Raw genomic sequence first — 225,769 nt, 5'->3', positions numbered from 1 at the left:
TGGGAAATTTCCTTGTCACAGTAGGATGGAATTTAGCAAAAAAAAAAATATATATATACAGAAAAACAGTGACAGCTTCGACAGGGAAAAAGTTACCAAAAAAACCCAAATACAACATTTTGAAAAATATATACAAAAAATAACAATACTCTGAAAAAATAGAGAGAAAAAACTAGAAATATAAAGACATTCTGTATATACAGTGTGGTGGTGGAATAAACTCTACAAATAAATAGTTGCTTAAACTTTGAAAAACAAAACAAATGTTCTCATATATTGTAAATATTCAGATATTTGTTTCTTTTATATATTTTTAATACATTTCTATACTCGCTATACCTTTTTTTTTTACCTTTGTATTCACTTGTGATTCCCCTGTGTACTGATACTACTGGAAACCAAATATTCCATGAGATCAATAAAATATCTATCTATCTATCTATCTACCATGCAAAGTAATCTGCGTTTTTACGTAGTGATATATAATAGTGATAGCTGAACAACAACTCACCTTTCTGTAACAGATAACTCCATGTTATTAATGTTAATACACACTATTGCACCTTATTATCATTCCTATATATATATATTTACTTCCGTCTCCATTTCTTGTACATTTGTTCTTATGCTAATTTTGTAACTTGCTTATACTATTTTATTTTCCTAGATTTTTACTTATATTTTATCTTTATTTCATCTTATTCTATCTTTCTTTTTACTTGCGGTTCTCAAGAGTGTTTTTTATGTGCAACTAAGGTACCGTGACCGTGATGACTAAAGTCTGTCTGAGTCTACATCTGGAGGAAAAGTGGATTATTTATGCATGGTATGCTGAGTGCTTGTACATTGCTGCTGCAACAGTGAAATCTCCCACTTTGAGATTAATAAACTATCCATCTATCTGAGTGCTATGCATAGTAATCTGTGAGATTTTAAGTAGCGATATCTGGAGTGAATTAGTTACTCTGTGTTTTACACTAATTCTACTCGGCATCCAGTGGTACCAATATAAGACTTCTGACTCAAAATAAAATTTATAGTTATATTAAAAGGCATTAAGAATACGTTGTGTTTTCTAATCACTGAAATAAAGCTTAAATAGCCCACAAATGCACTGATTACTCTATGTTGGGATAAAACTTGACCCAGCAAACGCAGAGTTACACAACACACACCGTGAAAGCATTTATGCTGTGTAAGGTAAAGCCGAAACAGCTAATAAAGTTCAGCAACCCCAAGGAAGATGGCAATAAAAGTAAGTTAACCTGGATCTGTTAAAACCATGTGAGGTTGTTAAATACGATCTTATTATAATAAGACAATGAAGTTCAGAGGAAGTTTAATTAATTAGCAGTGTTTCCTCAGGGAATGTTTCATGAATTTTCACATGTGCAATATCTACGACTGGAATGAAAGAAGGAACTAAAGTCTTCCATCACATGACTGAACATCACGTGGGTAAATCTTAAGAATGAGAAATCAAAGATACTTGCAACTATGATAGAAAAAAGTGGTTTATTGTGACATATGACTTTGAAAGGTGGACGAATCACATGGTACATCTTCTGGATACGAGGAGTGAAAGCCTGTAAAACAAAAGGGAAGAAACATGACACATGGTTTAGTTACAGTACACTCAGTACAGAGTGTTCCCATTAACGGAGGGTGAAGGACAAACTTGAGAGAAATCACTGTAAAGTTGTCACATTTTTACCACATTTAAGCCTATTGTATGAAACAGTTATATCAATATTTGAGTTTTTTTTTTTTTTTTTTTTTTTTAAATGCTGTACTTCACCAAATAATTTTTTTAAAATAGACCAAAAGTGTTTCTGCTAAAAATGTGTAGATTTGCATTGTGACTTCACATGCATAACGGACATACATGTGGTTCAGGTTGGTAAAGTATGGTCATGCTTGATTTCAAAAAAGGGCGTGTAAGGAAGTTGTTCTACAGCTGTTCAAAAACACTGGCTTCAAATATTAAAGAAAAACACCAATTTTAGAACCAGTTAGTTACTGCTTAGGTTAGTAATGAATAGTATGCAAAATTTCATCTGCCAAAAAGGAAAAGAATCTCAGTTGTGCGTGACCAAGTGAGATGTGGTATTTTATCATTTCAATAGCAAAGAGGATGTGAAAAACCGTCTGTTAAAATACTCTTTGGTATTTGGCCAGATTTATACTGTACTTTTACGGTGTCTGTCACTGAATCACCAAGTCCCTTCTTTTAGTATAACAGTCATTTCAGCTTGCATTACTCTCCATAGCCCCTATAAACACTAACTACAAAGAGGCTATCACATTTAACTGTTACTTATATTACCTCTACTGTCTATGGTCATAATCTAAAACCTAAAACACCTAAGGAGTTTACCAATTCTTCCCAAAGCAACCTTTGAGTAGAGACGAGTGCATCAGCCAAAAATGACAGGGAAGTTATTCAAGAATAATTTCATCCACCGTCGGCATTTAGTAGTACAACAGTAAAGTGAAGTTGCAGTATTTTAAAGCTACAGTGCAGAACCTTTGTTGCCCCCTTGTGGCAGTGAGAGCTATTACACAAACATCGTTTACGGTGTTACATGACATCTACCTTCAACAATGAGAAAACGTTACACCTGACCAATATAATATATGAGTCAGTAGACTTTTGAGACTGTGCATATTACTTTAGGTTGAAGGGCTAGAAAAGCAGCTGAGAAATAAACAAAACCTTTAAGGCCCTTTCCATTCATTTTTATTAACCAGGACCTTCTTACTGAAACTCTTAGTCAGTTGTTTGGTGAGACACTGAGCGCAATAAATCAGCTGCAATTATTGTAATTTTCATTGGTTTCACAAAAGTAACGATTCAGATGATATTCTTAGTTTTATATCACAGATTAAATGCTGTAGCTTTTGGACGTTTGTCTTTAATTGTGACAGATGTGTCTTTGGTTACCATTTCACTAAAGAATCACAGGAATAGTACTTCACAACAGCACAACAGTTCCATGTGGTTTAATTTATAACCTATGGCTACTACTGATGACACCTGATCCGTTCCTTACATTGAGTCACTGTTTGGGGCCACAGCAATTACTGCCGTGGTCCTCCTCGTTGCTCTTCTTCAGCACGGTGGGCCTCACCACGTCCACATCACGGTGCAGGTGATCCAGTAACTCAGTGAGGACGTTGGGAGTCGAGTAGAAATCAACCAGAAAGTAGGTCCCTCTGGTGTGCCTCTCGTTGTGTTTGGTCATCTTGTAGGGCAGCTGTCTGTCTCCCAGGTTCTCCAGGTTTCTCACAACGGCGCCCCGCTCCATTAACGTCTCCACTGTCCGCCGCACACAAGCCGCCGTCTCCGGCCGCTGCATCGCCTTCATGATCAGAGCCAGCTCGTACCGAGGCATGGCTTCGGTGAAGAGATCCTCAAACACACGCTTTCAAATGTAGCTAGCAGTAGGTTGTCATTGCCGCTGCGTTCAGTTCAAAGACGGCCATGTTATTAGGAGGACACGAGGGGCAGGAAAAGGTCTTTACCGATGACGTAAAAATCATGCGCCTAACTAGTCAAAAACATGGCTAAGTATATGTGAAAACTAAAAGAACGATTAATAAATTTGAGACACTTGAACTAGTAAAGAAGTCTAATTTAATCGCTATAATATTTTACTTATTTCATTTACTTATTTTATACGTATTGCGTAAACCAATAACTCCTGAAAATGTGCTAGCTACAGAGGTCCCACTCTAACCCAATTTCCAGGTGCCATAGAACCAAAATATTTTTCAAATCCAAAGCTATAACATTTATAAATTCACAGCATTAGTTTTGAATTATAAGACTCATTCGAATTATATTGTTTCATAATAAATTTTGTTCTTAACCTTGAGATAAATTAACTTGCGAATTCTGTTCAGGAAGTGGGTGATTTTTTTTTCCAAGTGGAGTGAATCATCTTATGCCGGGTGAATATTTTCATATCGTTTTTTGGTGGGGCGCATGCGCACTTGTGCACAAGTTCCGGAAATTTCCTTCCCTCTCAGAACGAGCGTGGTGAAGATGGCGGAGCAGAAGTCGGTCCCCAGTGATCTTTACAAATCGGTTTATTCGTTTTTGCTTGAGAACAAGTTCACCAAGGCTGCTCAGCAGTTCATGAAACAGACGAAAGTCGTAAGTAGTCCACGTTGTCAGTCGTAGGTGCTGTTTACTACCTGGTGCTTTGACATGAAGACCAACTGCATGCGTGTTAAATACCTACAGGAACGTACAGAGACCGTAGAGTGAAGTTAGCACGTGTGTAGCACACGTTGTTATCAGCTGCCACATATATCTACTGGATTAATAGATGTTACGAATTATGGTTACGAATCATTCAACACTCGCCTGTAAAACCGATCACAAGTAGCTGTTAAATTATATTAATCATCTTAAAATATGCTGGGAGAGAATGGTAAAGTTATTTGTTCACGTGGTTCTCTACAGAATCCGCAAGACCAAAATGAAGAGAGCCTCGTCAACATCTACAACTTCTGGATGAAGTGAGTTATTTCAATTTTATTTCTTTTAATTTTGTTCATTCTAATATGACTAAACATAAAAATAGATTATATCCTTATTCTTGAGTGAATTATGGCACTCCTGTCATTTTACTGCTGCTCTAGTAAAGCTGGGCCTAAGTCCTTATTGCCTGTGAAAGCACTGGCGTACTGTGCACACACTGTAAAACCTCTTGGGGCAAATTTGTGTCACTGGGAATATATGAATAAAATCCACTTGACTCAAATAGGTCTCCTGAAGCCAAGAAACGAAAAGCATCCACTAAAGCTACAAACGGTCCGGCAGCCAAGAAAACAAAAACTGGTAAGGAGAGTTCCAGCAGTGAAGATTCAAGCAGTGAGGATGAAGAGTCTGGTGCGAAACAAACTACTAAAGCTCCTGCAGGTAACACCAGCATAAATCATATAAAGTGCTTGTTGAATTTATCCAGTAATGGACTGGATAACATTTCTCTATAATCTCCACTTTTAGCTGCCAAAGCGGCACCTGCTAAAGCAGCGGCAGCTAAAGCTAAAGCTAAAGCTGAATCCAGCAGCAGTGAAGACTCCAGTGACTCTGAGGAGGAAAAGGCTCCTGCAAAGGCTCCAGCAAAAGTAGGAGGGAACTTCTGACTCAAAGATGCACGCCTGATGTCGTTGTTTCTGCAAGACTTGGCTTGTTACGTCGTTATTAAAATGCATTTTCTCCATGTAGGCGCCTGTGAAACAACCTGTTGTTGCTGCTGCGGACAGCACCAGAAAGAAGGACAGTAGCTCCAGCAGTGAAGAATCTGACTCTGAGGATGAAAAGCCTGCAAAAGCTCCTGCACCAAGTGAGTTGACTGCCCGCCAGTACTCATTAATACTGTTATATGTAGCAGTTCAAATGAAGCCCCTCTGGAAAGCTACTCGTTGTTTAATTGACTTTATTTATTTACGAATAATAGAAGCCAAGGCAAGTGCAGCCACAGCACCAAAAGCAGCTGTTCCTGCCAAAGGTGCAGCTCAGAAGAAGCAGGAGAGCAGCAGCAGTGAAGACAGCTCCTCAGATTCTGAAGATGAAAAAACAGCCAAGGTACACCGGAGAATTACATTCAACTGATTGCTATTGTTCCACAGTTTATTAAAAACGTGGAGCAAATTGATTCATGCATCGGGCATTAACAATTTACTTCATATGTCACGTCAGGCCCCGGCCAAACCGGCTCCGGTAAAGAAAGCGGCAGCACCGGTAAAGAAAGCGGCAGCACCGGCGGCTGCTGCTGAATCAAGTAGTGAAGACTCCTCATCTGAAGATGAAGCTCCTCCAAGCAAAAAAACCAAAGCAGGTGTGCTTCTTCTTGTCTTGTTTTGGTAGGATCCTCTAAGCTTTGCCTGTATGGAAGCCTCATGTGTGTCCTAGCTGAAGACAAGCTAATGCCAAGATCTGATTTTGTGGTCCACTTTGGAACAATACGTATTAAAAATAAAATATTGCATAGTTGCAGTTTACACCTTGTGCTCATCTGCTACGTTTGTCATGTTAGGACCATACAGCGCAGTCCCTCCTCCTGCTTCAATCCAGAAAGCTCCAGCTACACCAGCCGCCAGCAAGGCTAAGGACAGTGACTCTTCAGACAGCAGTGATGACAGCAGTGATGAGGATGAGAAGAAGAAAGTGGCAGGTGAGAGTTTGACAGTGTCCTCAGCTTTGAAAGCTCAGTGTTTTTCATTTCAAGGCTAACAACGTTATAATCCTCACAGCAAAACCTGCACCTGTGAAGGCGGCCGCTGCCAAACCTGCTGCGTCCAAACCTGCTGCAAAGAAGCAAGAATCCAGCTCTGAGAGCTCCGGTAATTATCACAAAGTCTGGTCTGTAATTTTCTTGTCAGCGTGAAGCGATGCCGAACATGGGACAAATGTTCTTCTTCGTGCTCGTATTGTCCTAGATTCAAGCTCAGATGAAGAGGAGGCCAAGAAGCCTGCTGCTAAAGTCACCCCAGCTAAAGCAGCTCCAGTCAAAGCTGCCCCAGCCAAGGCTGCACCTGCTAAAGCAGACGACTCGGATGAAGACTCATCTAGCTCAGAGGAGGAAGAGGAAGCAAAGAAACCTGCAGCAAAGGTGACTCCTGCTAAGACTGCTCCAGCTAAAACTACACCTGCCAAGACTACTCCAGCTCAGAAGGCCAAGAAAGATGAGTCCTCTAGCTCAGGTAAGAAATATCAGATTGTGATTTGTTTTCATTTATATAACTGTCCCTGTGTGTTTGACCAAAGCTAGTAATCACGAAGAACGGTCAGTTATTATTATTAACCCTGCTTTGATGAAGTTAATTCATGTTCCTGTCCACAAAACCTTCAAAAACTGTGTTGGTCTTTCATCCCACATTCAGATAGCAGCTCTGAAGATGAGGCTCCAGCAAAACCTTCCGCTAAAGCTGCAGCCCCACCGGCGCCCGCTGCTGCTTCTAAACCCCCAGCCAAGGCAGCAGAGAGCAGCTCTGGTTCCGAGGACTCCTCTGAAGAGGAGGACGAACCAGCTAAAGCTAAGCCAGCGGCTAAAACGGCTACGCCGGCTTCAAAACCTGCCACCCCTGCTGCAAAGCCTAAAGCAGCGGCAGAGAGCAGCTCCGACTCTGACTCCTCGTCTGAAGACGAAGAGCCAGCTAAGGCCAAGAAAGCACCGGCTAAAGTGGCTACCCCTGCTTCAAAGCCTGCTACTCCTGCAGCTAAGCCTGCAGCTAAATCAGCCGCTGCAGAAGAGAGTAGCTCTGACTCCGACTCCTCATCTGATGAAGAGCCAGCTAAAGCCAAGAAAACACCGGCTAAAGCTGCTACTCCAGCTTCAAAGCCTGCTACTCCTGCAGCTAAGCCTGCAGCTAAACCAGCCGCTGCAGAAGAGAGTAGCTCTGACTCCGACTCTTCATCTGAAGATGAAGAGCCAGCTAAAGCCAAGAAAACACCGGCTAAAGCTGCTACTCCAGCTTCAAAGCCTGCTACTCCTGCAGCTAAGTCTGCAGCTAAGTCTGCAGCTAAGCCTGCAGCTAAGCCAGCTGCTGCAGAAGAGAGTAGTTCTGAGTCAGACTCTTCATCTGAAGATGAAGAGCCAGCTAAGAAAACCCCGGCTAAAGCTGCTACTCCCACTTCAAAGCCTGCTACTCCTGCATCTAAACCTGCTACTCCTGCATCTAAACCAGCCGCTGCAGCAGAGAGCAGCTCTGAGTCCTCCTCCTCTGAGGATGAGGAAGCACCAGTAAAAGCTAAGCCGGCTGCAACGTCTAAACCAGCCACACCAGCTTCAAAGCCTGCTACTCCCGCGGCGAAGGCCAAAGCAGCAGCAGAAAGCAGCTCCGACTCCGACAGCTCAGACTCTGAAGATGAGGCAGCCAAGCCTGCCGCAAAGAAACCTGCCCCGGCAGCAGCCAAGAAACCTGCAACCGCTAGCGCCGCAAAGCCTCCCGCCGACTCCAGTGACGACAGCTCCAGCGATGAGGAGGAGGAACCCAAGAAGGCAACGCCAGCATCCAAGCCTGCAGCCAAGCCTGCAGCCAAAAAGGCGGCTGCAGCCCCAGCAAAAAAGGCTGCGGAGAGCAGCTCAGACTCCGATAGCTCAGATTCAGAGACAGAGGCTACCCCTGCGAAGCCCGCGCTCACCAACGGCAAAGCAGCAACTCCCAAGACAACCCCAGCAGCAGCAGCTAAGGCTGCAGCGAAGCCAGCGGAGTCCTCATCCAGTGACAGCAGCTCCGAAGAGGAGGAACAAGCCAGTAAAAGTAAAGTGAAAGCTGCGACTCCTAAGACGACTCCAGCAGCTAAACCTAAAGAGAGCAGCAGCTCCTCAGATAGTTCATCAGATGAGGAGGAAGCAGCGCCTCGTAAAGCAGCCACTGCACCCTCCACCCCCACGGCAAACAGTAAGTCTCAAACACACTCATCATGATGTTGTGTAATTTAATATTAGCTTCAGAATTGTAAGTGTTGCTTATCTGATTGCTGCAGGTACTAATGGAAAGAGAAAAAGAGATGACGAATCATCAGAAGAGGAAGACGAAGTAAAGACACCAAAAAACAAGAAAGAAAGTAAGACGCCGCAGACTTTCCCTAAAGCCAATAAGAAGGTGAGACTGGAACTTCCTCACTGTTTTATGAAAGTTAAAACACGTACAGCTCCTGCCAGTGATGAGAAAAGAGAAATAATTTGATGGTAATGACTTTTTGTCTTGCAGTCTTCCAACGTACCCTTCCGTAGAATAGTAGAGGAGCGTGTGGAAGTGGATCCCCGTCTTGCAGACAATTCTTTTGACGCCAAGGTACGTTCCACAACCAAGCAGCGCCGTTCACCAGGGCTGCCTTGCCGACCGTAAAAAATTTACCATCAAACTTTTTCATTTCCAGTACGGAGCCAACGGCGACTGGGGCCAGAAAGCCAACGACGTTCTCAAGTTCACAAAAGGTAAATCATTCCGCCACGAAAAGACGAAGAAGAAGAGAGGAAGCTACCGCGGCGGAGCCATCTCTACCTCAGTCAACTCCATTAGGTTCGACAGCGACTGAGGACCTTCCCGCTCCCTCCCACCTGAACTGTACGGTACCTGTGTGATCAGGATTGTCGGTTATCACCCCCTCCAACCCTTCTGTAAATAGTCCCCCTCCCTCCGTATGCCCTGCCATCACCACCCAGCAGAACACACTAACAGAACAACATGACCTGTAGAGCTGAGCTGGATCTTTCAATTTAACTCACCTTTATTCTGTTATCCAATCAGTTTGTTCAATTTCTGCTCTAAAGTAACAGTTTAGTGGAGCTGTGGCAGCAGGGAGGACATGTTCCCATCCGTGACATCACACTGTGCTGGTCGACATCCATGTGACGTTATTACTTATAGCCACTGGGTGGCTGCAGGCCAGCAGATGATGGTAGAAAGCCAATGTGCATGTTGGGCCCTTTTGCTTGTTTTGACCTAAATGAGGAATGTCCTGTCATTAATTTTTTTTTTTTATTTACATATGGAGAATGATAGCCATCCATGTTCAGATTCTTTGTGTTGAGAAATTTCGACTGATTTTTAATGGATCACATGGAGTCTTGGAAGTTTGTCAACTTTTATTTGGCCACGTGTAAATGTGGAGAGGGTGTTTGTTTGGGCTTTTCTTTTTCTTTACATTACAAGAAACCGTCAAGTAGAACAGAGTTTTATATTGAGTATTTATTAAGTTTTATTCCATTTCAACCTTTAGGACCTTAGATGTTGGTCTCAATGGATTTTGCTTTGAAAACTCTTTTCTTCTGATGTTAGGATGCCCTCGCCACCTCTCTCTCTCTCTCTCTCTCTCTCTCTGTCAGTGGTATTGAATTAGTTATTCACAAACAAAGCTGAGAGCCATAGTAGCTTCTATGTAACGTATGACTTTTTTCTTTTCTTTCCGTGTACCACTGTCATTTTTATTCTTGTAACTGTAATTAAAGACTTAACAGTTTGACTGTGGATGAGAGCAGTTTCTTGACTTTGATAACGTGCACAGAAATGAGAAAGTCAGCGTTTTAATAAGCATCCATGAATAACAAGCTGCTACAAGCTGATAGTAAAATAGCTAATAGAACTGGGAAGACATCAAATCCATTATTTAGAGCAATCAGGCTGAACAGCAGTGAGGGCTTTCTGTGAGGAGGAAGACTTTGATACCTAAGCTCTTAGAGTTTATTTGTACCTTTAGTCAAATCCACCAGGTGGCAGTAGAGGACCTCTGTGCTCTTATCACCCTTTCAATTGAATATGTGGAACTGTACAAAAACAAATGTGTGGAACATGAAATGCAGTATTTAAAATGTCACCTGATGCATCGATGCCCAGAGGCAGATTCAAAGGTTGCTGCTAAACTCACTTGTTTATTAGTTTTCAGACGCATTCAACTGTTTTCTGTCTCGCAAACAAGAGCCGAGGCTTGTTGGAGGATAATCCGCCAATTTAGAGCAGAGCGTTTAACATTTTAGAGGCTGAAACCGAGATTTTGTGAATGAAAACTCCAAAAGGTCTGAAAGTTCTCGTGTCCGAGATCAGACGACACAACCTGGATCCATTTTCAGATTTTCCACAAGTACAGATGAAGAGTTAGGACAAGAGCCCCAGACTTCACACTCATCTGAAGTCTTTGGACCACAATAATTTTGTTAAATAGTGAACTTAATCCTAGTGTAACTGAGCACTGATTCCTCACAGCAAGAAGGTTGTGGGTTCTAATTCAACGGTCGACTGGGGCCTTACCATGTGGAGTTTGCTGCATGTTCTCCCTGTGTCTGCGTGGGTTCTCTCCGGGTACTCCGGCTTCCTCCCACCATCCAAAGACATGCCTGGTGTCTGTCTCTCTGTGTTAGCCCTGCGATGGACTGGCGACCTGTCCAGGGTGTACCCCGCCTCTCCCCCAATGACAGCTGGGATAGGCTCCAGCCCCCCATCACCCTCCAGAGGACAGGTGGTTACAGAAAATGAATGAATGTAACTTAATCCTAGTATCACTGTACTTTATACAAATGAAGCATTCACTAATATACTACTAGTCATTCTCATTTAGGGTCTTCGTCAAACCCGCAAACATATTTCACACGTATGTCCGTGACCCATAACTGTGTGTTCCCGCTTAAACCTGCCAGTCCAGGCGGCTCACCATCTGTGCTACTGAGTTCTGGATGTTTCTGAACCTTTTAGTACATTTTATCAGCTCCTGTCACTCACAGGCCTAGTGAAGCATTTGGCAGTTGTCTTTTGGTGCTGGCAGCGAAAACCTGGAGGATCTTGGATGTGAAGGATTGGCGGATTGTATCAGAAAATTGCTATTTTACAAGTGAGCTGGATTGGACCTAAGCAGGCCTCGGCGAGAAGTCGGCTGCTTGCATTTAGGCCGCCGCAGCTTTGACTGGCTTCAGTTTAAACTTTTTTTTTTATCCTCTCAACCCCGCGCGCTCGAGTAGGCGTCGTGATTCAGAGGGTGAATAATACGGGATGCACGATGAAGCCGACTAGCTAAACTCTTATCTTCTACCCCCGAAGAACGGCACTGCCCATGAAGTTTGTGTGTGCGGTACACGGCGGGGGGAAAAACATGTCCATGATTGCGCATGAACTGATTACACAAGAAGAGCTGTTGACTTAAGGGGGGGACTCTGCAGTCACTCCAAATAAAGCCTCATGCCCAAGTCTTAACAGTTAACCATTGAGCGTTGCTTCACTGCTCACCAAGCAGATACAGCCGACAGAGCGTGATTGCTTGAGGTTTACATGGAAGAGCTGCTGAGGAGAAGCTGGGGAGGGAGGGAGGGAGGGAGGGGGGGTTACTGTAGACCTGTTACTGGGCAGAACTGTTGAGAGATGCGTGTGGAGGCTTGTGTGCTTTGGCCGACAAAGGAGTCTCAGAAAGCAGGTGGAAACAACTGTTTTGCTCTGTTTCAAGAGGTCAATTGAATAATTACTTTATTGATTAAGGGTTGCAGCTGCAAAACGACTTGGTCTGAATTAAACTTTCAGGGTAAAAGAACACCGGCTCCAGCTCCTGAAATGTGCACGCTTGATTGTTTTCTGTTTTATGATATCAATAACATTTCTTTGGGATATTGGGTTATAACTGAAATCGGAAATCGTAATGGGGCTATAAACCGCTGCTGGGATAAACATTAGACTAGATGGTTCCTTCTCCAAATTAAATCAATGAAGACACACAAAGCTGCATATAATGTTGTTTTTCTTAGCTAATGAAGCTAATGTTTTGGCGGTACAGGTTTTTTTCTTTTTCTTCCCGAGACAGCATTTGTTTAATTAGTGTGCTTAATGTTCAGTGGTTATGGATGCGACGGTGAGGTAATGTTAAAAATCATTTTGATCTAAATGCCAGACGTTCGCTCGGGAATGGACACGGGCGACGAATACCAACGAGGGGCCCTTCAGCCTCATCTCCTGCCTGGCAATCACTCCCCGAGCGCCACATCCGTCTGTCAGTCGTAATATGTGCAGGAGAGGGAGCAAGCCAGATCGTTTCAGGCCGATGCAGCACAGCGCTGCGTACGGAGGGGCTGCAGGACAATCTTATAATGGGCAGCAGAGGCCGAGGACTGCCCATCCTTTCCATTTCAATTAGACAAAACTGCTGAGTACTCTTGCACATGCACACGCTGCCATCATATTATTCCTCTGGCGCACACTCAAACCTGATGTGTACAATCTGCTGTGCTTTTTTAATTTTTTTTTTGGCCTAAAAAGTTCCACTCCATTTCATTACATGTGACAAATGAGTTCCTTGGAGTCCCATAGATTAGTCTCAGCAACCCCCTCCCCCCTGAAAATGTGAAAATGAGAACATGGCGGGACGACAATCTAACCAACAAGTCAAGCAGAGCGCCATCATTAAAGAAACAAAACGTAATCAGTTCTACATTATTAAAACATCTTTAATAGAGCATTTCTTTTAACATCCATTTTATATAAAGTGTTTCAGTGAGCAGTAATAACTAAAAGAATACACACTTGGAACGGTGCAGCGCGGAGCGAGACGAGCGCCATCGATCTTTCGTGGGACAAAATGGTGGGGATAAAGATGCAGCCTGAATGAAGCTGAGCCGCGAACAATATTGCAGACTTCTGCTCCGTCCAACTAAACTAACTAACTAACTAACTAACTAAAGGGTCTGCTGTCAGTACAGAACAGACACACTGCAGCATTTATACAGCTGAAGGTCACATTAGATTGATTCCTCTTCTTGTCTTGCCTTTTGCTGTGTAAAGCGTTAAATAAAAAATATCGAAGTGCTGTTTTTAGCGTTTGCCAAACACAGTTAAAGGGCGTTCTTTTATTGAGTATGGGAAAAAAATAAACATACAAACTTTGTATATTTTAAAATATATATACGATTACCCACAGCGCCTTAGACAAGGCATGCCTTTGAAGACTGCACTGCGCCAGGATGTTTCAGCCACTATATTGACAGCTTGAGCTACAGCAGCAACATGCGTTAATGATTGATGATGCGCCTCAGAGTTGCAGTGTTAATGAGTTTAATGCATCAATTGTCTAGTTAAAAAAACCAGTTGGAGGAGAATGCCTTTTGATGCCACCGTCTTGATCACACATATTGTCTTTCTCTCTCTCTCTCTCTCTCTCTATCTCGCTCACACTCTATTGTGTCTTTGGTGTGGCAAAGTCCCAGGCCGTGTCCTGGGCACACTTCCACATGGCGCGCACCAGCCGAGTGAAGCCCATGTCTTTGGGTTTCTCCAGCCCCCGCATCAGCCGCTGCTTCATGATGGCTATGAACTCCTTATTACTGAGCTCCCCGTTCCCTGAGGAAGACAGGAGAGGGAAGAAGAGACGGGGGTGAGAGAGGGGTGATGGACACGAGGGAGATGATGAAATAACGGTGGGAGAGGAAGTAAGAGGAGGAGATGACTTCAATTTATTGATGATCTCCACCTCTAGTGGCATCATTTGCCTTACATAAATATTTACAGTGACGAGCCTGACAGCTACTTACCGTCACAGTCGAACAGCGCGAACACCACGTCACACACGTGATCTGACAGCTCCACTTTGGCTACGGTGCGGGCCACCTGCTTCATGGTGACTGAGAGACAGAGGGAGGGAATCAGATTCAGAGGTGAGAGTGGACTCAGACTCACAAGAGCCAGCTCATAAATTGCCCATGTGGAGAACATTGTGTGCGAGTCAAAATGCTTCGGGTCGATAAAAGGCAGGGTTTCCATTCAGCAGGGGGACTATCTGATAGACACAAGTGGGAGAAGGAAGGGTCTGAGAGGAGAAGCAACATCAGGACATCCAGCAGAGAGGATTGAGAGAAAGACGGAGGACGCGAGGTGAACAAAGGAAAATGTGGACAAAATCCTGTCAGAAGAAGGATTATGATAAAACGATATCTCAAAATCTTTTCTATTTTTCAACTAGAATTGAGATGAATAAAATCGTATCTGACAAAATCCTCCCTGCAAGTGAGCCGCCCAATCTAACCACCAAAAGCACCTGAACAATGCCCTCTTTTCTACCTTTAAGAAAGACCATGCGCGGCTCCAGATTAAACACCCACACACAAGAGACTGCACTAAAAGGGTGTGAAATCATCAGATTTGAGCGCGAGATGGAAAAAAAAAAGATGAAAGAAAGAGAGAAACGAAAAAATGCAAAAGAGCAGAGAATAAAGAAGGAGCTCCTTTAGGCTTGAAAAGAGGGTTTTGTGTGGACAAGTGTAGGACGCAGATAATTTGCAGACGCACGCCTGGCACACACACATGGCTTGTTACTGTGTTGACATGCAGCTCAAATTAAACGCACTCTGGGGTACAACCTGCACTCCCTCAATGCAGCAGCTGCTTCATCACTGAATAAGAGCTAATAGATGTGCACGCAGCAAACATATGGAGGCCTACTGAAGGGGCGAATCACGGCAATAAGTGATGGAAGCTTGGATTCATCAAATGATTGCCTTCTTAGTAAAGCTACAGGTCTGCTCTCACATTAAACTGACTTTCAGTGTTATGAACTGATGAATGAATTCAGTGATAACAAGTGTCGGGGCACTTAAAAGAAATGCAAGTAATTTAATGACTGATTTTATACTGCATGATTAGTCTTCTTGAGAAAACGTTTTTCAGCAGTGAGACTGGCACAACCAGTCCACTCTCTGTGATATCTTAATACATAAATGTCTATTAAACCCTGTTTATGTCATTTAGCCCTGTGACATTCATCCAACTCCTCTGCAAGTTAACCAACTTTTTTAGACGTTTTCATTGGATAGATCTTTAGTGGAGAGAGGCAGGAATGCGGTGAGAGAGGTGACAACATGTAGGACGGGGGCACAGGCTGGTATCAAACCTGCTGAACCCAGCGTCCTATCAAGGCACCCCGGTAACCAGCTCTCTAATGTGTCCCATTATTGTGAGGAAATCTACAGACTGCTGTGCTGCTGTATGCAGCGTGACATCTAACCACAGGTTCATATGGCACAACGGTGTTACTGACACGGTGAACACAGTGTTGTATTTCTGATGAAATCGTTGCAATTAATGCTTGCTGTAGCATGTTGCTGTTTCCCTGGTAACCCTAGGTGTCACCAAATCAGTCGTGGCCATACTTACGAGAATTACAATTTTAATATCATGCTTGACGGGACTTTGGAAATTAAAGTAATAATATTGTACTTCTACTGGTAATGTGTGGATCCACACCGGATTAACAAAATACACGGTCAGGCATAATATTACGACCACCTGCTTAATATTGTGTAGGTCTCCCTTGTGCCTCTAAAACAGTTGTGACTCATTAGAGTCTGAGGGTGTCCTGTGGTGTCCGGGAACAGGATGTTGTTAGTGGGGGTCTTTGGGTCCTATGGGTTGAGGGGAGGGGCCTCTGTGGATCATTCTTGTTCCAGTTGATCCCGTAGACACTTGATCAGTTTGGGATCTAGTGAATTCGGAGGCCAGGTCAACACTTTGTGCTGTTTTTCATGTTTTTTTGAGCTGTTCCTGAACTGTTTTTGTGTGTGTGTCTGTGTCAGGCTGCGTCCTGCTGGGAATGGCTGCTGCCATCAAGGAGTGTCATTGCTAATGAGTGGGGGTGTCTGGTGTGGTCTAGGTGGGTGTTACATGTCTAAGTAACATCCACATGAATACCAAGTCCAAAGGTTTCCCAACAAAACACTGAATTGTCACAAGATGGTCACAATGTTATTTACTTCTCCTGTCATACTGTTATCGGTGATCGCTGTATGTCAGAGGTTTGTGTCATTCTGATTAAGTTACAAATAACATGCAGACACACACGATGTGCAATAAGGAGAGCTGAGCTAGTCTACACATGCACCAGAGGGTGCAGGTCCCTAACTATTAATAACCTGCATTACTGAACTATGAAGTCCACTCCACCCTTCACTATCATTTAGCTACTGCGAGGCAGGTAATGTGACTGAAAACTCAAATGATGTAGCGGATGAGTGCAATGCAGTTGCATTAACTGCAATGCACTCATCCGCTACATCATTTGAGGTAATGTAACTGCGAATGATCCTGCTTGTAGTGTATTGTGAGAATATTTACAACTCATTAGCCTACATTTCTGCACAGTAATTAAAAGACAGTGTGGAAGAAAATTAAGATAACTGGATAGGATGGAATTGTACAGTTTTGATGATGACAGTGTATTTTTGCAGGTTGGCTGGTGCAGATAAGCTCTCATAGTGGCTTGGGTGGGAGCAGGTATTAAAAATCCCTGACCCACACATCATTACAGCCTTCCGACAAAATACACCTTCCCAGTGCTTAAGAGGGTAAAAGAAAGGCAGTGATGACACTGGCATGTGTCAGTGGCCATCAGTAGGCTGCACTGTAAGTAGGAAGTGACCCGTCATGTGCGCATAAGTGGTTCGTGATTTAAATATGCACGATTCTGCGGGCCTAAGGGTAGAAGTGGTAGCTAAATGGATGGATGGACAAACAGATAATAAATGGCTGAGCTAGGATTGGGAGCAAAGCCAGGCATAAAAAGATGTGGGAAGCAGATCTGGCTGGCTGAGCGTTAACAGCTCTGAGAGGCAGAGGATGAAAGTGACAACGGTTAAGTCTAAAGGGGAGTAATTAAGGAGATGGAGAGAATGTCAAAGGAAAAGGGCGACTGTGGGCGTACCTTTATCTATAGAGGCTCCAGCCATGTGGTAGAAACTCAGCGCTGTGTCCACATCGTTCACGTTCTTCAGGAAAGTAAAGAAGTTTTCCACCTCCTCAAATGTAATGCCCTGCATAAGACGGGGGAAAAAAATAAATAAATCTGTGAAATATCAGGGACAAATCATTCCTGCAGTTTTACCCGGGCCTTTAGAGCTTTGGAGTCCTGTGAAAAATAAGACAAATATTGTCACAAGAGCTGCGACTGCACAGTTACATTTTTTGGGGGTAGCACAGCAGTGGGACACAAATGACAAGTGGAAGCGGGCAGAAGCTTTGGACACACATGGATGAACAGTGGACCATGAACGGACAGGGGGAACAGACGGTCTAAAACACACACACACACACACACACGCATATACAAACACACAGCTCACACAGCTGTCACACTGTGTATGTGCTCATTTGCAAAGAAAAGAGAGCAGCTGGTCTTGGGCAGTGAATAACTCTTTTCTCAATTACATTACAGGTTAAGCCAACACTGAGACAGAAGAAGAGAGGGTAAACAGTGAAAGTGGGAAAGACGGTGAGAGATGATACTGCAGTTTAATTCCTAAGAGAGATACAACTCTGGCAGCACCCAGCCTTGTCTATTTCTCATGACTGGCAGGAACAACCTCTTCCCTGCCTCCCTCTTCTTTACTTTGCTAAATGCTGTATTTAACCATCAAACATATCTTGTCATCGCTCTCCCTGGCGTCAGCGATGCTTTAATGTGTAATAACAAACCACTCTGTGACAGCTGCAATCTTTAAATTTAAAAAACTGAAATGGAACATATTGAGCTGCAACACCGCAGGGGATATCATATGCACCGGCGTAACTTCAGTCATTTAACTGATCGGGCTCATTTCAGCAAAGCAGATTTAGTATGAAACCAGAGTTCATGTAAAGCAGTAGAAGGAAGAGACTAATATCCATCTACTGAAGCTGGCTTCACATCTTGAATCATTTTACATTTTCCAACAATTTTAGTGTGTCCCAGTGGAACCACTTTAATGCTTACAGCAATGTAGCTGCTCTTAGTTGAAGAATCGCAGCATGAAGAGAAGGTAAAACTTATAAAACTTTTAAAAATTAAACTATTCTTCCTGACTGATAGAAGAGCAAATGAGGGGGAAGAACAAAGCCTGGAACAGAAGGGGGAAGGATGAAGGACTGACTAAAGTGTTTCTGCTGAGCAGTGGCTTCTCTGTCTCTGGCTGTCACAAAACAGAGATAGCGGTGGTGGTGGTGGAAGAGAGTAAGTGTCGGTCAGGTGGATAACATCAGGCAGTGAATGTGCTGTCCACTCTCAGTGAGTTATTATATGTCATTCTGTCTTTTACAAACACTCACAGGGTCTAAGCACAAACCCCTTTTCCCTCAGGCACACGTTTGTCTGTCACACACACCCCTCCTCCACGTCAGCCAGGTAGTTGAAACATTCACACCACCACATCAAGCACCACCTATCCCTTATCTCAGAGCTCCATTCAGGCATGAATATAAATGCACTGATATATCTACCTGTGCATCTTTAAACATTTTCTTCAAGCCCTTCTGCATCTGTGTGAGTTTACGAGACTGGACACCGCTGTAGGCGAGCAGCATACCCCCGAACTGTCTCTCGGTGATTCTGCCGTCCACAGGATCGTTCCTCTCAAACTGGAGGGGGGAAGAGAGAGGGAGAGAGACAGAGATTGAGTGCCATGCAGTGGAACAAACAAATTAATATGAGAGGGAGGGTGTGGGGAGATGGGAAACAGTAAATACTGGTGTCAGGCTTCAAGTTGAATCATGCTTGGTGCTGGCATTGGTGACATTAAATCTGCATGCGCATTTTTTTTTTTTTTTTTTTTTACAATGTTCAACTGGAGGATGGCTTAACAACAGTGGGCTTTGGCTGTGTCAGGTCAATATAGTCGATTTATGTTGGAGGATATTTTGACAGCCTTGAGGCTCCCGCCCCTCTTCCCTCTCTGAATGCGTCGACCTCTCTAAAGGTTAGTTTGATGCACTTCTGGCAGACAGCACGTGACTAACCCAAGATAAGCCTGACATGGAAATTTCAGGGGTAATGTGACTATTTATGCACTCATCAAGTCACATCTGCTCAACCTTTTGTGGGTTCAAAATAGCGTAAGTGAAAGTAGATCTGAGTCTTGCCTTATGTTTCATGGAGATAAAGGTCAAAGACAAACAGTTGATTTTCTCCCTCTTCCTCACTCTCCACTCTCTACCACAGAATTAACCAGACAGCAAATTTAACACCTCAAGACTATTAAAAAGGCTACAAAGACAAAAGGTTATAAGTGACAGAATTAGGGATATAAGTGACACTGGCAACAGATGGAGAAATATAGCCCAGAGTGAGTTGCATTCTCAGCAGATAAAGAAAGAAATCTTCAAGAGCATGGTTATCTTCATTAAAATGATGTCACTGTTATCTGTGGTATTTTGATTTCACTCTCTGAACACCATGGCATCATTAAGACCTGACAGATAGTGCTTTCTTTCTTGGAGATGCTAAGATCGGAGGGCTATTCTTGGGGCTTCAGATGATGCCGCACACTACCCACGCTAATTAATAGCATAACCACGTGCTCTACAACTCTGATCTGATTGTGATTACTTTAGGGGCATGGTGTCACTCTGGAGAGACAGAGGATGTACTTTATATTCAACACTCAAAGGTTTGGGAGTATGACACTGACCAGTTCTGACATGCAATCCACATAGGGAATTTGTCACCATCAGGTGTCGTTTTCATTTGTTTAGTGCATAACACTCAAATGTCACTGCCCCGTTGATTCCCCTTCGACTAAAACATTTGTATGCTAGTTTGGAAATGTACCAGGGAGGTTTAATATGCTGCCTCTGTGTTAGATAGCAGATTACACACACAGAGATATGAATTAATTAATACACATATTACAGTAAAGCCTCCACATATTCGTCCATTACCTCTAGTTTGAGTACATCGTGCTGAAGTTTCCTCTGAAACAACAGAAAGCTGCCGATGGTGAGTTTCCCCTTTAGGTCTTCTCCGAAGAAGTAGGTGGTGAGAGCAGAGCTGCAGCCGGCTGTCTTCAGGGTGTTTCCTGTGGTGGAGCGGTCTCGGTGTCGCATGCCCATACTGGTCTGTGATCGAATGATGCTTTGGACCTATAGATATAAAGTATTATATCAATCATGATTAGTGTGTAAACTAGGTTTTAAGTACTTTTGTTCTGCACTGAAGTACACAAATCTATTATCTATTATGTTTCACAATTTAAAAAAAAAATCATGAATACACCCATAGTGAAATGCCTGATGTATACAGAGCTACAAAGTCACATCACAAAGCATTTAAATTGAAATGTACTGTCTGTATAAGATATGAATAATACAGCTCATGTGTGACTGTAAATGATAAACCCATATCCACATCCAGTGGTAGACATACTGATATCGTCTCTGACTGCAGAGCAGAGCACTTATCTTTTCTCTTTGAGAAAATGTCACATAGGTGGAAATGAGTGCAGGAGCTTACCTTTACCCCTTTCAGTATGTCTTACTGGTTACTGTGATACAATCTGAATCTAACACGAATATTAAAGCACAGTCCAAGCATGTGGGTTGGCTCTTTTGAGCTTCTGTCTCCTTTAATGTGCTGATTATGTGCAGGATAGTGTGTGTGTGTGCTTCATGTGGGTAGTGCTGTCTGACCTGTTCAAACTCCTCCAGGTCCACCTCCCCGTCCCCGTTCAGATCAAACATCTTGAAAGCAATCTCAAAGTTCCTCTGGGGAGCTGAACACCACAGCACACAAACGCACAAAAAGAGACACATTCGCAAATCAATTCATCACAATATAAAAAAACAACAGTAACGCTGGATCGACCCGGACAACAGTTTAAAAGTTCAATACTGACTCAGCCATTGCATCCTCACCCCACTGGGATGAAGATGATGGCCTCAAACAGTGAAAATGGCCATAAGACCTTATAACGATTACAGCACCATGTGAAGAGTGAAACTGCTAGAACAGACTGTGCGCTGTGTCTTTTTTGAGCTAATCTGGAACACAGCATTTGCATCAGTCAGATTTGAATATACATCTACTCCACTGTCTCTCTACACTTTCTGAAAATCCTTTTCTAAACAACGACCACAGCAACCACTTACCTTTGATAAGGACATTACCGGAGTCAGTACAGTTTGTTTTTGTGATGCCATTTTAACATTTACAACCACTCCATAAACATATGTCTGTCAAACGCAGCACTTATAAATCATTTATATATTAGGGTTTCTAGTACATTTTCATATAATAAATACTCAGCGTTTATTATGTCTTTGCTTTAATAATAGCATCTACATCATTATTGCGAAAATCACTCAACGTAATCTCTAACTTACATACATAATCTAAAATGCTTTTTTTTATGGGACTATTTATCCAAGGGCTACACACCAATGAGACCAGGCTTTCATGTGCCAACAAAACTGCTCCAAGCAGCCGAGGCGTGGACTCTAAAAAGACCTGATAAGGTGTGGCCTGAGGTAGCTGGCGCCAGGATGCAGCAAATCCTTCAACTTCTGCCATCCCAGCCAACCAAGTCACTAAATTGTGGTTTGAGCCACTGCAGACGACTGTTGTGGGCACTCACCACTGCTGATATAGAGTGCACAACAAGCCTTCCCATTTCAGAGAGGCTCTGAAATGAGGCTCACATTAATATTTGGCTTTGTTTGCCCTTATTCCGCCAACATATTAATTACATAACTGCAAACAACTATAACCAATTACAGCTTCAAATACCCAACTCCTTACATCAAACAATTCATATTAGTTTTGGCAAAGACCTTTTAAAGGTGGTAAACATTTATTGCTACGGGGCTTAAAACCAACAAATCTTTGCTGTTGTCTTTTTGAGGCAATGTTAAATGGATAAGGCATCTTCCGCTTAAAAAAAAAAAGGTTTGTCCTTGAAAATTTCCCCTGGGACTTCCTCCATGTGGATGGATTATAATAAACGGTCTAGCTAAGCTGGGGATAAAAGTTTACTGGTTGCTGGAGAGGAAGGAGCCGAGCGTCATTTTCATTACCATGTGCTCTGACACATCCACAACAGAAGCAAGTACGTGCAATCTACTCTTTTGTGTCTACCATCAGTGCAAGATGCAGCTAAAGCAAACACAACAAAGAAGCTAGCTTGGAGATCTTACAACTTAACTGCATTAAATGGTGCAGTAAGAAAGCAGAGAACACACAGAAGGGATCTAAATCGTCTAGGGGATATTGCAATGAATGGGAAGGCCATTTGAGCAATTTGATTTCTAGGCAGTCTTCATAGTTGGATAAAGTACTTACTGGACAGCACAGTGGTGAGAAAGATGTAGTCAGAGAAGGAGATAAGGCCACATTCTCCCAGTGTGTAAAATATGCTGTCCTCATCTGCAAACCTCTCCCTCTCCTGGGCAATCTTCTGCTCATTCAAATCAGGACACAAAGAGGGAAAAAAGTTATATTAAAAACCGTTCTCATTATTCAGCTCACGCCCGATACCTTCTACAACTGCCCCAGGTGTGGCGTTGTGTGTGTGTGTGTGTGCGCAAGAAAGTATGTGTGTGTCTGAAGGTGAAGCTCAATCACAGACTGGGGCTCAGTTCAAACACAAAGTGCACACATACTCTTCTTGCACACACTCACACACTGAAAACAGTGACAGTGACAGCAAAATGATGACAACAGCATTTATAAATAGGTTAACACTGTAAGAGTCATGCAAGTGCTGCATACACATGAGGCCGTACAGGCAGGTGAGGATGGCAGTGAGGAACAATTAGTCTGTGGTCAGTTTGAGTACAAAACATATTATCCACCAGAGGCTTTACTCACAGTGTGAAAGAGACATAAAGAGAAGGGAAAACATCACGAGAGACTGTAGCACAAACACACACACTATTGATTAACCACATCTGTAACACGACCCAATGTTTTAATCATTAAAAACAAAGTGACATTAGCTCTCTCTCTCACACACACACACACACACACACACACACACACACACACACACACACACACACACACACACCCCCACACACACACACACACACACACACACACACACACACTCAGTTAACTTGATGGTTGTTTTGTTTTTTTGCTGCGATCATGTGTATATTCACAGCATTGCATGAACACGTAACTTAAATCACATGCACACTACACCACTCAGTAATAAGAGACTTGAAAGACAGCGTCCCATTAGTAGGACTCTCCACCAAAACAGAGGGACAGAGCATGCCTAAAGAAGGGAGGGTGGAGGTGAAGACTGGGCAACACTGTGCCCGCGTGGAGTTACCTCCGTCTGTAAAGAGGTCCATTTCAGAGGAGGAGGAGGGAACAGAAACAACTGTTAGAGAACATCGTGGCCTCTGCTGTCTTTTAGCAGGGCCTTGAATGACAAAGACACACATGTACATTCACATTGCGGCACGCAACAGATATAAACACACACACACACACAGAGAAACCATCTTGCTCCAAACAAGATAATTGGGGGATGCCACTCAAAATTAAGAATTCAATTATGTCCCACGGTCTCAACAGTCTGCAATTACAATTTGCATGCATGAACAACAATGCCTGCCAAAATGAGACGGAATTAGGAAAAGACTGTGATTTACTCTGCTGTTTATATCAAATTAAATGAACTGAATTTTGCAGCTCCACTAACAAGGTTATAACAATCATTTATACCTATTGCATGTCTCCTCCTTCAGTCGTTCTTAAGTACTATCGCTAGAGCTGTACGCTGAGTACACTGCAAATGAAAGCTACTCCCATATTCTCCCTTGCAAGGGGCATACATTAACTGGGAAAAACATATATGAACAAAAAACTTTGGTGGCACCCCTTTCATAACACAACAATTCATTTAAATTCCCCATGAACCAACTCCCTCCTCATAAGATATTGACATTATAATGGCTGCTATAAGCTTATAAAATGTATCACTATTCCCAATTCGTGCCTGTTCTGACTCTAAGTCAGTGATGCATAGATAGATAGCACTTGAACAGCAGTTTCCACTGCAACATTTATCATTGATGGTATCTACATTAACAGTATAAGAGGAGAAGGGAGTGGGGTTGAGAGGAGGAGCTCAGAGAGGGGGGAAAAAAATGGTTATTTTTGGAGCGGTGCTATTGGTGGAAAGAAAACCAGACAAAAGGGAACAAAAGGCAAAATTATAACGCTTGCATGTGTATATGAGTGTGAGAGTACTAGAAAGGGACAGGTAAGAGCATATAGTGAAAGTGACAGGGGTGAAGGAGGTTGGTGCTGAACCCTTGGTCAAGGACACACAGAGGAAAGCGTCCGGGTCTCAAGTTAGTGTGTATTTCAGTGGGCAAGCGAGGGCTCATGTCCCCCATACAGACAGCTACACACAGGAGACATAAACACACACTGGGCTTCATTATAATGATCAGAACGGAGGCACAGAGCACATTAGGGATAATAACTCACGCTTCTTTCAGGGCCCCTGAGTCAAGGACAAAAACAGCCCCACAGAACAGCCGAAATGACATTGAAGGAAAACGAATTCAAATATATTAACCAAGGAGTATTAACCAAGGAGCAGAACCAAATAGCATTGGCATTTGAAACAAATGAGATCTTGGAAAGTGCAGAGGCATTCTAAAATACAGCTTTTCATCTACTCTGATGTAGTGTGCGTCCCAGTCGGGAGAGAACATAATTCTTTGTTTTATGATCAACAACTCCACATCCACAAACATCCCTGACAATGAGCTGACAGTATAGCTGTCCTCTCTCTCTCACATACACGGTGTACGATTATACTGTGCATCTCACAGACAAATATGATGCAACACCATGCACTCCCTTAAGGTAAGACAGTGTGAATATCAATGGGAGACTGTGGTTCTGTTGTGAGGCAGATACTCCCTTCATCCTCCATCTTTATGTCACTGGTGGAAGCCTCAGCTTCTACCTCAACATACGCAATACTGGCTGTAATTCAACAATACAGAAAAACATGTCCAACGCAGCCTTTCATCTGTTCTGATTTATCAACCTGCATCATGCCTGTAAGACTCACTGTGTCGATCGCTAGAAGGATCTGTATTTAACACTCATTGTAGATTTTTCCCAAAGCGCTGATCTTCAAATGACAATAAACTTAATTGCTGCAGCACTCAAGTTAATTAACAGCTAACACCTCATTTGTCTGCTGATCAGTTTCATCAGCTTTGTGGCATGTCTGAGTGTGTGTGTGTGGGCAGGATTTACTTTTTTATGATCTCTAGTCTGAGCCTGATCATGCGTTCATACATGTCTTCATGTGTCAGCTATGTGGCAGCATGTCCACCGGCTGTGTCCAGATGACGACCCAACTGGCCTGTGAGCTGAGGCAGAAACGAATTGCTGACAGAGCTGCTGGATGGGCGGTGCCGGCAGCGAGGCACTCAAACGGGGTTAAAGGTTTGGTCAGGGCTCATCTCTCCAGTGCATTAGACTAGAGAGCAGCCTAATAACTCCTCCGGCCGAACTTCAACTAGCCTAGTTTCAAGAAACAAGAATCAAATGAGACCCATCCAAGTGAAGCATAGCTAGGGGCTAGCATGCACAGGCTGAATCTCTTTCTGCTCTTTTCACATGAAGAAGAAGAAGCACTTTCTAAGCACGCAGAAGCACCAAGTTAAAAACTTAGACTACATAAGAAGTTCTTGAGATCGTATATATATCAAAAACGTTTGCTTGCAGCAATTTAGTTTAATCTCACTGACTCAACTCATGATCAAAGATTTAATAAATGATCTCCATTTGTTAGCTTCTGTAATTTCCAGACACAAATATACACAATATAAAATGTTTTACATGATCTAATCAGCCACATGGCACTGTTGCGTTGATGGCTTCAATTATATCACAGCTGTGCTGAGACGTCTCACATTTCCGACATAAAACACAATCATGTCATAATAAAAGGAAACAGGCGGCTGCTGAACTGACTGTCATTGAAGTAACACATAACTGAACGCACTAGAAACATGTCATTTGTCACCTATGCATTATTCTGCAAGCTTCAATCATTTCAGTTATACGATGACTGCGAGGCACCCGGCTTAAGGCACCTGGCTGTTGGCCACTGGAGATTTAGCCATCTTTAATAACACAGCAGTGCTTTGTTATTGATAAGATCTGTGACCCTCTCCAACACTGTGTCTGCAGACATCCTAATACCAGTGAAATGATGAAAGAATGGGATATTAGTCACTAAGTCTGCATTCAGAATTTTAAAATATTAATTATCACACTAAAGATACAATGACTTTTCTAAGATATTGTCTCCTGAGTGTCACAACAAAGAGATGAATTTATGGGTTAGGGCTGTGATCTGCCTCTGAAGATGAAACCCGGGCTGCAAAGGGGGGGCAATTGACACCCACTCTATTTGTCTTTGCATTCATGTGCGTGGCGAGTGTGTGTGTGTGTGTGTGTGTGTGTGTGTGTGTGTGTGTGTGTGTGTGTGTGTGTGTGTGTGTGTGTGTGTGTGTGTGTGTGTATGCACTTGAGTGATGCCTGTCCCCGAGTAACCTCTCCTGTTTTGCACAGGTGAGTTTCAATAGAACTCGATCTACTGAAGGGGGGGATACTGATAAGAAAAAATTAGTGTGACAGACTGACAGCGCAGAATGTGTGAAAGAGAGGGAGAGGGTGGACTACAAATGCATTAAAAATGAATCAGTACCTTTATGTCCTTTATGTCCTTTGTGCCGATGTGGCAGCTGTGGGGTTACTGTCACTTTGGCAGGTACAATAAAAGACACAAGTTTCAGGGGAAAGGGAATACACGATGACCCGCTCGAGGGTAAAGCCAAACCCAAGACTGAGCTTGGTATTTCTGAAAGGTTAGTGAAAGTGCTGACACGGTGTAATTGCACTAACATTCAGGGCATAGTTCAATTTCGAAACCCAAAGAAAGCCACAAACAGTACATGATTCTATGTATATGGACTTAGATACATGTCCGTGACCAACAGGGTGGTCACATGCGAATTTTGTTTTTCTTGTATGTGACGTTACCCTGGAATGAAAACACTACAGTGTGTAGGTGGGCAGGCAGGTGTGTGGGCGGGAAGAACATTTAGGTATTAGCTCCCCACCTCTAGTCCCAGGTGTGACTGCAAGCAGGTGTACTGTTAATAACTCATAATTATGTTGGCAGCACATTCAGAATAATGAGTCCTATGTGGAACACTCAATCAACAAATTTAGTTCCTTTAGGAAAAGCAGCTGTCTCGTAAAAAGGGGGTGAACCGAATTAGCTGACCAGGGTCGCAGACAACCCAACCTCAGATAGTGAAGAGAGGCAGAAAGAAAGAGAGAGAGAACAATTTGTGGTGTTTTGATGTCTGTGTGTGCTTATGTGCAGCTTTAACAGACATAAAAATGGACAGAGGTCAAAGAAAGCTAGAACGGAAGACAACGTGAAAATGCTGTGACAGTCCAAACACCGACTCCCGGGAGATTCCTGTGAAATCAGAAAGGGTGAACATGACAGCAGTTGGTGTGACAAGTCGCTTGTTTCCACTGGAGCAGCCTCCATCACACTCCCCCTGTGTGACAGGTGTCCGCTTTCAGTCAGCAGCAGGTCACGCATAAGACACAGCATGTAGGAACAGTTCGAATACATTTTCGACGTACAGACCAAGTCCTGCCTTTAGTAACTCTAAACCATGCTCTACAGAAATCATGCAGCACTGACATCTGGACGATCCAGAGGATGGATTTGTGAAGGCTATCAAGCACATCAATACAGCCTTGAGATTAGCTAACAGAGCCATTTTTTGGGGTCCAAAACCACCCTGTGATGCCACCATGCACAGAGAGGGGGCGCCACCACCAGCTAGTTGTCTTTGAGACGCAGGCAAAAGAGCAGTGCATGCTGGGGAAAAAGGCTAGAGCGCCAAAGCAAATGGAAAGCTATATCTGAAATTTCTTAGGAGAAATGAAAGAATGAGGAGACATTGTATGTTTGTAAAGCAAGACAGAGGGAGTGCAGGGGAACAGAACAGCCGTAATTTGGCAGTGACCAAAAGAAATTACTCATTTTGGTGCTCTTTGCATCTCAGCTTTGCAAGACTACGCAGTCTCCATAAAACTTTAGCATATGTGAACTTTACTTTGGGGAACTGGCTAAATTATGTAGCAGTGCTGCAGTGTAATAATAACAATAATCTTTGTTGAGGCAAGTATACTCTTCACTTTTAATAATTCAGCAGGGGAGGCATGGCACGCAGCTGTCTCAAAGACGCTATATAAAAGGGCATTGGGAAGGACTCCAATACATTGTCCAATAACAAGACAGAGTTTGCATATTTGATACAAGTGCACACACGGTGGGTTGTGTGCCTACTTCAGTTCATGACACTCCCCATCTTTGTAAAGTCAGCAGGCTGTTACCTGCCCTTTGCTGCACATAGCTTATCTTCATATTAGAGGCATTTAGACCTGCTTACAGGCCAAATCATTTAGTAGATAAAGCTTCTCGGGCTCATTTATCTACACTTATTAACATAAATGTATACAGGTTTCTCCAGTGCAGTTTGGTGAAATAAACATTCTGGAGCTGAATCTCTATGGCGCACCAAATGAACAAATCCCATACACATTTATGTGAGTGATGTAAGCAGCTTAGGTGTCCTGAAATTAACCGACACGGCAGAGGTGGACAACACCGTGGGCAACAGGTGGACAGGCATGTCCTTCGCCGCGTCTGTTATTTTCCATGTGACGACATCTCAGAGTGTATTGCTGTGCTTATACCATGGCCACTCAACCACAGGCACATATGCATTCATAGCATCAACCATGTGCGGTTGCAGTTTGCAGTTAAAGCCGAGACTTGCCAATCAGTAAGAATTACTTTATATGGCCATGGTATAATCTGCTTATTATGTATATATACAATAAATTCAGTGGTGGTGCTTTATGCTATGTTGACCCTCCACTGGTTCAACTTCACCCTTCTGGTTGTGTACAACACCTACGGCAGGTTGAGAGTGAGAGAAAAGCTAGATGTAAAATCAGCACATTACCAGCAGTCCACTGACTTCCTTTTAGAAAATATACATATATAAATTCACAGTTTGGCTGCTGCTGTTGTATCCATACCAACTGTAATCAAAGCTAAGACTCAAGCACACTTGCTGAAGCTGAGATGTGTTAAATACAGAAAAGGCTACTTATTTGGCCGTTCCCCTGAACTAACAACTTTGTATAGATACGCCCTCCATATCACTACACAGGAGTGAAAGAGTAAGTAATCAAAAGATAGAAAAATTAGAAAGACGTCAGAGGGAGAAGAGGAGACAGTATAAAGGACAAGGAGGGAGTAGGTAGTGACTACAAAGTGCAGTTTTTCATTCAGGTGCACACATGCTGCTCGGCACACACCCCATACCTGCCAGAAGTCCTGCAGAGAGGGAGGGGCGTAACGAGGAGGGAGACAGAGGAGGAGGAGGAGGAGGAGGAGGAGGGGAAGAGGAGGGAGGGGGAGTTTTGTGGGTGGAGAACGGGGATCAGAAGACGGAATGATTTGGGGACGAGACAGAGAAAAAGTGGGGACGTCGGGAGATGGGGAGTTGAGGTTGATGGTTATTCACGAGGAAGGGGAGAAAGAGAAAATGGAGGAATTACTTGTTATGTAAATGAGAGGATGGTCGATAAGAGCACGAGAGAATTATCAACAGTCAACAATGGCAATGTCAGCTCACATGAACATAAGATCACGGCAGCTGAGAGCACGCCCACATGATTAGGGGTAGGAGGAGGAATCACAGACACGCGGTGAATTAAGAGCGGAGGTGCAATGTCACAATTTGTGGCCCAAACACAAGCACTTCCATTTTAAGACTCCTAAGTCGAATGGAGTTTCCACAGACAGGAAAAAACAAACTGGTTGAGTCAATGTGAACAACACATGTTAAACAACTATGTGAGACGTGTAATGTTTGAACCTAGAACAAATTAGTGTCAACAGGAGAGGATAGAGAGAGGGGATGTAGTGACAGGTTTACAATGCCTACACATTATTCCAATCAACTGTGGCCAAACGTATATATGAAAAATCTCTTAGATGGCTCGGCGATTTTTAAACTGAACCACGGGAAATGGGACACAGGGGTCTTCTAGGAGAGCTCTCATTAGATTCACACCTAATGCTGCACTCCTCACTGCCAGTGACTTCAGTTTTCATAGTACTTTACTACCCAACCCCCAGCTGAAACGCTCCCTTTGTACTTCACCACACCCTCCTTCAACTCAATGATTTACACACCACAGATATTGCACCACTATGCACGCGGCCGCCATTTCATCAAGGACTAATTCATTGCAGTTTTTAGTTTCACGTGAACTAGATTTCATGGCTTCTTGGCAGGAAACACTGATCGTCTATTCCTCCTCCAACTAGCTGGAGGTGCCCATTAAACCAATGAGAAGGAGGCACGTGTCTCTGGGCAAAAAAAAACAAAAAACAGGGGGTGTGCAGAGCCAGGGAGGGAGGGGAGCTCACAGGACACTCTGGCCGTGGAAGAAAAATCTCTGGGGAAAACCAAAGCTAAATACAGTATCAGAAAAAGAGCAGTGTCCAGAGATTTGCCTGGCAAATAAATAGAAGCACAACGCCTAGAGATAGGGGTGACATTTACATAAGTAGATATGGGCCATAAATGAAGAGTGCTCCATTTTGATTTTGGGCTGCCACAGAATTGCCCATTTACTTTTGATATAAAGTGTAAACCTTGTGCCTTTAAGTTAATACACTTTTGAAATATCCATGAGTAAAAGTTCTGGTGAATCGTTATCCAAAACACAAGGCTTGTTTAAAGTGAGGTGCAAAGGGAGCTGACAGGGGAGAAAAAGAAGAAACTTATGACAAAGAACTAGACTGCAATCTCCTTTTAGCCTCACTGACTTGGTGTGGTTCACCTGACTGCACTAAGAAGAGGAGCTACAGACTCATACCGGCCACAGGGACTGATGATTTTTCAAAAGAGGTTAGACACCATCATCATCACACTGATAATTTGCTAAAAGTGAAATAATGGCTGGCTACTGGGTGAGACAGATGCTCACTGGAATACATATGAGAAGGCAGTAATGGTCACAATCAATATCAAGGAAATCATTTATTTAAAAAAATATGACATTAGTAATTTATAGTTATTCATTCTATTTTTGTGAACAGAGAAATTTGATAATTTAGAGCACCAGCTCCTTTAAGTCAAACTCTGGCCACGGTGGGCTAGCCTGTGTAAGGCTCACCTGCTGCCACTGTCTTTCAATAAGTCATTATATGTGAGTAACACCACTTTATACATATTATAGTTCCTCTTAAATGTGAAGGTGCTCTGTTCAAGAGCTAGGTTTTAGCTTTGAGACTGGAGGCAGATGGTTAAAAACATAATTTCTCTTAACTGCATAGGAAATAAAAAATCTGAACTTATAGATCGCTGCCAAGATTTGGAAAGCAAGTCATTCTGATGAGCTGATGGTCCAGAAGTAGACAAAAAAAAGATAGTAACAAGAAAAATAAAGTATACTGGGTCCTTTACTCAGTGTGAGAGTGCTGTTGCATATTTTGCAGCAAAGTTAGGTTATTTCTATGTCACTTAGTTGTTGCTTCTTTTCATACATAACACATATCAATTTCCTTAAATGCAATTCCAGCCAGACGGGTAAATTAGAGGCAGCAGATCTTTGATTGTTACTGCATTCCACAGAAAGATTTCATTATGCTATTATATAATATTATCGGTACTGAGATTCAGAAAAAGATGCATTTAAAAAAATAAATAAAAATGCTGTAAAATATGCCTTAATTCATTTTTACATTCCCACAAACTAACTCATGTTGATGAGCCATGGAGCCTTTTACAAAATTTAACCTGTTCTTGTTTGTTTTTTTCTGAGGTAATAAGTTTGACTTTTACTTTCACTTCATTTCATACCACTATACTAAAATAAGACCATACTTATTAAAATATTTTAATGAATTCTCTGTGTATGCATATTTTATGCACCCAAAGTCATGAAAAGATAAATCCCCCTACTGCATTCTGGGCTTAAAAAGACTAATTATCAAGTGAAGAAGTGATTTGGTTTATTTTTTATGTATGAAAATAAGATGACTTCACTCAAAAGTATAAATTAATTTGAGCATTTTTTACTGAATGTTGAGTTTACTTGGAATTACTTCCTGCTAGAACAATTTTTCAGTTTTGCCAATAATATTTTCCAGTGCTTTTAGATACATACCTCTATTGTGAGGGCAGCAAATGTTTCAGAGGAAGATATTTTGAAACCTTGGAACATAAAACTGAATTTATCTGCATGGCCAGATAGCACAATAGGGGAATTGGGGTGAGTGAGAAAATTTGTTCTTTTCATTTTTGGAGGAGCTGATTCTTTGAGCCATTTTTTCAAATTGGTCAGTTTAGGGAATAAAGCCCTCTGGTGGACTGGAAAGCTGTGTATTGGGAGAAGAAATAAACTCTAATAATATAATATTAGAACACAGCTCTTAGGGGAAATAATGCCATATTCACTTAGTTCACAGTACATTTACAAAATTGCATAGTAGTTATTTTAAAGCGAATTTATGAAACAGAGATTAAGTTAAAACTAAATTACAATCCACCCTGCTGCTGACCTTAACGATCCCTAAGTCGATTCTCTAACCTCTTTACAGCCAACACGCTCACGTCTTACCTTTCCATCATAGCGCTTCACAATGAACTGATCCAGGCCTAGACCTGAAAAAGAGAGAGGAATAAACACAGATATGCTGATTAGGACAGAAAAATACAAGTAGTAGTTACACACACAAAAAAAGGATAAGATTTATGTCAAGCATGAAACAGAGCATTTATATTTACTCTGTGTCATTACAGAACCTCTGGTAATCAATGACGTGTGCTTGAGATTAATAACGGTCATTAACGCCCCATTTCCATTCAGCCCGTTCTTTACAATAAACAATCATCAGCATTCAGCTTTGACTGCGATGATCATCAGTTACGACACAGTTCTTAAGACTCAGATTTATTTTATAGATCCAGGTCAGAAACACAAACCAAGATCCACAGTTCTTCATATTTACATACAGTTTAAGCTTGATATGAGTGTCTCAATGTGATTAAGTAAATTGAAAATCAGTGTCATTGTATCATAGTAACACAACAAACAAAATCACTTTGGTGAAGTATTTGATACACTGTTTATATTTCATGTCTGTATTTCTATGCAAATGTGTAAATATATAGTCCTGAATGCATTTCTGCTCCCTCCAAGGACGACATGAAATTAGATTTTCCTAACACTAAGAATAAAAAAAAGACAAATGGCAAATTTGATAGTTCGGTACGAAGCATCGTAGACACCTAGTCAGAACTAACTTCTGCAAATAGCCTATCAGTGTCTATTGACTTGATTTAACCAGAGGTTTAATATAACCATCAATTCAAATTTGCAATTAAACAAAACAAAAACACTTGCCTATTCATTAGCTGTTTTGTTAAGGGTAACACTTTACCTTTATTTAGACAGCACAATAGATAGACATGCGGGGTAAAAGATAACGGGAATGGCATAGAGCAAAAGGTACTTGGGTTGCTCCATTAAAAGCAATTCAATTTTTTTTTATTGACGAGGAACACTTGGAAGCACCATTAGTATTGGTCTGTCAGGCGAGACTATCAGATTTGGGTATTTCATTATGACCAGGCCCTTCTGAGGTTTCACGCTTTGAACTGGGACGCAGCATTCTGTCCATCCTATCTCTTTACCTCAAGACCCCATCCAAGGGTGGTGAAAACGATCATATAAGATGTTTATCAAGCCTCTGGGTAATTCATTACCTGTGGCCCAGAAAATCTGCCGAGCATCAAAACAATGAAACCAGACTAATGCATCAGTTTGTCATCTGCAAACGCGACTCTGCCATAATTGATCGGGGGAGCCTGTCGGTTAGGCTGACTTGGGTGGAGTGGAGCATTTCTTGACCTTTTCATCTGCTTTGTGGAGCTCATCATTACTTCAATTCTAGTTTCAGAGAGTTAAAGACAAGATGAAGGGAGGAAGAGCTGGGAATACACGACATGGGAAGGAAAGGCACAGCGTCTAAGAATAGAAGACCAACAGGGCCAAGCTAGGCCAAGTCGTGAACATGATTAACAGATGGAAGTGCTGAGGTGAGCATGAGAGGCAGCATTGACGTGACAGGCCCAGATAAGTCCTTATTAAGTGTTAACTGCAGGTGTGACTCCTTCACTGCGATTGAATGCTCTGCAAGTAACAACCCCACACACAGTTGCAAGTCTGTGATGGACCCTAATGTAGTCCGATCTAATGAAATACCACACAAACCGAACAGAGGAAGAGAAGTGATGATAAAACATGTCTCTACCAAGTTGAGATCCCCGGTTTCAAAACCCTCCTGTGGCTGAGATCAAATAACTCACACTGGCTGTACGTGCGACACCTAAGATCTGCACTGGTTTGAACGCGTTAATTGATACACCAACTGCTGTGTCGTGATTCCCTCAACCCAGCGTGACCGAACATCCCCGTCAGCCCTCCCCCTAATACTTCACAGTCATTGGTATCGTTGTATGATTAACTGTCATTAAGTCCAGGACTGCCAAGCGTACGTTAAGTGTCCCTGTACTCCATCTAGGGGGGAGGAATGTATTGGGTAATGCACTACCAGTAGTGTGATATGATCTCAGCAATTCTAACTGGAAACATTTAACCCTTGATAGTGATCCCCATAAACAACCTACATGTACGGTATGTACCGTGACTTATGCAAAATGACTATGGTGTGTATGAGGCTTAAGCTCAAGATGGGGAGCATGATCAGACAAACACTTACTTTAATCTACAGTGGCAGCCTCAGTGGATAAAAAGGGGGTAAAATCCCTGATAATATTTGGAGTATGCCTATGGGTATATGAGAAGGCGGTGGAAGGAAATAGAAGGGAACTCACTCTCAGGCTGCTTCTCATTCGGTGTGATAGAGCGTATGAAGTCCTGGGGCGTCATGTAAACCTCAGTGTCTCCATGCTCGCCGATGACCTTCAGCGTTGCAAAGTAGCGGAATATCTTGTCTGGAGTCGAGTAGGCCCTTATCCTGTTCTCATACTCCATCACCTGCCAACCACACAGGAAGAATAATTAATGGTAAACGGTCTGCACATATAGCACTTTTCTACTTGACAGTTTTTTTTTTTTTTTTTTTTATTCACACAGACACTCTCACGCATCAATGGCATCAAAGAAGCTGCCAGGCCAGGTGCTTTAAATATCTAGGGACTGAATCAGCAACCTTGCCATTAGTGGACAACCTGCTCTACCACCTGAGCCACGCCCACGCACAAAGACACATATAGTTTCAAAGAACAGATCAGACATAACATTATGACCACCTTCCTAATATTGTGCCTCCAAAACAGTTGTGACTCATCAGAGAATGGACATGGGCCTTCTGAGGGCGTCCTGTGGTGTCTGGCAACAGAATGTTGTTAGTAGGGGCCTTTGGGTCCTATGGGTTGAGGGGAGGAGCCTCTGTGGATCATTCTTGTTCCAGTGCATCCTGCTGGGGATGGCTGCTGTCATTGCTATGGGGTGGGGGTGTCTGGTGTGGTCTAGGTGGGTGCTACATGTCTAAGTAACATCCACATGAATGCCAGGTCCAAAGGCCTTTGGGTCCTATGGGTTGAGAGGAGGGGCCTCTGTGGATCAGGCTTGTTCCAGTGCATCCCACAGATACTTGATCAGTTTGGGATCTAGTGAATTTGGAGGCCAGGTCAACACCTTGTGCTGTTTTTTATGTTTTTTTGAGTTGTTCCTAAACCGTTTTTGTGTGTGTGTGCCTGTGTCAGGCTGCATCCTGCTGGGGATGGCTGCTGCCATCAAGGAGTGTCATTGCTATGGGGTGGGGGAGTCTGGTCTGGTCTAGGTGGGTGGTACATGTCTAAGTAACGTAGTTTCCTAACAGAACATTATACTGTCACAAGATGGTCAATGTTATTTACTTCTCCTGTCAGGGGTTTTACTGTTGTGGCTGATCAGAGTAAATACTACTGCAGAAGTATTAAGAGGGTGCAGAGGGAGTGAAGGAGTGACCACAGTAATAAAGCAGGTGGCAGCAGGAAAGCTGTCAGTCCTGATGAGGACGTATATTAACCTCTTGACTCAACAACAACGTAACCAAATGAGGAAATAAAGTTCAGCAATTCTGACTGACAGGCTAAAAAAAAGGAAGAAGGCAGAGTTGTGACAGCCACACGAAGCTGTGGACACATAGTGATACTGAATGTCATGCTGATTTAGGTAAATACAGAATTTATTTATTCAGCTCTGTTTAACACATTAGCCAAGCTGATGTTTGTTTTGACAATGCAATCCGAATTTCAGAATTGCAGAATATTTCAAGCAGATAGGGCGCAGCTGAGAAACTGACAAAGCATTGTGCGTTTAGAAGATGTGTTCGGCTGTAACCCACAAAGGTGATTTTATGTGACACCGAACGACTGTGTGTGAAAACTCCCTGTGGATAAACACATTTGCAGCTTTAACTCTTTGAGGCTATTATCAAAGTCAAATTTAACAGAAGAAAGTGTGTGAGAGAGAGCTACACAGACTCAAATGTGTAACTATGATTACATGCTTCAGCGTTTGTCCCTCCTATTAGCAGACCCTTTGGGGAAATCCCTAGAAGCATGTCCCCAGCGGAGGTAACCATCCGTGTATGACTGGGAGGTTATAGGACTGCTGTGTGGAAATGCCACAGAAGCTGACAGACGGAAAGTCTGGGATGCACTGTCATATCTCTCTAGCTTTCATCTCTTCAGATTTACAGCCTACTGATCTCAGCATCAGCCACACTGACAGAGACCTGGGTTTGATTGATTGATTTATTTTTATATAGCTTCGAGTCGTTGATGCTCTCTATCTCTATCACAAAAATGCACATACATAACAAGGGAAGTGAAATTCAAGCTGCACCAGCTATTGTTTCCCTGAGATTTTTTAAAGAACACCTGAGACCAAAGTGGTTATCAGATTTCTAAGTAAGGAGGTGAAAGCGCTGAATGCCCATTATCCGCTGCATAACTTCGCTTTGAGTTGATACTATGCAGACGGTCAATTCCTGCCAATGAATTCAAAATGTGCATTTTAAAGATTACTATATTTAATGATTCAGCACTTCCCCTACAAATACTGTAAAACTCTATCAACACTGAACGAAGAACAGTCTAAATGTGCTTCTGAACATCTACCTAAAAAACAGGCTTCTATTGTTAAAAGTCCTTCCTCTTTCTTCTTCCTAATAAACTGAGCTAGACAATGTTTATTCGAGATGGTATCAAAGACCCTTTCCTCTTCAGTTTGTCCCTTGTATGCTGCAGCCTAATTAACAGCAATAAAATCATAGGACTGACACATTTCCATTGTTTATTACAGCAGAACTGCAAACTGATTGCCTCGGTCTGTCTCCGTAAATGTGCGTGTGTCTGAGAATATACCAGCGTTCGCATATTGGACATTGACTGCGAGGCTTTCAAAACACCATTCTGGAGATGAATTAAACAGGAGAAAGACTGAATGGCTGAATGTTTATTGTTTATTGATTACCTTGCGGTCACGGAATCCGGAGCGTGGCTTCTTTTTTTTCCCGTCCCCGCCGTCGTCTTTTGAATCCTCATCTCCACTGCAGGATTCCACTGATTTCTCAGAGTCTGCCTCTGCGTCTGTGTCATTCACAAAATCTGCTTTGTCTCCGGCTGATTGATCGGAGTGTCGAACAGAAGGTCCTGCATCGGCATATGCTCTAGTTTTAGAAAACAAATTGAAACAAATCAAGACCTGAACAAGACAGAAGTATACTTCTCTTACTAAACCTAGTTAAAAAACAGAGAGGAAATGAGAGAGATTATGTGCTACACTATGTTCTCCTCTTCTGTGCAATGCAGAGAGTTTTCCACGGCGAACTCCCACCTGACCATTTTTCCGGCTAAATTGAAAATTGGAATAATAATAATAAATAGCTGGATCTGGCCGGAGCAGGCTGAATAATTCAGTTTAATGAGACACAAGGAGAATGAAGCCTGGGGTGAAGGCCTGGAACAGTCTCGTCCCATCAGTCTGAAATGCCCTAAGGCACCATCCATCACTCTGCCTCCTACAGCCCAGTCATTCTGTCCCCATAGAGCTCTCACGTTAACACTCTCTCTACCGCTTTGCCTTAACTAAACACCACCCTCCTTAGTAGTGGATAGCAATTAAAACATTGTACAGTGGGGAATCGAATTTTGGCATGTGCTCAAAAGTCATGCTGCTGTTGAATACTGCACCGCAAGCAATTCCGGGTTTACTCAATGCACATCATGGTCTTTTCATTTAATGCAGACCACACCAGACGGAGGTGCTTGCAAATCATCGTGTAAGGCACAAGATGAGCAACAGCAAAGAGAAGTGTGTCATTCAAGAAGAATATTTCTGATGTGACATAAAATCGATAAAACTGCGGCTCGGAAAACAACACCGTTGTAAGCAACAACTGACAGGCGTCAAGCTACACCGGCTCAATTCAAATTGCTCCTGCAGGGAGAAATCTACTAAGAAGTATTAAAGGACCCGGTCATACCTCTTCCAGAGCAGTCCAGCACTAGCAGACACACCGGTTACTCCAACCAGAGCTGCCAGCATCAGCCTCCTCCGCCCAGGCCCTCGCACTGCCCCGCTGTGATAGCGCCGGGGCAACTGCGCCAGCCCCACCGTAACTGCGGACAATGCCCGCAAGCGGAACATCCTGCGGTGAAAGAAGGGCAAAATTGGTGAGACAGATGACACAAAATAGTTTATAAACAAGGAACACAAGGACATGTTAACATGTACTCAGGCCTGATTACTTTGGGTTACAATGCATGGTGTGATTGAGCCACAGTGCTGAAGGAAGTGGAAGTTTAATCACTGTTTAAGGCACACTTCAACCTAAAACACAGATTCTGACTATTTAAGGGCTACTACGTCACCAAGCGATGAAGTGGTCGTGGTTTCAAACATGAATCATATTAATCAATAAAATGGTTACAAATATACAACATCATCTAAAAATCATCACGCAGGTATACAGCTACCACTGCACTAAGCGCTTTTCTTCTTTTTTCATCAATGCTCATGTGAAGAGGGAAAGATTAGAACAATGGCAGTTTCACTCCTGGGATCTATCGTCACACCGCACTACTGACAGAAACGTACCATCAGGCAATGCGTTAATGTCCTAGAATCCCCATCCAGCCAAATGAATAAACTATAAAGTTAATTGCCGGCAGTGCAGCTAAGCCCCAGAACTTAATTTCCAACCATATTTGTGCTTAATTCATCAGTGTCACGGAAAGATGATTAACAATTAAGAAAGGGGCTGCTGGTGTGTATCTGTAGTTCCCAAGTGTGCACTTTTCAAACTACATGATAGAAGGGTTCACCCCATTGAGGCCTAAAGCTACCACCTGTCAATATCCTATTAACAATTCAGGCAGCGACTGTCAAATGGATTCAACAGAAAAAAAGAAAGAGGATGTGGCATATGCTAATTGGCGTGTTTAGTAGCCCATGACAGAGGGACTGAGGGGAAGAGTGAGCATGCATGCACATTATTTCTCTGGAAGTGCCTGGAGACAGACTGATGCTAAAAGATTGGGACTCCACAGAAACTCACTAGACTAAAAAAAAGTATGCAATAAAAGGACACAGCTTCTGGTACTGTAGACATATCTGTGATAACACAAGAGTCTAGACTAGAGTAGCCTCCAGTGCTGTCCAGTACTAATAAGTTTGCTGGACATGTTATGCTGGAATTAAACTATTTGTTGTACAGCAATGAGACTGAAAACTAAATAGACTGGATATTGAATCCATAATTTCTGTTTAAATGTGTTAAATGTGTCAATGGAGTTTTTTTTAGGCAGGACACACACAAATCCAATGAGTCTAAATAAGAAACAAGATGCAAAACAAGGACAAACACTGATTAGTTTGAGTAATTCATGTCTGGATCTGAAAATTAACTCCTTTCTTTTATTTTTAATTTATTATTTAATTCTTTTTTGGGGGTGGGGTATAAGTTTAAATCCTAACCTAAATGACTGTTACAGTGTTTATGACACGACATAAGACAGGTGGAAATGCGACCCTATAGAGAGCCGAAGTCCCGCCCCCTCTACTACCGGGTTATGGGACCTATCTTTCGAAAAAATATGAACGGCAGTCTATGGCGAAAGGTAAATTATTTTCTGGTCCCGATCGACTTGTGCCTTGGATTATACATATGTTGTTTTTCAGAATAAAAAATGATTTTACATGTCAAGAATGTCACAGTTTGTCGCAAGATAGTTCAGTAAAACGCTATGGAAAATACGTAATTAAACGAACTACAAGTCCCGCATGCTGGCGCGTACAGAACCGACCAAAACTCCCTTCGTGTAACTACAGCTCTCGCCATGACCCGATTTATAATGATTTTCACCTCGTTTAATGCTTCCGTCTTCGTCCTGGAAGAAGACGGTAAAGCTCAACAAGGAGGCAGCCATAGTTCTCTAGTTACTTACATTGTTCGAGACGAGAGATGTAGTTCACTAAGCGATCTCATACAAAACCTAATGTTGTTCAGCTTATTTACGTCAAATAATTTATCTCTTGACGTGAAAAATTATCTTTTAAATTCACACACATCATATGTGAAATTCATGCCACAATTCGATCGGGACCAGAAAATAATTATGATCTCTCCATAGACTGCTGTTCATATTTTTTCGAAAGATAGGTCCCATAACCCGGAAGTAGAGGGGCGGGACTTCGGCTCTCTATAATCATTTTGGAGGATGTAGTCTGTGGTTCTGTTAAACTGTATTGAATTAAAGATGTTTTGTTATTTAACATAGCCCACTGACAAAAATGTGTTATATGTGCTGGTACGACACGATACAAATCAATAGTGCAACAAACCACAGCCTCTAAAATGAAAACTAGGCGCCATCAACTGCTTTCTTAGTTATTTTAATGAAATCAAGAATACCATAACCTTCATGAAGCTAAGATTTAGTGCAGGACAGTTTTATTAGAGCACATTTGTTTTCACTAGTGTACCTAGCGGACTGGCAAGTGTGTGTACGCAGGTTATTGAAACAGTTCTATGTGTACATATTTAAACAGGACTGGCCCACGTATCCAAGGTTTGCACGGTGTTTGTAAATAAAGTATTTTTTCTTATTCAGTGCATTTCAGCCTGTGTACTGAAACATACTGGTTTAACAGAGCGTTAATATCATTAATATCAGTGTTGATGAAAAAGTGGTTTATCTGTCGTCACTAGCTGAAACTTCAATCTTGCCATTTTCTATCCCCAGAGCCTTTTGGTCCCTCCATGAAAATCCTTGCAGATGAGTCATTTCCGCAGCAATGTTTTGATGTGACTGCGCCTCAACAAGGACCTTGTTAGTAACAAGGGACGGTAACTCGCCATCTTTGTTTGGGAAGCCTCTTTTACATTCCTTGCATTAAAACCAGTTGCACAAGAACATACACCTGCAGTTGGTTCAGGGACATTTAGGATCTCGTATTCTTTTAGTACAACAAGAAGCAAACAGGATGATCAGATGGTTTGATCATCCACTGAGATTACCAAGTATGCCTTTACTACACATCAAACTAAGTATTATTACTTTATAAATCCAATGCTGCTCTTCTAATAGAACAAATCATGTAGAGTTGTTTAGTGTGTGGATGTCTCAGATTGTATCCCGTTATGTGTAAATACATCATCTTAGCAGAAAGGCATTCAGTCTAGCCTGTTGAAGAATTAGCCCTTTAAATCTGTTGACAAGCTACAGTGAACACAGGACTGACCACGTACCTGGTAAAATAACATTAGACTTGGTCATCATCACTGATACTAAAGAAAAATCAAAAAACTGACAAAAGGATAGAGCTGTGTTACCTAAACAGCCTGGAGCACTAAAATGTATGTTTTATTTCCTTAGTTGACACCACTCCTCTCTACCAACAGTAAACTTGGCAGTTCCTTAGTTGATCTGGGATACTTTTTGCCTCCGAGCAAAAAGCACAAGCAGAGAAGGGATTATTGTCAGGAGTACGAAAGAGCGCAGACAAAGAAAAGTTTGCATGTCTTCCTCTGTACTTTATGAAAGCCCCTTGTCACTACAAACTTTCATATCTTCAGGCGTGTTTTGGTTACAAGTGCTGACAACTCTCACACAATTTGATTCACTGGTTCAGTCTGACATGTAAAATGAATCTGAACAAAGATAATTTACCTATTAAGTGGGACCATGTCATAAACCTAAACACTGCACAAACAGACAACAACACTCAATGGCTAGCGAGCTTGTCAGTCAAGAACGCTGGCCATTTCTCACTGTCCAACTGGAAAATCTACTTCAACACAAGTGTTAAAACTGTGGGCACTCCAGCCAAATGGCAAATAAGGGGACAAGCTAACAAAACGTTGCACAAACTCGTAAACCAGTAGAATTACAATGCAATATCCTGGACAGATCTGGCAACAAAGTTTCATTAGATCAGACCCAATGATTTCCCAAATAGGGTGTTCACAGACACAAACAAGTTCATATAATCCCCAATTAATATAAAGAAGGGTTTACTTTCAGCACACCACTATCTTGTTTAAGAATAGCACTTATGTAGTCTCCTATTTGTCACTTGTGTACCTAACCTAAACAAAACATCTTACATGAGGAACCAGAATACAACTTTTTCTTGTGAGGCGTGGCTGACATGATCATGCCCCCAAATCTGACTAGGGGTCTTCAACATTTAACATATCATACAGTCGACAACAGCTAGCTAGCATTAATGGATATACAATACTGGTTCAAAAACATAAAAAGGCAGTGTTATGAGAGAAAAACGAACCCCTACTACTATTCCCATGATGCGAAAGTACCACAATGTTTTGTTTTTAGCCGCAAGTTAACTTCGTTGACAAGAGTCTGCAGTAACACAAGGTTATATGCTAACCTTTATGCTAACCAACATGTTTCCAACGTCATTCGCGTGTAATATATATAATTTGTCAGCGTTAGTGTTTAGCTGTCGAGACCATTAATCAGATAATTATTTCGCGGCGCAGCTAACGCTAGCTAGCTAGTTAGTTGACGTTAGGATACATGTCAACCGTTAGCTCAGATAGCAGCTAATGCGTCGTTCACATACACACTGTCACGTGAGAGAGCTGTTTAATAGCTATAAACCGACATTGTTACTCACATTAACGACGACGAAAAGGAAACGCCAGCCAGTCAAAATGGTAATGCCTTCTCCGCTTCAGTGTAGCCCGTTCGTCTGCAGAGATGGAGCGCAGCGCTAACAGTTCCGTGTTCAACAGCAGCCGTGCGTGCACACACGGCAGGGCGGGGCGACATCTGCGCACCCCGCCCCACGCAGCCCAGGCAGGTCTCCGGCACGCAGTAACTGGAGGTGCAATTACGGTGTAAACAGCACAAAATAAAAAATGTTCAATGAGCATTTATGACATCTGATTAAACACATACACTACAGCTTCATAATCAGCAGTTTTTCATCCCAAATAAGACAATATAACGTGGGTTAATCCCTAATAATTGCACCCCAATGGTGTTTTATTCAGACCAGCCACTTATCAAATAATGAAATTATCCAGGGGGTCCAGGGTGTACCCCGCCTCTCGCCCGATGACACCTGGGACTGGCTCCAGTCCCTCCGCGACCCTTAACAGGACAAGCGGTTACAGAAGATGAATGAATGAATGAACCGTCCAAGTGTATCATGAAATATATGTGCCTTAAACGCATCTCTGGCACTTCTGTTTCTATTAAATTCAGCATAAATGAACTGATATGACATATTTTGTCAGTCATGCTTGCCTTGACAGAGATTCCAGCTTAAAATGCAATATATCTAAATGACCTCTTGACATTGTGCCTCCTGTAACTACCGCCTTGAATATGAATCAGCCGAACTGAATGTATAATGTGAAAGGGAAAGCTGGGGAGATGCCGACTGCCTACTGTCTCGTAGATGACTGCATGTTGCAGGGACGTGTCACATCCACTGACAGCGTTGCCCCGAAACCTCTGCATGATGTGACCCCGCATTGACACTGATGATGTTATGTATAAACTGGAGATGGACAGAATGCAGAGATGCAATGCTGAGTCTTAACACCATTTAGGTCCTTGAAGAAATGCCAGGGAATCTCAGAACAGACATCCACACAATGAAATCCCTTTGAAATATGTTATATTTCTCAAACATAATGATGCTGTTAAGCTGAAAAACACTGTGCCACTCTGCCGTTGAACTGTAATTAGTCAGACTTAACTTAATAAAAAGCTCCTAGCTAAGGGAAACGACCAGACACACACACAAAAAGTTAACACATACATTTTTTAGGCCAATTAAAGCACATTTCTGCAGTCTTCGAGACAGAAGGAGACCTTCTTTAAAAGCTCTCATAGAGCAGCTGGGATGCCTCTTCTCTGTGTATTGTACTGCAAACCGTAGCCTGTACTGCAGTCCATAAAAGTGCAGTCTTTATAATATCACTGTGGTAGAAAAACATTTCTTAAGCTTCACGCTGTGAACACTCCAAACCCCACATTACTCGTTTGTGTCAGATATCAGCTGAGGCACTTTTGCAGGTGTAAGAGAGCTTTAAAGGCTTTAGATTGATTCCTAAATTAGAGGCAGTTGAGCCAAACGTTTCTCCTTGACGGATACATAATGAGAATATGAGCGAATGCATTCATAGATGGGACGCTGTCCTCACAAGTGGAGCCAGAATCTGCGTGACTTTGCAACATATCGCTTAATCAATACCACTATTACAATAACAAACAGACCTGGGGTCAAGATAGTCAGGCAGCATTAACTTAGCAATTGTTCTAAGGCACAGAGAAGTTAATATTGTCAGCAAAGTTTGAGAAATGCTTAGGTAATCATTGTCTTAACGGAAAAGCACTATAATATTAAGTACACAAGCAAATATCACTGCTTACTATCTATATAATAAATTATTATCTATACTAATCTCTTTGTTTATTTCCACAAGCTTTAGTTAAAGCCATCTCCAATCCCTCTCTTTACTCGCTTCCTCCCTTCTCTGTTCATCCCTGTTTAATAAAGGAGTTCTACTTGTGCCTGAAGTGCTCCAGTGCAAGGTTCATTAACGCGAGCTATTTATCACGGGGACCCCACAATATGCAACTGTCAGCTGTTGAAATTTAAACAACAATAACCTCAGCACGGCCAAAGGAATCCACATTGTCAGTGCATATTTCTCTAATTCAGAGACATTCATCTTAATCACAGACACATTGTCAGTCTCATTAATTTCATAAACATGCACAACGCAATGAAAATCAGGTTTTTAAAAAATTCTCCAAAAGACATACAGTTTGGACAATGGCATTTCACTTGTTCTAATGCAATTGGGCAATGTCTAAAACTTCTGGTTAACATTTAGGCTTCAGGGTCCCGGCCAGCTTCTTTATTTTGGTACGCGTTCCATTAATATGACTCAGTCCGGATCAAAAAATAAACATGTCACGTAACAGGGGCATGCAAAGCTTTTGTTTTGCAGCCTTTGTGTTGTAATGTCACAGCGATCTATACAGTAGCAATGCTTGCTGAATGAAGCCACCCTGCTGTTGTCGAAGTGCAAAGGCGGAACGTGAACTAACGCAGCAGATGTTTTTGATTGATAAAACATTCTTGGTTCTTCTGTGCCTTGTGTTTGGTTTGAGTTGTGTCTCTGCTGCGCTACATTAAGAGCACACATGTAAATCTATAAAGGAGTGTCGATTTACTACAACCTCAACAGATTTTGTGCCCGCATGACAAGTCTCATGAAATGACAACTACGGTGAAACCTGATCCAAAACGTGTGCCCCTGCACTATGGTAAAGGCTCAGGCAAAGAACGGTAGACAAAAAGTGGCTCCAGTTACACAGCAAACTAACTGCTGTGTGGTGTCTGCAAGCCTTTTTATGTGAGCATGAGAAGGGCTGCATACCCTGCCTAGTTAGGACTGTGTTTACATTATGGAGCACCTGATTCGAGGCGTGACGCAACACAAGTTACACACCCCTGCCTGCTTGTTTTTAGGCATTGCCTTTTTTGTATAACTACGGGTGGGGCTCTTTCAAACTGCTATTTGACATTTCATCCCTGTACAGACATGCGTGCACGCACAGGCATGCATTCACGCCTCTTTTTGTATTGTTCTCAGCTCATCTCATCATAACCTCGACACATGGATGCAGATAGTGTTTAAAAGTGGCACTGGGAGAGTTTTTGTTTGAGCAGTAAAAGGACAAGTGTGGAAAAACAAAAGAAAAAGATTAGAGTCAGTGGAGATTACATTTGAATTACATTAATCTAAATTTGTGCATACTCGCCATGTCTGATTCAGAGCAGTAAGGCCTTTGAAATTTGAATTTATGAGGCGTAGTTTGGCATTCAAATCAGTGTCTGACTGAAATTAACTCTGGACTTCAATTGTGAATTTATTAGACCTTAGAGTTGGGGTGCAGATACCAAAGTCTGATATCCAGTACATACAGGAAAATGGTATTTATAGCTTTTATAGTTATTATTATTATTATTCTGTTGATTGCACAGATTTAACACTGTGGATACTATCCAAAGAGCAAACAAAATCCTACACGTCTCCCATGACTTAAAAGACTGAATGAAATCTAATACCTGCAGGTATTTCCACTTTAACGCGACTTCTATTGTTTACACTTCTCACACACCATGTGCAAAGGCATAGTGACATGATAAAATTCCGTCAGCCGTGTAAAGATTCATGCGAGCCTGTGCCCCGTGGTATTTGCCACCACACAAAGATTCCCTCTGCGAATCGATGCAGCCTCGAGGCCGTGAGCTGGTCCTTGTCTGCGGCCGGGAATTTGCATTTAAATTGCATCGCCCACACAATCCGGGGCAGTGCACCTGAAGAAGTACAGACGGAACCGGCATGAGTTCAAGAGCAATGACATGCCACTACTGTATTTCACAAACAAACAGAAGACAAGCATAATGCACCACAGGACACCCAGTTCTCTATTTGTTTTTTATTTATCTCGTTCTTATTCCCCATGAAGCCATGATTCACCACGCTGAAAGGTGCAATATGCGTTTTCCCTTGTGGTATGTTATCTGGTTTCTCCCTCGGCCAATACAGGTGTGGCAGACGGCGCGTTATACGACAGGCTTGGTCAAAGATTAAGGAGAAAAGGTTACATTCTGCCGAGGGGAGTCTCCTTGACATTCATTGACCAAACAGACCCATTACCTCTCCCATTACCTGAATTTGAAATGGGTGAGTGGTTCGGGAGGAAACAAAACACAGGACACTCGCCTGCTTGCCCTCGCACTCTGCCATTTAGGGTTTGAAGCCCTGAAAGGCACTGAAACGGAGGAGGGAGCCCGTGTTGTTGAAAAGTCACTGAAGATCAGTTTAATTAGATTGGATCGTGTTGGTTTGTCTGTTGGGACATAGTCACGCGCGTGACTGAAGGACGAGCTAATATTAGACACGGTTGCAGAGGAACGGTGGCCAGCGACAGCAAAACATTCACACCAGTTTATACCTCCCCTATCTCTTTTAAGATAGCTGGAAATCTTTGAAGTGATCATCAGCTCTGCATAAAGTGTAAAACTTTGGAGTAGTAATGGCCAAGAAAGTGGTTCTATAGCATTTAATGCGCAGCTGTGTACAGGTATGGGTACCAGAAACCTAAAGAGAACAGGAAGCTCTGTCCTTTTTTTAGACTGTAGTCTGTGGTTGGTGCCCACCTGCAACTTACATGACTAGGGCTTGTAGCTGTATAGCGTCTGTGCAGATGAGATGTGGCAAAACATCTTCAAGAGACCCAACAAGTCCAGTAGAACTATCTAGCCAAAAGATTTTCCGTTGATGCCTTTTCTTGCTTGTTGTTGCTGCACACGTATGACTTCATCCTCATTAAGAATTCATTTTTGTGTTTATTTTGTGTCAGACAGCAACCTAAAAGAACAGCGAAGAAAAGGAAAGCTGAAACAAATCCAATTTGACTTGTTGGGCTTCTTGAAAATGTTTCACCACTTCAGTTCAAAACATCTGTGGGTGGTGCACCTGAAACTCACATGACTGGGGCCTGTAGCTGTACAGGGCCTGTATAAATGAGACATGGACCAAATCCAGTTGCCTTTGTTTCAGATTTGTTTTTTGGACGTGCCCTGATCTGGAGGACTGATAACCTTCACAGAATAGAATCTAAAAGTGTGCTCCTTCTGAATGAGTTATTACCAAGTACCTGTACAGCTTGCCAGATTGGAGCAATACATTTTATCTTTTTAAATTATCCAACATAGATTGAGTGCATAGTGTATAACCAGCGTGCAGCACGTTTATGGTGTGGATTTCAGCAACTGGGCCACTGGGTGATGGATGTTTTGCAGGTGAAGTGAAACGCAGCCCGTGCGTGTGTTTTGAATTACTCTGCACTAAAGTGTTTTACGTTTGCACACTGGTGCAACACTGGGCATGTGTATGAAGCCGTAGTCCAGCCCCGCAAACCCGCCCACCACCCTCCCTCTTCCCCTTCGGTGCGTCTCGGTCCGCCCGCAGCAGTCTCCTTCCCGGCGAGGTTTCACTACAGAGATGGCTGCGAAAGTGTGCATATCAGCACTCCTGTGGTCCCGGAGCAGCGGAGCGGTGGCCGGCAGCCTCCCCGCACTTGTTGTGTCCTCACAGCGACACCATCAGCACATAGGACCGGTAAGTCCCAGGACGTGCGAGCGTCAAAGCGAGAGGTGTGGGACCCGGGCGGGCGGGTAGGCAGGCAGGCAGGCTGGACCGGAGAGAAGAGAAGGCAGCGGCTGCCGTGGCGGGGCTTGCTAAGGAAGTAGAGCTAACTAGGCTAAAGATTTTCCGTTCATGTCTTATCTTGAGATTACCGTTGACGGAAAGAGGTGAGGCACGAGATGAGTCATGATATGTATCCCGTCCCGGTGTCGTGCGTTTGTTGTAATCCACGGTGGGACGCAGGGCTTTGACAGAGGCAATGCAGTTTTTTTTTTTTTTTTTTTGGAGCACTTGGTGAATCCAATCGACAGCCCACTGGCGCTGCCCCGCCGTTTACTGTAACCAGCCTCGGCTTTGACACACTGCTTCATATTATTTCTCCCGCGTCCTTCAACTTTACAGGCAGATTTCTGTTTCTACGTGTGATCGCTGAATGTGGAAACTGAAGCTTTTGGAGGAGCTGCAGTGGGGTTGGTTTGATGATGGCCGGCCGGCCGCGGATGGGGTGTCTCATTTTTGTGCTGTTGTGCAACAAGGGTGTTTGGTGTGAGCAGCTCCAGAAGGGTTGGCTGATGATGGGTCCCTTCATCTCTCTTCTTATCCGTGGTGTGTGTGTGAGAGAGAGCTGCTGCAGCGTCTCAGGGGTGCAGCAGAAAGTCAGAATAATGAATATCTGTCCAGAGCTAGAGTGGTGCTTAAGTGTGTGTGTGTCTAAGAGAGAGAGAGAGACTCACACACTGTTTATTCATGCACTCATACGAGGCAGAAACATGGAAGCCCTTGCTCTTGCATGATGTCAGACTCTCCAGCCAGCCCCTCTCCTTCTCCCCTCCCTGCGGGTGTTTCCCCATACAGCTGGGAGATCCTGGGTTTTCCTGCAGGCTGATGCAGGACCTTTGCATTTGTAGCATTATAGGCAGCCACACACGCACACAAAAAACTGCGCCTTGAAACAGGAAGGTGTGTTTACAAAAATGTCACCACGGTGCAATAGTGGCCCAGCTTGTTCCTGCTTCTGTGACCCTCTTCCCCCCAGCTGAGACTGTGAGGGAGGTGTTTACGGCAGCTGCCTGACGTTCAGGTGAAGCACGGGATGGGCTTGAATACAAAAGAATGAGGAAGTGCAAGTTTCCTGACAGAACCCCCCCCCCCTTTGCCAACCATGAATGTTGCTGTGATATTCTGCACCACTCACACCTTCTCTGTCAGTCTTTCTCTTACATTTGCCTCCAAGATCTCCTTTCTCTCTTTCTCGTGTTTTTCCTTCGTTACTCCTCCCTTCTACAAACACTCGCAGAAATGCCACAGGCCCCAGTGGAATCAAATGAGGCTTTCGTTCCTAGCCCGGCCCGGAGGTTACGTACACTCAGACCATATCCCTGCACCAGATCCCATCGCTGTCGCCCGCTGTGAGCCGTTACAATGAAGAAATTTAAGTCTGCTGAGAAGTAATATTCCTGCCCTCTTCTAAAATAAGCAGGCCAATTTAAACCCTAAGTGATTTCACAGGGGGAGTTGCAGCTCCATGTGCCTCGCCGGAGCTAGCCCTAATAAGTTCTCATTTTATTTCAGTCTCCTCGGATTGTAGTTTAGTTTGTCTACTGTCATACTGTGACTCCGTTCATTGAAGCGTTGCTGCCACAGCTCCTAACGTGGGGCCTGTCACTTCATGACAGCCAAGCGTTTGTGTTCATTTGTGAGTTCGCCACTGCAGTTTGGAAACTCTTGTTCCTGCGCTCGAGTTTAAAAAGCTGCAGTGAGTTAGCGTACACGTACAGGTGCCACGAGGAATACAGATCTAAATATGCTTCCTAGAGCTCACTTTCAATTGGTGAGGAAGGTAATGGCTCTGACTGGTGCTTCTGTAATGCGCTGCAGTCACAATGGGTCAACTACACAGGGATGCAAAGCAGACAGTGGGCTCCAGGGGCTCACATTTAACCTGCACTAGATTACTATTGAGTCAGCTGTCATATAAAATGCAGCTATCCTGAAGTGTGGCAGGGGAGTTGAGTCACTGCGAATAAACAGTCCTTGTAAGAGGCTTATAAATCACTGTTGGTTTTTCTGTAGTATGAGCAAATTGGGTCAATATTTCCATATACTGCTTTTATAATACAGGGATTCTCAAAAACATGGGAGCGCAAAAGATCAGATTATTATTATTATTTTTTTTTAGTTATTCATTTCCATTTAAGCTGACATGTTCATTAAAGCTGAACTGCTGGTGGATGCTGCATTGGGGGCCACGGGGTCGAGGCCCGCTGCCGGCTTTTAATCCAATCAGTGTAGGAGTAACCTAATTTATCCCAGCTGCCTTCACGGACTCAGTGCTGAAGTTATCCGGATTAGTGAGATAAGGGAGTGACTCTAAGACTGTGGCTGTGCTAAAGGTGATACGATAGTTGAATGATTGATAAAGTCGTCCAGCGAGGCAGTCGCGTTCATGTCATTTGACTGTTAATGGACTTTGGTGGATTTTGACTCTGTTTATAGTCTCGCATTTACATGTGACATAAATAGGTAGATACTGTATGGAAGATGAAACGTTTAGATATGAGATGATGATGGATTGCCAGATTAGCTGACGTTTATCTGGGCTGATTAATCATTCTTCACTTTGAAGTCTGATGATTGACAGCTATACAGCCCCTTTTTGCATGGAAGGTAATGGATGGCACTTCACTGCTAAAGCTGGATCGCCTGTTTATCACAGCGGGGTTTCATGATTATAACCTGCATGTCTGTTCTCCGATCCTATCATATCATGCTTCTGCTGGAGAGGAATCCTTACAATCTCTGGTCAGCTAATATTGGACTGCTGTCTGCACACAGGCGCAGCTTTAATGGGCATGAAGAGCAATTCTGAGGGTTTTCTTCAGTGGGTGAAGAAACTGATCCGAGGTTTCTTGCAGGGTTGTTGCACACTCGCTGGGCTACATGAGGCAAAGTGATGAGATAGAATTTCAGATTTCAGTCAAGGGTTAGTTGTAGTTACAAAATCATTGATTTGTTAAACGGATAATCCATTCAGATCATATACCACGCCGTGTTCTTGCTGCTGATGGTTACATGCTGACAGTTTCCATATTAACATATAGTATCAAGTGGCTTGGCTAAACTGGAATCTATACCAAACTAGCTCTATGAATACACTGGTTCATGAATACCCTTTTATTTTCATCAGAAAGAACAAAGAACAAACTTGGTGCATCCACGTTAAGCTGTATGAAAAAAGAAAAACTGTAGGGAAGTGTTAAACACTTGAAGACCCTCTTTTCAGATTATGAGCGTCGCATAGAAAATATTACGATTAAAAAGCTGAAAGCATGCCCCGCTAAACAACTGAAAAACTCGGCCCACTACAGACGGCCCACTCTTCAGAGCATGATTTAGCTTTAGATAGTGGGCTGCAGCCTGCAGAGCGGTAGACAGGAAATGGAGAAGAGACGACCAATCTCGTATTGCCAGGCGAGCCGGTTAGTTCGCTCTGCCTCTGCGCCACCTTATCTTAGTTAGACCAAGGTCTCGAGACAGAACGACCGCATTTGTCCTTCTCGAGGACTTGGATACAAAACTGAAAAGAAAATTTGCCACGAGCTGTGACCCAGGTTTGTTGCAAAAGCATGAAGTGCGATGAAGTAGTGGGAGATGTTACTGGACTGTGCTTCTCACCATAGCAGTATGATGTTAGGCAATCCAACTTTACTGCCATTCCTGAGTGTAGTTTCTTAGAAATAAGAGGCAATGACAGAAACCGGTTTCCAGGTAATAGACTGTCCTCACACCAAAGTTATCTATTGCATAAGCTTTATAATAGTTGTTGTTGTGTTCATGTTTTATTGTAACCACGACGAGTAAAATATACACTCGCTTGCCAGTCCATTAGGTACACTAGTAAAGTGGGGGTGCCTGGTCTGATCTAGGTGGGTGCTACATGTCTAAGTAACATCCACACGAATGCCAGGTCCAAAAATTTCTCTGCACAACATTGAATTGTCACAAGATGGTCAATGTTATTCACTTTACCTGTCACAGTGGTTTTAATGTTGTGGCTGATCGGTGTATGTGGAGCATTATAACACGAATTATGAAGGGGGATTTACTGCAGGACTGTTATATTAGCATGTATTCATTTTCACTGGTGTATCAAATGAATTGCCAAGGGAGAGAATGTGAGGCGGGTGCAATATTAGCACCTCTAAATATAATGTGTACAGTACAACATCATCACTAACTATAGCTTACTGTAAATGCTCAAACATACAGTGAATTGAATTGAACTAAAACGTTGATGAAAAAAAAGAAAAAAGAAATTCTACACATTATAAAATAGGTACGCTCTGTTCAAGGAACATCTGTGGAATGCGTTAGATTGCACTGGTGTACCTTATAATAAAGTGGCCTCTGGGTGTACGCCATGCTCTTTATCATTTACCACACAAATCTACCTTAGTGACTAGTTCTTTAGAAGCCGACTTGATGAATACATCATGCTGTTCGAGGCCATCTAACTTGAGATAACAACGCCTGATGCAAATATATAATGCTGATGACGTGAGACAAGTTTGCCCATTTAGCATCTCGCTGTTTACTCTAACTGTTTTATTGACTTGTTTGAATAGTGACCAGGACGAGTCAGGCTGAGTATTTAGACCTAATGAGTCACATTGCCAGTATGTGGATGCATACTCAGACCTATACTTGTAGGTCTAATGCTGCAGTGTAGTGAAAATGTCACGGACGGTCCTACCATCAAAGAAGAAAGCAAGTGAGCGTTGTCGTCTTAGTGCGGTGATGAAATGCTGATGGCTTCACTGGCTGTACTCCTGACAGAGCTCCTGTCAGCTCAGGTGGCGATCACCCTGGAGAGCTGTAGCCAGAGTCATTTCCAATATCTGTTGTGGAGCTGTATGGCTGACTGGGCAGGCGTACTGCACTGAAACTGTGTATTAGTGCAGCAGAGTTCCTCACTGTATCCATTGCTATTAGGCTGACGGGTTTGTGGAGAGGCTCTGAGCTTAAACCCGAGTGATCTTGGTAAACTTAAGCAGTGCAAATGTAAAGCTATAGAAACTGAAGAGGTAGCACTTTTTCAATGTTTCTACCGCTCACTGACTAAAGTGGGTCGTTGACTGCACTCCCTCCACGGTGTATAGTCATGGCATGTTGTCTTAAAAATTCTGGTTAATTGCTTAAAAATGCTTCAACCGCAGGTAGTCTCGTTAGACCAAACATGAAAAACAACTTCCGCTGCGAGGATTTCTTGCACATATTCCCGCGAACAGCTGTGATTTTTATAACTATTGCTGCATAATTCTTTCCAAACAAGGTTTTTCAAGCCCATTCATTGGCGTAGAGAGATAAAAAAAAAATCCCTTTCCTTCTCCCTCTTAGGCTCGGCTAGCTCTCTAAACATATGCTAGTGCGTGTCCTGTTTCCCCAAGTGCTTTCTTCTTCTACTAATTTCCCTGAGCTCGCTTCAGTCCATCACATTGCTGCACCAGCTTAGCACGCAAACCTTTCTCATGCTTGCCAGCTGTTCGCCCTGAGGTCAAAAGAACTGTCCTGGTAGGTTCAACGGTTCAGTATTAGACACTTACTAGGAAAATTGTTATGTGTTAAGCGTATCTGCTGCTGCACCTCTCCATCTGTTTTCTTGTTTGTGCACTGTGCAGTTATTATTTTCATACCGCAGCTCCTTACTAGACTGTGGAGCTATATGCGTCTGTTATCTGCTCATTAGGTCGATGCTGCAGACTTCGTAATGGATAAGACCATTGTGATGGACAAAGTCCTCATTAGGACACTGGAAGGGATTTCACCCTTGAAGCGGTGAATGACTGGTGAACCCTCGCTGTTGGCGTAGACTAATTAGCTGCTTCCCATGTTTCTGTGTGGCCCAGTGTGTCTCCAGTCAAGTCTGAAAAGGACATTAAACTAGGCCAACGTGTGTAATGTGATGATGGATGGAGGCGACGCTTGGTTACCCCCTCTCATCGCAGACGAGGGGCTGGTGGTATCCTCTGCCAGGAGGGCAGGTGAGGCGGCTGTTAGAAGCTGAAGGTCATCAGCAGCTCCGCCTCCCGTGCCATTAGATTTGGGATTGGGTTCATTATTGTGACAAATCTGTCTGGTGCAGATGAGCAGTGTAAATTAGACCGTGCAGATTTCGCTTTTGTGAAGGTCAGCTGTGCCCTGATTTGTCAAAAAAAAAAAAAATATGTGACAGTGGTGTGAAAACATTTCCATAGTGAGATGATGTGAACACGCACGTCTTCACCCTTTGCTGCGGCCACGAGATTATTGTTTTGTTTGTTGCGATATTGTAAATGCTAAATGTGATTGATTGATTTGTGGACGTCTGGCACTGCACAAAACTTTAGAAATTCCACATGAGCAGCAAGAATACGTTGGGTTACCTTCCGTACTGGTGGGTCACAGACCCTCAAAAAAGGTGACCTTTTGGCAATTTGTCATAATGTGAGTGTGCTTATACCTTCCCTGCTTCTCATGCATTTGAGTAGTGTCAGGAATTGATCCCACTTTGCTTCCTTCAGAGTTCAGCAGAACTTTGCCCTGCAAAATATCAAGACTCCCAGCTAATTAGCGAGGGAGAGAGGTGGGGTCGACCTCTCCTTGAGGAGGTATCGATTGATTATACCCTTGTTTATACAAGCCCACGGTGAAATAATTCGAGCAGCAGGGTAGGATACGGGCCCGATCAGTTTAGAGACTTTTGACAGTGTGTTGTCACAAAGAGTGTAATTTTCAACTTCAGGTCTGTTTGTTCTTTTGCTCAGGGGTAAGCTCCTCCCTCTCAGTTGTAAAGCTCTCTTATTTGCATGCAACCCTACAATTTAAACATCTCTGGGCTGCACATACACTGAGTCAAGACTAGATAGGTGTCGCAGATCCCAGATATTGCATGTGGAGTTTCACCAGTCCTACGATGATATATTCTCTGTACTCCTTCTGCCCCATATTCCTGCAATGCTCCTACTTATCTACATGATGTACATTGCTTTATTGACGCTGGCATATCTACACTTTAAAGCTGATCCACTGAAAAGAAGCAAACATATCAGGGCAGGACAGAAAGATGAACGTCATCACTGTAAGACAAGAAGAAAGTTGCTCAGCTGTCAGCGTCGGGGCAGCTCTTAATTGGAATTGGAAACATTATGCATGAATGAGTCCTGCTTTACTGATGGACTAATGGCTGGAAAGTTGCTCAGAGGAATGTCGGGATTCTGTGATGTTCGGATTCCCTCGGCCTCAGGCTCACCTCTGTCACTGATGAGAAATTGGCTGCTTCTCATTATAACTTCCCCATCTCACCGCCAGCAGAACTGAGGGGATTATTGCGTGTGTGCAAATACAGAAGTTTTTGCTTCAAATGTGAAATTTTACTGTTTCCAGCAAAAAACTGCAGATAGGGGGTAAAAAAAAGCTCAGTCAGACCTTGTTTGCTTGGTAGCTTTGCTGCTCTTAACGTCAGGATGGCAGTGAATATCAGCACCCTTCAAAATGTAATTAGCACAGTCCAAATGCATTTATATCTGGATTAATTGTCAAAATGGATGACCAAGAAAAGAAAAAAGGAAATGTAATCCTATTTCCAAATCAAATCCAAACCACATAGGGGATGGTTTGATGAACGATCCGAAACAGATTTCAATGGATTTGTCTCAGTTTGTGGCACTCAAATCAGATTTCTAACTTTGCATTACATTGAATTTGTCAAATCCAGAGTGATGGAGATGCTTAGTAGAACCCTGGTTGCTGCTAGCGGAGAGCTACGGAGGGCATCGCGGAGAATATTGGTCTGTTGACAGGCGCCAAAATAATTTGTCCGCTGGTACTTTTGGGGGGAGTCTACTGCACAGGGAAAACTGGAGGAAACCTAATGTTGGAAAGCTGTGCCGCCAGCAACCGTTCAGATAGATTAGATGAAATCTGATCTGATCACCTGCAAACAAAAGGACAGTCCTTCCTAAATATACGGTTTGAGAAACAAATCCATCGTGCCTGCAGTCTGAATAATGTCTTAATATCGCCTGTCATGGATGTTGGTGAAGCGGCACATTTGAAGTCCCTTACAAGCAATTTGAGAGTGATTACTCTGTAAATTATTTATATGTTTATCCAAGTCGTCTTAGAAACTCTTTAAGGTAAGGCATTACTTGGCATTCACTCTGCTCCGTTAGGTTATAGTTTAACCAACATAGAATACAACACAATACAATAAATATTTCAGATTTTGCCGGTAACCCTTTGAAGGCAAATAAAGTTCACAGTTTACTTTCACTATGGGATCCCAATAAACTTAAACAAGGCTGATAGCACTCTAATCTCCCTCTACACTCAAGCTCATAAGTAGTCCTTTTGTTCCTGCTGGATCGATTCACTGGGTTAATGGCAAGAGGGCTTGACATTTTCAAGTTCGGTGCACCTTTTTTGTCCCGGTGATTTGAGAGCATGGGCCGGTGTCTCCTCTGATAAAGCCAGGTGATCTGTGAGGTGCAGATGCACAGATGAGGCAGCTGTGCTTGAGGGAGTTCTGCATGCATTTGTGAGTTTATCCGCATGGTGAAACACACTCGTGTTGGGTTGCCAGGGGTAATGAGGGCTTTACTGGATGCACGAAGAGCTGTGACACCGTGCCTGCGTTGAGGTCATTGTGGCTTCAGGGAGTGAGTGAGTGAGTGAGTGAGTGTGTGTGTGTTGACTTGAAAAGAATTATCTCTCCATGGTGACTTAGTGGAGACCGATGCCAAGAAGGCTGCTGTTTGTTGTTACTCTTTTAGCGTCGTCATCACTTAGCCGCTTTTAGGCGGGGTGGTCGCCACGCATTAACTACAGCCGTCAGAATGGTGCTTTTTTGAAACTTGCATGCATGTAGTGCTACTTCACGCTTTGTGCCGACATCAGTACAAAATCTTTATTTTGCGCACACACTTACGCCAGATAAGGCATGACATTATCACCACTGACAGGAGAAGTGAATAACACTGACCATCTTGTGACAATACAATGTTCTGCTGGAAACTTTTGGACCTGTACCACCCACCTAGACCAGACCAGGCACCCCCACCCCATATCAATGACACTCCTTGATGGCAGCAGCCATCCCCAGCAGGATGCAGCCCTGAAGCCACAGTCACACACAAAACAATGGTTTAGGAACAACTAAAAAAAAACATGAAGAACAGCACAAGGTGTTGACCTGGCCTCCAAATTCACTAGATCCCAAACTGATCAAGTATCTGTGGGATGCACTGGAACAAGCCTGATCCACAGAGGCCCCTTCCCTCAACCCACAGGACCCGAAGACCGCCATTAACAACATTCTGTTGCCAGACACCACAGGACACCCTTAGAAGGCCCATGTCCATTCTCTGATGAGACACAACTGTTTCGGAGGCACAAGGGAGACCTTATTGGGTCGTAATGTTATGCTGGATCGGTGTATGCAGTCACTTTATTCTGCTATAAATTGATCCTTCTTTTGTGTGAAAACTTCCTTTCCTTGTTCTGTTTCTTCTCCCGGGCCATTTATGCTGACTCACTGTTTTGTCCTTCATTACTTTTATAACACCAGCCGACTCTCTGTCTGAAATGAGCTGCCTGAATTTTGTGAATGATGCTCATGACAACCTCATTACGCAACCAGAAGTCAAGAAGTGAACCTTAACTGAGATTGATCAGACTCTGAGCACATCCAGGGATTCAATGAGCCCCAGAATGGAGGACTCTCCGCTCGGCCTGGCGCCCAGTTTGTTTGCACTCTAATTATCCAGATTGTAGCGGTGCCATGGTAGACCCAAGCACACACAGGGTATTCACCATGGAGAAAACAAACAAAAATGCACCCCTCTGTCAAAAAAATGCTCTCTAAACCGTCTGGTCCCATTGTTTTATTTGTGATGATCAGCTGGACCAGGGAGACAGGCTTAACATGTCTCGTACAAGTCCCAACGAGCTTGCTCGTATCAATAGGGTTAGACCTTTTGATGTGTGTGTAGTTTCTTACCGTTCTGCAAGGCTTGATTCTAATAGTTGTCCTGTTGATAGGAAGGCTGTCTCCTCTGTCAGCGTAATTGCAACATTTAAATTTGTTTAGGGGTCTGGGCTTTGAGCCTTGTCTCTTTTAATTAGCTTCAGTATCGGCACAAGAGAATCAATGGCTGCAAACACGCGTGGAATAAGCATGCCTGACTCAGAGGGCTGAGCCGAGGCTGTATGAGAAGAGGTAGGGAGGGTTTAAGTGTGCAGTACGGTGATTGCGATGGAAGAGGTTAAGGCTATTTTCTGCTGTCTTAGCACTTTGGAGTATAATTTCACCCAACCAGTCATTTTAATCGTATTCTATATTTCTATTTGAACCTTTGACCAGATAATCTTATTACAAGGGTATTGTGCATGTGTTGCTAGGCCCGGGAAATATGCCCAAAATATACAGTTTTGACTTTTTATTCGATGGTCCAGTGTTGGTCCAGGGTTGGTCCAGGACTGACTGACTATTCTATGGTATATTTACACCGATCAGCCACAATATTAAAACCACTGACAGGTGAAGTAAATAACATTGATCATCTTGTGACAATACTATGTTCTGCTGGGAAACGTTTGGACCTGGTATTCCTTATGGATGTTACTTAGACATGTGCCACCCACGTAGACCAGACCAGGCACCCCTACCCCATAGCAATGACACTCCTTGATGGCAGCAGCCATCCCCAGCAGGATGCAGCCTGACACAGACACACACACAAAAACGGTTTAGGAACAACTAAAAAAAAAACATGAAAAACAGCACATGGTGTTGACCTGGCCTCCAAATTCACTAGATCCCAAACTGATCAAGTATCTGTGGGATGTACTGGAACAAGCCTGATCCACAGAGGCCCCTCGCTCAACCCATGGGACCCAAAGGCCCCCACTAATAACATTTTGTTGCCAGACACCACAGGACACCCTCAGAATGCCCATGTCCATTCTCTGATGAGTCACAACTGTTTTGGAGGCACAAGGGAGACATTTGCAATATTAGGAAGGTGGCCATAATGTTATGCCTGATAGGTGCATATGAAGATTTTCCATTCAGTTACACTTTAATACCTTTTTGTTTGCGTGTCACATCACAGTTAAGCATCTGCAGAGCAATAGTATTCAATAATGTTATTCATTTTAGAACTACTAAAATGTGACTGTACAGTCAGCTGTCTACTGTCCTGCTGCTAACTGAATAGCTAATGATATTGTAGAAACAGTTTCAACTATAAAATCACCTATCTCTTTATGAGCAATGCTACAAATGTGATATTGATTTGCTATAATAAATATATGCATTAGAATTTTCTGCAGGTAATCCCAGTCCTATCTGTAAAAAATGAAGATATTTGGCCCTGTTGCAAAATTCTGATCAATGTAATATTTGAATATTTGCAAATAGCAAAAATAGCCTTGTTTCGGCTAAAATTACCTAATTTATCCCAAAAAACTTGAGAAGTTTATACATGTTTTTTGTAATTTGACCCAATTTTAAATGCCAGTCTGTCGTTATCTATTCTAAAACCCTCCTCTCTTTATAATGTGGTGTTCCGTTTCCTACACATTAAAGTCAATGAGGACTTGGAGGGGACAACGTGTGAGAGATACAATCTTGTCTCTGCTCAAAGTCACCCCTGGGAAGCAGGGAAGTAAATAAATTGCTTATGTAAATAGCTATGCGGCTATAATCCACTGTTGATGAGGTCTCTGATGTGAAGACCCGGTTTTTAAATTCTTTTCTTCCTTGTATGAAAAGACCCCTAAAATTCCTACTGAACACAGTGACAATGACAATTTTAAAAAATGTTGATGACTCATCCTGCACTAGTGGGTGTTTACTAATATTGCGTCCAATGAAATGCTTTCTCAAATGTCCTTACCCTCCCCCCTGCTCAGGCTATATTTTTTACAGAAAACACATAAATATTTGAAGTTGTACTCCACCAGCCACTTTATAGAGGCTTGACCGCTTGAATCACAGTGGTACCAGGGTATTAATTTAAGATAAGATATTCAGTACAAACAACAGCAGCACTACAGATACGGTAGAGCTTAAATGAAACAATTCGGGCTAGCTATCTTGCTAGCCAACATTAAGAGTGTTTGTCAAGAAATAAAAAAAAAACGACAGATGTATTTGTTGTTCTCGGTCACTGAGTTAAGTTTGAAGGAGCTTTTTGTAGGAGTTCATCTTTATTGTGCAGCTGCTTTATGTTATTAATAAGCCTGACATTTGTGTAGGCTAATGCTAAGTAGCACTATCAGCACGACTGGGCTGGACTATTCCCTCGAGCTCTGATGGCGTATTCAGGCTGTTAAATGCACTTCTTTTGCTCGCTTAATAAGGTTCAGGCCATGCTGTAGGTTTGTTATAAATATTCTATTCCAGTGTTTGTAGTGCTGGCAGACCTTTGAGAGGAATGAGAAATAGCTATGTGTGTTTATCCATTGTTGGGCATGTGCTTGTGCATGCACGCGCATGCCTAAAACGGTGTTCTTGGCGGAGATCGAGGGAGAATATCTGCTGACCTCTAAAACGCCGGTGGTTGTCTCGTCTTCATTCCACACACGGAGGTCAAATAGCAACAGACTGCGAGTTCCCCCGACCCTCTGTCAGGGAAGGTTAGCGATGACCCCGCTGTCCGAACGCTGCCGTGCGTGTGTATGCGCGTACGTTCTTGGACTTCATGCAGCTTGAAGTGCACACAAGCTCCTCGCAGCTTCACACACGTAAATCCTGCTTTCTCCTGTGACACCGGGGATTGTTAGTCAGCTGTTTGTTGTTAACACTTGCTCGAAGCCTTTGATTCGAAATGAAGCTGTCGGGAATGAAACAGGCAGCACAGAGCAAGTGCAGATACTAGACATTTCCATTCCCGCTATACTATTACTCATCCTTTGCCAGCTAGCTAGTGGTCTGACTTTCTATTAATAGGAGTGAGGAGATGGTGGAGAGGCGACATTGTTAGAAAAATGCATTTCCATGGAGACAGTTTTCATTGGGCTTTGGCTTTATGAATAGCGAGCCATTGTGGAGGACGGTATTCTGTGCTAGTTTTGGTAGTATGTATATACATTCCATGTCTAGTTGTCAGGACAGTGTCATAGCGGCATGGGAAAGCCAAATTAAAGCAAGCTCGTTCCTCTCTGCTGGCTGCAGATACAGCCGCGGCAGTGCCCTCATTTTCCCGGGGAAACAATGTGCGGCTGGCTCCAGCAGACCATTTTATTTGTAAAGTTTGTTTGACCCTGCCTCACACGCGCAGAGGGAGTATGCAAAGCAAAAACAGGACTGCTCCCTCCGCTCCTACATGCAAAGTACGTCCTGTGGACAGACGCACTGAGACAGATCTTATTTTCAGTCTCTGAGAGAAGGAGCGTCTGAGGATTTCGTATACTGGAGGAATCTCCTGACCCGCTGACAGCCTGTGAAGGACACGTGGATGTGTTTTCCTCAGTGTAATAGTGCTCCATTATGTTGCTCTTAAGGTATTTAAGAGTGGTCACATGTCCAGCATGTGGCCGCAATATTAAATTATTTGAATAGTATTGCTTCAGCTGTTTCCTTGTTCGGCTGTCGTCTCCTGGGCATTGATCTAAGTGTGGGTGGGGCTCGCGCTCTCCCAGTATGGAAAACTCGGCTCATGCATTTCCTTCCCTCACTCTGTTATTTGTGGTGTTTTGCCTGCTGTGTAGCCCGTCTGGAACAGAGCCGCATAACATCCCTGCTATATGCAGGGTGAAGACAATTGTCTGCCTGTCAAATAATGGTTATTGGGTTATTCCTCTACACATTTACTGCATAGATATCCGATGCTTGTCATTCATCCAGACAGTTACTAGGTATCAGCCCAGAGTGTTGCGTTCCCAGGGAAAGTGGGTAAGCAGTGAGGAGGCAGAAGAGCTGAGCTTAGCATCTGTCAGTGATGCCCCCGTCAGCTGAGCTTTCAACTCACCCTGCCAGACCCCCTTACAAATCCGGGTCCTGAGGCGAACTCGGGGGAAATCCCGGCCTGTACGTGAACCGGAGGCAGGGAGAAGAAAAAAGAGAGAAAGAGAGTGAAAGGTTAGGAGTCTCTTCACGATGCGCAATAGAAGCTCAGGTTAGGTGACGTTTCCACCTGAGGCAGCGCTTCTGGAGTAACGACGTATTGAGCTGGCTTGTAAATCCGGGTATTTTACACCGGCCTTAGGATTGCGTGAGAAATTCACATCCTGCCAGCAAACAGAGCCACAAAGTTCACGTGACTAACAGAGGCTGATTCTGAGGTCAGAACAGAAATAAATGCGCAGGTTCCCGGAGCTATTCAAAAGTCCTGGTGTTGCTGTTGCCTGGGTAACACTGTGCACCGTGAAAATGTCCCTTCTCCAACGGAGAATTGAAGGTTATCCATCTCGCAGTCCTCTGTAAGCTCCTGCCGATGACAAATGACGCACCCATTCTTAATATCACCTCGTCTGGGGAGATATAGTGCGGTGTTTCTCTGTGCAGACAGTACGGACTCTAATTTATTACCGTTTGGCTCGAAATTAAATCCTAACTCTGCGTTCGGCTGACATTTTAGTACACACCGAAATACTTTTTTTTTTAATGTCTAAACCAGTAGGAGTAGGTCAGGCTCAGCAGTCGGTTTCCTCAGAAGACTGGAATTCATTGATTACAATCATGGCCGCTGCGTTTCCTCGACTCTAATGGAGTGAAAGCTTTCAGGCCACCCTGCTATAAAAACATAGAACGAGAAGGAAGTTACTATAGTTTGAAACTTTGATGTGTTTGTGACACCCGCACTTTGTCACTGGCCACTGTGGTCGCTGTGTCAGCAAGGGTGGTATTGTAAAAAGAAGGCACAGTTGTTGTGGTTTGAGTGTCACTAAGTACCTGTTGCTCACATTCCTTTATCACGTCTATCACACTCAGAGGCTGAATCTTCTTTTACCGTTCCAACACCTGTGTTGCGTTTGCATTCGGGATGTCTAACGCAGCATCAGTAATATAACAAGATGTGCTGTGAAAATGATATGGAAGCTCGCCTCGCACAGCCACGGCTAGTCTGCTGTAACGAGTCGAAGGACATGCTGTACCGCAGGTGAGAACACAAGCCTTTCAGTCAAGTGGCGTGGGTGGGAAGCAGTGGGTGATGCGGTAGCTCTTTAACCCATAAAATCATGTAACTTTAATCTCTAAAACGTAAATGATTTATGCAGCCAAAACAATTATTGTTCTAACAACTAGTGTAAAATGAGCAGAGATGGCATCCTTGTGGCCTTGAACATAGCATTTAGAATTTCCTAGAGTCAGTGAGGACAGAAGTTAATTTTCTGTAGGTATACAGGGGTAGTCCAGGTATGTAACACGGTTATAATTATCACTGACTGGTGCTATTTCTGCATGGGTGTGGCCGTTTGGTTAAAGAGCTAGGATAAATGACTTCTTGTGTGCCGGGTCATATAGCAGTGCCTTGTTTGTAGAAACTTGTCCTGTGGGAAAACCTGCTAAACCGATCATATGTAAGCCTCAGTTTCACCAACAGAGACAAATGACAGGGCCATAAAACGTGGATTGATGGAGCTGACTGGAGTCACGGCACAGGCGCAGCTTGTAGTTAAACCTGAGCTGCTGTGATGCTACACTCTCAGAAATAAAGGTACAGAAAAGTAAAAAAAAAGGTACAAATGCTCGTCGCTGGGGCAGTACCCCCAGGGGGAACAACCTTGTACCATATTAATGGGTACAAAGAAGTACCCCTACAGTCTGTAGCTTTTTGGTACATATAGGTTCCCCTCAAGGTACAAATGGCTCGTCGCTGGGGTGGTACCCCCAGGGTACAGCAATGGTACCCTTACCATAGGTACAGAGTTGTACCCTTGTACACTGTACCTTTTGAGAGACAATTTTGTACCTTAAGCAATACATTTGTACCTTAATCCACTGGTACAAAAGGGTACCCCATTAGATGGTACCAACTTGTTCTCGTTAAGGGTACCACCACAGCGACGAAGCCATTGTACCTATAAAGTGGCAAAAATGTCCTAGTTAAATGGAAAGGAATGAGAGGAAATGAAACACCACAATCTTAATTTTCAATCAACTTTACTGAATGCAGTTTTTCACTTTTAAATCCCTATGATCCCTGGGAGGAGGAAAAATAATGTATAATGCTTAAACTCTTACGATCTGTTTATAAAGTATAAAGAGGCAACATTAAAAGATTAGTCAATACACAGAAGTGCTAACACATTTGTACAATCTGAAGGTGTCATTTTTAACTTCTTACACACAGTATATCATTGCCATAAAGACATAAAAAGGACAAAAACATTTTTTTAAGCATTCTTACACACAGTATTTCATTGCCACAAAGACATCACCATCAACTGCATATATATCAAGAGCATTATAATCTAGCTCTGCCCCAGGCTGTATCACAGTCCATTCCTGTTCAAATTTGACTGAATAAGCATGAAAGTGCTGGCTAAAATACTTTGGAAATATCAGTTTTCCACAAAGAACCCACGTAGTGTCCACATTAAAAATGTATTTCACTTGAAAAAAAAGAGGAATTCTCTCACCATGCAACACATCCACAACAAAAACATCCTGTGTGGCATACTTAACATTGTTAACAGTCACTTCTGAAACACGTTGAATAACTTTATCTTCACAAAAAGAAATATCAGTAAAATATTGCTCTAGAGCACACTTGAGTGTAAGTGGTAAGGAACAAAATGGAGTGCTAATACTGCTTCTTGGTACCTTCTCAAAATCATCTAAGAAATTATTTGAAGAAAACTCCCAACATTGTTTTAACTGATGACGGTTGCTCAGAGTGGAAGCTATATTAATAAAATTACGACAATTACTTGCAACATTCTTAAAATATTGGTGTTTGCCTTCAAACCTCATGCACCATAGAGAACGAAGAGGGCCAAACATTGACATTAATCTAGAATAATGAACTAAATAATGGCACTTCGGTGTAATAACATCTCCAAATACAGCTTTCAACTCTGTCAAAAATTCCTGCACAAGTACATCTAAAAGAGGAAGGTTCTCTCTTCTCACCGTTGGAGCTAGAACAATATCTACAATTTCTCGGCACAACAGATACACACGCCAATATTGACACTCAGGAGGGATACGATGTGCAATCAAAAAAGGAATAAGTCGAAAAAGGCACCATTTCTGAGATGCCGAGCCCACAATGCCGCCTTTTTGTAATAGTCTTTCAGACAACTGTACCGGCTTATTTGTTCTATCATTCTGACCTACTGTCATTCTCTGTAGCTCTTCGTTTACTTCTTGTATGCTAATGTGTTTCTCTTTATGAGCTTGGCACAGTACACATTTCAAAACTAAAGGTATGACACCCTCTAACATGTCATGCATTATGTCTGGAGGTAAGGACTTAGTAACATCAAAATAAGGAAGCACATTGAATGGACAACTACACTGTACCCCATAGGTTGCTCTGCTGTCAGGATTTTGCTGGATACATTCCAGGTGATACTGGTGAACATCAGATGTTCTTAAGACATAACCATCTTCCTGAAATTTCTCTTTTATATCTGTGTATGTTCCCATACAATGTCTGCAAACTCTCCCTGAGTTGAATGACATACTGAATCCACCAATCATGTGAGCTGAAAGGTTATCCCCTGAAAAGGTAGCTAGGGCTGCATGAACATTCTGCTCAACTCCACCAACAGTGAGGGTGAACCCATCTGTTGAGAGCACTTTAAGATCATCTAGCAGTGGTTTTAGGATAACTTCTAAGCCACACTCCTTTAAAAAGGAATAGCGCACCAGTAATGCTAAATGAATATGCTTCACTTGAGACCTGTACCTTCCATGTACATTACCTACAGTGTAGTAGAAGGCGCATAGTTTGTGTTTTGTTTTCTTTGAACCCAAAGGGTTGACTACCTCAAATTCATCCTCATAGAAATGCAGTCGTAAGGCATTTGGATATTCTCTAAAGACAGGATGCTCCTTATAGTACAATCCATCACAAAAGTCAGTCAAGACCTGTTCATTTTCAGTATTTACAGAGACTATGTCATCCCACACATCCTCATGGGAACAATATTTTTTCAAAACATCAGAAATGGGAACATAGGAGAAGCTACCTATTTTATGACCTGTAGATCCTCTTAAAGTGTATTGAACTGGTTCAGTCAAGTCTAACCTCGACTTGCAATATTCTTTCAGTTTGAACTGAGAAGAGAACTCTTTTGATGCTTCCTCAAAAAAATCATTGGACTGTAAAACCTGCTGAAGTTCAACACATTCTTCGATATCAAAACCATTTTCTTTAAGATGATAAGATATAAATTCATCGTAATTCTGCTTAAAAAAACAAAATAGAAAGTTTACATCACTAAGTATTTCTTGCTGAACAGATTCTGGTAAATTGTTTTTTTCCCTGCATTTTAGGATGAAGCTACAAAGATTATTTTTAAAGTTATATAAAAGTGTATCCATACAAGGGGGGGTTTGGGCATCTGCATCATCACAGATAATACGCTCATGTTCATCTTCAGAAGCAGGGTTTTCACAAGCAGGCTCCTCACTAGCAGGATCACCAGAAGGTAAAATGCAAGCTCTATGTTTTCTATAAATGTGACATCTGAAAGATTGGTAATTGGAAAAAGTAGATTGACAGTCATTGAGTCCACATGTGATTGAGAAGCCTGCCTCATGGGCATGAGTAAGTCCCACATGTTGAACCAACTTCATGAGAGTGAAAGTTTTTCTTTGGCACTTGGGGCATTGGTGTAGCCGTGGCATTCAGAAAAAAAAATAAATAAAAAAAAATAATAATTTAATAGAGGAGGTTTGTCACCCTAGTGACAGTTGTTGGCAGAGGCCTGTCTCCCTTCACATGAATTTTTGCAATGCATCGCTGTAGGAAGGTCAAAGTGTTCTTGTTTTTCGGCTGATACTCGAGATTGAAAACAAAATAAGAATAGAATGATGATATTATCGCTTCCTCTACCTTCATGGCCTCACACACCCTGACCCGGTCTACCATAAGTGAACAGAGGCTTCGTCCCTCAAACGCAGACTTCCAGTCGTCTTGGGTCACCTGGACAACTGGATACGGTGTGTTCGGTTCATCCTGAAGAATACAATAAAACAGACAGGGATGCACGTTTTGATTGGTCAAAAAAGAGAGAGATAGTTGCTGGACCCCCCCACAAACAAAGAAACAATCATAATCATATCTATGGCCTACCTACATTACCACTCAGTGACTCAAGACATTGAAAAAAATAAATAAATAGATAAATCAATCAATCAAATAAATAAATCAACTACTAACTAGGGTAGAGTGCGGCCAGTAGTATAGGTCCGCAGCAAGAGAGCTAGGCAGAAGCTAGAGATGCATACCTCTCCCATTATGATGTGATGATTAACTCTCTCTTTAAAAATGATTGGCAGGAGGATGAGCGCCGCTCTGAAGTCCATACCTATAAGAGAGAAGAGAGGAGAGAGAGAGAGAAAGAGATACTTTATTCATGTTAGGCATCCAGTAGCTTACACATACACAATCAAAATCTGATTATCATCTCAGAATGCACTGAATTGTCTACATATTTTTCCATGCACGCGCTTATCAAAGTGTGAGTACACTCTAATAATAAGCTTTTTGTAAGTACCTGGTAGATCTCCGGTGAGCGTTTCTTCTCTGACCGCCAAGTACTGTTTGCCTAGTGGAGATTTTCCTTGAGCCAGGGCAAGTATTTTGGGCACTATCTGGTTAAAGCAATCAGTGAAGCTATTGCTCGCTGGTGGGTGGATACGACCCACCTCCTCCAACAGCTGCAGAAAGACAAAGAAAGACAATTAAGCAATTGATCACAAGAGGAAGGGGAATACAGAGTATTTGAACACGCTACGGGGAGTTGTGGCACAATGTGAAGCGGAGTTCTAGACTATACTAGCTGTTCTCTTTTTTCCTTCTTTCTTTTTTTAAAAATAAAATAAAAAATACGTATTTACAAAATCTTCACTTCCTGAACTTTACAGCATCTCTTGGTGATTCTGCCAAGATTAGGAAGCAAAGATTTTGTCAACATGGTTTGTTTAAACAGTGCTACAATAGTCTAGAAAGCCAGACTTATTTTCATGTCTAGTTGTTCAGCCCGATGTTGTTCTAGGGTACATCTTCCTTTTAACTTTAAACACTTACCCCTGAGGATGTCTTCAAGAAGGGATATTTCTTCACAGTATCCTCAACACTCATTCCTTCAGCGATCTCCTTCTGCCTCCATGCAAAGGTTCTCTGCATTAGGTCGCGTACAATCACAGTGTCTGGCTGCGCCTTGCTGTATTGTGTTTGTAGAATCTTAACATGACCAGCAATTGAAGATGCATCTTCCCCAAGAACATCAAGTTCCTATTGACAAAAATAGCAACATGCATGTTTAGCTGAGACAACATTGAGATACATTACATTGAGATTTGACAATCAAACAACAAAAAATGTTTGTCCAACTCACTGATCGTGGCTTGGTTCTCAGACAAGTGTTTGGACTCTCAGCATCAGGTTGCTTGGACGTCTTTCCATGGGGGCCAAACTTCTCTTTGATCAGTTTCACTTCATCATTTTGGACAAGCGGAGAACGCTCGGTCTTAAATTTGCGCTTCAACGACATGTGCCAGGTATGCTTATTTCAACAAAATAATTGGGGGGGGGGGGGGGGGGACACAACATTAGTCTTCAACAAAACCACTCTTTGGATAAATAAAGCTAGTCTCATGCTTCCTGTTAGGTCTCAGTAGTGACAATGGTAGCGTCCATACGTCAATCAACTGATTCCGTTTATAAATGCAATATGACCACTCACGTGCAGCAAGTCACGGAATGAAAGCACAAATTCCTGTCCTACACTATTGAATTAAGTGACCAGTGCAGACCTGATTAATCAATGGTAAAATTGACTGGATATTAACACATCCCACCCCATCGGTGGAGGGCTGGAGGAAGCTTTGAGGAACACATTTGTGCTTTCATTCAGTGGCCTGCTGCAGGTGAGTGGTCACATTGGTCCTATAAACTGTGGAATAGTCAATTGACATACAGACGCTTCCATGGTCACTTCTGAAACTTAACATACTCCTATTAGGATGAAGCATGGGACTACAACAAAGCTAGTTAGACAAAAATAACTATCAGGGATCATTGACATGGTTTAATATTTATCAGTGAGTAAATAAAGCAAAGCTACTTACATAGCCATTTCCTGTAACATCCTTCAGGAATGGGTATTTCCGAATTAATGCCTGAGCTACCTTGACATATTCTGCATGCGTGGGATACCTAACACAGAACAGACACAAGTAAAAGTAAATGCGGAATTGACACTGATCCTGACGCCAATCATAATTACAAGCTATGGGAATGCAGAATACAGCGACTTCTGTCTAAACTGCACCAGAACTTTGGAAGTATGAAGTGAGTGCACATTACATCCAAAGGTTTGGTTGCAGGGAGGTACTGCATTTCTCTATGCATTATGGTAGGATATTTGTATGCAGCTCCTATAGGTGTCCCAATTCCCATAAAAACTGTGATAAATGACTTGTTATGACCTTAAAATCGGCAGCTTTAAATCATTGTTCGCTACAATCCATGGTAAAAATGTTCTTATGCCAAGTGAGAGAAGGAGAATAAACAATAGCTTATCTATCAAGACAAGAGGTGGACCTAAGATGATGATTGGTGACATCTAGATTTGATGGGTAAATGGACAGGTCAGAGCCTCCAGCAGAAACGGTGCCAACAAAAAATGCAATGAGCAACAAGAGCAAGGGACAAAAGACAAGACACACACACACGGGACAAAGAATTCAGACAGTAGTACTTACATAGTATACATGGCAACAGTCTCATGCAATACTCGTATTATTTTGTGCCTGTATTGTGGAACTCTCTGGACCTCCTCTTTGGCATCCAGCTTTGCTTGAAGCTCTTTAGGGAAAGATGGGAGGACAAAAACATCGGGCAGCCTCCCAGCGACCTGAGAACTAGTTCCACAAGACAATATAAAGAGAATTTACATCTGTCACTCTGTCACTTTGTTATAGTAAGTACTACGGTAGCCAAGAGGGGCCACAACACATGCATATTCAGAAAATACTTCAAAATGCAGAAAACATCTTCACTCACACGTGACCTCTGAGCCACCGTACTTGGATTTCTTTAAACAGTAAAGTATGAGCGCTTAAGAAAAGGGAGTCGGTGTTGTAGTGTTATAATTGATTGAAACAACACTTGCCTTGTAGCAGCATCAACATCTAGCACTTGAAACGTAATTGTGTGCATCTCCTCTGTGTCCATCTCCTCTGCAAGAATAAATAACGATATTGCATTCAAAAATCACCTTTCCATCAATGAGAATGAAGTGCTGGGGAGGAGGGGCAACTAGAGTACACTAAAGGTCACTACACGTCAACTAGTGACATGATGAAGGAGAGGGTAAAAAGGTGGAAGGAAGGTGGGGGAATTAGGACTACCTGTGCCGTGAGCAGCTGTTACGGGACAGCCTTTACCTGTCTTGGGTTGTGCGTTTTGAGTGGAACAGGCTTCTCCGTCTCCAGGCTGAATCTGTCGCATAATTTGGAGGAATTTGACTTGTTTCTTAAAGGACCCTTTGAACAAATGGTCCAGCATTGCGTCGGTTAACCCAAGCTGTACAGTCTCTCCATCCACTTCATTTTCTGCGGATTAAAAAGCACATTGATTTTGATTGTACTCATGCATTATGGGTATATGGTTATTGCTATTGCTGTCCAAAGCCACATACAAATAAAAACAATACAATAATTAATCTAACAGTGAACAATTTCAAAGAGTTGATTAATAGTTGGGTATATACACAGTAACTGGTTGTCTTCAATTCAGATATCCCACAGATTAAATTTGTACCTTAAACAGTGGCTGTTGCTGCTCTTAGAAATAGAGGAAACTGCTCAAACAAAATGGTCAATTATTACATTGGACGAACTAGCCAGGAAGTCTAACACGTTATAGCATGTTCTGGTTGGAAAAATAGGCTAATGTAATACATTATTGTTTGGTGCATTTTCCGTTATATTTTAGAGGAGGCCGAGCTTCCCCTATTGAGAGTGAGGAGTTGTCGTCATGGTACAGAGCCCCTCCCCTCGATATCGCGGTATCTCGCGGGATCCTCCCCCTCTCCGCCATGTTGGCAGGATCCCAGCGGTAAAACATGATTGTTTACGTGTGTTGTTAACTCGGTAGCAGAGGAGGTTCTCGCAATTCCGCACTGTTTTACCATGCCTGGAACTCACTGCTGCGTTAAAAACTGCTCCAGTACCTCACACGATACATATGGAAAATATAGGAACAATGGAATACAGTTGTTTAGGTTACCGAAATGGACACAGCATCAGGGAGAGTCTCTGACCTGACGAGGAGACGCCGGATTGCTTGGTTGGCTGCAAGAAAGGACCTTACTTTCGATCTCACCCCCCAGTCAATGAGAGTGTGTTCTCTGCATTTTCACTCGACTACGTTCTCTAAAAAATGTCTTTATGTTGTTTGTTAAAGCTACAAAGTGTAGGCTACCTAGCTGTTAATGTTGTTGCAAACCCTGAAGTGCATCAGAAGTTTGCTGCCTAGCTAACTATCTAACAAACTGTTGCCTCTTCGAAAATGCTCAATGGCCAACCATTAATGTTAACTAAAAAGTAGTTGAGATTCTGCTCATGACATTATGCTACCTTGTTGGTAGCATAATGTCATAATACATAATAATACAGTTTTCCTGCGCTGTCTCCCTGCGCTACAGTGTGAGAGCAAGTTATTTGGAAGTTTCACGAGACTGACTGTATACTGTCCTGCCAGGTAGGGCGAATAAATCAACGAAAACAGTGGTTCGGTCTCTGTTGGTCTTAATAAACACAACGCACGAACACGACCGCACCTACGTTTCTTTCGCCTTAACTTTCTCCATTGCTTTACTCCATTGCTTTACTTTCTTACTCTGTCCCGCCGAAATAATAAACGCGCAAAAATTAAAGAGCTCTGTAATGTTTCGTAGCGCCTCCGTTAAGTTCTGAAGGCGTTGCCCCTGGCAACCGATAGCGTCTCCTACCATCATGGCCGACCGGCTCAGACCCCGTTCAAATCAACCCAAATCGGCACGTTCCAGCAATCGCCTCTGGTAGAGACCCGGGAATTCCACACAACATGGACGCCATCTTCTATCGTTAAACTGTGTTTCACAGGTCCACGTGTACAAATGGAATCGAACATCATCCATCACCTTCATCTTATAAATATGCAATACCCGTAAACTAAACACTAACATATTATATTATCTACATACCTGCAGAACTATGTTGGGCATTAGCTTAACTTTAACTCAACTTTTAATTGAGTACGTTGGCTGAGCGAGGGACATGAGCTAGCTATTGCTATAGCCAACTCTAGCTAGCCAGCTGAATTGACTGGCAAACGTTAGCTAAGGTAATCTAACGTTATGCTTTCTTCTTTACAATATGTACGACTACATCTAACAAATGTTAGTGGTAACTAATAAATAAGTCCTGATATAACGTTAGCTTGATCTAACAGTAGCTAACTGGCTAGCTACAACGTTAACGTTATTTCGCTGGCGTCAGCATTCCGATGCATTCAAATGTTCGTCAGCTAATAACCGTATTACTCACCTCTAAATTTCTGCTCTTCATCACTGGTCATACATAGTCCTGCTTCTGACAATTTAAGTATGAGCTCATCTGTTGATAACTTGTCCATGTTTCAACTGGCAAGCGCCGTTCTCCTCCTTCAACGGCAACCGGCTCCAGCTACTACGTGAATGAAAAAGTGATAATGTACACCTAGGAAAGACGTTCCGTCAAGTTGCCTGATGACAGTTACTAAATTATTGCGCTGGCTCAAACGCTAGATGGTAACCATGGCAACGGAGACTCAACGTTATTTCACAGTTTATTCATCGCAACAGCAAGACAGACAAAACATGAGTGATTTTATCATTTCTTTTAACTTATTTGGTGAGTTTGACAACTTTGAAGACTGGAATGCAGCAGAAGGAAAAGAGAGAAGAGAATATGAAAAGAAAAAGGAGAAGCGACACAAGGAGGTGACACCGGAGGAATGGAACGAATTAGAGGATGACAAGGACGAGATAAACACAAAGAAAACCACGAAATGGGCAGTTAAAACATTAAGAGATTTCCTGGCTGACAAAAACATGGACATCAACTTCACGTAACGTAAGGCCAAGCCATCTCACTTCCCATCACTGATCAACTGCGGCGGTCCGGTCGCTATGGCCACGTTGCTGCGTAACGCCTGCATACGGGAGATATTAAATAGTGCGCTCGACTTGTAAAAATAATAATAATAAAAAAAAATTCACGATTTTAACTCTAAAACACATTAAAGTATTATTAATTGATTAAATATTTCTTTCTTTCGTAAGTGACCATGGTATAAGCGGGTTAATTAATGGACTTCGCGTCGGACGGTTCACGCCTCCGCGTCGTCCATTAATTTCTGTTAATGGACACCTCGTCGGGCATAGAGTGCCGAAGTCCCGCCCCTCTACTTCCGGGTTATGGGACCTATCTTTCGAAAAAATATGAACGGCAGTCTATGGTGAGATCATAATTATTTTTTGGTCCCGATCGAATTGTGGCATGAATTTCACATATGATGTATGTGAATTTAAAAGATAATTTTTCACGTCAAGAGATAAATTATTTGACGTAAATAAGCTGAACAACATTAGGTTTTGTATGAGATCGCTTAGTGAACTACATCTCTCTAGAGATCCCTAGAGAACTATGGCTGTCTCCTTGTTGAGCTTTACCGTCTTCTTCCAGGACGAAGGCAGAAGCATCAAACGAGGTGACAATCATTATAAATCGGGTCATGTCCAGAGCTGTAGCTACACCAAGGGAGTTCTGGTCGGTTCTGTACGCGCCAGCATGCGGGACTTGTAGTTCGTTTAATTACGTATTTTCCATAGCGTTTTACTTAACTATCTTGCGACAAACTGTGACATTCTTGACATGTAAAATCATTTTTTATTCTGAAAAACAACATATGTATAATCCAAGGCACAAGTCGATCGGGACCAGAAAATAATTTATCTTTCGCCATAGACTGCCATTCATATTTTTTCGAAAGATAGGTCCCATAACCCGGAAGTAGAGGGGGCGGGACTTCGGCTCTCTATTATCCCTTACTTAACCCACACCCTCCAGCCAATCAGAATCGAGTATTCACCCAGACCATGGTATAAAGAGGTGTGGCCACTTACCTAGAACGTGTGACATACGAAGATGTCCAACGTGGCGCTAAACGTTCAACTTCTCACACACTAGAAGTTCGGGGTTTCTGTCATATGCTGCAAATCGAGTCGAGTCGAAAAATGTACACTATAAAATGTAAATAAATGGAAATAAACCGTTGTAACTCGGATATGTGTCTGAGGTAATAGTACACACCCCTCTGATTCCAAGCCCTCGATTTCATGGAAAAGGCATATCCCAGAGGATTGTGTACCCTTGAAAAAGGTACTTAAAAGCACCCCAGGTTATGTACCCTGTCACGAAAGGTACTTCTTAGTACCGCACAGGAAGTGTACCCTTTCACCGGAATAAAGTACTTATTTTGTACCCTACAGGCTGTGTACCCAAAAGGTACTTCTTAGTACCCCTTAGGAACACAATAGGACTTTTAATGGTACATCTCTGAATGTTGTACCTTAAAGAACTAGATTGTACCTTCACTATTACTTTATGTGTGAGAATGTACCTTTTCAAAGGGTACCTATATGTACTTTTAAGCATTCATAATTCATTGTGTACCCTTTTCTTTGGAAAGGTACTTATTTGTACTCAGCTAGAGACATGTTAGTAACTTTGATGGTAAAGTTGTGAAATTTGTACCTTGAAGTACTTGATTGTACCCTCACTGTACCTTTATTTCTGAGAGTGTATGATGCCAAAATAAGAAGTGTTACAAAGGGGTAGGGGAAAGGTTCACCGGCCTGAGTGAGATTCAGCGTACACGGAGACGACGTGCCGTTAAATACAAGAAAAAACTGTCTATCATTTTATCGGATGCCTGTGACTGATGACCAGTCCTTCTTGTAAGCCGTATTTCACTTAATATATGCAATATGTGGCTGTGCTACTCGACTTTATTCCTAAATAGTGAATGTTAGTATCGAGCTGCTCTTAAAGACGATTGAAAATGTGGCCCAGTGTTATAATTTGACGCAGCTATTCATGTAACATAGTTCCAGTAGGTGGTTCTTGCTATTTATGGATTTCACTGATGCTAAGAATGAGAGCTTTGTAATGATTACACACAAACACAGACTCGCAGACATCCATAGAAACACACATAGACAGTTCCTCCTTTTTTCTCTGATGCTTGTTCGCCCCGTCTCTCTCTCTCTTTCGCTCTCACTCTCACTTGTGCCTGTGTTTCCTCCCCCTCACGCCCACGCTTCTACTCACTACCGCTGATCATCAGCTTTATCTCCGTGGCTAGGAGGATTCGTGTGTCTTTTGGTAGGACATAAAACAAACAGCCATGCATCCTTTTTTTGGTTCCGCCTGAGTCCGCTGGCTGCGGCCTGTTTCCAAGTCACTTCTTCGCCTTCAACCCTTTCCTCTTCGCAGGACCTTAAGTCCCCCCTTTAAAAGCTAGGGGGAACAGCGAGAGCTTTAAAAGTGCGATAAAGTCAGCACTGTTCGTTCTGACATTTCCAGGCCATTCTGGCTTGTCAACAATACCGGCGATGTTATGGTGTTGCGCTCTCCCAGCCCTTCAAAGCTTTATTTGGGTAACACCTGAGGCAATAAATCAGAAATTTTTTTTTAGTTTAGATATTCTGTCCTGCAGCTTCTGCTGTGTTCCTTTCTTAGTTGCCTTTTGCAGTCCTCAAGACACCTGGGGATGAAGCTGCTTTGTTGCCGTGTTCCATTATGAATGAAGGCAGTTTTCAGCCCACCCATTCATCTCTGCTGCAGCAGGAGACGCTAAGCTGTCAAGCTCACTTTCTGCAAACCCCGCCTTCGTGACCCGCTTTGCATATATGTGTATATTCCACGTGTACTGTGAACAAATGGCTGAGGCGTGGGACTGTTCCTGTTTGCAAAGCACACAGGTGCAGGTGTGTCTTCGGGGTGATAAATGGTGAAGGCAGACACTGACCCTGCAGCCTTCTCTGCTTCTGTCAGGTTTATATTGGTTTGTAGGGACCCTGCGGCATGGCTCTGGTAATTCCTTTGTCCAGCCCTGCAGCAATACTCGGACAGCCACACACATACGTACAAATCCCTATATGTCCTTCAGAGAAGAGGCCGGCAGTCAGGTTCAGCTGGAATGTGACTTTGTCTATGAAGTGGTTAGTTCTGAGTCCTTTGCACCTCCTCTATTTACCTGGACAGGCTATTTTCTTTCCATCCTCGAGCTCCTTTCTCTTTGTGTCTGCTTATTATCAGGTAACATCCAGGGAACCCCTGTTACTCGATCAATTCTCCCTTTTATAAAAGACACTCATTGGCCAGCAGTCACTCAGCAGCCCCCACCCCTCTTTACCCTGCATGCGCAGGCTCTGGTCTAGCAGGGTGTGCTTAATGTGTTGGAAATTTCATTTAACTCTCCTCTTCTCCTCTCCTATCTCAGCATCCTCATCTTTCCTTTCTGTGGCATGTGATTGCACGCAGCAACCCCCCCTTTCCCCTAGGGCTGACTGGCTTTCCACTACTACTGCTGGAGATACAGAGAGGGTGAATGAACCAGGCGGGAAGAAGAGAAAGATAAGGGAATGGGCAGAGAAGGCCAGATCTGAGTCTGAATCAGTTAAACTGTTGGTGCAGCCTCTCTGAAAAGTCGCTGTCTTGCACATCAACATCAGGATTTCCCATACTGAAGTGAGATAAAGCACAGAGATAACCGACTCCTGTCATTTTCTGTGTGTGCTCGACATGCAGTATTAAGTAGGACAAGCAGATATAATATAGGTAAAAATGGCTGCCGTGTGTCTTGAGCGTCTCTTTTCTCTGAAAGACACCTTGTGTTTACCGTCTGGTGAGCGGTTTGCTTTGCTTAACAGGGAACATATAGCCCTCCCATTAATTTTTCTGCTGCTTCCACGTCTTCTTCTGGTCTGATGATCTGCTGTGTGAAAACACACACCATTTTCTGACACCTGCATGACCCGTGTGTCCTGTAATTACATTAACTGGACAGTCCATTAAAGCCATGCTTAGGAACCAGTGTTTATTATTTCTCATTAAAAACCATATAATGACTTGTAATCAGGTACGAGATGGGTTGTTTGTGAGGAAAATATGAAATTCTTCTTTGGCTTTTGGATCATTTATTAATTTGTACTGTATGTATTTAATATTTTTTCTTCCTACGTCTATTTTCCCCATTATATTAAGAGTATCAGGCTTTGTTATTATATTACCCTGCAGTGATCTGATCAGTGGAGATGGCAAGGTTATATACAGCATGACCAACTGTTTCCCTGTAGGTGATTATTTTGAAAAAGTACTTGTAGGGACTAATTGGCTGTTAGGCAGACGCTGAAAACACGCAGTCTGAAGCTGCCCTTGCAGAGCACACCCACAGGCCTATTCAACTGCCCTACCTTACACCGAGGCCCTCTTAACTTAGCATCCGTGACATCTAAGATTAACCATTAGCCAGCCTGAACTGTGAGATATCTTGCATAAGGAGACATCTGAGTCTTCTGGATGCTTGCTGATGAGTCGTTTCCAGTAATTAAAGCTGTTAAAGATCACAGTCACTTCATGCATGGGGAATGCGCAGAGGTGACAGAATGCCAGAGTCTGGCCCTGGCTCAGGATTCACGCAGACACCCCCACCCCAGTATGAGTCGCTGCAGATCAGGTTAACACTCAGGTGGCGTCAAACCAACGCATCCGAAGAACACGCGAAATAGTCTAGTTTGGCTCCTTAGTTAGAGTTTGGCTCCGTGGCAGGGTTTAGGATTGACAAGGCTCTGATCACTGGAGACTGGTCCCTGAGCCGCACCGAGCTCATAACACAGCCTGACATAATTCAGTCAGCAAATCAATAAATGGCAGCGAGTGGGGACTTATTTTCTCACAGTGACAAGGGGTATAAAGCATATTTCTGTCTAAATCTAGAACACAGGATGTGGTGTGGATGTTACTTACTATAATCTATTATCATCTAAAAAAAAAAAAAAAGTATGTTTTTAGGTGCCTTGTCTGATTACATGAGAATCTTCTCACAGTTTTATGCCTTCAGGTTTTGCTGTAAAACCATCTTTAGGAGCGCAAAGTAAATCTGGCAACTATACCGATCAATAGTTTAATACTTTAAGAAGACATAATAGTCCCTTTGAAAAATTGGTACCTTTCAGCGGAAATGTTCTGTTTGTAACTGAGCCTACATATGATGCTAATTATTGTTACAGGTTTATCGCTCTGCTCTTCTTCAAGCAGTTCAGAGCTACGTACACATGTCTCACTATAGTTTGCAGTAAAAGCATGAAAATCCTCTTTTCAGCTGGCTGAGTCACAATATGTTATGGTCTCATTTCTGTCACACTGAAGTTACTGCTTCATAAGCAGGAAAACAAGTCTTATTTTGTTTTATCCAGGAGTTGCGCTGCAGTCAGTTGGGATTTAACCAGCGGGGGCCTTTTGTATCAGGAGGACAAAGTGATGTGCTTTGAGAGTGCATATATTCTGCGTGATCCTACGTGGTTTGTTGTAGGTAGTATCTAGAGAGAGCAGCTGTCGTCCTCTGTGGCAATCTAATCAACAGAAATAGATGGAGCCCTCCCTTTTTGAGCCGCGGGCCTTGTGGAGCAGAGAGGTCACGGCAGCTGCTTTCAGAAACACCTCGTATAGATTGGCGCGCGCAGAACTGTAGTCTCCATTGAGAAAAACAATAAGTCACGTTTGAAATTACAGCAATGTGTGTGCAAATTAACCTTTTTTTTTAATATGTTTTTACATTTATGTCTAGTTGTGTCTGAAGCAGTGACTGTTTAAAGATGGCCGAACCCTCTGTGGCATCACCCACTTGAGTGTGGTGACTCATGCCGTTGCCTTCTTGGCTTATTCCGCTCTCAGCAAACCCACGTGTCTCTGAAAAGATAAATGAATTGAATTTGTTGTCATGAATTGGTAATTTAGTTATAGATCCCAAAACCGTTTTTTTTTTTTTTTTTTTAAATCGAGATGCATGGACATTGATTGAGGAACGGCAGTTTTGGCACGTTGCCGTTGGCTTCATTATTCAGCCCTGGAGGTTTGTCCTCGGTCTGAAGCTTTGGAAGAATCGGCTTGTTTGCTCCCGTCTCTCAAGCATGGATTGATGCTACATTGAACGCTGTAAATGCGTGTCTACCTGTAGTAGACTACCACTTGGTGGAACAACTAGGAATGGAGGCTACTGTTGTTCTTGTTGGTGCTGTTGTGGGTCCGTAGAAATGACTGGACACAGAACTGGTTCCCTCTATTCACAGTGTTCCTTCGTTCTTTGTGTTTTTTCCTAATTGTGATTAACTCCTCTGTAGGTCATTCCCTTTCCAGTTCAAGCCAACCTTTCAACCGGTCTGCATCTGATCTACACATAGCATCATCACCCATTGGTGTCCCCCTTCAGGTCGTCCAGTCCTACGTAGACATATCCAAAGTCGCACCAACCTGGAACCATAAAGACTTCTTAAATCGTTCGGTTTCCCTCAGTCAGTTTAGAATTAAGCTCTGATCATATTAAATTAGAATCAAAACCTTCAAAGAATACAACACCGTAGTAAAGAAGTTAAATTCCTGGTGTCGTTATGCTTATTTTGTATGGTTTAGGCTGAGTTATTGCACAATAAGTTAAATGTAGTAGTGTTTTCCTTTAGCCTATTAACCAATATAGCCATATTACTCAGTAACTGTATTGCTGCAGCTCCAGTTCATTGCCAGAATGAGTCAGTTGGGTTGCTTGGCAGAGACCAATGCTTCAGTGAATATCCCACATCAGCGCGCCAAGTGTTCAACGAATGCTGTTCCTCCTCCGCAGTAACAGACCAGAGGACACTCTCTTGGCTGTTCACAGACACTTTTTATAGTCACTGGAGTCTTGAATATTGGCCCCTCCCATTAGTTGATGCCATATGCCTGACTTGTCATAGATAAGGAAGAGGCAATAATCCTGCTGTAACATGCTATCTTGGTACCAAGGTCCATTGCCTATCTTAATGTTGAGGACACTGTGTTTGAAAGTCCTACTGTGATATTGCACTTTGCCAAAGCTCTATTGCCTGTTACTCAGTGGGAGTATGAGTGTGGCCGGTTGTTGAAATTGGACTCCTTAGGGGGCTAATAGTCAGCTCCAGATTGCGTTGAAAAGACTATGTCAAACACAGTCATGAACAATGGAAAGTCTGTCTCATTAACTGTCCTCGACAATCCTTTCATCAAGAATTAATTCTGCTTGTTTGCGGTTGTAGAAACAGAGAGCTGGAGGAGAAAAAAAAAATGTCGCCAGTGCTGGTTATCACAGCACCTCTCCAGGCTGATGGCTGACTGGTGGCTAATGTTTGAGTTTGACTGATCCTGAAAATCTGCAGGTCTGCAAGCCGCAAAATAGGGATTTCCCACCAATTAAAGTCATACTTTTGTGGGATGTATTCATCTTAGAGAAAATAGTTTTCCTTGGATAAATATATGTTATACGTATTTAGCCATTACCTTGGCAGAAACTCAAATGGGCAAGATCCAAACACTGTCCTTGCTAGTCAAATGTAATTTACCAAGGCTGAGAGTGCTTAAAGGAAAGGTAATTGTGTGTGTAATAACATGCAGAGAGAGACGGTATTAAGCAGACATCCACTCGTAGATTGGAACTCTGATAGCGGAAAGGACACAGCAAATATGTCTTTAGAGAATTACTGCAACACCAAGGCTTCTCGTGCCAGCCTTCTGATTGGGGTCTAGTAGATTACCGTTGATTAATTAATGTTAATGCTCACATTTATTTGCAGTAAGATGGCTGTGATGGAGTGGTTAGCTGTGTCTCCTCACAGTTGGAATAGAGCTGGCATGTTGTCATGTCCAAGCACAGGTGACTGGTGAAAACGTCAATGGTGTAGGTTATCACTGTTGTATGAATGTGTTAGTCCTGCGATTGCACCGTTCTCACCCTGGTGTCAACTGTCCTTGGTCTACAACACCTCTCGGCCATCGCATACTGGGAAAGATTCCAGCCTTATGTTGCTCTGAGAAGGAGAAGCAGCCTAGAGAGTGAGCTCAAGGATAGTTTACACTTAGGACAGCTTTACTAGTTCGTTTAAAGGATACCTTCCCAAACGTCTGGTGAATGTGCTTATTTGCTGTTTTGCATTGAGTTTGATGAGGAGCTCGATACCTCTCTCAGGTTTGTACAGTAACTATAAAACTACCACCAGCACCCAGTCACTTTAAGGTTGCCAGGTAACAGGGGCAGACTCCAGGTAGTCGCTAAGTCAAGAAATAGTGTGCCACAAAACCCCCATAAAACTCTTTTTATAGTTTAGTTTTCGCGTTAAAAAGTCTTTACAGGTGCTTGAAAGTGGGTTTTGTTTCCTTTGGTCATAACCAGGGTAACTGCTTCCTCTAGGGATGTCCCGATCGGTATTGGGCTCAATCAAGGCATTTAAAAAAAAATGGATTGTGAGCATGTAGCCAAGCCCGATCTTTTGTATTTGTCTTACAGCTACGGAAAACCAGTTCAAACGTGAAAAAATGTGACTAAACATATCTGCTGTGTGGAAATACTTTACAGGACTGAGAAGAGATTTCTGTTGCGTAGTTTTATAAAGCTGGTCTGATGATTTTTTTATTTGTTGTTTATTAAATATTTGCTAAAACCATCCAACTCAGGTATTTACTGCAGGGCTATTCAACTGTCAAGCATTTAGGTCAATTTTGGGTTGATTTAGAAATCTTAAAAAAAATCAGATCAGGACTCGAATTGGCTGATAGTCAATATTAAACGATCAGGATTGGATCTGAGGGGGGAAAAACTTGATCTTTTAAATATAGATTTAAAAAAAATAAAAATTGAAAATGTAATCCTTACGTCTGACCTTTCCTATTGTTATTGCTTAGCGCAGAAAACCAAAAACAGGTTAGTGATGTGTGTCAGCACTAAGCAGTTTGTGTTGATAATTTCCCTGTGATCAGGTCCCCCGAGACTAAACAAGACCCACATACATAGGTCTAAGATGAGCAGTAAATGGGGTGCACTACTTGTGTGCACAGTCAAGGTGCTCTCAGTGTGTATAAACCACTTTATCTCCATCTAATCTTTCCTCGCTGCTGGGAGACGGGGAGCGTCTGAGTGCATACCTTGAAGGTGAAAGTATTTTGGTCATTCCAGTCTACCATGACTCTCTGTTATACACTTGATTCTACACTCACATACAAACTGTTTCTATCTTTGATCTTTCTATTGACATAATGCCTTCCTAACCATAAACCTAACACCTAACAATCTCAAGTAAGTGCCTCACGCTAACCTCTCACACTAACTGTAATGGAACTTTTAACTTAAAACCAAGTCTTAACACATTTTAACCCTCAAAAGTTAAAGACCCAGAGAAATGGCCCCACAATGTATTCCACAACAGTGCGGTCCCCACATCTTAATACAAACAAGAACACAAACACACACTTGTTTCTGCTTCTGTTGCCCTCGCTCATAACCTAGTCCTTCAAATCAAGTATTCATTGTCAAACAGACCAAAGTGAGGACTGGCCAAAATGTCTTTCTTAAAATTCCCTTACTTTCAAATTTGGGCTTTGCAAAGATCAACACACACAGTAAGGAGATGCACAAAGTGGAAAATCTCTCTTTCTTCCTAAACCAGCACACAAACCTTATATCCGTACTCATCAGAGGCAGCATATTTCTTGATTTCCCTTAAATACGGTAACAGTCAGCTTGTAAGCAACCCAAGAGATGGCAGCAAATGAACTTGCTGCTAATCCTGGTTTAGGTGATGAGCAGCTGCAGGCCGGTCAGCTCTTTCATCTCCGGCTGTCTGTTGCAGCAGCAGGAACTGCCTAACGCGCTTTCCAAAGCCTGCGCAGGAAGTTTCACATGCAGGTCCGACTCCACTGTGCGCTGCAAAAATGAAATCGACGTGGCCTGTGATGGGAATAGAAAATAAAACACAGCTACCACTTTCACGCCTCATTATTTTAAGCCCCTTTGTAGCTCAGAGCAATTTAGATCCTGATGGTGGCTGTTTTGAAAATAGCACAAGGTTTGCTGTTTTCCCTTTGTATTGTGTTTATCCCAAAGATTCAGTTTTAGCTTCCCTACTTGACATTTGTGTCCTTTCTTCAGCAGGAGGTACTGTCTGTTCCTTTCACCCGTCAGACTGTCAGGAGAGCACATGGCCTACGGTCGGCAGCCCACTCCACACTCTTCACCCAGCCTACCACTGCCCTGTCTCCACAGGTTAGTTCACGCATGCTTCTTTGTATTGTAAATCACATGAAAATAGTACATTGTCTCGTTTTTTTCCATTATTGATTTCCGTGCCATGCTGCCTTAAGAGCAAATCCATACTTCATCCATATTACAGTAGGTTAGTTGTGTGTTTGCGTCTGTCTTATTGATGTGGGCAGCACTTGACAGCAGCTAGCATCAGCACTTTCTGACACCTTTATCACCCATTGCAGGTGATTTGAAAAGGTCAGTCAGGAAATTGTTGCATTATTACGCGTCCGAGATTTCAGATTGTCGTAGATATCGGATCGATTCTGGCCGAACTGAATATTGGCAGTCGTTGTATAGACTGAGTCATTCTGTATTCAGGAGCTGCCAACTGTACTCCGAATTTCAGTAGCAGTGGTTTGTTTAGTCTCCTGTGATCTTTTAAATGCTGAAAGAAACACGCCGTTCTTTTTGTTGGCAGCCATAGGCAAGATTTATTTTGGGATTTACATTCACTTCTAAAATTCCTCTCAACCAAGCCCCAAAAATCCTTCACCACTTCTTACTGTTTTGTCCGGGAGTTTATTATTTTCATTTTACCGGTAATTAAGACAACAAGGGCTTTTTAGTGGAGAAGCCTTTGATGGTTGATGAGGTCGGTGGACGGCAGCCTTTTGATAGATCTATTACCATGGCGATATCTATTCAAATGTATTCAAAAAATCCCCACTGTTCAAAGCAACCTCCCCACAGCGGTGTTTTGCCTTGACTCAGTCTCGCTGACACGAAGCAGAAGCAGTGTGTGCTGTCATATGAAGCAAGTTCCCTCATCAGACCTTACTATGGTCTGCAAATAATCAGTTTGACAAGTATGCGTTTATATCGGGTGTGCCCACGCTTTTTTTGGCTTGGGTGCTACTTTTACAATGACTAAGTCAAAGTGATCTACCTACATATAAAATATATATATATATGCTCTACCCTATGTCATATAAATTGTTGCTGCAGTATTAACAGCTCTATCCTTCTTGGTTTTATTTTGTTGCACTGCACCTTTAGAAAAACAGCGCTGTCCCTTTAAGAAAGACGGTAGTCTTGAGTTGTTGTTGATGCTGTGTATGGATGTGTGCTGCTGAACCGAGGGCATGTTGCAATAAAAAAGAATAGTAATAATAAAAAAAGAAGATGAAAGTTTGTCTTGCTGTTAGTTCTGGAGGTGCAACAGAACAGATGTGAAAGCAGACATATCAAAAATTTTGTTGCATTGCTGCACAATGAAAATCTTGGTAGTTGTGTCATTCTAAACAACAATGAAATATCACAACGTACTTAAATGATACCCAGATGACTGATGCACTTCCCAAACCGTGAGGCTTGTGTCTGTCTGTGCAGACTAATTTCTTCCTCAGTTACACAGTATGTTCAACTAACTATTTGCCATCTGATTTTTAGAGCACATTGTGCAATTTAACAAAGGTTTACTTTATCTAATTTCAATCAGAAATCTCACCAAGAGTCTACAGTACTTGTAAATCTTGCTGACTTAACCAAAACGGAACAATAGAATTTTTCTATTAACTACATCCATTTAACCGGTTATGTGCTTTTGATCGTACCACGCAACTTTAATTATAATGTTGGATGATTAGCTGATTGGAGAAATATGTCGGTTATGAAGATTGAGTGCGTTGGCCGTTCATTTGGGCAGTTATTCCATTGGATTCTGCAAACTTGCCTCCACTTGAATAAATTACAAAGAACAAAGAATAATGGGGCTGTTTTGGCCGAGGATAAAAAAAAAAACAATACCCATGCTGCACAGGCACCTCTGCAAATGCATCGGCAATTGGACTGACGTAGGACTGTAGGACTGACGTTGGTGCTGGCCGCAAATTAAGTTTGCACAGTTGTCATGGAAATTTTTTCTGAGCACTAAAAGGATCTGCTAAAAAAATTAAATTGTCACCTTGATAATTTTTTTATTAGCTAATGCTGTAATTACTGAGTAGATTCGAAGCAAATGTTCATCCATGTCAGAGTCTGCATGTTTGACGTCTTACATGTGTTAATTAAGTCTGTTCCTACATTGTATCACTGGAGGATTAGCACAACCTTTTGAGCTGAGGACAATGTTCTCAGCACAAGGTGTCATATTGGTGTCCTCCCAGAAGAACATGACGGAGAGTCATAAGATCCGGCAAAGGAACTTCTCAGCGTTGCCGCTTTGTCCTCTGTCTCGTCTCCAACTTGGCTCGGCCAGACCACAGCTCTTTGGTATTCTTGTGAGTAAAGGTTCCAGCTAGAATCCAATAAAGCATTATGTTAAAAAGATCAGCTCAAGGTTAAGTGTGTATATTTTTCACCAGGAAATGCGTTCAGTCCACCAACAAGCTTGCATGGAATGAAAATTTTATGATGAGAACAGGATATTTGTTCCTTGAGTGCTTGCAATCACGCACGCTGTGGATAGCAGTGCATTAGCCCATCTGCCTTTCTTTCTGTGCTCGGTGCAGTTGCTTGGATGGAAGGGAGTGTATGTTTAGTGTGCTTTGTTTGTGTTGGTATACCCGCGCATTTACTGTATTGGGCTATGTGAAATGGAGAAGGCAGGCAGGCATGGGTTTGCACAAGGTGGGAGCGGTTGTACCTTGAAAAATGAGCAGAGGCTTTCCTCGGACCGTGTTTACATTTTATACAGCTGGCCTCTCTGAAAGGCAGTGGGGGAGGGTTGGGGATTGAGAACGGAGGATATGTATACATTACTTACGCTGCTGGAAAGTGAAAACATTAGCCGTGGGTCGTCCTAGCAAGGCCTTGTTCACCACAGGATGAAACAACTGAGCTGATGGGGAGCTAGTCAGTAGCAGTCCCGAGTGTCCCTCCTCTTACCTTGTTTCCTCCAGAGAGAGCTGTTTGTTCAGGAGGGCAGGGGAGGGAGGCGACACAGGAGGCTCAGCAGGGAGTGTTTGCCAGGTCTTGTCGTCTCTGCTACGTAGGGCTGAGGTGATACTGTCGGAACCGCAGTGAAAGAAGGAAACCTCAGCAAAACAGTACAAAGTACATAATAAAAATCAGGTTGCATAAACTTGTTAGCCATGCAAACACTGTCTCTGAACTCTGTCCACTGCGTCTTCTAGCATTTGCACCCTGCATTGTTATCAACTTTTTTTTCTGTTTTCACTTCATTGACATCCCTTCTGCCTTGCTTCTGCATTGCTGCAGTACAAGCACTTGTCTCCTACTCCCTCCCTCCCCTCCCGTCCTCCCTCTGTCGCTCTTTGGCATCCTTCACTTTAGCCGCAGCTTCCCACGAGGCCTGATGGGTCATGGCTGCACACACTCACTCACTCTCTCTCTCTCAGTCTCACTCTCTCTCTCTCTCTCTCACACACACACACACACACACACCCACACACACACACACACACACACACACACACACACACACTCAGAGCCACTCTCGGCAGCACTATTCATGCATGGACCTCTCGACGCATCTGCACCTCGGCTCCTACAGAAGGGAACCGTGATAGTTTCGGAAAGTTGGCAAATGTCAAACCGACACGTGATGGGAGTGAGAGGTCTAAATGAGGTGCTCGCAAGTTTTGGTTCCTCGCTGGAACCTAGCCAGCACACTTCATGTTACTCCCCGTGTAGGAGTTTAAATTGGATGGCACGCTGCTGGATGGGCTGAAAATAAAATGGAATAGGGAAATCAGGATGTAACAGAAGGGAAGTGCAGTGGAGGTAGCATTGCAGTGCAATGTGCAAAGCTCTTGAGCAAGTCATACTTCTCGGGCAGTTTGAATCTATGGCAGTGCATATTTAGCTGTTTTTCACGGAAACCTCAATGTACAGACTTGCATCGGTGTGGTGACGAGTTGGAAAGGTGCCCGTAACTGAAAACAATGGTTGCCGTTTCATCTAAGAGGCAGGTTTGTTATGAAGGGAGCCATAGAACACTCTGTCACTCTATTTGAATGATACGTGGGACTGCCCTTGCAGAGGTAGCAAACACTATTTCCTCTTTCAAACACACCAGTTGCATCCATCTCTGTGTTCACGTTTCCATCACTTCCTCTCCTTTTATGGCATGAGTTCACCAAGCGTTTGTGCAACACCACGCATTACCCCATAAACCCTTTGTCTGAACTTGTGACTCATCACCCAGGCAGTTGGTGTCATTTTGTTTGAGCAGTTTGCGAACCCTTCCTTATTCTTAGTCATACACTGTGGCTAAAACGTTTGGGGAAGTTCTTAAAAAAAACCCATGAGGGCTTTGGTTGTAGGGTTTCACATATACGCTCAAAGCAAATCAACAATCCGTTTTCATCCGTTCAACACGGAGGCTTTGAAACGAGGACGTAACTAGGTTATTAAATGTGTCAGTGGAAACATTTGCCCGAAAAAGATGTTTTTGACCTGCTGACTTTACCAGTGGCTCAGGGGAAGGAGTGAGCTAGCACATGAAGACCGGATGAGGCATATATCCCTTTAAGACTACCTTTACTACCTTTAGAGCCGGTGGGACGTGAGCGCTTTTCATATTATGTTGTTTCACAGACGCTGTTTGCTATTTTTTAAGGCATGCAGGTCTTCACGTGTTAAATCTATAGTATTGAGGCTTTTTCTTTGGCAGGGAAAAATCTAAAATGATGGAGGTATAAATGACAATGCAGCTGTCACAGACATCTGTGACTGGTCCCTATATGTATTTGCACCTCGGAGTCAAAATGTAACCACTTTAGAAAATTGCACCCACAAGTAATCCTCCAATCGACCTAAACACCTAGAAATAACTTCCAGCCTTGTTCAGCTTTAATTAACTCAGCACTTAATTAGTATGGTGTTGAGTCCATTCGTGCATAACTGTCAGCTTTGAGTGGCACTGCGCGTTGAGTCGAGAGTCATCGAAGCTTTCATCGGATTTCAAGGGTCATCCGTCAGCAGATTTTTCAGACAAATAAAAAACTCAAGTTGAGTTTAATATTCCTTAATTGCTCTATGCCAGTGGGGGAGCAGAACGGTACATTTTCTTAGTCTGCTGCCTTCAAATCAAATGGATTTTTCCATCATGACACACAGATACTGATCAGCTTAACAAGGCTTAGACTACCTGTTAGTGTCAGATACCGTGACTGTCTGTAATTACATTATTGATCAATTTGTGCCGGTGATTTAGAACCTTCTGCACATATTCGCATGTAAAATTGCTGCAAAACGAGATCTCGGTTTATGTAGAGGTTTCTCACTCTGCTCAAATTTGCAGACGGCTGCTCCGCAGACTAAATGCAAATAAAGGCATTCCAAATATTGTTAAGTATTAGTACACTGAAGGGAGGATATAAAGGAGGATCCTTGATTTTAAGCCTTGACACCAGATCCAAAAACCTTACCTTGGTTGCATGCCTCTGATTGATCACAACATCAGTATGAAGAATTTCAATACGAAGATTAATTTCACCTTTACTCTGACATTTTCTACCACAGCCTCAATTATCTATTTGAACAAACATATTGAGCTTTCACCTTAAACTTCCATTGATTGTAACCTGCCTCTAACCCATAAAGCAAATCCAGAATTACTGTGTTAAACTGTTGCAGAACAAGTTGGAAATCATGATGAACGACTTAAATGACTTGAAGTCTTCATCCCTTTCTGCACGCACACACATTGTGAATCTGCGGCGCCCAGCCGCAGATTCAAAGGGATGAGCAAATAGGGGATGAGCAAAATCTATTCATGAAGAAAGGGCATTTCTTACATTAGTAGGATTGAAGATAACAACAGCAATACAGCTATAGAGATTGTTTTTCCAGCACCACATTTCAGGTTGAATCCATGATGCTAAGATATTCTTTTATGTTGAGCAGAAGTGGGGCAAGTAATGCTGTTTGTGCATGTTATCACGATGGAGTTGTGCGATGCAGCAATGCAACCGTCATGAGGCTGAACGTTGGTTGACGTGACCTGATGCTTCATTCAAATCCCGATGCTGGAAACATGCCTGTAAATTCTGAAAATGTTGCAGACACCGTATGAAAATGGTTTTAAATAACAATATGACCAGTTGCTATCAAATGCAATATTTACTGTATCATTGATGAAGGCTTGAGAAGATCAAAAGCTCAATGGAAAGTCAAAACAAGATGGTTAGTGACCATAGTAAAGTAGACCAGGGTTTCCCATACGATGTCAATACTACGGCAGCCTGCCAGGGTCTTATTTTTTTGGTCACAACACGTGCAAAATATTCCACACCATACTGTTGCTGCTGCAATGTCTCAGTTACTGACGGTCTTCCCTAGTGCTGGCCAGCTTTGAAAACTTGTCCTGTGCCTTTATGGGGAAGTGTCTGATGTAGCATTGAAATCTTTTGCTTTCTTCACCAGGGATTCCCTTTGAGCACACCTTGCATTTTGCCAAAGTATTGTCTTTTTCAGACACCTGGTAGAACTGTTTGACCAGCGAAGCATTTTAGAAACTTCCTTGTTAGACCACCATACAGCGTATTGAGAATGAAAATCAGTCGATGACAGATGGATAGGAGCACCCTTAGCAAAGATGATATAAGAGGCTATAGAATATAGTTTCATCTGCACTCACTCATTGGGACCTCCATCTCCATTTCCCACTTTAAATTCTGAATAAGAAAAGCCAATAAGCAAAAGTGGTTATTAATTTCAATAAAACATATCTATTTTACTTTACTAGTCTTGTCTTTTTCCGTATTCTTTATTTGTTTTATTAATAACATATTACAATTTACACCAGCTATTATATCTTCTTTATTAATCCGTTTCTTTCACATCAATCAAACGTTTCTATCGCTCTGTAAGGTTTTGTTAGATTGTTAAAGGAGAAATTAATTTTATTGTAACAGGGGCCAATAGACATTGATGATAGCTGCTCCAATCTGACTCTGAATAACTGTGTGTCTTTTGGTGTCGTTTGAAAATGATCTTATATGCCAGTCATGTAGCCAAAACAATGTATTTATGGGGGCTTGTGACAATACAGTGTTCTGCTGGGAAACAATTGGACTTGGCATTTACATGTGGATGTACCACCCACCTAGACCAGACCGGGCACCCCCACCCCATAGCAATGACACCCCTTGATGGCAGCAACCATCCCCAGCAGGATGCAGCCTGACACAGACACACACACAAAAACAGTTTAGGAACAACTAAAAAAAAACATGAAAAACAGCACAAGGTGTTGACCTGGCCTCCGAATTCACTAGATCCCAAAGTATCTGTGCGATGATCCACAGAGGCCCCTCCCCTCAAAGACCCCCACTAACAACATTCTGTTGCCAGACACCACAGGACACCCTCAGAAGGCCCATGTCCATTCTCTGAAGAGTCACAGCTGTCTTGGAGGCACAAGGGAGACCTACACAATATTAGACAGGTGGTCATAATGTTAGGCCTGATCGGTGTATACTGGATGTTACCTTGATTGCATTATTTAAGCGTGTAAAAATGTAAGCTTGTTGTGTTACTCTGACAGTGTAGTGCTGATTCTACACATCATACTGCCTCCAAAATGGATTATAAACCAGGAAAAAGCTGTTTAAAAACGCTCTGGGGTGGATTGTGGAGTGTTGTTCATTTCAGTTAACACCAGTGATGAAGCTGAGGCCATACTATGTCTGGCAGTTTGCCGAGGATGACACAGAAAGACACTCTTCAGTGATCACACTGAAATAATAGCAGCTCTTGGAAATTAACTATACATACGCATTGTTAACATCTGTTACCAACAGGATGATGTTTAGCTTGAAGGTCCCTGAGTCACTTGAATAATATTAGAACCATCCACGGGGAGCAAGCAGAGCTGTAACAGTTATTCCCCTGTGGGATTTAACATGATGGGGTGACTTGGATGCCCTTGCCCGAGCTCGTTCGCCAACATCCAGGCTCGAATCCTGCAAAGAGGGTAAGAGCAAAATGGGTTGGAACAATACTAGTGGGCGGTGGAGCAGTGGATCAGGTCCGCATTCAAACCGGAGGGAATCGAAAAAGAGGCACTTCACACTGCTGACGAGGATTAAGATTGTGAATGGGAGCAAGAGGGTAGAGAGATGTTAGGGAGGGTGTCAGTCTCACTTTGATTTTAGGTCACGACAGAGGATGAATGGGCAGAGATGAGAGGAGGAGCTGGAGGTGAGATTAGAGGAAGGGGACAATCCTTTTCACAAAGAAATCATTCAGCAGTGCAATCTGATCCACCGCTAATATCAGCCGACTTTAATAGACCCTGTTGTCAGGAGTTGTCTGGTGTGTGAGCCGGTGCGACGAGTCCGTCATCACTCCCAGAGCTCTTGGGGAAGGGGCCGTCACATCACATGCAGGCAGGATGGCATGAGCCGCCGCCCAGAACCCCTTCGAGATCTGAAAGCTGTACTGTCTGCTCGTTTGACTGGTGTGACTTCCTTTCCCCGAGCCCAGCGGGTGGGCAGGATGACAGACGGTTCACAGAAACCGGCCCATTTTCCACAAACTGTCCAAAGTCTGTTCGAGGGCAGGCTGCTCCCCGCTCGGCCCCGCGGCACAGGGCCTGTGAATGTTTGATGCTTGTTGTGAATGGCCCAGAGTTAAGCTTTTGGCGTTCTCAACCATCTCACGAATATGATCCCCACTGATAAATTCTTAGGTCTTTTTGAGAATACATATCCTGCCAACAGTCTGTCACAAATAGCATTATTTAATTTTAATAGTGCCATGATGTCCTATTAACCAGGTCTGAGGAGCCATAAGCTGCCATAAACATTGGTCTTATCAGAGAGACGGCTAAATTAATCGGTGTGTCCTTACAATAAAAGGTGACTCTGTTATCTGAGCATACAGTAATGAACAGAAAAGAGGGAGTTACCGCTTTCCGTCTTCACTGATGACTTTATTGAGTATTTAAAGCTGAAGTCTGAAGTCAGGTAACTCTACTCTGTAAGCTGCCATAAATATACTTTTCTTTTACTGCTGCTGTGTGACACAGATCTGTAAACACTGATTTAATGTTGCTGTGGAAGAACATTTATACTGCTGCACTCCTGACTTCAGCATCCCTCCACTTTTCACTCACTCACTTATTTCAGAATAGCAGGCACCGGCACAGCTTAATTTATTATATTCTCTGTGAGGGGAAACATTATTGTCCTTCATCATTCATGCGCATAGTAAAGGTGGCATATTTGTGTGTCTGAAACTAGGGTTAAGCTTATACAAGTGATCCTTCCCGCTGGACCAACCAGAGTTAAGGCCAAAATACACCAAAGAGACATGAAAGAACTAGTGGCAATGAAAGCCGACTATGGCATTGCCCCACGTCCTCTGTGCCTGGGCCAAAGATTTGCACTTTAATATACCACAAAGACTACACCCAACTGCTGACTAGATAGCACATATGCACTGCTCCTGCGAAAGAGGAAATAACTGTTCATACCAACAGGTTGTCATTCAAATACGGAAGCCGGACAAAATGTTGGAAGAGCTGACCTGTCTTGAATCTTGCTGATCAGTCGGTATAAAATTCTCTTTTTGTGAGTTTGTCCATTAAGCGTAACAGCCAAACAGAGTGGTCTTTCTCACCACTGGCCACTGTGATCAACATGCTTAATTGTCCAAAAAGCAGCAGACAGCGGTCCGACTACAACTAGAGTCAAAAACTAGAGCCGAAGATGCTCACCAACGGTCCAGCATTGGCCAGCGGCCACCCGGTGGTTGTGTGTGCGTTACGTTCTTCCCTTAAAAGTCCTTGGTGCACGATCTAGAGTCGCTGGTATCAGCGTAGGAGGCATGTGGTGGTGCACACCGATCAGGCATAACCATTATGACCACCTTGCTAATATTGTGTAGGTCTCCCTTGTGCCTCCAAAACAGTTGTGACTCATCAGAGAATGGAGATGGACCTTCTGAGGGTGTCCTGTGGTGTCTGGCAACAGAATGCTGTTAGTGGGGGCCTTTATGTCCTATGGGTTGAGGGGAGGGGTCTCTGTGGATCAGTCTTGTTCTAGTGCATCACAGATACTTGATCAGTTTGGGATCTAGTGAATATGGAGGCCAGGTCAACACCTTGTGCTGTTCTTCATGTTTTTTTGAGTTGTTCCTAAACCATTTTTGTGTGTGTGTGCCTGTGTCAGGCTGCATCCTTCTGGGGATGGCTGCTGCCATCAAGGAGTGTCATTGCTATGGGGTTGGGGGTGTCTGGTCTGGTCTAGGTGGGTGGTACATATCTAAGTAACTTCCACATGAATGAATGCCAGATGTTTCCCAGCATAACGTTGTATTGGTGCAAGATGTTCACTGTCATTCACTTCTCCTGTCAGTGGTTTTAATGTTGTGGCTGATCGTTGTACACCCTCTCTAGGCCTATCAGAGGGTCGGTTTGCTCAAGTGGCTTGGGTACAAAGTAGAAACTGAAACGACAAATACGTTGCCAGAAAACTAGTCAGGCATTCAGCCTGAAGAATGAATCAATCTAAATTATACTTTGTGCTCAGCTTGAAAAACATCATCATAGTTAGAAAACATTGGGGCAATCAATCAAAGCACTTAGAATACCAAATGTCCACATGAGTTGAACCTTGCATTACTATGCCCTGCATGAGTCAGTTGTTGTGCTGCAGCTTCCCCTAAGCTCCTTGGGCAGTGTCAGGCCCAGTCTGTGTGTGAGCGGCATTCATTAGCCCACTTTTCTGGCAAATGCACATGCCATATGTCCATGTGGACCACAGAAAAATAAAACTCAGGCACAATCGCTTACACAGCCAAGAGAACACAATTTGGATTTCCAAACTTTCTAGCGCTCAACACGGATTATCCTCTGATGAGGCTCGACAGCCAATCCGGCAGAGTGATAGCTCAAGACTCAGCTGTCCAGGACCAGGCGCTGGTAATCTGGGCATTTTTAGCAGCTTTTTTCTTGGACTTTGTCCTTTCGCAGTCGTGTTCAAGCCGCGGAGAGCCAGAGGAAAGACACTCACTGAGGGAGTCTGCTGTCAAAGTTCCTCGCAAGGAGCATTCCCATGCTCTGCTCCAAAAATAACAGATGCGTCTTTAGGAGGAATTCATGGCAGTCTGCGAGACGCTGTGTTCTGCCCTGAATGTCACCTCATGACCTTGGATGCTCTCGGAGAGCAGAGACACCAGCATCCAAGGTCAGGTCTCCATCCAGGGAATATTAGCAAAATAAACACTCTACTTGCTTTTTACCATTTATGGTAAAAGCTGCCATACTGAGTAATAATATGCCAGGCAGGTTATTACAACAATCTCAGCTCATGTCTCAGTCCTCACTACATTTTACCCTTCTTTCCATCCTGTATGGTGACTGTGTTGATAGTTGCCGTGCCTGCTATTTAATGCACTGCCCTGGCCTATTAGTCAAACAATACTGCAAACTTCAGTGGAAAGAAGAGCCTAAGAATAAAGCCAAGCACCCCTAGTCGAGATTAATAGCCACCTGGCTGCCTTGAAATTTAAATTTGACATTTCCTTTGTTGAGTTTCACTGCATGTTTTGTCTCAGCTGACATTTAATTAGCCCCTCAACAGAACAGGGCGCTTTTACCTTTTCCAACACTCAAGGCTTTATAGCCGAATGTGAACGTCGTCGATTGGCATTTTTGTGACTTCCCTAGAAAGGAGTTTGGAGATTTAGAGCTATTACACAAAATTGTTTAAGTAATGATTTGTAATCTGCAGATTTTTGGGATGTTGGAGTTTTCAAACTGTGAGGCACCCTCCCAAGGCACGGGGAGAGCTGAAGGGAGGCGGAGATGAAACACTAAGATACCGCTTGGTGAAAGCAACATGTTCACGCTGATATTGAATGAAGTCTGTCTCTCTGCTCAGCGGGAGGAACTGCAGAGGCTGTGTTACACAGATCTTACAGGATAATAAAGTACTCTATTTCAATATTGTGCGCCAAAATGTGTACTACTCTTGAACTCGTACCTCAATTCTGAACACAGAGCCGTGATCCGTATACTTATCGGTTCGCCAAGACAGCGTTACTCCCAGGATATAAATGTCGGCTATGAATAAACATCTTTAAATGCACTTTGAAATCATGAAAATAAGATGCTTCTCGCAACTTCAGAAGCTGCCTGAGAATTGTCAGGCTTTTAAATTGGTACAGTAGCCATCTGTATAACAAATGAGTGCCCTGCAAACTGTGCCTACTGCTACAAGAATTGTCACAAGCATGATTTTGAAACTTGTTTTGCATCTTGGCTTACCGTTCTTATTATGAGTGAAAAGGTGCAAAGTTTATGTGACTCAATATTTGCCGAAAACACAACTTGAGGGTCAGATTATGAAAGGGAGGCGTTAGATGAAGGGAGAAGGGAAACTGGAGCATGTTGTGCCCATAAGCATCACTGATGAGAGATAAATTGCTGGTGACCTAGTACTAATGCACGCTCTGAACATGATATTTTATTCAATGTTGGTTTTGATAAAAGTGGTGGTGAACTTTGAGTCCTGGAGGAAGTGTTTCTGGTACAGAAAACTCTGGTTGGTGCTGCAAACCTACAGCTGTTGAAGACTTTGTTGACTTCTTTTCACCCTCTCTGACGCTGTAGCTACAGATAAAGGTTATATACTGTTAGAACACTATTATGAAATGGAAAAGTAGATTTTTCAATCATTTGTTGAACGAAAGAAAGTTATCAATGATTCTGTGGAGGAAGTAAGTATACCTTTAGCACTGGAGGCTACCTCTCGTAGATTTTGCACAGTTTCTGACATTGACTTGCTGAATTTTTTTTGACTCTTTTCCAAACAAAAGTCCATCAAGTGCAAGATGTTTCATGTTTTTTTGTGTGTGGAAACTTCTTCATCTCCCCTCCACATTTCAGTGGTGTTCAGATTTGGTCTTTTCTTGTGAGTAGACCATTTCTTCTTTATGAGTCATTCCTTAGTTGATTTGCTAGTGTGCTTATTACCATTGCCCCGTTGAAAGTTGGCTTTGGTATGATGCAGAATTCAAAGTTGAATCAATGACTATCAGCTGCCCAGTCTCTAATATATTCACTGGAGAACTGTTTGATGTTTTTTTTGGGATAGAACAAGGGTGTTTCTTGCCAGGCCAGCTGAATTTGTGACATCTCTTCCCCATTGTGGACACCAGCAGTTGTAATAGTTACCTGCAGATCCTGTGATTAAATTCTGGGGTCGTTGAATTCTTTGTTTTGCAGTTTTCACATCTAAAACTGAATGTCGTGCCCAGTCCTGGACATATTGGCCGTCGTTTAAAAGTGGCAGCCTTTTTATTTCGAATAACTTCTGGAGAATCCTTTGCAACATTTTTTTTTTTTCTGAAGGACTTAGAGAGCTCTTCAGATCTTAAAATGATGACACCACACACTTCAGTGGCACAGAGAACAGCAAACACTAAATGTTAGAGGTTTAAAGACGACAGGTCCCACCTTATTTCCTAACCTAGAAACCCTGATTCGACTTGTAATAATGTGAAGGTGCAATAAATGTGGTCATGTACTGACTTAATTATAAAAAGTACAACAAATTGTCAGTTTTATGTGTGTCATCGTCAGTAGAAAAACGCTGAGCCTCCATTGCCCAAAGCATCTTTGACAGAAACAATCAGTGTTGTGGTCACGGTTGCTGTCTTAGCAAGAACAAATGGAAGGTAATTTGTTGTAACGCTGGTGCAAAATGTTGCCCTCATGTTGCTCTCAGAGGATATCGCTATCATGTCGGGAATTATAGATGGAAATCAAGGATTCTTCAGCGCACTGAGGTGATGTGAACAGAGGAGCAGGGAGGATAATAAGAAGTGAACTTTGCTTATTCAGCAGCATTGATTAGTGTGTGATGTGTGTGAAGTGACGGAGCCTAAGACCTTTGAGGCTTAATCGACGCTGCCGGTTGAGATCAGGGCCAGTGTGGGTATCGTGCATGTGCTGGGCTGGATTCGCCCACATTGCGTATGTATCCCAGAGGGGCCTGAATTACTTTCAAGAGCAGAAAAATACGTTTATAGGAGTGAAGGAAACAGCCCAAGGAGAAATGCCAGTGGTTTGTGTTGTGTTGTGTGCTACAGTATGTAAGTGGCCGAGCATTGCGTGACTGAAATCAACATGGACGCAAGCGGCTAGTGCCATCTGGTGTATGAGCAATCAAAGAGGGTCTTACTGTGCTTGCAGGCTGGCCGTGCACACGCATATAAATGCCTACTGTCTCTCTCTCTCTACATATATATAAATGTATGTGTACCTGTATGTGCATTATGTATGCAGCCACTATTTTCAATTTCGGCACTGCTCTTATCTCACAAGTGACCCGAGGAGAATGCAGATGCTGCGTTTCAGCTGGTTGCCACCCTTCGAGGAGCAGCTCTGTGAAGCACAATGGCCAAAAACGCTGCCCCGTCTTCTAAGCATAGGCGTGAAAGCATGCACCGCTCTTTAATAATGCATCGGGTTCCAGGGTTGTAAGACCGGGGGAGGGGCGGGAGTGATGTGGGTATGATGGTCAAACCGGCCCACGTGTCAAGAAACTTGTCCATTCACGGCTGAGGACGCATCCCAGCCTTCACTGAATAAATCCAATAGACTCAAAGCACGTCGATGGGGAAGGGGAAGTTTACTGAAACGGAATGAAAGATTCAGCTGGAATTATTTATATCTTGCGTTTTTTATATTTATATTTTGTGTTTTTGAGGTCCAAAATAGCCTAATCAAGGGAGTGTTGTTTTCCCTATCAACTCTGCATTGCAGTGGAGCGGTACGACTGGTACGGGCTTTCTTGGGGCACACCGTCCTCCGCCACGGTTTCCCCTCTCAGCGTGTGAGAGGAGATTACTTAATACTGAGGCGTCCAAGAATGTGACTGCTGATTTCATATCTGTTAATGGCTTTTACCAGGGGAGGAACACAGCCCAGAGAAAAGGCAGCGCTTTTTATTCCCTTACATAAGCTCATCAGCGCTGAGGCGGAAAAAAAAAACGACACTGATTACTGTCACACTGTTCCCAAATCCACTTTCTTCTGTAGAAAACGCAGAGTGCCAGTCTTATCCAGGTGTGTGTGCTCTTTTGTCTGTACTTCTGAGGGGAATGTGTGAATGTGTGCCTGCACGGGACGGAACAGGCGCAGCTGTGCTTTTCGACTTGTTAACCCCACATTGGGGAGATGTGCAGGGCTGCAGGAAGCTGAGTGGACAGGACCTCTCCCCCGGTGCAGAATAGATAGAGCAGAGGTGAGACAGAAACTGGGCACATCAGCTATACTGCACCCACAACATGACCTTTTCACACCAGATGTATAATCTATAAGACATGAGACAGCAGTTAAACTCTTTTTTTTCTTCCTGCAGTATGAAATTCAGGCCTTTAGTTTAATAATTGTTGCATAAGTAAACAGAAAAGCAAATGAATAACAGTATGAGTTAATCTGGATTTATGAACAAACTTGTGCATTAAAGTCATATTTTTTATATAAAAACTTCATTTTGCCAAGACAGGAGTCCAAGCCGAATGCATCCGAATGTCTAAGAAGCTGTTCGCTTTTCGTATAAAAAAAAAAAAAAAAACGCTTACGTCTAAAGTCATAAAACGAACACTCTAACCGATGCTGTTTTCACATAATTTACTTGACGTTTAATTATTTTTTAGAGGAAATAAAAATACCGTGCATTACTGGAAATGAGAACAAGAGAGAATTTTGAAACCGTCCCAGTCAGCAGCCTCTTAATGTGCTATAAAAGTGTAATAAAACCAGAAACGCAAGGATACAAGAAAAAAAAAGAGAGAAAAGTATCAAAGGTATCTCCCTGGTTTAATGAATGAGATCAGCGCTCATGTACATTCCTTCCAGCAGTGAAATAAGATAGAGGACGTGGTGCATTTTCAATTTAATAGCTCATAAACCTTGCTTGTCTCCTCTAACAAAGCCCATGGAAACAATCCTAAAATTTGAGTCAGCAGGGGGGTACAGCTGATTGCTGGTGATATACTACAAACTAGGGATGCACCCGAATATTCGGCCACCGAAAATGATTCATTTTCGGTTTTCGGCCGAAAGACTTTTATCACCGAAACAACACGGCCGAAACAGGATGTTGTGATGATGCAAGCAAAAACCGCGGCCAACACGGGCATGTCTGCTGTGTGGACGTATTTAAATATATAAAGTATTATATAAATATTATATAAATACCCACTGATAGCGATTTGCATTTAATATATATTTAATATCACCTGAACTCCATTTTCGGTTTTCGGTTTCGGCCAAGAATTTTCATTTCGGTGCATCCCTACTACAAACTGAAGCGCTGTCTGAGGTGGATCATTGATACTGGAAGTAACACGGACATCCCCTCCTATGCCTCTCAGCGACACGGGACCTTTGCCTTCCCCTCTTGGGTGAAAGCAGGATGCCTGTCCTCCTCTAGACTGGCCTCCTATCGATCTGTCCCCAAGTGAATTCTTCTTCTGCATACGCTGACCTCTCAGTGACCCCATCTTAACCATGCGCTGTCTGTCATGGTAGCTTGATGAGGCATCCCCCCTCCTTGACCCTTCCCTTGACCGTCAAACAATAAATAAAAGATTTTAAGTGTACCTGAAATGCAGGCGTTATATTAAACTGATAACCTTGACGCATCATATATGCTCTATATATAATGTACAGGTGACGTTTCAGATGAACTTGTGTATCCATGTGTGGTTTCACCAGCGGCCACGTTAACCAGTCCCCGGGCCCCGGACAGCACATTACCACATAGATGGATGCCGTCATTGTGCAGATAAATGACGGAGGCTCGCGCCCTCCCCCTGAAGGGCAGCGTGAAATGGGAATTATGTCAAAGGCATTATTCTTCGGCGCTGGTGACACACTCGCACACACAGGCACACTTCAAGCCGTTCTTGGCACCCAGAAATTTCCCCCTGCGGTGCGTCTGGTGTGAAAAAGATGCGTTCGGAGGAGGAAGAGGGTTTTAAACTGCTGCGTCATGTTGTGTTGAGGGTCAGCAGTAACGGCAAAGAAAGAGAAGAGGCAGACCACACTTGTACTGTTGGAGTTCCCAACAAAGGGGGGGGCCTTCTGTAACCGTGGTGTATGTGGAAACATCGTAGCTTAACTGAATTATATTTAGATGCTCCGATTTCGCTGTAGTAGTGAGTAGTGAGCATAAAATGGAAAGATGAATGAAGTTTTGGCAGGATGACAAAGCGTGTACCGCTTGTGTACTGTACTAAAATGACAAGACGTCATGCATTTTGTCACTTTTGCACAAAACTCCTAAAAATAACCCAGTTCCTTTGTTTTGGCTGCAGAACAACCACCGTCACAGCAGATCCGCCAACAGTTTATGAATCTGTGCGACTGTGCCGGAGAAAGAGGAGGAGGAGGAGGAGAACTAATAAATCTTGCAAATTCCCCCACATGCATAATCTGCAGTGAAAATGAGAACAAGAATATCATCATGTAGCTGGAATTTAACACAACAAATGGAAATGGCTTCACATGGGGGGGGCAGAGGCAGAGCTGCAACTGTTACACAAACCTTATACACTGTGGATTTTTTATTTATTTTTTTTCCACGAAAGCTACCACATCTGTGTGAGGTTGTTACAGTCGTCCTGTATGAGGATGATTAATCTTCGCTGCGGATCAATATCGTGGCTCTTGCATGTGTTACGTGGGAGCAGGGGGGGTCTCTATTTGCAGCACACAACCTAGTCTGCTGCAAAGGTTTTCCTTGGCGTAATAATATTTTTTAATCTTCCAGAGTACGTATAATATAATCGAGTGTGCATTTACTACTCTGAAATTGGGGAGTTTTTTTTTCTTTTAATTGATGGAAAATGCACACGAGCCCACGTGGGACGTGATGAAATGCAACGGAAGTTAAAGCGCAGTGCAGGGGAGAATTGAAAGAAGATCAAAAGCAGCACATCAGGATTCAGTGTGAGCTGGAGCGGAGAGGGAGGGAGGGAGGGTGAATTCGAGGGGCAACCCCCCTTTCTAGACGAGGGATTCCTATACTGCAGTGATCAGCAGTCCTCCCTGCCCCCCCACCCCCCCCACACACCACCTTCCCTGCTTTCCCTCTCAGTCATAGCTTTCTCTTTACATCCCCCTCCCTCCCTCTCTCTTTTCTCTCCTCCGTGCCTCAGTTTTCCTTCCTCCCCTTTCTCCTCCTTCTTCTTGCCACCATCACTGCTGCACACGCACAGTGAGTACAGTCACGTTTCAGTGGGGAGGGACTGTCTGCTGCAGGGTACAGTATATGCAGCACATGGTCGGGAAAACGCAAGCGCACCCGTGACTCACACCGTTTTACTCCAGCCTTCATTTATCTCTATCGCTCCCCTGCTGCTCCTCCATTTATCCTCCCGTTCTTTGTCCTCCTCTATCCCTCCACACCTCTTTCTCCCTCAAAGCTCATCTGTCCATCTCCTCAGCCGTCCCGGGCGCCCCGCTCCTTTGTTTCTCTCTGCCTCTCTCGGGCCGTGTGACATTGATTCCAAGGTTGCTGTGCTATTGACTGCTGCTACGCTGTTAAATATTTCAGGCAGCATTTCAGCGGCTGTGTGCTGAGGGAGTGGGGTGGGGGAGCGCGGTTAGCCCGGTCGCTCTGCAACTACCGCTGACAAGCAGGCTGGTGAGCAGACGGGTGGACACACATGCACGCTCGCCACCTGCACACGCACAGAGGCGCATTTTACACGAACATGCCGCTCCACAGATGGATGGGCACATGTGCCAGTGTCCTATTTGCATATGTTTGCGATGCTGCCCGGTGTCAGGGCGCGTGGGCTGGCGATGTTGTGAGTATCTTGATAAAATCTTTCCTCCTGGCTTCAAACAGATGAAGTTAATGAATGAGTGAGGCGGCGCTGGACCGCTGTCTGCAGCCTGTGCAGATATTCCAGACCGGCCAAAACCCCTTTCTCAGCATGTCATCTGATCAGCAGCCTTAATCACTGTTTGGGCTCTGCTTGGCGTTCTCATTTAGGACACACAAACACACACACACACACAGAAGAGGTCCTGCTGTATTGCTGCAGTGCTGGCATTTACTTTCCCAGATGTTTTAAGACTAATTACCTTCATCGTACTGTGAAATTGCCAAAGTTGGAAAAAGTAGGGGAAAAAGAAGTTGAGACTTTATTTGGTCCTGAGGATGTGACAAAGAAGTGCACCAGTGCTGTCAGTGGGGCCTCCATCGGTGCACCATCGCCGAGCCCCTGGGATGTGTGTGAACAGCGTTGTGTTGATTTGCAGTGCGTCTGGGGAAATCTTTTAAATTCAGAAACCAAAGTTCAAGCACGGGTTGGCGCTTAATCGCCAATTAACGTCACTCATGTTCTGCGGTTTGTTGGTTTCCCCGGAGCATTGTCGTCACTTGCACTTTCAGGGGTCCGTCTTGTTCGCACCGTCTGACTGAAAGCTTTGTCCGTCTGGATTAGACAACCGTGGAGATTGACTGGCAGTCACATTCCCTGATTGATGGCGGGGCGCTCAAATTGGCAGCAGTTGATCGGCAGCTCGGTCGGGAGCCTCCGTGTCTCTGTCTGATTCTGGGTTCGCAGGTAGCCCCGATGCAGGCTCTCACTGCTGCTGACAAGAAAATATTTTTTAAGTTGAAGCCAGAGTTCTGTCAGTCACGAGAAACTTTATAACAGCAGTTCGCTCTGACAAGCCTGATACAGATTATATAAAGCTGGAAGATATAGAGAAATCTGCAGAACTGTGAAACATGAGACCTCCGTCAAAGTTGGTCAGCATATCTGTAATGCTCACCAAGATTAAAGTCAGGCCCTAGCATTCATACTGACTGTAGTGCTGGCCGTGACACGGAAGCATTGCACTTAAGATCGCTCTATAACTTCCAATGTAGAGCCACAAATGAGAAGCTGCGAGAACTTGGCGTGTCTGTTGTGGTCTGGCCAGGGTCAGAGCGTGTGGGCACATGTAAATAAATCTGATATTACAGCAGTTGCGCAAAGAGTGAGTGCAGCTGCTGGAAGCTGAGTGGCGTGTAGGCAAGTCTGTTGAAAGCCAAGCATTGGCTGCATTGGTTGGGATACATAGCCACTAATATTCTGCTAATTATCATAAATCATCATCAATAACCCCACGTAACCACTCAGTCAGAGCCGACTGTCCTGTTCTGAAGGACTCTTCTATCGGACTGATTTATCCGTTCAGGAGGAATGTAAACGCTTCATCCGATCGTTCATCTCTGGGTGGATTGACTACATTCTTCCTGTGTATTATGATGCGTTTCCACGAACTGAAAGAAACATGGTGGTAGCTAAACAACAAGTTGTCAAAACAAGTGTTTGAAGGATGGAAGGCAAAGCCAAGAATTGATGTGGGCAGCAGCCAGTGGATCTGCTTTTGTCCCGTTTATCTATTCAGTGTTATTTATAAAGTTGGAACAAAAAAACAGAAAAACAGATTCCACGCCAGCAGAACCACTTTGTACATGTCTGTGACAAAGCCACATTTTACTTGTGCACGCGACTGAAACTTGAATGGAAAAAAGTTGACGCATCGTGGTTTTCCCTCGGGCACTTTTTCACTTGCTTGATTTCCAACGTCTCATCTTCACCTCCGATCTCTCGTTTTTAAGTGTGAGACGGTCTGACAGCTCGCCTGATGCCCTGTAGGCTCCATCGCGGCTTCCCGGAAAACATGATGCTCTCTATAATTTAAAGCATGTGCTGCTCAGATGGATGGACGCTCCTCTCTCTGACTGTGCACGGGGCAGCAGCAACAGAAAAGACAAAGGTTTTCCCAAAGTCTGCCCATGTGTTCATTGTCCTCCAGCCTGTAACACTACGTCGTTGTTTTCCCGTTTGGCCGCCTCCTCTCTCCGTCTCCTGCTGTGGTATTGTCCTCAAAGTGGTGGTTTCTGTGTCTGGATGCTTGTGTGTTGATACGTGGATGTGTGCTGCTGTTGTCTGTGTGTACGCGGGCTTTAATGTGTCATCACTTTGTGGAATATTTCTGCGACTATAAAGCGGCAGTTAGATCTTGGGTGTGGCCGCAAAAAGGGAGCATTTTTCGAAACTGGAGCAGGAGACGCCATTTTGCAACAGGATACTCTAGGAAAAAACAATTAGAGGACTAAATGGCATAGATTAGGGTCATGTTTCAACAGCACCTCTTGTTACTAGAAAGAACAACGTGTACATGGAATGCAGAAAGTTAAATAACCGGTTTTCTCTTCCTGTCGGCAGGTTTGGAGGGGCGCCCCCTCATGGCATGGCCAGAGACTGTTGTGTTCCCCTGCTGCTCCAGAGGGTAAGTCTTAAACTCGTCTACCGTCATTCACCTGACTTTGCCTGCAGCAAATCCATGCTCCGGTCTTGGAGCAGTTCATTTTTTGTATCAGAGGTTCCCCTGTTTAAAGGAAAACCCCCAACCCAGCCTCTGCTTTCTGCCCGAGACAAATGAGATCCGCACAAGAGAGAAATTCTGCATTGATCAGACAGCAGAGGCTCATTTGGAGTTAACAGCCAGTGGTCATTAATATGGAATCTGTCTCGGGGTAGCATCTGCTCGTCTGTTTGAGAGGCATGAGAGATGGAGGGCGCGAACAGAAGGAGGAGGAGAAAGGCAGGGGAGGCAGCGGCATTGCAGAATGGGCTGATTTGATTTTAAAGTGAGCTTTAACCGGATTGTGTCGGGGTAGTCACACGATCCTCACACTTTACAGGGTAGTGGAGGACAAAGAGAACAGATGCAGAGGGAGCAGCTCGGATACTCGGGAGAAGGTCTCGCTGTAATAAAGAAATAGCTGTGAAAATGAAACGTCTGAGCCCCTGCGCCGCTGAACGTGGCCCGGACGGAGCTGCCTGTGCCAGCTGATGCTGCTTCACTTAAAAGATGTGCTGATTCACTGCAGTGGCCCTGAGCAGGAGGCAGAGGTTGGTGGGTGCAGCAGCAGTAGCAGCAACAAGGCATCCTGGATCCTCTCTTCTCTGGGCTGGAAGCCCTCTGCGTTGATTCATAGCTCTGTCATTAGAGGCCACTCTGCATGATAATAGTATAAGCTGTGCAAGCTCATTATAACCCTACTTTGGTTATGGACCAATAAAGCCGCATTACAAACTGTTATTAGTATTCCAGAAAGTGCCACTGAGCAGAACACAGGCTCAGCTGTTGGGGATAAAAATGACTATTCTTATCATCATGTTGTTGTTTTTTTTATATAAATAAGCAGCTTGCACTTATAACAGACAGAATCACAAATGTGAACTTGAAAATAGTGCTGGGAGTACATTCTGTTCGTCCCCGGAGCCCCGAATTATTCCATCCCTTTTGCAGCTATGAAAAGCCAAAACCTTCCAGGGGAGGGATAAACTGCGACGTGTACCTTGAGGTCTTTTTTCATTGGCAGTCTCGCCAGGGCACCGAGGCTCTCTGTGAGAAGTCTTTTGAGCTTTTCTATGCAGACAGGAAATATCAATAGCTGGCATCTAAGTATCGACAACGCTCCTGTGAGGGAAAGGGTAGCAGTATTAATGCTGCATTGATGCTCAGGAACTCCTAATCTGAAGAGGGTTTATTTTGTCAAAACAGCTGTTGGGGGGGGGGGGGGTGTTTTTCAGTGCCTGCCTGTCACTATTAATACGTAATCTCTTGATCGCAGTTATTTGAAGCTAGAATACTAAAAGAAATTAGATATTTCTATCACTAACAGTTTGAGCTTTGACAGGCGGCATCTAGTTGCGTCGTCTTCTTCTTCTGGGGTTTAATGGGGCATCCAAGGGCCTGCGATATAAGCAAAGACATGTCCTTGAGAGGGTCGCAGGCTTGGGTGTATCTCAGCTGTCATTGGGTGAGAGGCGGGGTTCATCCTGGACAGGTTAGCCAAAGACATGCATGTGTTTAATATGACTGAAAAATAAGCAGTTAAAGAAATGCAGTAAAAAGACAATTAGATGAAATAAAAACTGAAATCCTAAGCATAACAAATGTTACTTATAGTGTTTGATAGATAGATAGTTAAACAGTTTTGTTGTTGAATTCCTCCAACCTGTGGACCATCTATTGCACTGCCCCCTGCTGGTTGGGGAAAAAAACATCAAAAGTTCAATTAAAGTTGGCACAATTAAAGTTGGGACGCGTCACTGCATTGCCTGACCCTTGTTTTCTTGCCTTTGACCCCTCCAGAGGTGACGGTGGTGTATCAGAACGGGCTGCCGGTGATCTCGGTCAGTTTGCCGTCCAGACGAGAGCGCTGCCAGTTCACCCTCAAGCCTCTCAGCGACTGTGTGGGAGTTTTCCTGCAGCAGCTCCAGGCGGAGGACAGAGGCATCGACCGGGTAGCCATCTACTCCATGGGTATGCTCACGAACACAAGCATAAACACGGTATCCGTTTACTCCGGAGGGGGGTACACACACACACACACACACACACACACTCACACACACACACATCCTCGCTGGCTTTTCTAGAGTTCTTGTATTTTGAGGCTTTTAAGTGTTGCAGCTGTGGCTTTGCGTCAGAATTTAATACCACTGCATGCATCTTTGAAAGGATTTTTTTTTTCTTTTTACAGCCCCCACTCAGCTCGAGGGGTTTATTACACAGGAACAACTAGTACTTGAAATCTCACTCTTAGTGTATAAGTGCCTCTGATTTTACCTCTCACGATAATCTGAGAGCAACAAGCCTGATTATCAAGAGAGGAGAACAGAGATTGAAGTGGAAACCCATCAGCGTACCATGTTTCTCACTCCCTCCCTCTCTCCCTCCCTTCCCATTCGTCTTTCTCTCCAGATGGAGCGAGGGTTGCCTCCTCCACGGGTATAGACATCTTGCTGCTGGACGATTTCAAGCTCGTCATAAATGACACCACACACCTCGTGAGGCCACCGAGGAGAGGTGAGGAGCGGCGGAAAGAAGGCCTTTTTGCCTCCTTTTCCCCGCCACTGTAGTCATATGGTTTCGCTGCCAATATGTGCGGACCTTATTGAAAAGTATTTTTTTGCATTTCTCCCTCAGAGATGCTTCCCCACGAGGAGACGGAAAGGTTGAATGACGTCAAATTTCTGGTGCAGCAGCTCTACACCACGCTGCGCATCGAGGAGCACCAACTCAGCAAAGAACGCGAGCTGATTGGACGACTGGAGGACCTCAACTCTCAACTCCGCCCCCTAGAGAAGGTCTGACTCACTCAACACATTTGACAGCGCTGAGGTTTTTGACATTGATTCTTAGTGTTAGACAAATATTGTACACACTTCAAATAATTTGCATGCTCTTGCATAGTTTTGACATTTGACATTATGACATTTGCTCGGAATCAGTCCACTCACTTAATGTTACTCTTATTGTAATGTGTTGTTAGTGGGTGTTGTTTCTGTTCAGCCATTAAAAATAACTGCACAGTAGAGCTCTTATTGGTATGACTAAGAGGCTGTTAGGCCTTTGTTATCCCCCTTAATGAGATAATTAATTTGTGCGACTACAACAAAACAGTTAATCTTATCCTAACTTAATATGGAAACTGAAAAGGACAGAAACAACTCGATAAATATTGAAAATCCATACTGGATTTTCATTTGATTCTCAATAATCATGACATTTCTGAAGGTATGACCGCTTTGTATAAATATACTTTCTGTGTAGGTGAGGGAGGAGTTGAGTAAGAAGGCGGAGCGACGCACCACCTGGGTGCTGTGGGGCGGCATGGCGTACATGGCCACCCAGTTTGGTATCCTGGCCCGGCTGACCTGGTGGGAGTACTCCTGGGATATCATGGAGCCGGTCACATACTTCATCACTTATGGCACTGCAATGGCCATGTATGCCTACTTCGTTCTTACACGTCAGGTAAGATGCAGGGATTAAAATGAATAAATTACACAGGTACACAAACACGTGTATAAGGTAATGTGTGAGGCAGAGCATCAGAAGGATCTTATGCTGATGTTTGGGTAAAAGCTGAGGGCTTAGTTGATAGAGAAAAATGGAGAAGAAATTGCTTCAAGGTCTGATAGTTCAGCGTCTTATACTGCTGTATTGTTTGCCAAACGCCGGCAGGGTGAACAGGGTGAAGTTCTGGGTGGTTTTAATCTCCTGCAGCAGAGCCGTCCCGTCTCGGGCCGCTCAAGAGTCATCTGAGTGCATTTTCATTTAGTCCTCTGTAAAAGTTAACACAAACATGGTACTTTTGTTTTCTGAAATTGTTTTTCACATGGGGATGTGTGATGTTCAAGTTTTCTGATATATTTATTGCCAGGAATCTAAAACTGTTCAAATGGTTCACCTCACCTTCCCATTTGTAGAGGCCGACCAGGGTGTGTGTTTTTGCTTCCTCTTTTTTTTTTTTTTTTAAATCGACAGTTGATTTATCTGTCTTGATGGTGGCGTCATCCGCAAACTTTGTAACGGAACTGTCTTCATGTGAAATGATTTGCATTATGAATGGGTGTGGGCTGAGCACACATCCCTGAGGTGCTCCGGTGTGGAGCACTCGAGTGAAGGAGGTGACTCACAACCTGAACTGCCTACGGTCTATTTTAAGGAAGTGCATACTTGTATACGCAAGCCCAGAGTGCTAAGTTTGCTAACTTTCAGTACCATGGAGGAGATTTTAACTAAATGCTAAAAAGCTGCTTTTCCTGATCTTTTAAATTATTGTAAATTAACTAGAGGAAGTAAGTAACTTGTGGATTCACTTTTTTTGGTATTTTTGTTGCGCCACAAATAACGTGACAGATCATTTAGGGAAATTGTCCTTTTTAAAACTATGGAGAAACTCTTTACAACAGAACAAAATGTTACAGTAATAAAGTCATAGTCATTTTAATCTTTTTTTACTAGGCTCATTTAGTGACCTTGTTATCCTTCAGAGTAGAATTCATAAATACCACATTTAGTTTTTTCTACTCCAAGAACACGGTGTCTATTTGATGTTGGATTTCCCACCAGCCCGAGGCCTTGAAAGCAGAACGTGTATGAGAATGTCTCATAAACGGGCTCCTTGCTAAAAAGTGCTCCACCTGTGTCTCTCTGTGACCCGCAGGAGTACGTTTACCCCGATGCTAGAGACAGACAGTATCTGCTGTTCTTCCACAAGGGGGTGAAAAGGACACGCTTCGACATCGAGAAGTACAACAAGCTGAAGGATGATATTGCTGAGGTACAGTTGCTCGCTGAACGCCGGAGGTTCTGTGATGCAGTCGCTCTGGGGATTCATGCGTTTTACAGTTCGGCACTTGGATTTGTGACGGCTCCATGTAGACGCAGTTTCCACACATTTTCACCCTCCCTCTCTCTCTCTCTCTCTCTCTCTCTCTCTCTCTATCTCCCTGTCCAGGTGGAGTTGGATCTGAAACGCCTACGAGACCCTCTCCAGCTCCAGCTCCCAGTTCAGCAGCTCACCGCCAGTAAAAATTGATGGGAAGAGTAACTCCCTCCTCTCTCAGCTCCTGCAACCCCCTTTTTCCTTCTTCCCTCCTGCCGTCCAACACCCTTCTACTTCTACCCCGGCTATTTCCTCCCCCCATCCCTCCCACACCCAATAATCCCATCCCTTTCTTGACTGTGGGAGTTAGTTTTTTCTCCTTTTTGTTTTTTTTCTTTTTACTTTCCCGACGGAAATCTTCAGTTGGAATTGCAAGTGAAAACCTCAGCAAGATGAAAAAAGGATGGTGAGAATACTGAGAACTGCAAACCTCTCACAGCCGAAGGATGGTGAGGATGATAAAACAGAAAATGATGATGATGACGATAGAATTGAATTAGGCACTGTGGATATGCCTCAAGTCTCCGGAGGGACAGCTTACAGGTAACTCAAGGGGTTCTGACACCTGTAGACGCTCCAGGACAGGGAACACACAGAGGGGCAGCCATATTTAGAGAGAGAGAGTGTGTGTGTGTGTGTGTGTGTGTGTGTGTGTGTGTGTGCGTGCACGTGCACGTACGTCCTGGGACTTTCAGGCTACATCGGGACACCGACCCCGGCCACTCTGCGGGTCGACACAGCAGTGTAGCCCTGCTTCCTCTAGCGGTCAAACTGTCAACACGCACACCTACTCTTGGTTGGTTCAGGCTCCAGGGACACGTTTACAAGAAAGTTCTGACTGCAGTCACACCATCAGGGGAAACCTCCGTGTTTCCTGTGGCTGAATCCCGCTGCCTCTCCCTCTCTGGGCCACGCCTCCTCCTGGTGACGGACAGCTGTCCTTCCCGGTGTGACCTTTGTCAGGAGCCCGTCTCCACTCGCCAGGATGCAGGAATGACGACGCCTCCTTTCCTCTTCCTGTTGATGTCCTGTAGCGGCCCGGCCTGCGCAAGTATCAGAGTACTACCGACAACAACATCACTGTGTGTTCTTTTATTCCAAAAAAGGAAAAAAAAAATATTTTGGCACTTTTTATTTTGAAAGCCATAGTATATTTGTTATGAAATATAAATATATATGTATACAATCAAATAAACAGACGACCAGAGGCTAGTTTTTGTTTTCCTTTTCCAGTGGGGGGAGGAGCTTGCTTAAAAAAAAAAAAAAAAACGCAAAAAAAAACGCCATTTCATGAGAAACCCCATTTGCATCTCCTGCTAACAGGAACACGCACAAACAAAGAGCATTACGCCGTATGCAGTTACGGCCTGTTTTTTTTTAAGTTCTCATGACAAGCGCACGTAATGTATTTCGCATTAAAGACGTTTATGTTGGGCTCCCGTGCATGGCCAGGCCACCAAAGAGGGGAATCGACGCTAAACCAGGGTGAAAATGGCTTCCAATTGGAACTGATTGATTTATTTTTTTTTTAGCATCACTGGATATCGATGTGGATAATGCCACGCTTGACCTCTGTAATCACCTCATAAATGCAAAGATTGCCGCAGGAACGCTTAATATAATGAAAGGGTTAACAAACAGGCATGTCAAAGTTTAATATGTTTGATGAATGAAAACCAAAATAAAAAGGGGCAGAGTTTATTAAACTGCCTGCATCTCAGTGTCTCACATATTTCTTTCTGTTATTTTTTTACCCCTTTCCAATTGAATTTTCAAAACGACATTATTATTTTACTCAAGAACTAAAGGCTGCATCTAATAAAAAAGCGTCATGGCTCTGGGGTTATAGAGGTTTTGTCATGCTAAAGTAAAGCCAGTTTTCTCCTCCCACTGCTGCTGTAATGCCCCTCCCCACCCCCCTGCTCCCTCGATGGCAAGGCAGGGTAGACTGCATGCTGTGGTATGCCCTCAGTAGAAAAACTTGTGAATGTGTAGGAGAATTATTGCGATTTTTTGTACTTAATTGGACTCATTTCTCTGCTGCATCTAGCTGAAGTCTCATCCACATCCAGCTGACGTCTTTTTTTTTTTATTTTAAAATCAAAGGTTCTACAAGCCATACGTTTGTGTTTGAATCAACCTCTCACTGCTTCCCGTTGGTTTTTCCGTTCAGGGTGAGGATTGGTGGCCAAGCTCTCTCCAGGCCGCACATATCATTTCTCAAAAAGCCAGTTGCTTTCGCTCTGGCCTGCCGCAGATCACCTCCGCGGAAGAGAAAGCACAGCCAGTTCATGATCTCACCGTGCTGCGTGTGAACAGCTGGGCCGAATCCTTCTGAGGAGATCGATGTGTTTAACTGCAGATTTTTATATTAAAATGCATGATTTTAGGACAAATCAGAAGTTAGCCATGCAGATCTCAGGACAGGATTCGGTCCAGTCTGTCACAGTGTGTTGGTGTGTGTGTGTGTGTGTCATGTCAAAAGGGAAATGGTGCCTTTTGGATAATCCATGACTTAAACTGGATAGGAAACGACAATGAGATCGCTGGGGAAAGCGAAACGTGGAGGGTTGAAGGTTTGACAAGTGGAAATCAATTCTGCTGCATGTCTTTGAACATGTTTGTTGAATCTGCATGCGAGCGCGCCGGGGGAGCAAAGTGCAGATCGCCGTATTCATGAATCCTTTGCTCCTAATCGCTGCTTGTCAATGGCAGTGAAAATCTAACTGTCAGCTTTAAATTCGTTTTTCCTGAATAGGCCGGCACACCATGACACACCATGACACACGCACACACACACAAATAAAAACTGTGTTTCCTTGGAGATGTACTGTGGAAGGTGAGAGAGTACAGGCCTCAGCTTGCAGTCCAGTCCTCCCCCCCCCCTCCCCCTGCTGTCTCTACACTTCTGTCCATCATCATCACCACCTCCTCCTCCTTTTTTTCTTTTTTAAAAAACAAACAAAAAAATCACGCCATCCACCGTTTATTGCCTTCTTCTGTTGGTGTTTATTTTCAAAAAAAAAAAAGATAACAAAATATATCAAATATAGGGAAACTTTATTCTAAAGAGGGTGTTGCATGAATGTATGTTTACATGGGAAATTATGTAAAAATAATAAAAGATGATTTATCAAAAATAACAGCAAAGCTAATTTAAGAACGTCGTTTGTAGAGATTCCTAGTTATCAAGGGCTTTCGTCTTTAGAACCCGCCCTGCCAAGTCTGAAGTTAAATCCCAGCCAACCGACTGCTCAGACTCCAGTCATATCTTGGTCTTATTTACCTCCATAATCCCGTCAATTAGTGTGCATTCATACTCCCCAAATAAATGGGGGAAAAACACCCTCCATCTCTAGTGCACCTGTAAATGAGACTATATGACCTCTTGTCTCCTGGAAGGTATCAGGCGCTCTCTTTTGGCTTTTCGGGGAAATTTATTCTGTCCTGATTTGTTTTTTTTTCTTATTATTATTATTCTTTTTGTTCCCATCAGCCTATTTTTCTCCAAAGACACCTTTATTATTCTACGTTTTGAATGTGTGTTAAGTTCCAAATATCTTGTTTGTGTGCACTTACAGTAAGACATGTTTAAAAATGCCTAAAGAGTGAAGCAGAATATAGGATCGATCTTCATTCTGACCTCTTGTTTTTCTTTTTTTTTTTTTCCTTCAGTTGACATATGATGCTGTAATGTTGGCAAAAAAAAAAAAAAAAAGAAAATGTAAAATCCTGTATCATTTATGAAATATGTATAAAAGAGAAATGTAATTCAATTATCAATAAAATCCTTATCCAGTTTTTGGAGCCAGTGGTCCCGTCGGGAAGTTTTTGTTCTCTGCTCCGGACCGGTGACGTGATTAATGGGTCACGCTGCAGATGTTTACAAAGAGCAGATTTTCAAGGTCTTGGCGGCCTCCTCGTATCTCTCCTTGGCCTCCAGTTCTTCCTGTGCAGGACATCCTATGAGATAGACCTGTGAAGCAACGCATTCTGGTTGTTTGACAATGCAGGTTTAAACTTCTAAAGCTTAAAGGGTAAAAGTACTCCGGTAACCTAAAAACCTTTGCAAATGTGTCTTTGTGGTTTGAGTTAAATAGTTTAGTCAGCAACAAAGTTGGGCAACATGCAATGCCGACATTTAAACTCACAAAGTTCAGCTGAGAATTGGCTCCATTAGTCATTTGCGAAGTACAGAACTAATTAAAATGAGATCTGATGAGAAAATGAAAAGTTAAGGGATCACCGGAGTTATTACAGGTGATCCTCAGAGAAACGTGACTCATGCGTTCTGAGTTTCGCGAAACTTCCGTTCAGTCGTGGTCGAGACATTTCATTAAATTCTGAAAGGTCAGCCTCAGCCGTGGCATGCGATTAGACGTCAGTGTCAGGGGACCATGAACGCCTGCGTGTAATCCATTCTGTTGTTGAGATATTTCAATCTGGACCAACATGACTGGCAGTTCAACATGGCAATCAGCCACAATATTGTGAGGATAAGTAAATAACATCTTGTGACAATTCAATGTTCTGCTGGGGAACCTTTGGACCTGGCTTTCGTGTGGATGTTACTTAGACATGTAGCACCCACCAAGATAAGACCAGGCACCCCCACCCCATAGCAATGGCACTCCTTGATGGCAGCAGCCATCCCCAGCAGGATGCAGATCCCAAACTGATCAAGTATCTGTGGGATGCACTGGAACAAGCCTGATCCACATAGGCCCCTCCCCTAGACCCATAGGACCCAAAGGCCCCCACTAACAACATTCTGTTGCCTACACAATATTAAGCAGGTGTTTATAATGTTAATGATTGGTTTATCTTCAGTACAGATTTATAGATTCAGTATAGACATTCCTGATTCAGAGTACCTGTGTCACAGAGACTTGCAGCCAGTAGGCCTGACAGTGAGTATTATTTCCAGAACTAATCACAACCGTTCTGATTCATTTCTCCTAACTACCTCGTGGATTCATGTCTCCGCTGATTTAATTACACGTGAGAAACAAAAAACTGAAAGGCTCAGGTTAGGTTCTGCAGCTTTGTCAAACAAAAACGACCGGGCTGTGGTGTACATTCTGTATATTCTGGCCCTCACTGGTCGTCCGCACACAATGATGAAATACATGAGAACACATTCAGCATGCTGGCACAGTTCGTCCTCACCAAGGGCCCTCTACAGTAAATCCTGAGTGTGCAAACCCTTCCATCACCTTGAAGTGAAAGACGCCTCAGCGCTCTAAACAGATTAATCCGTTTAATGCCAATATAGATTAGATCATATTTTTTTAACGCTTTAAATCAGGAAGCACATGAAAGAAAAGATAAAAATGTTAAAGTAGCCTAAGCCAACATAATGCTACTTTTATGTTTGGCGTATTTAAAGGGTATGTGTGCGGGGATGGAGAGTAAGAAGGCTTCGCTGTTTGAAACAATGGGAGGATGGTCCCGTTACTGGGTTCATGACGAGAAATGACAATATAACACAGATAAGGGGCGCCTTTTAAAGACATGCTTCCCCAAATGATGAACCAGAAGAGCTGCACACTTGTATGCACCCAGGCCTGGAGGTGGATTTTTTATTTTTACTCCCAACAGTGAGAAAATTCACAATGATCTTTTTGGTAATTACTAGTCTGCTTCAGGAGGTTCTTGCAGTTGCAGGTGCAGGTGAGTGTTTCTCCTACTTTCTATTTACATGTTTTGTGCATCAGGGGATCTGTTTCCAGTTTAAATTGCGAGGCTGTCAAATCCTATAAAAATGCCAAAACATGGTGTAAGTCCGTTCCTCAGTACTTCAGATTTTTCTGAACAGCTTGTTGCACTCGGCCCGAGCCTATTAAATTTTTTAAAGTGGGTCATTTTCATAATTTGCAAAAAAAATTGCAGTTTCTCTGGGACTATTTTCAGCGGCAGATTTACAGACATAAGATGCAACGTCTGTTTTAATAAGACAATACAAAGAGCAAAGAGTACAGCTGTTTGTAGGATCAGTGTTTTGTAATTATTTTTTTTTTTAAATATATCTACTTCTTGCACAGTTGGTCTGACTCAGGTCTGGCCCGGCCCCACGTTCCCTTAAAAGCCATATTAAGTTATTCCAGCCCCATCTGCAGGATTTAATGCTCCCATTAGCATACGCCAACATGAGTCAGCTATGTCCTCTGCCCCTTCCCGTGCTGCTGGAGCTGGAACACAGTTGGTCAGTCATACATCTCCAAAAAACGGTCGTTATTGCTGTCAGAGGGCCCAAGCTATAGATTGATCCCTCTGCTTTTATGGGAGCAGCGCAGTGACAAGATGGACCGTCCATTAGTGGATGGCAGGAGAAAAAAATTCCGCAGGTGTGGTTTATGGTCCCAAATTTACTTAAATCACACAACAACATTTGTCCTTAGCTTCTAGGAACTGTAACACAGTCCGTTAATTTTGATTAACATAATTTGGAGAAAATGTGTTTTCATGTTTGTGCCTCAAAGCAGATATGAGGGAAAGTGCATTTATTGATGCTGTAAATCTCTGCTCAACCTTGTTAGATGTCACACCGAAAGCACTTTTAGTTCGGTTCGAGAAAGAGTAAACATGGATATTTTATGTGGTGCATTTCAAGCACAGAAAGCCTAGAGCGCTGGTTATATCTGTGGTTACCGCTCTAGTAAAGAGCTGGTTGTCAGCTGTCATGTTTCATGGCTTTGGGCCTGTCACTGAAGCTGCTTCACCGCTGAGCTGATCAGCCTCCTGCTGTGTCCTCAGCCCCTGCTGATACTCAATTACCAACACTTTCCCACCTCGCCCGCTCCCTCTTGCTGTCTCCTTTTGTTTTACGTCCACCTCTTAATTACACTGTTGAGGGGGCACAAAAAAGGGGGGAGAATATTGATTGTTTTGCTGCACTTTGTTTACCCGGCCCGTTCAGTTGTTCTCCTGATTCTGCACAACTGGCTGCAGAGAAAAGACTCACAGCTGACAGAACTCGATGAATAAAGAGCCCTTTGTGGGCCGCTTCATGGCTTGTAGTACAATTAGATCTGAATTTGTGTCACCATTTATCTTGATCCAAAGGTTTGCTTCATGGTAACAAGTTTAGTCAAGTGACAAGTAGGTACAGCACACAGGAGTGGTTAAATTCCATGCCTGCCTATGTACTGTGCTGAGATTTGAACTTTTTGCAGAGTATTTAATTGTATAAAGTCACTGCACCAAGCACACACACAAAAAACAACAACATATTTTTTGTTTCTTGCAACTAATAGCCACAGCTTTGGTTGCTGACTTTTGTCTCCCAATATAATACAGGTGAATTGACTTTTATTTGTGAAGCTCAGTGCTCACAACTTTGAAAAATTACTATTTAGAATTACAGCTCAAACTGTGAGCACTTTTTATTAGAACCCCTGAAGGATGAAAACCGTTGGTTGCAGCCAGGACCCCGTTATGAGTTGGCGAGGGGCGTTTTCTGCCTTTCTCCTAGAGAAATTAAATGCGGCAAGAGAGCGATAAGGGGACATCTGTGACTGGACTCACAACTTTGCATCCTTTTGATGCAGAGACAAAAATCTCAGACACATTAACTCTGCATGGCTGCACTGGAGGAAAGTGAGTTTCATTTTTCTAATGTGATCCGACCCTTTGACAGCAGAGAAGTACATTCACCGGCCACTTAATTAAGTACACTACAGAAGACAAAGGCATTAAACAGTCCAGCATTAAATCTTAGCTTCATGACAGTTATGGTACTCATTCACGATATTTAAAATAACTGAGAGCTTCATTTTGGACGCTATGGTTCGTAGAATTAGACTCAGAGCGGTGGGGCAGGGCCCGTCAGCCATGGACACAGGGGGATGCAACCCTTCAGTCCCAAGCTACTAGCACTAGTACCATTGAATTGTATTGTGTTGTACAGACACATGATACTATTATATAGAGAACCTTATTTTAGTCAGTGGGCTAAATAAAAGACATCCTTTCAACATAAACTGAAACAGTCACGAAGATGCATGGATTTAATGCAGGACTGTTATAACAGCATGCATTTTATTTTCACTTCATTAGTGTACCTAATGAAGTGGCCTTTACTTAAGAAAAAGATGCAGTGCCACAGTTTACTTCTTTAAAAATAAAAATAATTCTATAGGTTCTAGTATTTAAGTATTAGCAGCAAAATGTGCTTTAGGTATTAAAAATAAAGGTACTTATAATAATGTATGTACATTATTTACTGTAAATGTATAAAATACACTCCTGCACTACTGCAGTAAAAGTACATCTCCACCTTTGTCTATGTCAATTATACACATACAATTCACTTTACATATTTCTGACAGCCTCACCCAAAAATGTGATAAAAATGTGATAAACTTGTACAGCAGGATTGAAATACAACTCACTGTACATGATAAAATACCCAGTGAGTGCATATATTACTACAGATGCATCAGAATTTATGAACGTGAGCAGCTGGTTTCACAGCATCCTCAGCCTGTGGTGTAGCATCGTATTTCATATGTTTTATGTGTACATTCTCGATATGGAGAGTAATTATGACTAAAGCTGTGAAATAAATAAATAAATGTGCAGTTTTAATCTCTAAGATCGAGTGCACTGAACATTGAAATACTCATCCACAGCCCAAAGTCCCACATCACTGAGTCTTTATCATAAAATGCATGAATATCATGTTCATCTTTCTTTCAATCGTGTGCAATTAAGTCTTTTTGATTATTTCTTTTCCCATGCCGCCCTCACACCCCAGCCCTGGACCCGTGCTCTGCCTACATCAGCTTGAACGAGCCCTGGAGGAATACAGACTACCATATCAACAAGTCCTCCGGCGAGCCCATGTGCGACAGCCACGTGTCGGGTGAATGGTACCGCTTCACTGGCATGGCCGGCGACGCCATGCCCACCTTCTGCATCTCTGAGGATCACTGTGGCACGCACGCCCCCGTTTGGCTCAATGGCAGCCACCCTCAGCTCAACGAAGGCATCGTCACCCTGCCCGTCTGTGCCAGCTTCAACTACAACTGCTGCCAGTGGAACGGCAGCGTGGACGTGAAGGCCTGTCCTGGGGGTTACTTTGTATACCGTCTGCCCAGACCCTCAGTCTGCTTCCATGTTTACTGTGGCCGTAAGTGGGAATGCAGTAGGAAAATAAACCAGTTTATCCTGTATGAGTTGAGTTTCATTTGCCTGATGTTGTTTCATGTGTCTGTTACACAGATTTCTATGATATTTGCGATGAGGTCGACTGCGCAACCCCCATATGTCCGGAGGCCGAGTGTCGCTGTGCGCCCGGAACCGTCCTGGGACCAGACAGACAAACTTGCCTGGGTGAGACAGAAAGAAGGGGGGAGGAAGAATGGAGACAGATAAGTTGTGCAACAGACAAAGATAAGCAAGGGGAAGCTGGGATAAGCTGGAAATGGTTTCTGAAAACAATAGCAAGAAAAATCAATCAGACTACATTGCGCTTCCCCAACTGTTTCGACAAATGGGATACATTGTGAATAAAATGTTATTGTTATCCAAATAGCCATGTTTACTTGATATTCAGAGTGTGTAGCGGAACTGACATATTAACTGTGAGTTTCTGTCATCATGCGAATTCAAAAATGATTATCACAGTGTTTTTGTTTGGACAGCCGCTTCACATTCATTCAAGCCGAGAGGGGGATTCTTAGGTTAAACAGTTTTTGTCATTACACAAATACCAGTATAATGAAATGCAATTCATTATTTAACTGGATAGCGCCCTTATGTACATACAGATCAGGCATAACATTATGACCACCTTCCTAATATTGTGTAGGTCTCCCTTGTGCCTCCAAAACAGTTGGGACTCATCAGAGAATGGACATGGGCCTTCTGATGGTGTCCTGTGGTGTCTGGCTACAGAATGTTTTTAGTGGGGGGCCTTTGGGTCCTATGGGTTGAGGGGAGGGGCCTCTGTGGCTCATCTGACAGAGATCAGTTTGGGATCTAATGTTTTCTGAGTTGTTCCTGAACCGTTTTCGTGTGTCTGTGTCAGGCTTCATCCTGCTGGGGATCAAGGAGTGTCATTGCTATGGGGTGGGGGTGCCTGTTCTGGTCTAGGTGGGTGCTACATGTCTAAGCAACATCCACACGAAAGCCAGGTCTAAAGGTTTCCCAGCAGAACACTGATTTGTCACAAGATGGTCAATGTTATTCACTTCTACTACCAGTGGTCATATTGTTATGGCTGATCCGTGTAGCTTGCAGTGTAGGGTTGCCAATTAAAATCACTTAAGTAAAAGTAATATACTACAGCTCCACGTAAAAGTAATCTGTCTTGCATGGTTCATATATTATTATATCAGACTATAAATACTGAAGCATCAGTATGTAAGCAGCATTTGTTGTAGCAGTTTAAGCTACTTTACATATCTCTTTTATCTACACAAACAGCAGACCTGTGCCTTTTCACATCCTCGGCAGCGAGCCTGATGTTGTGAAGGGATTTAGAGGAGAGGAAAGAAAAAAAACAAGCTCTGACACATAGATCTGTCTGGGCTGTTTCTCTGCTCTTTGATTTTTGTTGACACGTCGACTGGTTTCCACACTGAAATGATCCATATGAGGGGTTCAAAGTCAAAATTTCACCACTTGGTTGGAGCTGTTAACAGCTTATTGATATATGAGACGAGACTCCACTAGTTTGTCTCATCATACCATCAAATGTGTTTTATCTTAAAAACAGTAGCTATGAAGCTGTTGAATTAATATAAGAAAGGGGAGTAGATGTAAAAACTAGTATGAAATGGAAATACTTCTTTCCACCACTCAAGTCTTAGTCTTCATTGCCAGATATAGTTTCTTCTACTGAATTGGCATTCAAACCAAATCAACTTAGACAAGTCATTTCTTGTGCTCTGGTTTCCAAGCCCTTTTTACTCGGGCATATAGTAGCCCCAAAATCTTTTAAACATTGATCTATTATTTAAATTTATTTATTTTTCAATGGAACTTAATCCACAACCTTTAGCAAATTTTAAACCTCTCTGATCGCCAGCTAAATATAATAGTTTGCTTGGATTGTTGGGAACTGATGGGACTGTCTAGTTTGACCTTACCCTCGCTACCTCTAACAGGATTTGTTTTATTCCAAAACAAAATATATGCTGCTAGTTTTATTTTACGTGACAGTATGGAGGGTATTTTGGAATGGATGAGTGCCGAGCCTGATGCAGGAAGCAGCAACAGAGACAGAAAGATTGAAATATTGTGGTTTATATTTGCTGACTCCACTCAAGGTGTAGGTGTGTGCGCACATGCATGTGTGTGCGTGCGCGTGTATATGCTACGCTGGCACTTAATGATGGGTGACAGGTGTGCAGGAGGAATCTAGTCAGCCCGAAAACTGCCATTATCTCATCATTCACCCACCAACCAAATCTGCCTTTGCCTGTCTCAGAAATGATTTCTTCATCTCTCCATCCTCACTCACTGTCTGTCCTCACTCTCTTGCATCTTGCACTCTCACTTTGTCGCCCCCCCCCCCCCCCCCCCCGCTTTTTATTTCATTCATCTTCACTTCTTTACCAGTCCTCTCAGTATTATGAAAGCAGTTTCCTCCGCAGTCGATTTATCATTCTCATCCCATCTCAGTCACGCTAACTGAATTGCCTTGAGGTGATACACGCCGCCCATCTGGTACTTAGTCGATTAAAGTGAAACTCATCTAGTAATAATATGTGACCTAATGTGCTATGTGTCCTACGTCCAGATGTAAATGAATGTGATAAGGGCAACGGTGGCTGTGCAGAAGTGTGCGTGAACACCAAAGGCTCCTGGCGTTGTGAGTGTGGCCGAGGCCGTGTCCTGGATGCGGATGGACTCAGCTGTAAAGGTACATGCTAGTTTATATGACGCACCAGCCTGCGTTGTAGAGAGAGGACACACACACAGTGTTCTGAATACTTTCTCTGTGTTGCCTCATGCAGAGATAGAAGGCTGTCACGCTAACAACGGAGGCTGCAGCCATGGCTGCTCCCCGCTGCAGGACTCCTACGAGTGCCACTGTCCCAGAGGCCTGGAGCTGGGAGAGGATAAACGCACATGTCAGGGTGGGTATGTGTTTGAGTGAGGAAAAAAGGGGGTAGATAGTGCAGTAAACAAGAAAAGCAAGCTGAGACATAGATACATGCCTGTATTTATCTCTAAAGCTGACAAAAAATAAAATGTTTTTCTAAAGGTCTTTACTGATCTGTTTAACATTTCAGCGTGGGGTTATTATTTTATTTATTTATTTATTTTACTATAATCGTATTAGGAGCGAAAAACACAAGTGGCCTTTTCCATTGACCTTTTGTTTGAGAAACAAGACAAATTACAGTGAAAACATATTGCTTTCAGACCATTTTTCACAGCTTCTTTTTATTTTTTTAGAGAGAGAATTCTCCATCAAATGATAATTTTTACTGCGACCAAGTGTGAAGATTATAATATGTAAAATTTTAATAAATGTGTCCATGTTTACAGCCAACAGACCAAGATATGTTCAACTATGTTTTAAAAATAAGTTAATTATTACTGATTACTCTCTCTGTGATCAATGAAATTAAATTATTTTGCTTATACATTTTCAGAATATAGGAAAAATGTTGATTTTGATTTCCCAGACTTGAAGTTTATGTGTTCAGGCGTCTTGCAATGTTTGGCCCACAGTCCTGAACTAAAAAGACAAAAGAAAAAAAAAAAGTCAAATATATTTTTCGCTACTATAACAATGGAGAAGCTGAAACCAGAAAATTGTTGGCTGGGAAATTAATTTAAGATAGTTTAAATAGTCAGAAACATTTTAAATGTACACCTACTTGCTTAAAAATACAATGTTACATTAATTAGGTGTAAGAATTTCAGACTATGGGCGCATTTTCCTGTTTTTCCATCTAAATTCAAGTTTGTTATCACAGCTAATTCCAAAAGAAACAAGAAAAATTGAAAAAATAAATCTTCTCTATCTCTCTTTTACTGCTTTCCGTGTCGTCAGGCCACAAGCAGATTGTGTGGTTTGCATTCAAGTGACCACATGACTGTGGGATAACTTTAGGCTGCTCTTTGTTGTCGTATCCATGTACTGTCTCATGGTTTTGGACTATCACTGTATGTCTTTGATTCATTCCCCTGCAGTGCCTGTCCAGTGTGACTCCAGTTCTATTACGGTGTCAGTTCCTAAGGACCTTGTAGGTGGACTGGAGCTGTTTTTGTCCAACTCGTCTTGTCGAGGCGTCTCCAACGGCACGCACATCAACCTCAGCTTCAGCCTCAAGACCTGCGGCACAGTGGTGGAGGTCAGATGACTCTGGAGTTAAATTATTTGAGTTTAGTGTGTAAAGTTAAGGCTTAGAAAGATGTGAAAAGGGCTGTGCAGGTTGTCTGAGGTTGTAGCTGACTCAAAAACAGCTATTAAAGTAAGGTAAATGTTCATCCTCAGGTGACGGATGACAAGATTGTGGGGACCAACCTTGTGACAGGTCTTCCCAGGAGCAACCCCGGCAGCAGCAGGGACTTAATAGTCCGCACCAGCAAGTTAGTGCTCCCAGTGACCTGTGAGTTCCCCAGGGAGTACCACGTATCAGACGGGTACCAGGCGAGTGTGCGCAGCTCAGACCTGGAGCTGGCAGGCCACAGTGATGGAATCTTCCAATTCTCCTTGGAGCTGTTCAAGAACGCCGAGTTCTCGGAGCCCTACCGCACCCCGCCCCAGCTCCGCCTGCACGACTCCCTGTTCTTCGGGGTGGAGCCAAAGGAGAGGGTGGAGGGCCTGTCTGCCCTGGTGGAGAGCTGCTTCGCTACGCCCGGGCCCAAAGCCGACCAGGCCCTGAAGTATTACCTCATCAAAGATGGGTGAATAGTTTTGACAGTTTTAATGTCACAACTTGAGCTACACAACATATAACACTTGGCATGAGCTGAAGCAGGGCGGCACAGTGGTGTGGTTCTCCCTGCGTCTGCGTGGGTTCTCTCCGGGCACTCCGGCTTCCTCCCACCATCCAAAGACAAGCTTGTTAGGTTAATTGGTGATTCTAAATGGGCGTAGGTGTGAGTGTGAATGGTTGTCTGTCTCTCTGTGTTAGCCCTGTGATAGACTGGAGACCCGTCCAGGGTAGCTCCAGGCCCCCTGCAACCCTCCAGAGGACAAGCGGTTACAGAAAATGAATGAATGAATGAATGAGCTGAAGCAGAAAATGGCTCTCCTGAAACAGTGTTTAGATTAAATCTCCCCTTTATCATCCAGAGATATAATACAAGAATCTAAAACCTATTCATGATTAGCTTTAAAGGTCAAATAGGTCAACCAAGAAATAATCATCTACAACACACACACCCACAGACACACAAGTTTCATACTGCTGCAGTCTAAAACAAAGAAGACGTGGTGTTTACGGTGTCAAAACTCCTAATTTATTGAACAGGCACAGTCAACATTTGGAACACAAATTAAGATTTACTAAAGCACAAGTTATCTGACAACATATTTTCTGACATGCCCATTTTCAGATAGGTTTGGTTTGATCTACATTAATATTTAAATGTCTGTTATCATCGTATCACACTGATGACAAGTGTAATTTTGTTTCGTGCCACTCACAGCTCTGGCAATTTGATAAATACTGTCATCTCATAACCATCGCTGCTCTAGGGTGAATCTCAGTGACAGATGTTTTAAAACCTGGACAAAAAAAAATACAAAAAGCAGTACTGCTTCAGAAAAGAAATAGCATTTTTTTTTTTTTGTAAACTCGTGCACACGTTAAACACTGCAGACCTCTGTCTTTTTAATAGTGTTTAGCTAATGTTAGAAATGCATTTGTTCCTGCAGCCTTAATGGCTATTACAGTAAATGTCAACCGTATCACACACAGCTGCCATCTTTCATAAAAGCTTGACACTTACAGGACAGGAAATCCCCACTCCTTCAAAGAAATGTCACATAAAAAAAAACAAAAAAAAAAAACAAGCCACTGGCCTCTCACTCTTATTTATGTGTGGAAAAAGCAACAAGAATACTTGGGTTTTAAAAATAGAGACAGCCTTGTTTTCTGTGGGACATTCACTTTTTGCGTCTTCACCGAATCCAGAGTGAGTTTCCCTCTTTCTGCTCTTCGGACACCAGCAGAACAGCCCTATAATCTATTTTCACGATATCCCATTAAAAAATACAGCCGTGTTTCAGGAACCTTGGGGCAGCTTACATTTATGACGCGGCTTGTTAGAGATATATATGGATCACTAAAGATATCAGCCTCAGGCGTGACTCCTGTTTTCTATCTTTGGCCTCCTACGCAGATGCATCTCTGATGAAACGGTGACACAGTACTCATCCAAGGACCAGCTCTCCAAGCACTACCAGGTCCCCGTCTTCAAGTTCATTGGCAAGGACAACCGAGTGAGTAAAAGAAGCATGCTGGGAGCCAGCTGGCGAATGACTGCGGGCTTATGTCTGTGTAGCACAACACTGCAAGGATCGTTTTAATTGAGGCTATAAGAATCAAGAGCACCGTGATGGCATTCTCAAAACAAGTGTCGTCTGTTTTCAGGAAGTGTTCCTGCACTGCCAGGTGTTGGTGTGCGGGGCAGAAGACTCCCGCTGTGCTCAGCGTTGTCGGGGACGTGTCCGGCGGGAGGTTCGGATGGGTGAACCTCAGGAGCAGCACACGCTGAGCTCAGGGCCCATCTTCATCCTGCCTTAGTCGCGACACTCACGCAAAGCCGCCGGCACAAACGTTTAGAAAACCCACTTGAGCATGCCATCAATACAAGCCAGGATCTCAAACATCACTTTTGCATTTAGATTAAAGATAAACTGACCATTTTATTTTATTTGGTAGCATTCAAATGTACTGCCCCTTTACAGTCCCACATACTGTATATATACTTTACTTCTGCATTCTTCTTATTTCCTATTTCCAGTGTTATTCCCATTACTGGAAATAACTTGAACACTTGTTTGTCTTTGCCACTTTGCCTTGCAGCGCAATTTACTGAAACCACTCGAAGAAGGGCTACAGGATGTGTTTCTAGGTCAAACTTTGAGGCATTTCTCAGTCTTGATTACAGCCCAGAAATTTAGCGCGTTTAGAAAAGTGGTTTACATTTCCCACCATCACCCACTTGCAAAAATACACGAGCAACATCTACAGATGCATTCTGGCTCGTTCGCTCAGAGCAATCGATGGCCGGGGGAGCATGTCAGCGCGGAGGAAAAGAGATGTCGGCACGCTGCGTCCGGAAATTGTGCATATGCTTCACGACTCTACTGATAATTAATCCAGTGATAATCATGTCAATTAAACTGCAATTAGTCATGCATTTATTCATAAAAAAAAAAGATAAAATAACCAACAAATAACTTACATCAAACATTAACATAGTAGCTGTAATAAGCAATAAATTTACATGACATTGACTTAAGGTTTGAGCAGCAGTAATTATTTTGTGTCCTTCTACCTAGAGGAAATTAATCCGACTGCAGTATCCTTCCCATCAGGCACTGAGTTTGGAGTCATCAAGTAATTTATGGTAATGGAGTCATAGGCCTAAAACTGGCCAAAAAAAAAAATGAGTAGTGTGGAGAGTTGAATATGCATGAGAAATTAATTCTGAAAGTCACGTTCAGACAAGTGATATTTTTTGTTCTTCCTATGAATAAATTGTAAACTTGAATTCCCTATTCATGTCTTTTGAATTCCTGGACTCTGGCATCCTGAGAGGGCTCCTGTGAAGCACCTCCTCTCTGACAGGAGACCCATAACTGCGTTGCATAATATGAAACATCCGCGACCCTGTCATTTGTTTGGAAAGGTACGCTCTGAGAGGTTGTCCACAGTGCTCTGCGTCACAGCTCGTCCCTCTCCTCTCCCTCGCAGACACAAGCCGACCTCTGGCTGTTCATGTAAGGCCTACAACCAAGAGCCCACACCGTGTTGTAGAGAGCGTCCGCCATTGATTCACAGGCTATGAAGCCAAGAGAGAAATAAAAGGAGGAGAGAAGGCAGGGTTATTTATTAGGAAGCGTGCATGATGTTCCACAGTGCACAATCGGGAGAGGTAAATTCCTGCAAAAATATCTCACCTTGTACCCTCGACACGAAGCCCAGGCTCTTCTTAAGGTCAGAGCAGATGCCATGCAGACACGAGCGAAACTTGGCGTCGCAGTCGTACTTGCTCGTGCCGCATGTGTCGTAGCAAATGTCGAGATTGTTGCAGCACTCTGTCATAGCAGGGATCCCCAGGCCAAGCTGTCGAAAGAAAGAAATTGAAGCCATTTTAGTTGTGATCAGCTCATCTGTATGCTGTTGGTGCTACGGACAGGCCACCTACAGCAGCATTCACCTCGACTCCCACCAGGGACGAACTGCACCCGTTGGGCTCTGGGGTCTTGTAGCCGGGACGAGGCTGAGGAAGTTCTCCTGAGAAAACAGCCAAGTTGTCAAACTCATGTCATCACGTACTCACAGCTGAGGATCTACAGTATCTGCTCTCAGGTGTGTGTCATTTCACAGATAAGGTGACGCGTCTGTGTTGATTACGTAACTGTGGGAACATCTGCAAACCTACACTGATAAACAAATGCACTCTGGTTTCAGTATCAGCAGCCTGAGTCCTAAGCATGTTATCTCGGATCAAGCAGCTGATTGAATCTGAATGTGTGCTAAGCAAGCAAATAAATAGCAACTGCAGAACACTAGGTGCTTTTTGTTTCCCTGCGGCTTAGCCATCAACAACACCTCTGCTCTAGACATTAAAAGTATGTAAAAAAAAAAACATTGGCAAGGTTCATTCTTACCGTATCTGCAGCGATACTGACACACACCATCGGGTCCCCCAACCAGCTCCACTAGGGAGTCAAAGTATCCGTGCATGGTCTGGAAGCCGCTTCTAATTGAGTCGAGGCCCCAACTGTTCTTCTTATCTTCCCGTGCCAAGGCTCTGTTCAGGGACTCGTTTTTCTGGACTGGTCTGATCTCATTCGCCTCCTCCTCAGAAGAAGGTTGGTTCTGGGCGACAGCTTCTTTCGTAAGAGCCGGGGTGTCTCCAGCAGGCCCGTGGCTGTCTGCCTCCGGCTTTTTGGCATCATCAAGTATTTTAGCTAGTAGTGTGCCCTCTACTTTGGCTTCTGCAGCAGCTACACCTTCTTTAGCAGCATCACCAGCAGAAGCAACAGCCGAATCCACGGTAGGGACCTTCTCCTCCGGCTCTTGAGTTTGGTAATAGCCTAAAGTGGCACACATGCCCGAGGACACGCAGAGGACGAGCAGAACCACAGTCCGAAGCAGCATGGTGCCGAACAGAAGACAATCCAAGCAGAGGTAGTTCAACAGGGAAGGAGTTGTCAACCAGGTGGAAAGAACTTAGACAGTGGGGGACAGACACACTCTGCTCCTACTGACTGAGTCAGCCACAGCGCAGACTTTGGCCTCTGATTAGATTTTAGCGGACAGCAAGGCCGTCTCTCTTGTGTCAGAACCAAAGGTCACCCTTTATCAATCCAGAGAAAAGCTTCTATGATTCTTTTAATCTTCTCATTCTCTGTGATTCTTGAACGCATCAAATGAGTGTTTTCATCACAGTTTTGTGCACAGTTATAATTGGATTTTCACGACTTAAGGAAACATAAGCCTTGAAGAAAACCCTCTTCATATTCCCTTTCACTCAGAAAATCTGATGCTGGCATTTCATTTCAATGCGTGGTCTTTCTCAGTACATCACACTTCTAACTTTTTATAAAAAAAAATTTTTTTAAAGGTCACACTTCAGCACTGAATAAGAACAGAGACAGGGTATTGTCAGATTGTTTTGACATGAGGTGGTGAACTGGCATGCAGACTACTTTTTATGTATATCTTTTCAAGGGTAGTTCCAAGGGTAAGGACAAAACAACAGTGGGTCAACAAAGCTCATTAAACAAATGAAACTCTAAAGCATAAAAGAGACTCTTGCTCTAGTGGTGGCCTCTTTATGTACCACATAGTGTATTTTCTTTCTCATATGTCTCTGCTGCCCTCTTGTGTTTAAAGAGTAACATGCTCCCAATTCTAAGAAAAAGCTTCTTTGTTCAATAGTTGTTCATTGAACGTTTACTCCAGAAGCCAATAAGAGGTGATCCACCTTTTTCCAGTCAATTACACAGGCAAGAAGTGGAACATAACCAATAATGAGACACTGTGACAGAGAAGAAGCATTATTGCAGTTGATAAAATTAAATCATTGTTCAGGGAAGATCTACTTTCATTTATTTTATTTTATTATTTTTTTTTTACTGATATGCCTTGTTCATTCTGTATTCGTTAGTCCCCATACAGACTAAATTAAAAAAAGGCCATTCTTCTTTTTCAATTAAGTGACACGTGGGGGCTTCAAGCTGTACACAACACAACTTATAGCATTTCTACCTTATGGTGGAACTTGCTCATGTTAACAAGAACTAATTGGATTTCCTTGGGGGAATGAAAACAGCATATGTGATGCGTCAGATTTACTGCTGGATGACAGAAACTGTGTAATCTTGTATTCTCTGTCATGAAACATCACACACATGTGGTCGCTGTGTCTGAAGTGGTTTCTGTGGAATTGCTCAAGCTGCATTCAAAGGCACCATAATGTAGAGACCTTTTCACTTTATGCTACTTTATACTTTAACTTCACTACATTTCTGAGAAAAATAAATGTTGTACTCCACTACATTAATTTAGATACATTTTATTTTTATTTTTATTATTTTTCTATTTTTATCAAGAGTGTTTCTTATGTGCAACTGAGCAACTGTTAACAAGCAACTTCCCCTGTGGAGCAATAAAGTCCGTCTAAGTCTATGTTCATACTGGACGAGTTCATGTGTAAAATAAGGTTTGACATTCAAAACCCATAATCACCATTTAAAATAAGACATATTATCATAGATTAAACTTCATGGCAGCAAGTACAATATCAAACTACCGCTAAAATATTCCATCAGTGCCAAAAAAAAACAACCAAAACAATATTAAAATCTATACTTCAGCATCACACTCATGTCTGTATAATCAGAGTAATACTTTTTGACTTTCACGCTTGTTGATACTTAGGTTCATGCAGTAATTGTATTGTTCTTTACTAAGATTTATGTGTTATTACTTTAAAAACATAGCTTGTTCTAAATTCTAACATATGGAAGACCTGAACACATTTTAACAATTCATATAAGCTCACTCAATTATTGCTGCACGATTAATACATCGCTGAAATGTTCGCAAAGTAGATTGGGAAAAAATATGTGATCCCCCAGCTTTTTAGCAAAACTGGACTTTATATTTGCTCTTCACAAGAAGTACTTGAACCATGCCTCAAGAAAAAATTAATCGTTGATTTGAAAGAGATTGCAGATATACGTAGATGTCCATCAGTCCATAACGTCTGTGTACTTTTTATAAATGGAGACCATGCAAGCACAAGAGATCGGTGGAAAGCTTAAAAGTGCATTCTAAAATCACAGAGAAATTACTCAGTGTTAACGCAACAGCTTAAGTCCAAAAGTAACAACAGTACAAAGAAGGCCGCGGAGAAGGCACTGCATGAACCTGTATGAGACATCACAGCATCCCAACGTGACACAAACCTTATAACTTCCAACATCCAAGTAAATCAGTCACAGGATGACTTCAAACCAAGAAAATCTACCTTAACCTGCCAAAACTGTGACTGTTTAATGAGTGGGATCATCAATAAGACAATAAGAAAGATGATAAAGAGCATTATTGGCTGAAGCACATTGTGCTTGTCTGCATTTGTGACTGGGATGAAGATCAGATCACATTTAATGACTTTATAACGCACAAAACGGAAAGGAAACGGCAATTACATGCTCAGAAGTTGCTCGCCGGCTGTCGATGAAGTGACATTAAATATGTTTTCCCTGATATGATCGCAAAATGTAATATCTAGCACATGTCGTCTTCCTTTGAAACACCCAGCTCAAGAATTAATTCTCGAAACTATTCACTCTGTCCCGGCAGATCACAGTGGATTTTATCCCACAGCAACCTGTGGTAAAACACAGGAAAACACATGTAAGCCAGAAAGGGTCACAAACTTGAAGTGTCGTTTAAAGAATGTGCAAAATACCACGTACTGTCTTGTGGCCTTGCTTGCCTTCTCTCTGTTTAGCACGGCATTGATGCTGTTTTCCAGATCCTTAAAATAAATTAAAAAAACAAAACATGACCAATGATGTGACTATCACATAACAAGGCATGCATTTGAAATCTGTTATAAAAACTCTTTTACCTTGCTAATGGTCCTTAGACGTTCATTTGAGGCTATCAGTTTCATTATATCAGTCTGGAAGCAAACAGATTTTATTTTTGAAACAGTGCAGAGGCAAAACTGATGATCAATGTGATAAAGCTGAGGTGTGATCTTCATAAAATAAGCACCTTATTGTCTCTGATGCGTCTTTCAGTTGCAGTGGTTGTGACGGCGGGCACCAGCTTCTCTTTAATCTCCTCCTCCAACTGTTGGATCTCCTTCCACAAGCTCATCACCTGTAACCTCCTGGACTGGACGCTGTCAGTGCAGTCGATGGCACATTCGCCGTCCTGCAGCTCTGACAGAGACACGTCTGTCCGCACACAGAAGAACCAAACATGAACGTAGGGAATAACGACGGGATCTGTACTTGGGCATACACGGCCCTGCAGGCATTATAAAGCTGACTCACTGCTACTACAAAACTCCCTTTATCTCTGTTGGCATGACAAAGTGATTATTTGTTCAGCCTGTCCACACAAGAGACAGACGATGCTTAAAAGTTAGCTGATGCATACAGCAAATTTTTAGTTCTACAAATGTAGTCTTGAGACTTACTATTCCTGTAATTGTCCTCTAGGCCTGTAATAGCTGGAACGTTCTGTAATTCATGTCGGACTCTGGGGTTAAAAAAAGAACACACATGCTCGGACTAATGAATGTACAATATACAAACACAATGCGTGTACTTTGCTTTTAGCTGCCATGTCCTTGCAGTACCGTTTGTTCTCCTCTAGAGCTCTTCGGGCCTCCTGCTCCAGCCTGTGAACCTCTTCCTCAGCATCATCCAGCTCCATTTGACTTACTTTGCCATTGCTAAGATCTTTGGTTGAAGTATTCAGCGACTGTAAGCAACAACGATTTAAAAAAATTAAAATAAAAAACAAAAAAAGAACATTAAGCTTTCAATTATATGTCATAATACTACCTGACTATTGCAAAACATAAATATATATTATATATATTTATATATATATATTTCAAATATTGTACTTTACCGTGCTGTGAAGTGAAGCGTGGGAAGCCATCAAGTGGTTCACATACAAATCATAATCTGTCTGGAAGTGAAAGTTTAGAAATAATCATGCATCTCTTTTTTTTTTTTATTGCTCATGGATTTGCATCATGGTCTTGTTTTAATCAAAGCCTCACAAAAGGATAAAATAGAAATGACACACATCAGAGAGGTGGTGGGACCTGGTACTCCTTCATGCAGTGTGGCATGAACATATCAACCTCACGCTGCACTCACTGTAGCATAAATAAATAAATGTCCAGCAATAATCACATCTATCCGTCTAAAAGTTTTAAAAAAGTTAAAAAGTTTTACAGAACCTGTAAAGCAGAGTTATTATGTGCAAAACCAAAACTTTCATGACCCAGAGACATTTGTTATGAATGAGCAGCAGTGACCTCTGATGACCTGCTCATTGACGCATCACGACCAGGTTCCTGTAGTTGCTCTACTTGCGCTTGCTACACCAGGGACTCACACTCTCTTGGCTCAAATACATCTGACGACACATGCTAAAAATGTGCTAGTGGGTACAGAGGAAATGGAAAAACCTTAATTTCCCTCAGGATGCGTCCAAATACTGGCGAACCTTCACATACATCATCAAAGACGTCACTGAACACCGCAAGGCGGTCTCTGCAGGGCCAGCTCTGCGCTGACAACTTACTCAACTCCTGTGTAGGACACCAACACACACAGGATTAGCAAGTTAAAATGTGTGTTACAGTCTGTGCACATTTATTCATGCACAAGACATCAGAAAGACTAAAAAAAAAAAAAAACTGCAATTACACATTTTGTTCTTGATGTCACGGTCTGTTTGACCAATCTCACCTTCTGTAGTTTCCTCTCGTGAACTTCAGCAACATTTATTCCAGCCCAGAGGTCTGGTTTGGCTATGACTTGCCTGCCAAACCGTTTTTTCACCTCTAGCTGGGCTCCATTACTCAGGCCTTCCTGGTCAGAATGGCTCGAGTTAAATTTATGATTCCCCGCCAAATCAGATGAAGAGTTAAACTTTGTCTGAGGACAGGGTCTTAGCTTCAGGATCGGCAAAGAATCTGAGGAACAATGAACTATCTTTGGTAGTTTATCTTCCCTTATTTCTGCATGATCAATGGCCTGATCTTGTCTCGACCTCGGGACCCCAGGCTCCACTGAAGTGGCGCCAGAGGCCGTATCTTTCATTTCTTCCTTCTTTACAGGGACCTTTGCCTTCGGCTGCCTCTTCGGGAGTGTCGGGAGGTTTGGACTTTCTTCCTGGTTCTGAGACATCTTCCAGAAAACTTGCTTTGTCTCCATGTGAGGCTGACTCTGGCTCAGGCTCCGTGGACCCAAATGACCTGAGGAGTAGGTCAGGATATCAGCCTTCTGACCAGCTTCAGCCGCCAGCAGCAGTCTATGGACGTCTTTCCCAAAGCTCCCAGGTTTGGACTTAGAGCTGCTCGACATGGCTAGGAAGGCAAACATGGCAAAGTTTGTTTAAAGATACAGATATGATAAATGCTCTTACGTTACCTTACCTCAAGCATAACACAAGATACTGTATAGTTCCCATTTAATGCTTCCAACCAAAAACAAGATTAAATACTCTATATAAGTAAAATAACATCGTTTTAAACTGTAAACACAGACACTGCACAAAAGGGTTTCCACAATCCTGGGCCACCTAAGATGATTTTTATGTTAATTTAATTTGTTGCAGATGATTACATTGAATCACACTAACAAAAACATACAGGGAGTGTAAATAATAATCTAACCTGTTGGATTATTGCAGTTTGCAGGGATTCACGACAAGAAACAAACTTTCTTCACGGCCACAACAGCCTGTGCTTCACTCGGTTGCCAGGGAGACGGAAGCGCGTAAATGCTTGCGTTGCGTTCAGTGTCTTGGCAATAGTCGGACCCGTGAGCTTTCAGGTGCGAGACCTCAGTTGCACCTCGTAGGACAAACAGGTGAAGCGACGTAGACAGCATGTAAAACATAGTTTAAGCGGTAGGTAAGTTCATGTTTGTTTAGCTAAACATTAACATGAAAATAAGTTCGCTAGCAGTGGCTTGCAAATCTCATAGCCAATAAAATTTTGAAATTCAATTGCAATAAAAATAAAAATAAAAATAAAAATAAAAATAAAAATAAAAATAAATAAAATAGAAAGAAAAAGAAATATAGATATGGAATTTGTGAAACTTATCTAGTTTACTATTTTATCTTAAATCAAAGACTATGCAGGGCCTGCATTTGGGGATGTGTTGTGAGTTTTCTTTTCTTTTTTCTTTGTAGGCCTGAGTGTTCTACTTGCTTATGAGCCACAAGCAATATACCTACTCAACCTTTTAACCCTGCAAATAACAGATGTGTGCTCTGCAATTTCTTTCACATGGTAGCGATGTGCACCACCAACATGCCCCTATTTTTACACTCGATCTTATTTTGTGACACACACGTGTTTCCTGCAGACTGTCCCACACAGACTTGAATGCCAGACAAATTGTGTAAGCTTTGGTTTTTGGGGGAATGTGGTTAGTGCAAAATGCTTCAATCAAATTGTTATCTTAATTTAGTTGTTTGCAATAATTGGGTTAATGTGTGCTAGTAAACACTGTTGAGAACAGAATGGAAAGTGCAAAAGGGAGGGAGGAGGATACGGAGGCTGAGCCTCGGGGCTCGAATGACCAGAATAGGAAAAGCACCCAGATGGCAAAGCTGAACATGAAGAAGCAATGTAACGTGTTATGATTCTTTGAAACAGACCGGGCCATACGACAGAACTTATGTTCATTTGTATTCTTGTATTGCTCATTGCAATTTGATGTAATGATGTTAATAAAAGAATACACAGATTAATACATGATGATCCTCAGGAGGTTACTCGCCAGATATCAAATACCATGGTTCATTTCCACTTTTATGCATTACATGAAAATGATGAATGCTGCAGATTACCGTGACTTCAATCATTTAGGAATTGGTATTATTTTAAATGATAACATCTGTAGCTAGACTGCTGTTGATCTAAGTAATTTGACTCCACTGTCGAATAAATACATAACTAATCTAAAAAACTCCTTAAGAACTAAATATGGAAAGATCCTTTTTCTCTACCCAGGTGAGTTTAAAATTTTCATTCAACCACGCAGTCAGCAGCCACCTGTTTAACACAGTGGTAGACTTGTAGTGCTGGGCAGCCATCTCACATAAATTAGTCGGTTTGATTGTTAATCTCCACAATAAAAGCTGAGGGAGATGATTCTATCTAATGGGACCATTTACGCCCTGCAAACCTTTTCAGACAAAGATAAAAATACTGTCTCAGATCCAAAAGAGGTTTTATGAATAAAACTTTGAGGTCCACACAAATGCCACCAAGAATATTGAATATCTTTAACTGTATTTGATTTGCTGGCTCAGACTGTAACTCAACACCAATTAACTGCAGTAGAAATAAAAATGGCTAGCATGCCGTAAACTGTCTTCCTGAAATGTACATATAACTTATATAAAATGAACTTATTTGTCCAATTATGAAATGCCATGTGACTTAAATATTTTTCACAATATATTCATAATTTTGGCTTACAATTTTGCCAAAATTTTGCTTTGAATTTAAAGCATGTGTCAGGCATTTGTCGATTAGTTGAACGACGAGACAGACGCTTTAAGGACTGATGTCATCCAACACTGAATCTGAGTAAAATATGTAAAAAATAAATACAAAATAATGAAATAAAGAATGGTCTGCGACAGAGATGCATTTTTCAGATATTTAATAAAAGTCATTTGGGCTACTGCTCTTACATTTACAGTTGAGACATTCCTCAGTTATTCTGGGTAACAGTAACATGTCTAGACTTTTTTATTTTTTTTTTATTTATCTTAATGTTTACTTTGTACAAAACAAAAAAGGCCAACATTATTTTTCTTTGTATAAAAAATATAAGTTAATTTAAATTTAACTCTAATTAAGAAAATAACAATAGTAATAATAGCAATAATAATAATAATAATAATATAATAATGATAAAGATCATAAGCTAAACATAGTGCAGACAATGGGATATAACTGGTGCTGAAAAGTAGAAGGGACAGTGCAGTGACTTAACCATGTTGTCAGGTGGGGTTGGAGTGGGGAAAGCTTTTTCTCGCTATCTCTTTCTCTCTCACACACATACACACATGCACACACAGAAAGAACACACCCAGTCAGAAAGTGCGCGACTGCCATTCAGTTTAGCACCATCAGAGCATACATCTCAGTCAGTACAAACTAACTCCTAGGTTGTACACAGTATACACCTATTATCGTATTATGCAAAATTATATCTAATCTTCAGTTTCGGTGCATGCTGATTGTTGCTCTTGGTTGAAGCTTACTGGAAGCAGTTCTGAAAAGTAAGACGGAGCACACCGTGGAAACCGATGGCGCACTAACCCACGTTCCACCGCAGAGAATCCGCAACTAACAAAACATTCATCAGAATGTACATTCACAACACCGGGGGGGCCACAGTACCAGTCGCACAACAAATTATTTTTTCAGCGGTAATGGAGGGACGTTGTCCACTGGAATGACAGTTTCAGACAAAATAGTTTTGTCTTTTGGAAGATCTTGGAAACTCACTTGAAAGAGTCCAAATGTACCCCACCCTTCTAGCGTGATGTTGGAGAATGAGCGAAAAAGGAGGATGATTTATTTGCTTCAACAGGTTGTGGATATTATGGGAAACTTCAGTCACGCACCAGCTAAAAGTCAGACAACATTCTTGAGTTGCAATCCCAGAGAAAGACATATTCTACTTTAGCTTAACAGGTTTGACATTACAGGAAAATGAGAAGTCATGCTATTGTTTATTGTTGACTTCAGTGTCTTTAAACCTGCAAGAACACCAGAAAACAAGCCAGACGATACGCTGCTACTTCTTCCTACCACCATCTTTTATTGAACTGGTTGAAAAAAATAATTTATGAAGTGATAGTGGTGTGAAAAAAATTAAAGTGTAAATTAAAATAAGTAGTATGCAGTCTTGGCTTACTATAAATGATTGGAACTGATGTATCTCGCTCTGTTTCTCCTTCCTACAAACACTATGACTGCTGACCTAAAGTCAGATCCTGTTGATGTTAATGCAGCAGGTTCCTAAATGCTTGGGGGCGAGGGGCTGTGGGGTCCACTTCAGGCTGAAGCATTGTGACTCTTGTGATTGTACTCACAAGCGTCGACATTATCTAACTCCTCTCATCACAGTTCATTCATGTTTGTGGAATATGATGTGGGGGGTTTCTGCAATCTCCACGTAGAATAGGCTGTATGTCTGTATTCAAGTACTGCAAAGGATTTTTGCTCAAAAAGTAATTAAAAACATTCTGATGTCCACCTTCTCAACGAGGTGGCATTACGCCAAACATCTGCTCTACACATTCCTTCTGTCTCTGGGAATACCTTGCTGAAGTAGTGCGTGTACAATAAACCTACCACAGAAGGCAAACAGTACCATTTCAAAAAAAAAAAAAAAAGAAGCCTGAACTGATAACAAGATCTCATATATCCTAGCCTGTGAAAAGTTCAGAGTAAGGCCTCTGCAAATACAAGACCATAATGGAATCAGCCAAATAAAGAAAAAAAAACATAAAATCACATAAAACAGCCAAAATAAAACAACCAAGTCCATTCTAACAAATTAATTCCCAAGCTGAGTGGACGCAGGGTGATGGGCTGAAGTCCCTCCCCAACGACTGTCTGTCAGTCTCTGGGATCGGTGAAACCGTCAGTGTTGACACCTCCGTCACCCAATGAGGTAACTGTGTGTTTTCAGAGTCGCCTTTAGCTAATCCGTCTCCTGCTAGCACAGGACGTGGGTCCTTGCCCCTTTAGAGTTCCAGGTCCGTGGCAGGATTCAGGCTGTGTTCCTTTGGTGGGCCAGCAACCCCTTTGGTAGTCAGTTGTCCACCTTGACAGGGCCTGAATCGCAAGCCCGGCAGGGAACTACGTCCTCAACCTCACCCTGCGCTATCTTCTCCCACTGGCCCAGGTTCTCCCTGGAAACACAAAGCACCCGGATCAGATTCAGAACCAGTAAATTACATTTAGTACCACAAATATATGGCTTAGAAAAAGAAATGAGAAAAGGTTTGGTGTTGTTTTTATGTTTATTTTATAGAAAAACATGCCACCAATCTTTCTTTTGATGCAAATTATATGATTTACAGTCTTTTAATATGATGGAACCATAACCAGATATAGCCACAGTTAGCACACATTATGACACTCTGCTGCCACAAGGGTGTGCATCTAATGTTATCAACAGCATGCCTATAAAATTGTTAAACATAACCAGAACTAAAAACACATAGCTTTCATTTTACAATGGCATTAAGGCAGAAATAGATAGATGCAAAAACTGTATAAAACTATTCCAAACTATAATACAGAGAAAAATTAAAGAGAGGAAATTAATTTACATCCAGTTTATCAAAAAGCAAATTGTAAGAATGATGCAAAGGCTAGGCAGCACCGGTGTAATTCATTAGTCATGCGCAAAAGTGGTCCCATCGGTTCTTGTTGTCATGAGGGGTGACCTTTCACCCTGTGCTATAATTCAGCCTGACATACGAGTGCAAACGCGCCGCCCTCTGCTGCCATTCTGTTCAATTAGCCAGCCTGATGCAGTTTGCACGTCTTTGGCGGATCCCACGACAAGCAGCGGGGCTCTGCAGGGTCCAGGCCTGCTGCTGCCCACCCGGAGCCCAGAGCCCAGAGCCCGGCGCTGACGTACTGTACAGCCGGGGCTTAAATACTACACTGCTCACTTTGTTTGCATTCCCCGCAGATCAAGGACACATTTTATATAGCAGCAGAAGGGCGGGCAACATGTGTAACATGATCCCGTTGGAAAACCTGAAATAACGAACATAAACTGAACGTGACGGCGTAACGTCATGTCACACGCAGCTGATGTACCGAGTCAGGATGAGCAACCGTCATCGAGCACGTGTTGGTTTAATCCAGATTCAGCACAGCAGCATGTGTGTTGTGCTTGTCTTTTCAGTGGAACACTTGGAATGTGCTCCTATACACGTAATCCTTATCACCTCTAATCTTATTTGTCTGGCCGACAGCTGCTGGGCGGCACACGTCACTTGCTGCACTTCAACCTGTTGTCAGTGTATTTATTGATCCCACCAGATGTAAAATGCAGAAATGAAACAGTTATTTTATTTTTTTTTTTTCACCATGCTCTCTGTCACTGAGACAAAGCTGTCGTTTTTCTTTTAAACTTACTTGCAGGCTTTTAAAAGAGGACTGGACGGAGGGAAAAGATTCGCTAGTGTGGTGTAACACGGAACTGCAACAGCATTGTAGAATCCCACCTTGAAAGAGAGAAACAAAAAAAGTCTGCTTTAGCTCATATAGTTCAATAGGTGAATGTAACGCATTAACAAACAATCACACATATACCCTTCTGTCTATGCAAAAAGCCCCTGGCAATTTCACACAGGTGTTTTTTTAACATCAAACCAAAAGATGCAAATCTAAAGCAAACAGATAAGGTTACAACCTGATAAGACAGTTTTTATAACATAAAAATAATAACTCTCACAGACGTATAACATACGTCTGTGAGAGAACTTAAAAAAAAAAAAAAACGATGCGGTGTGCTGGTGTACTTTCTCTGCGTGTTTGTGTGTGTGTGTGTGTGTGTTGGTATTTTTACCGGGTTACACAGAGCTTACAAAACGCATGAAGGAGTCAAAATAGCACCAGGATTTCCTCTGCTGCCCAAACAAACAAAGACATGCACACAAAAACAGACACTCTGGTGGCTGGTGGTAGCGGCACCTGTGCTGAATCAAGTAGAGTAGGGACGACTCTGGTCTGGTTCATTTGGTTCATTTGGTATGCACCCAGGTTGTTCAAATGAATGGTGCTAACAGAGCAGTTTGTTTTAGTTAAATCAAGACTGTGAATGTAGCCTATAAAATCAAATTCTGTCTATCAATTGAGTTTCTTAAGTTGACGTGCAGGAACAGACAGGTGTTTTAATGACACTGGCTGACTACACCTTCAGATGATTAGACTGTAAATACTCACAATGTTAATTTAAGTCAAGTAAAGCTTGACTTCAGTAATTATTTTCACTCTGTGTCAAGTTTTGCTTATTCTACTTGGGCTCTTTTCCTTCTTCTATACTTCTTCTCATACCCTTTTAAAGGACCACTAACTTCCCATCATAATGTAGGAATCTCAAATGTCCTGAGTGTGTGCGAGGTGGCGTGCGCACAAGGCACATGAGTAAATGCTCTGGCCTTACTTGGCCTTGGGGAACCTCGTCCTTCTTGTCTCTGTCCATCATAGGGATCGGCTGCAACCCAATCTTCTTCATCTCGTCTCCCTGCACAGGAACAGAAAAAACAAAAAAAACAAGATCACTTCCGTTTTTACTTTCGCTGTGGTAAATCTCGTGACCGCTATTTTGTGCCTGTGACAAATTACAGGACATGCAAAGTTGCGGCAACAATTACAAGATATAATAGAGGTCTGACTGTTACACTGGAGGCATGATCATGACACTAAAACCGTTTAAGCTCTAACAGTATCCCACTGTACCTCAGCCCAGAACTCAGCATAGATGTCGTTGGCTGTGAGTCGTGTGATTTGCCATTGCTTGGTAACAGAACACAGGTCACATGCTGTCATCATCAGACCAATCACACGGTCCCTGGAGGGGAGCAAAGCCTCGTTATATCCATGCGGACAAAACTCAATGCGGCGCTTATGTGCGCCGGATCCACATTTCTGCTTATCATCTTGACTTGACCTGCGCACCGGTGTGAAGCGCGTCCTGACCTGTGCGAGTGGTTGTTCAAGTCCAGCGCACCCAAGGTCAGCAGCTCCGACAGCTGCTGGTGGTTGTTGAAGTACAGGGCGAGGTCCGTGGCTATGATTGCCTTTCGGATGATCTCCAGCACCTGCTCGTACTCGCTGGAATTCAGGTTGGAGAAAATATTGTGCCCTTCCAGCTATGAGAAACAAAGAGATCAATAAAAAAGCAAAAGCTCCACTTATGAGGCGTTCGGCTTAGCTAGACTACAACAGGTTATAGTCAGAAGTTCAGCTGCAGCGGATAGATCTGGGGTGATGCAGAAGAGAGCAATCAGACCTAAGCCATAAGATCTTTGAAATGAAAATTACATTTGAATTTGACTACTTAGAAGAAGTTATAGGATACTTATGACCAAAGAAAGTAAGATATATGTGTTGAGTATTAAAGTAAAGTCACTTTAGCACTATCGCCTCAAAGAGAGAAGGTTCTGGGTCCAAACCAGCCGGCTGTGCAGAGTTTGCATGTTCTCCCTGTGACTGCGTGGGTTTTACCGGGTGCTCTGGATTCCTCCCACATTCCAAAGAAATGCTCGTTGGGCTAAGTGGTGTTTCTAAATTAGCCGTACATTTTCATGTGAGTGTGAATGGTTGTTTGTCTTTCGGTGTTCGCCCTGCTATAGACTGGCGACCTGTACCCCGCCTCTCGCCCGGCGACTGCTGCAGTATCCTCCAGCCTCCCTAAACTAATGGTATCCATGTGCAACATAAATAAATACAAAAATATTCTCGGGAAGAACTTGGAGAATGTTGCCTTGTGTAAGTGAAATTCCGAGTATTAGATTTGCGCCGTAACTCAAGGTTTTATTACCGCGTTCAAATTTAGTAATAATGTCTCCAGGCGTAGCTGTTATAGAATCTCTGCTCTTGTTACGGATAAACTTCTCTTTGTCGTTTCAGATGAGCAGGAGCAGCGGCTAAATAAATGCATATCTGTTTCTGGCTCGGCGCCACAAAGGGTGCATTGAATATCTACAGTACGTCAATACATTGGTGACTCCTCGTCATCGTTACTTAAATTAAATGTTACGCAAGAGTATAAAATTAATTTCTTTGATCTTAGAGTTTACCCACTGGGCGTAATCTTATTACGGCGTTGATTATTTCCGTAAAGGTTTATTTTTTTCATTTGACGTCGGTAATTTTACTTTTAAAACAAGACACTTGAACTTTTTGACAGTCTCGGTGACATTGCATTTACTCAATTATACTTAGGTAAGGAAAAGATTTGGCTCTTTGGAATTTTTCTGAACTCTAGTGACATTCTTAATCACCCAACAAAGCTGCACGAAGGATTTACTCCTTTCCATCCAGTTGTCATTATGTTTGATTTCATTGTAACTAATATTACAGCCGTTCCATATTATCTCCTTATCCCGTGAAAAGCTTTAAACGTAGCACACTTTCTAAGACAGTGAAGCCTAAGGACAGTGCTTGCAGAATTTTACCAACAATTTAGAAACACCGTAGGTAGAAACTTTAAATCGCCCAAATTCTAAATATATTGTGTCGTATATATAATTTTACATTGATTCCTGAAATTCAAAAAATGTTGCTTTGCTGATTAATTCTGTCCCCTGTTGAATTAAACGTACAGAGATATTCTTTTATGCAACATTTTCTTAAATCTAATTACAAGTATGCTGCAAAGTTTAAAATGCATTGTGTTATTGTGAGTACACAATTCCACAGGATATATTTGAATTAAATAAAAAAACAGCAATTTCTGCATATTGGAGATCTACCTGCAGGATGGAGACGGTCTGAGAGAAGTGGTGCTGCTCCATGGTGGAGGTGGAGTACAGAGCGGCCAGTGGATGATCGAACTTCTGCAGGTATGTATTGCTGTAGCCCCGATGGTCCAGATCATGGCACAGACACGCTATCAACAAACCCTTCTTCTGTTAAACAAAGTGAAATAAAGAATCGTTTGATGAAATTTGCACAGTGGCCTCGGATATTAATGTTGTTTCCAGTTTTCTTTTTCTTAGCGGACCCAAAAAGAAGCAAACCTCCAGCTCTGTGAAGATCCCAGAGGTTTTCTGCAGGATGACGTACATACAGTGTGCCACGGTCACAGCGTGCTTCCAGTTGTGGTAGGGCACACGGCGGTAGTTCTTCCGTACGGACATGGTGAACCGGCAAAGCTTCTCCAACTCAAAGCTACCCGTGGAAAAACAAAACAAAAAAAGAGAGCGAAAGATCAACGACTGCTTCGGTGAAGAACTGCTACTGACGTTTTCATGGTCCAGTGACGCTACCTGGTCTTTCCACAGGAGTTATGAACCATGTAGATAAAGACAGCAGGCCAGATCTCCTCAAAGGGATTAATGTCAAAGTGGAACCTGGAGGAGGGGGGAAAGAGAGAAGAGGAAAGTCTTAAATTAGCACGTACAGCACACCTGGGAGACGGAGAGTAGACGCAGATGAGAGGTCTTATGAGGTCAGAGCGGTTTGAGTTGACAGGAATACATGTAAAAGGCCCGCCCCTTCTCGTACTGTGCATGCCCCCCTCTTGCAGAGCGTCATAATCCAGCTCTGGACTCTGTCATCATCCATTACACAGACATGTGGCTGTAGACCAACCACTCTCAGAGTCCCAGGTCTTGTATATCATCAGGGGCTAGCACTGAGACTGAGCGCTCACGTTTCGATTTCTTTATAAATGGGTGCAGGGAGGTTGAGCTGCGTGAGGGTCTTCCATTCTTCAGACGTGCAGATGCTGTGATAGGACAGCTTTTCCATGGTCACCCTGTAAATGCATTCAGAGTGCCGGATCCTGTGGTACATCTGCGGAGACACAAGGGAAAATCACAGAGAAAGAATTAGTCAATAAACAAGCCGAAGCTCCAGCATTATAAATACCACAAAAATATTAGTAGTAAAATATTATCTTTAGATTCTTTGAGTGTCACTGGGTCAAACAAGGTTAAGTTTTCATGTGCATGTCTGTTAAGAGTGTCTCCACATCTGGTTTGTATCCCTGTCCCCTTCCCAGACATGCAGGAGTGAGGCGGTCAGGTACAGGCACCAGGCTTCACACCTTCCACCATAAATCTCTATGAATCAAGAGCCGGCCGGACTGAGTTTTCCAAGAGACGTGAAGCATAAATTACGCCGAAACATAAATCCTGTCACTGGACGGATGCAGACCGCCTGTCTTAAAATATTAACATCCCGCTTCGGTTTTAAAACGAACTTCGTGACGCCACTCCTGCGTAGGTCTGTCGCACAAGCCGGCGGTGAGTCAGGCCCCACAGCGAGGACGAGATTTGACAGACAGACCACACAACGCATGATTCATGAAATGTCTGCGTTCCATGTAAGGGATAATCAGCGGTGTTTATTCATACTGTGGGGCGATACACAATTTAAATAGCAAGAGCACTATCATTGTTGTGGAGAAAATGACATTACTACGCCGGCAGATAGGGAAACCTGCAGCCTATTAAGAGCTAAACCAAGCCCTCCAGCTACGAGTATGAATTTAAGATGACGATGAGACCACTACTACGTCAGAGTTGCATCTGAAAATAAGCCAGTCACACTCGAGTATGAAGTAGGATTAATATATTCATCACTGAATATAAATATGATTCAAAAGACGGATGGGGAATGGGTTAGTGTTTTTTTTTTTTTTTGCTGTTGGACAAAATCAGTTAGTCCTGTTAGAATATTTTAAGGTTAAACGGGTGCACTCACATTTGCACAGTGTAAGGCCAGAGCACAAAAGACAGCAAACATCTTAAAGTTGTTCTCATCTGTTTTAGTGAAGGCACTTCCGCTTATCTTGTTCACCATCTGCACCACACCTATGACGGACCCCCTGCTCACGATGGGCATGCACAGGATGTTCCGCGTGGTGTAGCCAGTTTTGAGGTCCACTTCTCTGTTAAGGAAGGCGCACACAAAAACATGAGACATCGATCTGCCGTTCATTAGTTCATACCTATAGAATATACTATCTATAATGGGTAGTAGTTTGATTACAGTGTTTGTATCCCTAAATACACTGAAGCAGAATTGTTTAGGAGGAGTTACGGGACAACTTCAAGAAACCACATAATGGAGAGGTATGAAAAATGGCTCATCAAAGAGCCAGTTTACCGGTTGAACCGTGGGTCTGCATAGGCATCTGGGATATTTAAGACTTCCCCTGTCCGAGCCACTTGGCCGGCTATTCCCTTGTCTATAGAAAACCTGTGAAGAAAGAGGAGGAGAGAGAGGAGTTAGTCGCCTTGGGTAAAAAAAGATCTGCTTTACAAAAACAGCATTACACCAACTATACGAAAATCCACACGAGACACATGGTCCACTGTAATATTTCAGAAAATTAACATGTATTTGAATTTCCGCTGTTTTCCCAATGACTGTTTCTGAGCTGTCTTTGTCTCAATAGGGCCTTGTGACCTCTAGGTACGAGAAACTCTCTGTGTAAATTAAAACGTACATCAAACAAGAACAGAGACACAGTTGGCACGAAGTTAGTTTCACAGGAGCACGCTGCTAGAGAAAAGGATCTTACACACCTAATTTCTTTGGTTTTCCTAAAGACAGGTTTGCCTTCCTTCTCCTCCCCAATGTCAAACAGGTCGGAGTACAGTTCTTTGTTGTTGTGATCTACCTGGAAGAGTGCGCACCTGTCTGCATTCACCAGGTTTTTTGCATATATCTGTAAAAACAACAGCAGGGACAGAAAATTCTCAGGAACACCGGGAACTGAAGGGGGGAGATAAGCAAAGATCAGATGTGTCTCTAATGTTTTAACTATTTTGAACGGAACAGTTAGATGGAGAGGACTATAAACACACACACACACAATATGACTAAAGGTCATCCCAGTTCGTTGTAGCGTTTGAACCGGAGGACTTGAGTTGACAGCACAGTCACAAGGCAATCAAGAAAAACAGACGAGGGTTTTAGGAAAAGAAACAGGAAAATCATGTTTTTGTTTTTTTTTTAGATTTGCAAATCACAGCCCAATCTACACATGCATCTGTTTTATTTATAATAGAAAATGATCATGGGAAGTAGTACAACTGCTGCCTTTTAATAACATAGGAAATATTAGCAGTGCGAGTATTTGCATTACAGCAGCTACTCTTTTAAACAAACATAATTTAACACACACTCCCAGGATGTGTAGCCTTGAGGACAATGTGAATGAGCACGTGCTTGCAGAAATCACACTCACCATAATATGTTCAAGTAGAGAATCTATTGCCACAATGTTATCAAAGTATGTTCTGTGCGAAAAGAAGAAATGGCGAATTGAGATGTTTGACAAATGGGAAGCTCTGATGACGTTCACATTCAAGACATGAAAGCTACAGTCTATCATCCGTCACGTGAGTATAAATTTATTTATTGACAAAAAAAAAAGATTAGAAAACTACCTCACTTCGGAGTTTATTTCTCAGTTTCGTTGCGACTGAACTAAACGTATGATGCAAACAGACGTTTAATAAATGAATTAATTTAGTGTCGAGGAAAAACTCTGAGGAGCAGCTCTTACTTTGACACATCTAGAAGGAAGTCGTTGAGTTCAGTCTGTTTGGCGAGGCCTCTGCACACCTAGCAACAAAGAAAAATAGGTCATGATCGGGCACACAGACGACCACAGACTATCTAAAACTCTTCCCACGGAGCGCATTTAGCATCCTGTATGTATTGTAAACAAACCAACTTTGTTATCTACACTCTGTGAGCCACCTTGATGAGTTTCAGTTACTACAGGGTGTCTTAGCAGTGAGCAGCTGAGCCAGGAGTGCAGCGTGCTGCAGTGCCGTACCGCTCACTGGGGCCCAGAGGACCACTGTGGCCAGTGCTGCAGTGGGACGCTGCTTCTCTGAGGTGTTATGCTATTTGTTCATATAAAAACAGCACTGGGGCATAATGATGTCCTTAGAGGGGCTGTTTGTTGAATCTGTGGCTTAGTTGATTGGACTGGGCCCAGTGACAACCCAGTTCCTGTACACAGTGGATTTCCCCATTAACAACGCTAGTGCAGAACCAGAACAAACAAAGCCATCCAAGAGCAAAATAAGTGGGACAAGTGGGTTTCACCTTGTTACCAGAGAAGTCCTTGATCGTGCACACAGCACGGTACATATACGACAATGTGCATTTTAATTCAATGCTGTCTTCCGTGGAAGTTTGCTCACCTGTACTTGATGAATGGCAACTGATGCCCACGCTAAATTAGCTGTTGCAACCTAGAAAAGAAAGTGAATCTCAGCTTGATCGTACATCAGGAAACAAAAAAACATCACACTTAACATGCATTGTCCAGGTATAGCTTATCATATTTCCACATTAACACATAATGTAATACATAAGAGCCAATTAGCCCATCATCAGCTCCAGCTCCACTCTAGGGACACAGACCCTGCAGCATCTGTATTGCGTAATAATATTTAGGCATTAAAAAAATGAAAGCTGCATGAATAGATATTTTTATACGAAAAGGGGGTTCAGTGGCTATGTGTAATGTGACAGAAGGCCCACTCTTAGCTGCAGGCCTATCAAGAATGATAAGTCTGCATTTTAGTGTCTTTCAGCTCATTGTTTTGGTTTTTGGTTTGCAGCTTTAATGCTTTTGCAGTGTCTGCAAAAACACACAGTGATAACACAACCTGCTCAGCTTGAAACAAGGTCAGTGTGAGCAATCCGATCAACACAGTGGAACATTTACAGTCGGAAAAGTTAAGATACTCATGGAGTAATGTTTAAATATGTCGTCAAGAGATGAAACTTAACTTTTAACCCACGATTTGAATTTTGAATGTTATTCTTTGAAGCTCATGTGACTACAGTAAACCTTCTTTAACAACCTGTGCATTTTCTAGCTCACTGCACAGGCATTTTACAGCGTGTATTTCATTAGTGCCTAATAGAGAGTCCTTAGAGAAAGAAAAACACACACCGTTATTAAGTATTTTCCACAATAAACTGAACCCCACAAAGCTAAGAGAGATCTCAAACAGATCCAGATTAAGTGTAATACCAGGCTAACTGTAGTTCTGTGAGCCTTGTTCCAGCCTCCCACTCTTGATGTGTTTTGTCTGGGTCAGACTGACCTCCTGGTGGCTGAGGTTGAAGGGCTCCTTGTCCCAGTGCCGTTGCAGCTCCAGGATGGCAATGAGGTCCCCGACGGCAGTGAGGATGGGGAGGCACAGGACAGAGTGAACATGGATCCCTGAGTCCTGCCCTGTGCCGTTGGGGAATCGCTCGTCCTACAACATAGAGACCAGTGAAGGTTGTTATTACCTGAACTGTTAACTTTGTTGAACAGTACAATGAAAATCACTATAAAACACGCATCTTTGCAATTCTTAACTTCAGTGACAACAATGGAATTTGTGTTGGCTTTTAGGTTTTGGCTACTTAAAGCTCCTTTTGGTAACATTTTCTCGAATTTAAAAGCATTTCAGGGCTTTTCCTGGATTCTTTGAAATCTCTTCTGACTGTGAAGTGTGAATGACAAAACTGGCTATCTATTATCTGTACTGTAACTTAACATGTTTCAATGTTTAGTGGGCTAGCATGACTTGATGAGAGACTGAGGGCAAAAAAAAACACATCTGTAATCCAACACTGCATCAGTGCAGCTCAATACAGTTATGGATAAATCGGTTCCGGTTGCAAGACAACAGTCATACCCCCATGATGTCCTCTACTAGCAGTGTTTTGCGAGTCTTGGCAACATGAGCGGCGATGGTTGTCCCAAATGCGATGGGGCCAGAGGGGATGAGGCTTGGAGGACCATCCTTGGCGCCCGTTGGAGTGAATAAACATAAACTCTGGTGAGAAGCACGGACACGAACAGGAAGTGAGACAGAATCGGAGAGCAAAAAAAAACAAATGCCACGTATAAACAAGTGCATTAGTGTGTAAAGCATATCCAGCAAATGCCCCGTGCACTCACATTGTTGCATTCTCCCAAGAAGTAAAGTGCAAATCCATCAGCTTTTGTTGCTGCAGACACAAGAGACACACAGGTCAGCGCACGTCTATGATGTATTCTCATAGGCATGTGTCCGACAATAAAAGATGGACGTACACGAGAGGAAATTTGTGGCAGGGAGACATTAGTCCAGTTACAATCTAATGACAAACTATAAACAATGTCCTACATAACAACAAGGGTACTTTGACCGAGGGCTTTGACTGCCATCCAGTTCATCTCATTCCCAGTCCTCCTTTCCAGTCCCATTTCACACTGATATATAGGTCATGTTATTATACAATGTGGCAACAGAGCGGCCGGCGGAGCAAGCAATACACAAATGATCAAGAAGTTAATGAGTAGTGTGGTTTGGGTGAACTGATCCTATTTGAAAAGAATATTAAACTCTGTCCGTCCTGGACATATTCTGTCATTGTGATAGAGACCTAAGCATGCAAAGAATCAATCAATGCTGCCAAGGTATTTAGAATATTTGACCCCAAACTCATAGACATATTTATTCATTAACATTTTTCATAATCAAGCAGGAATTCTTCCCCTTAAAAAAAAAAGGCTGCAGTCACTGTCACTTTTGGGGTCGCGGCACAAGCGCGACGAGGACCGAAGCTGGGCGAATCGGTGGCGTACGTGGATGATTTCTGGCTTCACCTGTTTTGATGATGTTGCACAACTCATAGAGCAGGAGTTTGTTGTCTCCTCCAGTGTCCAAGCGCTGCTCCATGTAGCTGTTGAGTTCGTACACCACGCCCTGCATATTTGTGTCCTGGTACTGCTGGACACAAGACACACGGAAAATTGCAACTCCACAGTCTCGCATAAACACCGAGATTGAATTTCAAAATTCAGCAAATTCTTACAACAAAGGAAAACCTGACAACAACCTGCATTCTGTTCTGCATCCGGTCTAGAGTTACTGCGGCAGATAAACACTAACTCGGTTTGCATTATTTTTTATATATTTTTTTTGAATGAAAGGGGATTATCTTCTTGCCATTCACAAAGCGAAAACCATTCATCATAACATTACCCTTACACTCCCCTTCACCGCTGCATTCTAGCTCAGGGATCCCCCTGCAGTCCCGAGAGGAGGCCACAGGAGCCCACAGTTCTGATTAGAGACCTGGCAAGCTCTGCTGCTCAGCCTCAGCTTAAAAGTGTGGTTATGTAAGAGGCAGACCTCCTGCCTTGTACGGGGCCAGAGAGCTGTCTATTTCTGCGCCTTCTGAGCGGGTGAGGACAGGACAGCAGGGAGAGTGGCGCACTAGAAATCTTCCCCCGCGGGACGCCTTCTATCCTCCCACATCCTGTTTGCACAGACATATGGATGACGCACTGAGGGGTTGAGTGGACCTTTTTTTCCTGTGTGTAAGTCCCTACTACTCGGCTTCGGGGCCCTGCTGTGGGTCCAGACACCCAACTTACTAATGATGTGAATGACAAAGGTGTGAACAAGGGTGTAGCAAGGGACATCCACTATTTCCAGGAACTTTTCTTCCCATTGGCTCACACAACAAATTTACAAGGGACATTCCTGTCATCTGGATTATGTTTCTATTTAATAGTGGTGGGAACAGTGACCTGGCCTGATTAACAGTCACAATCATCTTTACTCTCCTGCATCTTCAAAGACTGTGCAGGTAGGAATGTACAGCTATTTCAAGCTTTTTTTTAGGCAAAGAAAGACATATGACATTTTTAAAGGGTAGTATTTGAGTTATGTGTTGCATTAGGGGGAGACCAGGCAAACAAAGGCTTCTTGAAGATGTTCCACCCGTCATTCCAAACGCTTCGTCAGTTCTGACTGACCGGTGGGACTCCCAGGCTTGTTAACCTCTTCTCAAGAGACGCTGAGGTCAAACTGAAGTCGCTGACCCACCTGCCCCTGTGTCAGCGGTTAGAGTCACGCAAGTCGAGGTGTCCACGTGCGTTAGTCTAAAGACTGCCTTGCAAATGGCTGTTTAGTCATGTCCTCAACCAACCCGGCCTGCTTAGTAATGGACGCTCCAGCTGCATAAAGATGGCTTCCACGCCGTGTGTAGCTGTGAACCGAAGCTGCCTTGTCATGTATAAATAAAGTTAAGCAAACACTTACCCTGCTGACTTCTTTAGCTGATGTGTCATCTGTAAAGAGAAAAATTACAGCGTTATCTGATATTCTTGAAGGCATTTACCGTTAATTATCACTTGTGGGCACAGCGGACAGCACAAGTCACATACTACGGTGGATGGGTTTTGATGAAAACTTTGTCAATATGCTGGTGGGCAACTAAGTGACGCCACTGTCCGTGTAAAATCTGTGCACTCTTGCAACCTTCTGCCACATCAAAATACGAAACAATCAAACAGTCAAATGGTAAATACAAGTTACTACGCAAATGTGAGGGCAATCATTGTTGAGCAACACCGAAATCCGTCCTGGTTGTTTGAAAACTGGGCGGACACTCGGCAGTGGATTTGCACATTGATGGATTATACAGGGCCACAGCGGCAAATAAGCAAAACCATATGCTGTTCTCACACCAGTAGTATTGAAAAAAAATAAAATATAAATATAAAGGCCATATTTAAAGAATTAACACACATTACTTAGAAATTATGGATGAATTCCTCATTTGCTTGATGCAGGGAGACGTTTGCTTAAATTACGCCGCTTGTAAAACAGAATTAAGAGACATATTCATTCAACTTGACAAGTGCAACATTTTGTGGCCTCGAGTGCAAATTCCTGGTGTGATTTCAGGCCGTTGGAGAGACAGCAGACATACGACTATTGTCTTTGGATGCAGGCACTGAAGTATGTGATAATAATAAAATATTCAGCCAATCATAGCAGTCTCTGGACTTTAAGTCTGGTAGTGCTACTTGGGATGAAAATAAAGCCATTCACACAGCTCGAGCAGCTCTTTTTTTTTTTCTACGCGCGGGTCAACAGCGCACGAGGACAGTAAATGCTCTGATCTCTTTGATAATTTTTCATGTGATCAAACCATGCAAAAAGCCGGGCCGATTTTAGAAGCGCCTACTGAAGTGCTGACTCGAGCGGGCCCTTCTTTGAAAACCGACCACTTTGAACAAGTGAAGAAAGAGATTACAGCCAGCAACATTGTTTGTTGTTTTAAACATTCCTCCAGTATGCTATGAGTTTCCTAACTTAGCCATGAGACCTATTTTAGAGTCAACCCCTGGTCGGGCGTGACGTCAATCAGAGGACAGAGAGCTGCACTTGAAAAAGACTTCAAACCCTCTTGAAAAAAGGAAAAGTACTACTTTTTTCGGACTTAATCTTTTTTGGTAATGACTTGTTGAGGCCTAAAATATTCAAACACAAATCTCTTTGAAGGGAAAATTTGGTGGCAGTACTGGTTAGAGCACCAAACAAAAACAGTAAAGAAGTAAACTAATCAGATTATATTTAAGTGTTGCTTTAAAAACTACTGCAGCAAAGCTTACACATAAGTGTAGACGTGGACAAGAACACGTGGCGATAAAATGACTTTTGTAATGTTAGCTTGTTTCTTAAAAAATTGTTCAAAATCAATTAAATCTGTTATTTTATCTGATTAACATGACAGCATAGGTTACTCCTCCAAGCAGGATCTGATGGTCCCCTGAAACTCAATCACCCTCAAAGAGGAAGTGGACATTATTCCATGTTTGTGGTGTTACGGGTTACAGTTACGGTATTGCACAAAATCTCTGCCAGCTTCTCATGTGCAGCAGTCCCAGAGGAGGCGCACTCAAAAATGTGCACGGAGCCAAACAGGAAGTAGTCGTTTGTACTTGCAGACTAAAGACTGTAAGGTGAAACGCAGAAGCTTCCTGTGCCTGGAAACCACAGAGATACAAAAGCAAAGAGCCTCTTAAAACCTGCGCAGAACCAGCTGCCTGGTGGTTGGAGCAGCTCCAGAAGTTTCTTTAAAGCATGTATGCAGGGTCATGCCCACCTTCAGCAGGTGCAGGCCCGGCATGATGCTCACATCCCAGTGTTTCCTAGACACATGAAAGTAGCTCGAATTCACTCTACTGCATGTTTGGCAATGCTTTTTTTTTTTGTTTATGTAAAGTGTTTTTTTTCAAAGGCTTGCAATTTGACCGTCCCGTTATAACATCTTTGTTTCATCACATATGCATCATGGGATTAACCTTAATTACTCCCTGGGGGTAAGAGGGAAGGTATTCAGGCTTCAGTGTGTCTGTGTGTTGTATCACCACACAACGTCAGAAACCAGGAGTCTGTTAATACCATCCCATATTTTCAAGGACCTGCTGTGCTTTTAGTAAACACGAGAGGAGAGTGCTGACATGTTCTTAGAAAACATACTGCTGGCTCGCTCTGCAGTGAACACTAAACACAACTATCGAGAAACTCTAAAAACCCCGTCAGAGGCTGAAACGACGCCTTTATCACTCCGTTCAAACTTTTTCTGAACTTGAACAACTTGTATAAAGGAGAAAATAGTCACACAGGCCATTCTTGTAAAAAAGACCAAAAGCACATCAGCAACGTTAAAATGATTGGATGAGCGTGACAAGAGAGACAAGAGATACCCCCCCTCTCCTGAGGCCTGATCTCAAATCTTATTCTTGTTATACTCAGTGATAACAGCAAGACACCTTTTCACACTAAGTAAGAAAAGCGCATTGATTTCACGGTGTGTAATTAAACCTTCCACTTGTTGCAGATTTATGGGCTAAATCATCAGCTGAGACTTCCATCGCTTAAGAAAATTGTTAGTCAGACTTTTGAACATATCGCTACAAGACATTATTTATATCTGGATCAGCTGTAGTTTTTTTTTTTTTTTTTTTTTTTACTGCAGCGGTCTAAAGTAGAATCTGTTAAGATTCAACTGAGTTAAAAGATTAGATGAAAGCTAATGTCTTGATCTGATATAAAACAAATTTCTTTGTGAAATTAGATATTAAAATTATTTGCTGTGGAGCAGATGAGACAGTTTGCCTGAGGAAATCTAAAAAAAGAGTGATGTTTTAAAGGCTGCTTAAAATAAAATAGATAGATAGATAGATAGATAGATAGATAGATAGATAGATAGATAGATAGATAGATAGATAGATAGATTTGAACGAGCTTCCAGGAGATATCAGCGGCCCGTGGCAAAGGCCTTTCACAGGAAAAATCTCTCAGTAAGCTGGGTCGAATGTGTACGATACTTGATGGGTGCTTTATTGATCTGCCGCCACAGATACACAGTCTCCTGCAGGACGGTCAGCTAGCAGTGACTCAGCGGTCAATATGTGTCGACCTAGTGGTTGTCCTGCATCGACCTGCTGCATGCAGGAAGTGCACCTGCCAAGAGCAGCAGCCTTCTCCTGTGCCATGCTGTCTGTTTACCTACGAGCCAGTCCTCCGTTTGCCTTCCTCCTGCTTTTATGTAGATGTCGTAAATTCAGGACGTTTAACAACAACTCGGCAGACTTGCATTTTTACTTTTTTAGAAACAGAGACGTCTGTTCAGCAAATTATTTTAGTTTTATTTCAAGCACCTTTCTTCGGCACTTGAGGCGACGCAGAGGAGGCCTCCTCCTCCTCCTCCTCCTTCTCCTCCCTCCTGATGGAAAGCCCTGCAGGTGAGACAGCTCTCTTATCACAGTGGTGGGGTATGAGGTTCTGCTACACAAGCACGGCATTGTCTGCTTGTGACTGGCCCTTTAAACACATCTGAGAAACAGTATCAGCTGCTTAACAGCTCAGCCCAACTATTGCCCTCTGGAGTTCAGGCCAGAAAGGCCAGAGACACACACACTCTTCCACAAAAATCTCCATTACTAATCAGGCAGGCAGTCAGACTTGTCACGGATATTTTGCAGTACTGAAGTGATGACTAGATTTATCAACAGAAGAAATTGATTAAGTTACTCTTTGACCAAAACATATGTTCTGTTAGCCGCTTTGGAAATGTAGTGTGTGCTATATTTCTGTTTTATATAAATAAAAATGAATTAAATTGAATACTTGTTTAGATAAAACTAATAATCTGAAGGTGTGATCTAGGTTCTGTTGACATAGAGCAGCAATTTTTCATAATTTACTGATTACATACTTAATTTAAAATGTGAAAAATCATCCAATCAGCGGATGTAATCTACTTTTCCTTCACGACTATGAATGAAATTTAAAATGAGTGCATCTACAAAGCACTGTTAGATCTGCAGCAACAATAATAGACTTTATATTAGTCTTTTTATTCAGACTTCCGTTCCACTTGTGGGAGCAGAACTTTCAGAACTACAAAAGCTTTGCATGGTCTAACAGAGGCAGTCATTACATATACAGTGTCTGTGTCTGTGTGTGTCTGTGTGTGTGTGTGTGTGTGTGTGACTGCACGAGAGACTGCAGAAAGCACACATCAGCGACGAGGGGCCTCTGCTCGGGTGCAGCAGAAGGTTTGGGATTTATTAATTACCCTGTGACAGAGTGCGGTGTGAAGTAAACATTGGCAGTGTGACACTGGCCGAGAAAGGTGCGATGGTCAAATGACATCAGCAGGATTCTGGGAAAACGTGTTCAGCTCTCTGTGAAACTGATCTGCTCCGAATGCACCGCTAGGACGCATCCGCTCTGAAAGCTGAAGCTCGATCTCGATACATAAATACAAGAATATCAGGAAATACAATTATTAAAAATCAAAACAAGAGAACGACACAATAAAACTCTAATCTGATTGTCATGACAAGATCCATTTGTGATACAGCTGCAGATTTAACTAAAGAAGAAGTGTGAAGATGTGAAAGCTTTTGCCAGGAATTACAGGCTGCACAATGAAACTCTCTCTCTCTCTCTCTCTCTCTCTCACACAAACACACACACACACACGTGTGTACATTTACAGAATAACTGATTTATGTAATCCAATGTTGTCCATCACATGATAAGTGAGAACGAGTCTGGCTGCAGGGACTGCTTCCAGGAAGCGGTGGTTATCTCAGTGACAAGCACATGATGACAAGTCCTGCTGCTGCTGCACTCATAAAAAATCTCAATCTGAGCAACAAAGAGTGTCGCTGCAAAAAAAACGAACATAGAAATTAAATTTTTGAATAAAAAAACGTAACTTTTATGAGAACAATCAGGAATGCATTAGAGTCATCGTCTGCAACGCAGTGATCATCCAGTCTGTGTGATGAACCAGATGTTAGACCGTGCCTGTCATTTGAATGGACACAAGTCGCTGAAAGGAAGCTACAGCGTGGTGCCAAAGTGTCAGCTCACAGTGGTCTGACAGAAGAAGCGGACTTAGTGACATTACTGATGTGATGTAGAGATCAACTCAGAGAGAGAGAGACATGTGGCCCAATTAGAGAGCTGTCAGGCTGATTACTGGCAGGTCCCCTCTCGCTCAGCTCAAGAGCCGCACCGTGGCCGAATACTGCATCAAAGGTATAAAAAGTATATATTTTGGGTAGCTCACTAACCCGGTACTAACGTGACGCCATTTGAGACAATTAATCATACTCGGCACAAAGGGGCATATAGAAATCTTTTTTTACCCATATGCATATCCATATGCGCCTGAAGACCTGTTTACATGTATACAGACTCTGTTGTGTAGTGGAGTTCCCCCATGAGTAGTCAATAAAGAGTGCATTAATACAAACTGAAGGCAAGCAGAACCTACAGTAATATGTGCATGATCTGCAAAACATACATTTAAATCAAGGGGTAAATATCATCATCAAACCTGGAAAAAGTAAAAGAGATGCTCCGGTTTGGTGGTCCCCAGCTGTTTTCTCACTTATCTGTATTTTTCTCTTCTTCGCAATAAATGCATAAAATAAGTAAATCTAAGAATAACATGTGGAATTGATTTGGACTCCAGAAACCTTTCAGTGAGAGGGACCTTTGAGAGTGACAGTCTAGACACTAGCCACTATTGTCGCTATGTAAAACAGTTTTATCACTCTAATTACCTCATGTAGCTGTGCCTTGTTGCCCTTGCCCCTCGACTGAGTTTTGCACATACTAGAGGCTCAGTAATATACTTTGCATTGCTTATAACCGTCTTCTTAGCGCACGTTTCCGGAAATTTGAAATCTGACCCTTGCAAATTAACATCGTGATGAACATCAAGTCTGCTGTTTTCTTTGGTCAAATTTGTATTATGTCTGCGTGGTAATGCAGCGCAGGCTTTTCAGATTAATCAGTGCTGGGTTTCTGCACAATTAGAACTTGATACGTGACTCAAGTGAGTTTCAATCTTTGTAAACTGATTTTCCTACTCAACTGACATAAATGGGAACCGGTGGCGAAATAGGAACGAGGTAAACACGACTTTTAAATGCTAAAACGTGCTTAGAAATAAAAAACAGTCAGCAGCTATAGTGATACTAAACAAAGAACTTTTTAAAAAAGCTGCTCCTTACAGTAACATCTCCTCTGAAAGCGACTGGAGTTGTCAATTATGAGCTGAAAAATTGGGATCTTTGAAATGAGGCAATTACGCTTCATGACTGATGTGACAACTGAAACCTGATTAAACACACGCACGGAAATGCGGAAAACTCAGAGCCTCTGTGATCAAGTTTTGCAAAACAACATTCCGCTTTCCACGGGCGTCATAGCACCGAACAACATGGGTGAAATTAGTTATTCCTACTTGGCGCCAGCGAGATTTATTAACATGCCGGTCTGTATTTGATATCTGTCAAGCTGAACACGCACACACACACGTACTGTATATACTGCATACAGGAAACTGTTTCAAACACAGGCTCGGACTTGAGAAATTAACGTCTCTGCGTGGCAGCAACAAACACTGCTGTCTGCATACCTCATGTAGAAAGCAGCTCCAAAATGTGACAAATCCATCCTCTGCCAGTTTCCTCCTTCAACACACCCACACCCTGAGCCAGCACAACCCCCACCACCAGCACCACCACTACCACCATCATCCCCACCCCTCCCCTGGGCCCCCTTCAGCCGGCTGCATGTCTCTGGAGGTCGCCTCTGACGTCAGCAGCTCGACTGGGCAGAGTGCCAGCCCTGTGGGCCCTTGATGGATGCGGTTGGTCTGAGAAACAGTCCGCTGTGTGTGGAGTGCACGGCACAAACTCAAATCGGTTCGCTCAAACACATCTAATGACCCATAAAGACCCGGCAGGCCCGCTCTCTCCTTTGCCTTTCTTCTGTCTATCACACACACTGACGATTAAAGGAGACATATGTGAAGATGAGTGATTTGTACGGCAAATGGCCAGAATAATAAATGCAACCCGCAGAAGCACACTACGACTCAGATCTGGTTATCCTATGGTCATTGAAAAAAAGGTTTTATGTGTTTTTTTTGTGCAATAAAAGCAAACTGACAAAATGACATGGCTGCCGGACAGCTAGTGTTTGCGGTTGACAAATCAGGAACTCATATGGAAGGATTTGAGTTTAAAAAAAAAGCACAAATATTTAACTAAAGCAAACTTCTACGGAAATTACAACTCTGCGTCAGGATACTGAAAACTGCTGATCCAACCGTTATGTCACAGCGGTCCCGAGAGCCACGGCGGTGTCTGCGTGTTTGTTTGTCTGCGTGTGTGCTGGGGGTGTATACCTGCAGGCCTGCTGCTGGTCTTCCTCTTCAGCCATCTGTCCAACGTCTCTGCACTCACACTTTCCAACACGAAGTCGTCCAGCATCTGCGGGTGCAGCGAGAGGTAGGCCTTCACTTTCTCATCTGTCAAGCCTGGAGAGCAGAGACAAGAGGCGTCTTTTTTTTGTTCCTCAAATTACACAACTTTTTTCATGACTAAGCAAATCGTGGAGAGAAAAAAAACCCCACCAGCGAGACATGTTGCATAAAATTCTACAAAAAATATAGATGAGAGAGACTTAAGAGAATGGTAATGTCTCGCAGTGAAAGGTTACCCAGACAGTCGCACAGACTAGAAACAGCCGAAGGTCATTTCATTCTGTTAACTGTGAAGTGAGAGCGGCAGCAGCAGCCTACGTTACAGCGAAAGCCTCTCAGATAGCCGGGCTAGCTCACTTATGTTTACTGTAAAGCTGTATCTCCAGGGATAGGAGCCCCCAACAGAGGCAGCAGGATAAAGGAGGACTCGATTGTGCTTAATAGGCAATTAGGTTCTTGAGAGCTCGCTAAGTGCTGCTGTTTACTGTCTTTGTTGTCAGGGAAAAAAGCCATTTGCCAGACCATCGTTGAGGCAAAGTTGTTTTTAATACACCCGCTGGCGTCTGAGAGGCAGTCATGATGCACTAGGAAACCATCATGTTTAGGTCACAAATGGAGTGTGCGTCTAAAACAAAGACTTGTAGCTGCCTACGTTCAGCCACGAGGCGTCATCTCGTCGTGAGCGAAACTCAACCCTGAGATCAGACACGACGGAGAGCAATAAATCCCGGAGAAGAACAACAAATGGTCGCTCCGAATTTACATTTTACAGCGAGGCACACAGTCACTGTACTGTATCTGCTGTCGGATAACAGTGAAGAGAAAGGCCGTCGTGTTCAGACAGCCCTGATCATTTTTACGCCGCTCTCTCGCTAAATGTCTGGTTATCAGCAGCATCTGTGTAGACTCCCTTCAAGTATGAATCACAGGAGGACATGCAGCTGGGAGGCATGTGTTCTGGCACCAGATACACTCACACTCACACACACACACATACACGGGGTATGAAAATATTACAAAGCGAGGCGTCTGCCACATATCCTGTAGGAACATCAGGGTAGTGAATGGCCTCAGACAATAGTGGACGACTCAACAGTAGGTGGAAAGTGGCACAGACTTGGCCGACTAAATAAAACAAGATGCAAGAGATAGAGGCAGTAAATTCTACTTCAGGTGCAGGTAAACTTGCAGTTGTGAAAAAAAAAACCCGAATCTATTATAATTTAAATTTAGAATCAGGCAGCTACTCTTCTATCCCCCCCACAATGTGTGCGTGTACAGGTCGAGCAGGCTTGTGGTCGAAGGCAAATAAGGCAAACAGAGGTGGGGGCGAGGCGAAGGGATGGAGGACGCTGCGGTCTGACGCTGTCCAGACACGAGACACAGCTCTTCAGGAGAGGAACGCCTCACGAGACTCCTGGCCAGCTCTGACGCACATCGGCAGAATACAGCTTAATAAATCAGAGAAAGTTAAGGGGTGGTGGAGGGGTGGGGCGAAGAGAGAGCTGCAGGGGACACGCAGAGGAGTAAAATAGAAGCTCTGCAAAAGACCCTTACAACGATGTCCTATTTGAAACACAAAGACGGCACTGTGATTAGAGCCGCTACAAGAAAGAGAGAGAGAGAGGGGGGGAAAAAAAAAACAAGGATGCTGTATAAATTTATGAATACATGTTTTGTGTCAAAGGAAAATTATTTAGCAATCATATGTGTGCACATGAACAAAAATAGTCAAATGTCCTATTTCCATGGGGCAAGAACAAACAGCAGAGATAAGAATTCTGCAGCGGGCATTTAACGGCTGATAGAGCTGTATTCTGAGTGTCTTTAAAATTGCTCACTAGTAGAACTTGTAAAAAAGAGGGAGCGTGTGAGGCCCTTTTTTTTTTTTTTTTTCGCAAAGAAAGAGCAAAAGGCGGCTTTCTCGAGCAGCCGCTGTTTCTTTTTTTTCTTTGTTCTTCCTCAAACTCATGTCATTAATCTTTTTCATCGCCTGATGGACTTTTGAGAGGCATAAAAGAACGTGGAAGGAGACAGCATAAACAGCGGGGAGCACAAAACAGAATATCTGTCAGTTAATCAGTGTCCAGCCAATATTTGCTTAAAGAACAATGCTCGCTATATTCTTCTCTATTTTTTGTTCCTGCGCACACGTCACTTGAAAAAAGAGAATAAAATGAACCCTGTGTTAAACTTTTTTGGCTTCCCCTCGCGTGTCTGTGGCTGTCAACACAGAGCCCATTTGTTTCCACTAAAGACATAAATCTAAAAACAGGTCAGAACCTGACATATTTTTTCACAAATAAAATCCAATTTAATTTTCCGAAATATCCTGACATTGTCGCTTTTTGAAAGTATTATTTATTCGGACTTAATGCTACTTTTGCTGGGAACTATTTTCAGAAGTGGATGAACACACATTGGATGCTGTGGTGTGTGTGTTTCAGGCAGAAAGCAGGTGTTTCAGGGACATGCAGGAACAATGATGTTCTTCAGCACAGAGGAACAACCTGAATGCACAGGCGGTAATTTTGCATATTTGGCAATAATTTAAAAACATAGACTATCACACAATGTACTCTTTAAAAATCCATGTTTACAGAGAAGACATATGACCGTATAATTCAATACTGCAATGCTTGAATAGAATGTAGTGTGCAGGACAGGACAGGAACAGCGTCCCCCATAGTAACGTAAGAGCAAATATCTTTAAAACGTTTTGTTTTGTTGAAATAATTTGAACACTTCTCAGTCAGCGGAACCATTTTAAAACAATGCTGTGAATAAATTGCTACAGAAACAATAAGGCAGTGTCTGCATCTGCTCTAAGTGCCACCTAGATTCATAATTAATAGCTTCCCGTGCATCGGTTCAATCAATGCTTTAGTGCAAAAAGTCAAAAATGCAAATATCGTCAATCACTATTAACGCGTTTTGGAAAAACAGGCCGAAGGAATGACTGGTTTGACCCAACAGCCACTATATTGCAGCTTGATGGTGATTGATGGCACTTTTTTTCTGAACATTCCTGCTCCTTTCTGCCGACCTTAGAAGCGTTCCCTCTGATTCCCTCTGAAGTCTTTAGAGCCACAGCTCAACCTAATGTGACCGCGGTGACACTCGGAGCTGTGGGATATGCGTCAGTGTCCCGGGCCTGCAACTACGGCGGCTAATCAAAAGGTGCAGCCAGATCTGTCCCACATGCTGTGGTCCAGAATGGTTAACCCCACTGGGAACCACATGAGCTCACTCAATCAGAGGAGAGAACGGGACTGCTGCGGTGGAGGCAGTGGCTTGGTTACTGGTTTGACCAGTTTTAGTTATTTATTTTTTTTTTATTATTCATTTTGTCAAACCTCAGTACAATTTTCCTTCTCACTGGGGCCAAAGCTGCTGAAGACAATAATAGAAAAATATGCCTGACACGTTAAACTTAACAAAACCCAAAAATGAATGACAATTCCAAATCGATGTCTCGTTTTTATTTTTTCCTTCTCCCAGATCTTCAGTAAATCCATGTACTTTTTGCCAGCGAAGATATGTCTTCCCCATAGACTGTATATAAACACGGACGTAAACAAATAGTTTGGCATATGGATGTTGCAGCCTTCTTTCCCACAGTGAGGGAAGAGGGAAGATGTGAAGATATGACTCAGAACCTGAAGGTCACTCCAGACTAAACATGTCGACCAAGCCAGGTATGCATCCAAACATATGTCTCTGTCTTCCTATCTACTTAACTATGGAATTACTTTTTTAGAGGACCTCCAGCGCACTAATCAGAGAAGGTGAATTTAGATAAAGACATCATAATGATAAAACTACTGACTTACGATTTGATCAGAGTTGATGATTTCTGAGATTTACTGGAGCCCGAGTGGACACCCGTGGTATTGCACTTTATGCCACCTGTGTTTAACTTGAGTTTTCGTCTGTTTACATTAAATTGGACAGTGTCAGCTGTGAGATGAGTGTGCAATGATTTGCCTCTACACATTAGACAAGCCTCTTAAAACCCATCTCTTGTCCTTGGCCTCTGACACCCTGTAAGATGCTGACTTAATTTTATTTTATTTTATTGTTTTTATCGTAGGGCTGCTGTTGTCTTCTTACTCATGTTTTATGTTTTTTTTCTTTTTTTAATTCATGTCTTTCATTTATTTCTTCTGCTGAACAGCACTTTGGTGGCTTTCAAAGTGCTTTATAAATAAAGTTGGATTGGATAGGTCCTGTAAAGGTTTGGAGCAGGGGGTAATTTTGTCTGTTTATGCTCAGAGTAGTGGTATATATATTCAGATACTGTAAGCGAGTAACAATACATGTAAAACACATATTAAAAGTAAGAATATAAATCCTATTTATTCAGTTATCACTAAGTTCATACTGCTGTTGCTGGCGGAGGTGGTCATTGTTTATCTACTTCATAAAGCTTGTGAGGCGATGAATGCAGTAAGATGGAAGAAAAAGCCTTCCTAGAGGTCTAAAGAGAAAATGGGGTCAAGCCAAAAGAGGCGTTAACCACTGGCTTAGTTTCAACAGTGTGTCGCATACTTTCATTTTCATGTAAAATCTTGATTTCGTGTCGGATAAATTTAGCAAAAAAATAGCAGTATAACATATTTTAAGTACCTTAGATACCTTAAAATGACGTAAGTACGGCATTTAAGTAAAAGTAAATCTTCCCCCTTCTGCTCTTAAAATATTAGAGTCAATGGAGGTCGCTCATTCAGACAATCATATAGGCGGGAAGCAGTTTGTTGTGCAGCATGTTTGTGAGTGGCTGAAGCCCAGTTGGCAGAGATTTTGGTGACTGACTCAGACTTGGGCTTCCTGTGTAAAAACTGAGTACATGCAGTGAGGTATTGTTGCATAACACTTATCTTGACACCACACCCTGGGACTGGAAAGGGAAGACCAAACCAGCCACAGTCCGTCTGGGTCTCTGCGCGCTCACATCCAAGTTTTCATTCTGAACATGCTCCCATTTAGCAGGAAATTCATTTGCAAACAGCACGGGCCGGGCATTTTATGTAGTGTCAGCACCAGTGTGTGGTGTTAACGTGGAATCCCGGGCATCAAAACAGCCCGAAAAAGCTTCAAAACAATAATGCTTGGGTGTTACAATTGGAGTTTATGAGCATTTTTATTGAGGAAATCAATTTGGCATGCTCTGATTTTATATGGAAAAGTTAATGGCTTGTAGAGATGCTGTAAACTGTAATTCACTCCATCTTATAGTGAAATGCGCCTACAGTAAATATTTTTTTTCGTGCTTTGTATTAGTATGGCAACTTAAAAGTATGGAAACGAGCGTCAGTTGGATAGAAATCTGACACAACGCAAGTTACATATGTCACAAGTCCTAATAAGATGCTTTACAGGTCAACATTTGTCGGTGGCACACAGGAGGGAAAGCCCAAGCGCATTTATTAAACTCCTTTACTGAATAGGAAAAGAAACTCTTGTGAGGACAGGCCACATTTCCTTCTCTGTATCCACAGGCATATCTCTTAAAATTAAAATTTAGTTTGATTTAAAACTGCAAAACCTCTCGCTGTCAGTGTTTCAAATTAACACTCCATATCAACACTTCAATCGTCGTCTGAGAGGTGAGGATCAGAGCCCTGGATTGGTCTTCAGTCACTGATCAGCCTCCTCTTAAACTTTTCTTTCATTTTCCGAATTACTCAATATGTCTGATGAGACATACCGGATTAAACTCATCCGGTTCCGCAGTACTTCATTGTGAATTTTTATAACCAACTTCGCTGTTTTTTCTGTTTTTTCTCCAGGTCCAATAAATATTCATTCAGTCTATAAAATGTCGGACGATTTCTAGAAACCAATATGATGTAAGACTGTTACGAAACCAAACAGTTTTTCAGCCTCGAGTGCTTACATTTAGGGAGCGTCACAGATGCCACAGAACATGCTCCTGAACGCACCCAAATGGTCGGCCCGGCGGGTTATAAAAAGTCTCGTCTACTGTAATCACTGGAGACCAAAATGATTCAGTTTGCAGCATTAGCATTAGCAGGCCTGAAAACGTACCTTTTTAAAATGTGTTCTATAAAAATGATAATTGTTATGACAAACACTTGAAAATTATAGCTTGAAATTACAGTTACTGTCAGTTCCGCTTATGCACAAAAACATAAGTCCAGAGCTAGCTATAGTTGAGCAATTTCTGACTCTTTATTCGAGACTGTTTGCCCTGAATTCAGCCTGTCAGGTTAATTTACATTCCCACCAACTGAACAGCCTGAGATCGTTTGAGGCAGAGATGGTTAAGATTAAGGCGAAGCTTGTTGGGTGCAATAAACATTACTAAACAAGAGGAAAGGGCTGTTTAACAAGGTTTGCTTAGAGAAAGTTAATGGAAGGAAAGAGGCCGCTGTAGTTAATCACTGTTTATCAGTGTATAAATCAAATCAACTCAAATACAATGAGGACTGGCTGGTGTTTTTAAAATCCTTGCTATGTAAGATTTTTAATTCCTGGAGGGACCGCCAAAGAAAAGGCATGAAACAATAAACTGACATATGCAGATAAAGGACTATTTGCAGAGCTGCTAAAAACAACAACCAGCTCCACCCTGTCTCCATCCATCATCTTATTTTTTCCTACGATGAAGCAGTTAGATGTCTGCGCCGCGTGACAGCGCCTGAACAGAAACGAAAGTGTGTCTTCGCCGCTGCTGTCAGACGACGTTAAGCAGCGTCAGAGTCAACGGCAGAGGCCGACCCCGGCAGTGCAGATGTTTAGTGAGCAAGATGTTCCTCCTCTGCAACACATGGATGAAAAATGCACATGAGAGAAAAAGGGAAAAGACCACTTCTCTTGAAGCGCACTCCTTCTGGCAGAGAGTCAAGGGCAAGCTGCCAAGGTACTACTTTTCACTTTCCTGACATGAGGCTGAGGCAGGAAAGGGGAGGAGGGGGGTGCGTGCGTCAGCAGGTCCGCCTGGGACTCCCTTGCCAGGAGGTGGGAAGAGCATGTGGTTCTTATCTTATCTATGGGAGGGCTGGAGCACAGCGTCCAACACTGACATTCAGTGAGCGGCAAAGAGCGAACACTGAAAATGAAAATGCTTGGCCTCATCTCCCACTGCTCACTCATTTATTCATTGAGCCTGTGCCTGTGAACCTGGGCATGTGTGCATACGTACGCAGGTGAATGCACACATATACGCCCACCCTAGCCCCCGCGTTCCACAGCAGCCAGGGGTGAGGTGACCGGGCAAGCTAAATCAATACACCAGCGAGTGAAAAGGTGTCAAATTAAGAAAACGCTGTTTCACCACGGACCTTAACTGCAGTTCCATCACTTTCTAAGACACGCCCACACACGATGAAAACAAACCCTGTGCACCAACATGCGAGCTCACACCTCACACTTGAGAGAAACAGAGAAGGAGATTTCCATGGAAATGTAATTTGCATTATTTCCACTTCTATGGTCCAGGTCATTAGACGTAAAGGGTAAGGGCTATAAATGGCCAACTGAGATGCAGATAAAGCATGTCCCTTGATCCAGAGCCTAACAGTGGGGTCACAGGCAAGCTCTCTAACTGCAGTCACAGACGGCAAAGCAGGTCAACCTTCAGCTCAACTTATAAACTGAAAACATTCTTGTGCATTTTCTTGAGTGAACGGAAACTGAACGACAGCCAGAGGTGGTAGATCACACATCCTACAACGTCACTGATACTGAGCCTTAACAGTAAAGTTGCTGTCTTGGAGCGAGCGTTGTGCCTGAATCGCTGGTTTGATGTAGCGCTGCGTTCCCCCCAGAGCAACATCAGTAATCAGGGGTCATGTTCCCCAACTCCACATCTGTTCTGATGCTGAACTCTGCAGCCGCTCTGCAGAGGGGCCAATGGGGACCCGATAATGAGAACCACAGATCCTTGCATCTTCTCCAGCGCCGTGTTCTTTTATGAGCCTTGACACAAGGACAAGTTGTAAAGAAATCTACATGCATGTGGCCTTTTCCCATACCAACACATGACAAGCTGACAAGGGGTCAATGGACGCCTTGAGGAGAATGTCATCTGTTTCACCGCTCAGATTGTGCACTGTGCCCTGGCACCGATCCAGTCCTGCACAGATCGTGATATAAAAAAGGGTTCAAACTGCATAACAGGCTAATTTTCTTTGGCTCGAGTTTCCTAAGAGTTTAAATCAACACTGAAGACAAATCACAAAGAGAAACTTTTTGGCCTGTGCTCGGGCCCGTCTGGAATTATTTAGTCATTCAAATTTCAATCGGACTTTAATTTTCATATTCCAATCATATCAAGCGCTACATGTACTTATACTGTATATTTAATGACCGTGCTGGGAGAAGTCCTCGCCGTGAGAGAGAAGGCATGCGGTGGGGCAGGAAATGTCCAGCGCGAGCACTTCCTGCCTGACAATGCAGCCTTCTTCAGTGAGTTAAGCAATTCATCGACAACCACTTTTGAACATGCCTGCGAGATCACATTAGGGCTGACCCAGACTAACCTCGGCCCAAATATATCCACAAACAATCCGTACAAACACTCACACACACACACACGTATATTTTCCCACAAAACAGCTATAATATTGCTCAGATTTATATGAGCAACCAGGGAGCGAATGAGTCAACATGTTGCCTTGATAAACTGGAGCCTGTTTCTTCAGGGTGGACAGTCCAGCAAATGGTGTCATTTCAGAAATGACAAGGATAGGAGGCTAAACATACTAAACATACCATAAGTCGCCAGACATAAAAAAGTGCGTCACTGCCTCGTATTGGACACATTTAAGGAGATCTCTCACACGTCTGTTATTTGTAGAAAGCAGTCTATGTCAACAGTGCTGTAAAAAAATACGGCGCAGATGACGGGCTCGTATTATTGCTCAGAAGTTGTGCGTGTCTGTGTGTTTTTGTCACCAGCGAAAGCTTTGGACAGAGCATAGTGTAATTATTCCCCAATCCCGAACCGATCAAAAGTAAAACACGCAGCGAGAGAGCAAACAGTGTGTCAAGTTAATCCTAGACTTAACCCAGACGTTTGAAAGAAGGAGCAGCATGAACGTGAGCAGCGGTACTCACAGAAACAGCTATGACACACACTGAACTTTTGTGAATGACCGGGCGTATTAGAAACAGCATGCAGCTGCGTCCTCCAGCAGATATTACTCGCAGGTACTCGACCTCGTCCACTTGTTTCCTTGGAAGCTTTGTGAAATCTAAAATTCTTGTCCTTTTTTGGTCAGTGTGATGGCAGAATACCTCCATACCGTACCTCAATAATACATTCCATGACTGCAGTTTATTGCTATGTGTGTACTTTGGCATCATCCGCGATCCCAGGCCCCAAACTGCTAACTTGTTATTACAGGGTCGCCACTAAAGGTCACTCGAGGTGCCACTGAAACAACTGCAGTCACTGACATTATTCATGGGCCACACACACAGTGTAAGTAACACACACACAGAAACAAAAAACAAAAAAATGATGGCAATTTCTGAAGCTGAAGTTTCTGCAGCAGTATTACTAAGATGAAAAAAAAAAAAAAAAACGTAAAATAAATATATATATTTTGTCTTATATATATAAAATAAATTGCAACAAGGATTCATAGGTGAATATTTAATGGAGTGATAGAAAACTACCACTTTATTCACTTATCTTTCAGCATTTTTTTCTTATGCTGGCAACTATTTCTAATATATTTAAAATGTTATTTTAACAGTAACGTTGATACCACCTGTCTTTAACTAATACTGCAGTAAAAAAAAGTGACAGATTTAAGTTTTACACACAACACAGGACAAGAATAATAGTAAATGCATACGTTTTGTGAGTGTTATATGAATAGTAGTTATGAGTGCAATAATAATTTAATTATGATACTACACTAGAAGCCATGGGCATAATGAGCAAGAATTCATATATGTCTACAAGAGTATTTTTAAGATTTCTTCTCTATAAGAGTTAATACCTTCTGTCCTGGCTCCGTCTCATGCTATAGACTTTTTTTTTTTTTTTGGGGCATATCTTATTGCAGAACTGCTGACTGTCCCCTCCGCGACACATCAACTCAGATCCGGGATGGGATTCGTAACCGCGCTCTGCGTCTTATTTAAAAAGTATGTACAGGTACAAGCTATTATTTCCTACATTCAGTCCATCCAACTGAGTCCCCAGCCTCCTCGTTCAGCTATCAATCAGTCATTCATAAAGTTGGGCATTCAAATTGATAAATAACGTATACGCCTGCAGTCCCAGTAGAAATAATTCATCCCAGATAAGCACATGTTTTGCGTTCTACTGCACAGTTACTGGAAGTCAGCGCGGTTTCTACTTTTGGGTAAATTTCAGCTGTGTTTTTTTTTTTTTTTTCCTTTTACGCGTTGGAAGTGTTAATCAAAAATACCTACTTGCGCCCAGGAAACAGTCCGTTAACCTTCTGAAACAGCTTGTTGAAGACGGACCATCTTCCATGTCGGATTGTGAGCGCAAAAGGAGAGAGGAGCCACGGGGAAAAGTGCGCCTCTGCAGCTGCAACTTGGTGCGTCTGGACAAAAACCAAAACTACTCCAGGACGCGTTGAGGTGATGGTGTCCTCAACGCTTGCGGCTGTGCACGGTTTAGGAAGGGCAAGGAGAGCGCTGTGCTGCCACCCCCCCTCCTCCACCAGCGCTATGACCCAGCACCGCTGGCCGAGGTGTAGCTACGATCGGTCCGCCTCCTCGGCGTGGTGGCTCCGCTGTGGATGTGCAGCAGCAGCAGACTGAGGGAGCGCAGACGTCGACGCATAGACAGAGAAATGGGAGTAAACGCGGTCACACACACACACACACACACACACACACACACACACAAGGAGAGACGAGCGCGCGCCACTGTCAATTCATGCACGGCTATCCTTTTGTATTTTCAAAATAAAAGCCCAAATGCAGACTGCTGCAGGAATTGCATTGTGAGAGATGTTGAAACAATCCCAGATTAATTAAATTTTATAAAGTATTGCAGATATTTAATTAATGGAAATATTTTTTTCTCGAGAATGTAATTTGGACGTACAGGTCTGTGTACATTTATGCATATTTGTAACGTGAGATAATCCTGCAACCATTCAAAACGACCCTCGTCACAATGGCAGAAAACAGTACGTCATTATCTGAAAAAGAAAACTAAGTCCTTATCAGTGTCTCCAGTGAGTATTCAGGCTGAAACCTTTTTCCACGACCCAATAATTTGAAGGGTCAATAGTACGTGTTTCCGGTATATTTTGCGCAATTGACGTGTCTGGGAATCTTGACGCTGCCGAGCTGCTGTTCCTGTTCCTGAATTTGGCTGCGTAAAAGGGGCCGAACCACATGCCCAGCGCTCTCCAGGGACACGCTGCTGTTTCCTGATCCACGACTCTGTGGTCAAGGAGGAGACGGTGACAACCTCCAAATTTACAGCATGGCGGGACAAAGCAATGGAGCGTTTATGTAGTGACTGGAAGGGCGCAGCGTAGCGTCTAAAGAGCTCGGCTCTGCGCATCGTGCCGTCTCACCGGGGTGCCATTTAGCAAGGCATTGAAATCCTCCCTGCTCTTGAAGTCTTCTGACCTCTGACCTCATCAGCAGCGAGACAGCAGTAAAGAGTCTGTGGAGTTACATCAGGTTTTAGGTTTAACAAACCATTTTTATTTATTTATTTATTTATTTTTTATGAATGGCTTATATCCAGAAAGCACCTCCATTCAGATCAGCCTTCCAAATCAGCCAGAGGAACAGGAAACACAAACAGTGCAAAGCAAATAATCCAGCTAGAAAAAAAAAAAAAATGTATGTCAAATATTTAAACACACATGGTGCATGAGAAGAAAAGCTCAGTACTGAAAACAAAAAAATCATGAGAGCGAGCGAGCGAGCAGAGGAGCAGTCCAAGCGTTGATCATGCCCAGGTCTAATTCATACCTCACCTAGCTTGAGATCTTACCCAAGGTTCTTTAGTTTGAAGTGAATTCTGCGTCTTTGTGTCTTCGGGGGGAATCACTGTTGATATTCCGGCTCCTGACTTCAAATATCTGCACAGACTTGCATTTACTAAAGGAGTGTATTCAGCTGATTTATTTCACCAGGCTAACTCGGTTGTACATTTGCATAAATTATAATTGTAGATATCGCCTTGAATTGGCACAGTAAAATAAATCAATGTAACGCGTTCCTTTATAACGAAGGCCTAACTCTGCAAATCCCTGCAAGGACTGCACATCTGCAGTGCCACTGAAATATTTAGACACACCCACTACAGTCCTGGAGTGGAGATATAATCCTATAATAATAATAATAATAATGACCGATCAGATAGTGAGAGTAATAAAAATGATCAAATTAACCTCAAAATCAGGTCGATCACATCAACATTTAGCATTCTCAAAATGCCTCTGACTGGGGAAGACAATCTGGAGTAAAAAAGTAAAACATGGAGGTTTAATACACAAATATAATTATGAATAATTATTCGCCTGCTACTGTACAAGGTGAAAATTAGAAATTGGCACAACTAAGATGTTAAAACGCAGAATAACACCTAAAATAAATACTGCTAGATCTTTCCTTTTGTCTCTGTTACAAATTCGACTTTGAGTTTGCTCTGGCGACTTTAAGGCCCTCGCTTACGTTTCTGTTAACTGTACAACTTTTGCCCTAAAGCTAGTCGAGGAATGCGCCACCGCTTGTGTTTATATTTCCACTAATAACATCCATGTAGGAAGGAGGCACATAATTCATATGCAGGGCACCATTCGAGCAAAACAATCCTGACATGGAACAAAATTTGTGCCATAAATTTGCCAAACTACACATTCTTTAAAGCATCAGCATCAACAGTGATGCAACGTGCAGCATAAATTATTAATGCTTAACTGTTTAAATCTGTGCTTGTTTCCGTGTGAATGGTGGAGATGACGATGCTACGTCAAGTCCCAAATGAAGTGGGCTTCCTATCTCCGCAACCTTTGCAGTGTGTGCTCGTGCTATCAGCGCTCAGAGCACCTAAACAGCTTTGACTCTGCAACATGATACAGCATAAAGTGTGCCGGGCTCCCACACGGCCACAGTGTTACATACAGATCATATCGAGAGAGAGAGAGAGAGAGAGAGAGAGAGGTGTGGGAGCTGTGGCAGGTTACGTCAGCATGTGCGCTATCAATCACTGGCATTCCTACACTCTCGAGCAGCTGGTCCATTCAGAGGTCACGTATAGCATAATGGATTCTCTCTGACACATTCTGCTCGCTTTTTTTCTTCCACTTTAGCCTCATGAGAAAAGCCTTTGAATGTAGAAGCAACACGTCAGCTCATTTCCCTGTGATTCGATGAGGCTGCCGTTTGATTCTCTTTGCAGTGACGCAAGCACCCCTTCGTTTTAAAATATTAATCTGACATTATTGTCTGATGCTGAGAAATTTTGCAGGTTGAATGCAGGTGGTGCTGAAGACAGAGTCATAAAATCAAACACTAAACCATATGTCTTAATCTATCTTCTGAATTTGAGCGAGCTTTTATTCTAACACGCCATGTTAAATAAAGGAGGGTCTAATGTAGTATGCCAATAAACAAAAGTCAAATGATGAGAAGAGCATCTGAGCTGCTGAAACTCTCTTTTGGCTCCTTCGGGGCTCACCCCTGTGCACCCTCTTCAAGCACGGAAATTTAGATAGAAAACAAATGCTCCAAAACGTTCCCCTGCAAAGTTCATGGCTGGAGGTTTATGAGCTTATGTGAGATGGTTATGGACGGAGAACTCATAAGGAAGGGAGTAGATAACAAGGGATGCCCCAACTACGTCTATGACCCGCCGGTGAACCCCTGTGATCCGCAGCTCTCCAAAGTGGCAGAACAACTATTTTTATGCCTGATGAATTATTACACAACAGGAAGCAAGTGACCATCCTGACCTGTCAGAGCACACCCGTGCTTCAACTGTGAAATAAACAATCTCAGTGAAATCACCTAAAGACACAGTCACAAGCCAACGGAGCACAGAGAGCTGGATTCTGTTTTAATGCTCGTACACATGAGACCCATGCACAGAGCTGGAAAAAGACACAAAAGGCAAATCTGCATCTGTCAGATGTTTCTAACACTATTTTAAGTGCACAAAGTGATCTGCATTTTGTTAGGGACACGCTGTTGGTTGCCAGGGAGCCGCCTGGCATCTCTGCTGGGAAAGTGAAGGACTAGTTTACCCAATCCCCACTCTGCCCCTTACATTTTAAGATTTTGACCCATGATTTTCGTAGTAATGTACTGTAACTAATATACACAGCATCGAAATACGTTATATGGCTGTTATATTGATGTTAACAGGTTGTAAGGCAGGTCACATTCTTGGACAGAGTTCATTTAAGCAAAGGTAACATTATGACACTGAAAAATCATCCTGCACTGGTAAAAATATTATAAAGCGGTACATTAAAGTTGTAGTTAATGTTCTTTCAAAGTCTTTTTTTTTCTCCAACGAGTCCCAATCTCCAAAGTTATTCTGTTTAAGACAAGGAACATATGCACAATTCTCAAATTTCTAAAATAATCTTTAACTTTGCCAGCTGAAAAACTTAATTTCCAAACTACAGTAGTCACTCTTCTATCGTTGCCAATGGAGTGTACTGTTTTTCCATTTCCATTCAAAATGTAGACAAAAAAAGTGCCTCAAACGTGTGATGAAAAACTTAAAGTAAATGTATTTTGTAAGATTTTGCCACTTTTTTTCTGGCTGAGCTTGCACCGATGATCTTATGAAAAACACAGAAACTCACATCAGGGTATGCACGGTCGACTGCCATGGATTTAACAGCTAAATCTGCTCACAGTATGCTTTTATTCGTTCGCACACAAACTGTAATTAATTAATTCAGCACACAGACCTCAAGAACACCCCCCAAATGGTCCCGTCAGTCTCTCTCCAGCTTGATCTGTATCAGTTTGGACAGGGAGTGCTCACTCTTTTTCTCTGTCAACATCACCCTGCCATCAAATCTCAGATCCATCTGTGAATGTGTGTTACAGAACAAGAATTATGGAAATCAAAAAGGTGATGATGAAAGAAGCTGTAATCTGATCCGTCTTAATGAGCGCTGCGTGTGTCACATGCTGAAGGTTCCTATGGCTGCTGGCTTTACTATTGTCCGCTGGGGGATCAACAGCTGAGTGAAGAGTGAGTGGTCGGCAGCCATGCTTAACTGTTCTCCCCTCTCGGCTGTTTTTAGCAAACATCCTCCTGATGACTACGGCCTGTCTCCCAACATGAGAGCGGCACATCTTCAGACATGTGTGCTCTCGCTCACACACACACACACACACACACACACACACACACACACACACACACACACACACACACACACACACACACACACACACACACACACACACACACACACACACACACGGCCTCACCCCCTACCCCACATTACAGCCCTCATCCACTTAAGCACATTTCTGATTCAAGGCACTGTACAAGCTTTTTGCACGCTGCACTCACACGCGCACACACACATGCCCCAGATGCAAGTGAAACATTTACAGATCACATGCAAGCACACGCAAACATGAACACACACACATGCAGGAGCATACTTACAGCTACGCAGGCACACACACACACACACACACACGCACATCACATGCGGCAGAAACACACCACAGAGACTCCCAGTCCCCTCCCCCCAACTGAATAGTCTGTTCTGACAATCCACAGGACAGCCGGAGCATTGACGTCAGAGGCAGGCCCATGAAAATACAGGGTCCCTGGGGGGCTGAGGGAGTTATGCACATCTTCACAGCTTGGCTCGCAACTAGTTCAACAACCAAAGAGCATATTACTGCCTCTGTTTACTCTCATTTGTCAGAAAAAGCAATAATAATAAAAAAACAAAAAGGTCCACATTTACACAAAGCCTGGCATTCACAAATTTGCATGCGACTGCAATGCGGCTCATCTCGAACGTGACGTCAATGGACGTCATTGCACTGGGATCCATTAGGACAAATGTGAGATAGGTGCATAATTTAGGTTAATGGAAATACAAATTACAGCGCACCATTACCTGCACTCTGTCGTCTTAATCACCGCCATTTTGAATAACTGCTGTCAGACTGTAGTATATTAGACGTACCCAGAGGGAAGGTTTGTTGCTCGCTCAGACATCCTCACAGTCCCCGGAGAAAAGATGACATCTTTGTTTATCGCTCAATGTTCTGAAAGTCGTTCTGTTTTTTTTTTTTTCTCTCTCTCTCTCTCCTTCTTCTTCTAAGATATCATTAGGGCATCAGAGCCATTAATCTCACTGTTTCTCCTCCTCTCACCTTTTCTGAGGTTGTCATGGACGTAGTTACTGTTTGCCTGTCTGCAACCAAATACACCACATGTGTTGCTAAGTGTGAGCTTGTTAAAACAAAAAGGATCTGACTCAGATAAAAAAAAACCTCTACGTGAGCATGGTCTTTCTAAAATGAGTGATTAAGTGTAGAAGGAGAATCGACGTGGATGTGTGTATATAAATACAGTATGTTAAGATATCAGAAAAATAGTAGACGATTTTGAATATAAATACTACCATGAATACAAGAAGACAAACATGTCAGTGTTGCAAAATTTGCTGAAATTGTCAACTGAAAATGATTTGCTGCATATTTCATAAGACATATTTGAATTTTTATTCCAATGTGAAAAAGTAGTGGTCAAATATTCAACTGAATTTCTTCTTGATTGGCCCTACCATGTTTGCCATTTACCAGTTAAACAATACTTAAGATCTTTTGGGTGGGGTCCGTGTGCAGGAAACGTTTGCAGAAGAACGGAAAACGTGCCGCTCGAGTCTCTCCTCACTTTGACATTTGTCAAATCAATGTTTTTCCACTAGTTTTATGTGCTTTACCAGTGATCTGAAGTGTCTCCATCACATAGAATATTAGCTAACTCTAAATGTTAGCCCCTTGACACTGTTGTTTCTCACAGAAAATGGCAACCAAGAACAAAATGGAGAGCGTACGTGGGCCTGGGAGCATTAGAGAGAAGTCTTTTTTCAGCTTTGTATGAGTTCTGAGATACAGCCTCATGACTGCATGTATACAAATATAATGTATACATGTAAAGGATGTAATGCCATATCATTTAAGTCTTGGCTTTTGTATAAAGCCATCTAGTGCATATAACTTGGGTGGATCTATTGGTGAAAAAGTAATGCACTTTTTATAATCATGTATTTCTTATTGTGTAATCACCTTAAAATATGAATGATAATTGTGTGTTTGTCAGCTTAGAGTGAATCTGTCATATCTGTCTATGGTAGGAGCTGGCACCCTTCCTCTTTTACACAGTCGTCCTTTGAATTGGTGAAAAGTCTGTCCACACTCAGAGGATATTAGTCTATTAAAATCATGACCATCTTTGGTCATGAATCTTTGTTGCCTGAGGGGTTATCTCAACAACCACTGTCCTGGTTTGTCTTTCTAGTCTAGGGTGAGGATTAGTGAGCCCCTTACAGAAACTGCCTTGTTTCCACAGTGAGAATAGAGGAAAGTGAATAGAGCAGGTGGGGACTGGTCTTATTTGTCTTAATCTCTATAGTCCTTAAAAGGAAGACTTCTGTTCAACCACATGAATCGAAACTAGCTTTGATGGTTTCCACCTTGTTGCAACGGATATGAATCTGGATCTAGAGCGATCTAAAAGTACACTTTGAACAGCCAGGTACTTATGGCTGATCGCTCCACCTCCTTTCAGTGCTGCAGTGGACCTACATGAGAAATAGAGCAATAAAATCGGCTCTGTAGCTGCAGATGAATCAGGGTAAAGTCTGCACAGCGAGCAGTATGGTGGGGTGTAGCAGCAGCGCTGAAGCTCCATCTCCTCCAGACAGGAGACCGTCCAGGCTTAACACTGGAGCGTCTTCACAGTGAATTTGTATTCATTAGCAGAAGATACAGTAGATGGAGTAACCGTATCTTGGAAGGCTTCTTTCCTTTCATGGTGACAGGAAATTAAGAGTCAAGTGCAAAGAAACTATAAAGACAGTGGATTTTTGTCAATGCTGTGGCACAGATAGATGCACTAAGTTGGTAACACTGCAAATATTACACCCTGTCTCCCAAAAGGCAAGTGTCCACTAATATAACTTGGTCCTTGAGCTGCCTGCAATCCCCCTAAAAGAGGCGCAATTCTGGCTCCTCAACAGGAAACAGGCTTTGGCTTTTATAGACTCACTGATATTAACCAAAGATGAATGCCCTAATTTTCGTTTAGGGTGCACTTGATAAAAGACAGTCCTGTTCTTTCCATTATAGCTGCAATATACATGAGACTCGTCTGTCTGCTGTGCTTCATTTCCAGATGTCTTTGAGATGTGTTTCTCCGAGAGCACATTCTACACAGGAGCAATGAAGACTGGACGCTGGGGTCATCAAAGTAGAAGATGATGCTACCCTGTATCAGTCGATGGTCTTCCTAAATTTACAGCGGGGAAATGACTGGGCAGACAAATCAGATCATCCAACCTATTTGGGTGCAGGCCAAATACAGACTCCTATTGAGGTTAGACATGGTTTCATTAGCTCCACCACCACTGTGCACATTTTGCAGACACAGTTAATGTTAAATTGATGTTCCTGAGCAGCCACAAGGTGACATCAAGTCATTCTTTTTGTAATCTGAAATCCAGCTTTAGTGCAATGCAATACTTCACTTGCAAAGTACCCTTCTGCTGGTGTTTCCACATCAAACTTAACTCGTTTTGAAATAATTTTGGTACTCAATCAAGCATTTTTACACAGCCCCAGTAGTAGTAGAGTCTGGGGAATCGTCAATACAAATATAATCTGTCGTAAACGAATCTGGACAATGATGGCGAACGATCTTTGTTCTCTCTTTGCTCTATAGAGTCTTACTGGTCGGTCTATATTCACCAAAGCTATATTTAAGATCCCAAACAAACGGAATATGGCAGCATGCCAAAGCAAAACACGGACAGTCAGACAATGTGAGAGGTTTTAGGCACAATGGGAATTTAGCCAGATTATCTACATCACTTATTTGATTTAAACCTAATATGTGAGTACGCCCAAAATATCAGCAACAGTCTCCAATAACACAAGGAAAATCTGTGAATGCCTATAGAGCAGGGGATGGGCAATGTTAATGTATAAGCCACAAAAAAAAAAGAAGTTGAAATAGAAAACAGATTTCATTTAAGATGATCAATAGAGAGGACAATAAATAATATAGTTCTTGTAATAATTCAACAATGACTGAAGGATCATTGGTTTGAGGTGCAGCACCACAAGTACAAAGGCTTCTCAATCAAATATGAATGTTTCATTTCATGCCAATTTTATTAGAATTGCTTAACCTCCACTCATAACACTTCCCAGTTATCTGCACAGAGTTCAGAGGTCAGGCACCCATCAGCGTCCAGTGGTGCCTGACCCATATCCTGCCTTCAGGTTGAATCACTACAACCTTGAGACAAAAAAAACAAAAAACAGAGAGCATCCAAAAATTAGTGACGTAGGTTAGAAAAGCAGCACTCCGAGCAGCAGAGCGTACGCTGACTGCAAAAAATGAAGCTTTCGTAAATTCAGAGCACTGCCAGAATTCCTCTGCCTAAATTCAGAGCGTCTCACACACACACACACACACACACACACACACACTGTTGGCAGACATCGTGAGCAGATCTCTCACATCTACAACAGCGGTCAAATGTTTTAACGCATTTTTATAACGGTGTAGAAATATGGTTATTGAGACTTTTATTTTAATTCACTACTGAATTAAAACAAAGGGAATAAGGCACCAGTTTTCCTTTTTCTCTTTTACATTTTACACATTTGAATCTTGTTTTAGTTGGATTACGGTTATAGTTTTATGTAACTGTGACTGTAAATCTGACAGATTTAATTATTTTTTTTGTCCAAATGTAAAAAAGAACCTTTTAAAAAAAGCAGCGCCTAGTAAATACATACAATCTCTCTCTGTTTATTTAAGGCTCACTACATAATCACACAGTGCAGTTGGAGGAGAAAATGTGACGGGGTGTTCCATGATGAATGCAATTCCCTGCACATTTCAACAGTTTTAATGCAGCAGTTGAGTGAAACAGTGGAAGCCGTCTCCTGCATTTGTGCCCCATGCTGACAAATTTAATGTGACCGTATAACACCTCTAATGCTCTCAGCAGCCCTCTTTGATTCAGACCTCGCGCTGCACAATTAAATTCAAAAGCAAGGAGGATTAAGGTGGTTGATATGGCGAGAAATAAATAAGAGAAACGTTGACAGGGTTCTCAACAGTGTTCGAGAGGGAACAGAGAAAGCACGTCCGGGGAGCTTACAACGGACAGGTGGTGGGGATGTGTGATGTGGAGCTGCGTGGAGCGCTGCGGTGGAGAGAGCTGCAGAAGGCACATGAATCAAGAAAAAAATAAATAAAAATTTAAATGGGTGAAAAAAAAAAAACGTGATGAAAGAAGTGTGCACGAGTGGTGGTGGTGGTGGTGGTTGGGTGGGGAGTGGGTGGGTGGATGGGGAGGGGGGGTGCATGTGCGTCAGAGCTGGAGCCAATGAAGTCAGAGATGGGGCAGGCTCGAGCTGGAGACGCTGTTACTGCCACTCACAGCTCCCGCTCGGGCCTCATGTCCTCTACGTCACAGAGCTGGCACAAATTATGCCTGCTTGAACGTTTGTCACACACACACACACACACACACACACACACACACACACACACACGTATACACACACAGTAAAATGTAATTTATGTGCACACGTCCTGCACCATTCAATGACATTTAAATTAGCACACCAGCAGACATGCATTGTATTCCATTCAAACACAAATATAAAGATGCTAAAAAACCTGATATATACGTATATATTTTTAACATTTACTTAAAAGCAGCGAGAGTTTTCCATACGTTATTCTTTGCACATTACGTAACATCAAGCTGTTCGACATCAAGCTTATGTTTATGGATTTAAGTAAATGCAGCACGTAGCCTGGTAGCTCTCCCAGAACCACATGTCTTTCTTGTGTCTGTATCAAAAGAGGTTTTGCTAATGCAACCCACGGTCCAGGATTATATCATGTGTTATATTAATGCTGTATTATCATGGCTTCAAATGCAGTCTGAAGTGTAATTGATTCATTTGGTATTTTTCAAAAAATGCACACAAGAAGGTATAGCAAAAAAAAAAGCAGAATTAAAACACACAATATGTAATATATATTTTTTTCTGAATCGTATTTACACACACACACACTCGTGCACCTCTCACACATGCAAATCCTGGTTATTCAGATTAGCGGGCAGTGTTTCCGTTGGCACCACTTCTGACCCAGATTATCACATCTGTAATTCTAGAGGATGATTAGGATGATGAGCATGTGGTCAGAGGTCTGTGTGTGTGTGTGTGTGTGGGGGGGGGGGGGGGGGGGGGGGGGGGTGATGGTGGGGATAGGAGGGTGGGGGGAGAAAACACAAAACAAAACAAACAGTGCTCGTTCGCTCTGCTGACGTCACCCGGGCCGTGTAAAACGCTTCACTAGGCAATCTTGTAAAACTGCAGGCAAAACTGGAGGTCGAACGTGCGTCTTCAGACGTGCACGAGAGCAGACGCACGGGTTATTATGTGTTGAGCATGCACAAAATAAAAAAGACATACAGCACAAACAATGGAAATTAAAAGATATATTAATTCTATTGTTTCAGCTTCTGGCCTTTTTTTCATGAGTGTAACATTTTATTTTTTATCAATGTGTAGGCTACAGCACGATTCAGAGTAGGGCTTTTTACGCTTCTGAGACTATTACAACAACCAGAGCAGCAGCTGCAGCTCTGCTGGCGGGAGTCACATCCTATAGGTGATGACGCAAGCAGGAGACATGAGCCATGACCTCATCGGCTCACTATCAAACCATCACTCTGCTCTCTACCTCACACACACACACACACACACACACACTGATGAGTTACTACTGGCTTTTCCAAAAGGCAAACACCCTCCCTTAGAGCTATACGATGCCACAGCTCTGCTTGTTGAACACACACGCGCTGACCTGCTAACAATGTCCCGGCCTTTTAACAAACAAACTCACAGTTGGATCATTACTTACAGCTGAGTGATGTCACACAGCCTATCAGTGTGTGTTCTCGTGACAGTGTGTGTGTGTGTGTGTGTGTACGTAAAGCGAGGCGCTGCCGACTGTTTGTCTGGGCTCCTTGAGCAAGCATTGGACGTATAGTCACACCGAGAAAATACCACACCTTACAGCATCTAGAAAATAATATAGATATTATATTTATATTTTATTTTACATTTAATTATTGTATTTTTTTATATGTGACTTTATATCACAAAGAAGAATAATTGTTTTAGTAACAGCAGCAATTACAATTAAATTATTTTTTTTTAAAAAAAATATATCTATTTTATTGGTATGCAAGATGTGCAAGCATTGTTTTTATCATTTAAACATAATTTATTTTTGTTCAGTTGCATCCAGCATCAACAGAAGCTATGTTGTAAAAAATAATACAGTGACTGCTGCAGGAATAAAAGTCTAAAATAAAGAAACGTGGCAGACCTTATTGTCGATTTGTTTGAGATGATATAAATCAATTTGTGACTCAGGCGGGGAAAAAAAACAACAATACTTTAAAAAGAAAAGACTTTGGGCAGCGGCTGGCGGACGGGGTGGGGGGGGGGGGGGGGGAGTGGTGGCTCTGTGCCTGCAGCCCTCATCAGAAACCAAACAAAGTCCGTATGAATCATAGGTGAGAAATATGGGTGCTGACGTACAGGCCTGTCAATCTCGCTGCAATGCAGACATCGAGCACCCAGACGTCAGGTCTGCCTGTTTACTGATAACACATGGACACAGTCCATTCATGAACCAAACATGCGCACACACGATCCTTGTCCCTTCTTCACAGTAGTACAATAATATTACGCGACTGTTCGAGGGATGTAATATTTTTTCTAATTATCCAAAATTATATTAATGAATCTTAGCATAGTTCACCACAGGAATCAAATTATGTGACACTACACCCTCCTTTGAAAGTCCTACAAATTAATATTTTTTTGTGGAACCTTTCAGCAGAAAGTCAGACAATATTAATAAAAGTGATAAATGAAATTATTACAATTACAAATAATTCAGAGTTACTGAGTGTCTGCTCCATGGTTCCATGATGAATTTGTCAGTTGCCGCTCCCTTCATTTCATCTTTATATTTTAGCCCCATCTAGTGTCTGCCTGTCTGAGGACACGGATGGAAGCATCAACTGGCTGTTTTGAAATTAAAGAAAGGCAAAAACTCTAAATAACTGGTTAACAAATACTTCATAGTTATATATATATAAAAAAGAAAATATTGTGAAATGGAGAATGGAGTCTTTTTTGTCTCTATAAGTGCACCATAGTGACCTGCAATACAAATTAAAACCACTAAGTGGTATGATTGTACAAGTTGAGCGTGTTCCAAATCGTCTGCAAAGACTGAATCTCTGAGCTGCGGTCCAACTTTGTCCAAAAAAAAAAAAAGGAAAAAAAAGCATGAAATAGAATATTTGTAAAGATGTGTGTGAGACTGAATGCGGTTTACACACTACGTGCTCTGTGGCGTCGCAGGATGGCACACAGCCCTGAAAGCCTCTGCTGCACTTCCACCGTCTTTCAGCGCTGTGGGCACGAAGCCAAGCTAAAGAGACACACATGGTGAGCTGCTGGAAAGCCACACCGGTGTATGACGCTGAGGAGCCGCCTCAGTTTTAATCAGTGAGGACAAACCGAGATTCATGAGATCTGGAACTATTCTCTCAACCGTCTGAATTCAAGAAACCCTGACTGGCCTTTTCTGCCCTGTTCCTGTGGAGTGAAGTGGAGGCCATTTTGTAATGTTCCTCATGACGTATTGGTAATGAGGTGGGAGAGCCATCATTGTTACAGTGGAGTGGATATGTGGCAACCAACTGCCACACTGCTGTGAGGCAGGAATACACACCGATCAGCCACAACATTAAAACCACTGACAGGAGGAGTAAGTAACATTAACAGTCTTGTGACAATTCAATGTTCTGTTCATGTGTGGATGTTACTTAGACATGTAGCACCCACCTAGACCAAACCAGGCAACCCCAACCCCATAGCAACAACACTCCTTGAGGGTAGCAGCCATCCCCAGCAGGATGCAGCCTGACACAGGCACACACACAAAAACAATTTAGGAGCAACTCAAAAATAAGTTCAGCACAAGGTGTTGACCTGGCCTCCAAATTCATTAGATCCCAAACTGATCACGTATCTGTGGGATGAGAGATCCACAGACCCAAAGGTCCCCACTAACAACATTCTGTTCCCAGACACCACAGGACACCCTCAGAAGGCCCATGTCCATTCTCTGATGAGTCAAAACTGTTTTGGAGGCACAAGGGAGACCTACACCATATTAGGTTGGTGGTTTTAATGTTGTGGCTGATCAGTATAAATATACATGTTGTAAATATTTGAAGAGGCAGCTGCTAATATGTTTGCCATGACAACATCATATGTCAGTGTTTTGTTTGAAAGTTGCTCCACTGCACCCAGTGATGCAGCATTAAATTAGCCACAGATTTGCACAGCAGACGTCTGTTAACCAGCTGTGGTGGAGGGTGGTAGGTGGGGGGGCTGCTGGAGTGGGCACCCAGGAGTGGCCCTGTAATTGACAGGTCCAGGCTGTACACCAAGAGGCAAGACAAAAAACGCTTTGTGGTCCTGATATGAATCTCAATGCCCCTGTTTCTACACCTCCTCTCCTGGCCTCGCTGTGGATATCTGAGCGAACAAAGACAATCTCCATGAGAAAATACAAGCTCGAGCACTCGGAGGGGACAGTGAATGGAGCAGTGACAGCGACAGCGCCACGGTGACCGGTGCTAGTTTCCAGGTTCTGTTCAAGATGCACCTGTGTATTATGGCTTTGTTGCTTTTGTCTGCAATTTGCAACAGCCACTGTTTAGTTAGAACCAACCATGAAAAACTTTTATCTCATTATAAGAACGCGTTTGATCTGACTGAATAGTTTAGATGGGACAGATAAAATCATCATTGCATCATACACCTTGCTATATGAGTTCAGGTGCCAGTTTTAAATCTGGTGTCTTCTCAACTGGCGCTGACTGGTTTGCCATAGCTGAAGAGAGTAACAACTGAAGCAACAGAGATGGAGTAGCTTACAGCAGCTGGGCAGAAAAACCAAGGAAGCATCTAAGAAAACTTGATGTCCTACATGAACAAGAAACTCCATCATCAGATTAAGGATTACAAGCAGTGGTGATCCTAAATTCTAGGAGGGCCTTGGCAAAGATGTGTGCTATACCCCCTGTCCAAATAGAAGGGGGACCCTTGGGGGGGAGGGGTGTGCAGTATTGTTGTTGGGGTTGTCACACTGATGGTGCAGGAAAGTGATGGATGACAAATTTGTATTACCATCGTTCTAGGAGTGAAGAAGAGTAGAAGAGAAGGGACTGAGGGGAGATGCAGATGTTGCTTTACTGCTGTTGTACAGGTATATGTTTGTAAAATATTTGAAGTAGGCTATGAAACTATAACATTTGCTTTATATAAATGATGGTTTATTGTCTTGGAGCTGTGGAAATATCTCTTTGTTTTTGTCTGAACACAAGCCTGGAACTTTCCACAGCTAGTAGGAAATCCTCACACATGCCTCAAGAGAGTTTGTGTAATTACGCTCACTGCCAGCAGGGGGAGGCATACGCCGCAAGCTGCAGCTTTAAACTCTTTTGTTAAATATCATGACATGCAAAAAGGTGCTCTGCATATAGGTAACATGCTATACTCTATGACGAACGAATATTGAAAGTATTTCAATTTGGTTTCAAATCTACATTTGCTCAAAAAGTATGCCTGTATTAGTGTATCACAGTGACTGCTTCAAAGCCTTCAGGATGCAAAATCCTGAGTGGGAGGCATTCAGTGGGTGTGTACCCCCTAAGTAGTCACAGATGCCAGGCACAGTTGGGGAAGGAAGCGCCCGACTCTCCTTCTGCGTTAGCCAAGGGAAACTCTCATATGGGCGTGGGCCCAAAAAGATACAGAGCCAAAGACTGCGTTGCAAGCAGGTCACATCTCAGAAGAAACAAACAGATACGCAGGTCTGGGGAAACATAATGTTTGTGGGGTCCTGAACTGCAGTTTATACCACGACGTAACAAAAGGATCAGTTCACTCGAGATGCGAAAACCTAACCCGTACGAGGTAAGCTATATTTTGGTGCCCACAATGATCATCATGCTCACATGTCAATACAAAATGATCAGATTGGAACTACTTTCTGTTGTTTCAAAGCAACAGTCCTTCTGAAAATGTTTGTCCACTATGCACTGGAGACAGTTTATGGAAAGGCTGATAGAATTTCAAGTAGTGTGGTTTAAATCACACTTTCATTGAGTTGAAGGTAGAGGACTTTGAAGAAGACAGGGATAACATAAAAGCCTAAACATACACAAAATGTCTTGATATTAAAAGGGGTCGATTAGAAAATACACGCACTTGCCAGTTTATTAGGTACACTAGTGAAAATGAATGTTCCACTACAGCAGTCTAGCACTGAATCTTAGCTCCATGAAGGTTATGGTGTTCAGTCATAAAAGGATTTAGTGCAGGACTGTTATATCACAATGCATTTGTTTTTTACTATTGTACCAAATGCTTTTTGGGTTTTTTTTCCGTGTGAGCTAATCCTTTAAGTTTATGTGTATCGCAAAGTTTCTGTAGCAAGATAAATGTGAGTGAGCTCTCAAGAAGAAATAAATTATGTGTACATCTTTAATTAGAGTTGTGCATTTTTCAACTCTGAACATGACCAATGCAGCTTCGAGACCATATTTATATACATACTGTGTGATCATGAATGTTAAACTTGAATAATATTATGCAAACACCACACAGGCCTAATCCTTATGAATGCCATTTCCATTACTACAGTAATATTCAGGCACGACTCTCTGCTTGAAGGTGATGCTGTTCTTGGCCTTGAACTTACAACTCCTGTGCCAGCATAATAGCAGCCGCACTGCTGATGGAGGTTTCAAAAGCTACCTCTTGAAAAAGGAAGATTGCTTGAATTTTTGGATTGAAGGATAATCTGAACCAGCGATTTCAACTATACCACCGGGGATGTAGTGGAAAACCAAATCCAGCTCAGATCGGTCATGTAAATCATTGATATGCAAACTCTGGGTTTGCATCCAAGAGATGCAAGGTAAACAAGTTCACGAGCACTTTGAGTAAAGTAAACCATCACAATCACAAACACTGGGTAGATTTTCATTAAAACTGGCTTTTCTCTACCAGTGATCACAGATACATTCATGCATGCTAAAGCTCTGTGATCATCCCCATGACTGGATTAAGACTTCAACAACCACATGCCACATGGTGTTTTAATCTCAAAGGGACTTGACCTGAAGCAACAGTTTGCTCCAGGTAGCGTGAGCAGTGGGCTCGTTTTCTATCTGTTAATAACAGTCAATCAAGGGCTGGGCCAGAGAGGCAGCCAGGTGTGGACACAATCACTGTGTTAGGTTAGCTGTTAGACTGTTGGAAACATTTTGTCCTCATCAGAGTTTGTCCAATCAGCATCAAATCATGTTCTTTGGAGTACTGCAGGGCGAGGGTTGGGCGATTTCAGTATGGCTGCAGATCATATAGATCAGGGGTGTGAAACTCATTTTAGTTCAGGGGCCACATACAGCCCCGGTTTGATCTCAAGCAGGCCAGACCAGTAACATAATAGCATAATAACATATTGTTTTAATATAGTACATTGCAGACATGTTTACATTTATTGAGCTATCCTTTTACAAAACATTTTATGAACAACTTCAAATTTCTTAACGAAATAAGTGCAGTTTCGGCACATCGCTGTCTCCTGTTCAGTTCATGTTCTGTCTGCTACTCTTGCTAAAACAGTGATCAAATCAGGAACAGCAGTTACTTTTAGTGAAAAATTGCAGTTAAAGTCTTTGCATATTCACGCCATGGGACATTTTAGATCCTCTGGCGGGCTGGTTGTTTGACAGATCGTTCTCATAGACTCTCAAGTTAAGGCATTGTTTGTCAGTTTTCTACGTACTGAAGACACTGAAGGAGGGCCTGCCTTTGTCACATGCAACCTGTATTTTGCAGATGTTAGCTAGCGATCAAGAGGGGTCGGTCATGGTCAGAACCACCTGAACGCACTGACCATGCCATTCACAGAAAGGGAACAAGTCAGGAATATGCTTGATTTCAATGAGTAGATAATTGATTGTTTAACCGAATTGAAATAGAGACGAGTGGTGTAATTTCAGTATTGAGTTAAGTGATTGCAGTTATTGTAGACTATAATTAGTGTCCTGGGTGAACACCTGAAATTAAATGTATGTACTGAGTCAGATAATTGTGAGGAGTCCATGTAACCTCATCAATACTAACATAGTTGGACTGACATCCAAAGGTGCCAAACCGATAAAAATGGCAACTCATCTGTTGACACTGAGAAAAGTCTAAAACTAAACTCATGTACCATCATGGATGTGGCAGTCCACCAATACGGTATAGTTCGTGACTTGAAGACAAATATTTGTATTAAGTTGCCATCTAGTGGTTATTGGTGATATTGCCACCTCAGTCCTGTGACGAGATCTGGTTATATTTGTTAATTTACTCATTTAAAAGAGATCATTGCCGCAGTTGGCCCCTGAGATAGCTGATCATCACTGGAGGTGTGGCACATACCCTACCAGCTAGAGGATAAGAGGTAGGTGACTTATCAGTTTTACACATTTTTTATTTGTGTTTGGTTGTGCATCTTATCACTGTAACAACTCTTCCTCTTCCTTTGATAGGAACATGCCCACAGTGGGATGGAAAACAGTCACCAGCGGAACTGCTGAGTTGCCGGTGTATGTGGTGTACTCTGGATGAACAATGTAAGGCTAATTCAAGCCAGATAACCTAAAAGTCAATCCTGCTCTGCAGAACAGGTCCCAGGCCTAGCAGGAGGAGACCCGGGACCATCTGTCTGAAGTGAAGTGAAGTGAAGTGAAGTGAAGAAGCTAAAAGTTGATCAAATGATCCAAAGAGAGGCAAAACGACTCATCCACTGCTGATGCTGTAGTACTTTTTTGGAATTTACCTTTGAACATACAGCATACATGAAGTTATTGTTATCTACGGGTGCTGCTGGTACAGTACTTCCCTTTATTTTCTAAGGACCCTCTTATGTCCACCCGGATAGAAGACAAAGCTATGATTTTGCCCCTGTTCTCACACAATGCATGTCAATAAGTCACTTCCATCTTTACAGCTGGAGTTAAAATAGGCGACCCACCATTATCTATGCATTTATTTTTTTAAGAAACTTCAAGCCAGTTTCTGCGTTAGTGTTTTGTCTGAGCTGAGTTCACCCATTCTCGGTAACTGTGATACCTCACTCTGTAAATGAAAGTCCTCCCTGCAGCCAGCGGTAATGCCACACAAATGTGACTCCACTCGGGAGTGATAGGAGATTAGAAAAACTAATCCACGGCAGCATTCACTGTTTTCTAGGGATGAAAATACTTTCTTTTCACTGCAGCATGAACATGCCGCTGTAAAGCTTTGAAACCGGACGGACTATGGTGACTGTGCATCCAGAGAGTGCGACAAGTCACACAGACTTGACAAGTCTTGTTCGCTTTGACTTTGACAATGAAACGGTTCAAAAATACTTTGTTTAAAGGAATTCAGCCCCCGAGTACATCACATACCTGCACTCTTGCAACTGTCATTCTGTCATTTCTGACCGTGACTCCTACCTTGGTCGCTGCTTCCTGCAGACGGAGATCCCTCGAAGTCCTGGTCGTCAGGACTTTTCCGTTTCTTCGACATTTGCTGCTCCCTGTTCCGGTGATGGATATATCCACCGCTGAATCGATATCTGCTGATAATGTGAGACACCTTCAACCGGCAGGATATAAAACACATACAACAGTCTGGGGGAGGCGAGAGGAGAAATGCGAATAAATCTCAGTCCCATTCATTCAGATCCTTTCTCTATATGTGCCGTTTTCCAACGTGCTGTGTGCGCAAAGTTACCATGTGGTGACCAGCCGAGCATCTGGAGGAGCAGCGAGGCATGGAGCCGGTCAGCTCTTGATTCCTGCTGTGACCAGAAAAGATGCGCCTCCACGGACAGTCCGGAGCTTATTTCTTTTGACAAATGAGAAATATTCCCAGCTGAAGTGATTTGTCGATCACGTGCGCAGCGGATTACGCTTGAACTCAACTCAGATGGAAATTACGCACTGACGGCAACTTGTTGATCCTCGTCTTTATGAAAAAGTGTTTTCGTCACTCCGGATGTGTTTCGGGAAAAAATAAAAATAAAAAATCATTTTGGATTTTCAACAATGTATGATGCGTTTTGCTTGCATGGTGCTCGGCGACGTCAGACTAGTCTAATCAGAAATGGATGACGCACAGCCGACACAACGCGAACTCTTGGGTATCTTCAAGAGTAAAGGCCAGTGTAAACGGAGATTATCTAGACGCACGTTGCCTGCTAAAGTACACCAGAGCATGTGTCCCTTTGGCAACATTTGAGCTGCACTCTTCTAAGTTGCGGGTAGAAAATGCTCTCCGGCAACATCTGTCAAGGAGGGGAGGATTCCCCCCGAGCGTAAAATTGGAGACAGTGTACTAAAAAAGTGATGAGTACGCGGTACAGTACCTTCCCTTTTACAACACGACCAGTCCAGCGACGAGTAGAAAACACTCTATTTGTCTGGGACACGTCTTGCGCAAAACCTCCTAATCCAAGAGCAAGAGGAACATAATTCGAACAAACGCGCATTGTGTTGTGAGCGACCAGTCTTGGGCGAACAGGTTTGCTTTCACTTGAGCGTGCGGCAGCCACAGAGCAATTTGAGAATAAGCTGTGGATAAATGCAGCAGGGGAGTCGTGGTATTACGATAGAAGAGGCAATGACGCCACCAGTCTGGCTTTTACAAATTGCTTGATGGCAGTTTTCCCCTCCGGTCGACTCAGCCCTCAGTGCCAGAGAATGAAAAAAATATATAAATATATATATACATCAGCGCCCTTCTTTGAATACAGCGACAAAGGACTGTGCGTTCTTGGAGATTCAAGTTGGATAAAACTGCACAGACCTCCACGTCACGGATTAACGGTGACTTTAACTTTCACACATTAATTTTACTTTCAGTATGATTGCCTGACACCAGTGGAGCAAAAGCACCAGCCCCCTCTCGTCATTCTCTCATATGCTGATTTATTTATGAACACCCCCGGGTCAGTGGATCAAGTTGCTTTTACTACATCTGGTTTAGATTTCCAGCGCAGCACCTATACTGTTTCTCCACAGTGTGCACAGTGTGGATGTCAGGGCGAAATTCTCTGGAAATTATAAAAGATAGGTTTGTTGCAAAGACGCACACTTGCAGTCATGCCACTGACGCTGGTATTTCGTGGTATTTTCTGAAGGTAAACACGCCTCTCTCTCTCTCTCTCTCTCTCTCTCTCACACACTCTCTCTCTCTTTCTCTCTCCCCCCTCCCATCCCTCATTCACTGCAGCTACTGACGTCAAGACATGCTTGCGTCAATGCTCCCTGCTTTGACAGAGAGCTTTTTTTTTTTTCATTGGGATCATAATGGGATTATTAGACTTAGAGAAATACCCTGCCTTCATGGCTTTATATATATATATATGTGTATATGTATATATATATATATATATATATATATATATATATCATTCAGTTCGTTATTAACTGTGTAATAATAAAATATTACACATGTAATAATAATAAAATAATAAATATAATAGAATAATATTTAAAAAAAACAGATACATGATGTGCAACTAAAAAATCATATTAACAGTTACAAGTTATTCACCTTGTCTGCACCGACTTACTTAACACTGTAATGCACTATTTTAAATATCTCTGTACTCAGGCTACACTGACAGTAACGATGAGACCATTTCAGCCGCTGAGATAGGCTGATGTATTTGGAGATTTGGAGACAAGAGCGAATCAGTCCGTTTGGCAGATTAGATGTCTGTTCCTTCCTGTCGGTGTGTGTGTTTGGTTGCTGCTTGTACGAGGAGGAGGAGGAGGAGGATGTCATGATGTCCTTATACGCTGACCTTGATCTTCTGGACTGAATGGGCTCTTGTGCCTCTTGGCTGACCCAGCTTCACTTCAGTCATAATGCCCTTTTTTTTCACACTCTCCCAGCTCTCTCGCTCCCTCTGCACTAATAGTCAGAAGCCACGGCCTTCGCAAGATATTAACATCGTCGAGTGTTCTGTGCAAGCTAATCTGTTTTGTTGCTATGGAAGGTCACGAAAATTACGTACAGAGAGCTCTGTCAAGCTGTTTAAAAATGAATATGACACTGATCGTATGGACTTCAACAACTTTAAATAGTAAGGAACTATACACCTACTATCATAGGCGGAGAAAAATCTGGAGCTGGAATACCTGAAAATAACGCAGCTTTTTGATTCACTTAAACTACACTTTATCATCTCTAACTGCAGACCAGACAAGTTTGCAGAGTCACGTGAGGTCAAAAAGGTCAGCCGTCAACAACACTATAGAGTGGTACGTGAACATCTTCAGCATGTGGCTTTGGGCTCAGCAGGAGATGCTTGTGAAACATTAGGTTAATGGGTGGGAACCTGACTGTTATATAAAAAAAAAAGAGAGAGAGAAAGAGGAATACTCACGTGGAGCAAATAGCAAGGAGTCAGATGAGCATCAGCATGTAATGATGGTCTGATCTGCTTCAGAGACTGTCCTATCATGAATCAAGGGTCCACGCTGTGTCCAGAGCTGTGTGTCAATCCTCAAGTTAACTCCATTTGGTGGTAGTGTAGTTTAACGGTGGTTAAGACGATGGATAAGGCAGCGATTTGGTTCAGGATGGTCCAGTTGTAGAGAAGAAAGCTGTGAAGGAAGAGAGCCTGCAACACTCAAACTATGGCATCTGACCTCTGAAGGCCAAATCACACAAGCTCCTCATGTGGTATCTAAAGGCTGTGACCCTGATCCGGCATGACGTAAAACCAGCTCCTGCGGCGTGTTAGTGAATAAAGGCAGGAGTGATTCACTGTCTGCAAGAAGAAGAAAACAGAAATTAAAATTAATATTTGGTTAGACGATAATTTCTCAGAACGATTTAATTCGTATCTAAGGTTTCAGTTAAATAACGCAGGTCAAACACAGAAATCTCGTTGTTGCTGTGGCCTGAGGTCATTTCCATGTCATGCCTGCACTGACGGGAGTTAATATATTTTTCTAACCTAATTAACAAAACACATGTCTGGGCTCGCAATGTGACAGAGTGGTGCTAAAATGCTTTGTAGGTAGGGAGAAGGAACAGAGAGCAGTATTTCTGCACGTTTAACAAATGGTAAATATTTTTTTTAATGAAAACACCACAAATCGTATTGAGTAGTTATTAACTGAAGACTTTAAATAATGTAATCAACCTTAGACACTTTATAAATATTATGATCACAGGGATATGTTTCTACTGAATGGCTGAATTACATGGATGAGAAAAATCTGTGCAGTGATTGAGTTATTTAGAGGGCATTACGCTTCAAGAGGTTAAAGTATTTATAGGCTGACACACTTTCCTCAATGTTCAGACACAGTAGATGAACATGTACAACCAAGCAAGCTGTCCTGCTGAGAGATTTGAATGGAAACAGGGTGTGAGAGCTGGAGCTGAGTGTTGTTCTCTGGGATTTCTCACCTGGACGTCCACGTTCAGTCTATACATCCCCCCCAGCAGTCGGACCCCCTCCTTCAAATGCACGCGCATGTAATTCCTCACCCATGTGTGCAAAACGATCCCTCGACGCTGCAGAAGGAGCACGCAGAGGTTGCTCCTGAGTCAGCTGACATTTATCCTGCATATTTGAAGTTAATAGCATCGATTTGGACACTATTCAAATGCAGTGATCCTGATGCCGAAACGAACAGTAAAATTATTGAACAGCTCCACTTAACCGTTTGATCTACTTGAAATTGAAAACTGTACATTACATTGATGCAAAACTGCCACAATTTAAAGGGATGCTTGGGTTTCCGTGTGCAATGGTCCATTGAGAAAAACAATAATTTTAACTTGCAGGACCCAGGAGTTGCTGGTCTATAGCTGTGAGGTTTTGATGTTTTAATATCTTAATAGAGATCAAAACTAATACGCTAATGTCACACCATGAAACCCACAAACTAATCGACTGAGGCAAAGGTAGACTCCTGGCAACTCTTTTGTTCTTTACGGTAAAATGAAGAATTTTTGTGAATGGGCTCTGGTGGCTTCGAAGAGAGCGTATAGCAACAGAGGAACAGAAATCACATGTGATGCTTCTGTGGAATTTCTCATTGTTGAATCAGTATGCCTCCATGCTTCTACGACATACAGTAGCAAATAAGAAGGACACTGGCTGGAATGATACTTAAAAACAAAGAGAAGTTTGTGCAATGAGTTAAAGCACATTGAAATACTGGATATACACTGTATGTAATACAGTATATGTTCTTTTAATGGCACAGAAAATTGCATATCGTCCGCATAGCAAGATTAGACATTACATCCTCCTTTTCATTTCATCACATCACGCATAACTATTTCAAACTGCGACACTGTGGTACAAAATGCTTCCTTCATCTATTTACAGTACATAGACCTGGCGCGTGTTCTCATTTACATTATAAACAATGTTTAAAAACCATTTAGCATTTATCAGCTGCACACATTTTTGCATGCTGATGTGGATATCATAGAGGTTTTGCTTAATATAAGCAGATTAAAATAGATAATAGGTTCACAAAAATTTAAATATATAGTGGAAAAATAAACCAAAGGGGAAAAACTAGCTTATCCAATTTACTTGTTATAAAGATGCCAAGACAGGCAAACAAAGCAATTGTTTTGGGGCAACCATAAAGACTCCTTTAGCCTATAAAAGCCCTGCAGTGCATCGACAATACACCAAAACTAAAAAGAACATTTTGTTTGTGAAATTTCTTTTGAGATAAAATAGAAGGTGTTTGTTTTAGGATTAAAACATCCTGCAGAACAACATTTGATGGCCGTCTCTCTCTTTGTCCCTCCCTCAACTTGCAGAGACGCTTCCATCAAAGGGACGGAGGTGTAACTGGGGTCCAGGCTGGAGGCAGTCTGCCGTGGGGCGAGCCGTCGTACTGAGCAGTGTCGTGCACCTCCGTGGCAGTGCTGCTGTCGTACATGGGAGAGCCAGAGGAGGGCACTGTGACCGAGTGAGACAGGCCTGGGTAGTGGCTGCTGGACCCTCGAAGAAACTGGGAGCTCAGGCAGTTGTTTATCCCCCCGTTCTGGGTCACTGGAGTCAGGGGTGAGTTACTCACAGACCACAGGCTGGTGTACTGACTGTACGGACGGAAGTAAAGTAGTTCAGTGCAAAGTATTTATAAGCCAATATAGATAGAGGACAATTGACCAGAAAGGTTAAAGATAAAAGCTGAACTTATTTCCACAAATATCCGACCTCTACAAAGCTCTAAACAAATAGAGCTATCAGATGTTTGTTCATCACAACGTGCACACTATCTGTTAGTTTCACAAGGACATCCCCCAAACATGATCTAATTTAAGGTAAATAAATAAATATAAATAAAAAAACAGGAATGACACAAACCTAGAGTTGGTACCAGAGGTGGAGTTGTGTGGCATGGGCATCATGCTCGAGTGTCCTGGCATCTGAAGACTGGACCAGTTGTCATGGCTGGACAGCATCGACAGACAGGGTGAAGAGTTATCGGAGTAACCGGCTGCAACACAAACACAGGATCAAGAACATCACATTAAATGATTTGTCAGAAATCAATTTTGTCAATGAGCTTGCTGTATTTTCTGCATATTCCTGGATTTATATGATAGTCAACATGATGAGTCTGATACATTCCTTGTCTCAAGCTGAAACCTTTACAGCTCTGTGTCTCCACTCACACAAAAGCCAGAGGAATGCAAAACATTCCCTGCTCAGCAACGTTTGTTTGAGTTTCTTGTTAATAGCTGGGGGTGGAAGTGGTGTGAGTCTTGGATTTATGAAGGTAAAGGCTAAAGAGAGACACTCACTGGGCGAGTTGGTCCGATGGGCGTACGGGCTGGTGTAAGGGGCAGAGCGGTGGTTCCTCAGGGGAGAGTAACGCTCACAGCCGTGGGACGGCGAAAGGGAAATGGGACTCCCATACTGACTGTGAGGACTGGCAGAGGGGCAGAGGGATCCTGTGCCAGGAATAAACCAGCTACCTACTGGATCCACGGGGGAGAAAAGACGTGATGGAACCAGATGAGCACCATTAATCTGAGATGAAATTAGAAATAAACAAAATTAGTGTATACTTACACTGAGAGTAACCCGACTGTTGGTTTTCATTGGCGTCTTCCCTCAGGTCTTTGGTATCACTCCTACAAGAATAAAGATTGGTTTATTTCAACAGGCCATATTGGTGGACTAATTAGTTTCACATCAGTTAGTATAAATGTTCTGCTGAAAATAAACTCTACATGGTCTCTTACCGCTCCTTTGCATCTAGAAAGGCTTTGGCAAAAGGGTTGTACTTTATTTTCAGTGCTGTTATCTAAAATTCAAATATGAGAAAATAATTAGTATTGTAGTTTGGCATCAGTAAAAACTCAGACGATGAAATAAAAAACGTGCGTAAAAGCTGTGCGTAACTTACGCACGTGTTTTACGCGCTCACACAAAGTTTTGCTGGCGTCAATTCGATATCTTTTTTTTTTATTGTTTTTATTCAAATTGAAATAATAATAATAATAATAAACAAAATAAAAATGTGCCAACCTCTTCGTTTTGGTAAGCTGTCACTGCGATGAACTGTGTTTCCGGGAAGGAATGGCTGGTGATCATCCTCCGCGGGCCTCCGACCCGGACTATATGGATTCGTGGCTCGTACTTGTGTAGGGAATTTAACATTACCTACAAAATAAATAAATAAATACACAAAGTTGGTTAATTCTTATGTTTGAATCATATTCACGTGAATCGTTGGATATGGGAAAAAGTACAGGTAAAGGGCTGAAAAAAAGATAAACGAATGAACATCCCCTCACCTGACCACCTCCGTTGAGTTTATTTGTGAGTTTGACTTTACTAAAGGAGACGGGAGCTTTCATCCAGTGTGCCCCGAAGTTTGGAGAGTCTGGATGGATGTACACACAGCTGGGAGTCTGGGGTTCAGGTTTGCCCCCAGGCACCCACTCCCCATTCACATATTTCCACCTGTGGTTGTCGGCCGAAGAGAAGTCTAACAAAAACGAATACATGGCGTTCGGGTCCAAACCAGACACGTTGACTTTCAGCACAGGAAACATGCGCCTTGAGGAAAAATACGATAATAATAATAGTTATTTTCATGTTAAATTTCAGAGCTGTATTTTTAATCCGAATGATTATTTAATACTGCTTGTATGCATCAAGCTTACCTTCCATTCTTAGTGACTATCATTTCATTTATAAGCTCCTTAAATCTTTGCCACAGCTCGCTCTCATCCAAGGACACCTTCAGCTCCCTCTCCGTGGGGTCGCCCTTCTCGCTGCCGGCCTGCAGCTCACTCTCCACCGCACTGAGAAGATGATCCACCCGGTATTGAACGGCCTTGCTGGGACACTCTCCAGCGCCTGTCGCCATCCTCTCCAGCAGTTCCAGGGTTGAATCGTTGCGAACACGGGGCTTATTGAAAAACCTAAATCTGCCTCTTCCCTCTTCTTGTGTATTCACAAAGACAACTTTACTCTCACGGAGCCACGGAGAGCTCACATGAATATATAGGCTGAAGAGGAGCTCCATCTCGGGATGGGTGTTTGGAGCAGAGATGGTTGGCTCGACACCGCTTTGATCTTTGCGGGCTGGTCACAGATTGGCTGAGAGCTGCCATATCATTGAGGCTCACAGGATGACAGCGTTTTTGAATGAAGCAGTTTAAGCTTCTTTATTACATCAACCTGTAAATATTGACACTTAGATCAAAGCCACACCTGCAGAAACCAAGCCACTGTAGGCTGACTAGTCCCTCAAGGCTCACACTTAGGTCCTCTTTAGTTTTTCTTATTTCTTTAACTTCTTACTGCTTTTATGAGAAAAAAAAAGCCAGATTTAATGTTGATATAAATGCTGATATGTTAATACAAATTTGATAAGACTGATTAGTCAGTTTAAGACATTTGTAAAGTGAAAACACATACATTTTTATTCCTTTGTTAGCGCTTTAATAATGTCCCAGCAGAGGAGAGACAGATATCATGGATGAATATATTAATAAATGACTGACTACATGACAAACACATTTCAGAAATGAACTCAAGTGCAACAAACTATTTTCCTTGAGTAAACCACATACAGTCTGTATTTAACATTTAGAGTATAACTTTTATTTCAGAAAGTATAGGAACTACCAGGAAAAAAAACAACAGCATCTAATTACAAGATAATATTGTTGTTAGGTCTGATCTCTCGAAAACAAAATATATTAACTGATCCAACAACTCTACCCATTGCTTTTCATGAGATGCTACAGTGGTGATATCTTCATTGATCTGGGTTTTCTATGTAGTTTCTCCATAACTTAATCCCACAGTCAATGATCTGAAGAGAGAGCAAATATTTTATATAAAAACAATACAATTTATTGAAAAGGAAAAATAATCCACTATGAGAAATTATTTTACCTCTACATGCTTTTGGCGAAGCACGTCTTCTATGGATAAGGGATGAGGTGTTTTCCAACAGCTTGCTGCTGTGTCCCGAACTGGAGTCTCAAAACATTGATGGCTGCCAAGAAAACACCCACACATGCACAATGCCAAGTGACAAACAGTTTTTTTTTTTTTTGGTCTCCAACAAAAATTTAAGTTTTTCATATTTGTTTTCTTGTACCTGGCTGAGGTCACTCTGCTTGGGTGACATGAAGGCCTGTGGTTTTGGACACTTCTCGGGTGTATTGTAGAGCGGGGAGGTGGCTGGCTTGTTTGGTTCTTCTTCTCTTTTTTGGATTCAATGGCTGGAAGGACCTAGGAAGTAACAGGAAAGGAAAAACACTTAGAACTCATGACGTGATTTATATGAAGTGAAGCCTCATCATTCTGGTAATACTGTTGCTATAGTGGCTCCCAAAAAAACAAGAAATGAAAAACAAAATGTTAAAAGCAGATGACAGCTACGTGCTAGCTTCCGTGGAGCTCTGTGGTGTTTTGTTGTGGCTGGTTTGTGTTACTAACCAAATCTTGGACGCCTCCTTCCTCCTGCCAGCACAGTGAGTCTGTCTCTCTGTCCAGCAGTCTGGACCAGAGTTCACGGCAAGCAGAGAAAAACAAACCCAACTCAGTTTAAAGAGCAGTTGAAAAAGACTTTTTCAATACACTGCTGATCTTCGGTCTCCTCACTGGTTCTGAATGTCAGTGAATAAAATACCAATATTAACCATTTACGTTGTTTCTGAATCACCAACCTTTGGGCGGACGCCATGTTGGTTAAAGAAAGCTCGTACATTTCTCTCAGACGTCTCAAGTAAATCTCTGCCTTCCTGCTCTTCTCTGGAATCTCAGGGAATTTCTGGTTTGAGAAACCGTACTGAACATTAACATTTCCCTTTGTTGTCCTGTGCTACACGTTGCAACCAAGAGGCAACTTTAATTAACTGCTGACTTACCAAATCAGGCATCTTGCTCTGAAAGTTCCTCATAAAGTTAGGCTGCAGGGTTGCAAAGGTAGGGGCTTTCATCTGTGGGTGGCACATATTACATTTATGTATCATTCTCAATTAATCATATTGTAATTTAAAAAGAAACATTCCCTTGAATAAGAGCTGAGGCACCCATGACGTAAAAGTCAGAGGTGTCACGACCAGCGTCATTTCCCACAGTCCTAGTGTCCCATTTGGCGCCTACTTTTTCTCCTCCAACACCCCACCCAGCGCTAAGAGTCACACCAGGCTACTTCCTGAATGCGGGTCTGCAGCATTGTGAATTAACATTATTGATCTATAAGGTGCTATAGACCCCCACTCATCCTCAAAGGATAAAATGCAGGTGCAACTCAAATAAAGCTCAGAGAACACATTGGAGCTTGTATTGACTCAGCTCTGAGTCTTTTCAAAGCTTAAGGGACTTTAACCATTTCCCTAAAAATCACTACTTCTGATTCTGTCCCCTTCTCTACCACTGGTTCCTATTTCACACTGTATGGAAATCAAGTTTAACAGATGCAAACCTTCTAAAGTTGGGACATAACTGCGATTAACTTGTAGCGCAATAATGTTGTTTATTATTTTAAAAAGTATCTTCTATTCAGCAACAAATTACCTTTTGCATTCGTACAGTGTGTTCACTGTGGTTTAATAGGGGCCACGAGCAAGCTTCTCACATAGTCACATAAAAAACTACAGTAGGTGGCTACAAATATGGAAACATTTAATTTAATTTTAAAACACAGGGGATTAGCGAACTGAAAAACATAAGCATACAATGTATTTTGCAATTACCATGTACCTAAGAGTTAGTGCATCCCCAAATGCATACAGTATATAGTATTATTGTGAGATAACAGAATAGACTGACTATTTGACCTGCATCAGGACAAATAACTACCCCTCAAGAACATATATATAAAGCAAAATATGTACTTTATTCATTGTACTAATACATATTAACTCGCATGCATTGAAACCCACTGCATGCTGGAGAGACCTGTCAGCTGACAGTGGGTTTCAGTACCGAGCTGCGGTGAGAAACGCTCCCGCACGTCTGCTGACTTTGACCAGTCACTGTTTGCCTTCCGCCGCTCTCCCTCCAGCCAGCCTCATCCTCTGTTTGCATAGGCCCATTTTGACACAAAGGTGAGAGAAAAGATGAGTCCCTGCATGCTTGCCCGTATATGCTCATCCCAGCACAGGAGCATAACCTCCAATTCTCCAGTGGCCTTGCTTTGTCTGAGTCTCTTTACCGGCCATCTGTGTGAATAGTTGAAATGAAGTTCTCTGTCCTCTAATGAGCCACTCTTGGTTATCTTTATCTGCCATTCACAATTTAATCAGTAACTTTTCTTTTGTTGTTTGGAGGTTATGAGCAAAGATACACAAGTTTTTCTTTCACAAAAGCTACAGTTACTCTATGTTCACTTATATAAAAAATTTGAAAGCAGGAAATAACACTTCAACACGTTTGGTTTTCTTCATTTTCGATGAGTGTGTTAAATATGGAGTGATAGCCATCAGACGATTAGCTTAGCTTAGCATAATGACATGGAAACATGGGAGAACAGCTAGCACGGCAACATCTTCCTACCAGCAAGCATAAATTACATTTAGTGCATTGTCTGTTTTAATCGATCGACACAAACTAAAATGTAGAATTATACACTTTGATTTTGTGTAAAAGACTTTCTATCACCTTGTGGTTGCCAGGCAATCAGTGGATAATCCCAGTTAAAAGCTAAATCTTAAATTTTGCGTGTATTGAACAAACAACATGTGTACACTGTATGCTAGCTAACCCAACTGTATGCTGAGGTTAGCCGAAGCCTACTGCACAAATATAAAAGTGGTATTCGTATTATGTTCAAGTCTTAAGAGTCACATGCCAAACAAGACCTTACTTGTCCATTATTATTTACTCTTCCTTGTTAATGGATGTTACTTCTACATGGTGAGAGAAAACTAAGGAACCAAATGGAAAGTTAACACTTTGAATGGACATTAGTTGGCTCATAGCTGTACCTTTTACTGGTGAGTGAATTCTGTCACTGTGGGATTATGCGTGTTGACTTGAGGCGGTAGTTGGGAGATCACTGCTCCAGAAGTGTTTCCCTCTCATTGGCCTTGTTAAGTGAGATTACTGCCTCTGTGGTTTCCACACTAACCTTGAGAAACGTTTGCTCAGGTTCATCTGCCTCCTGGCTGCCATCGAAGATCAGCTCAGCCGAAGTCTCCCCAGAAGAAGACCCTTTCCCTAATAACCTACACACACACAGAGACATACATTTAAATGAGTCTATTCTACATACAGCTGTGGGAGCTACAGGAAGATGCCTTGCAAAGGTGTAAAAACATCTTTCAACATCTCCTGGTCAACTTGCTTTCTGTGATGTGTGACCTGCACACAAAATCTTGTGTTGTTAATATATTCCTAATGGTGTGCTACTTCTCAAGAGTACGCATATGCGGAGCAGCTCACACCCGATAACACTGCACACTCGGGTGACAACACACTTTGTCTGCCTGGTGCAAACTGGCTCCAGGGAGGACTCCTGAGCAAGGCAGCGTTTACTCACAGGACAGTGCAGCAGCTAACAGATCTATACAAACCCCACAAGCTGCACAAGATGCAGGTGGAGGAATGAGGATGTGGACCAGTGCACTTACACAGTATATGTAAAATATCAGTGCTCATATGTCACACGTGGTAGAAGCTTGAATGTGAAAACAGTGTTTATCGGCAGGTTCCTACAAAATAAAGGTAACTACACCAGCCCTGTCCTATGTACATTTTCCACTCATTGAGGTCAGTTTATAGTAATAGACATGGTATGTTCTGGTCAATCTAATTTTGCAGACCTGTACTTGTGAAATTCAACACGTTGAAGAGACCATGACCAGAAGGCCACAAAGAGAGTAAATTACTGCACCAACTGTCCAATAAATCATAGCAGTTAATAACAAACATATAAATAACAGATTGGATGAACTGGCTCATTACTTTAAAACATAACCATGGACTTTGCCGGCTCCGTATTTTGGCTTCAGCTCTAATTGCTTTTATTTTGGGTATTTCTCATGCATGTGGGGAATGTGCCTATGGCACAGTCAGGCTGTGGGGGCAGGAGGGGGCCGCTGTCTCGCCATGTTTGTCTGTGGAGCGATGAGATTTCACACAGATGGAGAACTTGTCAGTTCAACCCTTCACTCGCCTTCTTACCAGGCTCCTAATGTCCCCAAGCGAATGTGCAGCTTCACGGTGGCAGCCTCGTACTAACGTTGTGCATGCTCCCACTAAACAGAGTTCGTCCCTAATTGTGACAGCGGCCGACACTGTTCTGTTACACGTTCACAACATGCCAACACAAAGGAGGCTGGGGGTAATGTGAGAAGGGTCAGAAATTTAAATTTAAATTTAGATTAAACGTAAAACAGTTTGAACTTCTGTGTGGTAGAAAGTTACAATCAGGAAACCAGGGGAAAGACTTTTCTAATGCAAAATGTCAATGTTGTAAGTACTTTGATGGCATTATCACGTCAAGAAATTTTGTAAAGCAAAGTTAAAATGTGAGCCGCCACAAAGTGAAGACTCAAGCTTGAAATATCCATTGAAGTAGAAGTCCTAAAAGAATTAGTTGATAATTTACAGAAGCAAAGTAAATTTCCACACGTGAATATCATTAACTGACATCAGTAAAGAAACTAGACCATCTATTTAAAAGTCAATTCCTGCGGCTACAGTTGACGGAAAATTATTCAAAACAAATGCTAAGGAAACTAGATTTTTAAAAAGTGAAGAAATGAACAGAAGCCACGACAGGCCATAAGGATTGAATATTAGTAGTGATACCTGCTCGTGTACTTGAGACAAAAAAATTTATATTTAAACTTAGTTTAAGGTGAAGTGAAAGCTGTCAAATTTGAAACGTGAGCCGACATTAGGAGAGGAATCAGGCAGGTCATGTCAGGTGAACTGGACGAATGAATTCCTGAATGAATTTGTGCATAATTTAAAAAAGTAAAGAAAATCCAACCAATCTAGGTATATTTTTTAAAAAGGTCAGGATGCGGAAGACGAGAAACACCTGAGTGAAATGTCATCAAGGATTTAAAATGCCATTTGTAGTGATATGGTTAAAATGTACTCCTTAAATTTGAAATAGCAGTTTAAATCAAAGGGCTAAAATACGTTGAAGGTGAAGTGAAAGATCTCACATTGGAAAGGTTAAGCTATGTAGGGCATAAACTAAAAGATAATGTTAATCCAAGTGTCAGCTCAAGTGTAAGCAAAATCTTCTGGTTTCTTCAAACTAAACTGTGTGTAGTTACTTGTGTCGCTAATCAGTACGACTTAAAGTCTAACAGGCTCTCAGATTATCTCCGCCACTTTCGTTAAATGGAGTGCTGTTTGCCTGGAAGCCCATAAAGCTTTAAAAGAGGAGAAACTCTCCAAACAGCTCAACATCTGCTCGCTGTGCTGGCATGAAGTGACACCACCGGCCCAAGTGGCACGTCTCTTTTGTAGTGGACATAATTACAACATTTTCCCCTGGATGATGTTTGTGAGAGCCGGAGCGGCCGTCAGAGGAGCAGAATTTCCACGACGGAGGGGGTCAGGCTGTGTTTGGTCATCTCACTTCTACGTGAGTAATCAGCTCTCTCCTCCAGGAGGGTCCATGCTAAACAAGCATCCAGCGGAGAGGCTGTTTGTTCTTGAAGGTAGTGCAAACAAAGGTCCAGAGTACTCTGTGCAGCTGGGTAACATCTCCCTCCGTCATAACACTGGCTGTATCTTGGAAACATAAAACCTCAGGCATATTGGTCCTCAGATGTAGAAACTACACTGCAAGCTTTGATGGAACTTGTGAAGCTGTGCAGCTAAAAATCATTTTGTGTCTCTTTGAAATTGAGTTTAAAGTTTAAAAAGCCTCAACCTGGAATGAGAAACGTGATCCTCGTGTCTTTTCTCATCAATGCTGAGATGTTTCTCTGATGTCTTGTAGTGCGTCATGAGGTTGGAGGCAGATTTGCTTTCCAGCACTGCAAACAAACATAATGATAACTTCTTTAATAAGAGATCTAGAAAGAAGAAGAGATCTATTTATGTGAAAACAAAAGACTCAACTCTTTTTCCTGACGTCCAGCAGACTTCTCTGGAGCTTTGAAGGGCAACTGTTGAACTTGATGCACCTATAAAAGTCCTCTAGGTCATGGTGGGTTTTCAGATGCCCACACTTGGCTAACTGCTTCTGGACATGAAATATCTAAGAAAGGATGGACATTGATGGAACGGTTTGTTTAATGTTGTCATGAGGGGTGAAGAAGAAGAAGAGACGTAATACTTTCCGTTTCTGTGCCGAACCTACCAGGTAGTAGCTGGTTTTGGGGAGGGACGTCAGGTATGAGTCATTGTGCTGTGGCTCACAGGAGGCCAACTTCTTTTGTTTCTGAGCAAAGACAAGGCAAGACGGCGGCAGACAGACAGTCAGAGAAGGACAGAGACGGAGAGTTGTGGGAATAAAGATTTAAAGTGAGCCTCCCTTGTTTCAGGGGCTGGGAAACAGAGCACACAGAACAAATGAGAAGTAAACACGCAGCCACAGGAAGCCATTAACTGCTGCAGGGACCAATTAGGCCCCAGCAGGTGTCCTTGCCTTTGCCTGTGTTGGCCCGGCCTCACCTCCACGTCTGACAGAGCCTCGATCTAAGCTGAGGAAACAACGGGTAGTTTCATTTGCTCAGCAATTTGAAGCAAAGGATTCTTATACTGGAGGGCCTCTAAAGTCCTTTATTGTGCTCTCTTTGCCTCCACCCCTCCCCTCCACTCCCTCAACCCAAGTGCAAGTCATTAGAGAAGACAATTACATCCTCCTCAAGAAGCTTGACTTTTACAGAGGGGGGAAGATAAGACAGGATCTCTCTCATGTTAGTTAGTCCCCCTCTCTGAAGAGTATTGCTCTTTTCACACCCGGTCAGAAACGAGGCGAGACAGTCAAAATCAAAGTCAATCCCTGCAGCTACGGTTTACTCGGATTTTTATTTAATTTATTTATTTTTGTGGAGGAATGTATGGTAAAACAAGATGGGGCAAAAGGATTCAAATATCATGACCAAATTCCTAACTTTAAATGTTAAATTCACATAAAATGCCCGAATCTTTCACAGATTTTAGTTCAGACATTGAAAATCAGGCTAAAATTTTCAAAATACATTTGCTTCCACTGAATTAAAAAACAAAATAACACATGGATTAACTCATTCTACATCAGTCACTCATTACTTATCTAATCTCCTTAATTATTCATTTCTTTTGCACTTAACATTTGATTGAAGCATGCCCACGTAATAGCTGCTACTTAACTGTGTTAGCTCACTAAACCAGTGTGCAGGATATTAAGATTTACAGGATCTACTTGGTAACTGTAAGCATGTTAATGATATGCGTGGCACTCCAGGAGTAAAGGGGGAATGTGAAGGTGTTGTCGCCACAACAGAGAGGCTTTGATTTGCACTGTTGTGTATTAGGGCACAGACAGAGGGTGATGCAGTGGTGAATGGGAGCAGCAAAAATATTGCATCTCTAATAAAGCTTAAGCTTTCACTGTCATGGCTTACAAGAAAAAAAAAATAAAACTTTGAGTATTGCAGATATTTTAAATTACAAGGCTTATGCAACCATGTCACATTTGATTATGTCTCAGTGTGAGCAGAGCAACCTCCCATGACCTATTCACACACTGAATAACAAAGATCAATAATAAAATCCAATTCATTTGATTAACTTCATTGAACCAAGACACTGTTTATGACATGCACATTATTTATAAATTGCACGTCTATAATAATCTAACATAAAACTCACTTTTGCACATGAGTCACTTTTGAGTATTAGCTCCATCACTTAACACAAACAACTTTACGAACACATTTTATTCTTAGATGCATCAAAGGAAATAAGCAGGCCGCATATATATACACAACACATAGAGGTTAGAGTTTCCTCTGTCTGTAAAACAACTCTGTCCTGTGGATGGAGGTTACTGCTGACCCCTGGTGTTGAGTGCGTCAGAGAGGCAGACAGGGAGGTAACCACTGACTGGGAGCCCCAGATCCTCAAGGTTCTCTAAATCCTCCATTTCATTTTCAGTCAAATGGGTTTAATTCATTCATTAATTCATCTTCGGTAACCACTTGTCCTGTGAAGTGTCGCGGGGGGACTGTCTCAAATGGTTTTATTAAACAAATGTATTATTTAGACCCACTAAATATCAACTAAAGATGTCCTGGATTATTGTCTGGTTTTGCTTCACTTTTTTTTCTTGTAGATAAGCCCTCAATGAAACTTCATTACTGCTCACTGCTCGCTGATTCATCTAAATAAACTATGTCAAATGAAATTAGGATAAGTAGGTAATTTAATTTCAGCCACATTGCCCCAAATTTATTTAGAGGAGACAGCACGTTAACACACTGGAAACAACTGATAATAAATAATAATCTGGAAAAGGACATCAGCATGGTGGAACGGTATCATTGACAGCAGTCAAGGTTCTGATGCGTTTAATGCACAAGTGATATTTCTACAATTGAAAAAAAAATAATAAAATCTTTCATTTGAAATCATTAGATGTGGACGTCAGGCAGATTATGAGCTTTGCAAATCGTTTCACAAATTGAAAGATTGAATGATTTACCTGCTTAGTTTCATTCTCTGACTTTGCTGTGGCGGTCTCATTCCTCTGCTGTAGCTGCAATCTCTGTGAATGGACCTTGTCTTTGAGCAAGGCAGCGTAGCGCTGGTACAGAGCATCTCTGAGTCGATGCATGTTCCTGTAGGCCTCTAGATGGCGCTGTAGGACAAACAAACGAAAATGAAGGCCACCAACTGAGGGGAAGTGTGTTCAAAAGTGGGCCACCTGAGCGTGTAGGCTCTGACTACAGTTAGAGATATATTGATGAAAGCACACTCTGCAGCAACATAAGATAATTAGTATCTTGAGGATCACTGCATTTGTAGAGTGTTTATCAACCTGCTCCAGCAGTGCCTGACGCCAGGGCCCGGTTTCTGGGTCTGGGCCGCCGCTGTCTTGATCTGCCTTCCTCCTCCAGAGCTCTGCTTTGACTTCCTCCCCTGCCTGTCAACAGTAAAATCCCAATTTAGATGCTGTGGGAGTGAATCCGTCCGCTTGCTTGCCTGAAGATTAAAATAAGAATGTTTCCTTTTTTTTTTTTTTGGTAATCCCTCTCGGCTGCCAAGAGCATCCTCCCACACAACAACCTGACATTGTGTGCTTGCAATGCACGCCCAACAAATAAATAAATAATTAAATAAAATATGTGCAGGAGGAATATGCCCACGTTCTCTCCTACAAAGCCCTCACCCTGTTCTGGAGCATGCCTCTAGAAAACAGTTTGGTAAGGCTATGATCTGTCCTAAGTGCATATCATTGGCCAACAGTGTCCTTGTTTCATCCTGATTATAAAAGAAGCAAATGTTGCTCAGGGAAGTTTAAGGGACAAATTTCAACAACTACCTCTTTAAAGCTGATGCACTAAAGACAAATAGGAGTAACAGGAGAACATATAATGCGAAAAGGAATGTGAAATATGGTGCATGATACAGAAAGAAATGCAAAGCTTTAGGAGTAGCAGCCTACATGCCAAAGTAGATTAGCTACACAGTAAAACAAGGAGCTACAGTCTCCCGTTTTATAACATTTAAATGAAGAATAAAGCGTGCTTGAGCTTTAACGGGAGGATTGTACTCTCTGATCTAAGTCTTCTTCTCTGAGGTCGCTCTGTTCCCGGGAAATGCCTCGCTCTTCACTGGCTGCCACTGAATGACCGCATTACTAAAGTTTATGGGCCGAGTCGGTTCAGGAAGTGTCTGCTTTGTCTTTTCTCACAAAAGCTGCTGGAGACACAGGATTTATCAGTTCCGTTGCCACAGTGATGCTGTCGCGGCGCGGCGGAGGGGCCTGCAGTACTTTGCTCTCCCTGTTGCGCTCAAAGTGTCGGTGACAGCGCGAAGGCAGCATCCATCTGTGCCCCCTGCCACTGTAAATCAGCGGAGGATAATGAGGCTGCCCTGCTGTACTGCGTCACTGATGTGGACGGCGGTCCTCAATCCAGGAAGAAAGATGTCGCTTGGATTAGTGTAAACAAACAAGAGCTGAAAAGAAAGACCTACAGCATGGGGTGGACTTAACAACTCTAGATGAAACAGACCTTGAAGGGCAGCCTGGACAAAGTGTTTCCACATGTATCCAAGCCAACCACAACAGCCAGATTCTGCTTCTTTAAATTCCACTTCTTTTTTCTGATGAATACAAGCATCTGAGCTACTACAGACGTATTAAAGCGTCCGTACCCCCCAGACACAGTCGTGAATAGCTTGGCTTCAGGCCTGCGTCAGACAGCACACAGAGAGGCACATGAACAAGGCCACAATTGAATCGACACAATAGAAACGGATTACACAACTTTCAGTCCCCGGGGCCAGTTGATAATATCATTACAGGAGTCATGGAGAACCAAACGGGTCTTAGTACGCACTGTGTTCCCTCAGCCGTGATCTCAGTCTGCACCGTGCCACAGTGAAGTCACTTATAACACTGAATGGGAACACCCACTCAGGACAAGATGCTTTATTTTGGCAGCTTGTTGTGTTTACTTGCTTGAAATGAGAAAATGTGTAATGTCATGTAGCACAACATTTAATAATTTTTGTCCTAGGGTACATAGCTATTTGGCACTTGATTAATTACTCTAACATTTAATTCATTCTTGAATAAAATGCTATGTATCAGACAACAGAGGCACAAAATGGTAAACTCTCTCTTTCTCATTGTGTGCTTTAAAATACCTGTGAGTCAGAAGTAGAGGGGAGAGTGCTGGACTGGTGCAGATCTTTGCACGCCAACCTCATGGCAAATCCACCATCAAGGCAACCTTTAGTGAAAACAGTTAAGTCCAAAGACCAAACATTATCTGAATAGAAGGATTCCAAAGAACACCATTACCTGAAGACACAAGTAGAGGAGCTTTTGTAAAAAATATATCTTACCGGTTATTGATGTCTGAGCCCTTCAAACACTCTCTGGTGTCTTAAAGCTGTTCAGACAAACTCACACTCCACTGTCCAAATTGTACTTTAAAGCCGAGTAAAACTTCAGTTACCAAGTTACAGAGAACAATAAAACCACTGCTGCAAGTAGCCACCACACAGTTACGCACAAACACACATTTTAAATATGTTTTTGACCATGCACAGATTTTGAATTTGTGTCAAAATCTTGCATGTGGTTGATTTTTTGCACTTAAAAAATGTGGACAGTAAAGTAAAGAAAAACTTTAGGACCTAAATTCTCTTTTTTTATGCCCATGTTTGGTTTATTGTGTTTTAATTGATGACATGCCCAGATCTTTCTCCTTGTGTGTGTTCAGATTTAAAGACAAAGTAAAAACAAAAACAAAACACTGCTCTTTGTATTTTAGTGATTACAAGATGGGAATATAGAAATATCAGGACTAACTAACCTCTCTGTTTAACGTTCGAGTAACTGTCATTTGCCTGCTTTATTCCTCATTGGAATATCAGATCAATTAGATTTGGCACAAAATATCAGTTGCCAAGACCATTAAGCTCTTGCTGCTACATGCATTGCTTTGTTTGATATGCCAAAAGTAGTTTGGAGGTAATTTCTGAAGGGATCGTGCACCTGGCCCCTACACTGGTCAACCCTGCTTAACAGGAAATCTAAGAAGCTTATACACTAATGCCCAAGTGGCCCCAGGTAGCTACAGTCAACAAAGAGCCTTTAAAATTCTGTCTGGGAAACAGAAATGTAGAAGAAATCTACATGACTGCAACCCAGCTGCAACACGTAACAGAATTACCCAACAGAAATCAGCTTTTGAAGGATTTAAAAGGTTCCGAGACACTTGCGTAATTAGAAAAAACACGTTTTTACTTCGAATGGCTTCAAATCATCATTAGAGAAAACATTTGACAGTACAAATATTTAGTCGGTGTTAAATACTGTACATCACTGATAGATCCCTACAAATGATAGAGCCCTCTTATTAAAGGAAAAGGATAAACTATCCAGTTTGGTTGTTTTAGCAGCGGGCGCACAGAAAGCCCTGGTGTTGACAGTTTATTGTTCTCCAGCACAAAGGAACGGTTTCGCGTCCCTTTACGCAAACCCCTCTGCCAACACACAGGCGCCACACTGAAAACAAAAACCATGTGCAAAGGACGAGAATATTAGGTTATTCAACTGAAACTTAGAAACATTGAATAGGCATTTCAGGATGAGGTTTCAGTTAGGCTTCAAACCCTTATTTTTGCAGAGGCAAGTGAATGTCAAATTTCATCTTAATCCAGTACAATTTACACAGCTATTTTTCATTTTCTTAAATAGGTGACATTTTCTGGTAGTGACATCTTTATATATATATTCCAAAGAAACTGACATTCCTCCGGAAACAAGTGGAATTCCTCGCCTCTTTTGCAAACTTCACATGACTCAAATTTAAGATGCCATTTCAGAAGGCCTACACATGTGCGCACTCGTCGCCAGTCCGTCATTTGTTCAGTCCAAGTTTAAAAATGAAGGTGTCAGCAGCCTTTAAGGTGCGGAAGTGCAGAAAGTTTGTCGACTTTTCCCAAAGCGGCGGCATTTTCGACCCCCTTCAGCCACTCTTTGCATTTCCTTACAACAGTCTCATCCACGTCTCCATCCTCTTCTTCATACTCCACATCATCGTACTTGTACTGGTCATTCAGCAGAGATATTTTAACTATGGCGGTGATGTCCTGCTCGGCGCTCTCCGCTTTGACGACAGAAGCGCAGCCCTTCGAGCTTCCGTGCGTCTTTTTGGATGGAAAAACTCGCCTGTGCCGAAAGTCTGCGGAGGCGCAACACTTCTGCTGCTTCGCCAGCATCTGCTTTTCTAGATTCCGTTTTTGGATGACAAGAATGGCTTCTGGTGTGAGACTGAGGGTAAACTGAATCTCCTTCTTTACATCGTCTTTTCCATGGAGGAGTCTGGCGGAGTCCATGGAGCTGGAGCGCCTGACTCCTTCGGAGGAATCCTGAGGTTTGGGTACCGTCAGCCAGGAACACTTTCCCTGAGTCTCTAGCCCAGAACTTGGCTTCTGAGCTGGGCTTTTATTCTTCTCTTGCTGAGCTTTTCGTCCCAGATTCCTTAAATTCGCCGATGCCCATGAAGTGGAGTGTTTCTCCTTATCGGACCCCGCTTTTTCTCCGGAAGATTTTTGCTCAGTCTGAGGAGGCACACCGTTGGCTTTCTTTTTCCCAAACAGTTCCCTGCCCGGCGAGGAGATCCGCTGGTGGAGGCTGATGGGTGGAAAAGGCATCTTTGTGGCTGGAAGTGATCAGGAGCAGGATATAAAAACGTGCAAGAGCTCCAAGTGCAGCTGAGGAATCCCTGCGCAAGGCCACGGGCGACGCTCTGCGGGCATTATCCTACAGAGAGGTGGAAGTGAGGACGGCTGTAGCGCACCTGTTGTCTGCACTGACTGACTGAGTTCAACTGGTGCACACACGCAGAGCCTGGCTGCTTTATGGTCGCGCTGGCAGGAAGGCGTGGCCAAGAGGAGCACCGAACAAAGCCACGAAAAAACCCGGTGATGTCATTTCATAATTTCCAACAACTTCCTTTAAGCGATGAGCCACATCCACCTCGTGTTCCCATCATCTCACCTCACAGCAGCGCCGCTAAGCACCGATTCTCAGATATAAAATAAACATTTTGATAATATTATCTCGATAAGTATAATCATCTTCAGGGAAATGACGTCAAATAACGCGAGGTTATCAGGTCTTCTCGGCAGTGTTTTATTTTTAAACTAATGAATCCATTGAAGATAACGCCAAATAAATAATACATTTAAAATCCGATTTCAGCCTAGACACATTATATTTTTAAGCCATGCACCGATCAGGCATAACATTATGACCACCTTCCTAATACTGTCTAGATCTCCCTTGTGCCTCCAAAACAGTTGTGACTCATCAGGGAATGGACCTTCTGAGGGTGTCCTGTGGTGTCTGGCAACAGAATATTGTTAGTGGGGGTCTTTGGGTCCTATGGCTTGGGGGGAGGGGCCTCTGTGAATCAGGCTGCTGCCATCAAGGAGTGTCATTGCTATGGGGTGGGGGTGCCTGGGCTGGTCTAGGTGGGTGGTACATGTCTAAGTAACATCCACATGAATGTCAGGTCCAAAAGTTTCCCAGCAGAACATTGAACTGTCACAAGATGGTCAATGTTATTTAAATCTCCTGTTTGTGTTTTTTTTCATCTTCAAGAAGTTCAATTAAGGTTGCCAGCAAGAAAGGAATATTCTACCTTCTACCTATATTATATTATATCATATGGTCATAAATGTTTGGCCCCCTGTCTGTCCTTGAACTAACAAAACATGTCACCGCCACAATGACATGCTGTTTGATTTTATCCCTTCAGTCAGTCAATATAGACTCAAATGTCAATTATCTATATGTATAGAGGCTCACTTTTGAAAAGCATCTGGGGCAGTATACATTCAAATAGCTGGCTGTATTGATCTCTCTTTGTTTCTGCTGCTATCTGCACTTTCACCTAGACAGTTCTACAATTGACTGGATGTGATCCCCCCAGTACAAGGAAATCAATACTTACTTCCAAATCTGTAATTTTTTTCTTCTTCCTGGGATGGGTTATTTGATATTTCCTGTAGATTGCCATTGAGTAATTTGACAGATTTAGCTGCTTGTGAAATGTAAGTTTTTATTATTTTTTCCCCCTTTGATTTGCAACAGAACCAAGATTGCCTCCAGGCCCAACACTCAACACAAGACATACTTGCGTACCCACTCTTGAAATCAATAAATTGCATGGAAATTGCCCGTTACAACGCAAGCCAACTTATCTGTTCATGTCTGCAAGTTGATCTGTATCATTTAAGCTGAGGAAGATGCTCAGACTAATTTCATTCCAGCGGTTGTTGTGGCGTGGGATCCCGCTTCGCTCTGACATAACAACGGATTACATGTAATGAAGAGGAAACAGTCGGAACACCAACAGATTGCGGAGGTCGGGCTACTTCCTCTTCATCCTACAACTTTGTTGTAATCCAAAAGTGGCGGGCAAAGAAAACTGAACACAAAAACAACCTCTCATTCAATGCAATCATTTTATCCCTTAGATTACTCAGAGAGGGATTTGCTGGGTATTTGCCAAGTTAGTATAAGTAATACTAAAGGAAGACCATATCTATGCTAATCCGCCACTACATTATACAAGCGTCCCATAACTTTGTGAGAGAAATGCAGTCATTTAATCACACCAAGCAAAAAAAATAAACTTTAAAGGAACAATCTTGAGCAAACACTGGAGCTGATAACAGAATGACATCATGTATAGATCAAAACCTGGTGAGATATCCACAGCTGACTGTCGGCCACAAAGGTTCTATGAAATGAAACGCACCTTCTCATCAGGATAATGTGAACATCTGCACCACAGATGGGGGTAGGCAGAGGTTATGAATCTTCGGAGGAGGTTGCCACGACAACCACATCCTCAAAGGCTATGGCGTCCTCCCAAAGCAATATAGAGAACACGACGCAAGCTATACTGGGTTATTAGGTCACATCAAAATCACAATGTTCAGAAAAGCATAATTAACTGGGTCACTGCTGCATCTGGCAGGAAATCCCATTTAAAACAGAGAGGCTTTTTTTTTTTTTTTTAAAGCAATTTGATAAGCGGAGGTGGGGGCAGGTGCGTTAAGATAAGCACTGAAGGCCAACACACCAGACAGAAGCTGCTGCTTTTTAAAATCTCATTAGCTAAAGAAAAACCTCAAAGGAGCTGTGGATATATATACGTATCCCAGTGCATCATCTGTGAAGCAGTGACTAAACTGCGAGATGAAAAATAATCACGTATAAACATGGAATAGAATCTGAGAGCCTCTTTATACATCAGTGCGTCACAAAGAGAGAGGATGCTATAATAATGCTTGCGTGCAAGACACCAGAACATCTATTAAAAATCAAGAAGAAAATGTAATATTACACTGATTAAGACGTGAATATGTGTTTAGTCAACCGATCTCTTCATATAATATATAATATATCATGTTAAGGCACAATTGTTGTATTTTACTCTGTATACCAAAGTATTTTCCCTGCACTTACATGGTATAAAATCCTCAGAAAATGTAGCAATATCTTTAAATATATTAAGCATTAAGCGCACTCATTCCTCAAATCAAAAGCAAAAGGTTGAAGTGTTATAATGTGATAACAGCCCCCTGCAGTTAGAGACATATAGCTAGACTTAAAAAAGCAAGGATTCACAGTATGAAGCAGCCACAGTAAAAATTTGGAGATATAGTGTACAAACAATATATACGTTCAGTATATTTTACAAAGTCACCGGTGTTGCAATTTGCATATTTGGACCAGTCTTCATTGGAAATTGTGGACACTTCCGAGTCCTATGTCACACAGGTTGTGAAGCACTTCATGACAGCATCCCTGCCAAACAAAAAGAGGATAATGTCTAAGAAACAGCCATAATATAAACAATGAAACAACGAAGACGTAGAGTAGAAGAGAACTAAGGCACATTGTGGTACTCTAGACAAGATTCTGTCACGTGTACCAAATTAAAAGCGACAAAAAAAGCACTTGCAGCCTTTGTTAAGATGGTTTGGGTGGGGCTCGTCATGAATAAGTGAGCGTGTTTTGGCGGGGAAGCACCACATGTTCAGAGCGACGGGGGCTCCCTTTCTCCAGGTACGCCGCGCTGAAGGATGATGCAATGAGAGCGATCACCATGGCAACCACAGATGGCTGCCTACTCCGTTTCCCTTCACACAGTTTTTCTCTTGCCATCGGTGTGTTGCTATGCAGACTTCGCCTGCGGCCACGGTCGAAATTCGATGGAGGAGGTGTGAAACCCGTCAAGGTTAAAAGGATGGGGGGGGCATAAGCAGTCTGAGAGGAAGGAAGGGAAGTCGGCAGACTGAGAGGAGACCCACGTCTATAAACAAAAAAAAAAACACTCACCAGAATCCTCATATTCTTCCTCTCATTCACCTCAAAATTTTAGATTCGATTAAGTTTTAAATATTAAATGAGGGATGGTGGTGTTTTTTGTTTGTCTAAAACCTGCATGAATAAAGAATCAATCTCAGAGGTTTCCACCCCCCATTTCTGATTAAATGTCAGAGCGGAAGTAGCCTTAAAGCGCTGTGGGAAGTGCCCATGCAGCAGGTTTTAGCACTCTACAGGCATGTGAGGTTATAAATAGGAAACAAGGTAAAATACATTAAAGGATCAAGTCCATTGGCCATGTGGTGTTGTGGCTAGCCAGGTCACAGTTTGTTGAGGATGGGAAATACTCTCGCCTAATGCTTTTTAATGTGTCAGCCAAAAGAATGAAGATCAAAATAAGCAGCTGCTCTCTAATAACATAACCAACAATTGAGCTAAGTGATGAAATCTAAGTTAAATGAAAAATGGATTAGAATAAGAGGCTTAAGGAAATGGGACAATGATGTGTTGAAAAAAAAAAAGTAATACAAAAAATAGAAGTACAAAAACAGAGGACTGGCAAGTAAATAACTGATCATCATGGATTTAATAGTCCAAATCTAGCTGTCAAATCTGCATTCCTCCAAAGGAATTTGGTGTTTGGGAGGGTGACACAGGAAAAGCTCTTTGTCTCGGCGTTGCATTGTTGTTAGCATTTGGACTGGGGGAGGGGGCGCCCGGGTTGTTATAGGACATCTCTCAGCTGTCAGGATGGATTATAGGGTCGCCCAAACACACAAGACACTTAGAGAGGAAAGGGGGCTGCATGGGGACACCAGACTTCTCAGCAAATGAGATATAACTCTACTTAAGGCTGGACTGACAAAACAACATCACATCACACCTTGGGCTTGGAAAGCACTGAGGTAGTACAACATTTGGGACAATTTGACAAGTGAACATCTGACAGTACGGGAAAACTGTCTTTGAATCAAAATTCCATTTAGTGGTATTCTTGGAAAAATAATCAATCAAAAAAAAAAAACTGTGTTGTGCTTTAATCCCATATAGCTTAACATAAGCTCATCACTTGCAATTTAAAAAAGCTACACTGGGGAAGATATATTATGGTAAATCTGACTGAAAGAGCATTACTCCACAATAAATCATTTCATTTTGATAATGCGGACAAAACAACTGATGCCACAGGGCTAAAGCACAGAGCTGTGTGAAACAACAAGCTGCCATTTGCTTGACACCGAGACCCTACAGTCGTCATAGCGGGGGGATTACAGCCATATGGTGGAGACAAACAGTGGCAAGAGGGAAATCAAAACATGTTTTCATTGAAGGGTCGCACAGTGTATTCCCAGCAGTTCTTTGTGTGTGTGTAGTGTCATTATTGACACATAAAAAGGGGCATGAAAATAATTAAGGTCTCATTTGAACCTTCCTGATTTCTAGAAGTGATTCAAGTCAAAGGTGCACCCTTACAAACAGACTGATTTCAGAGAGCAACACACTCAGCGGAAGGCAACATAAAGGACCAGAAGGATAATGTAGACAAAACGTGCGTGGCAAAATCTTGTTGTCTTACCTGGCGAATGGAATGTAAGAGATGCTATACCTGAAAGACAGAAACACACCAAAGGATGAATATGCGTGGTTATGTTTAAGACAGAATCAAGACAACAACAGCTATCAGTGGGAGGCTGAGCTATCTTGTTTAAGTTTGCATCAAATGGCTTCAAAGTTGAAATTTAAGATTATGTTCTTTGGCTACTTTGGTTAATTATGTACAGACAAGTTGTAATTCCTAAAGACAGCACTGAATTAAAAATCCTAAAACCTTTACATGATCTGAAATTTGTTTTGTCATTCCTGTTTCTTATCATGTAATTGTAATTAAGTGATTTTTAAAATATTAAAGATTAAAAGCAAAAAAAAAAACTCAGATAAAAGACCTATGATTAGTTTAGTACTTAATCAATTAATAAAAATAGCTACTTGATTGGCAACAGACAAAAATGTAACATAAATGTTACAATTTACCATCAAGCAGTGATCAGCGGACTGATGGATCTCTGATCAGTCTGATCAATCCCTTAATCAATGAATGAACTGGATATACTGTAATCTTCGCACTAATTGTTATGGATGGTTCAACAGAGCAAAGACCAAGTAAAACATTATACTGGAAATCTCTGGTAAAGTTCCACTTAAAAATCCCCTGATGAAACAAACACCCACCATATATTTAAAATATGTGAAGAATCTGGTACAGCAGCTGAATGATTAACTAGAGCCCAAGTCTCAGTGTGACGGCAAGAAAATCCTCAAGTGTCTTGTTAAGCGCAGAGCTGCAGCTATTATTACTGTACCAATTTATCAAGTGAATGTTCTGAATGTCTAAACGAAATAAGTCAAGTACATCTGCCACTGATGTTTTGTCGTTAAACGGCCCTGCTCCGTGCCGAGTCTGTGTCAAGTCTGCAGTGGTTCAGCGTCACGTGGTCCCTTCACCAGATTCAGCCCGGGGACTGGACTTTGCCCACATCTGTGTGGGTCAGTGGAGACGACGTATTACAGAACCACCCTCGCTCAGACGTCTGAGCGCCCGTGTGGGAGTGCACTATGCCCCCCAGTCTGTTAAGAATGAGTTCGGGATGTGTGACTTGTGGTTGTCATGGTGACGCCTTTGAGAACGCAGGCAGGGCGGAAATGAATGTGCTACATGTAGGTGCAAAAGCAGGGTGGTTATGAGGGTGACACAGTCCTGCTCAGCGATGCACTGAAAATGTCCATTCTCTTCCTCCTGAGTTGCTGTGGGTTTGTTTCTTCACGTACCGAAACTCATTTGTTAGACCTGAGCAAATATGTTCAAATTAATGGACTGCTGACATGTCAATACACATCACTCACAGGTCATATTATTCACTGCTATGGTGAAGCTTAACCCTACTGACCTTGGGGCTGTGAAACACTAGGTGGCCAGTCTCACTGTTAGATGTAAGCATGAAAGCAACTAGAAAAAAAAACTTCACAGCTGTATGATTCTGCCAACTAGTTATAGTTTACTCACTGGACTGTTCAGACCTTAAACTGTGACCCTTAAGAACCAAATTCTGACAAGCCCATCTTTGAGTCCAAGTGAGCATTTGAGAGTAACTTAAAGAAATTCCTTGATTGTGTTCATATGAATGTGTTGGCTAGACAACCCAAAATCTCAAAAGTAAAAAAAGAAATCCCAATCCAACAGCCCAAATCCAAAATATATTCCACTTGTGTTCATGGAAAAAACAGGAAAAGCAAAGATCGTCAGACTAAATGCCTCAAACTTAACGAACACAAATACAGAGTTGCTTCTGTACGATAAGTAAAAGGCATTTAAAATTCTCTTCGTCTGACATACTTTACTGAACCAGTGAATAACCCTCATTGGATCATTCACCTGTGATTTTACTTTACCTAATGGCCAGAGACAGCCAGCAGAGACTTTATCTTGTGTGTAAACAATGCAAGCGTAAATACCCATCTGTCTCTACTTGCCAAATCTCTGCATGTGGGTCCAAACCAGAAGCTCTTAACTAATCCTGGCGCTACCATTTCCTTTACAGGCCAAACATATACTGACCTACCATTAGCCCTGGCAACCTGCCTACCAGCCACACTGACTCAAGCCGTATTTCAAATAGACACCACCGTCTGCTCTGGCAAACTAGGGCAAAACTTTGTGTGCCTTTTAGTATTTTAGTCTGCGCTGAAAAATCGAAACCTTTATTGCTTTGAAACGATCAAAACATCTGATCTGATAGTATCTGCCAAGCAGGTGCCTGAAGATGAAGGTAAGCTTAAACCATTAGTGGTGTGGTTAACCCACTGACATTTAACACAAGTCAAAGCAGCTGGAACAACGTCTCTGCAGATGGCTTCATCTGACTAGGTGCGAATAATAAGTTAATTGCCTGCAAGTGTACTAAAGCCTGAGAAGTAGCTTAGACTGGCTTGTCACACTTACCATGTCATTGCCAAAAACTGTATAATACAGAAGATGATAGCCAGTATCTTTTTATGCCACTGTAAAACAAAACAAAACATAAAACAGTTATTGGAATGGTTGAAAACTCATCTCTAAGACAATAAAGACTAACTGAATTTGTTACATACTTACCCAAAACACGGCACAAAGGGTTAAGACAAGACAGAGCTGGAGGAACAAGAAAATCATCAGTTATCTATGTGTATGGTTGCAGGATGACATTTAGTATGAGATAATTCATTTCATTGATTTGTGACATGAATTGTAAAATTATATAACAAAATACACTACAAAATCTACAAACAGAAAACATTTACATAGCCAAGCTGCAATGCTTTGTCAGGATAAGCTTCTTAATTTGTATTGGTGGTGGATTATTAACAGATCTTAAAGTGAACCTGGGCTTCTAATCAAAATTCAGAAGCCCCTGGCTACTACTGTCACTAAGTATGGATTGCAGTAAGATAAAAACAAAAAAAAAATCCAGTCAAGTATGTGGCTCTACTTCAGGTCAACTATAACGGCAAAACACACAGTATTTACCAGCATAACAATGGTGGCAATCACTCTTGTTTTTTCAAACATGCGCTTCAGCTGTTTTAGTGGTCCCATCAGGAAGCAGGTGCTTGAGAAAAACCAAGAACAGAACACGTTATGTTGAGAAATGATCCTTTTGTCTTCATATCAGGTGTTCAACATTCATCTAGAGTGTATCTTGTCACCGCGACTGCATGAATATGAGTCACTTAATTTTCCCGCTACAGGTGTCTCTCTTTGCATACAGGCTCTTGATAATGCTAACTACCCAGCTCTGATTAATAGTATAAATCTCATCATATTGATCAACATACACCTTGATTTTTATTCAATATTTTAGAATAAAAAAATATGAATCTATTTCATTTTGTTTTGTAAGTATAACCTTAGAATCGCCCAATAGTCTCTTCTGACATGTGACTTCATGCCACAATTATTAGGGGTTAAATATTTTATGTCCAACACCATAACGACACATTTAGGACCTCGTGCATGATTCACATGTTACGTCAGTGAATTTAACAAGACAAAGGCTTTCCCCACTGACGAGGGACACAGCTCTGGGCACAGCAGAGCCGAGTGGGTAGACGGAGTCTATGGAGCGTCACATCTGTTAAATGAGACATGAGAGTAGTTTGCTGACGTAGGCTCTCTCAACTGGTCTACTGAGAGGGATGGATCCTTTTTTGCTCACTGTGACAGAGACACTAATGACATCCACGCACAAGAAAATCTGTCATCTGCACACTGCATGCCTGACTATATAACTAAAACATATATTCTATATAGAGATTTTTGGTGATGTTACTGGACAGGTATTATGATTGGAAGTTTTTCTTGATACATAGCAAAACAAAATAAATAATAGAATGAACTTAATTTGTCAAATTATTGACATGGCATCACCTACTAAATTCTTTGTTGAAATGATGTATGCATTCAAAGTCTCATACAGATAAGAAGTACTTGAGGCTCCTTAACATACGATCCTTCCTTGTGCCGGCTGGTTAATCTGCCTTATGAAGAAGGTGACCCGATTTCTTGACGCATCTATACCTTGTGGACATTTGATACCTGAAAACAGAGACTGCTCTGTCTGACAACAAACCCCTCATCCATGGTTCACTGTCTGTCAGAAGTCAAAGATCTCATTAATAGATTTAGACCTTGGATTATTTAGATTAAATAATCCATAAAGTTGTCAAATCCAACAGGCCTGCTGATATCTAGAAAGGATAAGATTCTAATCTTATTTAAGCATTATACCAAGATAAATAGATTAATAAGTATGGCTCTGTGTCTCTGGGAAGAAATTAATCCTGAATGCTCCAAAACAGAACACATTCACACAATATACTCTTACAGAAAACTTAAATTGACAAATAAAACAATGAGAAAAACAATGTAAGGTCTACAGACAGATAACAAAGATGGCTACACAGATGGCTACTCCATTCCCAGTGACCATTATCTTTTTACCACTTATCACATGTAACATACAATTAAGACGCATGGCTACAGTATAACTTGTATAATAAGATCACAATTGTAATTATAAACTTATAATCAAATTCTAAGCTTAGAATTTAAAATTTCTGTTCAGTGTTAAGCCTTCACCCTAAACCTTTATCTCAGTCATATTTTTTCTCAGATTAATTTATTATGAAGTTATACTAATATTTACTAATAACACAAATCTGAATGAATAAATTGTCATTATGGCTAAACTCTGGATAGCATCTTTAATAACCATTGTTTAATGACAATAAATAAAATGGAAACACCTCATGTTTCCTCAGGAACTGCGCTCCTAACACTGAGCAACAGGTGATGAGTGTACAGAGGCGAACGGTGGTAAATTACAGACTACAGGAGCCTTGCAGCCAACTTTGGAGAAATACATGGCTGTGCTGAGGATGACTGTAACAAGTCGCAGCAGTCATCGAGGCAAAATTATTTTGTATGAGCCGACTGCTCATTATCTGTTGTTTTCCTAGCAGTGTGTCTTACTGGTGGGAAACATTTCATATCAATACAATACCCGATTGTGGCTGTTAAATTGAATTGGACTAAAGAGCCTTACCTGGAAAGGGCTGCGATGTTCCCTAGTGTGTAGAAGACAGCGAAAAGCTTGATGCCATTTGGAAGGAACAGCAGAGCTGTGCCCTGATAAAGCAGCAAAACAGTGTCTGTCAGATACACTGAATAATCTCACCACACTTCAATTAAAAAATAACGATGAAAGAAAATAGCCACACCATGCAGGTTAAAAATATTCTAGAATTTAATATGACTGAAAGCTTTGATCTTTTGTTATTTTTTTCTCTGTTTAATGGTTTACAGAGACATTGTTGGCTCCCCCTAGTGCTTAAAAATATAAGGCTGTGTTTAAGAATCAATACTTGGATGGTACGACAAAAGATAAATGAATCAATCTTCAGTGTTTAGGTCACTGTCAACAGTTACTGTATTATTATGGCCATGTGAAGCAATGATATGAAACCTTATTTGTCACTAATTATAAGTAAATAACAACCTTTAATAGGAGGGAGTAATTAATAATTTAACACATCTATAAGGACATAACCCAATCTAATAAAGGGAGCATTTTTTTTTACGGTACCAGCAGATGTGCAGTTTTGTATGCAAGTGTAGATTTATTGCCGTCATGGTTAGCAGTGCTGACCATCCAAGTAAAGGCTAATGTTTGAAAGATATGAATGGAAGAAGAAACTTAAATACGTTCAGACACTTGCATAATACGTGTCATTTAACTGACAGGTGAGCAAGTATCTTTCACAAGTGAATTTAACCACAGATAATGCAGGTTCAGTGTGAATTATCACATTGGTTTGAAAGTTTTGTGAACATGTGCAGCTATCACTTCCTCTTATCTTATCTGCATAACAACTAAACTGAAACTTTCGAGTGCCATCTAGTACCATTTATGTGTTAATTAAGTGCAACAGACAGAGGAGTAAGTAACTTTAACCTGTATATCTGGGCAGACAAGGGCACTGTGCCATAACGATCACTTAAATTGTAAACAGTGTACATAAAATCAAAGTGAAATGGACCAATGTTGCCACTATTAACATATATAAGATGCATTTGACATACTGTATTCCCTTTATGACATAAAGCCACACAGGACACAGAAGTGTCCTTAAAGAGGCAGGGTCACTCACGAGTATGGAGCACAGGATGCCTGCAGCAAAGCATATGACGAACCACTTCACCCTGGTGCTGTAGCTGAGAGTGCTGGCATCAAGGACCTGTTGAGAACAATTGGAGGATGTCACAAGACAAACGTGACTTGCAGTTAAGACCCACTGACTTCCTACTGATGATTTAACCATGTTGGATTGAGCTAAACACATCACGCCCAGCTACAGTCTTATCTTAGAAACACATTCAGCAGTGGTTAAATGCACAGAACATGGCTCAGTACAATGAACTTGACGATAACGAAACGATAAAAACACGTTGTAACGCTGATCTGCCAGCAGACTTTTTTTTTTAATTGACTTTTTAATAGGTAAAACCACGTAGTATAAAACATCAATACGGTGATTTCAAGTCAAGACCTTACCTTATTTCCTCCTTATCGTGAACGCGTGCAAAAAGTACAAATACACAAACACAGTTTATCAAAGTTAAATGATGTGAGAAGGACATAATGGATGTAAGGGGTATTTAAAATACACACAGGATACTTAGTTTATTAGCTAACGTTAGCTTAACGTCTAAGTTAGGGAAATGCCTGTTAAAGAGCAGGCGTAAATTAGCATTTTTAGCAACGTTTGGTGTCTGATAATTTTATAAAAATAAAACTACATTAACAGCATCTGAGCATTAGCTGAGCTCCAGACAGGAGCTAACACAGTGCTATTTACCATTAAGGCGTTATCAACTGACACAACATTAGCATTAGCAGCGTACACTGTCAAACAGTAGCTAACTACCTGCGCTGTGAGACCCAGCTCTTCATTGTCCTCTCGGCCGCTTAGCACACGACGAAGCTTGTCCATCGCTATAGGGTAGCTGTGGCAAGAATGGTCACGAAAAAACGGCCTTCTGAGCTGTTATATTTCAAACCGTTCGCCTGTTCGCCGATTATGTCCACAAATTTCGTCCGCAGCAGTTAGGAATAAAACTTCCTGAACGGTGCTTTCTGACTTGGGATCGGTTTGGTCGCAGTCTGTGTGCGCGCAGCACGCCGGGGTGGCATCCCAGTTACTGACCGTAGATCAGCTCGTGAACGCGACTTGCCCAACGCCACTTCCTCCGAAAGGTAGTGCTGCGTTTTCGTGCTGTCGGAAATGCGGATGTTATGACGCCAATTGCGTACAAGCCAAACTGCCTTCAGGCTGTATTTAATAATGTGATGGCATTTCTGGCGTCTTGATATAACATGTTTAATTGGTGGGAGTTAAGAAAAATAAAAGTCATACTATACAAAGGCTAAACAAACACTGCCAGAATAATTAAACTGAAAGAAATACACATTTTACTGTACGTTTGATAAAGTTTTATTCATTCATTCATAACCGCTTGTCCCGTGAAGAGTCGCGGGGGTGCTGGAGCCTATCCCAGCTGTCTTGATAAACAGGTTTGTTAAAGATTTAACAAGGAAATTAATGTCACTTGTGTCAATGCTAGGGCGTCACCCTTAAAAGTTTTATTTGTCTATTTATTATTTTCACAAACGTTCATATGTATTTTTCTTATTTTTTGAAATGTGGTCTGATCCCAGTTGTTGCGCTCTCATGTTGTTTTTCTGTTTCTTTGTCGTCACCCAGTGGACACATAACGACAAGGCACTTGACACTTTCAAAACAGAGAAGTTTCATTGTGTTGGGACCATGCTTGGTAGTTTCACCAGCTTATCTTCTGCAGAACTTAACTGCATACTCACTAGATATTGGCTGGGTGTCAAACACACATGCACTTCAAAATGTCTGTGCATGTGCCACCAGCCCGAAATCAGCCAAAAGGGTCATGAATGCCTTGTTTAACCTGTAGTTTCACCAGTCACATAGGTCTAAGTACCTTGTTTTCAATTTCAAAATGTACTCGTTAGCTTAACAAGTTTTAAATTATCTTGTGCGTCAAGGCTATTTAACATTGCCATGCCTTTATCAACAGTGTAACTGGCGCCAAACAAGATACTGTTATGGGAGGCTTTTGACTTTGGGTCACACTGTCCTCCTGAGCGACGCAATCATTGGCTTAGGTCTTTATGTGTACGCCAGAAGAAATCTTGGTCTTAATTAGCCTTAAATGCACCTAAATTACACACACCCACAAAAAAAAGGAAAGGCGCTGAAAACACCCAATGAGTCCTAGCCAGAAGAAGATGCTGACAAAGCAAAATAAATTATTACATTACCCCTTGAATGATAGTTGTATATTTTGTTATACAAACATTCAAGACATATTAGCCCAAAACCATAACTCTGATCTGCAGCACTGA

The 225,769-nt window shown here is 42.5% G+C and overlaps 11 protein-coding genes across 15 annotated transcripts; 3 read left to right on the top strand and 8 right to left on the bottom strand.

Annotated features, from left to right (window-relative positions):
* Nucleotides 1-1,496: 1,496 nt before the first annotated feature.
* Nucleotides 1,497-3,512, bottom strand: mrps6 (mitochondrial ribosomal protein S6). The gene is made up of 2 exons (XM_084561722.1): nt 3,054-3,512; nt 1,497-1,586 (listed from the first exon to the last, which is right to left on the bottom strand). The coding sequence occupies exon 1, from the start codon at nt 3,393-3,395 to the stop codon at nt 3,060-3,062; it is 336 nt and encodes a 111-aa protein (XP_084417848.1). The 5' UTR covers nt 3,396-3,512; the 3' UTR covers nt 1,497-1,586; nt 3,054-3,059.
* A 46-nt stretch (nt 3,513-3,558) lies between these two features.
* Nucleotides 3,559-10,002, top strand: nolc1 (nucleolar and coiled-body phosphoprotein 1). Its single transcript, XM_084561721.1, has 14 exons — nt 3,559-4,159; nt 4,472-4,527; nt 4,776-4,930; nt 5,018-5,139; nt 5,240-5,357; nt 5,472-5,599; nt 5,714-5,852; nt 6,051-6,188; nt 6,268-6,357; nt 6,454-6,717; nt 6,898-8,418; nt 8,504-8,622; nt 8,731-8,814; nt 8,900-10,002. The coding sequence occupies exons 1-14, from the start codon at nt 3,989-3,991 to the stop codon at nt 9,056-9,058; spliced, it is 3,264 nt and encodes a 1,087-aa protein (XP_084417847.1). The 5' UTR covers nt 3,559-3,988; the 3' UTR covers nt 9,059-10,002.
* A 2,765-nt stretch (nt 10,003-12,767) lies between these two features.
* Nucleotides 12,768-43,737, bottom strand: micu1 (mitochondrial calcium uptake 1). The gene is made up of 12 exons (XM_084562439.1): nt 43,607-43,737; nt 38,946-39,110; nt 37,934-38,129; nt 35,284-35,446; nt 33,005-33,048; nt 22,565-22,679; nt 20,917-20,999; nt 20,170-20,370; nt 18,733-18,870; nt 17,183-17,291; nt 14,022-14,111; nt 12,768-13,830 (listed from the first exon to the last, which is right to left on the bottom strand). Coding segments are annotated over exons 1-12 (1,470 nt in total). The 5' UTR covers nt 43,609-43,737; the 3' UTR covers nt 12,768-13,666.
* Nucleotides 43,738-49,004: 5,267 nt separating this feature from the next.
* Nucleotides 49,005-114,786, top strand: mcu (mitochondrial calcium uniporter). Of its 2 annotated transcripts, none has more exons than XM_084562437.1 (9): nt 49,005-49,145; nt 84,641-84,751; nt 105,956-106,019; nt 107,895-108,065; nt 108,507-108,611; nt 108,732-108,892; nt 109,359-109,562; nt 110,758-110,874; nt 111,052-114,786. In XM_084562437.1, exons 1-9 carry the CDS (start codon nt 49,029-49,031, stop codon nt 111,130-111,132), a joined length of 1,131 nt encoding a protein of 376 aa, XP_084418563.1. In that variant the 5' UTR covers nt 49,005-49,028; the 3' UTR covers nt 111,133-114,786. The 2 variants fall into 2 exon arrangements, with proteins under 2 accessions (XP_084418563.1, XP_084418562.1); XM_084562436.1 differs by having other exon boundaries at nt 84,638-84,751.
* Nucleotides 114,787-116,594: 1,808 nt separating this feature from the next.
* On the top strand, nt 116,595-126,698 carry oit3 (oncoprotein induced transcript 3; the record flags this gene model as incomplete). The annotated part of the gene is made up of 9 exons (XM_084561909.1): nt 116,595-116,652; nt 119,738-120,112; nt 120,205-120,315; nt 122,729-122,851; nt 122,946-123,068; nt 124,135-124,295; nt 124,439-124,851; nt 126,295-126,394; nt 126,546-126,698. The coding sequence occupies 9 exons, from the start codon at nt 116,595-116,597 to the stop codon at nt 126,696-126,698; spliced, it is 1,617 nt and encodes a 538-aa protein (XP_084418035.1).
* Nucleotides 126,699-127,104: 406 nt separating this feature from the next.
* pla2g12b (phospholipase A2, group XIIB) lies at nt 127,105-129,291 on the bottom strand. Its single transcript, XM_084562512.1, has 4 exons — nt 128,795-129,291; nt 128,341-128,417; nt 128,081-128,246; nt 127,105-127,962 (listed from the first exon to the last, which is right to left on the bottom strand). The coding sequence occupies exons 1-4, from the start codon at nt 129,285-129,287 to the stop codon at nt 127,844-127,846; spliced, it is 855 nt and encodes a 284-aa protein (XP_084418638.1). The 5' UTR covers nt 129,288-129,291; the 3' UTR covers nt 127,105-127,843.
* A 1,921-nt stretch (nt 129,292-131,212) lies between these two features.
* On the bottom strand, nt 131,213-134,758 carry LOC311500011 (uncharacterized protein; the record flags this gene model as incomplete). The annotated part of the gene is made up of 7 exons (XM_084561188.1): nt 131,213-132,177; nt 132,271-132,324; nt 132,420-132,660; nt 132,922-133,136; nt 133,290-133,349; nt 133,858-133,980; nt 134,141-134,758. The coding sequence occupies 7 exons, from the start codon at nt 134,756-134,758 to the stop codon at nt 132,013-132,015; spliced, it is 1,476 nt and encodes a 491-aa protein (XP_084417314.1). The 3' UTR covers nt 131,213-132,012.
* A 2,465-nt stretch (nt 134,759-137,223) lies between these two features.
* Nucleotides 137,224-189,768, bottom strand: pde10a (phosphodiesterase 10A). Of its 4 annotated transcripts, none has more exons than XM_084562333.1 (22): nt 189,681-189,768; nt 159,721-159,852; nt 152,250-152,278; nt 150,806-150,929; nt 150,116-150,165; nt 149,850-149,990; nt 149,268-149,423; nt 148,353-148,403; nt 147,704-147,762; nt 147,383-147,434; nt 146,718-146,860; nt 146,296-146,388; nt 145,891-146,077; nt 144,836-144,978; nt 144,450-144,533; nt 144,201-144,351; nt 143,934-144,089; nt 142,156-142,328; nt 141,916-142,027; nt 141,620-141,700; nt 140,590-140,678; nt 137,224-139,346 (listed from the first exon to the last, which is right to left on the bottom strand). In XM_084562333.1, the coding sequence occupies exons 1-22, from the start codon at nt 189,751-189,753 to the stop codon at nt 139,247-139,249; spliced, it is 2,379 nt and encodes a 792-aa protein (XP_084418459.1). In that variant the 5' UTR covers nt 189,754-189,768; the 3' UTR covers nt 137,224-139,246. The 4 variants fall into 4 exon arrangements, with proteins under 4 accessions (XP_084418459.1, XP_084418457.1, XP_084418456.1 ...); XM_084562331.1 differs by having other exon boundaries at nt 150,806-150,926; XM_084562330.1 differs by lacking the exon at nt 189,681-189,768 and adding an exon at nt 170,215-170,457 and having other exon boundaries at nt 150,806-150,926.
* A 5,106-nt stretch (nt 189,769-194,874) lies between these two features.
* tbxtb (T-box transcription factor Tb) lies at nt 194,875-197,678 on the bottom strand. The gene is made up of 8 exons (XM_084561250.1): nt 197,398-197,678; nt 197,026-197,290; nt 196,757-196,891; nt 196,471-196,532; nt 196,298-196,359; nt 196,027-196,203; nt 195,587-195,719; nt 194,875-195,318 (listed from the first exon to the last, which is right to left on the bottom strand). The coding sequence occupies exons 1-8, from the start codon at nt 197,601-197,603 to the stop codon at nt 195,048-195,050; spliced, it is 1,311 nt and encodes a 436-aa protein (XP_084417376.1). The 5' UTR covers nt 197,604-197,678; the 3' UTR covers nt 194,875-195,047.
* A 12,310-nt stretch (nt 197,679-209,988) lies between these two features.
* prr18 (proline rich 18) lies at nt 209,989-212,410 on the bottom strand. Its single transcript, XM_084561354.1, has one exon. It carries the CDS (start codon nt 212,045-212,047, stop codon nt 211,286-211,288), a length of 762 nt encoding a protein of 253 aa, XP_084417480.1. The 5' UTR covers nt 212,048-212,410; the 3' UTR covers nt 209,989-211,285.
* A 453-nt stretch (nt 212,411-212,863) lies between these two features.
* On the bottom strand, nt 212,864-224,582 carry sft2d1 (SFT2 domain containing 1). Its single transcript, XM_084561910.1, has 8 exons — nt 224,259-224,582; nt 223,482-223,568; nt 222,377-222,459; nt 220,300-220,381; nt 219,889-219,924; nt 219,736-219,794; nt 217,315-217,344; nt 212,864-215,216 (listed from the first exon to the last, which is right to left on the bottom strand). Exons 1-8 carry the CDS (start codon nt 224,322-224,324, stop codon nt 215,177-215,179), a joined length of 483 nt encoding a protein of 160 aa, XP_084418036.1. The 5' UTR covers nt 224,325-224,582; the 3' UTR covers nt 212,864-215,176.
* Between the last annotated feature and the right edge of the window lie 1,187 nt (nt 224,583-225,769).

The sequence above is a fragment of the Chelon labrosus genome (assembly GCF_963514085.1).
Source record: "Chelon labrosus genome assembly, chromosome: 15".
NCBI lineage: Eukaryota > Metazoa > Chordata > Actinopteri > Mugiliformes > Mugilidae > Chelon > Chelon labrosus.
Note: the sequence above shows the minus strand (reverse complement) of the source record. Positions and strands in the feature narration are given on the sequence as shown.

Excerpts from the sequence above, each read along its gene's own strand:
- pla2g12b (XM_084562512.1), bottom strand. The coding sequence starts at position 129,287 with ATGCTGCTTCGGACTGTGGTTCTGCTCGTCCTCTGCGTGTCCTCGGGC. Across the intron at positions 128,418-128,794 it reads TCAGTATCGCTGCAGATACG|GAGAACTTCCTCAGCCTCGT; the intron begins GTAAGAATGAAC and ends CTGTTTTCTCAG. Across the intron at positions 128,247-128,340 it reads CGTCCCTGGTGGGAGTCGAG|CTTGGCCTGGGGATCCCTGC; the intron begins GTGAATGCTGCT and ends TTCTTTCGACAG.
- nolc1 (XM_084561721.1), top strand. The coding sequence starts at position 3,989 with ATGCGCACTTGTGCACAAGTTCCGGAAATTTCCTTCCCTCTCAGAACG. Across the intron at positions 4,528-4,775 it reads ATCTACAACTTCTGGATGAA|GTCTCCTGAAGCCAAGAAAC; the intron begins GTGAGTTATTTC and ends TGACTCAAATAG. Across the intron at positions 6,189-6,267 it reads TGAGAAGAAGAAAGTGGCAG|CAAAACCTGCACCTGTGAAG; the intron begins GTGAGAGTTTGA and ends TAATCCTCACAG.
- prr18 (XM_084561354.1), bottom strand. The coding sequence starts at position 212,047 with ATGCCTTTTCCACCCATCAGCCTCCACCAGCGGATCTCCTCGCCGGGC.
- pde10a (XM_084562333.1), bottom strand. The coding sequence starts at position 189,753 with ATGTCGAAGAAACGGAAAAGTCCTGACGACCAGGACTTCGAGGGATCT. Across the intron at positions 150,166-150,805 it reads GTGCAACATCATCAAAACAG|CAACAAAAGCTGATGGATTT; the intron begins GTGAAGCCAGAA and ends TTGTGTCTGCAG. Across the intron at positions 149,991-150,115 it reads TCTTGGGAGAATGCAACAAT|AGTTTATGTTTATTCACTCC; the intron begins GTGAGTGCACGG and ends GCTTCTCACCAG.
- tbxtb (XM_084561250.1), bottom strand. The coding sequence starts at position 197,603 with ATGGCGACAGGCGCTGGAGAGTGTCCCAGCAAGGCCGTTCAATACCGG. Across the intron at positions 196,533-196,756 it reads CAGCTTACCAAAACGAAGAG|ATAACAGCACTGAAAATAAA; the intron begins GTTGGCACATTT and ends TTTGAATTTTAG. Across the intron at positions 196,360-196,470 it reads TTTCTAGATGCAAAGGAGCG|GAGTGATACCAAAGACCTGA; the intron begins GTAAGAGACCAT and ends TTATTCTTGTAG.
- mrps6 (XM_084561722.1), bottom strand. The coding sequence starts at position 3,395 with ATGCCTCGGTACGAGCTGGCTCTGATCATGAAGGCGATGCAGCGGCCG.
- mcu (XM_084562436.1), top strand. The coding sequence starts at position 49,029 with ATGGCTGCGAAAGTGTGCATATCAGCACTCCTGTGGTCCCGGAGCAGC. Across the intron at positions 106,020-107,894 it reads TTCCCCTGCTGCTCCAGAGG|AGGTGACGGTGGTGTATCAG; the intron begins GTAAGTCTTAAA and ends TGACCCCTCCAG. Across the intron at positions 109,563-110,757 it reads ACTTCGTTCTTACACGTCAG|GAGTACGTTTACCCCGATGC; the intron begins GTAAGATGCAGG and ends TGTGACCCGCAG.
- micu1 (XM_084562439.1), bottom strand. Across the intron at positions 22,680-33,004 it reads TGAAGCGCTATGATGGAAAG|AAGATTGCCCAGGAGAGGGA; the intron begins GTAAGACGTGAG and ends TTGAATGAGCAG. Across the intron at positions 20,371-20,916 it reads ACCTGGAGGAGTTTGAACAG|GTCCAAAGCATCATTCGATC; the intron begins GTCAGACAGCAC and ends TTATATCTATAG.
- sft2d1 (XM_084561910.1), bottom strand. The coding sequence starts at position 224,324 with ATGGACAAGCTTCGTCGTGTGCTAAGCGGCCGAGAGGACAATGAAGAG. Across the intron at positions 223,569-224,258 it reads AGCTGGGTCTCACAGCGCAG|GTCCTTGATGCCAGCACTCT; the intron begins GTAGTTAGCTAC and ends TGTTCTCAACAG. Across the intron at positions 217,345-219,735 it reads CAGTTTTTGGCAATGACATG|GTATAGCATCTCTTACATTC; the intron begins GTAAGTGTGACA and ends TCTGTCTTTCAG.